Source organism: Periplaneta americana, chromosome 13, assembly GCF_040183065.1.
Source record: "Periplaneta americana isolate PAMFEO1 chromosome 13, P.americana_PAMFEO1_priV1, whole genome shotgun sequence".
NCBI classification, from domain to species: domain Eukaryota; kingdom Metazoa; phylum Arthropoda; class Insecta; order Blattodea; family Blattidae; genus Periplaneta; species Periplaneta americana.
In genome coordinates, this window is record NC_091129.1 from 37,863,913 (window position 1) to 38,085,717 (window position 221,805).

Genomic DNA, 221,805 nt, shown 5'->3' on the forward strand with positions numbered 1-221,805 from the left:
CGGGAGTGAGTTAGTGAGAATTGCAAATACTGGGCCGTTCTTTCTCGAAGATCTCATTAGTAACTACACTTAACTGGACATGCTGTCGTCAATTATTTCTATTTCAAGTTAAAGAAATGCTTTTATGGTAGAACGACGAAGCATCACCGCAGTATGGACATATTGTACTTTGTGTTTTGAAAGACAGTTGTTGTTCCTGTTCGAGTGTGGAAGGAACTTGAATAATGTTGCTATATGGATGTCGGTGTGAATGGACACGTAGGCTATATAAATTTACAGAATAGATGATAAAATTGTTTCATTTATTGTTTTTAAAATCGAAAATCATAACAATATTGTGTGTCTGTTATTTATAAACATCGATAGTCTAAGCAGCACCAGTCATTCTACAGAGTGATTTACATGCCCCTTAGTACTGAAATTTATGCAACCTTGTGTTTTACTACGTGTTTCTAGGCATGGTATCGTTCGAGTATTTATTTAATTTAAAAATAGACAAATCTGCATTTCATATTGTAGAAACGGTGAACACCAGTAGTTGGTGTTAGACACTATCTTCATTTCTTTTAAAATTATAACAAAGTAAAAACCTATGTTAGGTCAGATTATATCGACATATTTTAATAACGTATTACCATTTATTTATTTAATTATTTATTTATTTATTTGCTTAGTTGTTTGGTTGCTTAGTTACTTACTTGCATGCTTACTTACTAACTTGCTTGTTTACTTGCTCACTTTCTTGATACTTCCTTGCTTAGTTACTTACATACTTGATTGCTTAGTTACTTGCTTTGTTGCTCACATATTTGCTTCGTTACTTACTTGCTTAGTTACTTACGTCCTTAGTAATTTATTACTTGCTTAGTTACTTATTTACTTCCCTACTTATTTACTTCATTAGTTACTTATTTAGTTACAGTCATGCGTCTACTTCGAGAGACTAAGGTTGATTTATAAATTGTTAAAAGATAAAATTTCTGATAGTTCCGATTAAAGTACAAAAATTGAATTACTGCTGTATATTATCTGAAGTAATCTCATGTTGGATATTTTCAATTTATTACCAAATTTTTCACTCTTTGCATTCACTTCTGCCTTCAGTGTGAGGAACGTTAATCCCGAGTGTTTTGGAGTAAAAAGCACCTGTCCGAATTCTCTCGAATTCCGAATTAGTGGAGTTCAAATTAGCGTCTTCTTGCTGTACTTCAACAAATAATTCAGCCATATATAATCGTATTGCAATACAGTCAGGATACTGCTGTGAGCTAAGAGTAACAGAAACCGCTTAGGTTAGTTGTGCAATGTGAATATTGCGAACGAGATGCATTTCGTTTTATATTACTGCTTTTATTGATTGCGAGAGTCTAGTATTAATAATAAAAACTGGTATTGCAAGGACACTGTTTCTGTTTGTGTAACCAAGTATAATTGGTACTACTAGTCTTAAAGTCATTACGCAGTAAAATCTCAATACCACGCATTAATAGACAAATTTAAAAGACGTTGATAGTTTGTGTTTTGAAAAACATGTTTGTGATCTGAATAAAGCTGGAATAAAGTTCCTACAGATTTTTCAGTCTGATGAAATAAATTAATATTTATGGCACACCCATTTTTGTTAGTATAATGTGCCGTGAACCGATCGATGACATAGAGGGCTTAACTCTGTCCTGGCTTGACGGACTGGGGGCGAATCCGCATACCTACAGTTTTTTGCGCAGTATGCTTATATAGAGTGGAAGGAATTCACCTGATCTGCTTTCAATACTTTTTTCCTTGATTGGGTACACCAAATCTTCGAATAAGTCCCAAATGAATACTTTTCTCACAGACAAATGGATTTTCTCTGAATGTGAACTATATTTTACTCGATAAGTGCTATCCGAATGATTCTGATTTTTATTCTTATCATTAGATAAACTGATAAGAAACGATTCATACATTTGCAGTTTTTTCAGTAAAATGGTCGGTTTTCTTGCAAATTAAATAAAAACTCGTATCGTTATTTATATTATTAGGAAATCTAGCAAATATGCAGCTGCTCCTAAGAGCCGGAATGTTTGCTTTTTAGACTTGAATTCGTGTATAATTTTAGGCGAGCCGGTAATGTTCCCTTGTCAAACTACGTAGACTTTCAGGCTAGCTTCCCAATTAACAATCCACTTGTTATACTATATCTGACACCAGTATTTTGTCGTGCCACTTGCCACGACAAGGGCGGATGGCTTATCTTTGAGATAATCGCGAGTTATAATCTCTATCAAGATAACAAAAACGAATCAGACACTGCGTTATACTTCCAAACTCTCTGATATGATCTATAAACTGTATTTGCTTATGGATAGGGGGAATTCCTACTTAGAATGTGATCTTAGGCTTTCGAAATAATCACAAGTGTAGAAATTCACTAATACTAAGTTTATTAATAAGATATCAATTTATTACAAATAGAATATTGAATATTGAAATTGAACGATTTAAGAAGAATCAAAGTTGCTGTTAATTTTAAAGTATCAGAATGAACTAGTTAAATATAAAGTACAAAAATTGAACTGATAATTTTACTTACAGTAGATAGTAGGCGAACCCTGCTGCTGTTCGCAGATGATGCCATTTTCTTAACTTCTTGATGGACGTCGGGAAGTTACGACCGCTACTGCATGGCCGCTGTCTTGACCAATAAATAATGACCGCGATTTGGACGTTTCATGTCCATTTATAAATTCTCGAACCGCGTCTTTTGTGATGTAACAGAGTGACGCTATTTTACCCGCGAATCTTCTAAAAAGACGGTATTGCATTCACTAAACTCCACGCTTCTGATTCTTAACCATTCTTTCAAATCGGCATTTCCTGTTGTCACTTGGAACAATAAAGATTTAAGGAACTCTCACGATTGAATCTCTGTTTTTGATTTACCCAATGGAAATCCGGAGTTCGGAATAATCGCTAATTCAAATGTCTCGCGAGAGACGCTGCATAATATTTCGTTATATGTCAGCTGTTGCTAAAGACTGCTAAAATGCAAGCGCACGCATTTCCTGTCTTGTTCAAGGACTGGACTTTGCTGAGTTAGCTAAGCTGTACTCTGTAATCTGTCGAAACAGAAAGCGATCTCTGTCGCATGTAAAGGCATGTCTTCAACTGAATATTTTAATAAGTACGATTTTATTACTTCCAAATAAAGTGAAAATATATTGCTTATGGTCATGAGAAAGTTATGGTTGCTTAACATAATCCTTGGGCACAACACACTTAATTACAAAACGCGTAATAGATTTCCTTGTTTATTTTAATCTATTCTATTATTCTATTGCCTCCTTCAATCTGCACCTTGATTTCTCATTCTTTCAGTCTTGAAATGAAGGAGGCAGTTAAAATAAGAATATAACAAAGGACATCCCTGTTTTATTACATTTATGTGAATGAATAATGGAATTCAGCCGTCCCGTTCTACCACAAATATTAATAGGTGGATGTTATATAGTTCATTGAAGTCCTGTGAATAGGGAAATGAGAGAAGGAACATTTAAGATTTACGTGGAAACGCGTTCTTGCAAAGTAAATTTGAGTGAGAAGAAGTGTATACGGTGTCTATCATTCTTATTCGTACATATCTAATTTAAACAATATTGCATAATTTTATACAAAATAATTGTACTTATACACTAATATTTGTGTACTATGCTTTAAAACCATTTCTTAGAATTCTAATTTAAAACTAGTTTTTATTTTAATCCGTAAATAACAGAAATATTGATGAATATATTAATTTGATAGTAATATTTTATATCATTTATATTCGTACACTTGAATAATGTTGACATATTCGGGGGGTCCGTGCCTTAATGGTAACAGCGAGTGCAACGCAAACAGTGCATTACTCCGTGCTCTAGGGTTTGTTTTGCTTCAGCAGCCACTTTTGTTCAAAATGGGCAAGTCAAGGAACTCAGTGGCGAACTAAAGGGGAAGATAGTTATGACTGGATCTTAAAGGTAAAGGAAAATAGGAAATATAGTAAATAAAAACCTCTCCACGATACAATACATGGTTAATACTTTCAAATACCTACTGTGGATCTACTGCAAATCAGAAGAGGAAACCGAAAGAAAAAATACTTCATGAGAGGGAAGTACGTTCCATCATAGGGCAGATAAAATCAAATCCACGGTTAAGTGTGCCGAAACTACGTCCTTACATGAGAAAAACCACAAGGAAGACTGTTAGTGAATCAACGGTGCGGCGTGTCCTATGGATTTCATGGTAGAAGGATAAGAAAGAAGCTCTTCGCAAGGAGGAAAAATCGAGTTTTAAGATTTAAATTTGCTAAAGCTCGTGTAAATAGGGAGCAAGAATTTTGGGACAGTGTTATTTGGTCGGATGAGACCAAGATTAATCTTTTCATATCCGATGGTGCGCATAGAGTGTGGAGAAAGAAGAATGAGGGCGACGAAGTGGATAACACTCTTTCCACAATGAAACATGGATAATGATTTGGTGCTGTATGCCTCGAAAGACGTGAGTACAAATTGACTTCATTGATGGAATTATGAACAAAATGATCCATAACAACATCTTAAAAAATAATGTAAAGTAAAGTGCAATAAACATTAGTTTTCCATCTGTCTACATTTTTCAACAAGACAATGAAAGGAAACATACGGCCGAAATGAACAAACATTGGTTGATATGGAACGTACCGAGGCAACTCCATCCTCCTCCTCATCGAGCATTTATGATCCAGACTTAAGGGAAATGTATATAAAAATAGAATTTCGTCCTAAGAACACCTCAAAACTATTGTGCTGACGGAATGGCGAATGTTCTCTCTCCAACAATGTAAAACATTGGCAAGTTCCATGCAGAGATGGTGCCAGACAGTGATCAAAGCCAGAAGATGTGCAACCAGATATTAGCACGTAATAATTGTTTATGTTATTTATGTATAGCTATATAATTTTGTTACTAAAAGTGTACGAATACAAATGACAGGTGAAGCAATTCGCTTTTTTGTTAAGTTTTGTTTATGTAAATGTTTATGATATATATGGAGTTTATTTTTTTTGTTTTATTTGTATTCATAATACTCCTGAACAGAATTTTCAAAGAGAAATAAAATACTTTCATTTCATGTGTCCTTTATCACTAAACTTGTTACATATTTTCACCTGTATGAATAAGAATGATAGATAATGTATATGAGCTCCAAGGCGAATCGCCACTTGTCTCACTCCGACTTCCGCCTTCCCTTTAAGCAACAGTAAATGATTTAAAAGGGGCAATTCGTAAATGGACGTAATCTAATAGTTACCACACAAAGGGCAAGGAGAAGCACTACTGCAGCAACAGGACAGTCACCTAAGATGTTAAAAATTTGCACATCCAGTGAGACGCCGCAGTCTTCACAAGAGAAAGGATTCGAACCCTTGTACTGTATGATAGACACTTGAGTAAACTTGCCTCAGAGTCCCAAAGTCAATTTGTGAAATCCAGAAGTTTGCAGAAGCAATAGAAAATATTGCTTCCTATTTTAAAATTTCTCCGTTACACAAATGCCAGTTTTACGTATTGTCTGTGTCGCAGCAAACATATTATTCTGTTAAAATGGAGTGAACATTATGATAAACTGAATCGGTCGAAGCTGAAAGGCATTAAGGCAAGGTTGCATTTTTTTTTATTTCACAATTATGGAATATTACAAGCAAGACTTATCGATCGGCGCAATAAAAAATTAAGTCTGCCTTCTCCTTCTGCAGCTGCCGAAAAAGAAAAGAGGCCGCATTCATGAACAGCGAATATATTTTAAGTCCACTAAGGATCACGGTGATGTTACACGCTGCATGCGCTCGTAGATCCGTACTTCAAACAGATTCGGAAATATTGTTTTTAAACAAGAGTCATTCGATATCTGAGCCTCATAGAGCAGCGGTAGAGGGCTTGCTTCATGATTCGAAGTTTGTGAGTTCGAGCCTTTTCCAAGTTAACATTTAATTTTCTTATCGTTCGTTAGCGATATAAATAATATCCAAGGTAATATTTATATTCTGGCGTCGTTCTTTTGCGAGATAAATACTATTCAAATTATCATTTATATTCCGTTATCGTTCATTAGCGATATAAATAAAATTGAATCTGTCATTTATATTCTGTTAGTGTTCTTTAGCGATATAAATAATATAAAATAAGTAAAGAATAATTATAAAGATAAATTCAACATGCGCACAATAAAATGTAGTTCAGACCTTCGAGTTCTTCGATGTTAATTTCGCTGAAGTCAAATTGTAATTTCTAAAGGTACATAATAATATTTCAGTTAGTTCATTACATAATTATGTTTTCCTTTACTAATTGAGGGGATCGGGCGTAAAAAATGGTAACGGACATTTTGGTTAAAAATGAGATATAGCCTATAGTGTATAATATAGTATCTTACATTGTGTATCTAATGCAGTAGTTAGTTTCCCAACATGTCAACATATGGCAAAGGTATACAGATTTTACTTTCCTGCTAATTATAATTACAAACTGATGCATGTAGAAATGTTTATCTACCTATATATTCAAATAAATCAAACGTCACTTACCATTTTTTACCCCCGAACCCCCCAATTGTTCTTTACTTCCTTGATTCGCACAGAATGTGGGGGAAAATATCAGTTTGAATTTTCTGCAGAAATATAATCTCCTTCTTAAAGAATATCCTGTTAATTAGTAATTGACTGCTTTTTTTGTCATATATAAACATATTTCCTATTTTTTTACAGCTATGAATAAATTCATGCGGGAATCAGATACATAATATAGACTCATGTAGCCTGTGTTAATAGAAAATATTATTTTTTTTATACAATAACAGAAAATGACATTAAATTTTATACAAGCACTAATGTCTTCCTTCGTGTTTTTATTCGACACTTCAGACAAAGCTTAAAGTGCAGCGGTATCCAGCGAAATTTTCAGAAATATTTGTAGACGAGAAAATAATATACAGTATATAAACTCATTCATGCAGTGAGGTCTTCTTCAGACAGGAAATGTTAGGATTTGAAGAGTACTGTATGAGTTACTGTAACACATGACCTAAGTTAAATAAAATTGTAACCATTAACCAATAGAACAAGAAATAGCAAAATCACTATACAGCGTTATAAGGTATTTAGTTAGGCCCATATTATTATAATTTTCCTAGTATTGCTTTTCTCTAAATCTCATTTCAGAAGAAATAATGACAGTTATATACATAATTACGTGGTGGTATTAGTAGGCCTAATACCCAAGTTACCCAAAAGACGTTTGTGAAATGCTATTTTATGAAAGATAACTTTATTTGTAATAAAGAATTTAGGTAAGGAAACCCATTGTCTGGAAAAGTTTCTGATTAATTACAGTTCAATTTATCCCAAAATATGGTGTCATTTATCGTGTACAGCAGTCTTTCTTTACCTGTCCATACGTCATGTACTGATTACGTGTCACAATAGCTGTTCGACATCTCTGCCACGTGTGCATAGCTATCGGTGGAGAACACTTTGAACAGAACTTGTATAGAAAGGTATAGTCGAGTCGAATTAGATTAAAAGGTGGAACTAATTCTCACAAAAATGTTTTTTTCTTTAAAATGAACGTAACACGGTCCCGTTGAACATATTAAAAATATACAAACACAACATTGTGCAAACAGATATATAATTGCGGATGCGCTACACATTATATCAAATGCATGGTAATTAAAGATGCATACGAAGAGTACAGGGGAAAAACAATAACAGTCACAATTCTCTTAAGGGTGATGTCATCTTCTAATTCAGTATATTAATTGCTGTTCCTAATGAAAAAGTAGGAAAGGATAACTATCCGAGGTTATAATTTTCCTTTACCATTTCTGATAAGAACCCACGCCCGAGTGCAACATCGGGTCAGCAGGGAAACGCGCAACCGTCTGAGCTACGTCGCTATCTAATATGATATAATTATGCCCGCAAAATTATAGTTGATGAACAGTGTTATAATATGAAGTGTACGTGCCGCTGATATATACTGCCATATACATTATTACGCAGAAACTGTAGCCGGAAACATTGCAAAAATTATTAAGAAAATGTTGGTAAGGATGAAGGAATATTTAACATTACAAACAGTCTTTATATTGGAATGACAGATTAACTGAAAATTATTATTTTAATTTCATTGTAATTAAAAGCCGTTGGAGATTATGTTATTGAAATGTTATTTTAGTACTTATGTAGGACTAAACCATTTTTCTATATAAATTTATTGCATTAAGATGAGAATGTCTATTTTACACACTTTGATATTTGATACTTCTTAATGCAGAACAAGTCAATAAAAACCTTTTGTTGTAATTAGTTTATAGTTCCGATGTTTTTCCCCCTTTAATAGGACTCTACTAGTAAGGGACTGCAGTATGATGAATGTTGATACAATACTGTTGGTACAAACAGGTATTTTCCAATTAACAATGATGAAGTGTTTAATGATATATTAATGTTCTCAACCTATTGGCATCTTAATTAAGTATAAGAAAAGTTCCATATAATACAAATCGTATCAGAAAATCATTGTGTTTCAAATTTCACTTCAAAAGGGTGTAAGACTAAGATAATGCCATACTTAAAAAAAAAAAAAGTTGTTAATATTTTGTATTCCAAACAGCTCTGTCTCCCATCACCTTGCAGTTTACAAAACCTTTCTCTAACACTCTGTATCAACATAGTTACCTATCATTAGTGCAATAAAAGGGTTCGAAATTAGTGAGAACGCTTTGAGATAAAGGAAGCTGTCCGGCTTCCACTCCCATTCGCCAGTGGAACATGTATTCGGGTTTTATTTTCTGTCATAGTTAACGGATTTATCTCACAACAAAATGTATAATTATTTTACTTTTGGTAATGACTGTTTATAGGAAAATGTGCAATATTACATGAAACTATTAATTACCTATGAAACTGCAGCATTTCAGTGTTTTATTCACATGGAGACTATGAATGTGAAAGCTGTAATGTTAATGAATGCATAATTGTACTGTAAGACACTTCTTAAGTACCGGTATTATTATTGTGAATAAGAATTCACTTCAAACCACAGAACTGAATTTTTATTATATTGTTTCAATAGTCTATACCACAACAATGAACAAAAATATCCATAAATTGAACATGAAAACTACAGCTCGCAAGATTGCCAACTGCTACAAAATCTATTGTATGGTCACAAGTCCTGGACTTGGAACCTTCTTCCTGGGACCGGGATATTAATACCCTTGTCATTCATTCAATATTACAGTGACATGTGACCTTTTAATGTAGAATGATAGCCCGACGCTTGAAAAACATAATAAAATGTCAATTTTCAAAAATATTGGACTTGTGCCCTTCCGCTTTGGGACGATTCAACTGGTATTTCAGAATTTAGCTCCTTCTTTCGAACGATGCTCTTGCTGTTCAAATAGAAACATTCCGACTTAATGGACATGGTTAGTGACATTTTGATTTATGTTAAGAATTTACAGAAATACTTTAATGAACCTGAAAATGAAAATTTTGCCCTAATAGGTCAAATGTCAGAATTGTTATCAAAGAACTGGTTCTCCCCTAAATTCTATTAATATAATTCTTCAAATGGTCAACAGTCTGCGCAAGCTAATGACTCCATTACTACGAAATCTTACAGCAAGAATGTATAGGAAAACATAGTTGTTGACAGTGCAAATACCTTGCATTCTGTTGTCTCAGCTACAGGTAAATCATTGTCTCCGATCCTACTACAGTTAGACATAACACGAATCAGGAAATGAATGAGGTCAATGCTACTAATCTTCCCATTGACGCCGAAGGCTACTAAAGTTGGAACCTCTTCGACGAGTAACATTGAAATAGCCCCTGAGCGAATAAAAACTAAATATATGTTTGTTTCGGGATTTTGTTCCAAAGTTAGCTCTAATAATAGCCTATAGTGGACCTAAAAATTAATTAGTAGGCCTACTTAGATCTCTCCCGGTAACAAAACTCACAACCAAATTTCAAACCTAGTCTTCCTTCCATGTTGCTGTGGATGAGAGGAAATTTGATGTGATAAATAATCCTGAAGTTTGGCTTGCAGGTTGCCTAATTGCACCATTCTTTTGGGACTCTAACCTGAACAGCATTTTTCGCATTCTACAAATTCAGATTCAGTTGATTTACACGGAAATGCCTCTAGGTATTACCTGTTATCACTATTAATGTATACATTTCCATTAATCACTTCAGATTTTTTACGAAAATTTTTGTGGACTTAACATAAAAAGATGATGAAATATTCCAAAATATAGTGAGTAATAATGATATCATTATGTCTCACTGCAATATGGTTATCCGAAACTCTTGATAATACATATATGTTTCCTAATTTATTATACTATGCTTCGTGCTGATAGGATGTTTGAACATACCAACAGAATAAAAGGTGGGGATGTCTTAACGAGTATTAGCAACCCGATACCTTTTACTCGTTAGATATATGAATTAGAATTTATTAATGAATGCGTTTGGATTGAATTTAAAATGTCTGATGGTTGTAATCTGCTAATAGGAAATCATTATTTCCCACCAGATACAGATCACAAATATTTAAAGTTTTATCCAAATATTATTGAAAACAATCTTGACACCCACAACTTTAGAATTGTTATCCTTGGGGATTTCAGTGCTCCTGGGATGGATTGGTCATCTGTTGCACTCTTAATTATATTTTTTTACTCTAAAATTAAGTCTCAGGATTTATATTCCTCTTCTTGTCTTCTAGGACTAAACAAAATGAATCTTACTAGAAATAGTAAAACTCTTCTCGGCCTATAACTCTCCAGTTAATGTTACTAATCATTCACTAGATTTTGAAGATGTTCACCACCCACCTACATGCGTTGTTCAATAATTAGTGGTAACAATGTTTGTATATTGTGCTATCAGCATCAGCGGTAAATGATGCAAGCTGATAACAATGAGAAAGAAGAGCATCTGATGTGTGTGATCTGTGAATTTGAAGACAATAGTCTCATTTATAAGATATTTGTAGTGAGTTCTCTCTAGTGCTCTAAAATGTTTAGTAAATGCGAACAAACATGCTTTATTAAAATTCAGATTGCAAGAAGCAAGAAAATTCGACAATGTCATTCAGCATTACTGGAAGCTTGTGGTAGAGAGACTTCACCATATCGTACAGTGGCTATATCTGGTAAGGTTTATCTTGTCTCAGTAGCAATAAAACCAAGTCCCTTCAAATGAGGGTGGAGATTATAGGAGGGATGTAAATGTTCAGGATTCCTTTCAAAACCTTGGTATTGTACAGGCTACCGGAACTCAATTTCTTGAAAGACAAGCTCAGTGACGTAACTATACAGTACGAAGAGATATTTTGTAATTTTATTTTGCGCTACAGAATGTATCAACTAGTCCCTTCCGCCACTAGATGGATGGACGGCATCACTCCACTCCCCCATCGCCATAACAATACAGACGAAGTAAGACATATCTCCTTTCTCTCTCTTTTCACAGTGAGACAAGATACATCACACAGACTTTAGGTGAGCACATGCTTTTCCCAACGGCAGGGAAAATGTTCTTAAAAAATATGGAGCTGACTGACCGCAATCGGCTAGTAATGATGTGCATGTCAACTCTATAAGAGCACTGCTGAAAGGACACCGTTGTTTGACTTGTATTGAACTAGCAAAGGAGGATGGAATTGCTCCTGATACGATTCTTCACATACTTAAGAAGAAAATGAAAGAAGAGGAAAATCAGTGCTCGGTAGGTTCCATACAATCTTAAAGAAGAAATCATGTGGCAGGGAATAAAAACAGCGAGATAACACTCAGAACACTATGGACGTGAAGGCGAGCGTTTCCTTAGACTTATAATTTTGGATGAAACCTGGGTTCGATACTACCAACCAAAATTGAAGAGACAATTAAATGAATGGCGGCACGATGTTTCCCCACGGCCAAAAAGTATCGGCAAGAACAGGATCCACTTGAAGCCATGTTCATTTTTGCTTATGATTTTGACGGTGTCCTTGTCATTCATTCAGTTCCTGCATGAAATCAGATTAATGGTGCATATTACAGTTACTTTCTGGAACAGCATTTACGACCAGCTGTGCGCCGTAATCGTCCAAATCTCCTGAATTGTCATCCTATCGTGCTACATGATGGTCCTCGCTCTCACATAGCTTTCCCTGTGGTTAATTTACTTCGGAGATGGAACTGGGAAATTCTGAAGCAGCCTTTATACTCCCCAGATATGAACCAATATGATTTTGTCCTTTTTGCGAAAATTAAATTACCTCTTAGAGGAGTTCGCTTTAGAACCAGAGAAGCAATTATAGCAGCAGTAGAGCAGTATGTTCGAAGATTACCTAGAACAAGACGCTGTGGATGGCATGCGTCGTCTCCTTGAGGTATGGGTTCTTTATGTGGCATGAGATTACTTTCGAGCACTGCAAAAAATGTGACTGTTCCAAACATGTTTTGGTTGTTCTTAATTAAAATTTTGCCACTAATTATTGAATGACACATGTATCCGTATATATCTGGGAATTAATTCATGATCACCATCACAAACACAAAATCAATTCATTTAAATTATTTTCAGTGTGATTATCACAGTCTCTGCTCCACTCTCCCCAATTTTTATTGGAATTGTACATATCTTACTACCGATGTCAATGTTGCTCCTAATTCTCTGTCTAGAATTGAACATGATGTTGTATTTAAAATGTCCCTGTCACTTTTGTGAAAAAGTCACACTATCCTAAATGGTTTTCGAAGTGTCTACGCCAACTTATTAAGAGAAAGAAGAAAGCACATAGAAATAAAAAAAAAACATAAATCTCCTCACCACTTTCAAATTTTCTATTACTATCCCTGTGATTAAATCTGATAAGTTTAAATGATGACAATCCATTGACGTTAATTTAAAAAAGGAGCCAAATAAATTTTGGAAATATGTAGAATCTTTTCGGAAATCGATAAACATTTCTATTGAATTTATTATTAATGGGGTTCACAACGCTGAACAAAGAGTCATTGAAAATGCATTTGCTAGCCTATTTAAATCAGTTCAGAATAATCATAACTCTAATTTTCTCAGTTATTCTAATATTAATGACTTTTTACCCCTCCCTATAATCTCTAGTGACAATGTCAGGAAGCCCATAAGAAATGTCAAGGCGAATAAATCTATGGGTTCGGATGATATACCTATTATTATTATTAAATGATGCTCTGAAATTCTTACACATGTTTAACCTTCATTTTCAATTTGAATTTGGAATCAGGGATATATCCTTCTCTTTGGGAAGAAGCGTCTATTATTTCCATATTTAAGAGTGGTAATAAAGTATTGTAAGTAATTATAGTTCTATTTCCATACTTAATAACTTCTCAAAAAGTTTTGAAACAATTATAAACATGTTTCTTTTTACATGAAAAATAAATTCAGTTCGGCCCAACATGGTTGTACAAAAGGGAAATCTGCGTCTACTCATTTAGTATCTTATTTAAATCTAGCTGTGCCTATAGTTGAAACTCAGTGTCAAATTGATCCTATTTATTTTGACTGTAGGAAAACGTTTAATGTTGTTCCTCATAATATTTTATTGAGTAAATTAAATTGTTTTGGTCTTACAACTAACTACCTGGGCTGGTTTTGAAACTATTTAAGAGATAGACGATCTTGAAATCTTATGTTAGACTTGGAAATTCTTACTTCGATCCATATATTAGTTTATGCGAAGTTATACAAGGTTCTACTTTGTGGCCTCTATTATTTATTTATATATCTATTTATGTCCATAACAGGGCAAAGCCCCAATTGCAATAGACAGTACAGATTGCATACAACACGAAAAAAGAGGTAAAACAGATACAAGTGTAATTACAAATTAAAAAAAATAGATACCACCTACATAAAAAAGACAGATACAGATATAAATGAAAAACAACAAATAAAAACAAATCAAAAAGAGCCAAGTACAGACATCACAGCCAAAAATGCAAAATGTAGGCGTAGCTATAATTGGCAAATTACAGAGAAAATACAACACCATGTTAATAAATTCAATATACAGCACTACACAGCAGGCCCAATAGGCTCAATTAATTTATTAAAAAAACTCACCAACACAGAACATGTGTTTCAAGTAATGCTTTACATAACATTTTCTTGTACATATTGTACGATAACGAAAAATCTAAATCCTGTTTATTTGATAGATGATTGTAAGTTCGAAGCATTAATAAAAGAGGAGACATTTTATGAGATAGTGTTTTTGTTGTCTGTAAATAAAAGAGAGATCGCTTTCTCAAATTTGATTTACCAATATTGAAACTAATTAGCTGTAGGAGATCAGGGTTGTCTATTAAGTCAGTTATGGTTTTGAACAAATACATTTGTTGTGCTCTTATCCTGCGACTACTGAGAGATGGTACATTAAATTCAACCAACATGGATTCATAAGATTGGAATATGTTGTAACATGAATGTTTTTTCATATATAGCAGTTTTAGGATTTTATTCTGTACTCTCTCTAGAATGGCCGAGTATGTTTATTATTTATAGATGATATCTGTAAAAGAATAACTTCTAACTGCCTTTTATTTGCCAATGACCTGAAAATCGTTCGCAAAATTAATAGTATGTCTGACTGTATAAATTTGCAAAATGATATAAATGCTATTGAGCTATGGTCGGCTGATAAAGGATTAAGAATTAATGAATATAAAACTTTGTCGTTTCCTTCTCAAGAAAAACTCCTTCCCTTAAATTTAATTATACTCTTAATAATATTAGTACAATAAGGAAAGACTGTATGGAGCAAGAATAAATACCAGAATAATATATTCAATGGTGGCTATAAGAATTATAACATTTTTATTTGATTGAATATCCTTAATATTTATGTTTTTTTTTTATTTCATAATCATGTCCTGTATATTTATAATCATTCCATTACAATGTTTGGACTTATAAGGTCTATAACGTTTCCTTTTCCTACTCTATCTACTCTTGTAACTCTATGCTATTCATTAAGCAGATATGAACTCGAATATGCATTTGTTGTCTGGAATTCTATTACTTCTACTGATTCGGTTAAATTGGAAAACATTCAAAGAAAATTTATGTCCCTATCTGCTTATAGATTTTTACCTAATTCATCTGTTTTCAATTATGAGCGTACTTGAAAATAGTTTAACTTTTCTAGCCTTTATGCTACACATCTTGAACTGGACTACATATTCTTTTGTAAGGCTTTAAACGGTGATATTGATTGTGAATTCTCCATAAGCATTATCTTCTTTTGGGTGCCTTCTAATGGTTTATGATTTCAAAAAAATATTTTATACTCTATAAGTCTATATCTCTCTCTCCAGTTATCAGATGCATGAAAGCTCCCAATTTACATGACATTAATTCGGATCCGTTTAATGCATGGTTTTGTTATTTGGTTATTCGTATATTAAATGTGCACATCTATTTCACATTCATTTCAATTGATTCGTTAGTGTTGTTTTTAAGTTACTCTCTATCATGTATTTTGCTGTTATTTATTCATTTACTTATTTTTGTTTATTTCTGTTTGTCTCTAATTGTAATAATTATTTTTATGCACTGTTTTTCTAATTCATTGTTCACGTAAATCTTGTGCTAACTGTTATTAGCCCCAGGCTTTGTACATCAGAATAATAATAATAATAATAATAATAATAATAATAATAATAATAATAATAATTATTATTGTCATTGTATTATATTAATTATGCATTGTTTTGGATTGTATTGTATTGTATTAATTATGTTTTGTTTATAGCAATGTAGTAATTTTGCATCATACTGCTTGAGTGGAGGGGAAGGCCGAATGGCCTTAACTATGCCAGTTAAAATAAACCATTATTATTATTATCAGGGAAAGGATTTATATGTAAATACATATTTACTTATAAAGCTAATATAATTTATATTTTGCATTATCTTTATGTTTCACAATGTGTAGGGTTGAAAAATCCTACTTTTATTTTCCATATTTTTCCATATTTTAGAGTTTAGTACATATTTTCGTTAATTTCCATATATTTTCCATATTTCATATAAAACAGTCCATATTATATTAGGTTTAACAATAAAACAAAACAAAATTCCATTAACTTTTAAAAATACATTTCAACAATAGAGATTTAAACACATGTTCAGTAATCCCTTTAACATCAGAGTTATTTGAAAATTAGCAGTCCTATCAACAATGGGAAAGTAAGTTACAAAACTGTATTAATTTAATTTAAAATTTTTAACAGACTTCAGTTGTGCAGCTCAACAGTTAAATGCCAGTCAGAGTACACATAGGTTCAGTTTTGTAAATCATACTATAAAGACGGTAAATATGCCAAAAGTACGTCATTCAGTCAATTTAAAATCAAAACTAACAAGTTACATTTCAGAATTTAAAGAAGATGGTTTATCAACTGACAATAAAATATTATTTTGTAATTTGTGTCAGTGTGCAGTATCATCTACACAAAAGTTCCTGGTGCAACAACACATTACAACTAGTAAACATCAGGCCAACAAACAACTAAATTCCAAGCAGAGACAATTGTTTTTAACACAACCAACAACATCGAATGTAAGATCTGAGTTTAACATCGACCTGTGCCGTTCTCTCATCTCTGCTGATATTCCTCTCTACAAACTAAAGAATAAGGTCTTCAGGGAATTCCTTGAAAAATATACTCAACATACAATCCCGGATGAGTCAACACTTAGGAAGACGTATGCTCCATCCATCTACGATGAGACAATACAGAAGATAAGAGATGAAATTAAAGATAGTTCAATTTGGGTTTCCATTGATGAGACTCCCGACAAAGAAGGTAGACTTGTTGGTAATGTAGTTATCGGTTTGTTAAGTGAACAATATTCTGAACGAATTCTTTTACATTGTGATGTTCTAGAAAAGTGCAATAACAAAACTATAGTTAAACTGTTCAACGAAGCTATGGGTATCCTGTGGCCAAAGGGTATTATGTACGATAATGTGTTATTCTTTATTAGCGATGCTGCCCCTTATATGGTCAAAGCTGGACAAGCATTATCTGTTGTATATCCTAAATTGACTCATTTTACTTGTGTGGCGCATGCATTTCATCGTGTGGCAGAAGTGGTCAGAGACAATTTCCCTAAAGTAGATTTGTTGATTTCATCAGTGAAAAAAGTATTTCTCAAAGCTCCCAGTAGAGTTAACGTGTTGAAAGAAATGTACCCTGAAATTCCATTGCCACCAAAGCCAATTTTAACTAGATGGGGTACATGGCTAGAAGCAGTTGAATATTATGCCGAACATATAGACTCTATTAACAATGTTCTCCTTGCATTGGACTCTGAAGATGCAGTCTCAATTGATACTGCGAAAACAGTTACCTGTGACATAAGTGTGAAGAATGACTTAGCTCACATTCAGCATACATTTTCATGCATCATAAAAACGCTCAAAAGTCTCCAAAATAGGCACCTTTCACTATCTGAAAGTTTTGAAATTATAAATAGTACTGTGGAACAACTGAATCGTGGTAGAGGTAAAGTTGCAGATGCAGTAAGAGCTAAGGTGGACACTGTACTTTCAAAAAACCCTGGATATGAAGAACTACAAAAGGTTGTTGCTGTGATGAGTGGTGAATCAACAGTGAAGATTAACTTGGACTTATCCCCAGCAGACATTGTGAAATTGAATTATGTACCAGTTACTTCTTGTGACGTCGAACGCTCTTTTAGTCAGTATAAATCTATCCTCAGAGACAATAGAAGAAGATTCACTTTTCAGCACTTGAAAGAAATGTTTGTAACCTATTGTTATGGTAACAGACAATAAAAATTGTTTTTTGTTGAAACTACATTGGAAGATAAGGTACGTCCATTATATTTTTTGTTTAGTTTGATTAAAATGTACCAATATTTAACGTACATAGTCATTTTTTTATAATTTTAAGTCCATATTTAATTCCATATTTTGGTAAAAATCCATATTTAATTCCATATTTTGGTAAAAATAACTACATATATATTTACATATTTCATATATTTTTAGTCCATATAAATCCGTTCCCTGATTATTATTATTACTATTATCATTATTATTATTATTACTATTATTATTATTATTATTATTATTATTATTATTATTATTATTATTATTATTATTATTATTAAATGCAGCAGTTATGCGAATATGACATTATTCCTTATAGACAGGCTGTATGTAGCCTAGAATTTTTCTCTTAAAATATGTTAAAGATGTGAATAACTTACCAATTTAATTTAATTCCAATTGGATTGCATTTAATATTGTCCTTTTTCCTTACTTACTTGTAATCCTCTAGAAAAAATCGTATAAAACTTGGTTGTTTACTTACAATTTCTCACAGAACGCCATCATAAAATTCGTGGCGGCAGCGAAGAAAACCGCCCAGGCGGCGAATCTAAATTTCAACGCTCCAGATACGCAGACGTCCGGCGATACTTTCTCGTCGGTGTGGGCACACTCGTATACCGCAATGTACACTGAGACAATGGCAACTTTGCGAAGCGATAATTCGCCACCGCTGCGAATATTTCGCGTCGTTATGGGGAGGCTATTAAAACTGCTACTACCATGACATCGTATAAAACTTCAAGAATGCATTCAAAGTCGCGTATAATTTTTGTTACTGTATCTTATTTAAAATTTTGAAATAATTTGACATTCTTACTTTGAGTGTGATCTATCTAGCAAGTTTCGCTTTCTACTTTATTAATTTTCATTACACGTAGTACCATTTTGGGTATGAGGTGATTTCATATATAGACCCCTTGTTGTTGATTTAATTGCCATAAACTGTTAAATATTTTCCAATAGGCTACGTATTTTATAAAACACAAAATTGTACTTCTCACAAACTGTTTGAGACTTGGCTAAACAAGTTATATGGTCCATATGTATTGTATGAGAACCTTACTATAATTGTGAACATCTGGTGCCTTTCTGAGGCAGATGTCCCTGCCGGCAGTACATGCTCACACAACTGCGCAAATATGGTATAAAGTTGTGGTCTGCATGTGATAGCACTACTTACTAAGTCACGAATATTCGAGTGTATACAGAGAACGGACCTAGTGAAGTAAATGAGATAAAAAAGTAGTTACGGGCACGGTAGGAGGTTTAAAAATAATTTGAAGGAAGATAACAACTGATAATTTGTTTACAAGTTTGGAATTAACAAGAGAAATAGAAAGAAAATTGTTGATCTTTTCTGTAACAATACGAAAAAATCGCCCAGAACTACCAGTAGAATTATTTATCTTCACAAATGGTACAACTTCTCCCTCGTGTCTACTTGGATTCCTAGAAGAATAAATTATTATAATTTATTGTTGCCCAAAAAAGAGTAAGACAGTAACATTACTCAGTGCTATGCACTTCAAAGAAGGGGCAGAAAACAGTGAAGCAGCAAGTCACATATGATACTCGACTACACAGTACTACGAAATCAGATGTAATGACACTATGGACAAATTAGTCAGAACTTACACCACAGATTGGATGACAAGAAGATAACCTACGGTTATTTTCTACAATAATTTGAATATCAGTGCACAGCTAAATCAGAATATACCAGTAGTCAATAAAACAACTATAAGAATACTCAATTTTTTTTTCAATATGAAGCTGTGTGTAAATGTGTCAGTACATTAATATCTATACCAACATAAGAAATTCGGTTCTTGAAAAAAAAAAATAACTTGTTTAATTTATTTGGGGCCACAAATGACCCCAGTGACATTGGTAGTAACAAAATATTTCTGGTAGGAGAAGAGTTAAAATATTTATGTGTCTATGTATTTGAGGTGTTCCCTGGAACAAGAACGTAACCGCAAAGTCTTGAATTTGAGATACGGAGCATCAAACCATTTACAACTCGTATTACAGCACTGCGCAATATGACATGAAAAGGTTTCTAGAGGGCGTTTTGATTGGTGAAGAGAAATAATATTACATATTGTTGAAAGGAAATTGTGTTATTGTGGATTATATTTATAGGGTGAACAGTAAGTAGTCATTAACTTCTTTAGGATATTTAAAGCACAAGAGTTTAATACAATTTTTTTCGTTTTTGCTTCATTGTTTAGATTAAAATTGTGTCGGTATATACGAAATATTTCATAGCGTGTTTTGCGAAAGCCATTAACTTAATTTCTAATATGTTTAGTCAATTTAAGAGTGCAGAGTATAATAATTGTAATAAATCATTGAAGGAAGTTTAGATTTCTCCCTTAGGTGTGCAGAAATTTCATCTAAACAAATGTAACTTTTCGTTCTGAAAGAGAAATTTCAAATGTTATATTTATTCGGATCAAATTTCTGCGCATTTAAAAGACAAAACTAAATTTCTTTCAATCACTTATTATTAGACTTCGTTGAATTGCCACACGCAGCACGCTATCAGGTTGCCGATGTACGGTAGTATAGAGGAGGTGAGCGACCGTCCGGTCTCGTAGTATAAGCAGTTCATGTTAAGAGTTGTGACCGGTCCAAATACATAGAGCAACTACAGCTAATGTATACCTATGTAAGCACTTGTTTTTGCATTACTGTTGTTGGAATAGTCAAAGCTTAACATTTATGCAGTGTAGACAAGAATCAATCAAACATACTACAATGAGAGCGTTGCTGTTTCAAATAATAGTCCCTGGAATACCCTTACCGCCTCAGCCAGTCTTGACCCGTTGGGGAACGTGGTTGGATGCTGTTAATTATTATGCAGAACATTACGGCAAAATAATGGAGGTAATTGATGCATTAGATAGCATAGACAATTCCGCTGTTGCAGCTGTAAAATCATTGTCTTCTGAATATTGGAAGATATTGTGTTCATTGACTCTACTTTTAAAATCGTGTCGAAAAGCATCACCCTGTTAGAATCGTCTAAACTACAACTCTGAGAAAACCTTAATATAATGGATAAAATATCACAAACCGTTATCCAAAATAACAATTCACTAATTTCAGAAAAAGTGAAATATAAGTTGAGAAACGTTATTGCTAAAAATTCTGCCTATTCACAACTTCGTATTATAAATGATGTACCATCAGGTCACGATAAGACCTCTGAAGTTGGTGTACTAAATGTAGTGATCTTCCGTTCTTCAAATATGTACGTATTACATTGTGTGATGTTGAACGTACATTTTTCCAAAATTAAAACTGTTTAAGTGACCATCGGAGGAGGTTACTTTGCAGTCGCTCAAAATGTACGTAACTCTTCACTGCAATGCACATATTCAAGGATGATGTGAGTATCTTACATTAAATTTTAAGAGTTAATATATCTCACTATAAAATAATTGTGTATTTAGATGTTAGACATTTCCTACTTCAATGATCATTCATTATATTTCTTGAATACAGGATACAGGTTTTATTGTAACCGCAGTATACTGCTCAGTGTTTACATCAGAGGCATACTCCATCCGTTGCACTCCCCCTTCTCATACAGTCTATGCCGCGTGCGCAGTAAAACTTGCGATTCTCGTGGCAGTTCCACGAAGTCTACTTATTATCATAATACACTGCTCTCTTGAAATGACTGAGCATATTGGGAATTAAATCAATGACCTTCCCAAAACTCGCTATGACATATTAAAAAACTCGTTTCTCATCTCGCAGTCCATAATATAACAAATCCATAAGTTCCAGATTTTGTGCGGTTCAGTTTGTTGACACATGTATAAACATTAATATTAATGACACAAAATGTACAGATAAACTAGCAATGTAAAGTAATGTGGCTTTGTGCAGTCTAGGTTTCAATCCCGATAAGATCTCGTTCTCTATTTTTTTAGGCATTTCCATCAAAACTCATCTTTCTCCATTTTACTTTATTAAGTTTTGGAACAACCTTAAAGTAAATAAAGCATATTTTGTGATGCAGAACATCAGCGCAAATCCACATAATTATGATACACGACCAGACAATTGAGACGAATACAGAGTAGAAAGAAAGAGGCATTAATATTTACATTATATATCTTATGTAATAAAATATCATGTATTCTGTTATCTTTTGTTGAAAGAATTAACTCACTTATCCGTAAATATTATAAAATTTAACTTCAATTTAGTCAACATTCAGCTTCCTGAAGGAGCCCTCAAAGCCGAAGAGATCACCAAAGTTGAAGTCACCTCCTTGCCTTTTGCTCTCGTCAGACTTGAAGTTCTCGTGTTGCAGGAACCAGTCGTGGTAACTGTCTAGTTTCTTAAGCCACAGATCTGAAAGAGTCCTAGCAAATTAGACCCGCAAAAACAAAATGTAGAAATAATTCAGATACAAAATGAGGCCAATGTACGACACTTTTTAACAGCTATGTTTTTTTAATGTAATAAAGATATATGAATGGAGAATCATTTTATGAATAAACCACGGATTTGTAGGTAATAAAGAATGTGTTTTAGGCACAATGTCTTTCAGTATCTAATTTAGGCCTTATAAAACATCAAACAGTCTCTAAGAGTATAGGATAAGAAAACGTTGAATATATTTTAAAAATACTACAATATTAACAAATTATCAAATTTATTGACAAAGGCCAAAAGAGCACCATTAGACCTATAGAATAGAGTTGTATGAAATTGTACATGATTGTCCAAATTATGTTTACATAAAAGATTATACATTGTCAGAGGTACCAGTATTGTCACTTAAAGCAATATGTATACACCTAAATGCATTTAAATCTCCAGAGAAATTCTTTGATTTGTTCAAACCATAGTCGGCTTCGCAATAAATTACTAAAACTTTCTCTAAGTGTTCTAGAGAAGAGGATTAGCGATTGTCTGTGAAAAGAGTTTATAAGCAGGAAAAGGACGTTCTACATCAACAGAAGTGACGGAGGCTTTCTTCAATTTCGACACACGTTCAAGTGAAATGTTGGAATCAATTACAACGGAATGCTCCATGAGAATATCTGCTGCTGTACACTATTCATTCACATCCTTGTTCTTTGTAAACAATTTCCATCCTTGTACGGACCCTCTCTTCCACATCTCCTGGCGATTTCTTAACTTCTATTTGCACTCCTGCTAATGATATGATATATGACATATATGTGATATATATTTCATATCAACAAAAAATACATTCAAGTAATGATGTACCTTTATATTGCTGTATACAAGTACTCACAATAAAGGCTCATTCACAATGAAAATTAAACATAACGTAAGTGTTAACTTAACGTTAGAGTAAAATCACAGTCTAGTATATACAGTCGCGAAGCTCAATACGTAGTAAATATGCAAACATTAGGTAGTTGCTCACCACTAGGATCGCTAATATCGCCTCATTACAGGCAATGCAAAATAGTACCGTCACAGTCTATTGTTTCTAGCACCCTCAAAACTCAAGCTTCGTGACTGTATATAGTAGACTGGTAAAATCAAGAAGTCATACTATCATTCACGATGGGAACATAAACATAACAGCAAACATACTTAGTAACCATGGAAACATAACAACGACACCATTTCCTTATATTCTGTCGTATACTTCAGCGCTCCACGATTGTGTTCTGTTTGCAAATCACGTGAGCAGCATAAGCATGAAAGTTTGGAGTTTGCAGACTTTCATGTTAACGTCTTATGGTTATGTTAATGTCAATGCTTATGTGAATCATTGTGAATGATCCCATTTAGTAGCCTGGGCGCAGACTTCTGTGCTTATGTTACGGTCATGTTTAATTTTCATGGTGAATGGGCCTTAACTGTACTTACAGGTAGGCCTACATACTGTTGTCAAACACGCCTGCTAATGTAAAACGATTCACGGAAGGAGGAGGGATCTTCTAGTAACTGTTTTGCGAAGTGATACAAGCAACATCCTCGCATAGATTTTTTATGACTTATTGGATTTTTAAGAAATGCTCACTGTAATACTCTGCTGCTTTTAACCATGTACCCCATCAGGTGAGGACGGGTTTAGATGGCTGAGAAATATCCGGGTGCGCTTCTCAGAATGCCTGTATACTTGCAGAGGTCAATTTATTGACCCTAGGATATTCTACCTTTACTTGTTCTACTACGTTGTTCATACTCTGGGTAAGACACGTCATATGTAACATAAAAGGATAGAACACACGAAGCAACGCCATTGCAGCAACCATGAATGCCGCAGCATCTGTGTAGACGAACAGCACTTTGTTTTCGTGAACGTTGGTACTTTCAGTCCATGTTGACAAATTGACCGATTGTTTCCCGGTTTGTCTAAAGAAGATGTTTTCTTCATATCAGGTACTCTCGGGATGACACATCTGGATTCAATTTTCCGACAACTAAATTCAGAATGTATCGACAAAGATCGTCTGTCGTTTCGTCACTTGAAATCCAGATAATGTGAGTCTCCAATATCTTGTCGAATTCTGTTCATTCCGTCATTGTAGGTTTAATCCAAGTAATTTTTACGCACCGTTGGCTCAGAAAGGATTGATTGGTAGCAGTGTTTTCCAAGAAACGCTTTGAATGTTAGATTTCTAGTTTTGGGACTGGAATGTTACTAGTAGCTGCCACAGCCGCATGCCATGTCACTGCAAAACTGATTCTTTGTTAAGGTTGCTTCACATGATTGCCATAAAGAGGTTGCTTACTTTCAGATTTGTGTTTGCAAATGGAAAGTTATTTCAGAAAATAAATACAACTGCGTCCAGTTCCACACAGATAAATTGGCGACACATTGTTTTAATAATAATAATAATAATAATAATAATAATAATAATAATAATAATGATAATAATAATAATAATGATAATAATAATAATTATTATTACTATTAGTGACTTGTTTAATAACAGAATATTAAAGTCTGGAAATTTTTGTGCTAAATAGAATGATAAAGAGTAAATGGAGTAATTGTGCAACGAGGATAGCAGTAGACATTGTAGGAATTTGATAAATTTTTTCAACTAATTTTATTAAGTTACGGCTTCTTGTCAATGGGATTATGATTACAGTATATACTTTTAGAACCGTGTATTGGGTAACGGTTAGCATGTTAGGCCGTATAACGAGCGGGCTCGGGTTCAATCCTGGTTGGGACAAGTAACTTGGTTGACGTATTTTCCTTAACAAATTAGGAGCTAATGCCGGGATAATTTTTGGCGCTAGATACTAGACTCATTTCGCTGGTATTATCACCTTCATTACACACAGACGCTATAAAATCATAGCAGTTGAATAAAGCATCGTAAGATAAGCTGAAATAGTAAAACCGTGTACGATTATTAGTGGCAAATATAATTTTAAAAGTGAGATGCGATATAAAACACTAGCCCAAGTGCAGAAAACGAAATTTTACAGGAGAAGGTTTTATTCGAATTATTAATTTTTGGGTTGCATTTAATTAACAAGTTTTAGTTTGTACTTTTGCATAGTCAAACTGCATAATATAGCATCAGGTAGTTATATTTTGTCTCTCCTTTACTATTGTGAATTAGACTTTGGTTTATGAAAATACTGTATACAGAAGGAACACCATTTAACATACAGCGAGGGGTAAGACAAGGAGATCCCTTGTCACCGAAGATCTTTAATTTGTATTGGAGGAGGACTTTCGCAAGTTACCTTGGGGTCGCAAGCAAGGCATATCTATCAACGGAAGAAAACTGACCAATCTACGCTTCGCTGATGATGTGGTTCTGTTTGCCAGATCCAGGAAACGATTGGAAGAGATGCAGAACGATTTGTGCGAAGAAAGCATGGGAGTAGGCCTAAAAGTCAACACCAGCAAAACCAAAGTACTGAGAAATGCCGCAGAAGGGCAGACGATCGTCAACAATGCGAACATCGAATTTGTCACGCAATACATTTACATTGGCCAGACCACATCATTTCAGAATAGCATGGATAAAGAAATTGATAGACGAATAGCATCGGCATGGAGAAAGTTTTGGAGTATGTCCTTCATCCTAATGGACAAGAGCCAGAAATTGTAGAACAAGAGGCAGATATTCAACAGCTGCATTGCACCTGTACTTCTATATGGGGCGCAATCCTGGTCACTCACCAAGAAACAGGCATTGAAATTAGGAATATGCCAAAGAAGAATGGAAAGGAAATTACTCAGAATAAGCCTGAAGGACAGAACCGGAAACGAAGAAGTACGGCGACGAAGCGGCGTAGAGGACGTGGTCACACTCGCTAATAGGAAGAAATGGCGCTGGGGAGGACACGTGGTACGAATGCAGCCTACCAGATGGGCACACACGGCGACACTGTGGGATCCAAGAATTGGCTGGAGAAACCGTGGACGACCGAGAACCAGATGGGGGACGAGTTAAAGTTGCAGCTAGGAGGACTGTGGACCAGAATAGGACGCCAAAGAACCCGGTGGAAGGATGCAGCCAACCAACTTTGAGCGGGAGCAAGAACCAGTGCTAGTGAAATTGTGGACAGAGAACTAGGAATGTAAATAGACCATCAGGTCGGCTCTTCTGATGGTCAAGACTTGAGCCACCCCTGCCCAAGCAGGAAGCCTTGCCCCACTGGAAATTTACGGCTTTTATTATTATTATTATTATTATTATTATTATTATTATTATTATTATTATTAAAATATGTGAAGTGAACAAAAATTGACACAAACAAATGAAAATGTCTGCACAAAATATATTTCAGACAATAACAGCAAATTATCTAGAACTAAACATTTAACATCAAGAAAATACTCTAGTGATCCTAGTCGCTAATCTAGACATACAGGATGAACCGTAAGTAATGCCATTAATTTCAGAGGGTTATTCTTTGATATACTTCAAGCAAAATAGTTTAATATAATTTTACTAGTTTTTGCTTTCTTTTCGAGATTAAAACTGTTTTACGTTTGCCTTCCCTTGATGAAAAATTATCTGCTTTGCAAGATGTCAAGAGTTGTGTTCTTTCCAACCAAGAATTTGCTATCCGACTATTCACATTCACCACAGATAAAATAATTTGGACGGGAAAAAATATAATCGAAATTATTCTTAAAAAAAAAAAAAAAGAAAAAAACGAAAATATTCTAAGATGCATGCTGCCCTTTACTCCATGCCTCTTGATGGACGTTGTATGTTATAGTGTTGCTCCTCGCTCCTCATCACGCTTTTTCATCATCTAACGCTTATTTTATATCCTTTCTGCAGACTTAACACTTTAGAAGAACTTCACATTCAGATTCACCCGAAACTTCGTTCAGCTGATGAGTGTTCTCCATTTTTCAGACTTATTATCCCAGTGACTTTCCAGCAACAAACGGTCCCAAGTTGGCACAGCCGATAACGAAATAGAGACCGAAGCTATAAACTTTAGACATTGTTACATGGAAACCAAGGATGAAGATATCACAAACGTGTATAAAGGTATGGACTTTGGCTATTTCTTGTCGATGGAAGATCGCTGTATCTTAGCATAGAAAACATTGAAGAATTCTGAATTTCTTAAAAGAGTCGTCTTGGGCTGTTTTATTTGCGATCTCAATTGGATTCCTCCGGTTTCTTCTGTAATTTTATTTTAATTTTATTCCAATCTTTCATTCATTCATTCTTTCGTTTTTTCCACTTTTCCACTCTTCCACTCATTAAGTATTTAATTCATTACATAAATGTGGGAGATTCATACTATTGCCATGTCATCCGAACTTCTGAGAATATCTACATTCATGTTACAACTCCTAGTTTCTGAAATGCTTACATAGTACTCTGTCGATCTTATGATTGTAGAATACTTACTCCAGTTCTCTTGAAATGAACCTCCTGTCCCACCCAGGTAATCGGGAAGGCACATTTGCGGTACTTGTTTAGTGAAGTTTGTGAGATCTTTTCCATGAACATAAATCTGGAAATTGTAAGAGTTATATGTTTTCAGTAGGCGCTACTATTCGCAATCAGGTTATTTTAATTATAAGATGATTAAGAAGCTACAGCCAAGACAAACGATAATTAATTCTTCATATGCTATACGAAGCAAATTATCAATTATACTTAAATATAACTAGTTCTGGAAGATGGATTTTAACTTCATATACTGAACTCCTAGAACATAGGAGTTAATTATTCTTCAAGAGAGCAGTGAAAATTAATTAATTATAACGGTTGAAGAAAACGTTTCAAGGAAGACCTAACATATTATACATTAAGACGTACAGAATTAATAATATTTGCTACAGGCATTGAGCCAGCAACAACCTAAAGTAAAGGTGTAAGCAGAGCTCGCACAAGGCTAGACGCTGACGTGACAATGGAGGTTCATTCACCGTGATGTAAAGGATATAATGAAGATAAGTTGTTGTGTCACTAAAGAGAGAATATTATTAAGGAAGAAGTTATTTTGAAAGTATAGAGATGTAGGTATTAAACAAGATGAGTGTCAATATAAGGTCTCAGTGGGTAATAAAGCCCATCGAGAAATAAGGCCCAACTTTGAAATTCGCGGATCAAGGCTAAGAGGAAGAGTGATCACTCTGTAGTCATGTTGGGGAACTAAAATAATATATGCCTAATAATTTGCGCGCAGCTTATGTTGGTAGTAATGGAGTAACAAGCTGAAGAAAACGCGTCGAAACATTGTTGAGGAGACAAAACTATGATATTGGAAGTAAAGTTAAATGTAATAATATATTTCAATGCTCAGAATATTGAAAATTTTATTGCATGTTATGCTTGAGAGATATTTCATCGTTTCAGATACAGGTTCAAAATAATTTTTCCAAATCTCCATGACACAGATATACCCTCAAAATCATACTAGGTCTGTGATCGTGCAATAAGGCCCAAGCAACAACAGGTAAATAAGACCCGGGCCTTATTTCCCGACAACTATTAAAATTTACAAGACGATTAAATAAGTTAATTATATCGTTGAGTATGAACTTCCAATTCAGATTGCAAATGTTTTAATAATAATAATAATAATAATAATAATAATCATCATCATCATAATAATAATAATAATAAATATCTAGCGATAAAATTAAAGTAGCCTATATAAATAATTTAAGTGCAGATCACTACTTTGCTCGCAGACATTACATTTACTCCTATGTGTTTGTGAACTGCAACCACTTGATAAAACAGTCTATAGATCTTTCGAACACTATTGGGATGAAACATTGCTCAGATACTGGGATCTTCATCCTGAAAGGCGACTACATAAAGGGAGATTCTCAGTAATATTTACACCTGGAATAAATGCATGACCGTATAAAATGTCGCCAATGGTTTCCGAGCCACTGGCATCTATCTTTTTGCGCCAGATGTTATACCAGAAACAGCCTTTGCTCCAAGTTTGGTCACTGAACGTCCACTGAAGTTTTAGTTCTGATGATTATCAGAAGGTGGATCACATTAAAATAACGGGACATAAAATTATACATTGATAGATAGGTAGGTAGGTAGGTAGGTAGGTAGGTAGGTAGGTAGGTAGGTAGGTAGGTGGGTGGGTGGGTGGGTGGGTGGGTGGGTGGGTGGGTGGGTGGGTGGATGGATGGATGGATGCCAGTGGTTCGGAAACCATTGGCGACATTTTGTACGGTCATGCATTTATTCCAAGTGTAAATATTGCTGAGAATCTCCCTTTATGTAGTCGCCTTTCAGGATGAAGATTCCAGTATCAGAGCAATGTTTCATCCCAATAATGTTCGAAAGATCTATAGACTGTTTTATCAAGTGGTTGCAGTTCACAAACACATAGGAGTAAATGTAATGTCTGCGAGCAAATTAGTGATCTGTACTTAAATTATTTATATAGCCTACTTTAATTTTATCGCTAGATATTTATTATTATTATTATTATTATTATTATTATTATTAAATAGCAGAATCAGAGGTGGTGAGGATTCTGAGAGAAAAGGACTGATAACAATGACGTAAAGGGAACACTAAAAAGACCGGTGATTACAGGTGCCCGTTTCAACAATCACTAAAATAAAAATAATTCGTATTAGTTTTATTAAATCGAATACCAAGGATTTTTAATAAGGCGCTAGCATTTATTTTCATAATTTTCAGCAGTGAGGTAAAATAACTGCCAGGCAAGTAAATTTATCCTGGATCTCCATAAAAATTATAGGTCAGCTGTTTTCCTCGCTAAGTCCCCTTTCTCTCTCTCTCTCTCTGAACACACGCTTCTGTTTAAGGGGTTAGGTACAGCTTACAGTAGTAAAATTTTGGACGTATTGAACATTTTTCCTCCATTATTGTACCTTGTATAATAATGAAAATTAGTATATGTAAAACACTATCCTTCTGCTATATGAAAAAATTATTTTACGATTAAAATATTGTGGCATTTCACTGTGCGGTGATGAAGCGTTTCCCTCATAACTAAAAAGCTATCCAACATTCTGCGATTAAATTTTCTGTCTGTATTTATGCTTATAATATCTAGGATGTGATACAAAATCACTTCTCTACCTTTGATAGATTGTCTGATAAAAAATAAATTCATTTAAAAATGGTCAAATATCAGTATTTTCTTTTAACACAAAATAAAAAAAAATATGATTTACTAAGGAATGTAGTTGAAAGAGCATAATATTGTAAACATGAGTTTCTGCAATAAAATAAAAGACAGAGAACAAGAAAAGGTTAAAAAGTTTGAGTTATGAGGGAAACGCTTCATCACTGCACAATGAACTGCCACCATATTAAATAAAAACACATAGGCTACAATTAATTTAAATCTTAAAAATTCTTTTTCCATATAGCTGGAGGACAGTGATATACACATACCAATTTTTATTATTGTACATTATACAGTAATTGAGGGAAAAAATGTTGAATATTTCCAAAAAGTTTACTGCTGTAAGCTGTACCTATTCCCTTAATCAAAAGAAAATTACAATGTTTATATATTGTCGGTCCCTATCACACGGTATGGCGCGTCCTCAGATCGCGGATAGAAGAGACAGGATACCCCAGATTTATCGATAAAATCAAAACCTCTAGTGAGATTACTGCTGATAAAAGAGAAACTATGTAGGCCTACTTAATAGAGGGAATTTACAAAGAGCAATCAGTGTTTCTCAATATTACTAAGATTTGCGTACCTTGGTATACATTCCAAGCTCCTCCCACTTCTATTAGGAAAAGTAGAGAATTAAAATTATTTACTACATGCTTAATTTAATTGCCTTGTAATGTAATGTAAATTTGACATTTACTGGATCTTAGGCGATATTCTTTTTTAAGGAATCATATTTATAACACGTTTGGTGAAAAATACATACCCTTGAAGAGAGTTTGGAGCTGAAAACAGATTTTATTATCGCTATGAGAACTTCAGCACAAGAAGGCGCATTAATGATGTGAAATGCTTTTAATCGAGTGTTAAACGCTTTCTGAAAAAAAAAGGAGTTATTAAAATCAAGATCTTTGTATTTGTTGTGTACGCATGTAGTCATTATACTAATAACTGCACATGTCCATTTCAGGAAACATCTTCATCTAATCAGTTCATACACAGAAAATTCAACCTGCATATACGCCTACATCATGTCTGTAAAACTCGTGCTCTCAAGGCGCGAACGAATACGAAGAGAGTGGTTACTAGTCTCCTGACTGCTTCATGTCTCTTTCATTCACTCAACGTAAGGTAGGGTAGGGCGCGTGAACATAATCAGAGCTGTTGTACCGGTGTCAGTGTTGGTTGGTACTGTGCATGTACTTTGCACTCCTATTTTGGTGTATACTTATTGCTGTAATAACTTCATCATCATCCTCGTTTTTCTCAGTTGACATATTGTTCCGTAAAATTATACAGAGAGATTCACGATTGTTACTGCCACTTATAGAGCATATTACCGAAGACATTTTGAGCAAAGTGTGATATAATGAAGGGTCCTATTCTCAATATTTTCAGAGTTACATTAGTTTGAATTTCTTTTAAAAAATTATCATTTTTTATTTAGTTATAAGAGTGAAAGAGTATTACAATTAGACTATGAACTATTCAGAAGTATAATTTCTTGAATTGACTAGTGTTCTAAAGCCAAATGTGTATTATTAATTCCATGCTGTATAGTATTTTTTTAAATTTTTAACTACAAAATTATATTTTTCTTAACCGTTTTTACCACAACAGTAATTGTTCCTTGGATATTTAAATTATAAAGAAGCGTATTATCATGTTTTTACACTAGTTTTTAAATAATTTTGCATCATTATATTGACATTTGGCAGTATATTAACTGCATCTACAGTATTACCGTTATGTATTTTCTTTCTTTCGTTTGTGTTGTTTGTTTTGTTTTTTTTTTCTTCTTATGTATTTTGTGTATGTATCTATGTAAGCCACCTGTAATTGGAAGCCTATTTCTGTTGATGGTGGATTTAAATATTTAAATAAATAAATAAATAAATAAATAAATAAATAAATAAATAAATAAATAAATAAATAAATAAGTAAATAAATAAATAAATAAATAAATAAACAAGTCAACAAATGAATGAATGAATGAATGAATTAATGAATAAATGAGTATCACGTCACTCTTGTACTCTCTTTAGGACTGTACGTTTGGATGCAAAATGTAACTGTGAGAAATCAAGTTGCTAGAAGTCGTGTGATCTAACAATTGTTGTGATAATCGTGTAAGAATAATGTAATTTTTATTTAAAAATTGGAAAGAAACAATTCTGTATAAAACAAATAGGGAAGTAAGAACAGCTTTTTGCTTAGAATGCTAGCCAATTAAACAAAGTATACTTCTGAATAGTTCATTCTCTATTTGTAACATCCTTTTAATTTTAAAATAAAAAAGATATTTTTAACAACTTCAAATTAGTCTAGGCCTAATTCTGAAAATATTGAGTATAGGACATGTTATGTGGCATTTTTTGCTCATAATGTATTCAGAAATAAACTCCATAAGTACCGGTGAAACCTCGTGAATCACCCTGTATACATTTTACGGACCAAGAGGCCTACTGAGAAGGATGAGTATGTTAAATTATTACAGTAATATGTAGTCTACATACCAGAACAGAGGAGCAAAGTATATGCACAGTACCAGCCGCCACTGTTACCGGTTGTCCTGCTCTGTTTACGTTCACGCGCCCGGCCCTACCTTACATTGAGTCAATGCAAGAGACATGAAAAAGTCAGGAGACTAGTAACCACTGCCTTCGTATTCGTTCGTGCCTTGAGAGCACGAATTTTACAGGCATGATGTATGAGTATATGGAGATTGAATTTTCTCTGTATGAAGTGATTAGTTGAAGATGATTTCTGAAATGGACATGTGCAGTCACTAGTATAGTGACTACTTGCTTACAGAAGTTCATAATAAATACTACGAGAATTAAAATATTGAATATAATAGATTAATTAAATGGTAACAAGACGTGTACACATACCAATAACTTAAAATATTACATTCATAAATCAAATACAGCCTGTGAAATTTCTCATCAAGCTAAATATACTACAATTATTTTTCCATGTTCTCAACAGAAAACCAGATGTAACGGATTTGGAGGCAGAACTTCACAATAAGCATACCAATTAGTCATAAATTTATGAATTATTATAACATTTGATTGGAATGAATCCCGAAACACCTTACACGTGACAACATAAAAATGAGGCTTAGAACATGCAGTGATCCAATAATTTTTATTGCGTTGAAGGAATGAGTTTACCAAATTAATTGTGACGTATGATGAAACGTCGGTACTCAGAGTACAGAGTAGCCCTATGCTGTGAAGGCCTTCATTCATATCTGTGAATTAAAATTTAAGTAATTGCAGGCGAAGTAATGGTGATGATGATGATAATAATAATAATAATAATAATAATAATAATAATAATAATAATGGCTTTATTTAAGCTGGCAGAGTTTAGGCCTTAAGGCCTTCTCTTACACTCAACCTGGATTAAAATTTGCTTACATAGTTGAACATAAAACTGGATCGGAATTAAGTAATTACATAATGAGATCAAAAGAGGTAGTTACATAAAAATTTACCTCATAAAATGAAAGTAAATATAGTGGAATACATATTAATGTTGTTGGAATCAAATACGAATCACATAAAAATAGAAGCCGATCATTCAATAAAAAATGTACACAGTAAAAATAAAAATAAACACATTAGTATACATATTAGTATTAGATTACAATTAAGTAGGATTTACATAATTAAACCAGAAACCGACAATTGAATAAAATGTACACAAAAAATAGATTAAAAATAAAAAAAACAACACAGTGGGATACATATTGACGTTAAGTGATAAATAAACACGATTTACATGATTACACAATAAAGATAAGAAACAGAAAAAAAAATAGATAAAAATAAATACAGTGAAACACATTCCATTAATTATTTGCAACGCGTTAGGTCTGGCAACTCATCATAAGATATTTTTATCCCTCTACTGCATGAGTTATTTTTTTCTCAAATAACGTTCAGCTGTTTTATTGGCGCCATAGACTCAGAAATACAAACTTCTTAAATTCTTTTCGACTCTGTCTTCGTTGCTAACTTCAGAGCGTTGCCTCAGAGCAACAGAATGCATATAAACATCACACAGAAAAAAAAACAGTAATGTGTTGCTTTGAGGCAACACTATGCAGTAGAGGGAATTTACATTTAAAGGAAATTAAAGTTCAGCAGCCCTTGACTTCAGACGGCAGAGAATTCCAATGACGAGAAGTAGCAACAGTGAAAGATTAAGAATAAAGAGATGATGTGTGGAGTGGTATTTCTGGCGTGTTATCATATTGTGACCGAGTATTTAAGTTATGATACCGAGAAAGACTGTGGAATCGGACAGATAAGTAAGAGGGAATAGAGGTGTGCAAAATTCGGTATGAGAGAGAAAGGGAATGTAACTTTCTCCTCTCATTTTACCTGAGCCACAATAATTTATCGAAAGAAGGCGAAATGTGATCGTAGTAGCGGACATTACAAATGAAACGAACACACGTATTATTAACATGTTGCAGTGATAATGACTGTTATCTTTGGGGGCGTTAGTCGAGTGATATTTAGGAGACAGTCGTAGTATTGTGAATAGCAACTTTGAGGCTTATTTTCTAAGAACAAACTCGAAGTCAGACAACTTCGAGTGCAAAGAAGGCAGATTTGTCTCCTGCAGGGTAGTCCTCGTCCTCACTACGCCCATACCAGCGTCTAATGCTGTAATGCTTGACAGCTTAGACTGAGAGATTCTGCAGGATGATTCCTCTCGCAGCCTAGTTTTCGAACCGTTAGATTATCATAAAATTTTGTATTTTCAAATGTGATCTGAATCGTAGAATTTTGACGAGAATGGTTATGTCAAAGCGGAAGTACAAAGTTTAAATTTGTTGTTGTCGCGTATCCAATAATGTCCGTTTCGTAATCATCAGTCTTTAATGTAGACTCGCCATTGTTCATCAGAATTTGCATATCTCGTAGTGCGTATGTCCTCTTCACTTTCGCCAGTTCCATAATTGAAATTATTGCAGTTTCTAACCATTTGTGTTCCAAAACGAACAGCGGATCGAGTAGTTTCTTCTGGTACATCTATTACGTCACGTGGATTCATAAGCAGGGTAGAATTGCAAACATGTACGCATAGACTATGAATCACAGTACAATACAGACGCTTCACTGTCAATGACGTTTATGTAAAATACCAAGTTAAGCTACTTTGTGATCTGACTCTAAGAGGCCAACTGAGTAAGTTGAATTTTCATTCTGACTTTCGTGTTAATTTTATTTCAATTTATCAATCTATGTTATAATATGTTCAATTTTGATCTGTATTTTTAAAATAATTTTCTAAATTGACTTGTTTCTGAACATAAGTATGTCCCATTCCAATATCGCTAGAGCCTAAATTAATTTAACTTAATTTGTAAAGTATACAATTTTTATTTCTTCTTTCTTTTCTTTCAAAGGAATACCTTCAGCAAGATCTACATTACAGTTGGTGATATTCGAATTTCGGAAGACAATTTCAGCATAAAAAATGAAAACATACTGTGATTTATGTGAAATGATGATCTGTGCTGTGATGTAATGTCATATTACGTAGGAAGAACATATCAAGCAATATTTCGGCGGTTCGCGCAATACCGGGCAGAACTCTAAGCACAATCCATTGCCGTCATCCAGACTGTAGTGAGCTTGAAACACTTGGACACGTGCTTGGACAAGGCCCTAAAGGCGAGCTGCTGATTAATGCTAGACATCATCGTGTTCGACATACTTTGGCGACATCGTTAAAAACTTTAAATTGGGAGATTCATGAGGAAGTACATTTTGTATCATCAGATGCTTCTTTTATACGGGCAGACATTGCTATTAACGGACGCTTAAAACGGGATCTTGTTCTTGACCCTACTGTCCGTTTCGAAAGAAACCTACATCAGGCCACTGAAGTTGATACTGAGAAGAAGTCTCTATATGAACCTTGTCTGCCGTATCTTTCTCAAAAGTACAACGTCCCTCTTAAACAATGGTCTGTCATTGGTTGCTGTTTGGCAGTAGAGGTTCGATTACAAAATTCACATGGAATTATCTTAAGGAACTTCACATTCCTTTTGATTATGTAATGTCTATATTTATAAATATTATCAAGGATTCTCTTCAACTATTAAATCATCATCTCTATTTTAATTAATCCACTTATATTATTTGCCTTCAACAATTAACTTTCTTTTTTCTTTAATGTATAACATCACATTATTGTACATATTTATTGTATTCAGGACCCTTGTGGTCACTCATATTCTTTGAGCTGATGTCTATAATTTAGAAATATATATAAATATACCCCTGTAATGTCATGTGATTTAGAAAGAACATTATCTGGGTTTAAACAAATTTTATGTGACGTTCACAACGATTTGCATTTCATAACCTCAGAATGTATGTTTTAGTTCACTGCAACGCATATAGGTTTTGATAAATGAATTATTTGTATATATTGTGTAAAATATAAATATAGTTAATTTGTATATTAATTTTTGTTATAATAATTGTGTCTCTGTAACGTCATATTACGTAGGAAGAACATTTTCTTAATTTAAACAATTTTTATTGACAATTATAGTAAAAGATATCAATTTCATAATCTCAGAATAATATACCCATATGTTTCGTTCACCGTAATGGAATTGATTTTGTTAAAGGAATTAATCATATATTGTATAATAGAGTCTCTTCAATTTTGGTTGGTAGCTTCGAACCCAGATTTCATCTAAAGTTATGATACGTCCAAGGAAACGCTCGCCTTCACGTCCATAGCGTTCTCAGTGCAATCTTGTTGTTTCCATTCCCTGCCACACGTTTTCCTCTTTAAGATTGTGTGGAACTCACCGAGCGCAGATTTTCCTCATCTTTAACTTCTTCTTAAGTATGTGAAGATCGTACCAGGAGCAATTCCAGCTTCCCTTGCTAGTTCAATACAAGTCCAACAACGGTGTTTTTCCAGCAGTGCTCTTACAGCGTTCACACACATCATCACTTGCCGATTGCGGTCTGTCACTCCACGCTTTTGATGAACATTGAATTTTAATGAAAAATCTTTGTTCGTATTTGCTAAACTTTTTAGAGCACTACAGATAACAACCTACAATTTAAACTCACTACAAATATCATATACAGAGGGTGCCAAAAATGTATGCACTCTTTCAATGACTACAACGTTAAGAATTATTATGATATAGAAAATTTTCAAAATTAAAAATAATGTGAACCAATGTAAAAACCAGTAATTTATTCAAAGTGTTCAAATTGTTGGCCATTGTGGTCCAGAGCACAGCTGATAACGCTGACCGATGAAATCCAAAACGTTTCTAATCATTTCGATTGGTATTTGGGCACATTCTCTTTCAATGATTGCTCTGAACTCATCGATTGTAGCTGGTTTTGTGCTAAAAACATTGTGCTTGACATGTCCCCACAGAAAAAAATCCATCGGAGTCTAATCTGGTAAGCGAGGGGAGCACTCGGTACTACCTCTTCGTCCTATCCATCTGTTCTGCAGGTGGCCATTAAAATAGGCCCTCACGTTGCGTGGTAGTGGGGAGGTGCTCCATCCTGCTGGAAGTACCATTCTTCATTCCTAAACATCTCTTCGATGCATAGCATGGCGGATTCTTTTAGTAATTTGAGGTAAATTGCACCAGTCACGATACCATAAAAAAAGAAAGGTCCAATTAAACCAAATGCTGATAAACCGCACCACACTGTATCTCCTGGTTAAGTTCACATGGTATTCCACTGTCACATGAGGATTGTTAGCTGCCCAATAGGTGCAATTGCGACGATTAATTGAACCATTTAACTTAAACGTGGCCTCATCACTCCAAACAATCTTGTATGGAAATTGATTGTCCTCCGCACATTTTGCTTGGTACCACTCACAAAATTCAATTCTCCGGTCATGATCATCTTCATTGAGAGCGTGGTCTAATCTAGGAATAAAACTTTTCCATTGAGCACGCTTCAAAACGCGATGGACACTCGATTTTGAAAGTCCTGTCTCACGAGCCGCTTATAATTGGTGATAGTAAGGGAGAACAGTGCATATGTGCACTGCTTTACCGAAAAATTATTCACAATAAAATTAGTATTTGAAATTCAGATAAATGAAACCCATTTTACAATAAATTGTAATGTTATTATAAATGACGTATAACCTAAAAATAAAGGAACATTATATATCCCATAGTAGAAATATAAGGTAAAAATCTTATAAAACCTATAAATCTTGAATATAAATAAAATGTAATAGACATTAATTTATTACCAATATTAACCCTCCTGAATATCATATTTCCAGGAGGCTGGTGTATACTAATAATTTGACCTTTAAGAGGAAAATGATTTCGATGAACTCATGCTGTATGTTTCATTGTTCGCGTACGAATTGTATGTCCGAAAATCACATAGGCAAAATAGTTTTCACCTGTAATTTCATTTAATTTTTAAACTTAATCGTCTTGTCATGAAATAATTATTTAAGACTTGTGATCTCCAGTGAATTATCACGACGGGAAACATTCGTTGAGCTCTTTTAAATTAACGGAAAACTCTCATGACTTGTGATATTACTGTTAATAAGTTTTAAAATATTTCCATCAATGGTGGGATCTTTCATTTATTAGGATGATTGTATGTAGCTGAATATTAAAATTCTATTCAGAAGAGCTTCACAGTTCAGTAGAATATGAGCTAGAGTATCTTTTGCCTCCTTGCTAGTTCGTAAAATGCGAGTGTTGTAGGTATAAATCAGTGTGTCCTCAACTGACTTCAGTTACAGCTCTGTTATCTCACTTAAGGAAAGTTTCTCAATTTGAATAAAATATGTAGAAAGATGTGAGTACACATACATATGAACCTTAAAAGCTTAACAGATTAACAGTTCGAAACCCTCTTTAAAAAATATGTTCACCTGTAGATAGTCTAATATTTGTTCTATTAAACCTGGAGGGAAAATAATGAGACAAAAATTAGGTTGGAAATAATGTACTCGAATGAAATGTTCTGTTGTTTTAGTACTTCCAGTGCCTCTTTGTCTTGCTAAGAAAGATAAGTCATATGCATCACTTCTTAAACAAGAGGAAATCCCGACTAGAGACTTCTAGGTCAAAATTTAAATAAATCGTTGTTCATTGCGAAATGAGGAATGCGTGACCTATTGAATAATTGAAGCGTCGGCTGGAACAACGTTATAAGTTACATTTGGTAAAATTTACAAGAGCTGTAAAAAGGTGTACACGTACAACGTTGTTCTTACGGAGTATCAGACTTTTGAGTGGACAAATTTCACGTACTGCATTGATGGACGGTTATGAGCCAAAGAGTATAGCAAGGTAACATGACATAGAACATTATTACACGGAAACACGCCGAATGAAAATTTTGTAACTTACAACGTTGTTCCAGCCGACGCTTCAATTATTGTTATAAATTAATTTCCTTGATTACTAACAGTAGTCGAACATGAGAAATATGGTCGAACGCAGATTGTATATTTAAATGTCGAGAAAAGGAAATGTATCTTACCATTAGACCCACTTCGATTTTTTTCACAGTAGTGAACTTTACTTTAGAAGCATGTCCAAGTGTATAATTTTCTATATCAAATATAAGTATATCTGTGAAACAGTATTCTTCGCACATTCTGACTTCAGTTGTCATCAAACATATCTTATTTAAGTCATCAGGCACAAAATTAGTTGAATCATTATTTATGTATCTTGCTATAATAACTCTATCTCCTTCAGGTGTTAGTTCTGGCATTGGAAAGAAACAACTGTAACAGAAATTACATGTTTATTATCATATAATAATTTCTCCATGATCACAAACAACAATAACAGGATAGTCAGAGTTGTAAATAATATATAGATCAACACAAACATCGCCATAAACATCACTATCGCTATCTTTACCACCGTATGTGTCACATTAATCAACTGTAATATTGCCAAAACCACCACAGTAACCACTATAATCATGTCAGCACAATGATCGTTACTGTTTGGCAGAACAATATTAAAGTCACCGCCATCATGTTCAATACTACAGTAAAACCATTACTAGTATTAGCTCTGTCCCAAAAACTTGCAGTACAGCACCACCCTCATAATCACCAATACTACCACCATTGCTATTGCTACGAAACAGTGTGTAGTTGAACGCTATCATGCTAAATAAAAATATAGTTTATTATGATCGTCAGAGATTGGAAATGACAGCTTATCGGTAACATTATGATTATCACTATTGTTCGGTCGTGCAGGCACTAGAAAAGTTAAAAATAAAAGTAAGACTAAATCAGTACTCGAAATAGGCTCTATAAATGCGCACTAATATTAAAAATTTATAGAGAAGGGTCTACTTAACTCTTTCAACTCAGATAGCGTGGGAAATATTTCAGATATTTACAAACCGACAATTACAAGATAAATTACATCGAAGGGGTCATGTGATACAAGTAATGTATTTTTTGTACATGAAATAATTTTCGAGAAATTAGAGTCAACTTTCTTTTTTTTAATGGGAACCAACTATGTTTTCTTTTGCAGATATTACGTTAGCTCTGTCTAATAGCAACTGGCTACTCTTCTGATTGTTTGATTGTCACAAGTAAGAGTAAACACAAACAATGCCTGACCAAGGATCCATCAGAGATGCTGGGTAACTTTCGGTGTTGGACCCCGGACTCATTTCACCGGCATTATCACCTTCATCTCATTCAGACGCTAAATAACCTAAGCTGTTGATAAAGCGTCGTAAAATAACCGAATAAAATAAATAAATCCATCAGAGAGAGGACAATTCTGTTTAGAGTTGTGCGTCTATTAAATCACAATTACAATGTACTTTACATTTTAATAGGCCTACTATGGAAATGTTGCACAAAGTAAAGTGAGACATAAAAGTAACGTAGAATAAAAAATTAACAATTATTCTCCAAAATCTAAACACAAAATTTCCGGCGTGCAATCACAATCAAAGTATGCAATCAAATGCCTAGAATTGATTGACAGGTTAAATTGATTTCACGTTTAAAACATTCATACCGATTAATATTGTGCAATACACTAGCGAAATATGGCTTAACGTACCTCCACACTCTTAAAACTTCTAGAGAGCTGTTACGGAACACTACGCCGATGTCTTATCGTTCAATTATCTATTACAGAACTGAATAAATAAGGGTTGTATTTGGTATTGTACAGTTCTAAGGGTGTGTTTTTTCAACAATTACTTCAACATTATGAAGTATAAATAAGGAAGGTTGCGTCAGACATTGTTTATAATTATTTACTCTTACCGGTGACATTCAAAGAGTCGGCAAAGCAGTCAGTTGTTATTAGTCAGAGTTAACGCAATATTTGCTATACAAACCACAGTTGGTTTCCATTTACATAAAGAAAAGTTGACTCCAATATCTTGAAAATTATTTCATATACAAAAAATAAATAACGTGTATCAGATGTCCCATTCGATGTAATTTAACATATAATTGTCGGTTTGTGCGTATCTAAAACATTTCATACACTATCGGAGGTGAAAGAGTTAAGTGGGCCACCCTGTATGTACAGGTAATGGATTTATAAATTGAGGAGCGTTTTTGCAAAAGTCGATAGATGCAGAAATTTTCGATAGTGAGTTACATAGGGATATCGTATGTGTTCTACCTCCGGAATCGATCTATGGAATCAGATTTACCAAAACTTGATTCATACTGTATGTAGAGACTACCAAACCTTCCAGGTTTTTCAAAACTCGATAGATCCTGTCACTTAGTGTAATTTCTGTAAAATCTTGATTTCTGCATCTATCGATTTTTGCAAAAAAGCTCCTCAATTTTGCTGTGCCGCATTTTTACTATAATTATGATACTGTGTTTTATGGTGTATTAAATTACATTCTTTTCCACATATCACCTGTGAGAAAGTAAGACCACTATCCTTCCAACTATTAATCCTTAATAAAAATGAATTATGAAACCGATTTCCTTCAAAAACACATAACCGGTAAAAATATAGAATTCCCTCGTTAAGTAGAATTTAACTGGCGTGTTCTGCACTCATGTTTCTTATTTGACTTTTTCTGAATAACATAGGCTCAAATTGAAGAGATACAATAAAAGAATGAAATTCAAATTTAAAATCATTCCCCCTCATTCTTCGTATCCCTACCATTTCATTCCTCTGCGTGCCCGCTCCCATATCCCCTTATGCTTGCAGAATCTCTTTTGAATTCCTGTTATACTAAAAGTCCCATTTGAATTCACAATCAGAGTTTACAATCTTGCAAGAGACCTAAATCTCAACGAAGGAAGCTAACCAGAACTATTAAGGTGCGTCCAGACTTGCAACAGAAAATCTTAGCGCAACCGCGCTGCGATCCTATCTGGACAGCGAACGATACTTCGCAACATCGGCCCGTAGCGTGAGCCCGCAACCTGAGCGTTACGGACCGAGAGGCGCTGAGTTGCACCACTTGTCGTTTATTCCAAGGAAAAATCAAAGGATCCAGGGGCCCGTTTCACAATCCTTACAAATTACAAATTAACAATTTACAAATAACAAGTAAAAGATTACAACTGCTTGTAAATTGTGTTTCACAATGCTATTTTATTAGTTTGTAAAGTCTGACCAACTTTACAAAATCAGCTAACGAAATTTACAAACATTAGTTATCCCATCAGCAGCATAAAAATTCTGTGCTATAGTAAATAACATTTTGGTGATCAAAAACCTGCCCCGAATTCAACTCTTTTAACAACATCAACTACCCTGTGCGCAATTTTGCACACTGATATCTTAGAAATTCCGTGCTTATCTGCTAACCCACGGAACTGACTGCATCCAATGCAAAACAATACAGTTCTCGCTTTGAGGTTAGGGCATCACTTTTCTCTTTTGATGTTGGATATATGATGTCCCATATCTTGTAGGAGAGATTCCAGAGAAACGGGACTCGAAACGACTTCAGATTACCGCGTAAGTAGTGTCGCTATTGCATTATTGAATTATTTATTTTTGGTGCAGGGAACTTCTTTATTAAGTGCGAGTATTTATTAAATACAGTCTTCGTATATAAATACTTACGCGGTATTCTGAAGTATAGCGTGGGACTCATTCGAAACCTTTCATTAAATTTATACAATGATACGAACGTGCTATTAATTCTTGGCCGGAGAAGTTTACGTATACTTCTTCGTTTGATTAGGCCTAAATTCAATATCTTCGTCTGAGTCACTAGAACTCCTTAAAAACATCAAAACTGCTTTAGTTTAATTCTTAATATTATCCAGTTACTCAAAAATTAATTTAATAAGTGTTTCTTTATTGTATTTATTCATAATTTGTTGCAATATCAAACTTTACACATCTCAGAGGTATTGTAGAAAATGTGCTAATTTTACAAGTAAAATTTACATGTTTGTAAAATTACTCTTCATTGTGAAACAGAATACTTGTAAAGTGAGCAAAATTTAATTTGTAAAGATATGATTTCCTTTGTTAAGTTCAACATTACAAACAAAGATTGTGAAACAGAAGTTTACAATTTACAAGCAAAGTTTACAATTTACAAAGATTGTAAACATTGTGAAACAGGTCCCAGAGCGTTGAAGTTGCAGTAAGTGTGGACGTGCATGGAAGCTGGACGTGTAACACCTATTCGTGCCTCATGTGTGGCTACAGTGCTAGTGCACTGGCCTTCCATGAAGACGGTCCGGGTTCGGTCTGCGTGGAATGTATGATGGTAAAATAGACGTTGCATAAGGGTTTTCTCGGGGTACTCTGTTTCCCTCTTCCATTCCAACACTTCACTTTTCCTTCATTTCATCTCTCGGAACAACTGGATAAGGCGGACCGCACAGCAGCGCCGACTATGCTCGCCACTAGTGACCTGGCCGTATCGAAATAAGACAATCGAAATTTCGCTAGTAAATTCGCGACTGAATTCTTTAAGCATTATTTCAAATGCAAGGTTTACGGAGTATAACGGCGGTCTTTTGAATGCACTAGAAGAAAATACAGATATAGTAAGATATTATACCAGATTATTACAGCGAAATGAAGGAAAAATATGATGCGATTTAGGAAATATCACTGGAATCTACGAAATCAAATTTCGTGGCAATCGTCGTCAAGCGCTAGCTATGGTACGTAATTATAACCGCATTGGCGGTGTATTTTTGGTTCAGAGAAAAGAGCTCGTCTTTATGAAAGAAACGTTCAGCTGCCACGAAATTAATTATTGCTTTCATAACATTGCTTATCAATTTTACGAAAAAATTATCATCAGAATAATGGGCGACTAGAAACATCACTAGTGTCCACCGCTGTGGAGTAACGGTTAGCTTGCCTGACCGTGAAACGAGCGGGCACGGATTCAAATCCTGATTGAGGTTTTTTTTCCAGGAGTTTACGTCAACCCATTAAGAGCAATTGCTTGGTAACTTTCGGCACTGGACCCTGGACTCATTTCGCTGTCATTATCACTTTCATAGCATTCAGACGCTAGATAACCATAGATGTTGATCGTCTGACCGCGAAACCAGATGGCCCGAGTTCGAATCCCGGTCGGGGCAAGTTACCTGGTTAAGGTTTTTTTCCGGGGTTTTCCCTCAACCCAATACGAGGAAATTCTGGGCAACTTTCGGTGCTGGACCCGGACTCATTTCACCGGCATTATCACCTTCATTTCATTCAGACGCTAAATAACCTAGATGTTGATACAGCGTCGCAAAATAATAATAATAATAATAAAAATAAAAATAATAATAATAATAATAATAATAATAATAATACTTACTTCCTTACTTACTGGCTTTTAAGGAAACCGGAGGTCATTGCCGCCCTCACATAAGCCCGCCATTGGTCCCTATCCTGAGCAAGATTAATCCATTCTCTATCATCATATCCCACCGCCCTCAACTCCATTTTAATATTATCCTCCCATCTGCGTCTCGCCCTCCCTAAAGGTCTTTTTCCCTCCGGCCTCCCAACTAACACTCTATATGCATTTCTGGATTTGCCTATACGTGCTACATGCCCTGCCCATCTAAAGCCGTAAGGCCTTCTTTTACACTCAACCAGGATTAAAACTTGCTTACATAGTTGAACATAGAACTGGATCGGAATTAAGTAATTACATACTGATACAATTTAGGTATATAATGAGATCAAAATAGTTACATAAAAATTTACCTCATAAAATAAAAATAAACGTAGTGGAATACATATTAATATTGTTAGAATCAAATACGAATCACATAAAAACAGAAGCCGATAATTCAATAAAAAATGTACACATTAAAAATAAAAATAAACACATTAGTATACATATTCGTATTAGATTACAATTAAGTAGGATTCACATAATTAAACTATAAACCGACAATTGAATAAAATGTACACAAAGAAATAGATTAAGTTAATAATAAAAAAACAACACAGTGGGATACATATTGGCGTTAAGTGATGAATAAACACGATTTACGTGATTACACAATAAAAATAAGAATCAAAAAAATAAAAATAAATACAGTGGAACACATTTCATTACATGTTTGCAATGCGTTAGTTCTGGCAACTCATCATAAGATATTTTTCTAATTTACATTTAAGGAAATTAAAGTTCGGCAGCCCTTGACTTCAGAAAATAACCCACTACAAAAAATATTCGTACATCATTAGCGAAGCGAAAACCACATTCGACCATATTGAAACAAAAGAAAATGCGAGCGGGGTTTTAGTTCCTACGTAGTATGTCTCCTCTCACATTATATATCCCCTCATCTAATCCACTCCAAACTTGTCTCATTCCTCGGCCTTATGTCGCTTAGCTATCCCCTCATTTAATCCACGAAACCTTTTAAGTCGCAATATGTACGCAAATAAGTTGCGTTGCAAAATGATTCAACCCCTATACTTATGGCAAGTACGGGTTTCCGATGTTAATCTAGGTTCTAAGGGCTTGAGGCTTCAGGTTCTATTCGGGCTCTTTAGTAGATGATGAAACCTTACCTGCAGGGTCAAGGAAAGATAGCCCACTTGTTAGCGTAGGATTAATGTCAATCAATTAGTTAAGCAATCAACCATCAACCAACACCCATTCGTCTGTCTGTGTGGGCAGTGAACATGGAATGGACCGAGCAAAACACGTTGCACTTTATGAAATTATACAGAGAAAAGAAATTTTGTGAAATGCCAAACACCACAAGGAATTTTAACAAAAGTTTAAGGAACGATGCTTGGGAGCAGCTGGCGCGACTACGGATGTTACGACCCAGCTTTGCGGACCGATGATGCGGAGCGAACCATCAGATGTCGGTATTCCAGCGTAACAGTCAAAGGACTCAGCTCTGAAGTTGCAGTATGTGTGGACGCTGACACAAATACGTTGGACTGCGCATGCTGACGTCACACTGGGATGTTAATGATTGCAATTTGAATTTTATTGTTTCCGAATTATTATTAAAATCAGCAAACCATACTGCACCAGTACCATGTTCACGCGTTATACTTATTCATGTTTATTTTATGTTCGACGTCATTATTATTATTATTATTATTATTATTATTAGCATCATCATTTATATTCATACGACTATTTTATTGACACTGATTATTTCCTGATTTATTGTAGTATTCAATGAGATCCAAAATTGTAACATCTATGTTAATTCACATTCGGAAACCAAAATCACTGTCCATATACAAAATATTACTGTCAATAATACGAATAATCAGCAAGTATGAAGTTATTGCCATGTAAAAATATCTCAATAATATATTATTATACTAGCAAGTATAAATAATAATTATTATTTGTATACATTCTGCTGATGTCTACACTTCGTTCAAACACACGCCATAATGAATTACTTATTAAAAATTAAATACACGCAAACGCTAAAAAGTAATTAACACTTCTTAGGAACACCAAATTGAAGTTACTCTCAATTTCTCAATTGTTAACTGAACATAATTCAATACACCGATACGAAATGAGTTTAAATCACCGCCAATTACGGTGGTCAACTCCCTAGATTTTAACTTATTACACAATAAAGTACTAAAATAATTAGACATATCATATTTCTTCTGTCTGGGACTTTCTATTCTTACAGTTCTGCATTACGTGTATTAAAATCATGACAGTTTACTCGTAATATTTTATTATATTCAGTTTCGTCATGCGTAAACAGCATTAAACATTTATAAATAGAAGTATAGGCTATACAAAGAAATACCAAGATTCTGTATTCCTAAAAAAGAAAAAAAATTACAAGGTTTTGTACTTTAAATAACAAAATCGTTCTAATAACTCGTTTCTGAGCAATAAAGACTCTGCTAATATTTACAGAATTTCTCCTTAAAAGCTACCATGGTTAAAATGAGAATAATATATAGATAAGAAAGAATGTAGATTCAACGTAGACCTAAGCTGTAAAAATAGCAAAATTTACGGTATTTAGATTTTTTAAAAATATAATCAATATAGGCCTACCACTGTAAAGTGTTGTCGACAAAAAATTCAAGAAATCTAATATTATCCACAGATGTAATATAACAATTATTAAAATTGATAGATGGATGGACGGACAGGCAGACAGACGGACATATTTATTCGTTCCATAATATCTTACAGTTGCTTTAGAGTATAGAATAAAGAACATGCCAAATTCTTTCATTTAAAATATAAAAATGCAAATATGAAATATATACAGAATTAATACTTTAATGACAATAACATATTATACAATAGAATACATTTACCATTTCATAGCATTAAAATATTATATGTGAAATGTCAAGAATTCGTCTACAGAATAGAAAGTGTGAGATATTAAGTACGGTAATTTTTAGTTCTACTTTAAATAATGTAGAATTTTGATTATGACTCAATGTCTTGAAGACTACTGAACATTTTTATTGTCGTGCAAGGTACTCCCTTTGATAGCATGATAAGTTTGATGATGGCGTTTGAAAATCATTCTTTCTGCAGGTATTTATACATGTATGGCTAAATTAGTTGGAAAATGTCTTTATTACATTAGAGGAAATTTATTGAAGAGTATAATGTACTGATTTGTTAAAGTCAGAATCTCTAATTAAAAAAAGATTGGTCTACACGATTCTATAGCCTTTGCTGCAACTATTATTCTAATTTCTCTTTTTGTAATAATATATTTTTACTATCCCCAAAATATTATTTCGTAGAACATAATGAAATAGATATAGGCAAATATATTGTCTTTAAGATACTCCTATTTACGAATTGTTGTAACGACCTAATTGCGAAGCATGCTGAGCTACGTTTGGGGGTTATTTCATTAATATGATGGTTGCAGTTTAATGTAGATCTATTTTTTTAATATGCAAACCAGTAAGTTTGGTTGTTGATGTTTCTAGTAGAGGTATATTGTTAACAGTTGTGTCTCATGTTTCAGAGATTAAATTTGAAGAAGTTTTAAATCGAATTATGTTAGTTTTATTATTAATGCTTAAAGCTAGTTTATCGGTTGTAAACCAGTCATAAATTTTAAGGAAAAGTGTTTCTGTTTTATATTTGAATGTGGCAAAATTGCTGTCTGTAATTATGTTACTTGTGTCACCTGTAAATAGTATAGGATAATCTGTTCCTTTTATTAAGGGGCCAAGATCATTTATAAAAATTAGATAAAGAAGAGGTCCTAATAGAGATCTTTGCGTGACCCCTGTATGAACATTTTCCCATGTTGAAGTAGGTTTAAAGGTGTCACTGAATGCGTTGATTTCAACTTTTATTTTCTGAAATGGAGATATGATTCAAACCACTGTTATGCTATGCCTTTAATAACATAGTGATCTAATTTTTAAAGTAGAATTTTATGATTAATGCAATCGAAAGCTTCGGAGAGATCACAAAATATCCCTCCTACTTGTAATTCCCTATTAATTGCTTCCAGAATGTTATCAGTTAAATTAAACGAAGCTTGTTCACTTGATGTATTCTTTCTGAATCCACATTATTATTCTGAAATGAGAATATTGCAGCAATTAAGATGTTGATATACTCTTTTATAAACAGAGTGAACAGTAAATATTGAATATTGCTAATAACTTCTTAAATTTTACAAAAAAAAAAGTTTTATACAAAAAGCTGTTGGAGATAAACCATACAATATGATACCAGTGTTCGAAAAATGTTAGATTTCAGACATAAAGGGTGTGACAGTAAAGTTAATTTTTTTTAATGATACTCTATATTAAAATTTACATATTCCGATTCTCCATTAAATGTTATGTTTGAATGCATACAAATTTTACCCACCGAGTTACTTCTGTGGTAGCAAGTTCTACCTCCAGACTAGCCGGTCCGGGTTCGATTCCCGGCAGGGTCAGAAATTTTCATGCAAATAGTGATAGTGATTCGTCCGTTGGGTGTGAACGTTAAGCCTGGCGGCCCTCTTGGCGCTACTGGGCAGAGTAGGCTACGTGCCGGCACCGGGTTTCCCCTTCTTCTTTCCTCACCATCATCATCCTCACCCATTCCCTACACTACACTTACACATACACTCACCCTAGTAGCCTACACGACATAATTCTTCATAGATGCACATCATGCATAACGTGGCCCACCGAAGTGGTGTGCAATTTGAAAGTGGGCCACAGTCCTACCATCTATGTGCAGTATGCGGAACCCAAATCACGCAAGTGAAGTGAATAAGCATTAGATACACAGATAATATTAAAATGGATTTGAGGGAGGTGGGATATGATGGTAGAGACTGGATTAATCTTGCATAAGATAGGGACCAATGGTGGGCTTATGTGAGAGCGGCAATGAACTTCCGGGTTCCTTAAAAGCCAGTAAGTAAGTAAATAATGTTCCTAGTTGTTTTGGTTTTATTAGTCAAGTTTAGAATAAATTACTGAAGTAAAGTTATTTGGCTTTTAAGATTACTTTCTGTTTCGTTTAACTGATAAAATTCTGGAAACAATTAATAAAAAATTACAAGTAGGAGGGGTATTCTGTGATCTCACGAAAGCCTTCGTTTGTATTAATCATAAAATTGTACTACAGAAATTAGACCTATTAATTTGCGGTCATTACTATTTCTACATTATATATATTGAGTTCTCTTTGTTTTGCATGAGATTCTTATGTCTTGTGTAATCCAATTATTTTTAGATGATTGAGAATTTTTGTGCTTTACAAGAAAACTTAGTTCAAAGATATTTAAGAATGTATTATGAAACGCATTGAATTTACTATTCATATCTTCATTGACATATACTGATTTCCAGGTTTCATTTTTTAATTTAGCTTCAAAGTCCTTTAAAGATTCTTCATTTATGATTCTTAACCTAATTTTAGTCTTGTGTGTTGATTCAGCAATGTTATTGCATATTATTGTACGGTTGCCAGAAATCGCATCGTCACTGCCACTCTTTCTTGAACTGAATGTGGTATCCTTCTTTACAACATTAGGCACCAGCAGATATTTGAAGTCTGTAGGTGACATTCTGGTAAAATTTTTATAATGTCCACCAACTGTTTTGAACTTCAAGTCAGCCAGAAAATTTGAATCACCACATTTATTTCTACTTGTATATGATATGTAACTATGTTTGCCATCATTGCCTCTGTTTCCGTTTCTTTTTGCACGCAAAATGCAAATAAATATAGGCTGCTGCAACTACGTCCATGATTGAAAGTAGGAGTACCTGAACTGGCGGACGCTGGTAGGTTAGGGCCCAATTTTACCAAACTTCGTTACAATAACGCTAACAGCATGTTAACTAACGTGTTGTTAAAAATTAAACATCTTGTTAGTGTAATAGTGTTTCACCAACCATTTGAGGTAGTTTGGTTAGATAACATGATGTTAAGAGTAATGTAACGGGAATCAAAGAAGCAGTGATTGTATGAAAGTTTACTGGATGTGCCTTTAGTTGGTGTAGTCATTTGTTTTAGCGGGGAATTGTATTTTTTACATTATGGAAGTATTGGAGACTAACATAATTACAACGGAAATCGATAAAAAGAAAGTGTAAGGTGCAGTAATTTTACCTCATATGAGAAATATAATTATTTTAGTATATCTAGCAATTATATGAATGTAATTGAACTCAAACGTAATGATGGAACTTTCATTAGGAAAAAGGAACAAACATGGGTCTCCTTAACCCAATATTTTCAATCGCCATTTGGATGTGAAAACGCAAACTATGAAACAAATCAATGTTATGAAAATATTAAAAGAAATGCTAAGACGGGTCATGCACAAGATACAGTGGAACATTTGAAAACTGACGGTGGTACTTTCACTCTCAAAGTTGATATTTGTACGAAGATTCTTTCAATTATCCAGGATCAAATAGAACCAATAGAAAATGAAAATAATTCTGATGCTGAATAAGGGTTAACATTATTTTCATATATTATATATCTAACATATCTTCACACGTTATTAGTCATAATTACATGTGAACTCTTAAATCAGTGAAATAAAGATATATCGTTTTGAAAATCTGCAATTATATCTGAGTATTAATACGAAATAATAATCACAGAAATGCTTACGTTAATAAACACATATCTTCTCTTTACTGTGGATGCAGTGCTAATATCAATATGAATAATTTTAGTACTTATGAACATATCTATTCTGAATAATTAAAAATGCTGAAGAAGTGATTGCAGCTAATTGTTTTCACTGCAAATATATCTCGATATAATAATGCGGCGTGTAACATATGTTCTCTGGCAGCCATGATTCACGCTGTAATAGGACGTTAAGGATTTAACTGAGGGAGTATGCTGTGCTAATTTAACAGTGGGTTTAACATGATGATAGCAGTAAATACAGTTGATGAAACATCACTTCCGTTAAGTTTGCTGTTAAACTGCTTTAACGTAATGTTAAATATTTAACAAGGGTTGGTGCAACCGGGCCGTCGTGTTGCGGACTTCGGCGCGGGTTTAAAAAGTTCATCCCGCAACGTAATAGCGCAACCACCGTGCGTAGCATTGCCCAGGCGCGGGTCGTGGTTGCGCTACGGGTTTCGGCGCGCATATCTGTACGAGGCTTTAGGTCTTCGACTATAAGATGACACCTTCTACAGCCGTTACTGAAAAAAAAAGACGTCTTCTTAGGTGTGGTCATTTTTTTTGTAGTAAAGAGAGAAATGTCTTTACTATAGCGATGTGTATGGGTTTCTTAAGTAGGGAGCGTATTCCTGAAGGGGAGCGTATCTTCATAGACTCCTTTAAGTAATTAAAAGGGAAAATGTAGAATGATTGGTATTCAAAATTTCCTTCGCGTGTGTGAAAATATGACAAATTATATTATCTTAAGAAAATATGCAATCTGATTTACCCGGGATATGATGATACAATACCTTGGATTTCAAATTCTGATTCAGGGCAGACGAATTAATGAGAACGGTCACTTTTATTTTAGGGGAAGATGAAACTTAAAATTTATGCTTTTGTGTTGTTAAAGAAAACGTATTTGAATACATTCGTATATAGCAGGAATTACTCAAATGACTATAGAAACGAAAGAAGGCATTTATCTTTGACCGAGCTATTCAATTTAATTGTTTACTGATAAATTAAATTTTATTTCACACATTTTTGAAATAAGATAATTATATAGGACTACAATTATAACGGAAATAAGATGGCCCCGAAGAAATGAGCTTATTATTATTATTATTATTATTATTATTATTATTATTATTATTATTATTATTATCAATAGTAGTATAGTAGGAGTAGCCGAAGCAGCAGGAGTAGGAGCAACAGCAGGAGTAGCAGTAGCAATAAACATTTTTAACTACAGAATTCAGAGTACCATCAATATTTCTTCACGAAGTAAATAATTACCAGCAGATAATATGCGACATAGATTCCATTGTTTCCAATGAATATTCAACACAACAACAGAACAAAGTCTTAAAAATTAACACTACTACTGCTGCTGACTTTCGTTTAGTTACAAAATTCTTAGAAGAATCACAGCTCCTTTATCATACTTTTCGTAATCCAGATACCAAGAGACTGGAAGTCGTTTTACTCAATGTTCCTCATTCTCTAACAGATAATGATGCTATCTTGGAGCTTAAATCCCTCAACCTGCCTGTTATTAAAGTTACCAGGCTTTTCTATAGAGACAGACAACCTATGCCGCTCTGCGCAGTGGAATTAGACAACAATGAACAGGGTAAGAAGATTTTTGATATAAAACAAATTCAACATGCTCTCACTAGAGTAGAATTTCGCCGAAAACCCCGAAACATTCCTCAGTGTACAAGATGTCAGCGTTATGGTCACACTAAAAACTTTTGCCATCTCACACCACGCTGTGTGAAGTGTCCTCAAAATCATCACTTTTCTGAATGCACTAAACCTAAAGAAGCCGAACCAACATGTATAAACTGTGGAGGAGCACACTCAGCAAATTTTAAGGGTTGTAGTTATTATCTTGGCTTAAAGAAAAAGTCTGATTCAAATCCTCCACAGCAAAATCTCTCAACATCACCGCCAACCTTAAATTTGCAAAATTTTCCTAATCTTACAGCAAATTCTCCTTCTGCCTCGCCATCTACACCTTCTTGGCCACACTCAGTACCTATTAAAACAAATGTTACCAATACTTCAATTCAAGATACCTCTCCTGCTACAGATGTTATTGGAAACTTAATTCAATTAGTGATAACTTCCCTGAAACCACACCTACCTGTGATTAAAACTTTCCTGCTCCAACTTGTCACAGGCCTTCTTAATAATGAACATTAATGTCAATAAAACGTTCTCTGAACTGATTATTTTAAACTGGAACGCAAATGGAATCAAAGCTAAGCGAGGAGCTTTCTTAGAATTTCTCTCTCGACACAATGTGGCTGTAGCGTGGGTTACTGAGACTCATCTTATTCACCCAGAGAAGTTTACAGTTCCTGGTTACAATATTTATAGAACTGATCGTGTTGCTACCGAAACCTCTGGTGGTGTGGCAATTATAATTAGGAAAAATATACAGCATCACTCAATACTTCTGCCAGAACTGAACTGTTTAGAAGCCTGTGCTATTAAGATAACTTCACATAACCTTCCACAGATTACTATAATTTCAGCATATAAACCACCAAAAGTACGTTTGAATTCTCAAGATGTTAATCTTTTTTCTAATACTACACCAACAATACTTTTAGGAGACTTAAATAGTAAACATCAAATATGGGGATGTCGTGTAACCACACCTAATGGAAGACGATTACTATCTCAGAGGAAAACTCTATTAATATCGATGCACCTTTGGAACCCACGTTCTATCGATCTAACATATTACCTGATATACTGGACATAGCTTTGCACAAATATATTCAGAACACCTCAAACATGCGTGTATTACATGAATTAGACTCCGATCATTGTCCTGTTCTGATTTCATTTGACGACAACCCTATGCTTCGCCCTCCTCCCAATCGACTTATCGAGGGTACTATAAACTGGAACAACTTTCAACTAAATCTAGACGATGTTTTGCAGCCCACCAATAACTTGAAAACAATCACCGATGCTGATGCAGCAGTTCGTACTTTCACTGATGCTATTACTTCATCTATTCGAGCAGCATCGGTTCCGACAAGACGGGTACATAGAAAATCTTATCACGAAACTCTTCCCTCAAAAATAAAACGGCTTATAAAGGAAAAACATCATACCCGTCGATTGTGGCAAAAACATAGAGAACCATGGCAGCATCACCGCCTAAATCAACTAACCAGAGAGGTAAAAAAATTGTTGGACGAAGACCGATTCATATCTTATCAACGCCATCTAGCCACTTTATCTCCAGAAGATTCCTCCCTTTGGAAAGAGACAAAGAGAGTATTGAAAGAGCCATGTATAATTCCACCTTTACAACAAGACGGTTGTCAATATGCACGTGACAATGAAAAGTGTGAAATTTTCGCAGACTCCTTTCAAGCCTCTTTCATACCAAACCCAATCAAGAATAAAGAATTCAACGAAGAAATAGAACTTTTTCCGAGTAATTGTCCTTCAGCACCATTGCCCGTAAACTTCACCTCGCCAAATGAGTTCCACTCAATAATTCAGAAACTTCCAACAAAGAAATCTCCTGGGTACGATCTCATCCCAAACTTTGTATTGAAGTATCTTACTCGTAAAGCTCTAGCAAACTTAGCGTCATTATTCAATGCTCTACTTCGTCTGGAATATTTCCCTGATACTTGGAAACATGCAGTAATAATTGTAATTCATAAACCTGGAAAACCTGCTTCAAATCCAACAAGTTACCGTCCCATAAGTCTTTTATCAACTATATCCAAAGTCTTTGAAAAGGTTTTGCTGAAACGCTTGGATACGTTTCTACTTCAAGCATCCATCCTACCTCCATATCAGTTTGGCTTTCGTCGAAATCATTCTACCAACCATCAAGTGCTTCGTATCACTGAACAAATTGCACAGGGCTTTGAAAACAAAGAACAGACTGCAGTCACATTTCTTGACTTCACTCAAGCATTTGATCGAGTTTGGCATAAAGGTCTTCGGTACAAATTACACAAGTCCGGCGTTCCAGACTACCTATGAAACATAATGACTAGTTACTTATTAACAATTATATTTGTTCATTGAAGAGCCCAATCTAGGCTGCCCTCAATTCAGTGTCATATATTGTATTTATAATTTTTAGGAATGATCTGTATAGCGCTAAATGCGCTGATCGATCAATAAATTGTTAAAAAAAAACTACAGAATTAACAAATAACGAACCAGAATTCAGGAATTGTTATTTCTGTTTTATCCCAGAGTGGTATTAATTGTACTAGTTTTAATCAAAATGTCTCCATTATTTGCTGTCTAAGAAAAACAAACAATCCACACTCGGTAGCCATAGCAATAAAACAAATGTTATTTTCCGATCACCCAGTGATATAAAAGTTTTAATCACATAACATTAATATTTATGATATTGTTAGATTTAATATGAAGGTATTGGAAAGAGTCCTTTATAAAATATGATACTCAACAACTTCACGTCACTTATGATTCTTATGGCATTCATATTTGGCTCGTGCCAATAAAGGAAGCACTCGTGAAGATTCGCTTTAGTCTTAAGTAGTAAAAGTAACTATTATCCCCTCCATCAACATCGTCATCATCATCATCATCATGATCAAATTTTCATAATTTACTTTCCTGGATTTGTGCCAGATGCTGGGAAGCGAGAAGCCTCATCCCTCTGTTTAGTTCTTAGTTTTTAGTTCTTTAAGGATTTCGCTTAGTTACTTTATTACATTTAATTTTAAGTTCTATCAAGTTGTATTGTTTTAATCTTGAGGTTGTGTTTAGGTCAAAGATAAGTTATCTATGTACCTGTCATTCGAATAAATAAATAAATAAATAAATAAATAAATAAATAAATAAATAAAGAAATAAATAAATAAATAAATAAATAAATGAATGAATAAATGAATAAATGAATAAATGCATAAATGAATAAATGAATGAATGAATAAATAAATAATAAATGAATGAATGAATGAATAAATAAATAAATAAATTAATTAATTAATTATTAAATTAATGAATGAATAAGTAAATAAATAAATAAATAAATAAATGAATAAATGAATAAATAAATAAATGAATAAATAAATAAATAAACAAGTAGGTAAGTAAGTAAATAAATAAATAAGTGAGTAAGTAAATAAATAAATAAGTGAGTAAGTAAATAAATAAATAAGTAAATAAGTAAGTAAATAAATAAATAACTAAGTAAGTAAAAGAGTAAGTAACTAAATAAGTAAGTAAAAAGTAAGTAACTAAATAAATAAGTAAATAAGTAACTAAATAAATAAGTAAATAAGTAAGTAACTAAATAAATAAGTAAATAAGTAAGTAACTAAATAAATAAGTAAATAAGTAACTAAATAAATAAGTAAATAAGTAACTAAATAAATAAGTAAATAAGTAAGTAACTAAATAAGTAAATAAGTAAGTAACTAAATAAGTAAGTAAATAAATAAGTAACTAAATAAATAAGTAAATAAACAAATAATAAACTTTCTTGGATTTAGGAATTTGGTTCACTATGTCCTTAATATTTTGAGTATTATGAACGAGCAATGTACATTGAAAAGTAACGGAAAACTCTTTGATTTCCGCATGACCATACCTTAAAGTAATGAGGGAAAAGAGGATGAAACGAACTCATACTTTCTTTTGGGAAGAGACATATAAATTAAATAGATATTATAAGATCATAGAAGTTAACAATTAAGAATATTGCATTGACATGAATTCAAAAATATGTCAATAAATAATTAATATGAAAATTAAACATAACAAATTTAACTAGACATTGTTTATATTCACAATTTTTGGACGGTGTCCTGAAACCATTTACTTCTAGGATTCCAGCCGCACATCAAATCTGGCGCCAGAGACTTGAGTGTGTAGTACAAGTCTATGGACTGTTTGGTTCTCTCCATGCTGTTCTTGCAGCGTATCAACCAGCGTTCTAATCGGGCCTCATGTAAACTGCCTGGTAAAGAAACAAAACAAATTACAGGCTTCATAATTTAATTATTTAGATACATTTGCGGTAGCTGTTGCATTAATAAAGGAAATTGAAGAAAGTACCTCGGAAAGTGTTGGAAAACCACGCAAGGACTCTCCAATAGTATTTTAAATTCATAGAAATGTCTTGTACTCTGCTTCAAACCCATGAAATTAAGAGTGAAAAAATATTTGTCAATCATTTTAGCGAAACAAGTTATAGTTATAGAAGAAATAAGGAAGAGAGATATGAGAATCAACAAATTAAAAAATAAATACATAAAGGGATGACAGAGAAAAATGAATAATTGACTCACACTGTTGCTTTACTGTTGCTCCTATACTCCGTTCCTGGAATCTGTGGAGTATAGAACACGAAACAAGTCGTTTGCGCAAGTGGATAGTGGAGGGGACCATTCCAATGACCGCTTTGAGGGAAAGCAATGCTAGAAGACGAGCGTCAAAATGCCACCTCTGCCGCACCCATCTTAAGGTGCGTACACACTTAGCAAACGAACAACGAACGAATGATGAAGCAAAACTTCGTTATTCGTTCGCTGTTTGATGCGAATTGTCAGAAAACATTCACATTCGCTGATTGTCCACTATAAAGGCTGACGAAAATATAATTATAGTAAGTGCAGGCCTGTTTCATAAACACAGTAATAATATTAAGTAATAGTACTGTATTACCACAGTCTAATACATTAGACTGTGGTATTACAGTCATGAAAACAATTTTGTTAATGGACTAAATTCTGTTTCATAAACGTTTTGCATGAGTCATAAAATACGTAGGCTACAGTAACCAGATGATTTGAGGTAAAGGCTGACAAACATAACCAAGTTGGTCTGTACTCTACAGCTATTTATATTATTCTCTCTGTTAACAGTTGTTGAATGAAATAAATTTTGAAGTACTATCTTTAATAGCAACAACAGAGTAAATCGTAATATGTGTGAAGGTTTGGGAGACAATTTATTTCAGATAAGATTGTAAATCACTGCAACTCGAAGTTATTGTTTCTGTTATTTGATTCAGTTGATTTACGAGTAAAAGAAACAATATGATAAATCTAAAATATTGTGAACAGATATTTATCATTCCTAATTGTTCACGTCTCTGCTGTTGTAAAGTTTACAATTCCAAAAACAGTGTATCAGTGACAGAAGCGTGTGTGCGCGCGCGTGTGTAAAACTTGCACCTCGTTATCTAAAGAAGTTCCATATGAAAATGTTAAGCAGTGAAAACTTTTGATGACAATATTGTAGCAACCTTAAAGACAGTGTTAACGACAAGGTTAGTGGACCCTGCAAAGCGTCTTATGTAAGATATTTCAAGTTTCGTTATAATTCGGAATACTGCGCAAGTACTTACATAAAACGGCTTAAAAATTATTGGTGCAAGCATAAATAACAGAGGCGTATACTGGTTAAAGGGTTTGGGCTACCGCTGACCCTATTATTACACAAAATATATCTAACAATTACTTTAATTTTAATTACTATGGTAAAACTAATAATACAAAATTATTACATTATGTTATATTATAAACTTGTTCTTTTGTAATTTCCTTGGGCTACCGCCGGTAGCCCCGGTAGCCCGCAAAATACGCCCCTGATTAAATAAACACACATAAAAATTACTCTTTTACCAAAAATAAATAATTAATGCAATAACGACATAAGTACTTACTCGGTGAAGTCGCTCCTAGAAAATATCATGTTTGAGTTTGAAGGTGTGGATGTTGTAGAAGATTAATGTTATGACGAAATTAATGAAAATACTGAAATTGTCTTAATGGGTTTTTATTGCTGATTATGTTGTATGTAGTATTTTCAAGAAGTTACCTGACTATACAAAGTGCAAATATGTTCTAATTAGAGATTGTGATGTGGAATTATAGATACGGTACCTATAAATCTCGTAAGTTAATTTTAGTTTATGCCCTCAATAGGGGTGGTTTAAAGTAGTCCGTATATTTTGTAATAGATCTACTTGTTGTTGTCGTATGTCTGCAAAAGATTTTGGCTCACCCAGATCTTCACAATGTTAATTAGTGAAGAGTATATAGATTCAGGTTGTCACAAGTATACATTGAAAAAAACATTTCAATAGGTACAGAAATATTAATATTACTGTATTTTGTGATGTAAATGTCCCATAGGCATATATGTCTGAACAATTATTATAATTTAAAAAATGACGAGAAAGGAGGGAAAAAACGTTAAGTTCAATCATTCAAATAACAAAAAATAATGTAAAATATACAGTAATTACTTTCTAACAGTTCTATACAGTAATTGAATTTAAGTTAGGTTTCACCCTTTCCAATTGTTCCTTTTTTACAATTAGATAAGATAGTTTTCAATTTCATCATGGTCCACCTACATTGGCGCCTATGACAGTTTGTAAGTATTTGTAAGTATGGAGAGGGACTTTGTTAGTAATTCATTTTGTTTCTGATGCTTTTTAAAATGGGAAAAAGACTGACATCACCTCTGCAAGTTGATGGCACCGGTGCGACACCGGTGGAGTATCAATGACGTCATCGGTGGAATTCGGAACACAGTGATGCCATCGGATTGCTCACCGGTGAGATTCGGAATACGCTCTACATATACGGTGAATCGATGACTAATGGAGCACGGACAGATCTGCTGTGATGTAAATGAAGATCTCTCTGAACGCGCACTTTAATAATGGTTAATACTTTGAAGGTACTCTAAAGCTATGGTTCCGCTATGGCAATGATTGCCGAGAGTACAACGTCAACTGAGGTGTTTCCTCATAAGCGACTCCTTTACAGCTAACATCGCGGTCTTTGCTATAGAGAGTAATCGATTTCTAAGAAACGACAATCAGTAGAACGAGGACATCACAGATTAATATCGATTGTCTCCAGCTGTTTAACAATGAGCTTGAGAATTTGTATTTGCTAAAATGGCTTTAAGTAAGGAAAAAATAATGTCTGTATTACTTCTTGAGGAAGAAGATGATGATCGAATTAAGTATATGTAGGGACCAATACACCATTGGAGCATTTGGCGGTAAACACTGTCGTATTGTGTGTCCTGATAACAGTGACTATTTGTACTTCAATATGAAAACTTTTATTCACTAGTACTGCTTGCATTGATTGATGCTAAAAATATAGGTTTATTGCTATTGATTAGGATTGTATGTGAAAGAGGGCGACAGGGGCATGTACCAGAGATCCAATATTAAACATATGATCCTATAAAATACATTAAAGGTGGTATGTTACAGTTGTATGAACACTAATAAATACAATAAGATTGTTAAAGATATTAGTTTTAGTCAAACATGTTTCGGAGATGCTAAAACTAATATCTTTAACAATCTTATTGAATTTATTAGTGTTCATACAACTATAACATATCACCTTTAATGTATTTTATCAAATCTATGAACACTGTATTATTGACCTAACATGTGTGTTTTATCTTTAAATATGATCCTATCATTGATGCCAGATAATTCGCAATTACCTGGGACAGATAGAATTTTACCTCAATTATAGGTGATGAAGCATTTTATTTATCACGAAATCTAATGAGGCTTTACCCAAAATCACAATGTATAGAAGATGAAACCAAATGCGAATTGAACTATCGCTTATGCAGAGCACGAAGAACTGTGCAAAATGCATTTGGAATCATGAGCCAGACTTCCAGAATTTTATTCACTTCAATAAACATAGAAATTGCAGACCTGTTAATTATTACTTACTGCTGTCTGCATATTGTTGTAAGGTCTTTAAGTTCAAATATTGACATTAGGAAAGAGGATATCATGCGATCAGAAAATTTGATAGCACTAACAAAGTTTGGAGGCAATAATTCTGCAGAACTAATTAGCGTTAGGGACAAATTTAGGACTTACTTTTCTAGTAGAGAAGGAAGAGCTAAATTGTATCAGTAAGATACATTGTGTACTTATGCCATTTCTGACACAGGGACATCTTTAAATTACCAGTAATTCTCCAGGAAAGCTACATCAAAGAAGGCACTCTTTTCTCTTTCTTAACTGGCTTATTTGAGATTTATGTACTGATAAACACATGGTATTAGTTTGCAGCCACAATACATTCAACACAAAAATCGTTTGATACATATCTGTAAATTAGACTAATGCACTGCTGTAGCTTCCCTCCGTCTGCTTGTTACAAATATATGTCATAATACTCGAGAGGAGCTACCGGTGTAGCTCAGTCGGCTAAGGCGCTTGTCTGCCGATTCGGAGTTGCGATCGGGAGCGGTTTTGATTCCCGTTTGGGCTAATTACTGGTTGGGTTTTTCCGAGGTTTTCCCCGACCATAAGGCAAATGTCAGGTAATCTACGGGGAATCCTCGGCCTCATCTCGCCAAATATCATCTCGCTATCACCAATCTCATCGACGCTAAATAACCTCGTAGTTGAAACAGCGTCGTTAAATAATCAAGTAAAAAAATAAAAATAGTCGAGAAGTCCAGGAGTAATACTAAAGAAACTGACCACTTCCCTAGTACAGCAATTCGTCCTGTGTCTGTCGCATGTTATGATGGTAATAAAATTATAAACAATTGGGGTGGGGCTACAACAGTGCGTTAGAATATAGTATAGGTAGGTACTAAACGATTTGTATACGGTATTAAAAATATTTCTGTCTGTAAATTAAAACCACGTGTTTATCAATACATGTAGCTACATCTCACAGAATTTAGTGAAGAGAAAGAATACTGTCCTATCTTTGTTGTAGTTTTCTGGAAAAATACTTTTATTTTCCGAGCGAGTGAATTATGTCAAAAATATAGATTATACCGTTCGTTATAAATTTTAGTGGTTTCAATATTCAAGCTATGGCCAAGCTATTCAACTTAAATCTAATGATAATACTCACTTCATTTGAATTTTAAAATAGTCTCAAGTAGGCTAATTAATTAGACCTATATTACTATAATCGCTTTTATTAAAAGTTGAAATTTCATGGAAAATATTCTCTTGACACTCTATTTAAACGTTTCTGCTTTAAAAACACTCAGTATGTTCAGCATTTTTGTAAACACTGTCATTAAAAGTTCATACAGTATGTAATATTGTTTTTCTAATGTATTCGCATATTAGCCTAATGTATCTCGAAAACAAGATACTTTACCACTCTTCCCTATAATTTCACAAACTTCCTTCGACAACATTTTTTATGGGCATCTTTATATTCTTTTCAACCCATATCATACGAGGCAGGATGATTGGAAACAAAATCAATTAAAATGTCATTTATTTGTGAGAATTTGCTAAATACACGTTTTGAAGCCATATTACTTTATCGTCATTCTTTTGTTTTCTAAATCAACGACGATCATCGCTCTCAATTTGAAGGCGAATCAATCCAGAGCGATGAATGCCAAAGCACATCGAGTGGCGTTGTTTGCTGGGCTATGATCGCCGTAGCGGAACCAAAACTTAAAACACCCCTTATACTCTGTGACTACGCACTAGTTTCTATATTTTTTTGATCATTATGCTCGTTAATTTAATTAACTACTTGACTACAATCTAAACTGCATATGCATCGTTTTCCATTGAAAAGTTGTAATCATTTAAAAACATAAATTGACCTTCAAAGGTTATACATTAATTAATTGACAATTAATCATTCCGACATCCACATTAAGACTAACTTCCTGACACTTTTGTGCGACTTTTAGTTGTGATGCTAACATTATGAACATTTTATGCTCAGATAAGTGGTGCATTAGAGCATAGTAGGCTAGTTTTTAAGAAGAGTGAACCCGGGATACGTCCGTACATTTCGCCTAGCTTTGGCTCATTGTGCGCCCTTAATAACAGATAATTTCCTGGGCACCAACTCCCGCTATTAGGTATTATAAAGCCCGCAATTTAAACAATAACTGCTGAATAAAATCTTCTAAAAACCTAATCCCTTGATAGAAATCAGAGAAAAAATTCCGCAAAATTATGAAAATCGACTTGCCCATCATAACTTTTATAAACAAACAGGTACGTAAAATCGCTCATAAAGTTCTTCCAAATTCTAATAACAGCAATAACTGACAATTTTCAAAATATTTTCCTACACAAAAATAAACTCGTCACTTCCACTTACGGTTACAAATGTTGAGTCACCTCCTGAAGTTTCAGTTTCTGAAGAAGTATAAATAGCTCTACGCAACATCAAGGTTCATACGTCACCTGGTCCAGACAGAACCAATCAATGTTCGTGTCGTAAGACACTTAAAAACCACGCATTTTCTTATTTTTATTAGAGTAAAGTTGCATTTTTCATATGCATTTTATCCAGTCGATTAAGAAAAGGAAGAATGATATTAATAAACCCACATAACGGCAGAGACATAAATAACATCACACAATGGGAGTCTAAAGGAATTTTTACTATAATAAGAGGGACAATATGGAAACGTTCTAGAATCTAAATTACGTAATTTCATTATTGTTAAGTGCACATCCACGATGGTTCATATCTCTGTCTGGAACACATGTTAGTGCTCCTCTTGTAAATGACTACCTTCATCACTCGAAAGTTAATTTATCATTATTAGTGGTGAAAGATAGTATATTTTGTTAATCAAATAATACCAAAACAGTTTTGGTAGTGAAAGTAACACTAAATATGTAATGTTTTCATCTGAAATACGTAGGCAATCTTATTTCCACAATTCAGCGTTACGGAGTCACCATGAAGAACACCCCTTTTTATATTAATCAATTTACACTTTTTTGGAATTAACATTTAGATACATGTTTTATAATTTTAGTATTGTGATGTTAATTAAAAATTTAATGCTTAGTGAATCTATAATCTTCCCAATGTTCATCGGCAAATGCAAGAGCTGATACTTGGCTTACAGTAGAAGATAGCTGAAATCCATATACTTTAGAATTTTCGGGTTTAGTTAATTCTTCAATGTAAATATCAATTCTTAAATTAAATAAAGTGGGGAGCTTCTTTACGAAGTTTTATAATAATGCATGAAAATTGAAGTTTTCACATATTTCTCTTACGAAATGCTCATAGAGATATCCCACATCCGCTCTTCAATGTAATGTTTTATTTTGTACAGAGTAACGTTGACACATTCTTTCTCGTTATCGGTGTTACTAACACCTGGCAATAACTCAGTTAACATGGAACGCTTTCTGCGTATGATCTGAGCATAATTGTAACAAAAATTATACTTTTCCTCCAACTTCTTTCCGTCGATTCCATCCGCAAAAGCATTCATTAGTTAAAGGACTTTAGTTCTTCAATCATGGAGCAGTTTATGCTTTTATCACAACTCTGATCGAATGGTAAGTGCAAGTTACACTTACTATGTTTGCGGATCCATCACATTATTATTTCTATATATTAGGAGGTTGTGTGTATTTTCTCAAAGAGATAACTTAATTATCTCAGATAGGCAATTCCAACACTAACAGTGACGTTTTAATTAGTAAATTAATAGCGCCAGTATGCCTGCAACGCTTTGTATGGAAAGATCTGCAAGGAACGGGTTTTTCCTGGAATTAGATTGCATGATAGCTTCACCGCATTCGCATTAATTTGTTCAGATGTTGAAAGATATTTTTTGCTGGATATCCATGAATTAGCTTTGGGTACTAAGGTTACATAACCACTCCTTTCAGTTTATGTGGTAGTTGACAAGTTTGAAAAAATATCTTTCTAAGGATTTCTCTAAGTTTACTCCCATTGACTTTGGAGGAAGACAAGATTTATTTTTAAGTTTATATTCTTCAAGATTCCGTATATGATGTACCTACATGTGGATCTTGAACGGGCTAAAGACGATTGGAATTACTGAAATGCTGTATTCTTTATTCCAGTATCTTACAGCATTTCCCATGCTGAAAACAGTATAAACTGTCCGCAAACTTTTTTGCATGACTACAACAAAGGAATTGGAGTGTACTCTGATAACATCATGATTTGTTTAACAGTACTTCCAACTATTTTGTCAAGATCTCTTACAAAACCAGCAGTGAATTGATTTAAAGTAGCACATTGTAAGAGATATATATGACACAAGACCACACATAACCATTAATACATTAAAGTTTCTGCTCAGATTTGAGTAATTTTGTTTGTACAAATCCAATAAAATCAGATATTAGATTTTTAACAATTCTATTCATGTCAATTAAAATTTCATGAGTAAAATGAATGCTAAGGTACCTAATACGCTTTTTTCTTATCTTGTATTGAATCAATTTTTGAACCTTGCGGAGTTGAAAATTTTTCCTATGTCAACTATTCTTTCCATAGTATTATAGGTTTACCTTTGCAAGGATTAATTTATTGTTAAACTATCCTCTGATTGAGGTTCTGGTTGAAATGTACAACTATTGTCAGGCAGTACATGTCGCTTATCGATTTATGTCAGAGGAAGAACAATAAATTATTTGTATGTATTTGGAGTCAGACTATTGTCATATATTATGTAGGTAGTCGACAATATATGCAATTGAGGGGAAAGGAACTGGTCACCTTATCCCATTATCTCCTGGCCAAGTTACCTTATAAATGTTGTCTTCTTGGTATTATTTGTGTGGTTGAGACCTGTCTTCGGACAGTTAACTAAACAACAATAAATGTTAAACCCAATTCTGCAAGACTGATGTCTGCCAATTTAAGCAGTGTTTATACATTTTGATTACACAACTTTTAACACTGTATATCACTTCGTAATATGCAATTTATTGATTTCGCATGTTAAATAATACTGTACCTAATACTTAACGCGCGAAAGCAATAAACTTCACATTCCTAAGCATTGTTGTTGCATAATTTTCTTGTTTATTAATAACACTGGCCAACACACATTTTGGTACTTCCAATGTTAGACCTGTTCCTGGGTATATTCGACTCTCTGATTCCAAAAATAGCACCAGTTTTTCCCTATCAGCTCTAGTTCTGGAGATACACCACAAATACCGTATACCTCTATTCACCCTGGTCGTCGTCAAAATTCAAGATAGTTTATGGTACTGTTTTATTTAATGTCTTTGTAGCATGAAAGAAACAAATTAAAAATTACAATAAACGTGAAATATACTAAATAAACTTATTTGGAACAAAAAAGCACGAGTTTATGATACAAATATACTAGTCATTCGACACAGAAGAACTCTTTTTTATAAGACTTCCGAGTATAGGATCTGCCAGAACAATCCCGCATGATGTTCCAATAGTAATCTGCCATTTCATCTTCATTGGCATCTGTCTTCTATTGTTTTTATGTATTGTTGAAATCTTTCACCTTATTCTTCGCTTAAATCACCAAGGTTCTCTGCAAACGATCTATGTGAATGTGCAGAAAATTGACTTTAATGCTCATTTTACATCCAAGCCTGTTGAAATGAAAGAGCATATCCTCTACTAATTTAGTAGTCTATAGTTGCCTGCCTTCTTGTTACAAAAAAGTTTTCACAAGAAGAACAAATGAAGATTAGGCACAAGATTAAATTTCATTTATTGATTCTATGAAATGTGGATCATTTATGAGCTGCCTCATCGTGTACTATCGAAACTTTCTGCTTCAGTTTTTCCAAGGTAAGTCCAGGCAATTTATGCGCTATGTATTCAAGACACGAACCATTTTTATTCACAGCCTTTAATTTATAGTTTATGTGTAATGGTGACAATGATTCTGTCTCGCGCTATCAAAGCTCCATTTATTACAATGTAGTTTCAACCACATATCTTCCCTTGGAGGCCAATCCTTCCTTATTCTATGTACATGTTTGGCCATACTGTTCCAAAGGCACAAAATGTAAGGATATTGTGACTAGCCACTTTCTTGATTAAGAAGAAAATGAACCATCTTCAAGTCTGCACAGATGCTTCTGGTATTTTATCTTTTGCAACACTAAAGAGAGGCGTTGTACTCTTCTTTCTTCGAGCTGGAGTGACGTATTTGTTGCCGGTTTTTAAAATAACACATTTCAAACTATGTTTAGAACTGTCGATTAAGAGGAGCCATTCACTTGGGGTACATTCTGATGCACCCATTTTCTTGAGAAGGCCTCCGAAGTCGCTGTACAATACTATGTTTTTGTCTTCAATAAAAAAGAAATGGCAGAAAATGTATTTCTCTCCTTTGATAAAATATAATTATCATTCCAGGATGAAGTACATTCTTTTCCTTTAATTTGTAGGCGAGTAATTCAGAAGATTCCTTATAAAGATTTTGTCCCTGATGATGTCACTCAACTCTTTCTGGTCAAAGTATTCATATGTGTTTGAAAATCACTGTTTCTGTCGCCACTTTCTCTACCTTGTGCTATATCAGACATATAGGCCAAAGATCCATACTCTGAGAACTGTGGTAACTCATGGAAGAGTGGAATAGTAAAAGATACGAGTACGGCACAGATCTCATAGCTAAAGGTAGCTCAGGATAAGATTATTTTAACTGACTTCTGTGATATTAGCAATACAAAAATAAGCATAATTTCATATGTTTATTATGTATTCTGGATCCCTTGGAAACAGCCAAAGTTTTAGTTCACATACGATGAAGGAGTAATGGAACGGACGCGGAATATCTGCATGGAAATATCGTATGTACTTCGGTACATTAAAATAATAATAATAATAATAATAATAATAATAATAATAATAATAATAATAATAATAATAATAATAATATATATATATTAAAATAATAATATATGTTTAGTTCACATGTTCCGCACTTTGGAAATCTGTTATACGACTCTTATTAAATTGAGATGTTTTTATATATCAAGTCTTAAATACAAACGTAAGAGATGTTAATATTTGACATAAGCTTAACCGAGATGTGTTCAGTGAAAGAATTACTGCCCTTTAAACAAGGTGGAACAATGACGTATGATATCATTTAAGGGAGTGCCTCTAAGCGATTCTGATATTAACATCACTGTATCATTTCGTTTAAAGACCAGAAATTTCCGAGCTATCATAACTGGCTTAACAAAAATAAATAGTCTACTGTATGTAACTGAAGGAACTTAATGATTAACGTGCAACACGTACGAGTACATTGCTTACGTACCAGATTCTTCAGGGAGATGGGGCTGCATGGCTAGCCATTTCTTCAGAGCTTCTACCGATTCCTTCACCCTTTGTTCATTTAGTCCAAATTCTTGCCAGACTTTTTGTACCACGTCTTTATTCGGGGCTCGGAATTCATTCGCCATTATAATTCGTTGTCTGCAAATAAAAATAAATAATTCTTAGGTTAATAAATGTGTAATACTTACGTTTAAAATGTTGTAGCATAAAAGTGTGGAAATGATGATTCAAACTGAATTCCTAGCTGTGCGTTAAGTACAGAATACGGTAGTATTTCCCAACACAACATTTTATATAACCGATGTAACATACATAATTACGAAGTATAACTTTGTAATTCTGAGAGATTTAAATTTAGCAGCAACAGTTTACATGGAGAAGAACTTAACCTCCTGAATCGTGACACATTTGTTGTTTTATTGTTAAAGTTCACTTCAAATAATGTCACTTACACGAGGAAAAATACTGAACAAATTACGCAGGTTACAGTTAAGTCACACATGTATGTATATTTTACTATGTATGTATGTATGTATGTATGTATGTATGTATGTATGTATGTATGTATGTATGTATGTATGTATGTATGTATGTATGTATGTATTTAATTACACTGCAATGGGTATATACCCGGTGGCAGAGGTAAATAATTACACTCAATAATGACAATAATAAACTTATTAATTAAAAATACAGTTAATAATAATACCAATAATTAATAGAAATAATTAATACCAACAATAATTTATAATAATAATAGTAATAGTAATAGTAATAATAATAATAATAATAATAATAATAATAATAATAATAATAATAGGGAATGTCCTAAATTAAATGAAGCACGATCATTTAAAATAACATTTAAAATAAATCTAATTTGTATCTTAAATCTAAGTTCGAACTAAAACTCACGAGTATGATATGTTCATATCTGCACAAGTACCTTTCCACATTACACTCATTTCGCTGTGAACTCACTCACTGCACTGGAACTACGACACATTTCACTGATTCTATCCTGATTTCACTGACACTTAAAAACATTTCACTGTTCAAATACTTTGCACTGCCGCTATAAACTATAAAGCTTCCCTGACAGGAACACGTTTCACTGACACAACACACTTCACTGACATAACACACTTCACTGACACAACACACTTCATTGACACAACATAATTCCTCACTGATACAACACTTCAATAACAAAATATCATTTACATCTTTTACATACTGTGTAATTACTGTCTATTAGTAAAGTTCTTAAGCCTATTTTTAAATACGTTTTTGGTTGTTGGTAAAGCCTTTAGCAAGTCTGCAGGTAAAGCATTCCAGTAAGATTGAGAAAAGAAAACTTTCCAGTGTCCGTCCTCTGTCTTCTTTCCCTCAATTTATATGAGTGGTCGTTCCTTGAAGAGTAATTTGGAGGTTGCAACCTATTTTTTTATTTCTCTCCAGGTAGGCTTACCTCTGTATGTTTTGAACAGTGCGAATAATCGAATTCGCGTTCTCTTGTCCTTGAGTGTGTCCCATTTTAATGGTGAATTTTTCCGACAACACTTGAGAGCTCGTTTTTTAATCTTTTCCAGAGTCTTAATATGTTCTAATCTGTAAGGATCCCAACATGCAGCACCATATTCCATTACTGGACGTACTAGTGATTTATATGCAATCTCTTTGGATTTATCAGAGCCTTTTCTTAGTACCCTCATCACAAAGTGTAACGCTTTCCATGCTTTTCCCGCTGTGTCCGTAACGTGTTCCCCCCAGCCGAGATCGCTGCTAAATGTTATTCCGAGGTATTTACATTTGTTAACTTCCGGAATGGTTTCACCCCCTAACGTATACGATGCGATTATTTTATTTCTTTTCCTTGTAAAGCTGATGGCTTTGTTCGTTAGAGAATTTGTTTTCATTTTGTTGACTATTGCCCAATCGTTTATTCTATTTAGGTCAGTATGAAGAAGAGTAGTATCTTCATAACTTTTTATTTCCCTGTATACCATACAATCATCCGCGAATAAGCGAAACCTAGACAAGATATTAACTGGCAAATCATTTACAAAAGCCGGGAATAGAAGAGGCCCCAAGACACTCCCCTGTGGGACTCCGGAAGTAATTTCAGGTCTCTGCACATACATCTTACATCATAATCATGCATGAATTATGATAGAGTATACTATACTCACAGAGCTCAAGAGGTTAATTTACGGCCCCTGTCTCCCGTATCTTTCTCAACGTTATAACCTACCAGGAGATAGACGGACTCTCATTGATTTTTTTTAATTTTATTTGACAGAAGAAATTAAGGAGGTTCAAAATTAACATGCACATATTTAAAAGTTTTACAGGTTCCTGTAACTTCATTATATTACACTATACTAAGCATAATCAAAGATTCATTAAACATTTACTGTACGTCATATCTTATATTTTTCTTAGTAAAAATAAAGTAATAATAATAAAATTTACGATAAAGGAAAATTCAAGATGATTATAAAATTCATGATTTAAATTTATTATTTTCTATTTTTTTTATCATTTTATTGTATTTCAGAACGCCTCAGCTCATCGATGTATAATTGAAGACCTCCCTCGAATAACGGTGTAACCAACAAAATACTACTTTTATGTTATGAACAAAAAACGTCTGATATGCTCTTCTTAAGTCATGTAACATTACAGCTACCAGTATAATCTTGTTTGAGGGTTTATTCAACTATTAGAAGATAAATAGTAACATTTCAAGTTCATAGTTTTGAAATAACAGAAATTGTTTTGAGATTACAATGGAATAAGGGTGTATCATCAATTAAAAAACAAATTAAACATATGAAAATGAGCAAAAATGAAAGATTCATTATTTCTAAGGGCAGTACAATGTAATGTTCATACAACAGAGTCACCACATGCTCAAAATCACAGCAAAGTAGAAAAAGACTAAAATATAAGAGAAAAGTTATGAACAAAAATGAAAGATTCTTTATTTCTAAGGGAAGTACAATCTCATGTTCATACAACAGGTATCATATGCTCAAAATCACTGCAAAGTTGAAAAAAAAAAAACAAAATGTAAGAGAAAAGTTATGAACAAAAATGAAAGATTCTTTATTTCTAATGGCAGTTCAATCTAATGTTCAGAAAACATAGGTATCACATGCTCAAAATCACTGCAAAGTAGAAAAAACTAAAATGTAAGAGAAATGTTATGAACGAAAATGAAAGATTTATTTCTAATGGCAGGTCAATCTAATGTTCAGACAACATAGGCATCACATGCTCTACAAAGGAGGGAAAAAAATGCAAGAGAAAAGTTATGAACTAAAAGAAAAGATTCTTTATTTTTAAGGGTAGAACAATCTCATGTTCATAGAAAATAGGTATCACATGCTCAAAATCACTGCAAAGTAGAAAAAAACTAAAATGTAAGAGAAAAGTTATAAACGAAAATGAAAAATTCTTTATTTCTAATGGCAGTTCAATCTAATGTTCAGACACATGCTCTACAAAGGAGGAAAAAGAAAATGTAACAGAAAAGTTATGAACAAAAAGAAAAGATTCTTCATTTTTTTAGGGCAGAACAATGTAATGTTCATAGAACATAGGCATCACATGCTCAAAATCATTGCAAAGTAGAAAAAAAAGTAAAATGTAAGAAAAAGATTATCACAGTACAGCACACGATATGACACTACTCCTTATACTCTAGTTGAAAACAGGTAAATCCATTTAGAACTTACGGTGCTCAATATCAGTAATAAACTCACACATGTGTGTAAGATCTCGTTTCTTCTCTTTTTTGATGGCTAAGGGACCTTGATACAAATGTTCCAGTGAAGCTGGTGGAATGGTGACAGGTATAATATTTCTCCCACGCTGTTTCTTGTGAAATGGATACACAACCCATGACTGTAGAGTCCCATGAGATTTTCGCACATAAACAGAAAAGGGATCGTCTTGTGAACATTTAAGCCACATTGCTTCTGTTATTTTAAATTCTTTGGGATGAGTGACATTCTTGTCCAATATATCAAAATTTTTGAAGTCCTCTGATTGCATGTAAGTAACCTGGAATGGATTTGTTGGTCTTGCGGCCACTACCACTTCAACCCATTGGAATGGTACATAAACTTTTGCACTCCTCTTTTGTTTTTCTATTAGTGCGAAATGTCTGTCGCAGGGCAGAGAACTGTGTCCACTGCACAGAAATTTTTGCTCTACGGTAGAAAAATATCCCCACAAAACAAAATGCCTCAAAAGTGACAGCATTTTGTGATTGTTATTCTGTGACACACATCTATCCGACCACACAATAAGACTTCTTGTTTCCCTAGCAGATAATGGTTTGAAATTTTGCATGATATAGGAAAATAAACAAAAAGCAACTTCAGAGGCTCCTCGATTTGCAACTCCCTCATGCCATAAATGCAAAGTTACTTGACCAGAGCCAGCATTACTAACACAGTAGTTGTAAGTTGAGAACTGTCTCTGATAAAATACATTGGAGTGTGTTAACATAGGTGAAAACAAAACCTGCTGCATGTCTGCGCATAAGACTACGACACTATTATTTTGCCTAGCTATTTCTATGCCCTCCCTCAACACAGCGTAGGCTTGTTCTGCTTTCCTATGGTGTAAGTTTGTTTCAAATTCAATCCTTCTCGTCTCTTCAGCAGTTGTGGCATTGGCAAGTTGTACAAAATACCTGTCACATTTTTGACATGTGTCTGATCGTGGTAGCCCAAATTTTAAATTGAATCTAGATCTAAACACATCTCTATACTGGTGAAGTGATACATGGGTGTCTGGATACTTTTCCTCAAACATTGAATGCATTTTCGATACATTTAAACCTGGTGGAAGGTAACTGCATATAGTTTTTTTTTCTGCTATAGTGACTTTCCTGAGTAGGAAATGACTGAATATGTTGAACAATCAAGTCTATAGTTTCATGTGTGGTACGATGAGGGCGATTCATATGCTTGCCTCTTTGATCCGTTAATGGTTCATTGTTTTTCATTTTGGCTTGCAATATTTGTATGCGTTTCGAACCGATAGCATAGACCTGAAGAAGTCTTTAAACACACTTGTACTCTCTTACTTCGAATGAACAGAAAATACTTGAAACTACATTGCCTACGTGAGAGATTTTCTTCTCTGTAACGCCTTCCAATGTCGTACAATTCAATGCACTGGTGAACAAGAAATGATGACTGCTCATCGTGTGTCTTATAATAATCCGTAAACAAGCGTAGTTTTGTGTCATGGTCGAGAATTTTGCATCCTGCATATTTACATTTGCAAACAGTTTCCTGAAATATCAAATATACCATACAAACTTAAACTTTTCAATATATGTATAAATTAAGACAAATTTATTTCATTTTCACCTAAATTTATACAATGAAATGCATTAACATTTCAATATCACCAACATTACGTCTAACCTATAGAACTAATTTGTTGTATTGTAATAATAATGACTACATTATGCATTTGTCTGTATGTTAGCAATGACATCGGAAACTTTTGTATACAATGCGTTTATTAAACATAAATAAATACTTTGTAATGATGTTACATCTTTATTCCACTTACACAATTTGGAGGTTGTTTTGCACGTTTCACTATACCATTTCTTGTTCTATACTCCTTCCCATGCTCCTTTAATGATTTCCTTTTGACATCGTCAATGTTAATCTTGCGTTTACGTCCTTTATTTATAGTTTTTTATACACTGGCGTTACCACAACAGAGTAGTTGGCTGCCATCTTGACCGATGTTACATCTGTATTCCACGGACCGCTACTTTCAACTGTCTCTAGTTCATTTAATATTACGAGTATGACCTGCAGATCGCAGCATCACATAACACAGCGATGTTGCGTACTGTTTCCACTATAATCCCATTTAAGCAAAATTTGATGTTACACCATTATTCGAGGGAGGTCTTCAATTATCTGATGTAAAATTTTAATTCATAAAGATGCATGATAATATTCCAATCTTTCATTAATTCCTTGATTTGTTCTTTCATTGATTAATTCGATCATCCGTTCGTTCCGTTATCCATTCCCTCGATTATTCATTCAATCTCCCATCCATCCATCCATCCATCCATCCATCCGTCCATCCGTCCATCCATCCATCCATCCATCCATCCATCCCTTTATCCTTGTCTCTCTTATTTTCTTTTTACTTTCTTAATCTGCACAATATTGCGGGAAAAACGATTTCTGCAAAAAATTTAAAATTCCTTTTCAGAACGAAAAGCTTTATTCAGATAAAATGTCTGTACATTTGAAAGACAAAACTAAAATTACTTAAATCATTCGTTCACATAAAGTGATTGAGCATATTGGAAAGAAAACAATAGCTTACACAAAACACGTGATAAGAAAAAATAATTTTGGTCCCAAAAATGAGGAAGAAACAATCAGAAGCTTATTAAACGTTTTTGTTTGAAATATTCCAAAGATTAATCCAATGAAATTTATAACATTCCTTAGGATTCATCCTTTACACACACCTACTGTATCATTATTATTTGTGGTAAGTTAACTTAATTATTACTTGTGATCAAATAAAAATGATTTGCAATTAACCTACACAGTTTGAGGAAATGAAAGCAGTCTGAACCCACTCCTACTCCTCAGTGGAGTTTCGTGCCTCAGTCAACACAGTCCCATCAAAACTAAAGGTACAGCTGTTAGCTCTGAAGAATGAATTTTTATACAAATACTGTTTGCAATAATACATTGCAATAATTATTATCTGTGAAATTGCCTCACTTCAGAATTACAATCTTTCATTATAAAGACTATCAAAAAAGCTCTCTTCTTAATAAATCATAAAGCGCATTGATACAACATCTACCTACTACTAAGATATCTTGCTGAAAAATGCGACTCTGGTTAAATTATGCTCAGTTGAAATAAATTAGTTACAGTATAATGTACATAGTTACTGCTGCAGGTTTATTTTTAGAGCGAATGCCACTTATCACAATTTCCTTTCAGTTCCATAACATCCAAATGTAAATCAAATGCAAATTATTTTAACAAGTCAGATTTAAATAATAACGTGAGAAATAAGCCTGAATTAGTTCTATGGAAGATCTAATTAATAATAATGATAGTAATAATAATTTATTTTAGCTGGCAGAGTTAAGGCCGTAAGGCCTTCTCTTCCACTCAGCCAGCCAGTAGTATACATACTTATGTACGAACTTACAAAGAATTCAACAATTTGATTTAGATAAGAGTTGCATGTATACAAGAGATTATTTACGAATTAAAGAGCAAAATCCAATGAACTATTAATTAAACAATGTAATACAAACTGTGTAGCAGAATTAAGCTAAAATACAAAGAATATTAATATATTTCAAATAATGTTACATAATAGAAAGAGATTATTATGAGACAATTTTGAAAATACAGCACTATCAGGATGCATGTCTAAAGGAAGAAGTAACAATGTAGTCAGTGATAGTTTAAGTCAGTATAATTGGAGTGAAATACTAAGAAGGTTACCTTGTAAGCTGTATTTGAAAGTGTTTATTGTCTTGCAGCTCCTAATACTTTGTGACAAGGAATTCCATTGTCGCGAGGTGGATACTGTAATAGATGATGAATAACAAGATGTTCTATGAAAAGGTATACTTAGCGTGCCACAGATAAGTGATCTGGTATTTACATCGTGGTTAGTGTGTAGATAAGAGAAACGAGACGAAAGGTAATTTGGTGTTGAAGTGTGCAGAATTAACACATGGCCTTCGAAATAACCGATCACTATATTGTGGAAATACGTTTCACTCATTAAGAAGAGAAAGCAGCGGTCTTTGTGTGTTGGACTGTCAGTGAAGGCCCTATATGACGTCATGTGCTACAACTAATTCCGGCTCAACTCACAGGTTTGCAGGCGTCCATCACTCCGTGGTTTCCAGCTGTCAGTGACTTGTCTTGCAGACTGTGTTATATTACGAAATCGGTCGAACAGGTTTTGTATAATATATTGAAGATACGATAATTTTTTATCGTGTGTTACTTCAATCAACGATTAGCTTCTGAGATCATTTCTAATAAAAACAATAAAAACAAAATATCCATTCATTTAAATGGACAATTTGAATTAATGTCAAAAATTTACAGAAAAATACAACGCAATTTAAAACACGATAGTGGGCATATATATTAAGTTACAAAACTTGTCGTATAAAAAAACAAGTACAACTCTACTGCTATTCTGTGATTGGTTGTAAGCGTACCGTGGCTTAGTAAACAGTGATGATGGCTGCTCAGTTCAGGCACTGGCACCGAGCACGTTGCAAAGGGTAAGATGTCTATTAAGCGGACGTCTTTAAATGCGTACCGTCATTTACAATAACTAAGGTCCTGGAACACAACTATGGTCCACATACAACCATTCGAATTTTTCATTCCATAAAGCAGTACCTCGTTTATCCATATTTTTGCTGTACTGTAGTTTGAAGTCAAGTCACTGCAGCTATCTACGAACGGTCTTTGTTTCTTCTACAATGTTTTTTGAATGGTTGTATCGTGGACCATATTTGTGTTCCAGGACCATAGTTATGGGAAATGACGTAACAAAAACTGCGAGTACTTGGTCGAATTGAAAACGGTGACAACTTTAAACGTGTTATAAGTAATTACAAAATTAGTGATCTCAAGTGATTCATAATATATCTGCCTGTTAGGCTAAAATTTCCACTCTAACTCTGAAAACAAGCTGGAATATATTATTTATATATGAAGTTGAAAGGGCGACTTCTGAGTAAAGAAATCACAAGTAAACTACACCAGTCATCATGCTGCAGACACGACTGTTATCAGAGCCGTTTATAAAATACTATTCAGTTTTTTCTTTAAGAGCAGAGCAAAATAAATTATACTACTACTGTAAGTTTGTTAGGAACTGTTTCAGTTCTAAAAATATTACAGCTAATAAAAGAAAAAGGAAAGCAGTATATTTGATATAAGAGGATGTAATTTTTGTTTAAGCTTAAAATCAAGTCGATGGTGTTTAACAGCAACATCGTATTCTCGTATAAAAAAAAATTGAATTTTACAGGAGAGCGAAGAAATATTTTAATATCTTCATAACGAACACACTATTGTTATAAGACAGGCATGTCAATTGATGCCCACAGGAGCAAGCGCAGGAGACCCTGAGCGTTTTACAGCGGAAAGGAAAGAGACAGACGAAGGAGGTGGTATATGCCGCTTGGTCGAGCTATATTCAGGGATGGCCAGCACTGATTCAATACATAAAGGGAAGAGAACTTATTAAAACTGTTTTCATGTTAATTTTTAGATTTGCCTGAGAAGTATAAGTGCATTATAAGAATGTAAATTTTAATGCTCATTTTTCACAAGTTTGATTTTTTTTATTCAAAAGAAATATTTTCTCAACTTTTCGTATAGAAGAGTGAAATTTTCTGGTATAGACCTATTTATTCAGTAGCCTTACAGAATGTTTTCGTAAATCTAATATACCGTATATACGTATTACTGAAGGTTGTGTATTGAAAATTTTGAAAATATTCGCATGGAAATTGTTTGTAAGGAAATGAATTAACACAGCAACTACTGTTACATCATAAGCAAAAGATACGTGCCCATGTGTTGTAAAAATGTCAGCTCTATAGCTGATATAATTTAATATTCTGATAATAAGAAGTTGCTCACAAGTTTCACCTTAAAAGCATAATGTGAGTTTTGTTATGTAATATTAGTTACACTTAAAACAGATACAGTACCTAGATAACTTTGCTTTGTACTGTAATATTGTTTTGATTAGTTTATTGGTTACTTTTGTAAGGCTAAAGATACCATCAATATAAATTCCAACTTATCATGTCATACTCAATCTCTTTCTTTGAAATATCACTTTCTTTATGAATGATGTGTTTCATCCACTTAATACAGTATAATATTATACTACTATGGAATTTAAGTGAATATTCCTTCTTAACTCTCTATTATGTTATTAAGATTTAAAACACAAGTGCAATATTAAGAAATCAGTGTTAGTACTTTTGTTTTACAGACAATATAGATAATATTAAAGAAAGAAGCCATATAAAAATAACGACATAAAATTTCACGTTCCATTTGAAGTTTGTGCACCACTGTTTTTTTAATCCAACAGGTTGCTTATTATATATACACAACCCTTCCTCTTTCCATACTTAGCGCTTGCTGCCCGCGCACTACGTCAAGTTCAGAAAAATGCGCTTGCTTTGACATCACTGTTATAAGAGAATATTTAATCTCTTCTTACGAAATTTGTGTCGATGCCTCGACTTTAGATGTGTTTGCACAAGTTTTGGGAAAAAATGTTAATAGGAATTAATTGAAACCTTAATTTGGTTATTTTACTCTTACATACGTGGTTGCTATTCGACACCATATAAAAAGTTACATTATATAACATTGCGTACTTATTTGAGGTAGGCTACTATCGTAATTATGGATTTTTCCTTGTGCAACCTTTGTGAAACGAAAAACGTTGGCAATGTATGTGTTTAGGCGCGGCCGACTTGATGCTCCCTTCGCTTCTGTGGATACGGTCTTTACAATAGTAAACATATTCAGAAATTGGTTAATTTCTCAATTCCACCACGATGCGTTGTCTGCAAAGTTTAGTGTCCACAGAAGAAATAATCAATATTAATTAAAATAAATGATTAAAGCGTAATAATAACACTTATAAATTATAAATAAGAAAATAATAAATATTATTATGTTCAGTTCTGTTAATTATGGTAAAAGCGTGAGTTTAAAAGCAGGGAAGATAACCTGTTCAGTTTAAGTAATATGATGACAGAGGCGTCATTTTCTACTTCATTCGTTGGGTAGAACCCTTGGCTAAACTGCAATGTTTCGAAGTGATCACTTGGGTAATTATTTACCATAACTAGTACTAAGTTTTATAATTTCACTCGCTGCAATGATACATTTCACTTGATATTACAGATTAAAAAATTATAGTTGCAAGATCTTGCGACTCAGTGGATTATAAGCCGCATTCTTCTAAGAAACAAGCTTTTCAGTTAAAGCTTCTGCAATATTTTCTAGAAGTGGCCTAACAAATTTCACAGTAATGACAACCAAACTTTAGACCGGTGTTTTGTTGCAACAAGGTTGTTGTGTATGTTTATGCTTATTGGTTGGGCATCATGATCTGAAAGACCATTTATAATGGATACTATCCTGTATAATCTGCTCTTCCTTAACTTTATATAATGAATTGCAAAAAACAGATCCTTTCTGTAGTCTAGTTGGAAAGCTAACCATGTTCTATTAAATTCTTCCTTTGTAGTGTTCTCAGTAAGCCTACAACACAGAGTTCTAAATGTGCTGTCTACTAAATTTTGGCTATTATAATTCTATCAAATAAGATTATAGGCCTACATACACCTCCCTTCCCAAAATTCTGTCACATTAGCCACCTCCTAGTTTGCAGTAATTCTGACAATAATTCTTGCTGTTTCTTATGATGATAAGTGATGCATTCCATATATGGATTTATTTTTTATATTAGAATTTGAAAAAGTATTAATTGTTGGAGTGCCTTGTTTCTAAAACGTTTTGATAAATAACAAAATATCATTTGTGTTTGAACTGTGCTTATTACCTGTACGGTTTTTCTTCTCATTTCTACTTTAATTAATATTTTACCACAAAAAGGAGATACCCTATGATGTAGGCCTACAGCGGGAATTTTCTTAGTAATCACACTAATCAGATACTATATCCACAATGCAAACAACAAAATACAGTTTCAACAATTCTTGAACTGAGCCATTTCCTGGTTTGTTTAAAGAAGTTTCTTTGCTCATATTAGGCGCTCTCGGGATGGCATACATGGCTTCAATTTCCTGTCATCTAAATTCGCAATATTTCGACAAAGATCATCTGTCGTTTCGCCACCTAATATCCAGACGTGAGTTCGTAATATCTTGTCGGATTTGTATATGTCTCTAATTGTAACAATTATTTGTATTCACTCTTTTTGAAATTAATTATTCACTGTAAATCTTGTGGTGTTATCTTGTGCTGAACTGTTATTGGCCCCAGGCTGTTGTACAGCACAATAAATATTAGTAAATAACGTAAATAAAATAAAATAATTATTATTACTATAATTATTACTATAATAATAATTAGTAGTTTAGTATTATTCCATGTATTGTGGGTCCCTATCACCATGGCATGGCACGCCCTCAGGTTGCGGATAGAGGAAACGGCCTCCAGATATGGAGGGTAGCTGCGAATATATTGAATAAGCAGTCGTGGACAGTCAATAAGGGGTGGTCCTCCAGCCTGGGGTTTGGGCGAAGGGCTAACAACCCATCACCGTAAAAACAGCTTGTTACGAAACCTAACAATAAGCTTCGGAATGGGACTGATTCTCCGGCACGACCACAGCGAAAGAATAAGATTTGGTACATGGAACGTAACTAGTCTTTATAGAACAGGAGGGGTAACGTTAGTAGCAAAAGAGCTAGCTAGATATAGAATAGACTTCGTGGGAGTACAAGAGGTTAGGTTAGATGGGAATGGCATATCTCAAATAGGCGATTACTTGTTGTATTATGGGGAAGGAAACATTAATCACCAATTAGGAACAGGATTATTTGTACATAAAAGAATAAAATCAGCAGTAAAAAAGGTCGAATTTATCAGTGACAGGTTATCGTATTTAGTACTTAAGGGTAGATGGTGCGATGTCGTAGTTATAAATGCTCACGCCCCTACAGAAGAGAAAGACGACGATATAAAGGATAGCTTCTATGAGGAATTGGAACATACTTTTGATCAGTTCCCTAGATATCACATGAAAGTTTTGTTGGGGGATTTCAACGCTAAAGTAGGACGGGAGGATATTTTTAAGCCAACAATTGTAAAAGAGAGCATACACGTAAGTAGTAATGACAATGGAGTTAGGTTAGTCAAGTTTGCCACATCAAAAATTTTAATTGTGAAGAGTATAACATTCCCCCATACGGATATACATAAATATACTTGGACTTCTCCAGAGGGAATGACACACAACCAAATAGATCACATTTTGATAGATAAACGAAGACGTACTAGTATATTAGACATTCGAACTTTCAGGGGGGCAGACTGTAATACTGACCATTATTTGGTAATTGGAGAATTAAGAGAAAGACTATCAGTAGCCAAGCTAGTAGAGCAACAAGCTAATATTAGTAGATTCAATATTCTGAAATTAAAGGACGAAGAAACTAGCAACGTTATCAGGTTGAAGTTTCAAATAGGTTTGCTGCTTTAGCAACTTCAGACGAAGTTGAGGAAGAGTTAGATATTAATAGCGTGTGGGACAATAACCGAGATAATATAAAATTTGCAGCTGAGCAGAGCATAGGTTATCATGAAACTAAGAAAAAGAAACCATGGTTTGATGAAGATTGTTCCATTGTAGTAGATAGAAGGAAACAGCCAAAATTGAAATTCTTACAGTATCCAATTGAAGAGAATAGAGATAATTATTTCAATGGAAGACGGGAATCAAGTCGTACACTTAGGAATAAAAAGAGAGATTACTTGAACGAAAAACTGAATGAGGTAGAAACAAATAGTAAAAATAAAAACTTTAGAGGTTTATATAAGGGCATAAAGGAATTTAAAAACTGATATCAGGCAAGGGTAAACGTGATCAAGGATGAGAATGGTGACTTGCTTGCAGACTCTCATTCAATCCTGAACCGATGGAAAAACTATTTTGGGCAACTACATAGGCCAAATAGAAATTATCGCTACGAAATTCAAATACAAACTGCTGAGCCATTTATACCGGAACACACACTTTTTGAAGTCGAAAATGCGATAGAAAATCTGAAAAAGTACAACTGTACAGGTATAGATCAAATTCCAACAGAATTACCATAATTTCCCATAACTATGGTCCAAAACGCGTTATGTACTCCTTAGTCCCCCAAGAGTTCGGTGTTTCCCATTTAAGGCGCCACTGTGATGGAATTATGTTCCCCATAGATGCTTCTATCTACCATTACACGTGGCAATGATATGGATGCTTAACAAGGTCAGTGTGCATCGTTCTACTCAATGTGTGAAGACACGAAATCATTCAGTTTGTGATTATCTGTTTTATTAAGCTTCCTCTGTAGAACTGGTACGTTATAGATATATGAATGTTTGTACAATTAAACCTGGCTATGTAGTGTTTACTTTCACGTAATAATTACACTGGCAGAGGTTAAGGACTCTGCGTGAAAAATGTTTAACCTCAAGGCTAGAAGTCAGTCCTCAACTATGTACCACAATTTTCCGTGGACCATAGTTTTATTTCATTTTGAAATATTTGTTTTAATGAAATGTGAACAATTTGATTATTTACTTCTGCAAATACGGTATCTCAGTATATTCTAAAACACCATTTACCATTATAGTTAAGTAAACAAAGAAACAGGCTGTTCCAGCATCAATGGTACTACACGAATGATGGTCCGGTAAAACGAAAACTTCAGGGTTGAAGGAAAACAACCGTCCCTATGAGTGACTATGAGAGCGATGAAATTGAATTGGATACAAATTATGATTCAATTTCAGAATTACAAGAGAAGTGGAGATTCAAAGGATCGAAATAAGCCTAATGAATGTAGTTCTCAGTACGATAAATAAACATTATCAGTGAATTTATTTGCATAATATTTTTCTAAGAATGTGTTAGCTTATTCTGATACCGTACTTTTCTTCTTTGATATACACTCACCTGCAAAAATCCGGGCCAACTACATTTTCTTGAAAATTTTTTAAAATTGTAGGATTTTTTAAATAATTGTAGGTGTGCTGAGGTTCAATTAGTTATTCATTTATTCTGACATACGTAAAACTGTAATACTGAATACGTAATAGCCAACAATGATCTGAAAAGGAGATTCGTTCTCTTTTGCAATATTGTGTCTAAATTTCTCGGACTCATTTCGAGCTAAGCTGAAGATGTTTACAGACTGGTAAGCTTTGAGGCAGTATTGGAGTACTTCATTGTATACAAATTTCACTAAGTCCTACCGATTCAGCAAAAGTGGTTGCATTGTTAGAAGGTGGGAATAGTCAGTGTTATGTGGCTGCAGTTCTTGGGATTCCTCGATCGACCGTACAACGAGTGTACCATCGCTTTAGAGAGACAGGAGGTTATTCCAGGAGACCCTGTTCAGGGAGAAAACGAGTAACTTCTGCTCGTGACAACCATTTTATTGTCCTAAACACATTAAGAAATCGCCATTCCACGGCTATTGACACCAGAAGAGCCTTCCAGAAAATAAGACAAGTTAACGTGAGTGAGAGAACTGTAAGAGGACGTCTGGATGAATGTGAGCTGATTCCAGAAGACCAGCTAAAGCCCCAAAATTGCTCCAGCAACATCATGTTGAACGATTACGTTTTGCTCACAATCATGCTAATTGGAATCTGGGGGAGTGGCGACGAGTGCTCTTCACAGATGAATCGAGATTTAGTTTACAGATGGACGTGAAAGTGTGTGGAGAAGAGAAGGAGAACGTTTTTCTTCATGTTCTTTCAGTTCACGTGTCAGTTTCCAAGGTGGATCAGTAATGGTATGGGGTGGCATTTCGTATGAAGCTCACATAGAACTTGTTTTCATTAATGGAGGTGCTTTGACTGCTCCAAGATACATCGAAGAAGGTCTAATTTAACATATGGTACCATATGCCCCACTTATTGGTGAAACGTTCCTGTTAATGAATGACAATGCTCGCCCTCATGCTACAAGAATCGTGGATGAGTTCCTTCACGACGTTGGATTGAATAGGATGGCATGGCCAGCAAGAAGTCCTGATATAAACCCTATTGAACATGTGTGGAAAATGCTAGGGAAGCAAGTTAGAAGTCGCCTAACTCCTCACAGTATCTTACAGCAGCTCCGAAATGTTCTAAGTAAAGAATGGAATAGAATCGACCAGACTGACATTCAGAATCTGATCGAAGGGTTGAATCGGCGAATGGTAACAGTCATACAGTCACAGGGAAGTAACACCCGCTATTACCAACATCTGGGCGGCCACAAGATCAGTTGAATATTTGGACGAAAATTGATATAATTTGTAAGTTTTTACACCTTTTAATTTAATCCTTATTTGGCGTTGAAAATAATAGCGCAAATGATAATATCACTTTGTTGACGTCGTACAAAATGTTGTCCAATATTCTTTTCAGACGAATAATTCCATATGTAGGTGAAATTATTGGGGATCATCAGTATGGTTTTAGGCGTAATAGATCGACTATTGATAAGATTTTTTGTATTCGACAGATATTGGAGAACAAAATGGGAATATAAGGGTACAGTACATCAGTTATTCATAGATTTCAAAACGGCACATGACTCGGTTAAGAGAGAAGTCTTATTGAATTTGGTATTCCCAAGAAACTAGTTCGATTAATTAAAATGTTTCTCAGTGAAACGTACAACAGAGTCCGTAGATATGTCAGATGCTTTTCCAATTAATTACGGAATAAAGCAAGGAGATGCACTATCACATTTACTTTTTAACTTTGCTCTAGAATATGTCATTAGGAAAGTACAGGATAACAGAAAGGGCTTAGAATTGAACGGGTTACATCAGCTGCTTGTTTATCCAGATGACGTGATTATGTTAGGAGAAACTCCACAAACGATTACGAAAACACGGTAATTTTAATTGAAGCAAGTAAAAAGATATCTTTGGAAGTAAATTCCGAAAAGACAAAGTATATGATTATGTGCCGTGACCAGAATTTTGTACGAAATGGAAATATAAAAATTGGAAGTTTATCCTATGAAGAGATGAAAAAATTCAAATATATTGAAGGAACAAATATAAATGATACTCAGGACAGAATTAAATGCAGAATAAATATGGGAAATGCGTGTTATTATTCGCTTGAGAGGCTTTTATCATCCAGTCTGCTCTCAATAAATCTGAAGTAGGAATTCATTAAACAATTATATTACCCTTCCTTCTGTATGGCTGAGAAATATGGGCTCTCACTTTGAGAGAGGAACAGAAGTAAAGGGTGTTTGAGAATAATTTTCTCAGGAAAATATGTGGGGCTAAGAGGGTATGAGGACATAGGAAAATGAACAAAGTTACACATCGCATAACTGCATGCATTGTATTCTTCACGTACCATATTTAGAGACATTTGAGATGGGGAAGGCATGTAGCACTTATGGGCGAATGAAAAAAAGCATATAGAATTAATATTAATGTCCAGAAATTCATATAGATTTAATATTAATATTAATTATTTTAGAGGAGAAAAATTCGCTCCGGCGCCGGGGATCGAACCCGGGTCCTTCATTCTACATACCAATCCCTCTAAACATTGAGCCACGCCGAAGTTCAATCCACAGCACCGGATCGAATCCCTCTCCTCCGGTGTTTTTCCCTTTGTGGCCTGACTCCAATTTCGACATGTACAATATGCTGACATTTTTATATTAAGTCAACTATCATTACACAAGAAGCGCACTCAGCTGAGAGACTTGGTGGCAGTGATTCCATAGTAATATGCGTTATTGCTCGAAGAATCTACATAAAATTTAATTTTCGGTCCTACAGAATACGTTTGTTACGGTAACGGGGTTCGATCCCCGGCGCCGGAGCGGTTATTACTCCTCTGATATTAATTGTTACCGTAATAGACTTACACTGTAGGACCAAGAAATTAATATTTACGTACATGCATATAAAGTGTTAGTTGGGAGGCCGGAGGGAAAAAGACCGTTGGGTAGGCCGAGACGTAGATGGGAGGATAATATTTAAATGGATTTGAGGGAGGTGGGATATGATGATAGAGAGTGGATTAATCTTGCACAGGATAGGGACCGATGGCGGACTTATGTGAGGGCGCCAATGAACCTTCGAGGTCCTTAAAAGCCATAAGTAAGTAAATAAACATATAAAAGGAACGTTTTCTCTGGATTTTTTATAGTTACTTAGACCTCTGAAAATTGTACAGTCTGTAATTGTATGTGCTCTGAGTAAGTATTCTGAAACTGGAATTTTTAGGTTATTTCAAGTTTGAAATAACATTTGCTAAAATTTCTAGCCATTTTTTAAATTAAAAAAAATTAAGAAATAACAGTACATCAGTTATTAATAGATTTCAAAAAATCACATGACTCCGTTATGCAGAGACGTTATATATAACATTCTTATTGAATTTGGTTTTCTCAAGAAACTAGTTCGATTAATTAAAATGTGTCTCAATGAAGCTTACAGCAGAGTCGGTATAGATCAGATTATATCTGATGATTTTCCAATTCACTACGGGCTAAAGCAAGGAGATGCACTATCACCTTTACTTTTTAACTTGGCTCTAGAGTTTGCCATTAGGAAAGTTCAGGATAACAGAGAGGGTTTGTAATTGAACGGGTTACATCAGCTGCTTGTCTATGCGGATGACGTGAATATGTTAGGAGAAAATCCACAAACGATTAGGGAAAACACGAATTTACTTTAAACAAGTAAAGGGATAGGTTTGGAAGTAAATCCCGAAAAGACAAAGTATATGATTATGTCCTGTGACCAGAATATTGTACGAAATAGAAACTTAAAAATGGGAGATTTATCCTTCGAAGTGGTGAAAAAATTCAAATATCTTGGAGTAAATAAATATAAATGACACTCAGGAGGAAATTAAACTCAGAATATATATGGGAAATGCCTGTTATTATTCGGGTGAGAAGAGTTTGTCATCTAGTCTGCTGTTAAAAAATATGAAAGTTAGAATTTATAAAACAGTTACATTACCGGTTGTTCTGTATGGTTGTGAAACTTGGACTCTCAGTTTGAGAGAGGTACAGAGATTCAGGGTGTTTGAGAATAAGGTGCTTAGGAAATATTTTAGACTAAGAGGGATGAAGTTACAGGAGAATGGAAAAAGTTACACAACGCAGAGCTGCATGCATTTTATTCTTCACCGGACATAATTAGGAACATTAAATCCAGACGTTTGAGATGGGCAGGGCATGTAGCACGTATTGCCGAATTCAGAAATGCATATAGAGTGTTAGTTGAGAGGCCGGAGGGAAAAAGACCTTTGGGAAGGCCGAGACGTAGATGGGAGGATAATATTAAAATGGATTTGAGGGAGGTGGAATATGATGATAGAGAGTGAATTAATCTTGCACAGGATAGGGACTGATGGCGGGCTTATGTGAGGGCGGCAATGAACCTGCGGGTTCCTTAAAAGCCATTTGTAAGTAAGTAAGTGAGTAAGTAAGTATTAACAAATAACATCTCTACCTATGGTAAGCACCGTCACTTTTTACAATCATCATAACCAATATCACCTTGAACATCATTATCAGGAAGTGAAACTTGTTTTCCGATTAAATTGGTTTGTTGTTCCTTTACTATAGGTACGGATTTGTTTACTTGCATGTGACTAGAGTCGTGGTCAGCGGTGGAATGGGATAGTTAGGGACCACAGATTTCCGCATAGTCTCATCAAGCGTAGAATGAATAATAATAGTAATTTCTAACAATTTAGGGGAGTGGGTAGGAAAATTAATTAATCATTTCAATTCAGACTTAAAGACTGAAATATAAAGATTATTTAACCATGTGAGTTAACTAGTGATTCAGAGAATTGAAAAATGCGCGAGTTACATGATACATATTCATTGTTTTTAAATGTAAATAAATTAATCAAGAAAGCTAATATTGTAACATATAAAGGTTATAATGTTAATGCACTCACAGAAGGCGTTAAAACATTGAGTTACTTGAAGGACATAAAAAGTATTAATTGTTGTTTAGCACTTCTCACTTTGAAAGAAATAGTTATGAAACAAACATTCAATTCTTTCAATGTCAAAGTTGACGTGATTGAGGCATTACGACCTATAATGTTGAATTACCGTGAATTTACAACTACTGTATTGAAATGTGTCTGGATTCCTTCCGCGTCTGTTGAATAAATTGATTTATGAAAATTTTTATTATTATTTTGACTCCAAATGCATAGGTCTACTATAGTGTTATTGTTTTCACGCAAAAACCGCTTTCCAATTTATACAAAATTCTAGGTGTTTGATATCAATTTCCTGATTCATACACAAGACATAGATGAATACACTTATCTGGGACAACTAATGTCTTTCAAGGACAGAACAGAACAGGAAGTAAATAGAAGGATCTCCCTGTCCTGGAAGGCATTTTGGGCCCTTAAATTCATTCTGCTTGACAAAACCTTAAGCAGAAAAACTAAAATACAGGCACTGCAGACCTGTGTTCATCCTGTATTACTTTATGGGGGCCAAACATGGTCGCTAACAGGGAAACACAGGACCAAATTACAAACGTGTCAAAGGAAAATGATGCGCAAAATTATGGGCGTATCACTGAAGGAGAAAGTCCCAAATGCGACACTGTACCAACTAGCAGATACACAGGACATCACACATGCAGCCATAACATCCAAATGAAATGGGGTGGACACGTGGCCACGCTACCAGGCGACAGATGGACATACCGAGCTACCATGTGGGACCCCCGCATAGGAAGGAGACTTCAGGGCAGACCTCGGCGCAGATGGGCAGACTTCTTCAGAAAACAGGTAGGTCAACAGTTGTCCAGAGAGGCAAGAGACAGAAGAAAGTGGAAACTACTCGAGAGACATTTGTGCATAGACAGGAAGTTGTGAAAGGCAGTGAGAGAACCATTGTTAAAGGAATTCAAGTTCTTAGATTTAAATATCACGTCTAACGTGAACTAGCTCATCACGTTAGGCAAATAGAGCTTTCCCTTATTAAAGAGGCCTTTGCCCTTCATGTGACACAATAGGCTATCTTTATCTTTATCTTTATATTGCGATTATCTTTAAACCCATTAGAGACAAAACGCGAAATATAATATTTTTATCACGATTTCTCCGAAAGTAAAACAGAATACTATGATCTCTAGCCTATGATGTAAGTTATTCGTCGCAGTTGATAACGCGTCGTAAAATAACCAATTGAAAATGTTACTCGTCGACTGCAAAACAAAGCAAGTAAATAGGGAACAACGGAAGGACTCTAGAGTACAGTTAACCTGAAACCACCTGCCTCTCTACCATCGGGCAACAATTTTCGCCCCCTGATTATTACTATCTCACAATCTCTACTTTTACAATATCACTATTGTCAGCATTGTAATGAATATCGTCATCTCATATTGTGCATTAATTTTTCGAAACCTGTCTCGACTACAGAATCTTCTCTTCTTACAGTTTCCAATATAGTCTGGTAAGATACTATTGTATTGCATTGTATTTATTAACATTCTATGCTATTCATACATTGCTTCACAGCTAGAGTATGGAACAAGTCAAAAAACTTAATAATATTATAAAGTCTTAATTTATAGTCACAGTCTAGATGAAATATTTACAGAAGAGATTTACAATATAGTCTACTAGTACAACACAAAGTTTTAGTATCAATTTCATGAAGCGTTATTGAATGCCATGAATTCACTTACAGAATAGAAGGCGTGAGAAATTAGGTACTTCTTTAATTTGGCCCTAAATAATCTTATGATTTGAGTTCCATTTTTTATATCGATAGGGAGGCTATTAAAAATTTTTGCTGTCATATACCGCACTCCTTTTTGATAGCATAATGGACGTGCCGATGGGGTATGAAAGTCATTTTTGACGTGTATTTATGCTATGAACTGTTGAATTAGTGACAAAGTTTTCACGATTACATAAGAGGAAGATTATTAATGGAAATATATACTGACAAGCCAGGGGCATTATTTGTAGTTTTTTGAAAATGGTCCTACAAGATTCCCCAGATTTGGCACCTACAGTACTATTATTCCAACTACTCTTTACACTAGCCGTAAGGCGAATGTCATGTAATTTATAAAGAATCGTTGAACTCATATCTCCAAAATACCATCTCACTATCACCAATTTCATCGAAGCTAAATAACCTAATCTAGTAGTTGATAGAATGGTTTAAAATAACCGACTAAAATATTTAAGGTACCTTTCGTGGTTCATCCTATTCTTGTCAAATCTGTAGTGGCACTACTAGGTTTAGATATTACTTTTTAACAGGATATTTACATTGTTTTTTCTTCATATTTTTTATCCGCGGTTTTGTTCTTTTTCAGAATTAACATTTTGTTACAAAAAGAGTGTGTATTATTTTTGTATAGTTACAGGACCCTTAAATTTTATTGGCCATGACTCTAGGAATACACCCATAGATGTCACTAGTGTCGTGAAGCGTAGGCCCCTTAGTTCGTCAGAAACTATTCAGAGTGCACTACAGGCGGTGGCTGCACATGGCATTACACTAGTCATGAATGACGATAGAGAATTATTTGAATGTCACAGGGGAATTGGAGTATCTCGATAAAATCCCTGTATAGCCTGCACCGCAGGCTTACCCATCACAAATTATAAATTTAGGGTACAGCGGGATTTAAACGCAATGTCTCTTGGTTATACCCTCAGTACTGAGCCCTTGTAGCGGCTTTTGTTACAAATATTATTCCTTTTTATTTGTTTTCTTTGATCAGTATTCGTTATAATAATGTAAATTGAGGCAGAATTTGAATTTATATATTAATTTTATTAATGATTGTACTTAAATACAATAATGACTTTACTTGACTTCAGCAAAGCCTTCAATTCTGTAGACATTGAATTATTAATGGGCGGCCGGGTAGCTTAGTTGGTAGAGCAGCTGGCTACGGACTGGAAGGTCCGGGGTTCGATCCCAGGTGGTGACAGGATTTTTTCTCGTTGCCAAACTTTCAGAACGGCCCCGAGGTTCACTCAGCTTCCTATAAAATTGAGTACCGGGTCTTTCCCGGGGGTAAAAGGCGGTCAGAGCGTGGTGCCGACCACACCACCTCATTCTAGTGCCGAGGTCATGGAAAGCATGGGGCTCTACCTCTATGCCCCCCAAGTGCCTCCATGGCATGTTACGGGGATACCTTTACCTTTACCTTTTTTTTGAATTATTAATATGTAAACTTAGAAGACTACACCTAGAAGAGCACGTTGTCCTGTAGTTTGCCTCGTACCTTAATGGCCGCCAAAAAAGTGTGATAGCTGGAAATCGTTCTTCCTTTTGGCAGGCCGTGAGGTCAGGGATCCCACAGGGATCAGTTTTTGGCCCTTTACTATTTACAATTTATATCAACGACATATTAGAATCTCTAAAGTACTGCCGACACCATCTCTGTGCAGAAGATCTTCAAATATACGTAAAATTCCACCCTGGCGAAATAAATGATGCAATAACTAAAATTAATGGCGATCTTGACTCAATCTGGACATGGACACGGAAATTCCGACTTAAACTAAATCCAGAAAAATCACAGTCAATCATTGTGGGCCATTCACGTTTCTTAAGCACTATTACCTTACCAAATTTGTCCCCGATTAAAATATACGGCACCGAAATTCCGTTCAGTGAATCTGTAAAGAATCTAGGTATTTATATGGATAAAAGTTTAAATTGGAACATTCAAGTTACAGAAACCTGCAAAAAAGTATTCTCATTAATCCACTCGTTTAGCCGATTGAAGAATTTTCTACCCTTTTCTGTAAAAAAAAAAAAAAAAAAAAAAAAACAATATTAGTGCAAACACTCGTGATGCCCCAATTCGATTACTGTGATATTCTGCTTACTGACCTAAGCGTTACTTCGGCGCAGAGACTACAACGTGTTCATAATATGTGCGTCCGTTTCGTCTGCAATATTCGCCGGGCTGATCACGTAACACCATCCCTCGAAATGTTATCCTGGCTCAGTCTAGAAGATTGTAGAAAAATCCACTGTCTTTCCCTTCTCTTTCACATATAGCATTTCTCCACTCCTGTCTATCTTGCGTCCCGTTTTCAAAATTTATCCACCCATCATAACCTACACACACGATCACAACACTCCTCAACATTATCCATTCCCTCCCACCGAACATCCACATATTCATCTTCTTCCCACAGAACATCCTCATATTCATCTTCTTTCACTGTGGCTGTTCCTCGGCTTTGCAATTCCCTACCGAGTAATGTCAGGGACTGTGAGACATCAAACCAATTTAAGAATAGACTAACGAAATATCTTTTCAACAATTCTTGTTAACAATAATAGCTGTTTCAGGTTTCTCAATATTTAATGTTTATATAGGCTATATCACAGAATAAAAATTTAATTTAGCCTATAACATTATTATTATTATTATTGTTACTACTGTTATTATTATTATTATTATTATTATTTTCACTATTATTATCACTATTTCTTAATAATGTTTATTATTGTCACACTAACATTACTTATCCAACTTTCATTATTTACTTTTATATTGTTTATGGTCTAGATATTAATGTAATAACTATGTAACCAATTGTATTTAATTATAATTAGAGTCTGGCTGGGCGAAAGAGAAGGCCTAGTGGCCTTAGCTGTGCTTGATTAAATAAATAAATTATTATTTTTATTATTATTACTATTATTATTATTATTATTATTATTATTATTATTATTATTATTAAATTCTAATTTGAGGAAGCGTTAATTTTTCTGTAACTAATGTATTTCATTGCATCTCAGCAGCAATATCCTCCCACGGATCCACCTTATACTACTTTCAAGAACAATGTTTGCATACACATAAAAATAAAAGTAGTGCACTACTCCTTTATTCACTCACCAACAAGAACGGACTCCGAGCTTCTCCTTGACCGTAGCACTTCACAGAACGTACTGATTTGCTTCGTTATCAAACTCAGCCTATAAAACCACTATAAAAGTGCAACTCGTCTAACCACTAGATTACCAACACTATGATCTTATTCCCTGTCCACGTGACTTATGACAGCATATTTAGTCTAAGTCTGATACCTAAGTGTTACCTCATACGCTGTTGATCGAATGAAGTTTCTTTATCACATCTCTGTAACCTAGGTTATGATCTAGATATTTTCTCCCTATAATTAAAAACTATTTTTTTAGTTATTTATTCAACTTTTTGTAATTATGGAATTAATATGTTTTTTTTCAGTTAAATATCAAATTTACACGCTACGCTTCTAAAGAACTTTGTGAATTGCTTATTCACTTACAGCAGTAGAGAAAGACTTGCCTGTACTTCTTCTGAAGATGGAGATAATGTTTCAAACGTCATGAATTATTTATTAACAGTAATGAAAAAAGTGCTTTCTCTACCTTTTCTGAAGACAGAGCCAATCTTTGAAATATGAATTCCTTATTTTATTAACAGTGTTTGAAAAAGTGCAATCTATACTCTTTATCACCCACACTATTTAATTTATATATAGACAATGTCACAAGAGAATCATAATCTTGTTTATTTCGTTTGTTACTATTATTAGGGACTTGTTCATTGTGGCACTTATGCATTACAATAAGAGCATTTCAAATGTGTAAAAATATCATTAAAAAATGGACTTGGGCCACTCTAGCTCTCAGGTACAGATATTATGTTGTTCTGCTGCTTCTTTCTAATTCAATTCAGTTCAATTTCTTAAGCCATTAAACATACAGTGATAGGATTCGTCACAATACAGAAGGGAGGAAAAAAAGCCTACAGCTTGGACTTCTGAAGAAAAAAAAGAAACTTCTACATTACGACTGACGATATGACCCTTGGAATGAGGCATGTAATTCTGTCTTCATCTTTAATAAATGAATATGAATGCCAGGGCATTATAACATTCGCAATCGAACACAAAAATCACACTGAGACAAAATCGCTATTATGTATCATAGCGATTTTTCCGGAGCTGTCACAGTTCGGAGCTGTGACGGTAAAAAACTGTCACACCCACCTCTGGTAGTAATGACTATCAGCAATTCTATGCCATTTTTTTCCAGCATTACATCACAGATTATTCCACTATTTTTACAGTTTGATTCGATATAATAATTATAGTACAGAGCTATTATTATCAAAGGTCCCAGAAAAGAGCAGCCGACCGGCCGGCCGCATTCTGCGCATTTTCCGCCGAGCGCGTAACCATTTCTCCGGCTTTTCTCTAATATATAACAGTAATAATTCGTGGCGCTACAGCCCACGAAGAGCCAAGACCGACCAGCCGGCTGCTGGGCTCACGGCCACATGCCGAAGGAGAGGTGAACGATCATCCAGCCAAATTATACCACTACTAACAATAAATGTTCACTAATTTGGACTTACCATGCTCACAGTCATTGCTGAAAATGGCTCCCATTTGCCGCCAAACACAACTGACATCTTCTGGTGAATGAATGAACAGCACTGTGAAGTTCAACATCATTTATAGCTTGAATTTCTTCTCTTTTTTTTATTTTAGTAGGTTATTTTACGACGCTTGATCGACATCTAAAGTTATTTAGAGTCTGAATGTGATGCGGGTGATAATGCTGGTCCGGGGTCCAGCACCGAAAGTTACCCAGCATTTACTCATATTGGGTTGAGGGAAAACCCCGGGAAAAACCTCAACCAGGTAACTTGCCCCGACCGGGAATCGAACCCGGGCCATCTGGTTTTTCGAGCAGACTCGCTGACCGTTACTCCACAGGTGTGGACATTTCTTCTCGTATATAGTTTTTAGTTCATCTATAGAATGAGCATTTTTCGTATAAACCTAACTTTTAATGCTCCCCATAAATAACAGTCACAGGGTGTTATATCTGGACTTCGTGGAGGCCACAAATTATTACTGATTAGTCTCGTACCGAAAATACGCCTCAATTCCCTCATCGACAAGGCAGCTGTATGACCAGTGGCGGAATCTTGTTGGAAATGAACTGACAATCGTTCCGCGTAATAACACTACGTTTTCTGCTTGATTTTCGATTCTTTACAGAACCTGTTTCTTTAAATTTTTTAGCGAGTCATCTAATTGTTTTGGCAGAAGGCACAGGTTTGTTTGGAAACTTTATTCGAAATTTCGTCCTGTTTTCGCACACGACCTTCTGCCTTTTATGTACGTATTGTACATATACACACGTGATACAATGCGAATTTGTTGCTAGGCATTACCTAAATAAACAATAATTACTAAATTTAATACACTAACGTTGTACACTTGAAGAATAGAGAGTTTCACTACAAGATTTCTGAGCACATTGAATGCCATATGGCTACTGGAAGTCGATTGGTCGGGAGAAACGGTTACGCGCGCGTCGGAAATCACGCAGGGCGTGACCGGCTGGCCGATATTTTCTGGGACCTTTGATAGTAATATCTCTGTAGAATGTCAATAATTCGGACTAAATAGGGATATCCAATCTAAAAAATAGTAAAAGTCCAAATTATAAGAATATACACGAACAGAATAATTATATTTCTACTATTCAATCTATGTCACTTTGAACTATAAATATTTTCCATAGTGCATATTGCAAAGGTAGACTTCATACTCATTTCCGGCATTCCTTATCAATTAACTATTACTTACTGTGAATGGACTGTTTCCAAGCCTTTTTACCCTGACTTTCTTATATTTCATCACAATTTATTTACCATAATGTTCACTAGGCTACATTTATTACAATATTTCTGCTTGTTTGATGTCACAGACAATACGTAAAACTGGCCTTTGCGTAACGGGGTAATTTTAAAAAAGTAGGCTAAGCAATATTTTCTAGGTCCCTGAGCCAAATAACGCCATGTATACCTTTAACGCCACCCTATTAATTTTTGTTAACGACACAAGTTTTCGGTAGTGCACTACTGTAGCCTGCATTCGCTTGCAATCTAGTGATGAAATGAGTTACTAGCTGTCCGCTGACATTTACGAGTGATATGATATTCCATCATTTTCCTGTTGTTTGTTGATAGTGAATGGCTGTTCTTATATCAAGGTAAGAGGCAATATTTTATTTTGTGTGTTGGGCAAATAATAACTATATTAAACTATATATTTTCGTGATCCTTAAACATTCTTCTATGTATAGAAAGTATTTACTATCTATAAAATTTGAAAATGTTAGAGAAACAGGCGTGTCATGTTATCAAGTACTCAGTAGCGCTTTAACGCCATGTGGCATTAAAGGTCTACAGACAAAATTTTAGGTTATGTTAGTACTAAGGCTGACAGTATAACATCAGCAGACTTTTCTGGCTAGGAGAGGTGCAAGAAAGGGCATCTGGTTGCATCTGAACTCGCAGAAAATGTCACAATAAATTTATTGTTACATGCGCTAATGCTCTTTGTACATGTATGGTTATTTTCAAAAGCCAGCGTTTGTAGCCGGAGTGGGAGACAGATATGCCTCTTGCAACAGAGACTGTCATGAGTGGCAAGGGCTCTATGATAACCGCTGTATTCGTCCATTGGCTTGATCGTTTCGCCCGATATAAGGTGGCAAGAGAGGTGATGTTGATATTTGATGAAACATCATCTCATCTGGACGCAAACATTACAAGTGCCACTGATAATTACGGAATCACACTGTATTGCCTTTCCAGTAATACAACACATGAGCTGAAACCCATGGATAAAGTGCAAGCACTAGTTGGATGTGTTTCATATGTGAAGAAGATCGCGTTGAGAACATGTCATTATGTTCATATTGTGCGAGGTATTTACAAGATAAGTGTGAAAACACCAGGAAAATCACTAAGCTTTCAACTTACAAATGTTCAGAATGTACAGTGATGATATTTGTTCAATTGCATATCGAACTCTTAATTTTTTTAATTTTACATAACTTAATTTTTTTGTTTTACTTATTGGTAAACATTCATATTAAACAAAGGTAAATGCTTTTGTGTTTAATAACTTTCTAATGTGTCACATTGTCTCTTTTTTTTAAAGTAAGGAGTCACTGGAAAACATATTTTCCTAATCCATCTGGTGTTTCAGATTCAGATAAAGAATCTTTCATTAGTATTGAGTGATTTTGTATCTTTTATTAATAGAAACCAAATTTAGTTTCTTAGTTCAATTTGTGTTGCTTAGGAAAAATTATTCATTAATAATTATAAGTGTATAGGTTACTAGAAAATAGGTGGCGTTAATTGGACAACCTGTTCCTAATAACGCCAGTTTACAAAGTTTTCCTATTTGAGTTCTAATTCTTGTTCGGTATATAATATATCCATTTTCATTGTGCTATTTTGTAAAGATAAGATTACAGTTTCTATTTCATAATTTTCGTGTTTGCACATAACTTATTTCCAGAGCAAAAGTGACTGAAGTGTTAGGGTGGCGTTATTTGGTACGTGTACCTTATTGCTACATACACATGTGGATACCTACATATTTCCCCCTCCACAAAACACAAATTTCGGTATTTTCCAAATTAAAGCTTTCTCAAATCGGAGCATTGGCTTTCACACTTAGACTTCGGTACTTTGGGGCGAGTTTACTTGAGTGTCTATCATACAGTACAAGGGTTCGGATCCTTTCTCTTGTGAAGACAGCGGCGTCTCACTCGATGTGCAGATTTTTAATATCTTAGGTGGCCCTATTCTATTGCTGCGTTCATGCTTCTCCTTCCCCTTTGTGTGCTAACTATCAGATTACGTCCATTTACGGCTTTCCCCTTCAAAATCAACTAGCCTAATGTTGTTTCAAGGGAAGACGAAAATCGGAGTGAGACAAGTGGCGAATCGCTTTGGAGCTCACATGTACGGTTAACACTTCTTTTCGACTCAAATTTATTTTGTAAGGACGCGTTTCCGAGTAAAACTTAACTGTTCCTTCTATCATTTCCCTATTCTGTGAACTACAATGAACTATATAATATGCATCTATTAGTATTTGTAGTACAAGGAAATACAAAATGACATGTTAAATTATACATCCACAAAAATCTAATAAAACATGTCTGTTCTTCATTATATATTTATTTCAACTGTCACCTTGATTACAAGAAAACTAGAATGAGAAAGTATTGTGCAGATTAAAGGCGGTAATAGAGTAATAGAATGCATTAAAATAAACAAAAAAGTCTATTATGCGTTTTGTTATTAAGTGAACTGTTAATTAGAAAATGAGGCTGAAAATCTACGTACTTTGGTAACATCACATCACTGTCGTCCTAAAAATATACACGAATTCACGTCTAAGGAGGAACATTCCGTCCCTTAGTGCAGCACAATTTTATTGTTAGTTTTCCTAACTATGGAAATAACGATACGAGTTTATTTTATTTGCAAAAAAAAAAAAAAAAAACCCTGACCACTTCATTGAAACACTACAAGGGGATGAATCATTTCTTATCAGTTTCTCTAATGAAAAGAGTAAAAATCATAATCGTATTGATAAAACTTTTTGAGTGAAATAGTGAAATGGTGTTCACCAATTCGAAATCCAAGAGAAAAGAAGTTAAACCTGGCAACAAATGAATTCCTTCTACTCTATAGGAAGCAAATTGTGAAAAAGATTGCAGGTACACGGATTCGCCTCCACTCTGGTAAGCCAGGACAGTGGTAAATCTTCTATTTTCAATGATCGGTTTACGGTACATTACACTAACAACAATGGGCATGCCAGTAGTGTTAATTACTTTCATCTGATTGAAAATTCTGTCAGTGACTTTATTACATCCGTACGACCTGGGACACATAAGCGTTCATTTTTACGGATGTTATAATGTACAGTAGTGGCAAAAAAACCGGACCGTCACTTGTAGCTGACACAAAAGAATCCTGTGCTGTGTATTGTGTCAAACTCTGGTAATTTCAATGTGGATAGTAAAGCCAGAGGTATGTACTGCTATTTAATGTAAAAATACGCAGTTATCCTTGCCAAATAGAGGTAGAAATGTAATATTGATGCCAGATGAAAATAAAACTCTGAAAGGTATTTTCGTCTGTATGTTTGAGGCACTGAAGGAAACATAATACGGCAAGAACCGAACAAATGCATTAAATTTCATTGTTACTATTATTTATACAAGATGAATTTGTTTTGTGACTAGCAAAATTTGAATCTGTGATTCTGAAATCAGCTACAAGGGTCGGTCCGGTTTTTTTGCCACTACTGTACGTCGCAACGTGCGTTACAGCTTACTCAGACACTACATGAAACGAGACACACGGCTAACGTCAGTTGAATTTAACGTGTTGCAACGTCCGTCACATTTTTGACTTGCGTATTCACGATATAATGTACGTTGTGAGCTTATACACACATTGCAGCATTTCCCTATTCGTACTGGAACAAGACACACGACCGTAGCTTGACGTCCATTGCTAGGATAGACTGATGTCGATTTTGTATTATTAGCCTATAGTGTGTGTTGAAGTGCAAGATAGATGAAGAAACATTACTAAATAATTCAGAAAAGACTAATGTTGTGGGATGCGCCCTTAGACGAATAACAAAATGCAAAAATAAGAAAAATGTAGCAAAGAAAGATGCGGAACAAATGAAATTAGATAAGTAAATACACTTTGTAGGCCTACAGTATGCTACAGTATCATATGTGTTTTTATGAATACTAGAATCCTTTATTACAAACAGGAGTTTATCAAACGAAATTTTATACATTTGGAAATAAACGCGCCACGGTGGTCTAGTGGCAAGACCGCTGAACTTATAATCCTCTGGACCCAGGATCGATCCTCGGTGTATCCCCGATTTACAACTTGTGTTGGGTAACTCCGTAATCAAGGTAGCACACAAGGATTTTCTCTATGAGCTCCGGTTGCCCTGTGGTATCTCAACAAATCTCTATCATCATCTCATCTCATCTTATATCATTGCGAGTGCAGAGTAGACAAATCTCCTATGGTGCACAATGGGCAACGACTCCGTCGGATAATTGGTCTATATAACATTTTTCTTTCTGGTAGCAACTTGCAATTGAAGATATTCTACAAAAGCTTCAATTTCCATGTTGGGACTCATGATGATATGTCAGAAAACAATGCGCTCGTGAGCCATTCCACGTCAAATCGCACAAAATTATACAATTTTGACCTTCATATTTCTGATTGCGTTTATATTATTTTTACAAACTCTATGGGTCTAATAAACCAACAAGTGTATTTTTATTTCCTCCTAAGTCCACAAGTTTTTAAAATATTACATTTCTAAATCCGTTAAAAATGTCGCACGATGCAACATTTAAAGCGTCATATTTCTGACGATATTTATGTTAAAATTTTTTTGAAAAATGCATTTAAAAGCTTAAAGTACTGTCTTTTATTAAATATTTACTAACTAATTTTAATATAATTATTACAATTATTTTTTATAATTCAATTTTTAAAGTTATATATCAATGTGAAATAGCCCTATTAAAAATCTGAAAAAATTCTTACTAGGTGCACTGAAATTTTCTTAATAATTTCAGAAAAAATCAGAATGGGATCTCCAACAGTTTAATGGAAATTTAATTACTTACGACACAATGTGTAGCGGTCGGTGCAGCAGTAGTGGACGGGAAGCGTTAAAGCGCGCTGGGAGGTTTATCGGCGCTGGATGATTGACTGAACGTTGCAACATTACACTCAGTACGGATCAAGTCAATCGAGGAAACGCTGCTAATTTACTTATTATGATATCTTCAAATATTTGTACATTATGCTTTTTAAATGTTTCTTTTCATTCACACTTTAAATTTTCTTTCGCCTACCTTCTTTCTTGAAAGAAAATTGTTTTACTAAATCTTCAGTTTTTGACAACGGAATGAAAGAATGTAATTTTAATGTACCAGTTATTCGTTTTAGATTATGGTATCTGGCATGCAAATTTTCAGTGTGGTTTTTGTGCTTATTCAATGGACAAAATATAAATGACACGTTAGAAATGTTTTTTTGTGACCAATCAAACAGTTCTTTTTGGTGTTGTTATAGGATCTTGTACAGGCTGGCTTTCGTGGCAAGTCTTTTAACAGTTTCTCCAATGCCATAACATGGACCTTTACCATGCGACGTTGCAAAGAAGTGTCATTCAACACTAATTCCATAATCGTCCTCATGTAAGCAATTATTTTAATTTTTTTTTATTATGAACTTGTTCCATTGGAAAAGTAGATGGTATTTTTCATATCCTTGAATTCTTGCTTCAAGAAATTGATTGCTTCGGATTGAAAAAAGTGAAAGGGATCGGTGTCATGTTTCATGGTTTCTGAGATGACAATACTTTTGTGACGAATTTCTATATCTTCTTTGAACTATACCACGAAAGGATGCATTGTGGCTTGGCATATGTTCCAATGCACACCTTGTATTGAATCTTGTATTACAAATGAATAATTTTCAGAAAAGTCTGCAATAACTATGTAATTTTCAGGTTGTACATTTCTTTGCATTCCGTCAAAAATAAAATATGGCTGACTTTTAAAGGGATGACGATGCATCTTCTACATGAAAAACTTTACATGCTAGGGAGCCTTTTACTTTTTGAAACGTTTCACGGGGGTATCGTTTTTGTTGTACCGTAAAGCGGGGTGACTTTGAACGCCGAGGTGACTTTGAACAGTAATTTAGCGCCCTTCTAAATTAAATGCTGTACCCTATTGCAAAAAAACTGAACTAATTTAATGACAACTTAAACAGTTTTTTCGCAATTGGCTACAGCATTTAATTTAGAAAGGAGCTAAATTACTGTTCAAAGTCACCTCAGCGTTCAAAGTCACCCCACTTTACGGTAGCTGTCATTTCTTGATAGGGGATTCTGTTGACATCAAACTCTTGTTTAATTCCTCAATATTAGTGATGTCTAGCACTGTATACATAGAACTGCTAGAAGAAGAACTGGGTTAATCACTTTCTCTGTCCGCACTTTCATTTGATTCATGTTTATTAATTTCACAAGAACTACCGACTTCACATATAATTTTATCTGACCTATCCGGAAATTGATTGATTTTTACGGAATGAATCACATATTTGCACATTCAAAGACTCCTTTACATTGAGCTTCATCAATTAGTCGCGACTTACGCGTCTTAGTGTACTTTTCTTTTTAAAAGCGTGATAAAGATACGTATTCCTCGGTGCAACTATTGCGATGATCGTTCAACGATTATTGTTGAAGGATGAAACGTTGAACGATAATCGTTGGTTACCATTTTGCTCGGAGCGTCTACGATTGTTGATTTTTCACTAGTCGCGTGTTTTCATTCGCAATCGCATCGTTCTAAAGTAGCCGTGGCGAAAATGTGATCGTGCGCCGAGCCACTATGTAACCTGCAACGTGCGTAGTACCTATGGAAGGAGGCGGACACCCGAAGGGGAAGTGAAGCAACAGTCTTGAGTTATTAACGGATTTTCATTTTCCTTACGTCAAGCACTTAAATATAATTTTATACAGTACAAGGCTACAATAGTAATATGCGATACAAGAGCGGTATGTTGAAGTTTTCATGTTCGAGGAAAAGTTTGAAAAAGCGAAACGTAATTGAGTTTTTTTAATTTCCGAGAATTGAAAGAAAACATACCGCTCGTGTATCGTACATTATTTTGTGCGAAGATCGTTTATTACATACTTGAAAGAGGAATTTCTAATTAGTTGCAATGAAATCTCCATCTTGGTTTCTGTTCAATGACGGAAAATTTGCAAAACAAAAGTATCTATCTTCAACATTGCTGCTTTAAAATGTTTTCTTGTTTACTATACTCCAGCAGGCCGTGATATACGTCTGTCTTTTTTCCCCCCAGTCTATAAATGCGAACTTAAAACAAACGGTAAGGTTATGTAATGATTTATTTTTCATTTTAATATTTTAACAATATTATTTATATAACATATTGCAGTAATAACATCGGCAAGTTGATTTGTTAATTTTTTCACGGCTTCCTTAATGTTACTTGCATCACGAATGCAGTAACTTTAGTGGAGTTGTAGAGTTTACTTAATTTTTGCAAATATTTAAAAACAATAATTAACAGTGTAATTTAGGTGAAATTGCAGTGGTAAGTTTCCAATTTATAATTATTACTATATTGAACGTCTCTAAAAATAATATGTTAAAAGCCTAAAGCAGTAAAATCAATGTCACTTAAGCGGTAAGAAGAGGGAAATTGTTATGTGTGTTAGGTTGGGAATACTGAATGTGGAATTTTAGACTTTCCGCGGATTGGTTTTATGCGGAAACCAAGCAAATACGCACGATCTCGCACAAACTAATGTTAGTACGTGTAACGAAGAAAGAAACAAATAAGAAAACATAGGAAACATTATCACAACCTAAAATTAAATGTCTTCAGAATATGTCTCTGCGACAGAGCTTCAAAATCAGGAATTATATCACTTACTGCCAGTCGTAGTTGATCACGAAGGTATTTGCACAGTCTACTATATACAGTCGCGAAGCTCAATATGTACTAAAAATGCAAACATGGGTAGTTGCCCGCCTCTAGGTTCGCTACTATCGCCTCATCATCGCAGATCTCTCTCCTAGTAGACGACAAAATATGTTACACTTTTGTTGTGTTCTTTTGGAAAAATTAACACCTTCCTTCCATTATTGAAATATTAAATGCATAAAGTTAATTTATTATTTTAATGAAGTATATTAAATTCCACCATAAACTCGAAGATACCTGCAAGAAATAGGTTAATATTATTTTTGCTTGTGCAAAACGAACTGAAATTTACTATACTCGCTTCACTCATTCAAGATTATTATAGCGATAATTAACTATGAAACCAATAAATATTAATTTGCATTTCCCTTTACAACAATAATAATGGAAATATGAATTAATGGAGTAACTTACATGTACCGGTACTTGTAGTGGTAGGCTTACGTAGTTAACAAAGTGGGATGAAGTTAAGCAATAATAATCACACCAGAATTGGAAATAAAACGTGATCAATAAATTTTATTGTAACAGACTTTTTCCACGTCTCTAGTAAAGTAACAAATAAAAATAACAAAATTAACAGCTATAATTAAAAACATATCCTTTGAAAAAAAAAAAAGTAGGCCTAAGCAATAATAATCCCACCAGAATTGAAAATAAAACGTGATCAATAAATTTTATTAAAACAAACTTAATTTTTCTACGTCTCTAGTAAAATATTATTATTCCAATTAATATATTTTCATTATAACCAATAACGAACATTTCACAAGCATCAATGTGAAATACGCAACGAGCTAGCACTCGATGGAAATACGACACAGTCCAAAGTCGACCGCGGACAGTCTATTGTTTCTAGTTGCTAACCGCTTGGAGCACTTTATCACGAGATTTGCAAAAAATCGCCTCAAGCTTCGCGACTGTATATAGTAGACTGTGGTATTTGTCTGTCAGTCGTGATCTAAATTTGGTTTTTACTACTGACGATTATATTCAAACCTTTCCTGAACGACTATTCAAGACGTACGATCGTCGTTAACGACTCTACCGGCAGTCGCTCGAAGGAAAACAGCTCCATAGGAAATACAAAGAAATAGTGCTCAACGAATATCGTTGCACGATCATCGTTGAACGATAATCGCAATAGTTGCACCGAGGAAAACGTACCTTTAGGAAGGTAAATAGATTTAAACACTTGTTATATATTACGCCATCTTTACCATCACTCATGTTGTATAGAAGTCATGTCACTCCGTGAAATTCAAACCAAAATCTGATTATTTTTCTCTTCTATATATTGTCTCCTGCCGTCTGTTTACTGCCATAATGTTTACTGCCTTACACAGCCTTGCTATAATCAAACACTTGGCTATATTACAGTATAAACATACAGAACTGTGAAGGGCGTCCCCTCTTAGCTGAGCTGACAATAATAAAATAACTTTAGGTAAGATACTTACTGTTACTTAAGGTATTAATCATTTGATGATTAGTATGGTGACATCAGATGCAACTGGGGATTTCGTGAAACTTTCCCCGGGCAGCCTTCTAGCCTATGGCTGCAAGCAGTTCATTAGCTGGGAATCGCGAGCGCGTGCATGCCTCCGGGAAATAAATTGTTACAAATGTATGGGTGCCGATCCTTATTTATAAATGCAGTAGTTTGCAGATAGCTAATGCATCAGTGAACAAGTCTATATATATATATATATATATATATATATATATATTTTTTCAGATTTTTAACTTGGCTATTTAATATAGTAATTTTGCTTTGAAAAAGAAATTATTAAAAAAATAGGCCAAATTTTAAATTTATTTGTGATAGCCTAAAGCAATAAAAACTGTTGTATTTAGTCTTTCAAATGCGCCAAACCGCAAATCTCAATTATATGTAGACACAAAGTTCCAAGTGAGTTTATGTAACAGTGCGCGCATAATTTGCGTAACTTCAAATAGTCATAACTACACAAATAATTAATAATTGTGAAAATGAAAGAATACGGGTCTCCTTATTTGATGTCTGGAATTCATGAGAAAAAATCGACCATTTCCGAGAAGATCGTGTTTTATTGCTGTGCGGTTTGACGTGGAATGACTCTCGTGTGAAATGGTATTCAACGTGCGCTAATTCTAGCGTTCGTTGAAATGTTCGTCACCTTAACGCTCATGTGTCGCCGGCCTAAAATCCAGCGTTTATCCTGATCACATGCATGTTTTCCAAAACATACGTTAACAACCATCTTGTAATTTTCCTTAATAAAGCCTGGTTCAGACGGTGCGTGTTTCTGTGATGGATTCCAAGGTGGCTAGCAGGCTGGGTGCCGTGGTGGCTGCGGTGCTGGGTTCCGTGGTGGCTGCGGTGATGGGTTTCGTTCACACGGAGCGAGCTGCCTTGCATGCTGGATCCAAAGAGTTTGAAGTATTACAAACTCTTTGGCTGGATCCCAGTTTGGAAGTTGGAGATTCTGGCGCGGTACGATTTGTAAACATCAAATATGGAAGCTGTATGTGAAGCTGTACGAAGAAGACGTTTAGTAGCCTTTGCTGTTTTGCTAGCTTTGAATGCTGAGGAGATGGATCAAATTAAAAAGAGTAGAATGTGGAGCCGAAAATGGTTACTGCGTAGAAATACGGGCCAAGATGTCTTAACAATGCTGTTTGTATAGCATATAAACATGTTTCTTCTCTGTACGCCTCAATTAAAGTTCTGACTTGATCTTCGGTCCAACCGTAGGAATTCATAATCAAAATTTTCTACTTGCTCTCTTAAGGGGAGAGAATGGTATTTTTCAAAACTTTTTTCCTATTTGGTGTAAATTATGATTTTTTTGTATGTAAAGAGCTCATACCTACTTTTTTCCTATTTGGTGTAAGTTATTAATTTTTTGTATGTAGACAGCTCTGAGCTGTGGCAACTCAGCCAAATAAAAATTAAAAAAAAAATTATTTGGGGGCCCAAATTTGAAAAAAAAAAAAATATTTACCCAATGCAGGATTGTACTAAAACCGATATATCTAAACCGTTTTTAAAGATAGATTCAAACAGATTTTGCAATGTATTTGCAAATGTATATTCTACAAACTGTCTGTAACAGAATTTAGATATTACTCCCTACGTTGGTAAAATAAACAATTAAAATTTAATAACAATTTTCTGATTTCGTTTCTTGCAAACAAACGCACGTATTTTTAAAATGAAATCAATTAACAAAATTCTGTTACAGAGAAAAGTTTCCTAATAGTCTAAAGAATGTGTGTTCTAAATATCATGCATGTATCTTTAATAGTTCAGAAATTAGGCTATATTCATTTTGTCTGGCAATGTAGCAAAAAAAAAAATGAAGTTACTGGAAACCAATAAAAGCGGGCGTGTGATTTAAAAATCCATAGCGCAGGAAGTTTAAAAATGACGTCTCAACATCCGATAAGGGCACAAATAGCCACAAAATGTTATGCAATGTATTCCACACATATCAAAGGATATTTTAAAGAAAAAAAAACAATTTTTTGAAAATTTAATTTGCCGGAAACAACAATAAAAGTGGGCGAATGATTTAAAAATCCATTATGCAGGAAGTTTAAAAAATGACGATCCACACATATCACAGAGTATTTTAAAGAATTTTTTTTTTTTTTTAATTTAGTAATTTTTCATCAAAAATACCATCATCTTCCCTTAAAATAGTAGCTTCTGCAACCTTCCCGAGGTTGATCCACACTGTTTTTTTCTCGTTCCCAAGGTCCCAGAACAGTCTAGATAAAACATGAAGCGATGAGAGTGGAGGACAGCCAATATTTTTGTAACAAAAGTGAAACAAACACGGCAGACCTTCTTCTGCAGAGCGAACATCGACGAATTGTGAACTGCGTCAAACTCGACTAAATTGAATCGAACATAGTGCCTATAATACTTAAATCATCCTTATAGTCACACAAATTTGAAGAATATTTTTTATCTTCAGTTTCATCAGTTATTGCACCTATAATTCTATCAACTATAAACTTCTGTTCTTCAATGAGATTAATATACATATTATGAACACAAAGAACAGCCTCTCCTCTGTCATTGCATGCATTGCAAGTATGTTTCTCATATTTCGAAATATTCGGGCTGGTCTTGCTGTAAGACATTATGCACCACACTATTAATCCGTCAGAAGTTTAAATAATTGTCTGTTCGACCGTTATATGAATTTGCAGCACATCTGTTCTCAAAACGTTGTCGATCTCTCACATTTCGATATGGATTATACACCACACTTTTTAAAAAATGCCAAAAAACAGATAGAATAGACTTCGTAGGAGTACAAGAGGTTAGGTTAGATGGGAATGGCATATCACAAATAGGAGATTACTTGTTTTATTATGGGGAAGGAAACAATAATCACCAATTAGGAACAGGATTCTTTGTTCATGAAAGAATAAAATCAGCAGTAAAAAAGGTCGAATTTATCAGTGACAGGTTATCATATTTAGTACTTAAGGGTAGATGGTGCGACATCATAGTTATAAATGCTCACGCCCCTACAGAAGAGAAAGACGACCATATAAAGAATAACTTCTATGAGGAATTGGAACATACTTTTGATCAGTTCCCTAGATATCACATGAAAATTTTATTGGGGGATTTCAATGCTAAAGTAGGACAGGAGGATATTTTTAGACCAACTATTGGAAAAGAGAGCCTACACGCAATTAGTAGTGACAATGGAGTTAGATTAGTCAACTTTGCCACATCGAAAAATTTAATTGTCAAAAGTACAACATTCCCCCATAAGGATATACATAAATATACTTGGACTTCTCCAGATGGATTGACACACAACCAAATAGATCACATCTTGATAGATAAACGGAGACATACTAGTATAGTAGATATTCGAACTTTCAGGGGTGCAGACTGTAATTCTGACCATTATTTGGTGATTGGAGAATTAAGAGAAAGATTATCAGTAGCCAAGCGAGTAGAGCAACAAGTTAATATTACTAAATTCAATATTTTGAAATTAAAGGACGAGGAAGCTAAGCAAAATTATCAGGTCGAAATTTCGAATAGGTTTGCCACTTTAGAAAGTTCCGACGAAGTTGAGAAAGAATTAGATGTTAATAGCGTGTGGGAAAATATCAGAGATAGTATCAAAATTGCAGCTGAACAGAGCATAGGTTATTATGAAACTAAGAAAAAGAAACCGTGGTTTGATGAAGATTGCTGCATGGTAGTAGAAAGAAGGAAACAGGCAAAATTGAAATTCTTACAGGATCCAGTTGAGGAGAAGAGAGATAATTATTTCAATGAAAGACGGGAAGCAAGTCGTACACTTAGGAATAAAAAGAGAGGTTACTTGAAGGAAAAACTGAATGAGGTAGAAACAAATAGTAAGAATAAAAACATTCGAGATTTATATAAGGGTATAAAGGAATTTAAGAACGGATATCAGCCAAGGGTAAACGTGATCAAGGATGAGAATGGTGACTTGCTTGCAGACTATCCATCAATCCTAAACAGATGGAAAAACTATTTTGCGCAACTACTAAATGTACATAGGCCAAATAGAAATGATCGGGACGAAATTGAAATACAAACTGCTGAGCCATTTATACCCGAACCCACGCTTTCAGAAGTCGAAATTGCGATAGAAAATCTGAAAAAGTACAAGTCTCCAGGTATCGATCAAATTCCAGCAGAATTAATACAAGAGGGTGGGAGTGCATTATATAGCGAAATTTATAAACTTGTACTTGCTATTTGGGAAAAGGAAATTGTACCAGAACAATGGAAGGAGTCCATAATTGTACCTATTTTTAAAAAGGGGGACAAAACCAACTGTGGTAACTTTCGAGGAATATCACTTTTGTTGACGTCGTACAAAATTTTGTCCAATATTCTTTTGAGAAGATTAACTCCGTACGTAGATGAAATTATTGGGGATCATCAGTGCGGTTTTCGGCGTAATAGATCGACTACTGATCAAATTTTTTGTATTCGACAGATAATGGAGAAAAAATGGGAGTATAAGGGTACAGTACATCAGTTATTCATAGATTTCAAAAAGGCTTATGACTCGGTTAAGAGGGAAGTATTATATGATATTCTTATTGAATTTGGTATTCCCAAGAAACTAGTTCGATTAATTAAAATGTGTCTCAGTGAAACATACAGCAGAGTCCGTATAGGTCAGTTTCTATCTGATGCTTTTCCAATTCACTGCGGGCTAAAGCAGGGAGATGCACTATCACCTTTACTTTTTAACTTCGCTCTAGAATATGCCATTAGGAAAGTTCAGGATAACAGGCAGGGTTTGGAATTGAACGGGTTACATCAGCTTCTTGTCTATGCGGATGACGTGGATATGTTAGGAGAAAATACACAAACGATTAGGGAAAACACGGAAATTTTACTTGAAGCAAGTAGAGCGATCGGTTTGGAAGTAAATCCCGAAAAGACAAAGTATATGATTATGTCTCGTGACCAGAATATTGTACGAAATGGAAATATAAAAATTGGAGATTTATCCTTCGAAGAGGTGGAAAAATTCAAATATCTTGGAGCAACAGTAACAAATATAAATGACACTCGGGAGGAAATTAAACGCAGAATAAATATGGGAAATGCGTGTTATTATTCGGTTGAGAAGCTCTTATCATCCAGTCTGCTGTCCAAAAATCTGAAAGTTAGAATTTATAAAACAGTTATATTACCGGTTCTTCTGTATGGTTGTGAAACTTGGACTCTCACTCTGAGAGAGGAACATAGGTTCAGGGTGTTTGAGAATAAGGTGCTAAGGAAAATATTTGGGGCTAAGCGGGATGAAGTTACAGGAGAATGGAGAAAGTTACACAACACAGAACTGCACGCATTGTATTCTTCACCTGACATAATTAGGAACATAAAATCGAGACGTTTGAGATGGGCAGGGCATGTAGCACGTATGGGCGAATCCAGAAATGCATATAGAGTGTTAGTTGGGAGACCGGAGGGAAAAAGACCTTTAGGGAGGCCGAGACGTAGATGGTAGGATAATATTAAAATGGATTTGAGGGAGGTGGGGTATGATGATAGAGACTGGATTAATCTTGCACAGGATAGGGACCGCTGGCGGGCTTATGTGAGGGCGGCAATGAACCTTCGGGTTCCTTAAAAGCCATTTGTAAGTAAGTAAGTAAGTATGACTTTCTTTATCCCTCTGCTTTATATAAATTTAATTGAGGTATAAAAGTACCCTCCAATAAAAAAAGCTTCAAATAAAAGCTGTAGTTATTTAGATGAAAGTACCTCCAAATGCGAATTTTGATAGATGGTTAGACGGGGAAACGGAGTGCAGGAAGACAGAGACTAGATGGGCGACAGAGAACGGGGAGGCAGTGGACGAGGCGTGCAAGAAGCAGATCAACGTGGAGAATATTGTCGAAGGAAACTTCAATCAATGAAAAGTGAAATGTGTTCTGAAGTGCCAGCACCAACGAGAATGAATATGTGCATAGCGAAAAGATGCAAAGTAAGCGACAGAATCAGTGAATAGTGACCGTGAACCAGTGAAAGTGCTTCATACCCAACACGAGACGATGAACAAGAGAACAAGGTCGAACACGCTCTAGGTTAGCTCACCTAAAGAGTGAATGAGAGCTACCCTGCCTACATGCAAGAGGCCTTAGCCCTCAAGGGATATAAAGATAAAGATAAAGATAGCCTATTGTGTCCCATGAAGGGCAAAGGCCTCCTTAAATAAGGGAAAGCTCTATTTGTCTAACGTGATGAGCTAGTTCACGTTAGACGTGATATTTAAGTCTAAGAAATTGAATTCCTTTAACAATGGTTCTCTTACTGCCTTTCACAACTTCCTATCGATGCACAAAAGTCTCTCGAGTAGTTTCCACTCTCTTCTGTCACTTGCCTCTCTGGACCATTGTTGACCTTCCTGTTCTCTGAATAAGTCTGCCCATCTGCGTCGTGGTCTGCCCTAGGCTAAATTCTAAATTGTAACTCTCACATTGCAATCTTGGTTGTGAGCAATAGTTGAACATCGTGGTAAATACGTGCAAAGCATACTCGCATTATTTGAACCACAGCCTTTTATATAGGCCTACACAGCCCCTCCCCCTTATTACTGACACTATTCAGGACCTCTAATCCTCTATGAAGCCATCTATAGCCTACAAGGTAACTTGCTATGACTTCAAAAACCTAATACCATTCAACACAGCAATAATATTAATAAATCAAATTAATGTACTATAAAGTTTATTACTAAATAAGTTTAGGTAAAGTAAATTTAACAATATAAAAACTTCACGCATCAGTACTTAAACCCCAGCTCTCTGCGTATAAGTCCGCTATCAAACAACAATGTAATTTAGCCACAATAACTACAATAATAAATTCCTGCGTCACATAAAATGGCGTTGAACGAACGAAACCAAAGCCTTCTTAATATAACATACATTTTGATTAACGAAGAAAACTAAAGCCTTACGAACAAGACATAAGCCTTCTTTATACGCATTCGAACGACCTTGACAGCTCTTATCGCGCTGCATGACATCAATTATTACTATTTACTTCGCTTTCCTCGCGAACCTTTGTTTACCAATTCTTAGCTGTGGACAGATTATAATTATTATATTCTTTAATTTTATCAATAGTGGAATTGTTGCTTATCGAATCAGTGTGTACGAGTTAAAGAAGACTATAGATTGACAAATCGAACTGAAACCCTGACCGAGTTACTACGTGGTCGCTGGCTGTCTTGGGGAGGAGCAAGTGAGAAAGCACGGGGGGAAGGGAGAGAACACAATGCACTATATACTTGCAGGTCCACTTTCAGTTTGTCAAACCTGCTAACAAAAGCATTAAAAGGTTGACTAGTTGCCTGCAATGCTAGCATAATGGAACCTTCCTAGCCGACAGTCGACGCAAAAATGAAGAATCCGTTATTGTGGTAATACTGGAGAGTGGTTCTTCTATTGGTCGCGTTGCCCACACACACACTCTCAGATATTAACGTGGTGACTGGTGACTGAATGACGAGGAGCCAGGGAGAGAGAAGAAAGAAAGAGAGAGATTCCGGAAGTTGGCGTGTTTTACGGGGTTTCATTGAAATTGTCAAACTATATATTATGTGAAATGGGAAGGGAAGGAATGTTGTTTAGAAGGGAAGAATATACTGTGCTCTTTATGTTATGTTCAAAATGCATATTACACACTAATAAATTTAATATAGAACATTATTCTTATGTGATGAAGAACATCCTAAATTAAAACACACGATAAATTAAAATGTTTGTATTGAGTCTACTACTTTCGAAAGAAATTTATCAACGTGAAATTTGTGCAGAATACTATATATGATTATTTTTAATGATGAAAGATGAGTGGAACGGAGAAAAATTCTCTCCTGCACCGGGATTTGAACCCGGGCTTTCAGCTCTACGTGCTGATGCTCTATCCACTAAGCCATGATTATTTTTGTTCTCTGAATGTGCAAATCTATTAAATGGCCTTAAGAAACGCAATAATAAATAATATTCAAGGGAACAAAAATGTAAACATGATCGAATGTAATTAGCAATTGTTCAATTTTTTCTGAACTTGCCCGTAATCTAAAACAGTTCAGTGCCGGAGAAACAATAAAAATTGAATGATTAAAACGCTGTAAATTAATCTGTCCAGTGAAATAAAAAACTTCGAGAGTATTACATCATTCCGCCAATTCGCCTTAGCTGTTACAATATGGTGACGCTGATCACAGTTTATATTTCTCATAATACCCATGGCTGTTATGTATGTTCACTATAACTGCCTGTACTTCTCCGTGAACTCTTTTCAAAGTGTCTCTTTTCTTGCCATTTATACCATCCTTGCTTCTTCAGACGAAGTTTATACTCACGTTGTCTTTCTGCCGCGGATTTCCCCATATGTTGCTCCACTTAACACAGTTCATGTGTAAGTTTACCAAGGTCTCACAAGCAACTGTGTACGCGGTGAGAAACAACAGCATAACCGAGAGCGCGACATGGCAGTCAGTTACGATGCTGCAGGGGAAAATTAAATAATTTTAGAAAAAAGTTTTCTAATACTTTTTTTATTAGCGATGTATTGATAACGTAGAATCTCAAAGGAAATTTTAATCTGCCAGTTATTGTGTTGTGTGGAAGAGTTTCTGTATGTTTATTGTAACTGACTGATCGTAAATTACAGTACAAATAATTATAATGTTTTTAAGTTACATAGAATCTTAGGATACTCCAACTATTTTGATATTTAGTTCAAAGGAAAGACTAAAATATGGTATATAGAAAAAAGGGATTGAAATAAAACAAATTTACGTCTCAAAATTGTGATAATAAACATACAATTCCTTACGTCAGTTTTTAAGTGTTTGCAATATGACAAGATCTGCAGCAACTTACACACTAAAAAAAAGAGTATTTGAAACATTAGTTAATGAAATAAGTAAACTTAAACTATAAAGAAACATGTTTCTTCAACAAAAATATTCCTACGTTCATTAAAAAAAATTCACATCGATATGACATTTTCATGGGATCTCTCTATATTGTGGCTGCATGTTGGAAGACCTGGCCGCGTCGGGAGTCGAGCACGCGTCCGGCAGAAAGGAGAGCGCACGGAAAGACAGGCGGCGGAGAGAGGAACGCGATCTTCGGCGGGCGCTCGGAAAACGTCTAGAAACATGTTGTTCCCGAAGACCGATTGTTGTGGAAGCGACGCGAAGTAGTACATTCGAGAAAGTGTGACTTAATAAAAAAAAAAGCGAGCAACATTCGAGTCTGGCCAGTCAGTGTGTGAATCAACATTCTACAGCGAGCGAGCAAGGAAGCCAGCCTTCGAGACTGGAGTTCGACTTGAGGAGGACCGCAACTGTGGTAGCGTCCAGTCGAGTGCGGCGTATCCGGAAGTCTTCGTTTCGAAGTACAGTGAATTTAATGAGTACTGTGGCAGCGTCCAGGCGAGGGCAACGAGTCCGATAGTCTTGGGTTCGAAGTACAGAGAACTTAAGTGAGTACTGTGGCAGCGTCCAGGCGAGGGCAACGTGTCCGGAAGTCTTCGGTTCGAAGTGCAGTGAACTGACTCTGGACGTCTTGGGTTCGAAGTGCAGTGGACTGTAATCTGGAAGTCTTGGGTTCGACGTACTGTGAACTTGAGTGAGTGAGCTAGAGGAACTAGCCAAGGCGAACGAACTGTGAACTGAGAACTGACTGTTTTGTTTTGTAAATAGTGCTTTGTGAACATTAGTTGAAATTAGGAGTACTTGAACAGTCATTGTTGTTCTGTGGAGTGCAATAACGATACTGTGTTGCAGTGTTAAGTGAAATACCCATTGTTGACGGGTGTGATTAAAGATAGAAGTAAAAACCACATTGTTTGAATTAAATGTCACAATTCATATATATATATATATATATATATATATATATATATATATATATATATACACTGGTGGCCATAATTCTGGAAACTTTTTGTTTTTGTACTGAATTATTATAACACGTGTATTTATTCACAGATTTATACGGTTTAAAATATTCCTCGTGACTGATTCATCAATTATGGAGTTATAATAAAGGTATTATATTAAATTATTAATATTTTAACAATAAATAGTCATTATGTGGGGAATTATGTTTTTGTCATTGAAGATCTGAATATTAATTTCTGATTTCATTATAATTTTCCATTATTTACTGTAACAAAAATTGGTCCATTTTTTATTTTAAGATTATTTTTGATCATTAGGAGCATTGTTGAGCACTGTTTCATAAACTATGGACATTATTAGTGTTTTTCTATCATTAGTCTGACAAGATTTCGTTCGGTTAATACCTGATTGCTTTACCACAAACTTTATTGATAATAATTTTATCACAATGGTTCCACGAAAGGATTGGACACCTTCTAAACGAAGTAGGGAAGTCACACTTCGAGAAGAATGCTACACATTCAAGGAAATTGCAAGGAAGCTTGGTAATGGTGCTACAGTGTGTGGCGTCCAGAAGGTATGACAGAGGTTGAAATCCACAAAATCTTGTAAAACAGCACCTAGAACTGGTAGAAAACCTAAAGTAAGCCCAAAGTATGTGAGACAGATTTCTCGATTAGCATTGAAAGATCGAAGGGAATCTTCTAAAGAGATACAGGAAGTTCTACACAACAGTGAACGTAAGATTTCTGCGAGAACTCTTCGAAGGAAGTTATCTGACAATGAATTGAAAGCAAGAGCACTCAGATAAAAGCCACTTCTCAACAAAAGACAACGAGAAAATCGTGTAAATTGGTGCAAAAATCATCAATCATGGACCAGTGATGAATATGCGAAAGTGATATGGAGCGATGAAACAAGGATTTCTATATTGGGAAGTGACGGAATCAAATACGTTCGTCGACGAAATGGAGAAGCCTTGAATCCCGAGTGCCTCATCGCAACCATGAAACATCCTGTTGCTGTCATGATCTGGGGATGCATGTCCAGCAATAGAGTAGGAAGACTTCAGATTTTTCAAGGGAACTTGAACGCGGAAAAATACAAAAAAAGATAATATGAAAGTGAAATTGAGACTATCCATTGCCGACTTACACCCAAATTGTGATGACTTTGTATTTCAACAGGATGGTGCTCCATACCATATTGCCAAGAGTGTTATGAATTGGTTTCAACAGAAAAACATCAAGGTGTTAAAGTGGCCTGGGAATAGTCCTGACCTTAATCCAATTGAAAACTTGTGGTCAAGGTTAAAATGTTTGGTGTCTAAAAAAAATTGCAGCATCAAAACTGAATTCATTGATGCCATTATCCACAGCTGGTTTCGGATCATCAGCAAGGAAGAACTACAACGTCTAGTGGACTCTGTGCCCCCCATAATTTATGCTGTCATTAAAAATAAATGTTATCTCACAAAGTACGAACTGTTTACAGAGTGAATGAAAAAAATAACACGAAATTATTTCTAAGTGTTAATGTATAAATATATGTTTTCTCACACATATTATGATATAAAGTCATGTATTTTCTATAAAAAATAGAATAGACAATGTTTGTTTGACGAGTTCAGTCACGAATAACATTTTAAATTGTATTCATGTGTGAATAAAAACAGATGTTATGACAATTCAGTACAAACGCAAAAAGTTTCCAGAATTATGGCCACCAGTGTATATATATTGCTTCAGCAAGGTACTATATTGTTGTTAATACAAGGACATCGTTTATTTTTACTTCAATTTTTATTGTACCTGTGTTTTTTAATGTACTTCACTCCCACCCATCTAGAAGTAAACTTTCAACCGTTCTCAACACAGAAGCAAGCGTATACAGTCAAAGCCACCTTACGGTCATACGGTCATAGTAAACACAAACAGTACGGAGTTAGTGAGTATAGTACGTTCCAGAAATATGTTCGCGTTTTCCAGTGACGAAAGAGCTTTCAATATTGAATCATATTCTCGCACAGGTACTGTCGTCCGTTTGACTATGTCGCATCCCGGTTTACCCCACCCGCTTCTCCTCGTCCCTCTGTAAAGTTTAGTAGCTGGGCTGCCTTAGCTCGTTTCTGAAAACATTAATTTCTGTTAGAAATTGGACGTCTACGTATTATTATACAACTATTTAAAATAACTTAAATAAAAGGACCTCGTTAATTCACTGCCACGTGATTTCCCTCCTTTCTACGACCCTGCGACAAAACCACTTGGACGGACAGTAGATAGCATGTCTGAGTAATTTTATCTTTTCTGATCGGGCAGGAGTGAAGATTGAATTTAAAGTACGAAAGGTACTCTTTTATATAGTAGTTACAGAATTATTTCAACATGAGTTACTAGTACGAAGGACGAAACTGGTAATTAGAATTAGGTCCAATAGTCCATAGTGCGATAATATGCAAAAAGGAATTGAAGTCTGTATCGAAATGAACGGCCACCATTTTCAAAATTGTGTTTAAATATCCATATCATGATTATTTTTCAATTTAATTGCATTCTCTATATTATACGCTAATGTGCTGTAGACAGTATAACGTACACTACATAATGAATACATCCGAATTGATAGCTCAGTTCATGAGTGAAAACACTTATTATTATTACAATACTGTATTTTGATTAAAGAAAAACCCAATGAAAATTATCAAACTCAAAATCGCGATATTTCCTAGTTTACGTAAATGGATGAACTACTTTTTTTCCCTCCTATACCTAATAAAGTGATTTGTTTGTATTTTACGCCAGTATCATTGAACTCCAGTCGTGGAAGGGAGTAGCAGCGTTTCTGATTCTCAAACGTTTATTCAAAAGTATAGCCAGGTTAATATTAGAAATGTTAGTAAAAATAAAATGATGACTCTGTAGAAATAGGTCAATTAATACGTAATTCAAAATGCATTATTCTCCAAAATCAAGATTCATTCATTTCTCTCCTTTAACTGGGAATGTTTTGAATAGTTCGTTACTTTATAACATTTAATCAGATAATGTGTTAAGTTGACTGTTAAAAATAAACAAAATCAGTAGAAAGACGGAAATCTGTCTACTGAAATGTGAATTTAAACTAGGAGTCAATTAAAGACAGGTGTTACGACTTACAAATTACGAGTTTCCCAATAAAAAAATAATGGATTTATTACCTACTGTGTTTGAATGGACTGGACACTTTTTCGTAGACCATTACAGTATACCCTGTATTTGCATAATTAACATATCATTAAATTTTTTGGGAAAAAATACGTTTTATATTAAATATTTATTTTTATATAAGTGTTATTATGTGATGGTGCAGGTTATTTTTCTTTTATTTCTTTTATTATTTCTTTTGCGAGATTGAAGTTTCAGTTATGTAAATACAATTCTTGACGCACAATTATTCTGTTAACCTCAACTAATTTTCAAATTATGAAATCATAATTAAGTAATATCAGTAATAAATGTTAAAACATATTATATATATATATATATATATATATATATATATATATATATATATATATATATATATATATATATATATATATCGAACAAAGTGGATTCGAATTCATGACGTTACGACTGTAAGTTATGTATTTTTAGCCACTCTTACACAATAAAGTTTTCGAATATCGTCTTACTTGAGTGAAATAATGAAATACAAGTTTTACATCGACTGTATTGAAATAAATTGAAAATAAATAAACGCAAGCGACCGAACACAGCGTTCACGATAATCCCCGAGCTTATCCAAGATGGAACTTAGTCTATTAACAGCGACCAAATCTTGTGTCAAAAAGTATATAGTATATCTGATATGCAACTAAGATAATATTTATTCTAACCTTTCTGAATGATATAAGAGTAATGGCAAAGGAAGCTCTTAATAGAAAAAGGATCATCTGCAAACATCTGAAAAATGAATGAAGGAATATACTGGTGAAGTGTTTAGTGTTGAGTGTGCCATTGTATGGGACAGAAACATAGACATTACGACGAAGTGAAGAAAAGCGACTAGAAGCGTTTGGGAAAAGTGGAATGTGTGAAATGGACAGACAGTATAGCTAAGAAATTGAGTTACGTTATAAAAAATGAATCAGAAATAATAATGATGAAACTGATGATGAAGAGGAAAAGATATTGGCGGTGTCACTGGTTAAGAAGAAACTGTTTATTGGAGGATGCACTGGAAGGAATGGTGAGCAAGAGAAAAGTTCATTTTAGAAAAGAAATATATCATATAATATACAACATTAAGATATAAGAAAACTATGGGGAGACTAAGAGGAGGGTGGAAAGAAGAAACACTGCATAATGCTGGGTTTGCAGTGAAAGACCTGCCCTTGACTGATAACTATGAATGAACGATTGAAAGGAAGAATGAAAAGAAGTAACGACAGCAAAATGATCTATAGGAAATACTATAGCCTTAATACCGGTAAATAATAGCTTAATATTTACCATCATGCACGGTAAATATTAAATTCCCTCTTCGAAGACCGGAGTGTGATAGGAAATATTGTGGGGATAAAATTCGAGATAGGAACCGTCATGGTGTGATGATTGGTTATGAAGATATTAGAGGCAATATCCAGAAGTCAAATGGAGTAGCAGTTACTTTTGATCTGTAGTGAAATGTCAATAACACAATAACGATGTGATGTGTGCGACATGTACCTGTCTCTGAAATGATCGGATTTCTTGGCCTCAGCGCAAGAACTGCGAACTAAATAATTGTAGCTGGTTTCACTTCAAGTACTGTACCATGCGTTCTCTGTGCAATGTCTCAGTTGAAACTGACGTTACAATACATAGTGTACCTGTTTCGCATTGTAACAGGTGATGTTTACATTACGTACTTCAAGCAGGCGCCGGTTTTTAAAGCGTGCTGCGCTACCCATCCGTTGACCGGCGTTCAACTAAATTCCAAAAAACCTGTGTGAACGATGCTTGGAGCGACGAAAGTGTAATTTGGAAGTATGGGATGTTCGACGAGGACTTGAGGAAGTTACAGTTTGAGCTTAAACACTTGTATACAGAAGCGTTTCCCACGAAAATAATACTTCCGTCATTAGGCAGTTGGAGATAATTGCAAAATAGAGTACTGGTTCCTATCTTATTTATGCGTGTTTTGATGTGGTCTATTACGCCCTACTCTTCGAAAACAGAATTTAGTATTCACACTGTATAGGAAACGATGCCTGATCTTTCTAGAATACACGGCGGTCTCAGAAATAGGAAACTTTGGCGTTATTAAAGGAAAGTAACCAGTATTTTATTTAATAATACTAACAGAAATTCCCCAGGAAGGCACTGAAAAATCAATTTTGGATCATTTTATGATTTCCAGCTACATAATGAACCCAAACTTATTCTGACAGTATAAATTATGCATGTTTTACAATTTACAAGTGCTCTTCAGCCACCAAAGGTAGGAATTTGAAGTGCATGTGGCCCTGCGGCCTGCGTTTCCCTCTTGACTGCCTCAAATTTGGCGATGCTGAATTGAGGCTTTCACGTCTGGAGGATCCTCATTTATCGATGCGAATACTGTTTGACAACAGCAAGGTCGACGCGGGGTGACAGCACACCAATTCGTTGCAGTACACTTCCTGGATATACTGATCAATCCCCGGTGAGTGATCGAAGTTCCAGCAAAAAGATACCAACTAAAAATTTCTATCTCCTGAGAGAACAATATGTCTGCCAGAGATAAGCAATGCTGAATCTCTAGCAGTGCGAATAAAGACTGTTCGTTTAAATACTCAGAACATAGTTGATATACTAAATCATGTGCTTGGTTATGTCAAATCCCTCGAATCTGACATAAAAGATTAAAAAATAGAGAATTATCAACTTAAGAATGCGCCAAAATATACAGTACTGGAACAGTATGTTACTGTTATTTGTTGTTGTTAGTTATCGGAATGATAATGTAAATGTTCAAAATGTGCTCCATTGCGCTGTAGACAGTGTTCATAACGAGACGCAGATTTTGAAACATATTCTGGAACATAGGTTGCTGCAGAATCCTGAAAAACGAGACGATCTTCTGACGTAATGCAGACACAGTTGTGGGTGGATTATTACAGTTGAAAATGTTCTCCTTTAACATTCCCCACACGTAAGCATCAGGTGGTGTAAGATCGGGGGAATGTGATGGGTAGGGGAACTCAGTCCCACGGGAAATGATTCGTCCTGGAAAGGTTTCTTGCAGCATAGCCACAGACTGTCGAGCGGTGTGGCAGGTCGCCCCGTCTTGGAACCACTGTCTATTCATCTGCATGTTCCTGGCACGACAAAACCTTCTTAGATCATCAATAAATGGCCTGACCACCATGTTCATATAACGTTCCTGGGTAACAGTAAGAGGTATACCATCATCATCCTCAATAAAATACGGACCTAGCACACCGTTTCCTGACACTGCACACCAAATCGTCACACGCACACTATGTAGCGTTTACTGAATGATAACGTCTGGTCTCTCGAAATCAAGAATTCGAGGTGTTTGACGATTGATAAAACCGTCCAAGTGAATGTGACTTTCGTCGGAGAACCACACATTGAGCAAGAAATCTGGATCCTCGTACACCATGGCCAAAAATCTTGCACAATATTCAATCCTGACATGCCTATCTTGCTCCATCAATCGTTGCCCAACCTGTATTCGGTACGGAAATCCACTTAAGTCTTTAAACAATCGTCGAAATGACGTATTGCTGATGTTTGATTTCTGGGATGTTCGTCGAAGACTTCGCTTTGGTGACCGCAACACCCGATTGAGGACACGTCCATGATTGTCATTTGTGGACACAGCTACTCGCCTACCAGACCTTCCCTTCCGTTGACACAATACACTACCCGTACGACGAAATTTTGTGAGGATAGACAGCATAAGTGTGTTGTTTGGTGCGGGCTCATTAAAGTGTTCACGATATTGTTGCGCCACTAACTTTAAACTCGGCCCGCCTTGATAACCATTTCCGTACGAGCGGAAATAATACTCCACTATGAACACTTTTTCCTCCGTCGCGAGACCCATTGTCAATTCTAACCACACAGCACAACGTTCGTTACACAACTAGCAATCCATAATGGTGATGCAACAACACGCAGACGCACATTCATGCGCATGCGGGCTGCGCGAAATCCAGTACTGTATATTTGGCGCATACTGTATCTTTGCTTGTGAGTGATAGAATCGGCAAGGTTACGTAATTACCACGTAATCCAACACAGAAACATTATATAGTGCTGTCCTTACTAAAGCGACATCCAGTAAACAAACCCAGAGTAGTCATAATATTACGGCCGTGATTTCTGCTAACACTGCACATTCCGTGGCTGATGACGTTGCTTGCAATCCTATCACCTCAAGCAAACCTAATCAGAAAAACGAGGTCACAATTGTAAACAATAACAAGGCAACTCCTCCTAGAGAAACCAAAACATTCAATCAGAATAATGATGAAACTGAATGGGTCACTGTTGGGAAGAAAAATCTACTAGTAAAAACAAAAGAATTTGTAGTTGGTAACAAGTCAAATACTAATGATGTTGGACTAAAATCTGTTCCTAAGAAAGGAACTTATATGTCTCCAGATTAGACGCAACCACAACAGTGGAAAGCTTATGGGCACCGTGCATGGGTCTCAAAATCCTACTAGTGGCGCCGCGCATTGTCTCAATTCCTAATTAACTACAGGCTCGCAGTCATTCACTAGTCATGTGTGATATAGAAATTACATGCGGCTTTCTGCCGATAAAAAGTTGTAATATTAGTAAGAATGGGTTCATTGATTCGAAGTGTTCTGCCCAAGGGCAGGTCTTTCACTGCAAACCCAGCAATCTCCAGTCTTTAATTATTTAATAGACTCAGTGGAAAGTTCAGTACTGCTAGAGGAGTGTAAAAATGTAACTACAAAGTTCCTGAAATATCAGTGTAGTTGTTTGGCATTTAAATCAGATTTCAGACCATTGAATGAGAGTGAACAGACATATTACGAAAACATTGATATATTGTCTTATATTTCATATCATGGCGTGTGTAATATTTATGTGTGTATAATGTGTCTATAAATTACGTATTTTAATGTGATTTAATTCTAAAAGTAGTCTTAATTACACTTCCTGAATAATGGGCGACTGCAAATTCTCTCAAACACAACACATAATGAAAAATATCATCAACATACTACCTCTGATTGAGGTTCTGGCTGATATGCACATCTGTTATCAGGCTGTACATCTCAGTTGATAATATATGTCAGAGGAAGAACAATATTGTTTGTATGCATATGAAGTCTGACTAGTGTAATTTGTAGCTAGTCGGCGATATATGCAATGGAAGGGAAAAGGAACTGGCCACTCTACCCCATGATATTCTGGCCTAGTTGCCTCATAAGTGGTGCCTTGTTGGTATCATTTATGAGGTTCTCTTTGGACAGTTGAATAAACAACAAGATCAATATGCGGAAGCAGTTCAATTGATAGTTTGTGTAAAATGTTATACTGTATATTTTAATTCGCTGAATGCACCTTTCAACATGAATTCGAACATTGGCAACGCTGTAAGTAGTTTAGACTTCTTCAGCTGTTAATTTACAATCATGCAGATACGGTGAAGTAACAACAATGATCCCTTTATCGGAGAGGTTTGTTATTATTCCGGGAAAACCTGACTTCATCACCACCTTCTAATAACTTCAATAATCCGCAATCAGGTGTTATGAATGTGTCACTCGATTTGCCACGGTAGCATTTAGATTTGAAGGCCACCATCTGATCCACGTTGGGTGGCTGTTCCACTTTTGAACAATTAATTGTCACTCTACATTTTTCAATATTGCAGGCATTGTTTCCTGAATACTTTCTCTGCTAGGCCAAAACCCAAAATTACAGTAACCATTGTGAATGTCAACAACATTAAAGTGGCGGTAAAAATACATTATAAGTATAATTGTACGATTAACTCCGAACATCACCCTCATAGCAGAATACGACAATCCAGATTACATTTTAATTTTAAAATATGAGTAGACTATTTTCTTTACTAATCTTACTCTTGGAGAGAATTTTTCGAAAGCTTTCGATGTGAAATCCACTAATAAAAATGGAAAGAAAGAATATGTATGGTCTACATCTCGGGGCGTTTCGACTATCTATGGTAGCTATTTTTGGGTTAAATGATAGAAATGGAAATATTTCTGATTATGATTCTACGGGTATGACTGTGTTTCAATTGGCAACAATTTTAATAATATATTCAAAACCACAAATGTCACTCCCATTAAGTCTGGTAGTTCTCTCTCATATTTTATTGTAGAATAATCTCGGAAACCTTGCATTTCATTAAACATATCATCTGTTCCTGAACTCTTGTCATAACATTTCTTATGTGACTTCAGTTCGGCATGTAATGGAATAGACACTTGAATAGACAATTCACACAATTCAATTGTGAAAGAAAAACAGAATCACTAAGAATGGTTACATTTACTTCTGCCTGTAACACTTGTTGAGCATTTACCTTCCATAAAACTTAATTTTTCATCTTTTCTTCTTCTTTTTGGGTCTCTTTCGTACCTTTGCGGAGCTAGTTGAGATGAGGCAGTCTTTTTCTTGTAATCTTTCAGAAAAAAACTGGGAACGGTATGCTAGTTTCGGGGTTGTCCTGATCTCGTTCCCAATAAAATGAATACCGTAAATTCTTGTTGCGGGTGTTGGTTTCCAAGGTGAACTATCAACACTTGGAATCAAGAATTAAATATTGACAATTAAAAATAAGTATATTATTATTTATTGTTGCTAATATTATACATAATATATATGTAAAGAACTCAGTAATTATGTACTTTTTGAAATTTAAATGATAAATTCCTGTCGTTGATAACTTAATGGTTATTTAAAAACATAATACTATATACAGTCTATTTTTTATATCAGGCCTAGTATATAATAATACTATGATTACAAGCAGTGTAGCCTTATTTACTTTCGTCTGCGTACTGCATGGATCCACAATTAGCGTCGTTGCGCTTCAGTTTTCTGTTTTGGGAATGAATAAAAACAATATCGGTTGGCGTGTTCCTATAAGCATTACTACACTCAAGAACACAGCAATTTGCGTTACCTTTCCGCTTTTAGGATCATCCATATTTCTAATCATTTAACCTGAGATTCATACGCTTCAAGCACAACTCTAAAGCTGCTGTCCTGCAGTTAGTAACAACAGTCGCCATCAGAGGAGCTTGCACAGTGCCTATAGTCCTTTATGAAATAAAGTTTCCCAGAGGCACAATGCGAACCACTGAAATCAAAATTTCCAAATTCTTCTGATTCTGAAATCATTAAATATTCTATTTATTGACATTACGTTGTTTGCAAACTTTGCAGCTGCCTCAAAAATATTGTCTCTAACAAGTCCTAGGAGAGCATTTAAAGATTTGTTTAATTTGAAAAAAAATATACTTATGATATCGCACTACCTACCCTTAAGTACTAAATACGATAACCTGTCCCTAATAAATTAGACCTTTTTTACTGCTGATTTTATTCTTTTGTGTACAGAGAATCCTGTTCCTAATTGGTGAATATTGTTTTCTTCCCCATAATACAAGTAACCTCCTATTTGTGATATGCCATTCCCATCTAACGTAACTTCTTGTATTCCCACGAAATCTATTCTATATCTAGCTAGTTCTTTTGCTACTAATGTTACTCCTCATGTTCTATAAAGACCAGTTACGTTCCAAGTACCTAATCTCATAACTTTGTTTCTTTGCTGTGGTCGTGCCAGAGAATCAGTCCCATTCCGAGCCTTATTGTATGGATCGTAACAAGCTGTTTTTTTTTACGGTGATGGGTTGTTAGCCCTACGTCCAACCCCCAAGCTTGGAAGACCACCCCTTATCGGCTGCTTATTGAATATATTCGCTTTCATGAAGTCATATAATATAAGCTTCTCTTAATTTTTTAAAGATATTTCGCTGTAGGCTTGTAAGTTGTTATCGAATACTAATTACGCTCGAAATTTTATTCCGAATTTTATGTTACAGTGCCGCATAATTCACTGGAATATGTTTTGACCACACAACCAATACAAACGCCACACAAACTTGTTATATTAATTAGAATTTTAAGCCAAAGTTTATTTACATAAGTCAGTTTTACGTTTGTTTATACTTACTAACAGAAACAGGCTTTCTTTACACTTCTGTAACAGTGAGCGGTTTCCCATTTTGATGAAATTTGTTCGTGGTTGTAGCATCTCTCAACATTTAAGTAAAACTGAACTCTAAAAAACTGTGGTTCATGACGTCATGATCAGGTGATGCAGGTATTTAAACCAGGGAACAATGACACGAAACGCAAAGCTAACTAGAAAAAATTATTAACTTTTCTCCTATCTAACAGATTTTCATTAAACTTTTTATCGTTGTTATAAATATTATATTAGTTTTGTATAAAAACTCTGATTACATATTTTGTATAAAGGAAATTACTTCTTATAGGGAATTAAATTTAGCAAGGTTGCCAGATGTCCTGGATTTTCAAGGGTTCTGGATTTTAATGGTGTGTCCTGGATTGAGTTATAATTTTGTCCCAGAATGTAAACAAATTAAAAAATGCAATTTTTTTGCTCATTTCTATAAAATTATTTTTAAAATCCCTTATTAATTTTTTTAAGCTTCTGTCCAGGCTATGTTGAATGTCGTCATCATCGTCACGTGGCACTTCTATCGCGTTATAAATATAGCCCGATGGAAGTGCCATGTGAATTGCAATTAAAACGATAGGACTGTAGTAGGTGTTAGGTATTATAACTTACATAATTTTCTTTCCTTGCTCTGTTTGAAAGTTGATTTATTATTGATGGGATTCAAACACATTATTACTATTGGGCAAATGTTACACAGAGCGGGAGTAATATAATTACAGATTTTAACAGTTTATTCCTTGGATAAGGTACAACAAAATTTCTGATACCATGTTTGTCCCAAATGAATACAATTATCATTTAAAATAATAATAATTGTAATAATAATAATAATAATAATAATAATAATAATAATTATTATTATTATTATGATCATCATCATCATCAGCGCTACAGCCCCAAGTGGGCCTTGGCTTCAACAATCTTCCTCCATTCGTCTCTCTCCTGTACTTTTCTTCTCCATTCTTATTCTCATTCTTGCCAAATCATCTGTCACACCTTCCAACCATCTCAATTTGGGTCGTCCAGGTCGTCTGTGTCCCCACGTTTCACTGAATAATACCTTTTTTTGGGATGTTATTCTCCGTATTCCCCATTACATGCCCCAACCATTTTATTCTCGAGGATTTTATGGCGGTGATTATGTTATGTTCACCATACTACTACTACTACTACTACTACTACTACTACTACTACTACTACTACTACTACTACTACTTCTAATAATAATAATAATAATAATAATAATAATAATAATAATAATAATAATAGTAATTTTCCCTAAATGTTATCAGTTCTACTCGATAAATATTATCTGAAAATTCTGATCCAAAGTGCCAAAGCTTTATCAAACCGAAAGCTTGACAATCTGCACAATCAACAAATTCACAGCAGGTGTCAAAATGAACATTTTCCACAATGCGTCAAACGTTTATAAATTATTTCTAATATCACGGTTAGATACTGCGAAAACTCAGTTTGTTTTTAATTTGTCCACCTAGATTTGAAATTTAACCTCAGACTACTGTACCCCAACCAGGAGAAAGTCTCAGGGGAATGAGACGCAGTGGGGTTATGCTATGAATGAATGTTGATGTTTGCGCATTATATTGTATCTACTATTATTGTTTTGTGTTTTGTTTAATGTTTAGTATAGATGTCTCCACATGTATTGTTTGAGTGGAAGCATCTCTTTCTCTCAAGGCTAACTGCCATGTTCAACCATTTCTATGAATCATAAATAATACATTATATCAAGTGCCACATCACCAGTGGATCTCTCTGTACCGTCAAGGAGCTCCAAGACGGCTACTAATTAAACACGAATGAAGGTAACCTTGTGCTAATTTTATTTATTACGGGACATGCTCCCACATTTTGGTCCTCCTGTCCGTAACATAGGTTAAATCAAGTAGCCATTGTGATAGTGTTACAGTTTCCCACTAGGGAGAACTACGCTCGTCAGCAATATCATAAGGAGGGTTACCAACATAAATATTAATTCATTCAGTCGCCACTAGGAACACTTTCCTTTATACGGACATATTTTCATTCTCGACAACAATATGAATGAAGCAGATAAAAATTAATGCAAAGAGAGGTATTCTCAAAGCCAATATCACGCGAATTGACAACTTCGTCAAGAATTAAATCACAAGCGCTGATCATAATCCTATTCAAGTTGAATTAAAGAGATTGCGATCAATTGATTAGGAATTTCAAACTGTACAAGTTGAATTGGAATTAAATGATGCCACAGCTGAACATAGTAACTATCGTGTAGATTTTGAAGATCTTTATGATAAGTTAAAAGCTAAAATGCTACATTTCTTGAATCCCATTCGCTGTAATGACAAGAATGAAGATGCGCATTGTGTTATATTGAGTCATTCATTCTATTGAGAAGAAAAATGTTCGACCCCAAAAATTAACATTCCCACATTTGACGGTGATTGGTCATCATGGCTACATTTTAAGGATACTTTCGATAACTTACATTCTAAATATGACGACCTATCTGAAATTGAGAAATTTCACTACTTCATGTCAGCCTTGAAAGGTGAAGCTAAAGACACTGTTAGAAATATCAGTGTCACAGAAACTAATTAAGCGGTAGCGTATGAACTCTTAAATAATCGATACCATTGTCCAAGGTTAATCGCTGCAGAACATGTGAAGCAACTTTTGAATCACACAAAGAAAATTTATTCTATGGAATCTGAACTACGTCAACTAATAAACAAATTTCAAGGTAGTTTAGACGCATTGCAAGGACTTATCACTCAAACTAACATTCTAGACGTGATTCTAAATGAAGTTGTATTATCAAGAGTAGATACAAGGGTTACAGTGGAGTTTGAAACTAGTTACGCTTAACAAACGGTAATAACATTTAAACAGCTGATTAAGTTTCTTGAACTTAATTGTCAAACAATGCAATTATGTGTTCCCAGCAATAATGTAAGGGAATCTCAGACATCACTCACTAAAACTAGACAAATTAAGCTTCAACATAAATCCTGCTTAACAACGAACAGTCAGTGTTCTTGTAGGAACAAATTAGACTATATCGATGTTTTCAATTTCTTCAAGCGAATCCTAGCGAGAGGTTTAAGATAGTCAAGGACAAAGGCTCATGCAGCAACCGCTTCAGTTCAACACATAGCTCGAAGGCATGTATGTCAATAAGTTTCTGCTGACATTGCGGCAAATATCACCACACCTTATTCCATAATGATTCTAGGCGCAATTCAGTTCAATGCACAAGCCACACAACTGACAAATGAGACCCAACAAATTACATACCACACACTAAAGAGAAACACAAGTAAAGTACACCTAAGTAGAGCTCTTGTCAAATTAAGAAATCCAAATGGAGGATTCATTACAGTTAGAGCCATTCTAGATAATGGATGACAATCCAATTTCATTTCTGAACGTATCTTACAACAGCTTCATCTTAAGAAAAGAAGAAATCCCATCACATACAAGTCTTTGGGTACTTCACATCAAGAGCTAATAGTACAGTCAATTCAGAAGTCCATTCCAATGTAAACAACTATCACTTCAATGTTGATTGCATTTTCCTACCCAAGATCACTAATCATATTCCATCAACCTACATACACCATGATGATTGGAATATCCCACAAACTCTATCGCTTGCTGATACAACTTTCCATACACTTCAAGCGACAGATATACTGCTCGGAGCTCAAGTGTTTATGCAACTTCTAGTAATGGAAAGGAGAACACGTCCTGGGAAATATCCAATTCTCCAAAACACTCAACTTGGTTGGATACTTAGTGGTGAATATCCTCAAGCTGCTAGGCAAATCATGATGCACAATTTCAACAATCTCTTTTCCTGCGTGTTGATCACAACCTAGAGAAACAATTACAAAACTTTTGGAATCTTGAAGAAGTCAATGAGATCGTACATTCACCTCAAGAAAAGAAATGTGAAGCACACTTCAAGGAGCATACCATTAGAGATGCATCAGGAAGATACATGGTAGAACTTCCTATCAGAACACAATGCAACAAATCTGGCAAGTCAAGACAAATGGCAGTAAGGCGTTTCTTCTACTTAGAAAGATGACTGAACAATGATGAAATTCTTAAACAAGATTATATCAAATTTATGCGTGAATATGAAGCTAATCAATGTCAAGCCTTCAGAAGAGAATGATTATTACTACATTCCTCACCATGCTATTCTCAACCAGTCAAGCACAACCACCAAAACTCTTGTCGTATTTGATGCTTCAGCAAAAACTGACAACGGTATAGGTATGAATGGCATCCTGCTTACAGGACCAAGTACTCAGCAGATGATCTTTTTTTCTATAATCCTTAGATTTCGTATTAATCAAATTAAATTTACAAGATGTATAGGCAAGTGAATATCAATTCCAAGAATTATCATTTGCAGTGCATACTCTGGAGAGAAGATTCGCAAGAAACACTCAAGACATATGTACTCACTACTGTCGCTTTTGGTACAGCCTCTGCACCATTCCTAGCTACAAGATGCCTGAAGAAATTCGCGCAAGATGAAGGTGTCAATTTCCCTCGAGCAGCCAAAATCGCTGATAAATATTTTTATGTAGATCAGTGCATATCTGGCACAAGCAACCTGTTTGAAGCTATCAAAATTCGCACTAAAATTCAAACCATACTCAGTCATGGAGATTTTAATTTGAGAAAATGGAGTTCCACAAAAGACCTTTGAATACTACTCCTATTGAGCTCGGACAAACGCAACATTCACTAACTTCGAAGGATAGTGACGTAGTAAGAGCGCTAGGACTTATCTGGCAACCTTCCAAGGATCAATTTCAGATCATCAGTGATCTATACCAAAGTGAGACAAAACGTTCAAGTAATTCAACGAAATGCATGATTTTATATAAAATTGCATCTAAATTTGACCCATTGGGACTGCTATCATCTGTTGTAACACTCTGCAAAATTTTTGTGCAACGACTATGGCAAGAAGGTCCTTCCTGGGATGAACCATTGACCTCCAATCTCAGTCAAGATTGGAAAAAACTTGTGAAATCAACTTCCATACATTAATAATGTCAGCATTCCTCGACTTGTAGTTATCCAACTGTTGAGATACATGGTTTTTCTGATGCTTCCGAAAGGGAATATGGTGCCTGTATATACATCAGGTCAAGCAACCTTAATGAGACAACCAGTGAGCTTCTTTGTGCAAAATGCAAGGTGGCACTTTTGAAGCAGGTCTCATTTCCTCGGTGAGAACTGTGTAGAGCAGTTCTAACAGGCTTCTGAGAAGGATTCTAAGAGCTCTGGAACACTTGAATCCAATTAAGATACAACTGTGGACAGACTCTACAATATTGTTGACATGGATAGCTTCGTGTCCCACTACATCGAAAACATTTGTAGCTAATCGTGTTGCAGATATTCAGGAAATTGCACCCATTAGCAAATGGCAACATGTGCCATCCAAGGATAATCCTGCGGATTTGATATCACGAGGAATCAACCTAAAATGATCATTAACAGTTCACTCCGGTGGCACGGTCCTTCATGGTTAAGTCAAGAATCTTCAAGTTGGCCACAACCTATTCCGCAAGAACAATCAGTCAACCTCCCAGAACAACGAGCTACAGTAACACTCTTAAGCAGACAATATGATGATAATTTCATCACTAAATACTCAAGGCTGCACAAATTGCAAAGAGTAATGACTTATTGCATACGATTTATCGCAAACTGGTCACATATCAATTGATCAAAGGAATTATGGTCAACTCACGGCACAAGAATTGAGAAATACTTTCGACTGTAGCATAAAAATCATGGAAGCAGTCTCCTTCCCACAAGAGATTGCAATGCTTTAACAAGTAATATAAGAGCCTTGAATCTAATATTAGATGAAAGGAGTATTTTGCGAGTTCGAGGAAGGATTACAAATGCACCAATTTCTGAAGAAACTAAGCACCAAATCATTATACGTCCTCATCATCATTTAACGAATCTAATAATAATTGCTGAGCTCATTCGCTTATTATATGCAGGTCCTCAACTTTTGATTGCTTCCTTATGCCAAAGATATTGGATCCAATCAGCAAGACGAACTGTTAAGAAATATATCCATACATGCATCATCTGTCATAAATTGAAATGTACCACTGCCAAACAACTGATGGGAAATATACCTAAGGAAAGGGCCTATACGCCCATTCCTCAACATTGGCCTCGAATATGCAGGACCTATTCTAATAAAGATTGGCACGCGGCGAAGTAAAACAGTATTAAAGGCATATCTTGGAGTCTTTGTTTGCCATTCTACGAGGGCTGTTCATTTTGAGGTAATTTCTGATCTCACAACCAAGGCTTTCATCCCAACACTTAGACGCTTCATTTCCCGCAGAGGACAATCACTCACAATACACAGTGACAATGGTAAAACCTTTGTTGGGGCAGCTCGAGAACTATACAACTTTCTTCAAATTCAGAAGAACAATTTACCTACTACTACTGCAACAATGGGACTGACATGGTATTTCATCTCACCTGCAGCACCGCACTTCGGAGGAACCTGGGAAGCAGCTGTGAAGAGTCTAAAATGTCATTTAAGAAATGTTATGGGCAATCACTGCCTCACATTCGAAGAATTAACTCTCAGCACTCAAATTGAAGCTTGCTTAAATTCTCGACCTCTAACCAAGCTCAATGATGATCCTTTTCATTATTCCTACCTTGCTCCTGCACATTTTCTAATTGGAGAATCTCTAACTGCACTTCCTGATCATAGTTTTCCGTCATCTCCCATTAAGACTCTATCAAGATGGCAAAATATTCAACGACTTACTCAACGTTTTTGGAAGAGATGGTCCAGGAAATCTACTTGAGCAACCTACAACCTCGATCCAAGTGGACAACTAGCCAGCCCAACATCCAACCCGGAACCTTGGTCCTCATCAAGGAAGAAAATTTACCTCCTCTTCAATGGAAGGTAGCATTCGTTAAGGATGTCCAGCCCGGTAATGACAACTTGATTCGTATGGTAACAGTTCGCAACAAAAAATGGCAAACTCTAGAGACACATTCATAAACTGTGTCCTTTACCATGAACTTGAAAAGGCTGGATGCCTTTTGGTGGGCGGGATGTTTGCGCTTTATATTGTTTCCACTGTTCTTGTTTTGTTTTTTTTTTTACTCTTTAGTTTAGATGTCTCCACCTATATTGTTTGAGTGGAAGCATCGCCATTTTGTAGACAGACTTTCTGTCTCTCAAGGTTAACCGCCATGTCCAACCATTTCTATGAATCATAAATAATACATTATATCAAGTGCGATATCACCAGTGGGTCTCTCTGTATCGTTAAGAAGCTCCAAGACGGCTACTAATTAAACAAGAATGAAGGTAATCTTGTGTTATTTTATTTATTACAGGACATGCTCCCAAGTTGATGTCATAAGGTCACACACATGGGTATATTCATCTCCATTAGTTAACTCTCAAAGCACAAACGATAACACTAATACACAAATATTTATACTACACTAGTTACAAAATTAGATCACGGTTAATTTCCTGGTCTTTTAATCCCTCCATACAAGAAATAACATATGCAGGAGAGCGCATGTTTTTTAAACTGACGTCCACACCTGTGGAGTAACGGTTAGCTCGTCTGGCCGCGAAACCAGGTGGTCAGGGTTCGATTCCCGGTCAGGGCAAGTTACCTGGTTGAGGTTTTTCCGGGGTTTTCCCTCAACCCAATATGAGCAAATGCTGGGTAACTTTCGGTGCTGGACCTCGGACTCATTTCATCGGCATTATCACCTTCATCTTATTCAGACGCTAAATAATAATAATAATAATAATAATAATAATAATAACAATAATAATAATAATAATAATAATAATGTATTTATTTATTTAATCTGGCAGACCTAAGGTCAGTAGGCCTTCTCTTCCGCCCAGCCAGACTCTAATTCTAATAACCTACGATGTTGATAAAGCGTCGTAAAATAACCTACTAAAATAAAATATGAATTTAAACTGACGTTATAACGGTAATATTATCTATCTACTTCGCTCCAATGGATGATGCAATAATAAGCACATTTCTTTCACAGTTAATCTCCTGGTTGGAGAAGAGTAGTCAGTCGCTTCATGTTGAGATTGCAGTTTCTATGCTTTCCTCACTGCAATAAAAACGTAACATTATATTATATCACTAGTATTTTTCCACTTGTTAACTTATTTCCAGTCAATAAACTCCTATCTCGAAAAACTTTTACAAATGAATCACTCTAAGAAAATATGATCGTATTTTCAAGATACATGTGACCGCCAAGCTGCCATAAGTGGGGGGACGATGTTGTGAAGGTCGCGTTATGTTGAAGCAGTTGAATAACAACACAGATTGTTGAAATGCATACTAGATAATTGCAGTGTACTAAAAGATTGTGCTGGTGTGATGAAAGTTGCTATAAAAGTCGGCAGCACCAATGACGTAACATGTTTGAGTGCATGCGAATGTGATATTTGTTTGCACTGGACAAGGCGTTGTCAGTCTCCAAGTCTGTATTAACTCATGCTTCACGCACAAAATCAGTTTAATACAATCTCGAAACAGTCATCATTCATCGTCACATTTGATCGCTGTTTAAAACACTATAAACAAAAAGCACAAGAATCATAAAGGCCCGGTCAAACAGAACGCGGACTGTCCGCGCGGATGGCAGGATCGCAGTCCGCCACGGACTGAGGAAGTCAAACAGAACGCAGACAGTGCAGGACGAACCAGTGTGGAAACAATTCTTTGGTCGGCGGGAAACGGCACATAAGTAAAAAAAAAGTCGATTTTTCTTTTGTACCTATCACATAGGCCAAAGTCTAATATTTTTTCTAATTTTTTTAAATAATAAATTTTCTTGTATTTTAAATTGAAAAGGGTCTTACTTTAACATACATGAATTTCCTTATTATACTTATATTCAGTTAAGAGTAAATTAAAAAGCAAGTCTTTCCTGAAAAATTATTATTTTTTTACTTATGTGCCTTTTCCTGCCAACCAAAGAATTGTTGCCAAGTGCAGTACGCCTACTCATCGTATTTTCTCGATTTGTTTCTAAATTTCTTTGAAATTGTACTTTTACTTTCGTTTTTTTTTCTCCTGGATTAATTAACATGTCCAGCAGCTCCTCAGATGAAGAAGAATTGCTTCTTTTGTTCGCTTTGAACCGTTCATCAAAGCGGAAAGGGAAAAGAAAGTGGGTGCATGAAATAAATGATAAAGAGAGGAACTAGGCGAATTTCACAGACTGTGTAATGGACTGAATTCGTTTGAAGACCATTTTTACGACTATTTTCGAATGTATAAACAACAGTTTGAGGAATTACATAGCCTTATAGAACCAAACATATTGAAAGTGACAACAAACTGGAGGAGACCGATTGAAACGAAGGAAAGACTAGCGATCTGCTTGAGGTAAATAAAAGATTTTCGTTTGTACTTTAAACTGTATTTATTACTAATCAACTGAAAAATAAGTATGAATATAGAAAAGAAAACAGGACTCAGTAAACAGTATTATTTCGTAGACAAAATTACTATTGAGAAGTCCTGTTATTTCCCTCTTGTGGTTTATTTACGAGCTGCAGTACGTCTTCGTACAAATCTTTTGCAGAAGAAACAATTCTGGCAAAAGACCTAATGACATCGGAGGTGTGGTAGCTACCTCCAGGTCAGTATAATTAATTTCATTGGAAGGATTATGTATATAATTAGGATTATCTGTCCACGATGAGTTGGTTGAAAAAAGAGACGATGAAGTGGAGTCTGGATGCCGTGTATCCTATAAATGAGCTTATTCCCGGACAAATTCAATTAATTTTTCCGTTTCATCGGCCATTTTCTACGAGATGTCAGCCGCGAACGCTGTGGAAAATCACAACTCCCTATCAGTCCGCCGCGAACCAGACTAGACCGCGGCATTGGGCCGCGCGCTGTTTGACTAGGATGATGCATTCTAACGTAATGCAGAGTTCGCGGCGGACAGTCCGCCAAGTCCGCGCGGACAGTCCGCGTTCTGTTTGACCGGGCCTTAAGTGAACGATTGTTAATATCATGAGACATAACCTTGCTATTCACTTTTTCTCTATTAATAAGTTTATTTACTTCCACATTAATTTCATTTGAGGTCTTAATTTTTTTTTTCACTTGTATAGTATTCATGAAATTCACTTTGATCATGTCCTTCCTCTAGTCTTTGCATTGTCAGTTCGGAAAAGCGATAGAACTCACATAACTATCTACCAAGAACTAACGAAATTCGCAACTCAAAATAGTTTAGTGTTAAATCCTCAAAATGCAATGTGCGATTTCGAAATTACAAATTTCAATGCAATTAGGACTTCATTTAATTATATACGCATCACTGGTTGCATGTTTCACTCCGAACAACCTTTATGACTCAGTCAATCGCGGACTTCGACAGGCATTTTTAAATTATGATGGACCACGATAAGAAATCATGTCCTGGAACTCATAGGGTTGGCGTTTTTTCCGTTAGAGGATTTAATAATTTTTTGACAATTTAATGGATTACTTCGTGTACGAAAATCTGGATTTCGCTCCATACATTGAAATATCCAGGCTTAGAGACTTTAGAACCGATAGATGAAAACAGTGTGATTTCAAGTTGGATACCTGTACTGTAGTGGGTGGGGGCAGTGAGGGTAGCGACCTACCTGTCGTCCCATGTGCTTTATTTACTCAGTCATACTCATAAGGCAGGGAGAGGAGGTACTGTTCTGACAATAAAAACAGTCCCGTACACCTAGTTCACTTTATCAGAAGAGAGGACAGAAAATAGCTAGTAGTCTAGTTTTGATCTGTGCATGTGGTTATCTATGTGATTAGTCTAAGAATATATGCGATTTTCTGTGACATGAAAGACATGCTAACAGGGAAGAAGTCTACGGACACTGCTGGGGTAGCGAAGATAGATTTCAATGACAGCTTTTTTTCGTTTTGCATTCATTACATCATCCACACCTGTGGAGTAACGGTTAGCGCGTCTGGCCGCGAAACCAGGTGGCTCGGGTTCGATTCCCGGTCGGGGCAAGTTACCTCGTTGAGGTTTTTTCCGGGCTTTTCCCCTCAACCCAATATGAATAAATGCTGGGTAACTTTCGGTGCTGGACCCCAGACTCATTTCACTGGCATTATCATCTTCATCTCATTCACACGCTAAACCACGTAAGATGTTGATAAAGCGTCGTAAAATAACCTACTAAAATAAATCCATTACATCATGTGATGTAGAGCGGAGCTTCTCCCAATATAAACTTTGTCTTGCGACTACCGAAGAAAGTTTAGTTTTGAGACCTTCAGAATATGTGTTGTAGTAGGCTACATTGTAACAATACCATGTATTGTACTTCATAAGTTGTGTATGCTGTGCAGAATTATTATGTATGTTGAGTAAGTATTGCATTTGTGCTTATGACAGAAGCCGAAAGGAAATGCATATTAATTAACTTTGAAAATTTCGCATGATAGGATTTTTATTTTAATCTATGTAAAGATTAATTTTTTGGTTCTGTAGAATTTTTCTCCTCTAACAATCATTTTATTTTAATGTTTGATAAATTAGTTGCCTTTTTTTGGAACGTCACTGTACAGTACCAAAAGGCTGGACTGAACTTGGTTTCATGTACACATGTCTCTTCTTCTGCCTACTCCAACACAATGAAAAAGCTGCCTATAGTATGGACATAGTAAACTTATTCTATCGGGTCCAAAATCTCGATGTCTGGAAATAACCTACATCAGGAGAAGACCAGTAAGAGGCGTCGTCGTCGTCGTCAAGTATCTCCAATATTCTCTTCCATCAAATAGGATTGTTTACGAGCGGGTACTGTCAAGACAACATAGAATGAATAAAGTCATTGAAGAATTTTATTCAAAACTTGGAAAGTTGATTGCTACTCTTTATGCAAATATATGGCGAATATTAGACATTAAAAGCCTACAACATGAGACTCAAAACATTTATTGTCCAAATTCGAAAAGGACATTTACGATATAAATCACCTCTTTCAAAGGAATATGTAGCCATTAAACAATAGGTTAAACGAATTGTAGGAACCTATGCTCAGTGTAGAGACAATGGCAACATCAAGCAGTACCTGGGAGCAATTGTGTACAATTAGTTACCCGTTGATTAAACATATGAAGATAATAAATAAATTCCTGTCTTTAACTCCTATACTCATAGCATTTATCATTATTATTTTGTAGGGATTAAATTATATATATATATATATATATATATATATATATATTATCTCCCTTTTCATTTGTGTTTTTCAATTTCCAAATACGGATGTGACATTGGACATCTTGGGTCATAAAGGAAATGAACAAAATGGTATGGACAAAGACAGAATAGACGTAAAATATTTTCGACGAAAAACTATTGACGAAACCTTCAAATGGACCAATATAAAACAGGACGAAAACATTGTACGAAAATTATACTAAACGAGCTCAACAATGCACTTCTAGCATTGCAGTATTCTGTCTGCAGTTATTATTAGAGAGGAAGAGATAACCTTTGCTGCATAGGTCGGCAGACTTGTTTATTCGAACAGCAGGTCTCAACGACCCTCGAGATTTTCCTCTTGAGTCCTGGCCAAGGTGACACAATGTCTGAAATAATAAGGGCAAAGTCCTTTGGTATTGATAGTCAGTTTTAATCGGTATCATAATATTAAGATATTTAAGAGTGAACATTATACAGAGTGATTCAGGAGTTACCGCCATTTGCGGCGTTTACTTCCAAAATTACCTTTTTTCTTTACTTTTAAGAGTGAAAAAATATTAAAAATAGAGAATTGACTCAGAAACTGTGAATTTCCACAAAATTGTGGTTGGGTCAGTGTGAGATATGTGAAATGCCACAAAGACAGATGTGAATTGTCAAAAAAACATTTTTTTTACTTGGTTATTTAACGACGCTGTATCAACTACGATGGGATTGGTGGTAGCGAGATGAGTCCAAGGATTCGCCATAGATTACCTGACATTTGCCTTACGGTTGGAAAAAACCTCGGAAAACCCCCAACCAGGTAAGCAGCTCAAGCGGGAATCGAACCCGCGCCCGAACGCAAGTCCGGATCGGGAGGCAAGCGCCTTAAGGTTGACGCTCACTGGCACGAACCGACCGAAACGGAACGAACCGTAAATATTCTGCGAGAGACGTATGCATGTATTTTAAACGGTAAACGCTCACTTGTCCGAACGGAAGCAACCGGCTGCCGGTCCTGACGGACAGGGTTCTCGCGACACGACCCTAGCGGAATTTCCGATGACGATCGGCTGCATTCGTATGTCTTCGCTGGTCTTCGGAGAAAAGTGTGCTGGTTGTTCTCAGTACTTTCCCACTCAACATGTGCTGGTGCGTTGTCCAGACAGATTATTCTTAAAATGGGTGATGAAAAGTTAATTTTAACAGTGCTAATCGCGCTTCTGTGCTGATTGGCCTTCGAAATGTGATGTTTCCCTTCATTATTTGAGATGCTAATAACAGATGAAATTTTAAACATTTTTCTTCGCTCATACGAAAGTACTAAAAAAACCATTACTCGATCTTTACACAAATGTGGGCAAAGATGGTTAAATTAATCAAAACACTTTTTTATATTGTTATGACTAGAGCCCGGATTGTATGTAATTACCAGGGAACGGATTTATATGGACTAAAAATATATGAAATATGTAAATATATATGTAGTTATTTTTACCAAAATATGGAATTAAATATGGATTTTTACCAAAATATGGAATTAAATATGGACTTAAAATTATAAAAAAATGACTATGTACGTTAAATATTGGTACATTTTAATCAAACTAAACAAAAAATATAATGGACGTACCTTATCTTCCAATGTAGTTTCAACAAGACACAATTTTTATTGTCTGTTACCATAACAATAGGTTACAGACATTTCTTTCAAGTGCTGAAAAGTGAATCTTCTTCTATTGTCTCTGAGGATAGATTTATACTGACTAAAAGAGCGTTCGACGTCACAAGAAGTAACTGGTACATAATTCAATTTCACAATGTCTGCTGGGGATAAGTCCAAGTTAATCTTCACTGTTGATTCACCACTCATCACAGCAACAACCTTTTGTAGTTCTTCATATCCAGGGTTTTTTGAAAGTACAGTGTCCACCTTAGCTCTTACTGCATCTGCAACTTTACCTCTACCACGATTCAGTTGTTCCACAGTACTATTTATAATTTCAAAACTTTCAGATAGTGAAAGGTGCCTATTTTGGAGACTTTTGAGCGTTTTTATGATGCATGAAAATGTATGCTGAATGTGAGCTAAGTCATTCTTCACACTTATGTCACAGGTAACTGTTTTCGCAGTATCAATTGAGACTGCATCTTCAGAGTCCAATGCAAGGAGAACATTGTTAATAGAGTCTATATGTTCGGCATAATATTCAACTGCTTCTAGCCATGTACCCCATCTAGTTAAAATTGGCTTTGGTGGCAATGGAATTTCAGGGTACATTTCTTTCAACACGTTAACTCTACTGGGAGCTTTGAGAAATACTTTTTTCACTGATGAAATCAACAAATCTACTTTAGGGAAATTGTCTCTGACCACTTCTGCCACACGATGAAATGCATGCGCCACACAAGTAAAATGAGTCAATTTAGGATATACAACAGATAATGCTTGTCCAGCTTTGACCATATAAGGGGCAGCATCGCTAATAAAGAATAACACATTATCGTACATAATACCCTTTGGCCACAGGATACCCATAGCTTCGTTGAACAGTTTAACTATAGTTTTGTTATTGCACTTTTCTAGAACATCACAATGTAAAAGAATTCGTTCAGAATATTGTTCACTTAACAAACCGATAACTACATTACCAACAAGTCTACCTTCTTTGTCGGGAGTCTCATCAATGGAAACCCAAATTGAACTATCTTTAATTTCATCTCTTATCTTCTGTATTGTCTCATCGTAGATGGATGGAGCATACGTCTTCCTAAGTGTTGACTCATCCGGGATTGTATGTTGAGTATATTTTTCAAGGAATTCCCTGAAGACCTTATTCTTTAGTTTGTAGAGAGGAATATCAGCAGAGATGAGAGAACGGCACAGGTCGATGTTAAACTCAGATCTTACATTCGATGTTGTTGGTTGTGTTAAAAACAATTGTCTCTGCTTGGAATTTAGTTGTTTGTTGGCCTGATGTTTACTAGTTGTAATGTGTTGTTGCACCAGGAACTTTTGTGTAGATGATACTGCACACTGACACAAATTACAAAATAATATTTTATTGTCAGTTGATAAACCATCTTCTTTAAATTCTGAAATGTAACTTGTTAGTTTTGATTTTAAATTGACTGAATGACGTACTTTTGGCATATTTACCGTCTTTATAGTATGATTTACAAAACTGAACCTATGTGTACTCTGACTGGCATTTAACTGTTGAGCTGCACAACTGAAGTCTGTTAAAAATTTTAAATTAAATTAATACAGTTTTGTAACTTACTTTCCCATTGTTGATAGGACTGCTAATTTTCAAATAACTTTGATGTTAAAGGGATTACTGAACATGTGTTTAAATCTCTATTGTTGAAATGTATTTTTAAAAGTTAATGGAATTTTGTTTTGTTTTATTGTTAAACCTAATATAATATGGACTGTTTTATATGAAATATGGAAAATATATGGAAATTAACGAAAATATGTACTAAACTCTAAAATATGGAAAAATATGGAAAATAAAAGTAGGATTTTTCAACCCTACACATTGTGAAACATAAAGATAATGCAAAATATAAATTATATTAGCTTTATAAGTAAATATGTATTTACATATAAATCCTTTCCCTGGTAATTACATATTCCGTTCCTACATATGTAGCTATAAGGAAAGCTAAAAGTCCGCGAATCGTATTAAATTTAAATTTAAATATACAGAATAAAGAATATAATTACAAACAAACAAGACAAATAGAAATAAAATAATACCATCAATATAAAAAGGAGATACAGTAGTATTAACAAAATTTGAGACCGAATGAGCAGCTCTCGTGTTCGATCGCAGTTAAGATATAATATTAATAGGCCTGTAAGAGAATATAAAATAAAATAGGAAATAAAATTAAAATTACAGTTACAGAAATTATATAATACAATATTAATATAAGAGAAATACAGAAGAAATAATAAAAATAAATAAGTAAAATAAAATAGGAACTAAAATTTAAATTATAGCGGCAATGGAATTATATAATATAATATTAACACTAGAGAAGAATAATATCGCACGTGAAAAGTAGGACAATATGTAAGTATATATATATATATATATATATATATATATATATATATATATATATATATATATTTCAAAATTATAGAATACAAATATAATATAGGTTGATTAATTCATACACATAGGCTATAAATTTATTTAATCAAATTGAAGATATTAACACGTTTCTAATTTTCTTGTTATATGTTAGTGGGTTACATGTTAGAAGTTCTGGGTGTAATTTAGTTAAAGCATTGTACAACCGAGGGCCAAAATTAATGCTATGCTTTAGACCAGCAGATGTGAGACATTTAGGTTCTATTAATGTTGAATTAATATTTCGTCTTGTGTCATAATTATGTGTCTGTAATACAAACTTATTACGATTTTTATGATAAAATTTTAACAGCGTATGCTTATAAATTTGTTCAATATTAAATACATTAAATTCAGAATAAATTAATTTAGTTGGATAATCGAAACGTTTCTTCAAACAAATTTTAATTATTCGTTTTTGTAGTAAATTTAATGAACTAAGATTAATGTTTGTACTTCCACCCCAAACAATTATAACATATTGAATGGTAGACTGAATAATGGCCAAATAAACATTTCGTAGAACTCTAATGGGTAAGTAGCATCGAAGATTAACGAAAGGGATCATTATTTCGAAGTTTTAAATGTTTTTACATATTTTGGTGCATAATAAATATTTTGGCATATATTATATATTTTAAAATATTTTGAAGGATATTGCATATTTTGAAAGAATATATACATTTTTTCACTAATTTTCTCTCTACGTAATGATTAAGTTATTTTTAAAATTGTTTATAAAGCTTATCCCTTCGTCTCTAGTGCATAAATATAATTTGATAATTGAAAATAATAACGTATTCTGTCAAAAAATGGACATCTCTTTGCAATGCTAATAGTTTGTATCCCTTGAGAAGTAACGGTAAAGTAGGTACAAATACCAATGCGAATGGTAGTAGTGAAGGAAAGAATGAATCAGTTGCTCTAAAAGAAAACAATAGTTTTTTCTGTTTTTTTTAAGAAACTTATTTTGACATCAGGTAATATAATAGCAAGCCTACTGCCATTCGCATCCAAGTTAAAAGACTGGATTTCAATTGACGATTCCTTTACTAAAATGGTAAAATCGTGCAGTCCAAAGTGTGTGACAAACGCATTGGGTGCTCCATGAAGTCACAATTAGAATAGCATTTAAAAATTGGACTTCATGTGAGAAATAAAAAACGTGCTCCGTCGAAAAGAAAAAGTTCTTCTTACACAAGTGGTGTTGAAACATTCGTCTTCTACAAGTGAATTTAATAAAAATTTGTGCATGGCAATGGTTGCTGCAAACATATACAGTGGTATAAACTTGGAGTTCCAAAGTTCCAAGCATTCCTACGCAAATACTGCAACTTCAATATTTCGCATGAATCAACACTCCGGAAAAAATATTTGAACTCCTGCTACACTGACACAATGGAAACGATTAGAGATGGACTTGATGATTCCTACGTATGGGTTGCCGTTGACGAGACGATCAATAACCGTAGAAAATATGTAAAAATATTCAATTATTAATTGCGCCTCCAAACAATGAGGTTCAATCACATGTGCATCTGTAATTTTTTATTAGTGTGCACAAATACATCTAATAAAGCTTAGATCTTAAATTACCAACTTTTTTTTATTTATTACATATTTATCTACATACTTTTGTAGCTTCATATTTATGTAGTCTACATAGTTCTCATTTTCACATTACATAAAATCCGGGCTCTAGTTATGGACCCATATTTTCTTTTTTCTTTTCTTTTTTCCTTCCTCATCAGCTAAAGACTCAGTAAAATAAAATAATCTTCGGAACTACTATCCCACTCCATGTTTAAACCAGACTGCCTGTCGACTGTACCAGAATATTCCGAGCAGTGAGCGTCAGAGCTTCCGCGGAAGACGGACGGCTGTAGATTTCCGTTCCGGTCGGTTCGTGCCAGTGAGCGTCAACCTTTAGCCGACAGAGTTACACCGGTAGCTAAGTCACATGTGAATTGCCACAAAGGCATATGTGAACTACCATAAAGGCGTACAATTTCCGGTACATTTTCCCTCCCACTTTGTACAGACTTAGGACTGAACAACCAGCATGGTTGGGGTGATTAAAAATGTTGGAAAGATTCGTAGGCATTAGTAGTGTCCAGTGAATGTGACGAGAAACTTGACCACATTTCCGACGGGAATGTGCTATCTTCACTTATGTAAGTGTCTAATAAATAATCACTACATTAATCCACAGCAGTGGCATTAGGCTTTACTGACATGAAGTCCTCACGAAACAATCACTCACTTCGTCAGGACGAAGAAATGGTAGGCCATAAACGTAATTCAACCCTTTCCTAAGTTTACCTTCACCAACAGCAAACTGTTTTGAAAGGCCGAGTTATTGCTTATTTCTTTGCCACGCTTGCCCCTAATGAAATGTACAACCTTCAATTTTACTATCTGGAAACACTGTTTCGGTGGCTATCTTTGTGGGAATTTCAACGTCAATTACAAATTTAAGAAGGGAAATTCCAAGATTTTTCAAAACACCTAACAGCCTAGTATAGGTTCCAAGCGCCTTATTTGGCAAAAGCGCGAATAACAAAGGTATGTAAATATTATTTTGAGCGAGATCGTGCGTATTTGCTTGATTTCCGCACAAAACCAATCCGCGGAAAGTCTTAAATTCCACATTTAGTGTTCCCAACCTAACACACATAACAATTTCCCTCTTCTTACCGCTTAAGTGACATATTGATTTTACTGCTTTAGGCTTTTAACATATTATTTTTAGAGACGTTCAATATAGTAATAATTATAAATTGGAAACTTACCACTGCAATTTCACCTAAATTGCACTGTTAATTATAGTTTTTAAATATTTGCAAAAATTAAGTAAACTCTACAACTCCACTACAGTTACTGCATTCGTGATGCAAGTAACATTAAGGAAGCCGTAAAAAAAATCAACAAGATTCCAGACTCATCAAGACAAACGTATATCACTGCCTGCTGGAGTACAGTAAACAGAGAAAACATTTTAAAGCAACAATGTTGAAGACAGATATTTTTGTTTTGCAAATTTGCCGTCAATGAACAGAAACCAAGATGGAGATTTCATTGCAACTAATTAGAAATTCCTCTTTCAGGTATGTAATAAACGATCTTCGCACAAAATAATGTACGATACACGAGCGGTGTGTTTTCTCTCAATTCTCGGAAGTTGAAAAAGCGAACATGAAAACTTCAACATACCGCTCTTGTAACGCAATACAATTGATAAAAGTGACGGGTACAATATTGATATGTCCCATCCATGTAGACAGTTTATCAGAGCTAATACGTTTGTGGTACACGAAAAAAATCACTAACTCACTTTCTACAACGTTGTCAAGAATAAAATCTTCGCCTCTAATTGTCTTCATGGTTATTGATTGCAGCACTTCTTGGACCTTTCGTTTTCTTTTAGGCAATGCGGTATATATAAGTGATCTGGTAAAATGTATATTTCGCCTAATAAGTTCAAGATCAGCTGCTGTTAACTCATATCCATTGTCATGATTTGGCAAATCAAGACGAATGATTTTTAAGGTTTTCTCTGATAAGTTTTCTATTGCTTTTCTTTTCCAAATATTTCTTATGTCTTGTCGATTTAATTTTACCTCGGCTATTCTTGTATGATTATGAGCAAAGACCGGAAGTTTAGGCATTATGAATCGTTAAAATAGGCAGGCAAAAAGGCATAATAAATAGCTAAAATAGGCAGGAAAAAGCATTATATATAGCTAAAATACGCAATAAAAGGCAATTACAAAAACCTTGCACTAGACCCAAAACCTTGCACTTTCCACAAAGGGATTTCGGCAGCAAGAAAAGCTTTACATAACTCGAATGCAAATTGAGACTTTCGACTCGATGTTGCAATTACTGTTGGAAGCAAAGGAATCTTCTTGGAAATTGCATTTTTGTGTTTGGCTGTACTGATATGTTGCGATATGAAATATTTAGCTAGCTACAACAACGTCGCAATGAAAACTGAACGAAAAATAACCGTTAAAACTTAAAAATAAGGTTAGACCCGCACTCATTGTTGCCTTGTCAAATAAATAAAAGCTATAATTAAAACACGTTATGCATTTCTGCACAGCAGCACTCACTGTTGCAAAGAGCATATGAACTAATTGAAAGACAATAATATACATTCGATGCAGTCACTTTCATTGTAGCGGTTATAGAAATAAATAAAAATATACCTGTAGGCAATTTTAAATAATAAATAAATTAATAATAGCTGTATAATTAAATAAAGGAAAAAAAGCATTTATTTTGTAAATTAGGCATTTATATTTAAAAAGGCAGAAAAGGGCAGCATAAAACTGTTAAGTTTCAATCACTAAGGTATAATTCGTACAGATTTACTTTCAAAATGAAGACAGATTTAACGCATTTGAAAAGGCATTCTGCCAAAGTTCCTGTCTCTGATTATGAATAGAGTCACACTTACCCATATCACATATTTCTTCAGTTAACCCTATTGTGTAAACCTTCGCCCTGCAGCTTCTTTGGACACACCGCCATGTATGTTTGTTACATTTAGATATTATAATGAACATAAAATGTAAAATTGTTAATCACTAAAAGTTGTTCACTTTTTTCACTGTAAGTCAAATGCACTCCCGTCACTAAGCAGGGTAGAACAGACACTCAGGGGGTGCTCATACGGCTATGCGCAGACACGTAAATTTTAGACAGTTGACGCATGACGTCACCGAGGAAGCTAAACAATTGGCAGTATGAATTAAAAGCAAGCTATAAGTTGTTTTCTAGCAGTGATTCTGGTTACGTGTGCCCTAAATGTGACAAATCTGCACTCATAGTGGAATATTTCCAAATAAAAATGTGTTATAATGAACTGAATTATATTTATAGCAGTTACTGTTGTTAATTCGGGCTTTCACGTGTTTTATAATCGTAGTATATATGTTATGTATTTAAGTTAGCCCACGTGGTATTAAGTCAATTAGTTTATTGTAAATATTTTGTGCCTAAAAACATATTGCATTATTTACCATGCCCGGTTGCGCAGTGTTTTCGTGTAAAAATTATAATCGTAAGACTAAATGTTCAGATTTGATTTACCACACCTTTCCCAAGGATGACAGTGTTTGTAAGCAATGGATTCATGCTTGCAGAAGGAAAGACAAAATCAACATTAAAAATGCCACCGTGTGTAGTTTTCATTTTCTACCAGAAGATTATGAGAGGGACCTGAAAGCCGAGCTCTTGAACATTAAACCTAAAAAGATGCTTAAAATTTCTGCAGTTCCTTCATTGCATCTGGACATCGATTCAAGACCAAACAAGATGAATATAGAGGCTTCATCTTCACACCAGCCAGAGTCACCACAAATTACGGTAAGTGACAGACAGACAAGGCAGATTAATCGACATTCAAGAAAGCGAGGGCTTGAGAGATTGAAGACACTATCACCCAAGAAGAAGAAGTTTGATGTTGGTACAATTACAGATAGCACTAGTGACTCAGAAAGACATTTGAAAGCACGGTTAGACAAATTAGAGAAAGATAATAAACAAATGCAGACTGAAATGAATAAGTTAAAACTTAAAAATAAGTCACTGACCTTGGCTCTGAGCAGGAAAAGTAAACATATACAGCAACTTGAGAACAGAATTAATGCAAAGGTAAAAGAGAGAGTTTCCATTGTTTTGAGAAAAATTTTTACAGAAAACCAGATCAAGAACTTGTTGGTGACAAAAAAGAAGCCAAAATGGACAAGAGAAGATATAAGCAGAGCCTTGACACTCCGCTCAATATCGAGGAAATGCTACATATATTTAAGGCAAAGTGTAGGAATCCCCTTACCATCACTGTCAACTCTAAGGCGCTGGGTTTCCAATTCCTTTAAGTGCAGGCCTGGCATATTAAGTGATGTTTTATTTATGATGCAAACTCAATGCAAGAATTTAACAAAAAATGAACTTTTATGTATCCTGAGTTTTGATGAAATGAATGTGGATGCAAGAGTGTGCTATGACCAAGATGAGGATAAAGTTTATGGGCCCCACAGCCAGGCACAAGTTGTAATGGTTCGAGCGCTATGCAGTAATTGGAAGCAGCCAATATTTTTTTATTTTGACGTTACAATGACAGGATCACTGCTAAAAGAAATCATTTTAGAAGTGCAAAAGGTAGGTGTTGTTATTGTGGGAGTTGTAAGTGACATGGGTGGGAAAAACAAGAGAGTCTGGAAGGATTTGGAAGTAGATCACAAGAAAAGTTGTTTTGATAACCCCAGTGATGACACCAAGCGCATACAGGTTTTCCAAGATGTGCCACACATGATAAAATTATTGAGAAACCACTTCATTGATGTTGGTTTTACTTTACCCAGTGGGAAGATAATTAACAAAACCATTATCGAGAATATTTTATCTATGGATGGAGGTGAAATAAAAATCTGCCCGAAACTGAAATATAACCATCTAATTGTATCAGGTAGAGACCGACAGCGTGTCCGTCCTGCATGCGAATTATTTTCAAATCACGTTGCAAAAGCCATTAGTTACCTCTTGCCAAATGAACATGAAGCATCAGAATATTTCAAACTTGTTAATGATATTTTTGATATTTTCAATTCTAGGATTCCGGACAGTGAACAAGTTCCCATTGCAAGTGGTTTTGGCATACATTTTAAAGACCAAGAAAATATCCTAAGGACATTTCATACCATGTGTGAAAAAATGAGAGTTGGCAAGAACTCTTCACTGCTTCCTTTTCAGAAAGGTTTTATAATGTCCATTAGATCTTTATTAGGTTGTTTTTCTGACCTCAGAAAATTGTATGGGCTAAGCTACATCTTAACTGCTAGACTGAACCAAGACTGCCTTGAAAATCTTTTCTCTCAAATAAGAGCATTGGGACGCACTTACGACCATCCCCTTCCAGTAGAATTTAAAAACCGTTTGAGGCTGCTTATAATGAGTCGCAACATTTCAGACATTTCGTTCAATTCCTCAGCTGTTGAACTAGAAGCAGATACAATTGATTATCTTACTTCTAACCTTTTTGCAGGACTTCTACCAGACATGACAGAGGCATTGGCAATGATAGAAAATGATTCTGAAATTTCAGAAATTACTGTTGAAAACCTTCCTGAAGCAAGAGTCATACAAAATGTTTCTGAATTTTCCAGCGAAGGTCTACGATATTTGGCGGCTATATTGCTTTTCGCGTCGTGAAGTAGATAGATCATTAGGGGATCCTACAGGCCAATTAATTAGTGTTACACCAGATGCATTGCCGGTACATCAGGGCTGGATTGAAAAACTGTCTCGAGGAGGTCTGCTCAAACCATCAGATGAATGGCTATGCACAGTGAAACAGTTTGAAGTAGTGTTTGTAGGAGTGCATGGTTATAAATTAAACTGCTGCAACGTCATTAAGTGCATGTGTAACATTCTCGCACAGAAGTTTCCACATGTACATCCATTAATAATTAAAATATATACAAGAACAAGGACATTTATCCGCATTCGTTCACTGAATACGGCAGCGAAGACTGCAAGAGCAGCGGAACTACAAAGAAAGAAGGCACGTAAATGGCAAGCTTCTGCTAGGCGCTGACAAGAGAGAAGAATTCATTCCAATCTTCAGGGAGGAGGAAAAAGGTATGTGATATAAATACCTACTTAATCATTATTGTGTTTGAAAATATGCAGCCTATTTTCAAACATAATAAAGTGTTCACAACTTCACATATTCATAGTCAATGAATGGCATGAGGTGGCTAGCTTTATTCTCCAACCGACTTCACCCCGTGGAGTCATGGTAATTTTAAATGAGGCTGAAAGGGCTCTAGAGCCAATCTAGGTCCAAAGATGTCAAGCATAATATGTTTGTAACATTTAATATAGTTTATAGCTTTAAGTGAGTTATGTTAATAATCAGCTTAATGTGTATTGTAACGAGTATTTGAAAATATAGGACTAATGATATAGTAATATATATGGAAAAATTATGTGCCTATATTAATTAAAATACATAGGCCTACTATCAGAAATAATTAGGCCTACCCATGGCTTTATTATTTCTGCATGTTCTAATAATATTTATTAATGTGTTATGTTTTCTGTCATTGTTATTATGTTAGGAAATTATTAGCATTCACTATGTAATTGTTCTATTTAATAACGAACATTTCTTATGAAGGGTAACTATATTTTCTGATACAAAAATATTATTTCGTACAAACTCTTCTCCAGTTTAGAAGATGAAATTACTTGTAACACATAGGGATAAGACACGCTTAATATAGTTTCCTTTTGTGAGTGGTACATTTTTCCTCACAAATAAAAGTTAAACAAAAAACAAATTGTCGTTTAAAAGAATTTTGTGCGATAACTTGTTACAAATACTTCGGTGCTAGGAGGCCATAATGCATCCCGTGGCTAACGAGCTTCCGAAGTGACGTCACGAGTTCGTCTGCTAGCGGAAATTGCCGAGTGGCTCTACCTTATAGTAAATCCATATACCTTGACAGACACTGATACGAAACATAAGCAACTTGATCGACACAGGTACCAACCACAAAATTTACCGCAGGTAGTTTTGTGGCAAGTAATATATCTCGCAGATACGAACTCTAAAATTGACCCCAGGTAATTTTGTGGCAATTAACATATGTCGTTCTTATAATTATCTTTACCTGTTCGGGTTTTGTGGCAATTTACCAGGACCCAATTAACTATTCAGAAGTAGCCTATCATTTCTTTAAGTCACTAATATTCTGAAGCTAAAAATGGATTGTGAATTTCTTTGTTGCTTCGTACCGATTTTTTTTCAATTTTTAACTATAAAACTACATTGTACTCACGCAAGTTAAAAATTGAGAGAAATAATTCTGTAAGGAGCAACTAAGTAATTCACAACACATTTTTAGCTTCAGAATACAAGCCAATTAAAGAAATAATATTTCTGAATAGTTCATTCTCTATTTATAATATTCTTTCACCATTAAATCTAAAGATGACCTAATGACCAGAATAAATAAATAAATGAAAATGAAATAAAACTAAATAAATAAATGTATTTTACAGTCAACTTCATATTAGTGTAACTCTGAAAATATTGAGAATAGGACCTATATTTATTTGACAATTTTCGCTCGAAATGTCTTAAGAAGTAAGTTCCGTAAGTTGTGGAACAGTAGCGCTAAATTAGTAGCGAGTGGAACTCCCAAGTCATGATTATGACGTAATCGCGATAACTGGAGATGCGTTGACAGCATTCTACACTAACAAGTTATTACTGTTATAGTCACGTGCTCTAATTTCCGGCAGCCAATCGCGTTGCAGGTCGGCTACATTTAAACGTGTGCGTCTTGTGATTCGCATATGAAGACGTTATTCATTTCTTAAGGCTCGATAAATGCATAATAAAATCGCCCGCCATTTTGGCACTTTCGTTGGTGTTTGCAGACAGCACACGAAGACGTTATTTGCCGCTCAATTATGTGCTGAATTACAGTTGATTTATTATCATAGGAGCTACGATATGATAATGTTTAGCGGTGTGGCAAATAGATTCCTCGTATGGTAGCTCGGCAACGAAAGAACAAAAATGGCGAACGATACTACCTACCTAGACTTTATAGAGCTTCACTTCCTAAGACGTAAGCAAAGAGGAGGAGTCACGCCGCCGGGAATAAGAGCGTCGCGACTATAGTAATGGCATATAAAAACATTTTACACTATAACCGCAGCAAAGGTATAGTGGTATTACGCAAAGGAGACAAGACTACGCTCTATGGAGATAATGACAAGACGTAATTTATGTTTATTGACGGGAAAAGAAAATGGTCATCTATCTCATTTATCTCCTGCCTTAGTTGCCTCATAAGCGGTGCCAAGCTGGTATCACTTGTGAGGTTCAGACCTGGCTTCTGACAGTTGACTAAACAAAAACCTCATTACCGAATATATTATGTACTGCACATGTTCCTTATGACGTTATTGAACTTCAAGCAATATAAAATGCTGTACTGTTATATATTTTTCTGCCCTGAACTTTTCACCCGTTTACCATTCCTTCCACTGCATCTTTCAGTAGACAGTTTCTTTTCAACCAGTGTCCCATCCAATTCATTTTCCTCTTCCTAATCAGTATCAGCATTATTATTTCTTCATTCAGTCTTTATTATTCTGTCTGTCCACTGCACACGCTCCATTCTTCTCTATATCCACATTTCAAATGCTTCTAGTCGCTTCTGTTCACTTTGTCATAATGTCCATGTTTCTGCCCCATACAATGCCACACTTCACATAAAGCACTTTACTAATCTTTTCCTAACTCTTTTTCCAGAGGTCTGCAGAAGATGCTCCTTTTTCTATTAAACGCTTCCTTTGCCAAGCTATCCTCCATTTGATTTTCTGGCGGCAGCTCATGTTACTGCTTATAGTACACCCCAAGTATTTATATATATATATATATGTTATTACTCTCACTTAAAGCAGAGTGTGTTTTGACTCCAAGTGAATAGCAAAGACAGTTATCACTAGCACTTTCCTGAATTGTATCATCTTCTGATTCACTCCATCGCCATCTTCTTCTTGTTTCTCTTGCTTCTCCTCCTCCTCATCATCATAATCACCATCATCACCATCAAAATCATCATCATCATTATTATCATCACCAACACCATGCCCACAGCCATCATCACTGTCACTGCCATCATCTCCACCCTATCGAATTATTTCGTTCACAGTAGACTCTAGTACACATTTTGCCAATACTCGCCCTCAATTTTCACTACATGGGGACAATAAACTTGCCAGTCTTTCGCAGAAACTTTATTTACTCTCTATACATCCATTTTCTTTAGAGCTCCTAAGGAAAATTCTCCACCTGTGTTTATTCTCTCGGAGCAAACGCCTTATCTTTTGTTTTGGGCTTCTTTTACCACAAGGGATGCCAAATCACCTCAACCAATCGACAATTTCTTTTTTTGTCTGGTACGTCAAAGACTACTAGGGGTCATTGTCAAGGGATATTACGGAGGCAGCTGGCAAGTTTGGAATTACTCACTCTCTGAACCATTTCCATCGGTGGTAGTCACTAGCAGTTGAGTGAGCTACATTTATAAGTGAGAAGACAACCATCAATAAAACCACATTTTGAACTATGAACTTATATACTATTATAAGCCTTTTGGACAGTATTCCTTTTACAAAATCGCTAACATTTTTTACTTTTTGTCAGCATTTTTTGAAAGTCAAATCGGAGTTATCCAATATTTATACAGGTAAAATATTTGTCTTTGCTCTGCTCTAAAATGTTTAACATTTTTTTGTGATACTCATGCAACCTCCAACACCAATCAACAATGTTCGGTCGGTGTCGAATGAATCTTCGATCCTGTGATCTCTTCCGCTAAAATCCCATGCTTTTTAGCAGAGTATTGAAAAGCATTACAGCCACCGGCGTGGCTCAGTCGGTTAAGGCACTTGTCTGCCGATCTGAAGTTGCGCTCGGGCGCGGGTTCGATCCCCGCTTGGACTGAATATCAGTTGGGTTTTTTCCGAGGTTTTCCCCAACAGTAACGTGAATGCCAGGTAGTCCATGACGAATCCTCGGCCAAATCTTGCCAAATACCATCTCGCTATCACCAATCTCAGCTATGCTAAACAACTTCGTAGTTGATATAGCGTCGTTAAATAACCAACTAAAAAAACATTACAACCTTTTGATATCCCTCTCTCCCCTAACCGCAAGCTATGACTTTGCACAGAGGCAGACTATGGAGCGGTAATGTTTCCGAACGGGTGATACTGAATGTTATCTCAGGTTGGCATACTGTATTGCACGCATAGGTGCGAGGTTCCTCTTGCCCAAATTCTCCACTCTCATAAGTCGCTACTAAACGTGACCTATTAATAATTCCTCCTGAATCACTCTGTGTATGTGTCAATAATTAAAGAAAATATTTGGACAGGTAGGTTTTAATAGGCCTAGTCACCCTCAGTTCGTCTAGGCCAGGCCTGCACAAGGTTTGCGCTCTCCGAGCCGGCTCACAGCTCATGAGCGGAATGCAGATATTAGCTGCGCTCTGTATAAGGGTGGACTGGAAGAAGGGGTGATCTCGTACAAAATATACACAAAAGGAAGTGCTATTACGAATGCTTATGAAATGAATTGCCGTTCAGTGTTTGCAAAACTATCTTGGGCTATTATTAATTAATAAAGAAATATTTATTTTACAGAAGTAATAGAAATTCTATAGCTACTTAAATGTACAATATCATTTTGTTATATTCTTATTTATCAGTACATCAAAACGAGGTTTTATGCTGTTGGCAGCTAAAAGGAACAGTAGCCTACTGATCGTAATGAAACATCAGTTACACATGTTCGATGTCTGCTTTTATTAAAGTTGATTATAGAAAAAAGTTGCTCACAAATATAAATGTTGAGCCAAACATAGCAATCATTTTCACAGCCTGCCTGTGTAGTCGTGGATATTTTTGCTAATCTTTAGTCTTGTAAAACTCAACCAGGCTAGTAGTATTATTCAAACGATCTTTAGCTCTTAGGTCACATTGAAGATCAATAAGTTCGAGCTGTAAATCGTTAAATGTTAAATGTTATGTTCCGTCTTTTAGATTCTTTCATACTCTACTTTAGCAGTAGGTAAGTAGCATGAAACAGTTACTGAGAATAAGCCTACACACTGCACTTCACTAGATAGCTGAGTGGTCGTTTCCCTCTCCTCTACCTATAGCAAGTCTATGACATTCTGACGTATCTTCCTCTCCGTTTCGGCGAGCGGTAAACACCGCTCTCCCGCTCCGAAGGAGCGCGCGCGCTCGTTGAGTGCTCTTTGTGCAGGTCTGGTCTAGACCATGATGAAAATAACTGTGAAGACAGTGGTAAAGATAAAGTTTTCTCTTCTACTATCTGTAACAGTGATATTCAACCTTCCATACATGTACTTCCGGGGATACGCGAATACATGCTCAGGGTAAGTAGAAATAAAAATACGGGCATATATCATATCATGACAAATTAAGAGGAATCATGGTCGCATTTAGAGTTAACCACAAGAAATATAGAACTAAGAATATATGATTTTGGAGCGCCATTTTTTTTCCGGTTTCCTTTCTTCCTTCTCTCTGCTATCTGAGCGACTAAATTTATGTAATGCACGTAATATGAGTTGTGACGTGATTAAACACTACTAAGCGAGATATACATTTTCCTTAGCTCTGTATCTTATTTCCTTTAACCATACAATGAACTACCTACTTTACAATAGTGTTGAGACATTAATTATTACAGAAGAAGGCGATACAGTTCATTATATCTATTTAGATATAATCAACTGGATCGCCTTGCTTTGTGATAATTACAGCTGCCGCCAATAGAAACATGATAAGCGGTGAAGATTTTATAAGGCAATAATACCAAAAGTAATATTCGGTATCAAGACCGAAATACATACTTAGGTCAGTCAGTAATCCTAAGTTACAAATCGAAGTTTTTTTAGTTGCTTATTTTACGATGCTTTATCAACTGTTTTGATTATCTAGCTTCTGAATGAGAAAAAGGTGATAACACAAGCAAGATGAGTACAGGGTCCAGCGCCGAAATTAACCCAGCTTTTGTTCTTAATTGGTGGAGAGAAAGCCACGGAAAAACATCGACCAAGTAATTTGACCCTACTACGATTTGAACCCAGGCCCGCTGGTTTCACCATCACACATGCTAACTGTTACTCCATAGTGGCGAACTACAAACCAACATATTTTTTAATGAGAAGTTTGAAGCTAGCACCGTAAGATGGTAGTTATGTCAAGGTGATCGATGTACTCACAAGCGGTGCAAGCGAAACAAAGAACACCAATTACAAAATGGCGGAACTCTGCAGGAGTGCGCCATTGTTGAGCGGCACTATGTTCTGCTACTTTCTTGGGCAAAGGATCCGAGAGAAAAGGTTATTTGTAAAGAAATGCTATCTATGTATGTTGCAGCGGCGGTTCCTCTATATGAGCACAGGAGCAAGTGACACCTTAAAAACCAACAATAATGGTACAGTCATATTACTGTATTAATAACTTATTATTACATCTATTACTTACCAATATGCAAGGACGTTCCTACATTTTTCGTCTCGAGAGAGTGTCCCGTTCGTGTGTCGTGTGTCTTTAAATCTCCATTAGACAGGTTGACAGCAGCTCGCACAATTTTACTCTAGCAGGGTGAAATAGCCTGAGGCGAGAATATTTTCTGGTTTGTTACAATGGTTACAATAGCTCTGCTCGCACAGGTCTGAACGTGCTAGCGACAGAGAAATAGAGATGTTCCATCTCCCTTGGGTCTGGCATCGTGTTCTTTTCTCCCTCTTGCCTCGTTTTCTCTCTTTACTCTTTCTTTTCAAAATACCATTATGCACGGTAGCTGATTCTGTTGTCTTTTGTTCAGCAAAGTAAGGGAAATACGAGCTGCAATGGAGCGTATTGAAAGTTGAAACAGTAACACTTGAAGTTTGGAGACGGACGTGTGTAAAATTGTGTGTTAAATTAAAAGAGGATTAAAACATTCCTCCGCACCATGACAGAAGACCGACTAAGTACATTGGCCATATTGGCAGTGGAAAAAAAAAAAAGAAGAAAATAAAACTTGTTAACTACATTAGAGACTCCAATAATAAAGTTATTGATAAGTTTGCATCTCTCAAAACTAGGCGCATGGAGTTTCTCTACAAATAAATCTAGATCTTCAACACCATCTACAACAGCAGTGAAGGTGAGTCCTATGAATTAATTTTACTCTACTCTTCTTTAATGGTTTTAATTTTGGTTTATATGCGTAGATTTGGTACATGCATATTTGAACTGGTTTATCTCTGACGTGTGACTCAGCTATACGAGAATATATCAGTGTGTTCATTACTCATTTTTCTTGTGAACACCCATCCAAGAAAGGCACGAGCCGCCACTGGTATGTTGATTATTGCCTGTAGCGTGAAGCTCTCTACAATTGGATGCAGAAGTTTTCTGAAGGATAGTCAAGTATCGAACAACGAATCTGTCGGCCAATGGAGATTTTTCATGGAGGCAACAGGTTGGAAATTTGATCCGAGGACATACGATGAAGAGGACTATATCTCGGATAGCCACAGATTAGTCTTGTGTACACCATTACCAGACCGGGACATAGAATGAATCAGTGCTCTTATCAAGTTTCCAATGGTAGACTCGCGCGATGGCGCCGTCATTTTGCAACTGCTGCTTCTTTGTTTCGCTTGTGTACACATCCATAATATTACCATCTAGCGGTGATAGGTTTAGGCGCCCCACTGAATAATATTGGTAGCTACATGTACGTACCTCAGTTTGTAGTTTATTGACACTCCCTCTTATTTTGTTTGGTAACGACTTTCAATTACACTAAAGTGAAAACAATATCCTATTTAATATCATTCTGTGATCAGTTAAAGCAGGACGACATTTTTTACAGCTGCGTGGTCCAAGATTGGCGCGTGAATTGAGAGAATCTGATTTATCTACATTTTCCAAAAGTTACAATTACCATTCTCGACAGTCGAAATGATGATGATGATAATAATAATAATAATAATAATAATAATAATAATAATAACATTAATAATATAAGAATAGTAGTAATGACTATCAACACTTCTATGCAAAAATTCTTTTTTTTTTCAGCATTATATCATATATTATTGCACTAAAATATTATTGCAGTTTGAATCGATATAATTACAGTATAAACTCACTAATTTTGACTAACTGGGGGGGAGAGAATCCAGTCACAAAAAATTAGTAAATGTTCAAATTATATAAAATGTATGGAAACAGGATTATTTCGACTATTCAAAAAATTACTTACTCAATGATTAATCATTCTACAGTATTTACAAATAATTGAACCACATAATTGATTTCGAAGTTCTTTAGTCTTTAATTTATTACAAAGAAAGCCAATAACATAACTAAATTTTACATACTTATGGAATAGATAATATTTATTTATAAAGCATGAGATTGAACCGAACTAGTCCAAGACAATAATTCTACACGAAGCATTACCTTTGCAACTTTCAGAAAATTATCTGAAGAAATAGGTAATTGTTGTCTGCGTCTGTTGAGCTTCTATTCGTTCTGTACAGTACCAGCAAAAAGCAATGGGCCGAATCTTGGAGGTCGTTTCATAGTTCGATTCACATTATATATAACAACATTCATGACGATTTTGGCACGCCGCTCATAGGAGTGCCCTTTCGTTTCATCTTAGTAGCTCTCAGTTTCAATTGAAAAACTAAATAGTATTTAATAATTTGCTCTGATAAAAGTCGTGCCTGCAGCATAATGACTGATGTATTTTACATAAGGTTTCTTTATTGTCGTCCTCTCGAATTCATATGTGAGTATTCCGGTTTGTCTTTAGAGTTTGAGTAGATATTTTAGCCGAGCGTGCAACGATATTATGAATCACGTGGGAGCAGTAATTTTGTAATTTTTTTCAATTTTCGCCGTTTTCAATTCGACGAATAACTTGAATATTTTGTTGCACGTTTAAAGACGTCCGCTTGACAGACATCTCTTACCGCCTGTAATTTGCTCGGTACCAGTGCCTGAACTGAATTGGCATCAACATTTTTTACTAAGCCACAGTACGCTTAGAGGTCATTCGTTCTCTCGTGGCACCAAGTGTTTGTGTGCACCGTAGCTCATAGTAAGAACCTTAAGGTACGGTCACACGTCGCTACTTTTGCAGCGCTGCAGTAGGGCACAGTCGGGTAAATTCGCAACACGTACAATTTCGCAGTAGCTCTTATGTAGTAGTCCGAGTAAATCTGATGCTGTAAAAAATCCCAGTACATGGCAGCAGTGCCTAGAACCGTCTGCACTACAAGTAATGGCTCTGTCGAGCTTCAACAGGACTGAAAACTCATTTACCATTCTGTTGTCACATTTTGTGAAAAGAGGGTACTTGTGAAACGTTGCGGAAGTTTTGTCTGAATTATTTTCATAATTGAAGAAATGTAAATATTTCATTAGAGTAGCTATCTATATTCTTTAATGTGTGGAGATTTTTTTTGAGTGGTAAGTGAAAAATATCCAACAAGTGGTAGCTGAGAAATGTGTATTTGCCGGTGAATCTTTTCGTATTCAGTTCTGGCTGATAAAATTGTGGTAGGTGTTACTTCAGCAGTGAAAGGAAGAAAGTAGGCATCTCGAATATGAGAATATTATTATCGGTCTTTAATGATAATTATTTTCTTTACTAAATCAATTGATAGCGATTAATTACATTTAGTGCTGAGTAGTAGAAGAAAAAACAATAGACTACTGATACAACAGAATCACGGGTTCGATACCACTATCAAATACGTTCCATTGTGTGTATGTTTTTCCTGTTTTAGCTAGCTAAAAAGGAAGTTAAATTTATTAATACTTATCCATTTATTGAACAGATAAAATTAAAATAGGCCTACAAGATATTAATAGTCCACAATAAAGGTCCGGGTTCTAATCTCAAAAATCAGTTTTATGTAAATGAAAACAAATAACAATCAAATTTAACACATTTACCGTATTATTTGTTACAGATATTTCCCGCTGGAGGTAAATATGGTCAGAAATATAAAGAAACTCATGTAAAAGGAGCCCTCAGCAAAATATTGAATTTAATATTCCTTACAATATACTGAACATCACACCTGACCCTTCCAAAATGCCAGTCGTGAAGAAAGGAAATCCTTTTTTATTACCTGGGGAGAAAGAAGCTGAATTGTTGTCCTATGTGGTCGAGATACAAGAACTTGGCTTTAGGCTTACTGCAACTTAAGTTCAAGAATTTGCATTTCTATTGGCATCTGAAAGGAGCAAGAATATTTTCACCAATGAGGATAAGAGGGCTGATTAGGATTGGTGGGTTTCTTTCAAGAAACGTCGTGATTTGTGCATGCGCCAGCCTGAAAACCTCTCCTACAACAGGGCCGTTGTTGCTATACGAGAAAACCACAATGACTTCTGTGATGCTCTAGAGAGAGTTCTAGATAACTCGGGACTGAATGGCAAACACAACCATATTTGGAATCTAACGAGACAGGTTTTAATATGGTACCAAAACCAAACAAAATATTCTCCCCGAAGAGTTCCAAAAGGGAAAAGGGTATAGATTCAGGCTACTGCGGAAAAGGGAGAAACAACAACGGTCTTGTTGGCCGTAAATTGTATGGATCAATGCATGCCTCCACTTTTTATTTTTAAAGATTTGAGAATGACTGAAAATCTTCGAGAAAATGCACCTCCATTGAGTCCAGTTAAAGTGTCAAAGAATAGATAGATGAAGTCCGAGATTTTCTTGAACTTTCTATGTCACTTCGCCGAAAACATTCCTCCAGCCAGACCTGTGATGATCTTGATCGATTTACACAGCAGCCACATGTATCCGTATGCTTTGAAATTCAGAAAGTAAAATGGATTCGTATTTGAAACTTTTCCTTCTCATTATACCTATCTTCTCCAACCTCTTGATGTCTCGGTGTTTGGTTCCCTTGAAGGAGTTAGACTGTGAAGCCAGGAGGTCATCTTAAAACTTTTGAATATAAACCTGCAGGGAAGAACTTCTTTCCACTGTTCCGGGCTACAATGAAACAGTCTGTGACTGCATAGAACATTATTGGTGGGTTCTGTGAATCTGGGAATTGCCCCTCAACAGATACGCTGTCTCCATGATGACCTGAATGTTTCAACTGTTCATGAAACAGCGAAAGTTGCATCGGTAGTTGTTCCCTACGCCACATCAACTGGATCATCGAAAGCTCCACATAAACAGCCCTATATGAGCCGACTATTCTTCCTCTTACAGCTCCCATAAGGAGATGGAGGAAGCGGAAGTATGCTGCAAGTTCTGAGAGAGCGTTTGATCATTCTTCGGAAGAGCCAGAACATAAATTGAAAGGCAGTCTACTTCAGGAATATCCAAGAGCACTCCCGCAGTGAAAAATATGCACAATCTTTGTTTGATGAAAAACGTTCTACATTCTCCAGGCGGTAGTACGAAAATGATGTCAATGGAGAGGCCTGTATACAGTGTTTGCAGTGCAAAATGCGGTTCCTGAAAAATGTCAAGGACTTGTAAAGTTTTCATCTCCTATCACAACTATGGATTTGTGGTTAAATCAGGGATATCATTTTGAATATTCTATCATATCATAAGGCTAGAAAAGAAAATATTTATTTTGTTGGTCTATTTAGTTTTTCCGATGTGTTTGTACATTGAAATAAAGTATATAATTGTTTTTATAGCTGATCGAAAACTTTTGACCGGTAGTGTATTTTAGAAATATTACTCGAAACTACCAGAGTAGTACTGCGAAATTAATCGAGTTATTCAAACGATTATAATTCGCAACACGTTTTTAATTTGTCATATGTAAACTTTTCAGTTAAAAAATTTAAAAAATCATGCATAAAAATAATAAGTAAGGTTTTTTCCTAAAACATGGAAATTTTAATATGTTATTTATTATATTTTACAGGAATGAAACTTTAATACTGCGAAATTACTATGGTCTGCTCTACATAATAGTGCGCAACTCTCGTACTGCAACGTGTGAACAACGGTGCAACCTGAAAAGTAGCGGATGCCGAACCAGCTGCCCGCAGCTTAAAATAGCGACGTGTGAACTGGGTTGCCACCAAAATGTGCCAGTTGCACTTTATATTCTTTGGATGTATTTTAATGATTGATGTGATGAAAATATTTGTAGCAATTACTAATGTACAACACAGACACAGTATATTTGCTCATGATATAGTTCTTTATTTTTTATTTTCTGTAGCGAACTTACAAACAGGAGAGTTGTCAACATTGCTTGTGAGAATATGCTGTTTATTATATTTGAAGTTCATAGGTGTTTTTCTAATAGTTTTATAATTAAAATAACGTCAATTTCTAAACATTATTTAGGACTGAGAAACAAATAGTATACATACTTCAAACAAGAGAGTGTTTGTGGAACTTGCAAATGTCGTTTCCCATAAAAAATGTCGTTTCCCACAAAAAAAAGGCAAATGAAATTCAGAAGACAAATTTTAAAAGAATTCACTCTCTTCTGGACCAGTACAGAAAAGTTGTTAAAAATAATAACATTTCTCCTATTAATACTCGCGAAAATTTTTACACCATAACATTAAGGCCTATTCGTCACCGTTACCATAGGTTTCGAAGGACATTGTAACTTCAAATTATTCTGTATTTCTATTCTTCCTTTGTCTTAGCATCGTTTACTTTTTGTAGCTTAACGTTTTGTTGCCCAGATTAAAATGAAAAGAGTTGATGAATAAGCTACTGCATGAGCTTCATAGTCTGAAACACTAATGCGGACATAACCAAGAAATGCATTGAATAATCAACAATGAGATGTAAAACTGCAGCCAAACTGCGGCTGTATAAGTAGCGCCTAATGCGAACATTACCACAAAATGTATATTGAGAAGTCAACACGGAGATGGAAACCTGCAGCATGACTGCGGCTGCAAAAGAAGGGCCTAGTGAGTGAACAGACTCGCAACCTCCAGTTGCAACTTTTGCAGCACTTGGGTTGCGCAGCACGAAAATTAGCGTGCAGCGCGCTACTTTTGGCTTACGTGTGAACACGACACGCAACTTTTGCAGCTACAGTACAAAAGTTGCGCTGCAAAAGTAGCGATGTGTGACCGTACCTTTACATGTGAACACTACACGCAACTTTTGCAGCTGCAGTAGAAAAGTTGCGCAGCAAAAGTAGCGACTTGTGACCGTACTTTTTTGGTGGAGGTAAGCGAGCTAAGCTCTCTGCAAGTTGAAGTCTATCGAGGGTGTGAACCTTCCCAATTCACTTCTTCTTTCCTCTTACGCGCAGATTGGAGTCATACTGTACTTGTGTGTTATACGACAGGTTCTGTAATTTAATATACTGTATAAACCCGTTATCGTGTTTTAAAATAACATGCGATAAAAAAATTGGCGTATGTTCAAATTAGAAAGATATTGTACAAACATGTCCCACCGATTTCATAATAAAACACAGTCTGCAAGGGAAAAAGTCAGTGAGAGCTGGAAACCACGGAGTGACGGACGACTGCAAATCTGTGTGTTGAGCCGGAACTAGTTATGTACGAATTCATATCAGATGGTGTCATATAGGGCCTTCACTAATAGTTCAACACAAAGGCAGCTGCTTTCTCTTCTTCTTAATGAGTGCAACCTAATTCCAGAATAGAGGCTAGTGGTATTTCGAAGTGCAAGTGTTAATTAGATCTTCCATAGAATTAATTCAGTTCGAATCCTCACGTTGGTAATATCTTTCTCACTTGTTAAACTAATTATCCTTTCATTTACACGTGGATGATATGGAAGGAAAGAAACTAAAATCAAATGGCGAATAAATGGCATTACCTCGAAAAATAAACCTGTAGTAGCTATGTACTTTATACTGTAACTTGTTTATTCGTCTGGTGAGTATAATTTAACCAGAGTCGTCGGCTTTAGTGAACTATTTTATTAATTGGTAGGTGTTGTAACATTGCGTTTTATGATGTGTTCAATAAGAAGAAAGCCTTCACTTGTAACTTTTATCATGCGAGAATATAATTCTCAAGTGTAGCAATTTCACAGACAATAATTATTTCCCTGTCACTCATTTGCAAGAAGATGTTACAACTCTAAATTGAGCAGTTTTAAGTTAATGCTATAGAAGGAAGCATTTCAAGCTGCACTTTTAACTGGTAAATTGTCATAACTCATGTTAATAGCAACAATGGCATATTTTAATTGTGCTTTGGATCTTGCTTTGTTATCATGACATTGTTTTACACGAAGAACGCTACATCTTGTGTTGAAACTTTATTGCTCGAGAAGAGAGACAGCTAAGATTCGTTTTGTTTGTATCAATAGGGTATACAGTAATTTTAGAATGTAACGTTAATTATGGAAAAAAATAAGAATAATCAGGTTGCCACAATTTGAATTCAAGAGAGTTATATTTTGTATTAAGTCGGTCTAGGAGCAAAAGTCTTATAAGCCCAGAAAGTCATATTTCGAAATTCGACTGTCTTCGATCAATATATTAAAACCCTGGTTTTACAATTTCTACTTATGACATTATTCCAATTAGTCTTGAAGTCATTTCATTCATTCATTCATTCATTCATTCATTCATTCATTCATTCATTCATTTACTCATTTTTTATGTATTTATTTATTTATTTACTTATTTATTTATTTATTTATTTATTTATTTATTTTGCCAATAATTGTAACACAAAATATAAATAAACAGAAAAATTTTAGCTCGCCCCTGAAAGAGTAGAACCCGTGCTCAGGGGCGGATTCCTGAATTGAAATTAAGAAGTATATAATACAATTTGTCTTATGTTTACTACGCAATAAGAATATATAAATTTAAATTTACAAGAATTTACAATTTTGAAAGAATAATTTAAAATTTATTCTGACTTATGATATTCTTGCTAAAAATAAGTTATGGACATGCAAGATAATTTCAAACATTTAGATTTATAACTTTATTGCTAGCAATTTATACGACACTATTTCAACTCAAGACACAACTTTTTAGATCGTAAATTTTCATAACTTCAGCGTTTGAGTCTTATCGAGATAAGCCAAGGAAAGCAACTGGTGAAGCTAGTCCTGAAATCAAATTTTCGTGAAAGATCTCGTATATGCTGGTGGCAGTAGACCAATTACACGAAAAAAATGTGGCCTTTTATTTTCTCCGCAATAACCAAAAAAGTGTTCGAGTCTGCAAATTATTCTTTATAAATTCTTTAGATGTTAATAGTCGTCCCATATACACGAATAGTCTTGGATTATTAATGGATAGAGATCTAAACTGGAATAGTCAAGTAACTCACATCTGTAAGAAAATATTTTCATTGCTCCACTCTCTAAATCACTTACGAAACTGTCTGCCTCTTTCCATAAAAGAAACATTATTCAATCGTTATTGATGCCCCATTTTGATTACTGCGATTCTCTCTTGACAAATATAACCGTCAATTTAGTTGAAAGACTGCAACGTGTTCATACTGTGTGTGTCCGTTTCATCTGCAATACTCGTAAATTTGACCACATATCTCCATCTTTTGAAGTTCTTTCTTGGGTCCGCCTAAAGCAGTGGCCGGCAGATGCTGCAGTTGTGACGTAAGAGTCAGTCAGATCGCAAGAGCTTGGGAGAGCGAGCAGTTGAGTCGTATTAATGTTAGCACACACCAGCGCAGTGGCGTCAGTGCAGCAGTAGAACGGGACTGTTGAAAACAAAATGATCTATCTACATTTTATAGAAGATTTACCCAGGCAAGATTCCCTCGATTTGCATAGATTTGCTGCTAGGATGTTGAGCATATTCGGATCTACGTATGTATGTGAACAGTTCTTTTCTTGTATGAAGATCTGCAAACCACAACATAGAAACCACCTGTCTGATCTGAACTTGAAACATATTCTTCGCTTGTGTGTTAGCCAGGCTATGACTCCAAATATTGCAAAATTAGTACGCGAGAAAAGAGGAAAAAAAATCTCGACAAAGCGTTTAGCTTGGGCACGGTAGTGACACAAAGTGATGGTGTGTTTCAAAAGTTGAAATATACTTTGCATACTACTCACCAAGATAGGGCCTATATAGTTTAATCTGTATATTATGTAGAAAAATGTGTGTTAAAAACACTGTTTTCAAGTTTCTGAGTAGATAAAGTGTTGCAGTACAGCTTAAAGTATTTATTTATATGTTTGTATGTTTATAGCAGTTTCGGAATTTCATTTATATATGCAAACAAGACTGTATTATGAATTTCATATTATTGTAAGTATATTAAATTTGATTACAAACCAAAATATTTTGTTACATTGATTTATCACGGTTGTACAGTTTTGTTTTCGTACAAATGTATTCTAATTGTGCTGTTCCCATACTACCTCAGATGAATGGATCGCGTTCTGTCAGTGCATAGACCCGCACCACCACTGTTCAGTTGAACCTTCTCTCCACGCTGTGCTCAGTATGCAGAGATTGCCGAGCAAAGAGCGTGGCGGCTACGTCGTATGACGTCACAGAGCACGGAACATGCCGGTCACTGGCCTAAAGGAACGTAGAATAGCACATTCTTTATCTCTTCTGTTTAGAATATTATTCACTTCTACTCCAAAATATCTGAGAACTCGCTTTAAATATCTTACAACGTTACGGAATCAACATCAGGCCTTATTATCCATTCCTCGTCATCGTACCTCTTTCTATTCATCCTCTTTCACAGTGTCAGTTTGTCGCCTATGGAACTCCTAACTCGTCATGTCAGGGATTTCCGAACGGTTAATCAATTTAAATTAAAAATTAAGAATTACATACTTTTACATGAAATTGATTTGTGAGTGTTAGCCGATTTTTTATATATTACTCTGTGTGTATATAAATTGTCATTTAGGCCTATCATAAATTAGAATTAGGATATGAATTGTAAATAACTTAATTATGTATCATGTTAGTTAATATTTCATTATAGCCCATGTAAGCTTGTTAATGTGTATGAAAATTATTTTTATTTTTAAGTATGACTTTCGTATTTTTGTCATTGTTTTATTATGTATTTTACTCCTGGTAGTGTGGAAGAGAAGGCCTCATGGCCTTAACTCTACCAGAATAAATAAATAAAATACATAAATAAAAAAAATAAATAGAGAAGAAACAAGACAAGATTACGAATGCTCTTATGGAAGAGGATAAAAGAGGAAAGCACGATAAGCAGCCAAAAATTGATGAGAATATCAAAGAAGATATTAGTTACCGGTAGTTTACTGATTCGATATGAAAAATTGAGTCACTAAAGCGAGCAAATACTTCCAGACTTTTATTGATGGTTGTAAGACTAATTCACAAATGTATGACGATTACGTGACATGTTATCTAGAAAAGAATGTTGAGTATGGGAGTTACACATTGTTTCGCCGTTTGTTTACTACTGAATGTAAAACATATATTTTTTAAATACAATTAAAAATTAGTTGGAAAATAATTCCTGTATCCGCACTCACACGTGAGGTGATAAAAACTACGGAAGACACAGTTATTGCAGTTTAAAGTTTACGATTTACAAGCAGTGATGCAATTGCTCAAAGGTAATGTATCGGTCTTCTATTAAAATCGAATTTAAACATACTGATTTTACTGTCTACAAATTAAAAATTAATTCCTGTGAATGTTATGTTCGGGATGAATACAATGGACACATAGGTGTGATCGCAATGCGAACATATATGTTCTGACACTTGACAGAGGAAGCTGATGACAACAGGCAGAGGGGTTTCATATTTTACTCTGATATTTGCGCAGCTCATCAAAAAATTAAATTTATAATTGCCGGGTATCTCTACGCAGTTAGGTTTCTTAATGTAAGATGTATCATCCACAAATACGTTATAGCGGGACATACACAGAACGAAGATGCATTCTGTGGTAGGAAAGTGAAGCGCCAATTGAAAAGTGGACCCATTTATACAAGAGAAGCTTTCATTTCTGTGATAAATTTCTTCGAGGAAAACGGGAAAACCATTTCACGTAAATGATATGTGTTACGAAGATTTGTATGACATCAATCAGCTGCAGATGGACATAGGCTCTATTAATTTGGGAGTTGTGAAGATTACAGATATAAAGGTACTGAAAGAGTGTCCCAATTTGCTTTCCTAAAAAACTGTCAAATTTAGGTGCTAATTTTTAGGAATCAGTCTTCATAAAAAGAAGAAAACTACTATCAATGACATAATGTTAGCTCCTATATTCACTGCAAAGCCAGGAATCTCTTAGATGAAAAAAGTTATTGTCGAGTTGATTAATAAGAATTGAATACCTAAACATTACAGACAATCTATGTATGTATCCAACGCCTACTCACTTAACTTTACGTGATTCGGGTTCCGCATATTCCGAATAGATGGCAGAAATGTGACCCATTTCCTAATTTTATACTACTTCGGCGGGCCACACTGTACTTATGTGTATTTGTGGAGACATCTCGTGTACTGGCGTGAGTGTATATGTAAGTGTTCGTGTAAGTGTAGTGTCTGAAATGAGTGATGATGAGAAGATGAGGAAGGGAAAAGGGGAAACCCGTTGCCGGGAAGTAGTCTACTCATGTCGAATAGCACCAAGGGGGCCGTCAAGCTTAACGTCCCAGTCCGACGGAAGAATCACTATCAATAGTGACATATGCCTTCTCTTCAAATGCACTGCGAAGAGATTTGGGATTTAACCCAGGCATATTGGTGCACAATCTACTGATTAAAGGTGCGCACCGCCATCTCTTCTAGTCCCGAGACAAAAATTTTACATGACATTTTCTGACCCCGCCAGGAATCGAACCCGAGCCGGCTAGCCTGGAGGCAGACACGCTACAACAGAGCTAATTCGGCTATACGTAGGAATTTGCAAATTGCAAGTAAATTGTTTATTTCGGTAATAACATACTAATAGTCATTTTAGGCAAGTAGAATTATAATTGGAATAGTTCAGTACTGATATAATATAAGGTTGGGTATCTTGCAGTTTTTCAGAAAGTGGCAGAAATGATGTGTTATGCAGAATCCACCTAAATTACTGTTATGGAATAAAGATTTATGAGAAGTTATTTCTGAAATAAAAGATTGAGTACACACTGACAAGTTTCACAATGTTATATACACAGTAATATTGTATATAAGACAAAAAATAACTCATTTTTTATCCGTACCATGTTAACACAATTTACTTTTGACACATCTTGAAGAGAACCAATTTTGTCTACTAAAAAAAGTCACATCTCAACATAATGCTTAATTCTACGAGAAATTTGGCAGCAAGAGAGTCATAAAACTGAAAGAGGTTCCTACAAAGAGATGTAGAGGAAGCCATGGCTATCAATTAAGCTTTTCTTGTCTATAATAATAATAATAATAATAATAATAATAATAATAATAATAAAAATAATAATAATATATCTGAGTGTCCATTCTATCGAGGTATCCTAAGATGATATTGGAATACAATTACGCAACAATGTCACAGCACTTCAAAACCTTTAAAAGTATCTCCTGAGAAATCATGAATTTAGAATTGTGACACTGTTTTCACAAATGAGCGATGCAATATTGCATATATTTGTGTAAATCTTCACTCTTAAGAGCTAACAGTTGTGCCATTAGTTTTGAGAGGAATGAGTTGATTATGGCGCCAAACTCCACCGAGGAATTGGAGTGGGTATGATACTCTGATATAATTTTATCTCGAGACAGTAATCACACATGCTTCCACTAAGGTACAGTGGAGAAGAATTTACTGCTTTCTTTTACTGATATTGTGCTCAAGAATATTAAATCATTTTTATTTGTACACGAGTAACAATTAGGCCTACATAAAAATATCACTAATAATATAGGCATGTAGGATGTACTCGTATACAGAATGAACCGTAAGTAATGTTATTAAATTTCGTGAGTTTTTCTTTGAAATTAAGGAAGCAGTGTATAGGGCAAACCCGGGTAATTTCGCAATATTAAGGTTTTACTCCTCTAAAATATAATAAATAACGTATTAAGATTTCCATTTTTAGGAAATGTCTTAATTATTATTATTTCTAAACAATGCACCCAAATTTGATTTTTTAACTAAAATAATTACGTACGATAGAAATTAAAAACGTGTTGTGAATTATAATCGTTTGGACGACAACTCTGTTACTTTTGCAGTACTACTCTGGTAATTTCGCAGTAATATTTCTAAAATAAATTTCTACATATTTGGTGCAAAAATAACTTCAACATTACTACCAAAACATATGCAATGATTCCTTTGTCTTACAAGAATTTTCTCTCACTCAGATTTATGTTCTGTGCAAGAGTAACACAAGAAGTCCTTACGGTATGTTACAAGTCCCTGACATTTTTATTGGAACCACTTTATGCACTACATACACTGTATCCAGGCCGTTGTTGTTTCTCCGTTTACCGCAGTAGACTAAGTCTGTGCCCTTTTGGAGCCCTTCGGGGAGACTATTTTGTTCCGTTTTGTATCATACTAAAACCTGTCTCATCCAGATTCTAAATATGATTGGGCTTACCCTTCAGTCCCGAGTTATCTAGAACTCTCTCTAGAGCATCACAGAAGTCATTGAATGTTTCTCGTGTAGCAGCAGCAGTTGGAGAGATTTTCAGGCTGGTGAATGCACAAACCACGACGTTTCTTGAAAGAAACCCACCACTTCCAACCAGTCATCTTATTCTCATTGCTGAAAGGAATATTGCTACTTTCAGATGCCAGTAGAAATGCAAATTCTCGAACTTGAGTTGCAGTAAGCTCAAAGCCAAGTTCTTGCATCTCGACCACATAGGACACCAATTCAGCTTCTTTCTCTTCAGATAAGAAAAGAGTAGCCTACTTCCATTCTTCACCACTGGCATTTTGGAAGGATCAAGTTTGATGTTCAGACAGTTCTTCAGTGTTTTGTGAGAAAATTAAATTACTTGCTGCTCTCGTAAACAGACAAGCCAAAATTCAGTATTTTACTGAGTCCTTTTTACATCAGTTTAGTCATATTTCTTATCATATTTACCTGTAGCGGAGACACCTATAACAAATGATGCGGTAAATGTATAAAATTTGTTTGTTATTTATTCTGATTTACCTAAAACTGATTTCTGAGATTTGAAACCGGACTTTTATTATGGACTATTAATATTAGGTAGGTACATTTTATCTTTACAATAAATAGATAACTATTAATTTTATCTTTCTCTTTAATAGCTTAAGCAGGAAAAACTTACACACAATTGATCATAATATTTCCTACTCGGGTCGAACCCGTGACTCTGCTGCATCAGTATTGTTTCTTGTACTATTACTCAGCACTAAAAGTAATTAATCGCCATCAATCAGTTTAGTAAAGAAAATTATCATTACTCACTTATGGCTTTTAAGGAACCCGGAGGTTCATTGCCGCCCTCACATAAGCCCGCCATCGATCCCCATCCTGTGCAAGATTAATCCAGTCTTCATTATCATATCCCAACTCCTTCAAATCCGTTTTCATATTATTCTCCCATTTACGGCTCGGCCTCCCCAAAGGTCTTTTTCCCTCCGGCATCCCGTTATCAATAAACAGAGATAATGATACTTTCACATTCAATAGGCCCACTTCCTTCCTTTCACTGCCGCAGTCACATTTACCGCAATTATAACAGCCAGAACTGAATAAGGAAATCTTCAAGGCGAAAACACATTTCTCAGCAACCACTTGTTGGATATTTTTCACTTACTCCTCAAAGAAGTCTCCACACTTTAAAGAATATAATTACTGTAATGAAATACTTACATTTCTCCAATTATGAAAATAATTCAGAGAAAACGTCCGCAACGTTTCACAAGGATCCTCTTCTCACAGAATCTGACAACAGAATGGTAAAATCAGTTTTCAAACCAGTTGAAGGTCGACAGAGCCGCTATTTGTAGTGCAGACGGAACTAGGTAGAGCTGCCTCGTACTGGAATTTTTTACAGCATCAAATTTACTCGTCCAACTTCGGAATATTAAATATAAAATCTTCTGCAAAATTTTACGTTTTGCGAAATTACCTGGCTTCGCCTTAATGTTGATAAATAATTTAAATAATTTTAGTTTTATCTTTTAAATATCCAGAAATTTGATATGAATATAACTTTTCGTTGTGAAAAGAAATTTTAAAATGTTCTACAGAAATCTAAATCGTAACATCTTACCCGACATACTCCGGAGATTAAGAATGAAAAAGATAATAAGAAAGGCAAGGATGGATGGATGGATGGATGGATGGATGGATGGATGGATGGATGGACGGACGGACGGATGAATGAATGGTTTGATTAATGAATGAATGAAGAAACGGGTGAAAGGAGGAATGAATGAACGAATGAATCAATGAGGGAAGGAACGAACGAATGAACGAAAAATCGAACGAAAGAATGAATGAATGAATGAATGAATGAATGAATGGAATGAATGAATGAATGAATGAATAAATGAATGAATAAATAAATGAATGAATATTATGATATAACTTTGTAAATTAAAATTTTACATCAGATAATTACACATCGATGATATGAACTATTCTGAAATACAATTAAAATGTTAAAAAAAAACATAGCGAATAATATATTTAAATAATGAATTTTATAATCATCTCACATTTATGTGTATCGCAATTTTTATTTATTTTATTTTTACCAAGATAAATATAGGTTATGAGGTAAATATTTAATAAATCTTTGATTATGCTTAATATAGCCGCAAATAATGAACTAAGAGGAAACTGCAAAACTTTGAAATATTAGTTATGTCACTTTTGAAAGTCCTTTCCTGCTGCCAAATAAATAGTAAATCAATGACAGTCCGTTTTTCTAGTGGTAGTTTATATCGTTGTGAATAATACGGGAGACAGGGATCTTAAATTCTGAGTCCTGAGAATATAGTATACTATACTATAATTTATACTATGTTTATGATAAAGGCTATATATGCAGAGATCCGAAATGTAGTATAATATACCCGTATTTGTGTCCTGAATATAACCTGTAGAATTTTTTTCAGAATTTCTCTTCATGTCAATGAACTTTAAAAATGAAACAATAAAAATCTCAGAGAACTCAAGAGGTTATGTTCTTCTCCATGTCAACTGCTGTTGCTCAATTTAAATCTCTCAGAATTGCAAAGTTATTCTTCGTATTTATGTATGTCACATAGGAGATACAAAATGTTGTATTAAGGCATAATATTATAATTTGTATCCTATAGGTAACTATATTATAATGTAAGTATTGAATACGTAAGGCACAGCTACAAAATCAGCATAAATCATCATTCCCAAACGTTGATTTTTTTTTATTTTATTTGGTTATTTTACGACGCTGTATCAACATCTAGGTTATTTAGCGTCTGAATGAAATGAAGGTGATAATGCCGGTGAAATGAGTCCGGGGTCCAGCACCGAAAGTTACCCAGCATTTGCTCCTATTGGGTTGAGGGAAAACCCCGGAAAAAACCTCAACCAAGTAACTTGTCCCGAACGGGATTCGAACCTGGGCCACCTGGTTTCGCAGCCAGACGCGCTGACCGTTACTCCACAGGTGTGGACTCCCAAACGTTGAATCTACAACGTTTTAAAATATGCATTACCCGTTTATTAAAAAAATAATGATTCCTTATTTTTATTTTCAGACTACTAATTACAATGGCGAAAGAATTCCGATCCCCGAGTAAAGACTTGGTACAAAAAATCTGCAAAAAAGGGTTTGGATTAAATGAACAAATGATGAAGGAATCGGTAGAAGCTCTGAAGAAATGGTTAGCCATGGAGCCCCATCTGCCTCAAGAATCTGGTACGTAACAGATATGCATGTATATGTTGCATGTTTGCATGTTAATACGTTTGTTCAGTTACGTAGACTATTTATTTCTGTTAAGTCGAGTATATTAGAGCGGGGAATTCCTACTCTTTAAACGAGATGCAAGTGTGATGTATAATATTAGAATCGTATGCAGGCACACGCTAAAAAATATTTTACGTTACTTTTTCATCTCGTTTGAAAGCTAGAAATGCCCACGCTGAACAATCCTGGGTTAAGTTTATGTCAAACCTTAACAACTCTAAGTACGCTTCTAAAACTAAGCCTTGATTTATAAGAACATCTAAATTTAATATGAATTACACAACAAATTTACAAAATGAGGAACATCTGAACAAAGAATTCGGCTGACTCCAAGGATCAAGAAAACATATACAGGGTGTAGTAGGACCTTACCGACAAACTTTGAGAAATGATGAGCCACACAGAGAGTATCATTTTTTGTTAAGGAACGTATGTTACATAACATGTCCTTTAGGAACTATGCATCCAAAAGTTCGATGTCCAGTGTGTTTCTTTTCTTTTTTTTTTTTACAGAAGTTACATTTAAATTTCTATGCATGTTCTGATAATTTATAACAGCTGTTAAAATTACATACCCTGTTACAGTACCTCATTACAGTTTTGAAACTTAACAGTATTCATCATACAACTCTGTTAAGCATGGCAGTGTTGTGTTGGATTGTTGGATGGAAAGAAGAATTGAAGATGCACCAGACAGACCAATAACAAACTACAGCAGTGTAACAGAGATGATAAGGACTTAAGGCGCACATTTTTGCAACACTAGTGATGCGGTAATCGTTTCTAAAAAGGATGTATAAATCATGAAGGACGTGTCATCGTGCATATTCTTTAACATAAAAAGACCCTTTCTGTGTGATCTATCATTCCTCAAAGTTTGTAGGTGAGGACTTGTTACACTCTGTATACTAAATATATGAAAGTTTGGAAAAAAACAATGTGAAGAGAAGATGAAATAGTCTACAATGTACTGCCAACATTATTATGTGATAATAAATGAGGTCCTATATAAATGGTTGAGCAAAATGAATAACGGGTCCCTCAGTATCACTATACAATTCTTTTTACATCATCACATGTGATGTTGAGGACAGTGTGTGGACTGGATATCGTGAATTTAAATAATGTTCCTCTTGTACCAAAAAAGAGATACATTACCTCCCATGCAGTACTTGCAATGTTGTACCTCTCACTTAAGTGAGGAATGCATTAGTTTTAGACGGACTTTTTACGTCATTGATTTGAATGATCTACTGCTGATCTTTTCCGAACGTATCGTGGGATCTAAAATAAAACTCCCTTGGTTGCGCCGATCGATTGCCACAGTGTCCGATATTTTGCCGACCTGTTCTTTGATAAGCAATTAACCTTTTCGTACAGTTTACACTGTTTTTACGAAGACTGTTTGGAATAATACTTTGAACTCTAAGATTCCTTTCCGCAAAATATCTCATTTTGACAGTAGCCCAACACATGAATTTCGATTTCCTGGCATCGCAGCTGGTGTCATAGTTGGTCTGTCAAGGAACGACCAGGGACGGATCGTAATGCTGATGTTAGTGGACAGCTTGATTGTATTAGTTCGCTCCGAGGAAGATAATACTTTCCTTTCGCTGATCCAAGAGTTAGATTTCGGATCTTGGGTGTACTTTATCACTACTTTTCCTTTTTCTGCGAGACAGCACCACTGCTCAAATGATCTCAGCCAAAATTCATCTCTTAATCGTCTTCTTTTCAAAGGAAGGTTTTCATCACTCCAGGGAATATTTAAGCAGCGAAGAGATTTTCGTTTTTCACTATCGAGAATTAAGATCTCATTATTTATTTTAAGAAGACGACTAGCAATGTTGTAGTGCTGGACATGGTCTTCCAATTCAGCTTTAACTATTCTAAAGTCATGAAGCATCTTCAGAACATATAGTATACCGGTAGAACAGTCATCTGATAAACCTATGATTTTCTTGATATTCGTACGAATAACGTCAAATTAAGGTAAATCTTTATAGGAATTTTATTGAATGTTGTACTTTGAAGTGAATAGATAATCCTTGGACATATATCAAGAGTACAGGGGAAAATCCCGATAGATCACGTTTCACTGTTTTAACAGGAGGGTAATTTAAAAGTTTCAAGACTTATTATATTCTATTGCTTTGGGTTATCATTCTTAAAATTTCTTTCGAATAATAAGCTTGTTATTCTGTTCAGTTAAGCTACAGAATTCTATGCTACCTGAGTCATTACATAACATCTAACAGAGAAAATCTATAATTTTGAATTAAAAAGTTTTTCCCCCCGTTGCTCTTGATATACTGATCCATGATGATTAACTTTAGTTTTGATTTCAGCAGATGTTTGGAAGTTAATTTATCAATAATTAGTAGTGATAGATCTGACAATATTTTGTTGATCAAATACAGTTTCGCCGGTGAAAGTAAATCTAAATATTTAATCTTTTCATTTGGATCGAAGTAGACTATCTTATTTCTACAGTTCAGCGTAATGAAGTCGGGATGAAAACACTCTCTTATATATTGATCAATTTATACATTTTTGTGGAATTAATATTTGGACAAATTCTTTCTAAATTTAGTATTAATTAATATGTTTAGTCAGTCTATATCTTTCCCAAAAATAGCGAAATCATCGACAAATGCAAGAGCTGATACATGGCTTACTGTATAAGGTAACTGAAATCCATGTACTTGCGAAATTTCGGGTTCAGTTAATTCTTTAATAATACCATCAATTCCTAAATTAAACATTTAAAATGGGAAGCTCCTTTACGAAGTTTTATAGCTATGTTTGAAAATTTAAGTTTTCATCCTATTCTTTACGAAACGCCGATAGAGATATATCCCATAACCGCTCTTGAACGTAATGTGTTGCTCGGTACAGCGTTATCGGTGTTATGCATACCTGGATATAATTCAGTTAAAGTGAAACGCTTTCTGCGTATCATCTGAAAATAATTGTAACAAAAATCACATTTCTTCTCCTCTCAGCGTTCCGTCGGTCCTATACGCAATACATTCATTAGCTAAAACATTATTTATTTATTCATAGCACAGTTTATGCTCTTACTACAACATTGAAAGAATGGTATGTGCAACCTCTACGTATTATGTTTCCGGATCCATCATCATTAATTGTTTTTATATATTATGAAGTTATGTATATATATGAGCATTTTTTAAAGGAACTAACCAACTATCTCAGACAGGCAATGCCAACAATAACGTCGGCTTGTTAGTTAAAAATTAACAACACCAGTATGTCTGTACCGTGTTGCATTGCAAGATCTGCCAGGAATTGGGTTCACTAAAATTATATTGCATGATATCTTCATTACATTCGCATTAACTTCTTCAGGTGTTGAAAGAGATTTTTTCTGGACATCCATGAATTAGCTTGGGACACTCAGCATACATAATCACTCCTTTCCCTTTATGTGCCAGTTAACAACAATTTTGGAAAGACCTAGTTCTTAGAATTCCTCAACGTTTCCTCCTATTGGAATTTGGAAGTTATAACATTTCCAGCATTCTTTCTCCTTCAAAATTCCGTATATGACGTACTGTGTATCATGACCGGTCTAAAGACGATTGCAGATATTAAAATGCTGTATACTCTCTTCCTATGCTACACATAGTATATCCAGTCTACGAACTGTTTTAATGGACATAACAAAAATATTTGGAGTGTCGCCTGGTAACATCAAGCTGTGTTTAAATGCACTTCCAACTACTTTGTCGAGATATCTTAGAAACCCGCTAGATAATAGATTTAAATTATCACAATATTAGACTAGACCAAACATATTCATAAATAAATGTAAGTTTCTGCTCAGACTTAACTAATGTTGTATATTATTATGATGTACCGTAGTACATATGATATTTCCGCGCATCAAAACGTGAAAGATGAGTGGAACAGAGAAAAATTCTCTCCGGCACCGAGATTTGAACCCGGGTTTTCAACTCTACGTGATGATTCTCTATCCACTAAGCCACACCGGATTCCCATCCTGATGTCGGATCGAATCCTCTTATTTTAAGTTCCACCTCTTGGGTTCCCTCTAGTGGCCTACCCTCATGCACATGACAATGGCACAATGTCCATACATATGCAGAGGTGCACTCGTTATGAGTGACTAACTGGCCGGGATCCGACGGAGTAAGCGCCGTCTTAAATCACAAAGTGATTATTTTTCGCATATCATAGAGGGAACCCAAGAGGTGGAACTTAAGCTGAGAGGAGTCGATCCGACATCGGGATGGGAATCCGGTGCGGCATAGTGGATAGAGTATCAGCATGTAGAGCTGAAAACCCGGGTTCAAATCCCGGTGCCGAAGAGAATTTTTCTCTGTTCCACTCATCTTTCATCCCAAGTAATTTTGTTTGTACAAAGCCATGACGAACAGATAATAGATTTTTAACAATTATATTTTTGTAAACTAAAATTTCATGAGTATAATGAGTGCTAAGATACATAATAGGGGAATTTCGGCTAATGTGACACGCCTAATTTTGTTGTATTTTATTTAAATTGATCACGAATTTTTACTAGGAATAAATGTAATTCTGATGGTATAGTGTATGTATGTATGTATGTATGTATGTATGTATGTGTGTATGTATGTATGTATGTATGTATGTATGTATGTATGTATGTATGTATGTATGTATGTGTGTGTGTATGTATGTATGTATGTATGTATGTATGTATGTGTGTGTGTGTGTATTTATTGACTCTGCACATAGGTAAGTACCCGGGGGCAGTGATAATTAATTACACTCAATAATTACAATAATAAATACAATTAATAATAATAATAATAATAATAATAATAATAATAGAATAATAATATTAACAAGAAACATCCTAAATTAAATGAAATACAATCACTTAAAATAACATTTAAAGTAAATCTAATTTGTGTCTTAACTCTAAGTTCAAACTACATCATTCATCATCATTCCGTTAACATTTCTCCATTATCTCACAATTCCTTAGGAATCTGCGAACGCCGGCAGGCGATGCACGGAGAGGACTAGCCTAGGGACACGTGGGATGTTTTACTCGAAACTTTGATACACAGCGAACCTTAGTCGGCCGATGTGTGTTTGGGATGAGGGTTAGCGCAATTGATCGTAAAAGGCCGAAGTTCTGGATCATAATGCCTTACTCCCGAAAATTCCATTCCAAGGGGTTGTGATTTCAACATTATGAAAGTTATATGTAGGCCTACAGTAAGGGATGCTTCAGACCATATTAGCCTACTGTTGTTTTTATTTTTTTTTTCCTGTGCTGTTATTCAGGCAGCAAGTCAACCAGCCTGCTCTTATTGGTATAGCTTATGTAACGCATTTTATACAAAAGCTTTTGTTTGTAATAATAAACTATGAAGTTGACCTTGTAATTTCGTAAATTATAGGCTCACAAAGTTTTCATTATGTGCGTCCGATGTCCCCAATGCCATCCTTCAACTTACGTCCCATGTAGTCTACTTTAAATAGCAACAACAGTAAAGCGACAATGTGAGTCAATTATTCAGTTTCTCTGCCATCCTGTATGTATTTATTTGCTAATTTTTGATTCTCATCTCTTTCTTCTTGTTTCTTTTATAACTATGTGCATGTTTCCACGTATTCACATTTTTTATGTTCTAGTGATATTTAACTTATTTTATATTTTTGGTTTCATATTTTCCGATAATGGTATATCTATAATGTGATAAGTTGAGCTATATATAATCTTAATTTTCCTTACTGTGTGTACCTAAAAATATTGTATTCATTGTATGCTTTTGTACTACACTATTTTATTACTACTATTAGTATTATTATTATTACTATTCTTATTTTATTATTATTATTATTATTGTTATTATTATTATTATTATTATTATTATTATTATTATTATCATCAATAATTGTCTTATTTCTTATACTTTGTATGTCTCATTTATTTTGACGTGCTGTTCACATTTTATTATGCTTTTCCTTTCTTTCTGTATGTTATATTATGTCTGATTTCTACTTACTTGTTGTTTACATTTTATTATTATTATCTTATTCTGTTTTGTATGTAAAATTGTAGTGTGCTTTGTAAATTTGTAGTGTTTTTGTAGCGCAGTTTCACTCCTGGTTGAGTGTTGGAGAAGGCCGTATGGCCTTAACTCTGCCAGGTTAAATAAATCATTATTATTATTATTATTATTATTATTATTATTATTATTGTTATTATCTTTATAACCTCTAACTTATTTTGCCAAAATGGTGAATAAATCTTTTTTCACTCTTAATTGCAAGTGTTTGAAGCAGACAAAGAGATTTCGTAATATTCATGAATTTAAAATCTATTATTGTGGAGTATTTACGTGGTTTCCCAACACTTCCCAAGATTCTTTCTTCCTCCTTTTCATTGACACACGAGCTAGTTCAATATATCTAAACAACCAAATTAGCAAGTCTGCAATTTGTTTTCTTTACCAGGCAGTTTACATGATGCACGACTAGAACGCTGGTTGATACGCTGCAAGAACAGCATGGAGAGAACCAAACAGTCCATAGATTTATACTACACACTCAAGTCTCTGTCTCCAGATTTGATGTGCGACTGGGATCCTAGAAGTAAATGGTACCAGGACGCCGTCCAAACAACGTAAATATAACGAATTTTCTAGTTAAATTTTTAAGTTTAATTTTCATGTTAATTATTTATGTCTGAATTCATGTCAAAGAAATATCCTTAATCGTCATTTTATACGATCTTATAATATATATATATATATATATATATATATATATATATATATCCAAGAGAAAGAGTGAGTTCCTTTCATCCCTTTTCTCATATTAAGTTATCTTAAAACTAATCATTATGTTGAATTCCATCAGTTTTCCGCTACATTTCAATGTATAATGCTCGTTCATAATTCTCAAAATATTAAAAACAGAGTGATCCATATTCCTCAATCTATAAATGTAATCATTAAAATTTGATAAAAAAGATAATTAGGGGGGAATAATAGTTGTTTATACAGGGACATCGTTTTATTTTGACTTCAATTTTTATTGTACCTGAGTTTTTTAGTGTACTTCACTCCCACCCCTCTACTAATGAAGTTCAACCGTCCTCCACACAGATCCAAGACTGCATATACAGTCATAGTAGCTTTACGGTCATAGTAAACAGTACGTTCCAAAAATATGTTCGCTCTTTCCAGTGACGAAAGAGCTTCCAATATTGAATCATTTTCGCACAGGTACTGTCGTCCATTTGCCTACGTCGCATCCCTGTTCCCCTCACCTGCTTCTATTCGCTTCTCTGTAAATGCTAGTGGCTGGGCTGTCTTAGTTCTTTTCTGATAACATTAATTTCTGTTAGGAATTGGACGTCTACGTAATATTATACCCATACAGTTGTTTAAAATAACTTAAATAAAAGGGCCTCGTTAAGTGATTAACTGTCACGTGATATCCTGTCTTTCTACGACCCTACGACATAACCACTTGAACGGACAGTAGATAGCATGTAGGAGTAATTTTATCTTTTCTAATCGGGAAGAAGTGAAGATTGAATTTACAGTACGTAAGGTAATCTTTTTTAGAGTAGGTACAGAATTATATCAACACGAGTTATTGATACGAAGTACGAACCTGGTAATTGCAATTACATAGGTACAATAGTCTGTAGTGCGATAATATGCACATTAGAACTGAAGCCTGTATCGAAATGAACGGCCACCATTTTCAAAAATGTGATTAAATATCCATATTATGATTATTTTTCAGTTTAACTTCATTTTCTATAGTGTACGCTAATGTGTTGTATACAGCATAATATACACTGCATAATGAATACGTCCGCATAGATAGCTCAGTTCGTAAGTAAAAACACTCATTGTTAATACTGTACTGTATTTTGATTCAACAAAAACCCAATGAAAATTGTCACACTCAAAAGCGTGATATTTCCTACTTAACGTAAATGGATGAACTACTTTTCTTCCCTCCTATATCTAGTAAAGTGATTTGTTTGTATTTTACGCTAGTATCATCCAACTCCAGTTGTGGAAGGGGATACAAACAGTGTTTCCGGTTCTCAATCGTTGATCCAAAGGTATAGCCGGGTTAATATAGGAAATTTTAGTAAAAATAAAATGATGTCCCTGTACAACTTGAGGCTAATGCGAAGCTTAACTTCACGAGTGCTTCGGTTATTGGCACGAGCTGAAAGGTGACTTCCACAAGACCTATGAGTGACGAGAAGCTGTTGGGTTTCAAGTTGTATAAAGGATTTTTTCTACTACATTTATATTAAATCTAATAATATCAGAAATATTAATTTTATGTCATAAAACATTGGCATCACGGGCTGACTGGGAAAAAAACGCTTTGATTCTGTTCCTATAGCTCCGAATACGGATTGTTTGTTTTTCTCATACAAGTAACGGAGATATTTTTGATTAGAGCTAGTACATTTAATAGTACTTTCGGATAAAGGAGTAATAACTGTTTCTGAATTCTTTTATGTTATTTGTTAATTCTGTAGTTAAACCTTTTTATTACTACTACTACTACTACTACTACTACTACTACTGCTACTACTACTAATTTTATTTTATTTTATTTAAATCCACCACCAACAGAAGAGGCTTTCAATTACAAGTGGCTTACATAGATATATACACAAAATACATAATAAGAGAAAAACAACAAAACAAACAACACAAACGAAAGAAAGAAATTACATGATGGTAATAGATGCTAGAATATAATATTACAGTTAATATAGTGTCAAATGTCGATATAATGATGCAAAATTATTTAAAAACTAGAGTAAAAACATTATAATACACTTCTTCATAATTTAAATATCTAAGGAAATACAATTCCTTTTAATATTGTATGATATTTTTCAATTGTTAAACTGAAATCCAATTGAGAATCATGGGGAGTTCTTGAAGAAAACAGTTCTAGGAATAGGAATAATAAAAGGTTCCCAATGACGTAATTCTGTTCTTTTTACATTGAACTAGAGGAATTTAAGAAAATCACAGTTATTCAATATACCGTTAACAGTCTTATAGAGTAAAATTTGGCTATTTACTAATCGTCGAAATTTTAAAGTTTTATAATTAAATTCAAAAAGCAACTGATAGTAATAATAATAATAATAATAATAATAATAATAATAATAATAATAATAATAATCGGGATCATAATAATAATGAGCTCATTATTTTCTTCGGGACCATTATACTTCTGTTATAACTGTGAAATAACATTTTATTTCTCAGTAAAGAATTCAATAGCTCAGTGAAAGGAAAATGTCCTTTTATGTTTCTATAGTCAGTCGAGTAATTACTTTTTTATATGAAGGTAGTGACAAAAAAATTTTAACTACACTAAAGAATAATTACAACTTATCACCTTTCCCTGAAATAAAAACTGATCGTTCTCATTAATTCGCCCGGCCTGAATTCGAATTTCAAATCCAGCGTATCGTATTATCTCTTCCTGGGGAAATCAAATTGGATAGTTTCCTAAGATAATGCATTTTATCATATTTTCACAAGCTCAAACGAAATTTTGCGATACCAGTCATTCTACATTGTCTGTTTACCTACTTACAGGTTTCTATGAAGAGACGCCCCTCCTCAGGAATATGCTCCCTACTTAAATGAGTCAAAAACCCAAACGCATTGCTGTAATTTTATTACAAAAAAATATAATTACACCTAAGAGGACGTTTTCTTGAAAGACAGATATTTCAGTGACCGACTGTGGAAGGTGCCATCTTATAATCGAAGATCTAGTAGTTCTGGTTAGCTTCTTGTGAGATTTAGGTCTCTTGCAAGATTGTAAACTCTGATTGTGAATTTAAATGAGACTTTTCGGATAATAGAAATTTAGATAAGATTCCGCAGGCTTTAGGGGAGTTTGGGTGGACACGCAGGAGAATGGAATGGTGGGAATAGGAAGAAAGCGGAGGAATGATTTCGAATTTCAATTTAATTTTTTATTACATCTTTTCAATTTGAAATTGTTTAACTCAGAGAAAGTCAAAATTAGAAACATGGGTTCAGAGCACGCCAGTTAAGTAAAATTTAACTATTGACTTGAATACTATTATTGGTTACGTGTTTTTGAAGGAAATCGGTTTAATAGTTCATTTTTATTAAGGGTTAATTTTTGGACGGATAATGACCTTATTTTTTCGCAGTTGAGATGTGGATAAGAATGCAATTTAAAACACCATAAAACACAGCGGCAAAATTATGTTAAAAATGCTGTATAATCAGAGAATATCTGTGGTGGTAATAATAAGCGTCCACCGTATATAGTCCATACTACAGAACGTCCATATGATAAAATCTCCATAAGGTCAAAATGTACATTTTGTCACAATGTCCATACGGTGAAGATGTCCATGTACTAAATGTCCATACGACAGAAAGCCCATATGATAAAACGTTCGTAAGGTCAAAAGGTCCATAGTGTCAAACGTCCATAATGTCAAGTTCAAGGAAAATTCTGCTGGAATAGAACACAATAAATTTTATTCCATAACTCGTACAAATAAGTTATTAATCATCGGGAACCGGAGCCCCACTTTTAAGATGGTAACCAATACTGTTGATGTAGCTATATGAGAATTTCTCCACTTTCTTTTACCTGTTGTAGTTTCTCACAATGTGGAGAATTTGTCTTTGATTCGTCAAATACGTTTTATTCACCGGCTCTTTAACTTGTATATGCCTCACTCTTGCTTGCAATATTTGTGTCCAAATTCATTTCCTTCGCGTTTTAGGCACTGTATAAATCGCCAAATGGATGGATAATGTACAGCTAAAGCTCTTCCTCCTGTCTTAACACGGTTCAAAATGCACTTTACTACTATATCTGCTTCATCGGCACTATGTAAATGCTTATCTGTTCCATCCCCCAATGTTATCCAGGTTGCTGTTAGTTATCATTGCAGCATTACAAATTTTCCTTTCCCTGCATCGCTAATATATTTTTGTCCCCTCTCTATTAAAGTCGTGATGTTGGTACAGGTACCCACGAAAAGAAAGAAGTGGCTTACATTTCTGTGATGGCACTAAGTGAGGATTTCGTTCCATCTTCAAAAATTTCAGTTCTGATTAGTCCTGTACTGGAAAATATTTTACATGTTATAACTACCATGAACAATGGATATAGTGTACATTATAGAGCTGTAGACATTATGACTCTGGACATTAGAGTGAAGTGGACATTATAGAACCTATGGATATTTTGACTCTGAACGATTTAACATGGACATTTTCAACGTGGACATTATTCCATGGGCATTTTGACGTATGGACATTATAATCCTGGACTTTATTTGTGGTAATCAATAATAATGTTAGTGTTAGGTTATTATTTCTACCTCTGACTATCACAACAAATTTTCTAATTAACATGATACCGTTGAACTTCACACTGTAGGTGGGAAAAGCAGTTGTGGTGGTATTGGTGATTATGAAGGTGGTATAATGAATGCTGTACTGGGACAGAGCTAATAGGCCTACTAGTCATTGCTGTATTGTAGTATTCAACATGATGGCGGTGACTTTAATAATGTGGTGCCAAACAGTAACGATCATTGTGCTGACAAGGTTATAGTGGTTACTCTGGTGGTATTGGTAATGTTACAGGTGGTTAATATGACGTCAACAGCGGTAAGGAACTATATGACAGAGTAAAGCGATGTAATTCAAATCATTTAAGAAATTTTAGCAATTTTCTTGGAAAAAACCCACATTATCGCTAATATGAATATGAATCGTTGTATTTACATGTTTAATAATTGTAATTGAAATCGTAATTGAGCTATCCCATTTACCCTGAAAGTTGCACAGCGTTAAACAAATGTGGGTTAATTTGGATATACTGTGGGACAATATGATTAATAGGAAATAAAAAAAAATGTTAATTAAAAATCAGTTTTACTTCAATACTCGATAATTACCTTCAAATAATTAATAAAGCCTAATCTTACACAGTAATGAACAACAAACAAAAATGACAAAAAAATTCTCCTTTGTTACTGCACTGAAAACTTCTACACATACCGACAGCAAATAAGCTGTTTTCTTCCTTTTGCTGTAACAGAAAACTCGTAGTACCAAGGTTTGAAATTCTGACAACGAATCCAGTTCCCCTCTTTCGAACAAAGTTCAGAATAATATCTTCAACTTGATTGCCGTCATGCCCTCAATCGTAGTCGCTGAATTCTTCCATCACAAACTTCCTTATTCACATCCTCTTGAGAGTGCTCGGTTCTGGATCATTATTTACTTTTTGTCTAAGATATTTTCTTTCCTTTGAAGCTGTACTGAATAGAAAGAATTAGTAATAAATAACTGATTATAAATTACTAATACTGTTGTGCAGTAAGGTCCGAAAGTCTTGTCACCCCCCTTATTTGTATGTTGATGTGCATCCATTTTGAATATATCATAGCAGATGTGTGACAATGGTTGATACCAGTGTTGCCAAGTCAGCGGTTTTGTAGCTAAATGTGGTGTTTTCAGGACTATGGTCAGCTACAGAATTTTACCGTCAGCAGCTAGCTATTTATTTGGCCTTTTTTGATGATACCAGCAGAGGGAGACGATATTTTAAAGTTTTTTTTTTCTGCAAAGACGTTATAATTGAGGTCATTTCCGGAAGAAGGGCACATGAGACAATATGGTGTTTCGAGTAATCCTAGTTTAAAGATTTTGTTTTAATTTATTTCAATGAACACTTTATTCTTGCATACAAAAATAAATTAAATATATGTAGAATATCATTATGAACCCACTTTCACAATACAAAGCATTTTTATCAATATGTTTAATTTTAAAATGTTATTTGATATAAGACATTATGTGCTCTTTTTTCCAGAAATCAGTCTAACTATAAAGAATAGTACGTTCTTGGATGTTGATAAACTGATTCAACTGTCAAAGCATAGTAAAACTTTACAATACCGGTACTATATAATTTTTACAGAATACTTTTGTGTATAATATGAATATAGCATTTCCATACATCACATAACATTATTTATTTTTCTAGTTGCTGAAATAATGTTCAAACCATTCTGTCCAGAGTAGAGAGGTGTTTTAGGCAATTTTTGGTTGCTGGTGCCTTTCTTCAAACATGCTGTTCAGCCAGGCACAGCATTCAGCGTCCATGTACTGAAACAAATCTCTGATACCCTCTTCTTTTTCTGGCTTTACTGGACTGAAGTCCACCATGGAAAGTTTAATGGTTTCCAGACCTTTAGTACTGTATCTGTTTCCAAAGCTGGAAGGCTGTGTAATTACCTGTGTACGTTATTGAGGCTAGTACAGAACATCGTCAGTATTCAGCAAAACATAGTTCTGTGTTTGAAATACAGTTCCTTTGACCATCGGTTGAAAACGTATGGTTCGTGACCTTCTTTCCAGTTATTTTTATTAGGCTTCTGTGTATAAGAACAATAAAGGGAGACGGATGACTTCTGGCCATCATCATCACTGACAAGTAGGGTTTAGCAGTAGATATGGTTTCTTCTTTCTTCACTTTTGACTTTTTAAGGCCAAAGTTCCGATCACATTGACCAAACGAAATGGTGGATAACCTTCACGTTAATAACTTTAGCTATCCATGAAGAAAATGACATCACCACTGAGTTCTTATTCTGACCACCACAGACATCGGAGAGCAGAACAACATGCTTCACGTTTGGAAACTCCATCAACTTCTTTTCCAATGCATCATGAATGAATGATTTAACTGTGTTGGGATCTTTCTTGGCTTGGATTTCCATTAAAAAGTATATAAACGAAGAATCGTCGTTGTGGGGTTTTTGGACAGCATTTAACCACAATAAGCGTTTATAAAATTGGCTAGTCATATTTAGTTTGAATACAGGAAGATTATGTGCATAATCGAACTCAATAACAAGATGAGTACACTTTTAGCTTTACGAATGAAGTTCTGCTTTATTTTTAGGTATGTCTGTGCATTTCTTTTGTGGATCATGTATTCTTTGCAAGGATCATTTTTGTCAGCATTAAGTTTCATTTCACAAGCAGTGAAAAAATCACAAACATCAGTTTGAGGCTATTTCAAGCTGTAGTTACAGTGTTGTTTGAAATATTTGGAGTAAGTTACGTAATTCATTTGGAAATTTTTACCTGTATCCTCTAAGAATTTCTTCGAGAAAGATCGTACAGTACTCTGACACTTAAATTCGGATCTTCGAAATATCTCGAAGAAGATTTGTGTGATCAGTAATGGCCTTCTTGGCTGGGAATTGTGCTTACTCGTTCTTCTAACATTTGCCAAATATTAGCCTTTATTTTGTGAATGCTTACCTCTTCTCTCCACAAATGAAACATTGGCCATTGTTTTATCTTGAATAACTCTGAGTCTTTTAAGTGTTACCTGATATAGGGTTTAATATCAAACTTTCAATTTAGTGCCATCTGTATGGGGAAAATATTCCCAAATATTTTCCCTGGGCTTCTTTGGATTTAATGTTACCTTCCGAGTGTGTGTACCTGACTTCTTGGACATACATTGGCTTAAAAATGTATCCTGTATTCCTTACCTTGATCACTATAGAACTTCCCAAAAAGCTCCTCTTGCTTACTGATAGGTACTTTGAGATAGCACTGTTCTTGACAACATGATGATACTGCTTTTTATTTTAGTAGGTTATTTTACGACGCTTTATCAACATCTTAGGTTATTTAGCGTCTGAGTGAGATGAAGGTGGTAATGCCGGTGAAATTAGTCCGGGGTCCAACACCGAAAGTTACCCAGCATTTGCTCATATTGGGCTGAGGGAAAACCCCGGAAAAAACCTCAACCAGGTAACTTGCCCCGTCCGGGAATCGAACCTGGACCACCTGGTTTCGCGGCTAGACGTGCTAATCGGTGATACTGCTGAAAATGTGTTTTTCATTTATGTCAATTCCATTGCTTGAAATGTAGGTCTGACCGATCTGCCGTTTTCTCTTCTTTTCTTTTTTTCTTGTTATTGGAATTGTCGTAAGATAGTCTTTCTTGCCCATTAATATGATAGGAATAGAACAGCTATTGCACTAACAACCGCAGCCTGAATCTACTGTACACATGCTGTATTAGCAATGAATCTGAAATGCTTTACACTCGCAAAGAAAATGCTCTCCTGACCTCTAGCGTTGAGATAATGAAACAAAAGTTTGGTCGAATAATCTACCTAATATAGCGGTTATGTTTAAACAATTTCCCGAAAAAGGGCTTACTAGGACTATAGGCCCATCTTCTGGAAATCGCCTCAATTGTTTTTACATGTACAATATTAGTTAATCATAAACCAGAGTTTAATATGGTATCATCACAATAATTCTTCATTGGGCAAGTATAAAACATCAACGTTTTATGTTAACTCGATTTGGCATAACCACGTCCATTTCCTGCCTCATCCATTGTTGTACAAATAAGGTATGCCATATTCGTTAAACTCTTAGTCTAATTTTCTATGCATTGTTTTTGTAAATGAATTGCTATAATCATAAAGAGTAGATAATGAACTGAATTGTTATTTTCATTTATGATAAGTTATGTTACGATATATTATTTAATTTATCTTTGCACATTGTAGTTTATGTAACACAGACATACTTAAAACTTAAAACCAGACTCATTGTTGACAGGCACGTCTCCAGATCAGTGTGAAATCAGATTTCGAACCGACTGGTGTGATTGTGAATGTGGTTGTTTCCGAAGTGTCCAGTATATTCTTGATCTACATTCAATTTTGAAGAAATATGCCACGTAAAATTCAATACGTACAAAAGTTTAGAGGTGTGTGAAAAATACATAATGTGTTCAAAGATTGGGTGGGAGAAGTTGCCGATGATAGTTGGAAAGCTCGGCCTAAATGGTGTAAGTGATATTGAATGCAAAATGTTCAGATTTATAGTTCCGTCGCTCTTATTTCGGGCAGCCCATCACGTTGTAGTCGGCTACATTTAAACGTGTGCGTTTTGTGATTCGCTGATGATGACGTTATGCATTTCCTAAGGCTCGATAAATACTTAATATAATCGCCCGCCATTTTGGCTCTTACGTTGGCGATCGCAGAAAGTACACGAGGATCTTATTTGACGCTCAATTATTTGCTCAATTACAGTGCGTTTAATTTATTATCATAGGAGCTACGACATGACAATGTTTAACGGTGTGGCAAATAGGTAGCTCGGCTACGAAAGAACAAAAATGGCGAACACTACTAACTACTTAGACTTTATACAGCCTTCGCTTCCTAAGACGTAAGCCGGGAATAACAGCGTCGCGACTATAATTATCCATACGATTTTGCATAGAACATAGAACCTACAAAGTGACACACACTTTCCATAATTTAGTCTTTTTTTTTATAAAATTCTCTAATTTCTAAAACTGTATAGTTTGTATTTTAAATTTGGAAGTGATGTGTTAAAAAAAATCTGGAGTTTTTCAACTACAGTTTAGCGGTTTTTTTTTAAGCTTTTGCAGCGGTAAATGTAATTCTGAGTTGGCAACACTGGTTGATACTTTACGTTCCAGCTTGTTTAGTGATCCAGAACATAAGTATGGGCACCATCATTGTCACGGCACAAAATGATGCGGCGCCATGTCCTGTGTGAAAATTTCCGCAGCAAAGGCGGTGTGATTTCCCTGAATGCCTCCCTAAGAGCTTGCTTCAAATCTTCAATTGTCTGGTATCGGTGTTTCGAGACATGCTGTTTAATTATTCCCGAAATGGAAATCACACCGCCTTTGCTGCGGAAAATTTCACACACAACATGGCACCGCATCATTTTGTGCCGTGACAATGATGGTGCCATACTGATGTTCTGGATCACTAAACAAGGTGAAACGTAAAGTATCAACCATTGTCAAACATCTGCTACGACATGTTCAAAATGGATGCACATCAACATACAAACAAGGGGGAGGGGTGTCAAGACTTTCGGACCTTACTATATTGTAAATATATTATTCAAATTGCCCCGTGAAAGACTATACATATTTCACCGTTCGTCGACAATACAGAATTTGATCACAATATTAGAATGCGTCACAATTCGGGCAACCAGCTGCTAAGACATACATGAAATGCTTTCAGGTTAAAACAAATATACTACATTCAAACAGATTTTATAAAAGCTTAAGTAAATGAAGTAAAATATTATAAGCTCCCAATGGTTAGGTTAGGGATTTTGCTACACACCTTCCAACAGAAAAAAAGAATCTATAGATTTCCAGTGATCTGATTTATAGAGATAGGATTCACAAAGACCACCTCCTTTTCACTACCTAACACTTTTCAACATGGCGTCGCGCGTTTTGTTTTAATGCCACCAAAACCTTAGCATTATCCATATTTCCCCGTTATTCAAATTACCCCTATTTACTCGATTTACACCGGTGATTATCCTGCTATTGTTGATTGTGATCGTGGAAAAATTATTATCTGGTAATATACATGTAAATTCTGTTGTTACAGTTGCTTCTTTCCAATGCCAGAACTAACACCTGAAGGAGACAGAGTTATTATGATTAAATATCTAACTAAGGAAGCAATTAATTTTGTGCCTGAAGATGTGAGTAAAGTGGGTTTAATGACAACTGAAGTCAGAATGTGCGAAGAATACTGCTTCTCAGATATAATTTATACTTGATTTGGAAAATTATACAATTGGACATGCTTGCAAAATAACATTTACTACTGTGAAGAAATTCGAAGTTTGTCTGATGGTAACATACCTTTTCTCTTCTCAGCATTTAGACCTATAATCTGTGTTCGCACATATTTCTTTTGTTCGACAACTGTTGGCAAATAGGAAAGTAATTTTGTCAACAGTAATCTGACTAGAGGTTGTGATTTGTATAGAGAAAATAAAAATTGGAGTGAGATTCAATTGACTATTGCATGATTAGAAGAAAGTATATAAAGATTAGACGAAATAAAGTACAATATCAATTGACTTACTAAAATTATATTTCACTAATGTTAGCTTCACGGAGCCGCCATTTTCAGTTGACTATCTATGTGGGAAACAAATTACGATAGCAAAGCATGCTTTATAGTATCGCAAAGAATTTGCTTTTAGAAATGTTGGCAAACAAAGAAACAAATGCTAGGGCAGTGATAAAAACAAACAAATGCTAGGGAAGTGGTAAAATCAAACAAATGATAGGGAAGTGATAAAATATTTGCGATAAACGGCCATGATTGGTTGAAACACGTTCTTTCGTACCGTTTTATTGGTCAAATGTTGTATGACGTAGTAAAGGTGTAATAGTCACAATATTTTTTCAATAGGTGACGCAATCCTCACTCCATAATGAATAAAGATTTTTTTTAAATTTTAACCTTTAAGTTTCTAGTCGGATTCTTCTCTTGTGTATAAATTTATGCATGTTCTTTGTTATCAAGTAAAAGATTCAGTGGAAGTACTAACACAACAGAACATTTCATTCGAGTACATTATTCCCAACCTAATTCGTGTCTCATAATTTTTTTTGCTACACGTTTTGTAGAACAAATATGAAAGAACTTACCAGTGAACAGATTTTTAAAAGAGGGTTTCGAACTGTTAATATAAATTATTCATATGTATGTGTACTTATATCTTAATACGAGCACACATTTAATTGAAATTGAGGAACTTTCCTTAAGAGAGATATGTATGCGTGTATGCATGTAGGCGTGTATACGTGTATGCGTGTATGTATGTGTGTATGTATGTATGTATTAAGAATACAATTGGGTATACACGCGGTGGCAGTGATATTGATATACATTAATAAAATTACAATAATTACAGCAATAAAAATATAAAATAAATGTAAATTTAATTCTAATTATAAATAAATAAATGCAATAAAGATAGGACTGTAAATAAAAAGTATGCTAGAGTAAACCTACCTTATAAGTACTTCTATTAAATCTAACTATTATCAACTTAAGTAATTAGAAGTCACCGTAATTAATTACAAATATTAACTCAATTATTGCATATCAACTTAATTACATGACACAACTTAAATAATTACACTCCACCTACAATTAAATTTTCAACCTAATCTTTTTAACTTTCCTTTAAATGCATTGAATTTGAGAGGACCACCCTGAAAGATTGCCGCAGGTAAGCTGCTCCATTCTAGTATTGTGCGGCTAACAAAGAAATATTTTGCAAAGTCTGTTCTTTGTTTTGTGCATTTAAACTTCCTAATATGATTAGCCCTTCTTAAGTATGATGGTGTCACCAACCTACCACTGATATCGATCCATGCTTTGTGTCCCATTTGTGCCTTAAACAATGCGGTGAGTCTGGTTTTTCGTCGCCTTGATTTGAGAAGTTCCCACCCTATCTCCTCACCATGTCCCTTCCCCATTTTGACATATTTTGCTGCCTTGCGTTGGACCTTTTCTATTGAATCGATTTGGTTTTGTCTGTACGGATCTCAACCTACTGTTTCATATTCCATAATTGGGCAAATAAGGGTTTTGTATGCTAATTTTTTTAACTTCGGTTAACTTTCTTAAGAATATGCAATGTGAAGTGTAGTGCTTTCCAGGCTTTCCTTGTAGTATTAGTGATTTGTTCCTCCCAACCCAGTTTGTTACTTAAATTTGTCATAGTTTTTATTATGGATTTCCACCTATTTATTTACTTACTTTTCTATTCACTTAGGTATAACTAGGCCTATCTTTTAGTTTATTTATTTAATATTGTTATTATTAATTTTATTTGGGTTTATGTCATATATTTTATATTAATTGAATGTAAAGAACTATGTTGTAAATCAGAATTGTAAGATATCAGATTCAGAGGAAAATTATATTAATAGTTAAAATGTTTCAAAGTCTGAGGTAACCTAGATTATAAGCTTCTTGTTTACATAGTACTGTTCATGTATCATGTTATAGGATTTTAGTATCACTGTTTTCATCATTTTCAAGGAAGACTAGGCCCATTTTTTGTTTTGCTACAACACCAAACCTTAAATTATATGCCTATAGCATATAGGCGTATATTGAGATGGAATATTCTCTACATGAACTCATTAGTTAATTAGATAGATTTTTCCTGAAATTTCCATGCGCAATTTCTAGTAATGTGACTGCTTACTTACACAACAAATACAAAGAGCTTGATTTTAATAAAATGTTTTTTTTTTTCAGAAAGGGTTTAGCACTCGATTAAAAGCACTTCACATCATTAATGCACCTTCTTACGCTGAAGTCTTCATAGGGATAATAAAAGCTGCTTTAAGCACCAAACTCACTTCAAGGGTACGTATTTTCGTACTAAACATAAGTGTTATAATTATTATTCCTTAATATCTATATTGCCTAAGTTCCAGTAAAAGCCAAATTTACATTACATTGCCAAACAATTAAGCAAATATATCATTTTAATTGTCTAGGTACTCTTCATATTATAAATGTGAGAAGCTTTGGTTCTATAGCAAGATACGTAAATTTCAGTAATATTGAGAAACACTGATTGTAAATTCCCATTATTAAATACATAGTTCGTCCTTTACCAAATCAATATTGGATTTTGATTAACAAATGAATATAAGAAATTTCGAAGAAGTTGTAAATGATATTCTTAAAGACAAAGAATTGTAAGAAGAACTTATCACAGCTAGCGATAGTAGAATTTAGTAACTTGTTAAATTTTAAATGTACTTTTAATATTATATTCGAGCATTCTGTAGCGTTCTGGAATTGTAGTTTCATGGAAAGTTTGATAGTAGTGAACAGGTGCATTTTCTACATTATGCAGTTTAAATTGTTGAAAATAATAAGTATATGAGTCAGAATTCTCTCTTAAATCCAATGCAAGAGTTTTCTGACTGTACGTGCTGTGTAAAACAAGTCCTACTTTGTAGGTTTCACCCCCCTCAACTATGATTAGATCAAACCACTCTCCAAAAGAACACATTTTAAAATGAAAATGGCCCAAACAAAAAACATATTATATAACATAGCCTAACCTAAAACAACCATAAAAGTGTGTAATTGAGTAGTTACCATTATCTCTTCGTCAGTTCTCGTCACAAACTTCAACAGCTGAAGTTCCGATCTGTCTCGCCTTCAAGAGGAACAATTCAGTCTTTTGTTCCCATTCTCTATTACGCATGAGGTCAAGATATGCAAGCGAACTCCTATTGTGACTTAGCATCGAGGGTGGTAGATATTTTTTCCGGATATGTTCTGATTCGACACACTGCAATAAAATATGTCTCCTGGAGTCATTTTCCCAGCACAGTGGACAAAGGCGCTCTCTTTATTCGTTGACAATTTTATTACCCTTCCATCCCCCAAGAAATAACATATAAGCAAAGAAATAGAACTGAAATGAATTTGTGAACATGAAGAAACATGTCCTAAGGCATAAACCTGCTAACAGAGAAAGATGTTAGTTCAACGTACTCATTTTTTTCGGCACAATGTTTCGTTACTTTGTTTTGGAGTTCTGAGAATGTAGCCTGCCGCTTAACTCCACGTTAATCTTCTGTGGTCTCCTTCTCTCGTATGTTCTTATTACTCTTCATAAGTTTTCTGTACTATTCCTTTTTTCCGAAAGTCAACCTCTTAGTTCACAATTTTCATATCAAAATATTGCAATCACTAGCAAAAAATGCTCATTATTATAATCATCCACTCTTTCTTAATGGTGATTTTATTCCGATTAATCTTCTTACTCAATAACAATCATACGCTATCACATACAACTTCTTTGTCAATTAACACTGGAATTGAAGACATCGAAAGAGTAGCCAATATCCTATCAACACCAGTGAAACAAGTTGAAAACTCTATATAAATGTACAGACAACAAAAACACGGTGTCAGGTAGGTCATATTTCTCTGCTATTTGCCGGTATTCGTGCTAACGGAGGTTGTGCACTCCTACTTCGCCAAAGTATCTTTTCATCTGTCATCAATGTTACCACTCCTCATCAATGCATAGCCGCAACAATAACTCTACCTATCATTCGGTTTTCAATCATCTGTATGTATATGTCCCCAGACACTCCTTTCGCAGTAAATGAAATTCAACATATTCTGTCGCAGTTACCTACTCGATATCTGATAGTGGGGGATTTCAATGCATCCCACCACTCTTAGGGCTCAAATTCCGATGATGATAGAGGAAATAAAATAGCAGAGGTATGTACCCGTCTATCTCTAATTACCTTGAATTCAGGGAAAGCAACAAACCTTTCCTTTGCTTACGTTACTTATTCCTTGATAGATATCTCCATTTGTAGCCTAGATTTGTCCACGCATTGCGAATTGTCTGTGATTCACGAGCTACATGGTAGTGACCACTATCTACTCCGCTTTACGGCCTGCGGAATCTCGCTCTCCAAACTGAGTGATTAAAAAGACGGACTGAGTCGGATTTTCGGGGTCCATATCATTCGATGATAACGGACATGAAAGTATGGACTCCGTATAGAACACTTCTCAAATTTGGTTACAAATTCTGCGGAATTATCAATCCTCCGGTCGTCCTGCAGGTAAAATGCTTCCCTGTCCCCTGGTGGACGGATGCCTGCAGAGATGCAATCCGAGACCTCAAACGTACCTTACGCCAATTTGAACGCCATCCGATTCAAGAAAATTTTGTTCATTTTAAACGTCTTCGAGCCAAAGCTCGTCGCAGTGTGTGCGATGCTAAGAAGACGTCCTGGACAAACTAAGTCAATTCATTGAAAAAGAACGTCCCAGCTAACATCGTATGGGACAAAGTCCGTCGAATAATGGGAAACGCAGTTCAGTAATTCCGGGCCTTCTCAACAATGACGTAACGACCGCCAGTCCCATAGAAATTGCTGAAATATTTGCTATCACATTTGCACAAATATGCAGCTCAAGGAATTATGACCCGGAATTTGTGTGTACTAGTAGACGATATTGTAAACCTCTTCTGTATATATTTCATCTAGACTGTGACTATAAATTATGACTATATAATAATAATAAGTTTTTTGACTTGTTCCATATTCTAGCTGTGAAGCAATGTATGAATACCATGGAATGTTAATAAATACTATCCTACTATACTATACTATCTGAAGAGTTGTTAGTCTCTGGGTTGACGTCTGCAAGGAACGTAATCTGCGTACTTAACAGCGTGTTCTGTACCTTGATTTTCGTATAATTAATCGATATCGTGAATTTCACACAGATTACGGGGATAATCGCCTTCTGATTCGTTACCAGACATATTAATCAAATAGTCGATTTCTAGTTCTATCAAATAACGTTTGTCTCCAGAGGCTGCCATTGTGAAAGAGAATTTTTCCCTAGGAAAACAGCACGCACGTAGCAAAACAACAATCAGAGACTAATATTTTAATTTTTAGATACCGACAAAGGACCTGCCGTAGAGTTATAAACCACTCATAGAATTCGAAATTAAATGTAAACTTATCTGCAACAATAGAAATTTCAACTGCTTATGGTGTGTAGGTACGGTAGGTCTGAAACTTGGCACCCATCAAAATGACGGACGATGTTGTCTCTAGCAGTAAATGGTGCAATTTTCAGGAATCATAAATCACAAAGAGAAATAAAAGTCGTAAATCGTGGGAGTCGTGGAAAGCTTTCGACTAATAATTATTTAAACCCGTGGTGTCAAGCAGAATGAAAGTCCTTCTAGTGTTAAAAATAATTTGAAAGAAGATAACAACTGATAATTTCTTTACAAGTTTGGAATTAACAAGCTAGTTGAAAGAAACTGCGCCCACAACTACCAGTAGAATTATTTATTTTCACAAATGGCACAACTTCTCCTTCCTATATCTTTGCATTCCTTCAAGAATAAATTATTATAAGTTCATATTGTCCAAAAAGAGTAAGGCAGTAACATTGCTGAGTACCATGCACTTCAAAAAAAGGGGCAGAAAACAGTGAAGCAGTAAAACATAATCGTGATATACGACTACAGTGCTACGAAGTGAGGTGTAGTGATACTACGGCACCTCATATAATACATAAAATGATACCTTGTTCGTTACGTGTAATCCTGTAGCATATATTGCTAGTGATGGGTGTTTTAATATATAATTACGTTAGGTCTTAGTTGAAATCTTTCCCTCAATCAAAATTTTAATAGAGTTAGTTAGTTAGTGGGGTTTAAAAAGGGCGCGTCAGCTACTGTGGCTATTTGCGCCATTATCTAAAATCTTTCACTAAATACAAACACAATACAATAACAAGAATGCTTAAAAGAACTAAAAAGCGTTGTCACGGTTAAAACGAGGCAAACAAATGCAGTTTCAACAAGGTGAAGCATAAAAACCATAAAATTGAGAAGTGCTCAAACCCTAAGTAGTATTTAAAAAGAAGCAACAAAACAATAAAACAAATGCCAAAAGAAATAAATTGTCTGGCGCATTTATAACATGCATGGATGTAAAAGGCCCGAATGTCAAGTTTGTTAAAATCATATATTAAAAAATGTAACCTCCGGAAAGAGTCCGGAGGATAAGTAAAACGGGTCAATGAAAAACTACATCACCCTGTCAAGTCCTGTATTCGATAAAAATCTCAGATCTGCACTTGTACAATTAAAATAATTTCCAACAGCGTCACGTAGAGTCGGCCGAATTCCATACTGCCGACGGACACGGTCGTATTTTCTACACTGTAATAAAAATATTCCACGGTCAGTGGAACATGGCATAGATGACTCCGGCTGACGCTTGGCACGTAGAAGATGGCCATGCGTCAGATGACAGTGGCCAATCCTCAACCGGGTGAGTAAAATTCTTCGTGTCGTGACGCTCTTGTGGACGAATTTTAATAGAATTGCCTTCTTTTCTTCAATAGTAAGTAACTTCTATATTTCAGGACTTAGTAAATTCAGTCAAAATCCTTCTTCCCGAACTAGTTATATTTAAGTTTAATTGATAATAATTTTCTTTGTATAACTTTTAAGAACTAATTACCGTTTGTCTTGTCTGTAGTTTCTTAATCACGTTACAATTAAAACAACATGATTACGAATAGTACTAAAAATGTATAACGCTTACTATTTCCAGATTAATGTTTATGGAAAAGATCTCACAAACTTCACTAAACAAGTACCGCAAATGTCCCTTCCCGATGATCTGGGTGGGACAGGAGGTTCATTGCAAGAGAACTGGAGTAAGTATACTACAATCATAATATTGTCAGAGTGCCGAGCAGTTTCGTAACTGAGAGTTGTAACATGAATTTAGATATTCTGAGAAGTTAGTATGACGTGGCAATAATATGAATCCACGCGATTTAATGAATGAATGAATGAATGAATGAATGAATGAATGAGAGGATAAATTAAAGAATTAACGAATGAATGAAATAAAATTAAAATTAAATTACAGAAGAAACTGGGGGAATCCAATTGAGGTCGCAAATAAAACCGGGGCCACATCGCCTCATTTAAGAATTTCAGACTTCTTGAGATTTTAGCTCTGGTAAGGCAGAGTGAACTTCCACCGACAAGAAATAGTCCAAGTCCATGACTTTATTCAAGTTTTCATGTAACAATATCAAAACTTTATCGTTTCGTTGTCGGTAGTACAAACTTGGAATCGTGAGTTCCTGGATAGTCATTGAATTGACAAGTCTGCAATGTGAAGGGCGCTCGCCAGATGAAAGAAGTTTCGAGTGACTCTAGTAGTGAAATTCCTGTGAAATAATCCTGCAGAAGAGAAACAAAATAAACGTAATACAATGAGAAGGTAGATAGATAGATTTATTGAGTAATATTACACATACAGATTTTTATATTATCATAGTTTTCTCTAACATCCAATGCACGGGTCTTCTGACCGTACCTAAAACAAGTCCTACTTTGTAGGTTTCACCCCCCCACTACACCTATGATTATATCCACTACTCTCTAAAAGAACACACATATTAAAATGCAAATGGCACACAAAACATTAATGAGAAAGTATAATGAGGAACAAAACTATAACAAGCAACGTCCACCAAGAAGCATGCAGAACAAAATCTTGAGTAAAGGCCAGCATGTACCTTTGAATTTTTTTTTCTTCTTTTCGGATACAAAAATCTTGGGTTGGAAAGAACGCAGCTCTTGTCATCTTCAAAAGGAGGAAATCTTTTCATTAACGCAAGGCAAACGACTAGAATCACTAGAATATTTTCTATAATGTTATGGAATTTCCTTATAATAAATGTTTAGTTGTAGGTAATTGCTATTACTGTCTGAAAAGTATTTTGTGCAGACATTTCTGTTTGTAATTCAAAATAGCAAAGAAGATCTAAAATAAAGAACGTGGCAAGTAAAGCTTAAATAAGACTTAATTACTCAGAACCCATCAGTCACATAGACATTACAACTCGATGTTACGTGGAATTTGAATATGTAAACCAATAATCTAAATCTTGTTAATAAATTGCAATCCAGAAATTAATGATTCAAATAAAACCTTTTCCTGTAAAATTTGTTCTCTATACTTGGGTTTTTATTTTATTTCAAATCACAATTCTAAAATTATATATTCCACTAATAATAGTACAGGATTGTATTATTTTAGTAGGCTATCTTTATTATATGACGCTTTATCTACTGCTATGGTCGTCTAGCGTCATAGTTATTTGAAGGAGTTAATGCCAGAGAAATGAATTCAGGGTCTAGCGCTGAATGTTACCCCGGCGTTAGCTCCTAATGTGTTAAGGAAAATACGTCAACCAAGTTACTTGTACCAACCAGGATTGAACCCGAGCCCACTCGTTGTACGGCCTAACATGCTGTTCCTCAACAGAGATGGAATACAAGGTTCTTGAAGTAAATAATCATAATCTCATTTATAAAAGCCCAGAGTTACTTTACTTAGTGTGGATGATTTATACATTTCCTACAATAATTTCTTCTGGTATTCTCGTTTTACATTTTCTTTTTATCATTTTATTAAAGCGTAAAAATTTCCAAAGTGCAATTCTGTTATTAAACACATCAGTTTTAATAAAGATTATTATTATTATTACTATTATTATTATTATTATTATTATTATTATTATTATTATTAGGTAGCTCAGTTGGTAGAGCAGCTGACTACGGACTGGAAGGTCCGGGGTTGGATCCCAGGTGGTGACAGGATTTTTTCTCGTTGCCAAACTTTCAGAACGGCCCCGAGGTTCACTCAGCCTCCTATAAAATTGAGTACCGGGTCTTTCCCGGGGGTAAAAGGCGGTCAGAGCGTGGTGCCGACCACACCACCTCATTCTAGTGCCGAGGTCATGGAAAGCATAGGGCTCTACCTCCATGCCCCCCAAGTGCCTTCATGGCATGTTACGGGGATACCTTTACCTTTTACCTTTATTATTATTATTATTATTATTATTATTATTATTATTATTATTATTATTGTGACTTTTTAATTCAACACAATAATGTTACTTTTATTACAACAAGAATGACTTTCTATAACTCAATATAAAACACTCAAGTCAACATTGGGTATTTCACTCCACACAGCAACACAGTATTCGTTATTGCACTCCACCGATGACAATGACAATTCACTTGGATTATTGAGAACAACAATGTACACCTAATCTCAACCAATGTTCACAAAGCACTATTTACAAAACAAAACTGTCAGTTTAAAGTTCACAGTTCGTTTTCCTTGGCTAGTTCTTCTAGCTCATTCACTCAAGTTCACAGTATATCGAACCCAAGACTTCCAGAGACAGTCAACTGAACTTCGAACTCAAGACTTCCGGAGACAGTCCATTGCACTCGAACTCAATACTTCCGGTCGCGTTGCTTCCGCCTGGACGCTCACTGCTGCTTCTCAACTCATTGGCTTGCTGTGCAAATTAAAACTGGCTTTGGCCTTCTTCGCGTCTTCTATTTATTACTAAACCATAGTTTCCAGAAAGTACTGTTTCGAGTGTCTTCCACCTGTTACTCACGGCTTCTGTTTCTGGACGATTCTGTTCGGGAGGTTTCGTTCCCTCCCTTCACCTCGCATAGCGAAACACCCACAGCTTTGCTTCCCCTTTGCTTCGCGCCGCAGTGCTGGCCTCCCTATCTCTCCGCGCACAGCTACCAGCATCACGCAGCTTTCTCTCTTCTCACCCCGCGCGACGTCTGTCTCTTACGCTCCAGCCTTCCCTTCTGTGGGACGCGTGATCGACTCCCGAGGTAGCTGTCACATTATTATTATTATTATTATTATTATTATTATTATTATTATTATTGTCGCTATTAGAATGTGTCGCCAATTTAGCTGTGTGGAACTGAACGCTATTATGTTTTCAATTTATCAAATTGTTTACTATCTGCAAACACTTAATCTAAACGTCAGCAATCCCTATATGAAGAATCCAGCAAACGGAACCAGTTTTATAGTGACTTATGACATGCAGGTGTAGCAGCTTGCATTCAATTTCGAAAACTAGAATATCTAACATTCAAATCGTTTCTTGAAAAATACTGCCACCAATTAATTCTTTCTGAGTAAAATGTCCGCAAATATTACTTGGATTCAACCTACAATGAACAGAATCTGACAGCATATTGAAGATTCACATATCTGGAGGTCAACAATGTTGCCAACTCAGAATTCCATTTACCGCTGCACAAGCTTAAAAAAACCGCTAGACTGTACTTGAAAAATTCCAGATTTTTCATAACACATCACTTCCAAATTTGAAATACAAACTACAGTTTTAGGAACTGGAGAATTTTATAAAAAATGTAGACTAAATTATGGAAAGTATCTATCACTTCTCGGCTCTATGTTCTATGCAAAATCGTATAGACGATTAAATCTGAATATCATGTATTCAATATCACCTTACAATTTTACATCGAGCTTTCCAACTATCACCGGCAACTTCTTCCACCCAATCTTTCAACACATTATGTTCCCCCCCCCCCACACACATGTCTAAACTTTTGTACGTATGGAGATTTATGCGGCATATTTCTTCAAAATTGAATGAAGTAGATCAAGAATAATATAACGGAGACTTGGGAAACAATCACATTTACGATCACACCAGTCGGTTTGAAATATGATTTCACACTGAGCTAGAGACGTCCCTGCCAACAATGAGTCTGGTTTTAAGTTTTAAGTATGTCTGTGTTACAATAACTACAATGTGGAATGATAAATTAAATAATATATAATATAAGACGACATTAAGATATATGGATCATACGAGGAGTCAAAGAGGAAGGTAGAAATTTGGAAAGGATGGAGAATGCTGGGTTTGCAGTGAAAGACCTGCCCATGAGCAGAACACTATGAATGAATGAATGAATCATAATATAAGTTATCATAAATGAAAGTCCCTGCCAACAATGAGTCTGGTTTTAAGTTTTAAGTATGTCTGTGTTACAATAACTACAATGTGGAATGATAAATTAAATAATATATAATATAAGACGACATTAAGATATATGGATCATACGAGGAGTCAAAGAGGAAGGTAGAAATTTGGAAAGGTAGGAAATGGACACGGTTGTACGAAATCGAGTTAATATAAAACATTGATATTTTATACTCGCACAATGAAAAATTGTGATAATACCATATTAATCTCTGGTTTATGACTAACTAACGTTATTGTCCACAAGTATATACAAAAACAATACATCTTTACAGACAAAAACTTAAAAATATCGTCTCCCTTTGCCGGAATCATCAAAAAACGCCAAATAAATAGCTAGCCGCTGACGGTAAAATTCTGTAGCTGACCATAGTCCTGAAAACACCAGATTTAGCTACAAAACCGCTGAATTGGCAACACTGGATGTCAAGTAACGGAACGAATAACAATCTCTGTCAATAAATCCCGAATTTAGTTCTCGGCAAATTGAATCCAGACGTGCCATTCCGAGCTTAGTGATATGCACAAAGCAACTTCCCTAGACAAACCAGGAAACAATCGCACAATTTATCAACAATGGACTAAAAGAACTAAATACAAATAATGTTGACGAAAACAAAGTGCTGCTCACCTACACGGATACCGCGGCATACATAGTTACTACAATGGCGTTGCCTGGGCTATTGTATTCCTTTATGTTGCACGTGACGTGTCTTGCCCATGATATTGTCACAACAAGAATTTCATTTTTTTTTTCAAATTCAAATTTATTTGCAATTTACATTTTAATTGAATAATTATGAATAGATACCCGAAATGAGCATATGCTCGTGCTCGGGTACAGTCCAGTAGTCTACATAAATTTTGCAGGGTTGAAATAATAATGCTGATGATATAAATAATAGTAGTAGTAGTAGTAGTAGTAGTAGTAATAATAATAATAATAATAATAATAATAATAATAATAATAATAACTACAGTGATAAAACAAAAATAATTACAATAATAAAATAAATACTAGGACGGATAAAATAAAATATAAAACCACAAGCGAAAGTTAACACAACTTAAATAAGCATATAATAACCGGAAAAAATGACGAACTCGAAAATCAACAGAAAAGTTCGTTGTATCGCAGACGTCAGCAACCGCCGTATTGACACTGTGTTGTGCATTAATGGTAGTAGGGGGAAGCTGAAAGTCTACGTAACTGCCGTTCTCTTCGAATCTTCTCGTACAGTACAATCATGGGAAGTTAATGCTGCAAAAACAAAATGTCTACGAGTCAAACTGTTCATTATTACCAGGATAAATACAAATAATACTGAAATATTTTAATCAAGTTTCAGTTATAGATCTCTCCTTTTGTGCAAGAGGTATCATATCAAAATGCTTTATGAATGGCGGGGAAAATATAAATTTAAAAAACATTCTAGTGACAAGATATAGAGACAAGTACAATCAAGTGTATCTGTGGCGATGCTAAAGAATCATTTATTGAAGATATACATTGTTATTAATGAAGAAAATGATTTAATTTATATTTATTAGAATGTTTTATCTTATAAGTTACATTCATCAGATAAATACAATATAGATTAGTACCATATAATGCTAGTAACACTTAAAAAAAATAAAATAATAATAATAATAATAATAATAATAATAATAATAATAATAATAATAAAGTTTACCAATATCATACAAACATTTTCACTTTATTTTTAAACTTAAGAATGTGTAAATTGCTTATATCTGGATTATTTTTAAATACTGAATTATATACTCTTGGTCCATAATTCATACTGTGTCTAAATTCAGCTGTAGTGTGGAATTTAGGTTCTGCCAAAAGAGTTGGGACATTTCTTCTGGTGTTATGTATATGTTTTTACAGTTATAAAATTCATTCGATTTTTGTGTAACTAAGTTAGTAATGTATGTTTATATATTTGCTCAAATTTTAGTACTTGGAATTCAGAATAAATAAATTGTGTCGGATAATCAAGTGGTTTATGCAGACAAATTTTGATGATACGTTTTTATAGTAATGGCTTTCTATTTCAAATTTTAAACACTCCCGTCAACAATGGGCATTTCACTCCACACAGCAACACAGTATTCGTTATTGCACTTCAAAGACGACAATGACAATTCACTTGGATTATTGAGAACAACAATGTACTCCTAATTTCAACTAATGTTCACAAAGCCCTATTTACAAAACAAAACTGTGAGTTCTCAATTCACAATTCGTTTGCCTTGGCTAGATCTTCTAGCTCATTCACTGAAGTTCACGGTACCGAACCCAAGACTTCCCGAGACAGTCCACTGAACTTCGAACTCAAGACTTTCAGATAAAGTTCACCGCACGCCGAACCAAAGACTTCCGGCCGCTTTGATTCCGCTTGGACACTCACTGCTGCTTCACTAAAATTGACTGAACTGTTCTAAACTGAACCGAAATGGCTCTTCTCCGCTTCTTGTATTTATTGCTAGGTAACACTTCGCAAGCCTTCTATTTCTGGACGTTTCGTTTCAACAATCGGCTCGCGTAGCTTTTCAAAACTTCCAGCTTCGCGCCACATCGCAAATTCGGCAAGGTTTTCGTAGCTTTCCTCTCTCCCCGCGCGCCGCGTCACACGAGCCACGTTCCTTCCAAGAACGCTCTCCCTTCTGCGGGACGCGTGCTCGACTCTCGACGCGGCTGTCACAATATGAACCGCGTGGCAGAACAAGTAAGGGCAGATTTTCCTACGGTCAAAGAACTAATCTCTACGGTGAAAAATATTTCCGTCAAGTTACCGTCAAGGATACATGCTTTCAGAGGAGAGCACCCAGATATTCCTTAGCCACCTTAATCAGTCCTTACCTCATGCTGAACATGGTTAAAAGGAGCAGAGTACTACAGTGAGCATTTCTTAAAGATCCAGAAAGTCATAAAAAAATTTACACAAGGATGATGTTTGTGTCACTTCGGCAAAACAGTTACTGTACTTTAAGATCGCTTCTTCCCCCGTGATTTGGTTTACATTAGGAGGAGTCCAAACAACAGATCATGGAAGTACAAAGAGATGTGGGAGAAAGAGTGTGTACAAAAACTGAAAGTGATTTAAAAAGTAAAAGGATCTGAATGAATTGCATGCAGCAGCAGATATTCTTGTGGGGAAATGAATAATTATTGTTCTTGATTGCAGCATTCCAGTTTAACATGTGACGAAATTGAAGTATCCCGCCGTCACATCTGTTTATGAAGAACGTTCTGTTTCTGCTTATAAACTATTTTCACCGATAAGCGCCAAACTTGTTCTCGAGACCACTTAGATAAAATGTTGATAATGCGTTGCGAAGTCAGATATGGTTTGAACAGTTGAAACAATTGTTGTGCACTTTAAATGCATTTAGGTGGATACAAATAATTTTAAGTGACAGTACCGGTACCTTTCACAAAGTATAATCTTTTGAATAAACACATTTTGGACAATAAATTATAATTTCTTGTAGCTTAGAGCTATATTCTTATGGTCTAATGTTACGTTTTTGGCATTTGTCAATATATATTTGCGGATTTGTTAATATTGTATTACTTCGTTAAATATTTATGGTGTTTTTTATCTTATACATTCACAGCCTATTTGATGTTTTGTAAAGCCTTAATGAGGTACTGAAAGAGCTAGTTTTAGGTACCTAAAACAGATTTTTTATTGGTTTATTACTTACAAATCCGCGGTCTATTCATAACATGCCTTTCCATTCAAAGGTCATTGTTACATTAAAACAACAGCTAAGAAAATGTGTCGTATATTGGCCCCATTTTCTATGTAAATTATTTCTACATTTTGTTTTTGCAAGTGTCCAACATCTTGCTGGGTCTGTTTCAGATCTGTGGCTTAAGAAATTAGACAGTTACCACGACTGGTTCCTGCAACACGATAACTTCAAGTCTGACGAGAGAAAAAGGCTAGGAGGTGACTTCAATTCTGGTGATCTCTTCGGCTTTGATGACTCCTTCAGGAGGCTCAATCTTGACTAAATTGATGTTAACGGACAAGTACTGTAAATGATGAATGTTTCAACAAAAAATAACAGAATATCTATTTTTTTAAATCATGTAATAAATAATTAAACAGTTATAGATGCATCTTTCTTTCGACTCTATTCGTCTCAAATACCTGGTCATATACCAAACGTTGAGTTGCGCTTATGTCCTGGACGATAAGTAAGTGCTTTACTCCTTTCAAGGTTGTGCCAAAACGTAATACAGTAAAATGAAAAAAGGTGAGTTCAGATGAAAGTGCCTAAAAACACAGAACGAGATGTGATCGGAACCCTAACTTACAATGCGTTATTTGACGTTTCTAGTAAAGTTTATTCGTAAGTTTTGTGTTTATTAATATTTTTACGTGTGCCGGCAAACTCAACCACATATAATATCGAATATTTATAGCGTTATTATCAGGGAAATGATTTATATGTAAATACATATTTACTTATAAAGCTAATATAATTTATATTTTGCATTATCTTTATGTTTCACAATGTGTAGGGTTGAAAAATCCTACTTTTATTTTCCATATTTTTCCATATTTTAGAGTTTAGTACATATTTTCGTTAATTTCCATATATTTTCCATATTTCATATAAAACAGTCCATATTATATTAGGTTTAACAATAAAACAAAACAAAATTCCATTAACTTTTAAAAATACATTTCAACAATAGAGATTTAAACACATGTTCAGTAATCCCTTTAACATCAGAGTTATTTGAAAATTAGCAGTCCTATCAACAATGGGAAAGTAAGTTACAAAACTGTATTAATTTAATTTAAAATTTTTAACAGACTTCAGTTGTGCAGCTCAACAGTTAAATGCCAGTCAGAGTACACATAGGTTCAGTTTTGTAAATCATACTATAAAGACGGTAAATATGCCAAAAGTACGTCATTCAGTCAATTTAAAATCAAAACTAACAAGTTACATTTCAGAATTTAAAGAAGATGGTTTATCAACTGACAATAAAATATTATTTTGTAATTTGTGTCAGTGTGCAGTATCATCTACACAAAAGTTCCTGGTGCAACAACACATTACAACTAGTAAACATCAGGCCAACAAACAACTAAATTCCAAGCAGAGACAATTGTTTTTAACACAACCAACAACGTCGAATGTAAGATCTGAGTTTAACATCGACCTGTGCCGTTCTCTCATCTCTGCTGATATTCCTCTCTACAAACTAAAGAATAAGGTCTTCAGGGAATTCCTTGAAAAATATACTCAACATACAATCCCGGATGAGTCAACACTTAGGAAGACGTATGCTCCATCCATCTACGATGAGACAATACAGAAGATAAGAGATGAAATTAAAGATAGTTCAATTTGGGTTTCCATTGATGAGACTCCCGACAAAGAAGGTAGACTTGTTGGTAATGTAGTTATCGGTTTGTTAAGTGAACAATATTCTGAACGAATTCTTTTACATTGTGATGTTCTAGAAAAGTGCAATAACAAAACTATAGTTAAACTGTTCAACGAAGCTATGGGTATCCTGTGGCCAAAGGGTATTATGTACGATAATGTGTTATTCTTTATTAGCGATGCTGCCCCTTATATGGTCAAAGCTGGACAAGCATTATCTGTTGTATATCCTAAATTGACTCATTTTACTTGTGTGGCGCATGCATTTCATCGTGTGGCAGAAGTGGTCAGAGACAATTTCCCTAAAGTAGATTTGTTGATTTCATCAGTGAAAAAAGTATTTCTCAAAGCTCCCAGTAGAGTTAACGTGTTGAAAGAAATGTACCCTGAAATTCCATTGCCACCAAAGCCAATTTTAACTAGATGGGGTACATGGCTAGAAGCAGTTGAATATTATGCCGAACATATAGACTCTATTAACAATGTTCTCCTTGCATTGGACTCTGAAGATGCAGTCTCAATTGATACTGCGAAAACAGTTACCTGTGACATAAGTGTGAAGAATGACTTAGCTCACATTCAGCATACATTTTCATGCATCATAAAAACGCTCAAAAGTCTCCAAAATAGGCACCTTTCACTATCTGAAAGTTTTGAAATTATAAATAGTACTGTGGAACAACTGAATCGTGGTAGAGGTAAAGTTGCAGATGCAGTAAGAGCTAAGGTGGACACTGTACTTTCAAAAAACCCTGGATATGAAGAACTACAAAAGGTTGTTGCTGTGATGAGTGGTGAATCAACAGTGAAGATTAACTTGGACTTATCCCCAGCAGACATTGTGAAATTGAATTATGTACCAGTTACTTCTTGTGACGTCGAACGCTCTTTTAGTCAGTATAAATCTATCCTCAGAGACAATAGAAGAAGATTCACTTTTCAGCACTTGAAAGAAATGTTTGTAACCTATTGTTATGGTAACAGACAATAAAAATTGTGTTTTGTTGAAACTACATTGGAAGATAAGGTACGTCCATTATATTTTTTGTTTAGTTTGATTAAAATGTACCAATATTTAACGTACATAGTCATTTTTTTATAATTTTAAGTCCATATTTAATTCCATATTTTGGTAAAAATCCATATTTAATTCCATATTTTGGTAAAAATAACTACATATATATTTACATATTTCATATATTTTTAGTCCATATAAATCCGTTCCCTGGTTATTATACACATAACGTTACTCCGGCCATCCTCTACCAACGCGAAAGCTCTAGCAGTGTTCTTGGGGCTTAACGGCATCTTAACTCTCTTAAGTGTTGTTAAAAATGAGTTCAATATCACAGAATTCCATTATACACACACACACACACACACACACAAAAAAGAAAATAATAATGTTGTAACTTTGTTTTGGCTGCTTGTGTTTAGGATTGTAAATTTTAATGGCAAAGCAATAAAATAGAGTAAGGGACAAGAAGTGGCAAAAGAGGTGTCACAAACCAAACAACAGGTATACTATCATTTCCAAAACATGAATTAACACTTATCTAACACATCAGGTCAATAGAAGCACACAGTAATGTTATGATTTGTATTATGGTTTGATATTTCAAATTTATTCAAGTGTTGTGTTTTTTTTTTGTTTTTTTTTTTTTAGCCTCGGCAGTATATTATAGACTGCTATGTGAGGAAGGAGTTTTGTCCACAGCGTGCAGGAAGGATCTGCAAAGACGGACTGTTCACTGAAAGTTTCACGTTTTTGCGAATTGTTTGTGGATTTTTGGTGATTCTCTTTAACGGCATTTACGCAATAAAAATTAATAGTTGTTGATTAAAGTTTTCCAATAACCGTTGTTTGCACATCGTTATATTTATGCATAACCGTGTGTCAAAGAGTATAATGTAGCTTGCGTGGTATTTTGCCACCCTACTACACATCGGCAATCAATAACGAATTATGCTTTATACAAAAAGGCTTCACTGTTCAGCGAAGGCAGATGTACAAGTAGTATAGTCTAATTGTTTCTTTCTTTATTGTGAATTATCATAGCTGGGAACATTATATTTAATACGAAAGTCAAACCCATTACAGGCCGAATCGGCTCAAAGTTTGTGGGAGGTTAAGACTCCCATCTTTACAATCAGCATTAATGGCAGTAGGGATGTCAGTCCTAAGTGCTCGTCATATTTACAACCAAGAGAATGCGCCTGGTATTCATTTGTTAGAGGCCGTGTAAGCTCCAGGGTCATAGTCCGGGCGAATGGGTTAGATCTTTGGAAAAATTCATGACCCCATTGGGAATTTAACCCGCGAACTTTCGGCTTCATAGAGTTACTCTTTTATATTTAATGTAGTAAACAATAAGTTTTTTTTTCTATATGTGGCAGTTCACTGTTTAAATCGATAGTTTAAACAATTTTTCAAAGTTATTTCATAAAAATTAAGAGAGGTATTGCTGTTACGTGAACATTGGAGAATCTTTAAAAGAAGATGGTACTACAAAATTAAAATATTCACTCCATTGTTATAGAATGCATTAGAAGGAACTAGTATTAGGGTGAATGTTGCCTAAACGAAATATTATTTCGTGCTTACTCCTAATTTGAATATGAATATCACCGTCACAACAAATACAGACGCATTTGAAAAAGTAAACCAGTTTATCTGTTTGGCAAAATTAATTACTTATAATGATAATATAAAACAAGACATTAATACGGGTATACAAACAGAAAGTACTACACCGCCCAGTACGACCCTCTTCTAAAAAATCATTTGGAGACATATACAGTATTCAAAGATGTATCAAATCGTATTCAAAATGATTTTATTGAATCTCTTGCCAGTGCACGTAATAAGGAAATTAAATAGCAATTGCAGAAATCTGATCTTTGCCATATTAGCTGGTGAGACAACTGACGTCTCAAATAAATCACAATTTTCTCTCATTTCTCGATATACGACTGAAGGAAGAGTGGTAGAGCGGTTTGTGTGCCTCCGTGATGTAAGTGAGGACAAAACAGCGGTAGTTCATTCTGATCTTATTTTTAAGACATATTCAAGACTTTTGAAACTTGTCGCAGAGAGCTACGATGGAAGTGAAGTGATGGCCTCTTCATTACATGTTGTCAAGATAATATTAAGGCGGCTTTTCCACACCCTTTGTTCACTGCTATGCACATTGTTTAAATTTAGCACTGTCCCAAAGTGCTTCAAGTATTCCTGAATGCCGTATATTTTTTGCTATTCTTTCTGAGTGTGCAGCGTTTTTTTCCAAATCATCAAAGGGCACAAAATTTCTTGATGAATTTCTGGGTCGACGTTTACCACATGTTTCCCCAATAAGATGAAATAACTCGTCACGAATTACTAATACTTAGAGTAGTCTTTTATAATAGTACTTTTAATTTTAGGCAGTAATTGCAGTAGGCCTAATCTTATAGACTTTGTAAAAAAAATTATACCAAATACCACTGCATTTTTATAATTAGTAATATTATAAGTACTTTAATCAAATATAAATAGTAAGAAGGAAAAGAAAACTTGAATACCCGGCTGCTTGGGTAATCTGTTGGGCCACCGCACGTCAGTGATATTTGATATATGAAAATGTCATTTTTGTTTAATATTAATTTGCGGAACGAAAATTTATATATTGATTCGGATCAAATTTCTGCACATTTAAAGAACAAAACTAAAATTCGTTCATATATCATAATACACTCCTCTCTCAAATTCAGTGTGCATATTGGGAATCAATTCAATAGCTCTCCGAAAATACGCTATGAAATATTTCATAAAAGAAGCACTAAGGTATGTATATATGTATGTTTGTATGTATGTATGTATGTATGTATGTATGTATGTATGTATGTATGTATGTATGTATGTATGTATGTATGTATGTATGTATGTATGCATGCATGTATGCATGCATGTATGCATGTATGTGTTGTGCGACCGTCACTTAGGTCGCACTGTTTGCTAGCAGGATGGCTACTGCGTTCGACTCCTGCTCACACTTATCAGGATTTCTGACACCACCATTTTACTCAATAATGGAAACGATTTCACTGGAAGAGCTGGAGCTCTCAGGATTAGAGACCTGCAAAACTGCGCACACAACCGGTTTAGATTCGACCGGTCAGAGCTCAACCGCCTACAATGAACATCGGGCCGAATAACTCGGTTGTCGAGCGGTTGCGCCTGATGTATTGCAAAGTGGACAGAACATCAGGCGGATTTACATGAAACTAACGTTTTTCGAGTACACAACCGGAGTAACAAGGAAATTTACGTTGTCTTATTGAAAAAAAAAATGTTTGCAAGTATTCTTACAGTTCATTCGACACTATAACACATATATTTTCTTTATTATTCTGAACTTGCAGTAACTTTATAAGTATCGTTTATATTTTAAACTTTTAGAATGTTTATTAAAGATATTATTAATTGGTCCAACAGAATAATATCCGTTAATATTATATATTAAATATTAATTTTAGAGTTTTACTAATGAAAGTTGCTCAAAAGATATGTTAAACAATGTTATAGATTTTCACAGAACAAGACGTGCACAAGCCATCTATATTTTTCTTACCAATAAACGCTATATAGCTGGCGTTTTTCTATACCAGTGTTAAAGAGTATACGTCATAACTTCATCATTTGATTACGTCGTAACTCTTTCTCGTCACATATTGACTGAATTTTGTTCGATTTGTATAACCTAATGATCGATATTATATAAGCTCATGTAAGATCGCGAATTATTTAGAACACAAATCTCACACAGAAAGAAATGTGTAAGGAGGAAGAAAATACGATCTCCAAATAACACCAGGTACATTTCATCATACAATAACTCTTTAACATTTTCTCAGTAAACAAACAGAGTAATAATATTGAAGGATATTTATTTTGTTTAATTACAAAAATATGTTTGCTTCAAATAGGAATACAAATAATTTGACACTTTAATACATTTATTTTTGTATTTCGAACTTGCAGTAATTTGACTAGTAACAAATAAATGAACAATGGCCACAGTGACATCGAAGGAAATAGACGTAATGTATAATGTGAAATATCATAATGTAAACATATTCAAAAATATAATTACAATTCATTATAAAACAAAATAGGAAATAGGTACATAAGTCCATTATGACGATCGTACTTTAAACTAAAAATAATGTATAGGCCTACCTCTAAAACAATGGTTGCATGCTTTTTAATTATTCTAATCAGTTGCAATATTATTTATTAAGAAATCAATTTAAAAAGATAAACAGTAATGCTATTTTCAACAATACGATTACTTTGGCTCCCAATGGTTGTTGTTCTGTACAAAATAAGTATAATTTACACATTTCTAAACTACGAATAACAAAAGAATAGCAAGGTTTACAAACAAGTCATTCTGTATAGAAAAGATCTACTTCAGAGAAAACAAGTGTCATTCAAAGAACTATTTTATTACACACGTGCTAATATCAACTATTTGATGTTCACAATTATTATTAGGGCCTATTATCATAGACTACATGATCAGAGTTGACTTCTTGTGTTTATGTATTAATAAATCTTTTTACTAGTCTAAAGTTACGCTCGGTGGAAACACTTATTCATGGAATGGCCAATATTCGTTTCACAGGTGTTGCTAGAGAGGCAAGAGTTGTTTGGTGATCTTTCCATCAATTTAGTATGTAGAAAATGAAATGAGCATAATGTATAATGTGAGATATAAGTAAATAAATCCAAAATAGAATTACAATTAATCACAAAACATAAAATTAAATAATTATTAACTCTAAATGCATTCCTCCAAAACAGTAGCTATTCATATACAGGGTAGAAGTGAAATAACCCTGCAGATTGTACGGGGCGATAAGTTCACTTAAATGAATGGAAAACATATATTACGTTTATGACTCTAGTCATAGTAAACATACTAAAAGCATTGGTTGTAGTAGGTTTCAGAATATATAAGTTATTTTTGTTTTAGTTTTACTATTGATCGAGTTTACTGTTTTTTAAGTGTGTCATTATTGTAATATTATAATTCAGTTTTCTAGTGTAAGCAAAAATTACAACCTTGGTAAATTGTGGATACCGAAAGTTTTTATTCTGCAATTTACGCTTTACAACGTCTGTAGTTTCACGCTGCATTCTGTTTGTTCCTCTTGATGATCCGCAGCTATAATATCTGGATGGTTCACTGTGACCTTCATTTTACACGCCAGAGCCGTCCACCCACAGAGAGATCGAATCAACTCGAATACAAATTAAACCGAATACTGAGGCAGTACGCAAGCAGATGTACTTCGCATACTGCCTATAAAGCCAGGCGTTCAGTAGCGCTATGTAAGTTCCTTCGGTTTTCAACCGGTTTGCAGGACTCTACTCAGGATACTATAGGACAAGTACATGGTTACTGAATTTAATCTGTATTGAGTGCAATTGAAAACTCTACTTGATTTATTATGTATTTACAAAATTTACATATATAAGTTACTTACAAGATATTTCATGGGCTGACCCTGACCTCATGCCGCTACCGTCTTTCACATCCAAGTCTCTCGATAACACTCCGTCAGTCTCAACTAACTCCAGAATCTCCTCACCAACACTTTTTATGTTTCGTTATCCGTTTCCCGCCCGGGGTACCGACCACATCATCCACAGGTGAGATGGGCTTAAAACCCCTTTTGATATCATGTGCTTACAGATGTCGTCTTAATCAAACATCTATTACATTTAATTCGATTCAATGCAATAAAATGATAAGTTGCTTTAATGAGACTACGCGTAAGAGAACAGTTCGAACAATGCGTGATATAATTTAACCAATTAAAATGCATGCTTTGTCTTTCTGGACCAATGCATATTATTGCGTCCCCAAAACTCGCTAAGGATTGTTTCATATAGGCTAAAACAATTTTTAACTCAAAGAGGAAGCAAAAACAGATAAAATTGTATTAAACCGTTTAGTTTCAAATATCTCAAAGAATAACCACTTGAAATTAAAATTACATTACTTACTATTTACCCTGTTTGCGGGGGACCAAAAAAAAAAAAACATGAGGTACCTCAAGCTGTTATTGCACGAAACGCCTCTATTTTTTTGCTTGTTTTTTTTAAATTTATTTTTCTCTTTATTACTTTCTGTTTGTATACCCGCATTAATGTCTTCTTTTATATCATCATTATAAGTAATTAATTTTGCCAAACAGATAAACTGATTTACTTTTTCAAATGCGTCAATATTTATTGTGACGGTGATATTCATATTCAAATTAATAAATGATATTTATAAATAATACGAAATAATATTTCGTTTAGGCAACATTCACCCTAATACTAGTTCTTTCTAATGCATTCTATAACAATGGAGTGAATATTTTAATTTTTTAGTACCATCTTCTTTTAAAGATTCTCCAACGTTCACGTAACAGCAATACCTCTTTTAATTTTTATGAAATAACTTCGAAAAATTGTTTAAACTATCGATTTAAACACTGAACTGCCACATTTAGAAAAAAACTTATTGTTTACTACATTAAATATAAAAGAGTAACTCTATAAAGTCGAAAGTTCGCGGGTTAAATTCCCAATGGGGTCATGAATTTTTCCAATGATCTAACCTATTTGCCCGGACTATGACCCTGGAGTTTACACGGCCTTTAACAAATGAATACAAGGCGCATTTTCTTGGTTGTAAATATGACGAGCACTTAGGACTGACATCCCTACTGCCATTAATGCTGATTGTAAAGGTGGGAGCCTTAACCTCCCACAAACTTTGAGCCGATTTGGCCTGTAATGGGTTTGACTTTCGTATTGAATATAATGTTCCCAGCTATGATTGTTCACAATAAAGAAAGAAACAATTAGAATATACTACTTGTACATCTGCCTTCACTGTTCTTCTTTGTACTGACACTGCATTTCTGCAGTGAAGCCTTTTTGTATAAAGCATAATTCGTTATTGATTGCCGATGTGTAGTAGGGTGGCAAAATACCACGCAAGCTACATTATACTCTTTGACACACGGTTATGCATAAATATAACGATGTGCAAACAACGGTTATTGGAAAACTTTAATCAACAACTATTAATTTTTATTGCGTAAATGCCGTTGAAAAGAATCACCAAAAATCCACAAATAATTCGCAAAAACGTGAAACTTTCAGTGAACAGTCCGTCTTTGCAGATCCTTCCTGCACGCTGGGACAAAACTCCTTCCTCACATAACAGTCCATAATATACTGCCGAGGCTAAAAAAAAAAACACACACAAAAAAAAACACAACACTTGAATAAATTTGAATAACCAAACCAAAATACAAATTATAACATTACTGTGTGCTTCTATTGACCTGATGTGTTAGATAAGTGTTAATTCATGTTTTGGAAATGATAGTATACCTGTTGTTTGTTTTGTGACACCTCTTTTGCCACTTCTTGTCCCTTACTCTATTTTATTGCTGTGTCATTAAAATTTACAATCCTAAACACAAGCAGCCAAAACAAAGTTACAACATTATTATTTCCTTTTTTTTGTGTGTGTGTGTATAATGGAATTCTGTGATATTGAACTAATTTTTAACAACACTTAAGAGAGTTAAGATGCCGTTAAGCCCCAAGAACACTGCTAGAGCTGTCGCGTTGGTAGAGGATGGCCGGAGTAACGTTATGTGTATAATAACGCTATAAATATCCGATATTATATGTGGTTGAGTTTGCTGGCACACGTAAAAATATTAATAAACACAAAACTTACGAATAAACTTTACTAGAAACGTCAAATAACGCATTGTAGGTTAGGGTCCCGATCACATCTCGTTCTGTATTTTTAGGCAATTTCATCTGAACTTACCTTTTTTCATTTTACTCTATTACGTTTTGGCACAACCTTGAAAGGAGTAAAGCACTTACTTATCGTCCAGGACATAAGCGCAGCTCCACGTTTGGTATATGACCAGGTATTTGAGACGAATAGAGTCGAAAGAAAGATGCATCTATAACTGTTTAATTATTTATTACATGACTTTAAAAAATAGATATTCTGTTATTTTTTGTTGAAACAGTTCATCATTTACAGTACTTGTCCGTTAACATGAATTTAGTCAAGATTGAGCCTCCTGAAGGAGTCATCAAAGCCGAAGAGATCACCAGAATTAAAGTCACCTCCTAGTCTTTTTCTCTCGTCAGACTTGAAGTTATTGTGTTGCAGGAACCAGTCGTGGTAACTGTCTAATTTCTTAAGCCACAGATCTGAAACAGACCCAGCAAGATGTTGGACACTTGCTAAAACAAAATGTAGAAATAATTTACTATATAGAAAGTGGGGCCAATATACGACACATTTTCTTAGCTGTTGTTTTAAACAATGACCTTTGAATGGAAAGGCATGTTATGAATAGACCGCGGACTTGTAAGTAATAATCTAACAAAAAATCTGTTTTAGGTATCTAAAACTAGCTCTTTCAGTACCTCATTAAGACTTTACAAAACATAAAATAGGCTGTGAATGTATAAGATAAAAAACACCATAAATATTTAACGAAGTAATACAATATTAACAAATCCGCAAATATATATTGACAAATGCCAAAAACGTAACATTAGACCTTAAGAATATAGCTCTAAGCTACAGGAAATTATAATTTATTGTCCAAAGTGTGTTTATTCAAAAGATTATGCTCTGTCAAAGGTACCGGTACTGTCACTTTAAATGATTTGTATACACCTAAATGCATTTAAAGTGCACAACAATTGTTTCAACTGTTCAAACCATATCTGACTTCGCAACGCATTATCAACATTTTATCTAAGTGGTCTCGAGAACAAGTTTGGCGCTTATCGGTGAAAATAGTTTATAAGCAGAAACAGAACGTTCTTCATAAACAGATGTGACGGCGGGATACTTCAATTTCGTCACATGTTAAACTGGAATGCTGCAATCAAGAACACTAATTATTCATTTCCCCACAAGAATATCTGCTGCTGCACGCAATTCCTTCAGATCCTTTTACTTTTTAAATCACTTTCAATTTTTGTACACACTCTTTCTCCCACATCTCTTTGTACTTCCATGATCTGTTGTTTGGACTCCTCCTAATGTAAACCAAATCACGGGGGAAGAAGCGATCTTAAAGTACAGTAACTGTTTTGCCGAAGTGACACAAACATCATCCTTGTGTAAATATTTTTATGACTTTCTGGATCTTTAAGAAATGCTCACTGTAGTACTCTGCTCCTTTTAACCATGTTCAGCATGAGGTAAGGACTGATTAAGGTGGCTAAGGAATATCTGGGTGCTCTCCTCTGAAAGCATGTATCCTTGACGGTAACTTGACGGAAATATTTTTCACCGTAGAGATTAGTTCTTTGACCGTAGGGAAATCTACCCTTACTTGTTCTGCCACGCGGTTCATATTGTGACAGCCGCGTCGAGAGTCGAGCACGCGTCCCGCAGAAGGGAGGGCGCGCGTGGAAGAAACGAGGCGCGTGGGGAGAGAGGAAAGCTGCGAAAAGCTTGCCGAAGTTGCAATGTGGCGCGAAGCAAAGGAGGGAAGCTGGAAGTTTCGAAAAGCTTCGCGAGCCGATTGTTGTAACGAAACGTCCAGTAATAGAAGGCTCGCGAAGTGTTACTTAGCAATAAATACAAGAAGCGGAGAAGAGCCATTTCGGTTCAGTTTAGAACAGTTCAGTCAGTTTTTGTGAAGCAGCAGTGAGCGTCCAGGCGGAAGCAAAGCGGCCGAAAGTCTTTGGATCGGCGTGCGGTGAACTTTATGTGAAAGTCTTGAGTTCGAAGTTCAATGGACTGTCTCGGGAAGTCTTGGGTTCGATATACCGTGAACTTCAGTGAATGAGCTAGAAGAACTAGCCAAGACAAAGGAACTGTGAACTGAGAACTGACAGTTTTGTTTTTTAAATAGTGCTTTGTGAACATTAGTTGAAATTAGGAGTACATTGTTGTTCTCAATAATCGAAGTCAATTGTCATCCTCGTCTGTGGAGTGCAATAACGAATACTGAGTTGCTGTGTGGAGTGAAATACCCATTGTTGACGAGAGTGTTTAAAATTCAGAAATAGAGAGCCATTCTTGTTGTGAAAATATCATGGGCAAGACACGTCACGTGCAACATAAAAGAATACAACAGCCCAGGCAACGCCATTGCAGTAACCATGTATGCCGCGGCATCTTTGTAGGTGAGCAGCACTTTGTTTCCGTTAACATTATTTGGATATAGTTCTTTCAGTCCATTGTTGATAAATGGTGCGATTTGGTTAGTCTAAGGAATTGCTTTGTGCCTATCAATAAGCTCGGAATAGCACGTCTGGATTCAATTTCCCGAGAACAGAATTCGGAATTTATTGACCAAGATTGTTATTCGTTCCGTCACTTGACATCCATATATGTGAATCTCCAATATGCTGTCAGATTCTGTTCATTGCGTCATGTAGATTGAATCCAAGTAATGCTTGCGCACATTTGACTCAGAAAGGATTAATTGGTTGCAGTATTTTTCAAGAAACGTTTTGAATGTTAGATATTCTAGTTTTCGAAAATGAATGCATGCTGCTACACCTGCATGTCATAAGGCACTATAAAACTGATTGCGTTTGCTGGATTCTTCATATAGGGATTGCTGACGTTTAGATTAAGTGTTTGCAGATAGTAAACAATTTGATAAATTGAAAACATAA

General features: G+C 34.9%; 3 protein-coding genes across 8 annotated transcripts in view; 1 reads left to right on the forward strand and 2 right to left on the reverse strand.

The window, feature by feature from the left end:
- Window positions 1–21,945: 21,945 nt before the first annotated feature.
- LOC138711806 (alpha-tocopherol transfer protein-like) lies at window positions 21,946–148,339 on the reverse strand. Of its 4 annotated transcripts, none has more exons than XM_069843053.1 (7): window positions 148,187–148,339; window positions 69,249–69,406; window positions 57,984–58,152; window positions 40,119–40,368; window positions 31,337–31,447; window positions 27,840–27,945; window positions 21,946–22,356 (listed from the first exon to the last, which is right to left on the reverse strand). In XM_069843053.1, the coding sequence occupies exons 2-7, from the start codon at window positions 69,391–69,393 to the stop codon at window positions 22,205–22,207; spliced, it is 933 nt and encodes a 310-aa protein (XP_069699154.1). In that variant the 5' UTR covers window positions 69,394–69,406; window positions 148,187–148,339; the 3' UTR covers window positions 21,946–22,204. The 4 variants fall into 4 exon arrangements, with proteins under 4 accessions (XP_069699154.1, XP_069699152.1, XP_069699153.1 ...); XM_069843051.1 differs by lacking the exon at window positions 148,187–148,339 and adding an exon at window positions 94,017–94,114; XM_069843052.1 differs by lacking the exon at window positions 148,187–148,339 and adding an exon at window positions 92,996–93,094.
- A 16,481-nt stretch (window positions 148,340–164,820) lies between these two features.
- Window positions 164,821–208,806, forward strand: LOC138711807 (uncharacterized). Of its 3 annotated transcripts, XM_069843057.1 has the most exons (8): window positions 164,821–165,231; window positions 175,014–175,174; window positions 181,724–181,892; window positions 192,777–193,027; window positions 195,462–195,572; window positions 199,890–200,059; window positions 200,345–200,450; window positions 208,535–208,806. In XM_069843057.1, exons 2-4 carry the CDS (start codon window positions 175,027–175,029, stop codon window positions 192,949–192,951), a joined length of 492 nt encoding a protein of 163 aa, XP_069699158.1. In that variant the 5' UTR covers window positions 164,821–165,231; window positions 175,014–175,026; the 3' UTR covers window positions 192,952–193,027; window positions 195,462–195,572; window positions 199,890–200,059; window positions 200,345–200,450; window positions 208,535–208,806. The 3 variants fall into 3 exon arrangements, with proteins under 3 accessions (XP_069699158.1, XP_069699156.1, XP_069699157.1); XM_069843055.1 differs by lacking the exon at window positions 199,890–200,059 and having other exon boundaries at window positions 208,535–208,805; XM_069843056.1 differs by lacking the exon at window positions 199,890–200,059 and having other exon boundaries at window positions 164,831–164,889; window positions 208,535–208,805.
- A 10,299-nt stretch (window positions 208,807–219,105) lies between these two features.
- LOC138711808 (alpha-tocopherol transfer protein-like) overlaps window positions 219,106–221,805 on the reverse strand; it is a 52,592-nt gene continuing 49,892 nt past the window's right edge. The window contains exon 7 of the mRNA XM_069843058.1: window positions 219,106–219,366. Within this exon, the coding sequence (XP_069699159.1) occupies window positions 219,215–219,366 (152 nt within the window). The 3' untranslated portion in view covers window positions 219,106–219,214. The remainder of the gene's footprint in view (window positions 219,367–221,805) is intronic.

Excerpts from the sequence above, each read along its gene's own strand:
- LOC138711806 (XM_069843053.1), bottom strand. The coding sequence starts at position 69,393 with ATGGCGAATGAATTCCGAGCCCCGAATAAAGACGTGGTACAAAAAGTC. Across the intron at positions 31,448-40,118 it reads AAATCGAAGTGGGTCTAATG|AAAGCGTTTAACACTCGATT; the intron begins GTAAGATACATT and ends TTTTTTTTTCAG. Across the intron at positions 22,357-27,839 it reads TTCATTTCAAGAGAACTGGA|ATCTGTGGCTTAAGAAACTA; the intron begins GTAAGTATTCTA and ends GGACTCTTTCAG.
- LOC138711807 (XM_069843057.1), top strand. The coding sequence starts at position 175,027 with ATGGCGAAAGAATTCCGATCCCCGAGTAAAGACTTGGTACAAAAAATC. Across the intron at positions 175,175-181,723 it reads CCATCTGCCTCAAGAATCTG|GCAGTTTACATGATGCACGA; the intron begins GTACGTAACAGA and ends TTTCTTTACCAG. Across the intron at positions 181,893-192,776 it reads CAGGACGCCGTCCAAACAAC|TTGCTTCTTTCCAATGCCAG; the intron begins GTAAATATAACG and ends CTGTTGTTACAG.